This window comes from Lutjanus erythropterus, chromosome 18 (assembly GCF_056507025.1).
Source record: "Lutjanus erythropterus isolate fLutEry1 chromosome 18, fLutEry1.hap2, whole genome shotgun sequence".
Taxonomy (NCBI): domain Eukaryota; kingdom Metazoa; phylum Chordata; class Actinopteri; order Lutjaniformes; family Lutjanidae; genus Lutjanus; species Lutjanus erythropterus.
In genome coordinates, this window is record NC_139334.1 from 16,256,295 (window position 1) to 16,544,652 (window position 288,358).

The 288,358-nt window shown below is 39.7% G+C and overlaps 4 protein-coding genes and 1 long non-coding RNA gene across 5 annotated transcripts; 3 read left to right on the top strand and 2 right to left on the bottom strand.

Annotated features, from left to right (window-relative positions):
• Positions 1-37,920: 37,920 nt before the first annotated feature.
• On the top strand, positions 37,921-110,349 carry LOC146310850 (uncharacterized). Its single transcript, XR_014772317.1, has 3 exons — positions 37,921-38,142; positions 102,622-102,737; positions 109,431-110,349. It is a non-coding gene; the product is annotated as an uncharacterized LOC146310850 (long non-coding RNA).
• A 16,159-nt stretch (positions 110,350-126,508) lies between these two features.
• Positions 126,509-130,915, bottom strand: ctsl.1 (cathepsin L.1). The gene is made up of 9 exons (XM_084741960.1): positions 130,785-130,915; positions 130,375-130,479; positions 129,912-130,054; positions 128,994-129,191; positions 128,705-128,896; positions 127,544-127,709; positions 127,326-127,431; positions 126,884-126,987; positions 126,509-126,756 (listed from the first exon to the last, which is right to left on the bottom strand). The coding sequence occupies exons 2-8, from the start codon at positions 130,472-130,474 to the stop codon at positions 126,888-126,890; spliced, it is 1,005 nt and encodes a 334-aa protein (XP_084598086.1). The 5' UTR covers positions 130,475-130,479; positions 130,785-130,915; the 3' UTR covers positions 126,509-126,756; positions 126,884-126,887.
• An 8,027-nt stretch (positions 130,916-138,942) lies between these two features.
• vgll2b (vestigial-like family member 2b) lies at positions 138,943-147,365 on the bottom strand. The gene is made up of 4 exons (XM_084742918.1): positions 147,044-147,365; positions 145,956-146,304; positions 142,431-142,877; positions 138,943-140,197 (listed from the first exon to the last, which is right to left on the bottom strand). The coding sequence occupies exons 1-4, from the start codon at positions 147,128-147,130 to the stop codon at positions 140,154-140,156; spliced, it is 927 nt and encodes a 308-aa protein (XP_084599044.1). The 5' UTR covers positions 147,131-147,365; the 3' UTR covers positions 138,943-140,153.
• Positions 147,366-159,587: 12,222 nt separating this feature from the next.
• Positions 159,588-171,940, top strand: ythdf2 (YTH N6-methyladenosine RNA binding protein F2). The gene is made up of 6 exons (XM_084742020.1): positions 159,588-159,789; positions 160,015-160,039; positions 162,623-162,702; positions 165,336-167,030; positions 168,720-168,785; positions 170,880-171,940. Exons 1-6 carry the CDS (start codon positions 159,763-159,765, stop codon positions 170,901-170,903), a joined length of 1,917 nt encoding a protein of 638 aa, XP_084598146.1. The 5' UTR covers positions 159,588-159,762; the 3' UTR covers positions 170,904-171,940.
• A 29,937-nt stretch (positions 171,941-201,877) lies between these two features.
• On the top strand, positions 201,878-259,861 carry msrab (methionine sulfoxide reductase Ab). Its single transcript, XM_084743080.1, has 6 exons — positions 201,878-202,099; positions 212,025-212,093; positions 213,580-213,699; positions 222,545-222,649; positions 243,913-244,019; positions 258,415-259,861. Exons 1-6 carry the CDS (start codon positions 201,907-201,909, stop codon positions 258,586-258,588), a joined length of 768 nt encoding a protein of 255 aa, XP_084599206.1. The 5' UTR covers positions 201,878-201,906; the 3' UTR covers positions 258,589-259,861.
• Positions 259,862-288,358: the final 28,497 nt, after the last annotated feature.

Sequence of the window (288,358 nt, forward strand, 5' to 3'; positions counted from 1 at the left end):
AAGAGGCAGCCATCACCACCGTGACTGAATGCTGAGAGATGCACTTCCTAAATTTTCCTGGTGCATCCGAGAAAATTTCCATCTGAATTAAAGGTTGCAAACTTCTTAATTTTGTATTGAAGCAGGAGTTTTGCCTCTCACTGCACTTTGCAACAATTAGGAGTAACACAAAATACGTTTTTCTGAGTCAGTAAATTACATGCAGTCCTTCTTTTTATACTATCGGTTGATCGCAGACAAAGCTGTTTATTGAAACCAGTTATTTGCCATTTTTTCAGAGAATATTAAGTGATGATGCCCTGAAGGCCAGAGAAAATGAAATGAAAAGTCTTTTATGTTATCTTGTACAAAACGCTCTGAATAATTATGCTCACTGCCCCATAATCAAATTCAGAAATTAATTGTCGGCAGTGGTAGAAGAAATATTCAGATTCTTTAATTTAGTAGAAGTACGAATTTTGCATTGTGATAATACTCCTCTACAAGTAAACATCCTGCATTCAAAACCTTTACTTAGGTAAAAATATTTAAGTATTACCAGCAAAATAGGTGTATCAAAAGTGTGAAAAAAGGAGTAGTCATCATGCAGTAAAATGGTCCTATTTTACTATTATGATGATGCTTTGGATTAATACTGCTGCATTAATATGTATGTTGAACTCTACTCCTGTAAGTGTTTAAGGCTGAGCTGATTTTAACTACTTAATACTGTCAGGTAGTTTAATCTACAGCAGTGAATCATATTCTATAAGATCAGCATATGTTTTAGTGTCACTGTCCTCTTAGAACTTTTCATGAGCTCAGAAAAACAGCCATGGTTCAGCTTTGTGACATTTTCCAGCTAATCCAAAATTAAATATTTTATTTAGAAGTAGGAGAATTGTCTCAGACCTGTAAAAGAACCCTTCATCCTTCAGTTTATCAGAAAAAAATCCACATTCAAAATCATTAGATTTGAAGTTAAAATTTTTCACTGGACAGGAAGAGTGAAAATTTGTAATATGAAAAGCCTTTCTTCCCCCTCCTTTAAAAAAAAAAAAAAAATACTCATTAGTTTCACCTGTCCTTGTTTGGCCTCACCTGTGTCTTGTTATCCTCACCTTCACTTGGGTATTTCTGTCCCAGTTCATGGTTGTCCTTCGTGTTGAGCATCTCACTCTTTCCTGTGTTTAAGGACTTTAACCTTGTTTTCTTTGGACTTTGTCATTTGGATTTTTTATTTTGCCTGCTCCCTTTGATTTTCTTTTTTTACCTGTGTTTGGACTGCTTTTCTGGGACTGACACTGTCTTCCTCTTCATTCCTGTAAGCCCAGCTGCATTTTCACATTGGTCAATAAATACTTTGAACAGCTTCGGCTCTGCGTTCTCTACATTTTTGGGTCTGTATTTTTGTATCGATACTATTTCACTTTTAGCTTCACCCAGCCTTCAGACAGTGTTCTGACACACTTCCTTTGGGTTTCTGCTCATGTAGGTGTGGAGGGAAATAAACAGGTGGATATTCTGACCAAACAAACACTCAGAATTAAGAATAAAGCAAAGCTGAAGCAAAGACACAGGATTAGGAATTGTCCAGTCAGTATGGAAGGAGTACTGGGATGATAATTAAAGTTGAAGGCATCTATATAATCTACAAAGACATGTTAGTGCAGGAAGGAAGGTGGGCTGGAAACGAATGGAAGAAAATGTCATTACTCGGCTGAGAACAGGTCATACAGGTCTCAACTATATTTTATATAAAATAGGCAAGCACCCAACTGGAAAATGCACACACTGTAACCAGCCAGAAACAGTCGAACGTGTCGTATTTCAGTGTAGGAAAAACAATACCAAGACGAATCATCTTATGTAGTCACTAAGGAAGGTTAAACACAAAAAACCTTTTCATTGTGGAGAAACAGCAGGCAAAACATAATGTGACAATAAACTGTTAAAAGAAACTGGTTTTGTTAAAAGAATCTAGTCTTTGTTTTCCCCCTGCACAATCTCACATTTTCACAGTCAGTGGTGGTAATGCGTCTCTAAGCTGGTTTGCCAACCACAATAAACACTAAAGAAGAAGAGGCTAGGATTCGTAGCAGCCATTAGCAGTGTGTATGTAGACGGTACTCCCTGCTCCCTGCTCAGGGAAGATCAGTTCAGGTAACTTGCCGTGACAAAGTTCCTCTATTCTGAACACCCATCATTCCTTTAGTTGTTAGCCTGTTAACCTAAAACACCTGGATGCTCTTTGCTGCAACTATAGAAACTTTACATGACTAATATAAAATATTGAATGAAACAAATCAAACAAAACCAGCTGAAACATTATAAAATGTAACCTTTCAGAACATAAATGATGTAAATTGTAAATAAATGTTATCTGATTAATTTACAAGACATGTGGTGCATTCCAAAAAAAGATTAATATTCACATTATTTAGAGATTATTATGTCATGTTGATTATATACAGACTACCATTATGTTACAGTTATATTATGTCATCCTTGATAATTATGACTGGTAACATTAGTTACAACGACAATAGTTACAGACAGGTAACTTATATAAATATATAAAATCTAAATATTAAAATATTACATACATTTTTAATTAAAGAAACATTATTATAATTATATATTATTGAATCAAATTTTAATTGGTTAACTTAATATTTTGAAATTAACAATAAATATAAAATATGAAAGTATTTGTGGGATATAAAACTCCTCTGCTCCATTGTTTGATTTTGGTGCAGTGACTTGTGGGTAATCTTGCTCGCCAGCTTGCAAAGTGAAAACCTCTTGTTCGCTTCTTCCCTACACACCTCTTCACACGTTCCTTTTGAACTGTTTGTAATTTTATTTAACGTGTCTTTTATTTAATTCTGTACAGCTCATTTCACAGGGAATTCTAGGTGTTCAGAAGGCACTGACAGCTATCACAGCAGAAAAAGGACAAGTGTTGCTGATAACACTAATGAACCCTCTCAATACTTGGACCCTGAAACTGGAACACCTGACCTGAATGCACCGTAATGACATTAATCAGCTTCACCTGTGATTTTCTAAAAAACAAGTCAAGCCTGCTGGGAAGAAGGCCTATATGGTCCGTATGTGTTTGTCATAACTTTAAACAAGCATGGTGTCAAGTAATAGCCTCAAACTTTAATTTACAGTCATGTTTTTATGAAGTTTAAGCCATTTTACAACATTATTTTGCTGGAAGCTTAAGAAGGTGACACCGTCTTTCAACACAGACAGTCTAAAGGCATTTTAACTCAGGTAAGCTAAACTTTAAGCCAATACAAAACCCAGACTTCATTACACACTGATGCATCAAATACCACATAACAAAAATGACATGTAGTGTTGTGTTTGGTACAGTTTGATTTTTGGCATGTGATAGAATCTTAAATTAGGCTTTTCAAATGTGTGGTTATATAACCTGTTTCTTTTAGTCTATGATTGCAATACCACAGTCTGGTGCTGGTGTTGTGTATATTAGCAGCAGTGTATCATCTGTTTGTGTGCTGTCAGTCATTTCCTGTGCTAACCCTCAAATTTACTCATTTATTTACTTACCTGTTGACAATACTGCATTTATTTATCTATACCTTACATTTCAATCAATCTATACTTTTATTTATAATTTTCTTGCATAATAACAATCTCATTTATACTCATCTTTCTCTTTAATTTCTTATTTTACCATTTTTTCCATACTGTATATTGTAGTATAAGGCACATATTTTTACATACTTTACATTCTTGAATGGCAACAGCTGTAACATGACCCAGTTTCTCCGCAGGGATCAGTAAAGTATTTCTGATTCTTATTCTGATATTAAAAATCTCCTACAAAACATTTTGTGGTGCAAAATCAAACTCCAGGCTAATGTAGCACTGAGTGCTACGAGCAGGAAACGAAGCAGACAGGTTGGAGTCCTGCCTGTCTAGCAGCATTAAAGCTAGCTGTGCACGACTTTTCATCTCCTTCAATGTATTTTTCAGTGTCTCCTGTGCCTTTTGTTAAACTTCACTGTACTGTGTGTTCTTGCTGCTTTCTGCTATTGTTGTTGTAGCTGTAACAGAACGGCTTTCATGTTGTCAAAACAGACTTCAGTGAAGTGTCGGTGAACATCAGGAAAGGTGGTCACCCCAAAGCCAGACACACTCAAGCACACAAAGTTCAAACTTTCTTTTTACAGAAGCGCAGGGTTCTTTGAAGAGAGTTGGCCTTCCGCGACCCGACTCCCCTGTGGTTTGAACCCTGGACACGGCAGCAGGATAAACATTATTTCCACACACTCATACATAAACACAACCACAAAGTCACAACAGGAGCCATAAAAAACAACTTCCCTCAATTTTCTTGTGTCTGACTCAGGCTGAGAATCTCCTAATCCTGCTTATCTGAGCAGTGTTAATGTGTGCGTGCATGTGCACATGGGCTAATGTATGAGTGTGTGTGTATTCTTATGCATAGTGTCTGCAGGTGTGTTTGTATCAGGGCTCACTTTGAAATAGCACAATTCTGTTAGTGTGTCTCTGTGCGTGTGTGTGTGTTCACCCTGGGAAATGAAAACGCTGACCCAATTTAATACACCTGTGTCTCGCTGCACTCTGGCCCAGCACTCAATCACACACACACACACACACACACACACACACACACACACACACACACACACACACACACACACACACACACACACACACACACACACACACACACACACACACACGTCTCAACCTGACTCCAGTGGAGTACAGCTCTCCAACACCACATAATCCTAGAGCAGTACCTCTGCTATACAGATAAGTTCAGCCAATTCAAATATAGGAGGTGTTTTTTCCCCACTTTTTAAATTTTTTTTTTCACTTCAAAGTCAGAAAATAATAAAGCACCAACTTGGAAGATGGAGTTATAACTTCTCAGTAGATTTTTATTAGTTTCACTTTTTTTTTTCCATGTGCATGATTAAAGGGACAGGTCAGATTATTTAATGTTCGATTGTCATTATATTACCTACAGTATATGACAGTTGGCATGCCCCAAGGTCAGCAGCAAAACATATTTTAGCCACTTAAAAAAGGCCCATCAAAAAAAAAAATCAATATCAGTTTAAGAGTGTACAATATTTACAACATTTTCACCACTTTATCTTGCCATCAGACAGCCTATTCTTACAGGAAATCTGCATTATGCAAGTACAATATCACACTCTCCAAAGCAACCAAGCTCCACGGGTGAAATCAGTGATTTTTACCCTGCAGAACACTACTGGTCTACTGCTGCCTTGATATTTTAGTTTGTTTGTGTTATTGTGTGACTTCAATGTATTTGTACTACACTTTTAAAAGTACACAAGTCACACAATAACATACAAACAGATTAAGGCAGTGGTAGACCAGCAACTTCCATGTTCTAAGAGGTCAAATCACTGATTTCAACCATGCAGTTTGATTTGGAGAGTGATATTTGGCTTAAAACCCTACAAACACAGTATGTCACAGTGTTGCAGTTGTTACGTATCATTTGTGCCCTTGTAATGATGTTAGGTAACGTTATAGTTACAGTGTTACCATTGGTTATGTTGCTGCTGTGTTGCTGAAACAATGGCTGCATGATATGGTAAAAAAACAAAGTCACATGGCAACAGTTTTGACAGAAAATCTGATTGCGATTCGTGATACGATTAGTGGGAATGACCATTTTTGCATTACAATTCCCATTTTATTGAAAATAAAAATTCAAATCACGATCTGTACCAAATAAATATGTTTTCTTTCAGCTGGAGAAAGAGAATTTTTGGCCTGGGCATCTATGCAGCACTACAGTATGTCATTATAATGCTGTTTTCTCACACATTTTTCCTCTTTAAAAGTTGTTTTTGGTTCAGTTTGACCTTATAATGTACAGCCCTAGTTGAAACTTTACAATGCATCAGGTATTCTATGGTATTTTTGCATCATCTGTTCAAGGTCTGTTTCCATTACTTTGTGTAACAACAGCATCATGTTGCAAAATGTTGTAGCTACATTCCTGCAACAAATGCTTCTCTGATGGCAAAGTAAAGCAATGAAAATATTCAAAATGTAGTGCATACCTTTTTTGAAGTGCCCAAAATTTGTTTTGTTGCTTAGCCTGTCTACAGCAGTTCATTGTTTAGCTTCTGTGCTTGTAGGCGTCTCTGCTTCTCCTAACTAAAGATGAGTTGACCACTTCTACTGTAGCTAATATCCTGACTATCGATAAGAACCTCGTATTGCTCCACCTTAAATAATCCAGACTATCCCTTTAAGACAGTGTGCAGATGCTCGCATTAAACATAATGTTTCAGAAGTAGATTTACAGTTTTAATAATTATAAAACAAAGCTGTTTGAATTTAATCATTTCAAGTCATTTAAACAAAACTATCCTTCTGTATATGTACCTGGGCACAGCAGAGATATTTAATAATACAGCGAGTATTAATAATGCATACAAATATACAGTGGAAAACAGCAGGTGTAAGTTATTCTGGGATTATTTGTTTTCAGATGCTTTATGCTTTCATGTTTGTGTTATATGTCTGCTGTTAAGGATGTGCCTCCAGACTGGGTGTGTTTCCCCTCAGGCGGAGCTCCCAGCATGCTGTTCAGGTCCCAGCGAGCTGCTCTGTGCCGGGTGGCCTCACACTGAGCGGTGAGGCGGTAATGAACTTCCTGCCATACAACTTCCACACATACACGCACACAGACATAATCTCATCCACATCCCCGAGGCACGGAGAGATGTCACATTAGCATGGTGCTATCTTTTCTTGAGTGTGTGTGTGTACGTGTCAGTGTGTGTGTGTGTGTGTGTGTATGTGTGTGTTCAGGGAGACAAATGACTACACTGTCCCTGGATGTGTATTTCCTGTGTGTGTCTGTAATTAATCTGGGCACACGGCGGGTGTAAACATTAGAAAGGACAGATTTTTTTTGTTCTCTTCTGTTTTTTTCCTCAGATTAATCTGTCTTGTCAGATCTGAACTAAATCTCAACACACTGGCCTGGCAGGGGACTCAGTACCATCCACACACACACACACACACACACACACACACACACACACACACACACACACACACACACACACACACACACACACACACACACACACACACTTGCGATAAAACAGAGATTTACTGTGTTGCTCTGCACATTTTTGTACATGGATTTGTCACATTCTGTGTCAAGTTGTCAGTGGTCATGATTCTGTTAAATGCTTCAAATTCTAAATGGATTTCTGACATTTGGACAAAAGAGGATGTGACAAGATTACAGAATTAATTAAGTACCAGTAGCTCTGATACACTGCAGCATTTCTAACTTAAGATGGCTTTTGTGTTTTTCTAATGATCCATATGTACTGCTGTGAAGCCTATTATTAGTCACTATGGTGATAGAGCTTTCAGGAAGCTTTTCTGTCGGAGTGGAGGCATTTAACATTGAGTGGCAGGTTGACATGAGTGTTGTTTACAGTAAAAGAAGTTGAGAAAAGGTTTCTTTGAAAAAATCATTTTCCATCATCTTCTCTTTTGATAAATGCCAACTTTTTCACCTCAGCCAAGCTTAAGCTGAAGAAAACAACCTAATGTCAAAGTCCATTTAGTTGGTTTTCTGAAGCCTTTTTAATAATATCCAACCTCTTCAGTCTGTGCACACGTAACGCTGCTTAAGATGCTCAAAGTGCATGCAGGGGTAATAGCAATCCTTCCCACTGACTTCAATGTAGAGCAAATCCATAGTCAGGAGACCATCTTCCTTATCCATGGGCAGGTGAGCTTCGTCCTCATGGTAACAGAAATAAACACGGTTAAAACTGTGAAATGTTTGCAGTTTGGTTAGGGTTACAAAGCAAAGCTACTTAGTTAGGTTTCCAAAAAGATCATTATTTGGTTAATATAAAATGTTACGTTTAGACACAGTAAGAAAACATCAGACAGCAGGTAAATTGAGCACAATTTATTAATTGATAGTGTTAAACCTTGTCTAGATGCCCCTGAAATTTGTGCCAGTTTGCGCCGTGCATTATGAACATCGCACCTTATCCTTTAAAACATGACAACAACTCACTAACTGCTTCAACTTTTTAGACCGGACAGGATCAGAGTCTGCAGGTGAATGACATTGTTTATCTGGAGCTTACATCAGCTTCCAGCCTGCCACACAGTGTGGCTAATGTTAGCGGTGCTAGCAGCAGCAGCCTGCTGTAGCTGCAGGTTAGAGTCGGTGGCTTTGCTGAACTGGGTTACCCATTGCTCCAGTTAAGTGTTGATATGTCAGTTTGCTCTGACACAGTCTACATTCAACCTTGTTTTCATTTTCCACATCAAAATACTGACTAACCGCACTGTTTACAAGCTGTCATCTGTTCCACTTTGCTGATAACATGTGGGCCATCGGGGCATTCGCTCTGTGAGAGAGGTGCTGCTGTCTGCTGGAGCTGCAGCCCCTGCTAGCGGCGGGAGGCTCCATAACAGGAGCATTTCAGCAGCAGAGCATTTTGCCTGCCTGATTATGTTTATTTATTCAGATTTTGCTGATTTCATCCTCTTTCCGTGCTCTTCTTGCTTATACCATGGATAACTACACTGTGTAGTTAAATAGTCTCTTTGCTGTCTGTCTTTATGATTGCGAACACAAGTTCTTTTATTTTGAAACTGACCGGATTCTCTCTACTTTTTCTTTGTCGGACTTCCTGTCCACTCGAGCTACTGTGTGCTCACTGATGCCAGATGGTTTGATACACAGAACCATCTGGAAAACTCTCCATAGAAACTGAAAGCGCGTCACATTTAGCATAGGCTAACTTCAACCAATCAGATAAACTCACTGAACTGAAGCCAAGGCCGGAAGGAGAACAAAAACATCTTTTTCGTCATTAAAGGCCTTCAGTGCCGTTCTTTGCCCTTCTTTCAATGAAGCGATACTCTCCAGTTCCAATATAACTGATGCTCTCACATTATCTACACTAACCTCAGGACATATTTTGTTTGAGACGAGTGCTTTCCATGGACACTTCTCACTCTCAGCACACTTAAAACCACATACCTGCCAGTAGTCCGTCTGAGGACACTGATTGACTCACACCACCTGTGGTGCAGACACAAACAGATAGCTTGGAGCCTGGCAAGATGGATGTCGTGCAAAATTTCATACTTAAAGGGAGTTTGGTGTAATATTTTTCCTGGTGAGTGCAGGGATCTTTGGTTTAATTCAAACTGCATTTTGTCACCACTACAGAAACATTAAATAACTGCTAAAAGTATGATAACATTGTCTGCTGACTGTCACTAGTAATTGGTTTTTAATAATGGTTTAATTGATAACTGATGGTGACTGACTAGGCTAATTTTACTCTGTTTCTAACAGCAGTATGCAATAAAAGTTTGTCCTTTGTGTAATTGTATCTGTCACTCACTGTTCAAAGTACAGGACAAAATTTTTTAAAAAAAAGTTTTTTTCTAGATAAAAGTGCAATATAAACTGAACTTTATAGTGAAAGAGCAGCTATATATACATATATATATATATATATATATATATATATATATATATATATATATATATATATATATATATATATATATATATATATATATATATATATATACATATATATATATATAATATGAAACATGAAAAGTTTCTCATCACACACTACTGTTTTTGCCATAACTAGGTGCCTATGGTTACAATGCTCACTGTGTAAAAGGTGTTTCAATCATTCCCTTCCACTCTAAGACATAAGATAAAGCAGGCAAATGGGGAGAATATTATTTTAATAATGAATCATTTTAATCCAATCAAAGAGGACAGTGTCACACCAATCAATTGTATACACCCCCTGACTTTGGAAATGAATCTAGTTCCCTTGCTCCAAGGTCAAGAATGAAATTTGAACCTCAACCCCCCCACCCCCCCGCCCAACTCCCAAAATCTGTCCACTTACTATGTGCAAAGCATGTGGGTGGTCTCTTTCAAAAGATGCAGAAGAGGCTGAAATATTTGGAAGGTTTTAGTTTTGGCTTTTCATGCATCAGAGGAGATGAATGCACATCAACATCCTTTATCTAATGTCTGTGACAGATCTTCCTAAACAGGTTGCATCCATGTGCACCGCTGTAGTTTCAACCCTTGCTCTCATCATTAGCCTCAATTTAGCTGTTTTTTAAAATCTGGAGCGAAGCACGTCTCCCTAAACGTTTATCCTCAGTTTTTCTTCTGACCTCCTCACACCAGCTCTCACCCTTCGGCCTTTCCTCCCCTGTCAGCTGCTACCCCTCAGCTGGGGTCACTGCAGGTCCTCCTTATGACCCCTATACTTCCCATTTCCCCTTCTCAGGGCCAGTCCCCCTCCTCTGATTCAAGACATTACATCTCTAATTGAAAGTGACAGCCACATCAATTTCACAGCCTGGCATGACGTTGAACCAGACAGTCACGGTTACACACCGCTCTTCACAGGTGAAACCACAACTTCACGAGCACATGGAACGCTATAATATTACCTCTTAATTATTAGAATGGCACATCTGGAGTCTTCATCAATACTGTTTTAATTGGCACAGGAGGGATAAATAATTGTGCGGTAATTAGTGAAATGAGGGAATTTGGAGCTTCGTACCTCTCACTGTTTCAGTATTAGAAGGTACTGCGTGATTTTGTTGTGATGTTTTGGTAACTGATGATGCTTCCACGTGAGGAACTTCATCACATGTGCGTGACATGTGGGTGAGACTGTCAGTCGAAAGGGATAAAGGCATGTTTAGAAAACCTGTTGATGAACGTGGAAGCAGAATATGTGGGAGATGATGCAGGCACACAGAGTTGAAGGATGTGCACCGATGAAGGCAAGACAGCAACAAAGGCAGTGTCTGGAATCATTCACTGGTCCCTATATAAAAAAATACTCAATAGTTGACTCTATAGCAAGCAGTAAATTGAGATTTTGAACACTTGTGAATCATCTTCGTTATGTGTCATCACAGGAGTGCTGACCTACTTTTGCATCAAGCGAATGTGTTGCTCTGTGGGATTGTTGGCTAAAAGTGTCGCTCATGCCACGGCGTTTCTGACAAACAAACTCAATGCAGTGGCTCTGACCTGCTCCAGAGCAGGTTCGAGATAAGAGATCAACACCTATAAAAGTACTTCTGATCTCTCAGAGGTTGGTGCATGGATCAAGCAGGAGGCCAAGACTGTTCAGAGACTTGCAAAAGCCATTTCATTGTGCTTTTTTGTATACCAGTATCATCCCACAACCTACTGAAGGACTAACAAGCAGTACTTCCCCTGTATGTGAATGCGCTCATAGATAATGAAAAGATGGAAGTTAAACTTGTTTCAGTGTGCAGGCTTCAGTAGTCTACCACTGTTGTTGTTCTTTTGGATGCATGCTCAGTACAAAAAGCAAAAAAAGGCATGTGGAAATTGAAGTGATGATGACATTGTTTCCCAAATGTCCCATTTTACATGGACACACAGATGCACAGAAACTGGGGTTTTAAAAAGTCTGCACCTTCAGAAGGTGTTTTCAAAAATCTGTTTTAGTTACCTAAAACTTGTGTGGATGAGAGGTCAAAACATAGAAATATACATTTTCAAAAATGTCCATATATGCGTAGAAAAGATATTCATGCCAAAATGCCTCAGCAGATTTATCCCTCCCTTATATGCAAATAAGAACAACAAGAATGAAAATAAAAATCACGGCTCAATAGGAGCAGGAGGCTGCAATATGTAAATGAGGACGCCACACCAAAAAGGTAACAGTTAACCCCCAAGCTTTATTATATAAGCCCAAAGTAAAACAAAAACATAAACTACAGGGAAACAAAAGGGGGCTGGAGATCTTGGCCAAAAAGAACAAAAGGAGGGAAGACAGTGGGCCGACCAGTGAGCCGTCGCTCCCAGCATCTCCCCCTAAACTACCTAAAGCAAAAACTAAAGTAAAGAAAAGAGGCGAATAACTAAACTACCAGCAATGTCCAGCCCAAACTAACACAACAAACTAAAACAACCAAATCCCATCCCCTAAATGTGCGCGGAGGTAAAAACATACTTAAAAAAAAAGGAGGAAGAAAAAGTCTCCTCACCACCTGTGCTGCTGTCCACGTGTGCTGATTGCACTCAGGTACACAGCGGGCAGAGGGAGGAGAGAGACAAGGCTGACAGAGAGAGAGAGAGAGGGAGAGAGAGGGAGAGAGACCAGGCTGCTGCACATAATAATGATCAGTATATAATTTGAGGGGAAATGATGGGGGATGCCATCCACCTTGTTAGCAAAATGACCAAAGAGAGAGAGATGCAGTGTCAGAGGGGTTGTTTAGATGAATATGTTAACATATGAATATTATATCTATATCTATTCAGCCCGACTCATTGAGGTTTGTGTAAGTTAGAATCCATGGCTCTGACCATGCCTCTGAAATATCAGCAGTCTAGCCGTGCTGTACAGTGATGAATCCAGGGAGCTGTCCGTGGTTCTGAAGTGACAGAGTGGCTTCTGTCAGTTTCCTCTATAATATTCTTTAAACTATATGGCTGATATAGCAGGTTGCTTAAAAGAACCAGTTTTTTTTACATTCACTTTTTCTTTACAGCTGAAATGTTGCCTTTTTTAGCGTAATATGTTTGGAGCAAACGCACACATAGGTGCTCTTTTTTAAAGGCATCCGATTGATATCCAGTACAGCAGACTGACACACCTGTTTCCTCTTCCAGTGTCATGATTGTTGGAGGTCTGTCTGTGTTATGTGCATGTGGGAGACTGAGGCCACAGAGGACCTTGTACATGTCTGATCTTATCACAGTCTGCATCTCCCTCTCTCTCTCTGTCTGTATCACATTCTGCCAATATCTGCCCATCTAGCTCTTTTTATATCAGCCTGTACAGCAGCTCTGTCTCCTGTTTCTTTCACATTCTCCTCCTCTTCACTTTGTCTAATGGAAAGAAGAAAAAAAAAAAGGACAGACACGAGAACCCCTTGTAAAGGTGTTGTTGCTGTCTGTGGCTACTCATTCTAATGCCAAGGCTGAGATATTTCTGCTTTGATTAATTGGCTCTGCTCTGCTTAAAAGAGTGGCAATGAGTGCATGTTCATATAAACTGGTCTTTAGAGACCAAGGTTGGCTGATTTTACATTATGAAGATGAGGGCGAGCTTGAGGATTTGAAAGGATGAGTCAATCTTGTTCATATGTTTCTTTATAATCCATAACAGCAGTACACCTGTTCTTGATGCAGTTGACCTTCTGCTAATATAACAAGTTTTCTATATTGTTCACAGTCCCCTTGGTTTAACCAAAAATACATATGAGGGGAGCAGGACAAAGGTTTTATTTTGTTGTTCTGCATGATATTAGCCATTCCATTCTATATTTGTAAGAGTAAATTAGCTGAAACCTGCAGGGATTCCCTCTGTAGCTTCATCTGACATTGCAATAAGGCTGCATTTTAATATTAAAAACCTGCCGATGTGGCGACTTTTAGAAGTGGAGAAAGGGTTATTGCACCAACAATATCACATATTACAAATACATTTCATCCTCATCGTATCCTATCAGAGGTGCACATAGACGCCATCACGTGTATCTGTTCAACCAACAAAATGATCTGTATCTGTGTTTTGATAGAAGTGGGCGTGATTTATATTATGTCACATTAAATCAGTCAAATGTTCTATTTTCTAACTTAAGTTTTTTGGCAATATAGTTGACCCTATTAATTGGAAAATATATTTCCACATCATCCTACTGTACTTTTCATCTCTCTCTTTTGATTATTAAGTAGACTAAGTTTTATGAGCTGAACCCCACCACAACCACCACTTTAATTTTAGAGCAATAAGAAACTGAAAAGTTTTATAAATAGAAAGATTCTTTTTTGCATTTAAAATAAGAAATGCTAACAGTAAAGGTATATCTAAAATATACATAAATTGAAGATAATAACCTGAAATTGCAAGGGTGCTGTGTTCATGAATGAATTATATTTACAATAAAATTCAAATATCACTCTAGGAGACGTCCTACAATGCAAACACAGCCTCATAAACACAAAAACAGCCACTGTATATTTGATCCAGTTCATAGACCAATAATCTATAGTCCATATTAAAATAAGTTAAATTCTAAGGAATTCATCTATCATATGTTCAATATGTAATTGCGCACACACTGATCTCTGACTTTTGGGCAAATTATACTTTTACTATTTTTCACATTTGTGATCTTTTTCAAATAAACATTTAAGATCCCAGTTTAGGCTTTTGTCAGATTTCCTCTGTCAGTTATTTTTGCATGTAACCCAGACTAACTCCTCCAACTCTGTCTTTGCTTTTTGGAAATAATTTTCTTCCAGTCAACACTTTTCTAATACTGTATATTTGTGATGCTCATTCACCCCCAACAGACAGATCCCAATGAAATATTTCACTGCAAACCGAATCTTCATGTGTCAATCTATTGCAGCTCAAAATACTAGAATACGATACATAGGGGTGTAAAAAAATATCCATACACTTGAATATTGTGATATTATATTTTTTGATACTGTATGGATTCTTAAAAACTGTAAAAACTGTTTTTTTTTCCTGAATAATAGCGGGCAACTTTAGGTGGAGAAAAATGTATTTCAATCTCATTATTTGCACTTTCTTGAATAATGTATTCGGCGTTGGGTGTATCCTACCCTATATGATTAAATGTTGCAAATAAACTCAACAATAAGCATTTTGGAAAGAAAAGCTTGAGAAATATTTGCATCTACTGAGCCGAACAAGATCAAAAGTGTTTCCAAGGTCATTAGAAACATTATGAGATGCAGCCCTGCCAGTGCAGATAAACCAGCAAACATTAAAGACTTTAATTAAATGTGTGATGCTATACCACTGCTTTAAGTGTCTTTGAACAAACTGGAAGAGAAAATGTAAATTAAAGATTGAATATATAAATAGATAAGCAGACTTTAACAGCAGTCTGTGTTCGACAGTTTTACGCAGAGCAGTCCAGCACAAAGTAATCATGAATAAATGCTAAAAATAAACCACAACATATGGACATGACTGCCTAGTATGACAAAAAAAATTAACAAAAAAAAAAAACAACAGAAGACAATAACATCCGCTCTCACAATAGCTGGGCGTTTTCAGTGAGCTATGTTAAGCACAGCTTATCACCAAATCTGCTTTCTCTCTGTCTCTCCTGACACACACACACACACACACACACACACACACACACACACACACACACACACACACACACACACACACACACACACGCACACACTTCCCCACCCAATCATGTAGGCCTGGGGCAACTTTTCATTAGCGTTGTGGTATTACTTCAAACCCATTAAAATAGGCCCCTCCTAATCTAAATCCAATAATTTGTGCACTTCTCCCTCCCTCCACTGGCATCATGCTTTCCTCTATCTAACCCAATACTAAAAGAGAAGATTCATTATCTCTTGTTTGGACAGGGATTATGCTGATCGGGGCAGCTTAAGGCAGAAGATATAAAGACTCTTAATAAAATTCTTCAGCCGTTGCAGCAATGTACCATCTAATTTAAAAGCAGTCAGACCCCTTAACACTCTTGCACACACACACACACACACACACACACACACACACACGCACACGCACATCCCTTCCATCACCTTCCCCTTCTTACCTAAATCTCAACATGCCTTCTTTTCATCTCCATTTCCATCCCTTTCAGATCATCCCCATTTCCTGGTCTTTTGTTACTAAAACCTACATTGAAATGTTAGTCGGGATCAGATTTATTGTCATACTGCAACACGTTCTCGCTTGCAACTCGTCAATATGGCAATACGGTTCAAACTATGACTGTAGGCGGCTCCCAGGAGCACATGTGTCAAACCCAAGGCCCGCAGACCAAATCCGGCTCAGCACCTTTTTATGGGTCCCTTGAGAGATTATAGAAGAAATTTGCAAAATACAATTCTGTGCTGCATTACGGAGGTACAGGAAGTTGTCCCGGTTCTGTAGTGGCTCCGTAGCTATGTGGTTGTAGCTACCAAAATGCTGTCATTTCATTTTTAAAGATAGTACAAGTTTTTAACTAGTTATGAAACACAGGACATGAACACCAGTATCCTGGGGTTAAAGTCCTGTGTTTGCAAATCAGAGCATATCAATAGAGAGCTACCTTCAAAAATAACACTACAAGGGCAGCCCTGTCCATAGTGGAATAATGTTAATAATGTGATTTAGAAATTAGTCCCTCATGTCTGTTTTCATGTGACATATTCACACAGGATAAGTCTGCATGAGTCCGTATTTTACTCTCATTTACTGACATTGTACCTGATATGTCAAACCTTTGTGTTATAGCTCAGTTGTGCCCCATTTTCTGCACAAAAATAGATAACGTCCCTTTCAAATAATGTAACCATCACTGCCCACATACTTTCCTACGTCCTTTACACTGGCACAGATAAGTTAAGCAATACAACCACTAGAGGGCACCACTCAGAATCAACAATCACTGCAAAGAAGAAGAAGAGTCACAAGTTTCTGACAACGGGGTGACGCTGGAGAAAGTTGTGTACCCGTTGTACCTCTTAAGAAAGATGCAAAAGCAGAGGCAGCAATGTAGACAATTAAATACGTACACTTTGACAAACTGACAATGAACGTCTTTTCCAATACTTTATGACACTTCACTGTGTCCTGTGATCGTGCCATACTTTAGCTATTGGCAACACTGCAACCCTGCCCCCAAGACTTCTGGTGGTGCTGCTCCATTTGTCCACAAAGCTTTCAGAAAACATGCAGACATACGGACAAAATGAATGCAGACTATGGACAGAAGGCTTTGTCCGTATGTCTATCTAACGTGAAGCGTAAATGAGTCTTGACATCAGTGTTTCAGAAGTGGAGTGTCTGTTCTTCAGCAGCCTCGTTAATAGTATAGTTTACAGTTGTTTTCCCCACTATCTGCATGCATTCAAGGTATAAAAACACATTTCCAACCAACCCTCTCTGCCATCATCACTGATTTTAAACGTCAATATAGCCGATCTCACAGCACAGCTGTTGACTGCTGCTCAGCATATTATGAGCCACTATCAAATTTCATAGTTGTTCAGTTGTCTGACAACAGAAAACAGATGTTTAAAAAAATTATGGCCTAAAATCTCAGAGATGGCATATTGACTTTCTACATGAGAGCACCTTCTCTCATATAACCGTGCTTCTCTTATTATATCCACTAAAACCAATGCAATATCTAACATGAATGTATATTTCATGTTTGCATCGTACATCTTTGGAGGTTAACAACAACAACAACAAAACATGGTAAATTCTGTTTCAATATATGATACACAGTTGATGTTAGCGGTAAAAACAAAAGAAGTATTTTTTTTGTTTGTTTCTTGTATCATTACTGTAGTTCAGGAGCAGCTGGAGTGCCTTTTTATTGGTTTCTCTTCACCGAGGCACCAGAGTGGAAGTGTGTAGAATTCAAATGAAGAGTTCATTTCCAAAAGGAATCATATCCTTCAGCACCTGAACTTCATCATTCAACTCTCAAGTATTCAACACTTGAAAATGTAGAGCAATCCGTTTTATGAACACGTTCTCCACTTTGTCAGCGGGGGACACAAGCTTAAAAAGTGCCATAATTGTATTTCGTGCAATCAGTCAGTTTTTAAGGTTAGCTGTCAGTATTTTTCATATGCAGGTGTGGAACAAAACAGTTTTTATTATTTTGAACTTGTCTGAAGCAGAGCCCCGGAGGATAACTGTGTTGCATTTAGATGTAGCAGATTAAGTCATGAGGGTCACGGATTCATCTATAGATTTGCCACAAAACTGGCAAATCTTTTCATGGTCATTTAACGTACATGAAGAAATAAGTCTGCAGAGATGGAAAAGTAATGAAGTACAAAAACTTTGTTAGTGTGCGTGCGTAGAGTTTCATTTTTTGGACAACTTTTACTCCCTACATTTTAACACACACATATATATATATATATATATACTTTGTACTCCTTATATTTTAAAAACAAGCTTGTTACTTTAGTTTTAATCCATTTCAGAGAATTATTGATTATTTTTATTTTGTATCATCGCCTACCGCCTTCCCAAAATCAAGATTTCAACATAAGACGAAAATGACATAAAAGACATAGCAAGACATAAAAAAAGGGTCATATATATATAATGATGAAAATGACATAGATAAAAATGTAAAAAATGTAAAAAGATATAAGACAAAAAAGATGTAACAAGACATGACAAAATTATATAAAAGACAAAACCAGTTGAAAATGACATAGACAGACATAATGAGACTATAATGACATAAAAGATCTAACAAGACGAAAATGATAAATCAAGATAAAAGCAAAATAACAAGTAAAAGATGTCAAAGACGTAACAAGACGAAAGACAACATGAAAGATTAAACAAGCAAAGCAGCAGAGCAAGACATAATGAGATGAAAAGATATAAAAATACATAATAAGATAATACAATAAGATGATACGGCATAAAAGACAAAACAAGTGAAAAACAACTTGAAAGACATAACAAAAGAAAAATGTCAAGACGTAATGAGATGAAAACTATGTAAAGACGTAAAAAGACACAATGAGACGAAAATGATGTTAAGATGTAACAAGATGAAAACAATGTGGAACAGATATGAGTGGGAGACTTTACGGTGTAAATAAGTTGAATCAAGTACTTCCACTTTGACCAGCCTTTTTCTTAACGCTGTATGTGTGGTTCTACTTGAGTGCAGATTGTGTCCACTTTTGCCGCCACTGTGAGTCTGAGGAAATGCAAAATACTCGCATGATGCATGTGGATGGGGAGGCATAGAAACAGTACATCCGTCCATTCATCCCCTTCCCCTTTCTCCTCCTCCTCCTCAGTGGGTTAATGATCGTAGACCTCATCACATCGCAGTCCTTTGCAATTCAAACTCCAGTTCATTTCCTGCTGCTGTTTATGTGCCACTGAAGGCAGTCTTTATGAAGGTATCTGTCTTCTTGATGTCAGCACCATTTGACAATTCATTGTCAGCTGAATTGGCTGGAAGAGGGACTGTTAGCCACGACGCTTTACAGGAATAATATCAGGGGCTATTTTTTCTGGCTCACGCTCCCCTTGCCTTTGTTTATTTGTTATTTACTTGTATGCCATTAGGGTAAATAATCGGCTTCATAGTATCTGAGTGCAATTGAGTTGATGCATCTATTTGGATTGCCTGTGTATTTGAATTTTAAGCACGGGAGGAAAATCTAGATGTGAGTAAACAAAAGTTATTATGTGCAGAGACAGATGAGTGTAGAATGGCTGGTGCAAAAGGACATAATGTTGGCACACACTATAGGGTCAAATGGAAACATGGGAAACACCACCCTCTCATTTGCAGGCAGCAGTCTACACACACACACACACACACACAGACCGATCCAATTAAGATTCATTAAGTGACCAGGTTTCTGAGGTGACCAGGCAGCGGGTGTACGTCTGCTTCAGTCATCATTAACGTTAATTTACAGGCAAAACTCCTCTCTCCCCAACCTGAGGAGCACTGGAGCACAATATCAAAATCTTTAAAACAAATACATAAAATATGACCTGTTCCGAAAGAGAATCAATATTGCATGTTTGTCTGGAGGAAAGCTGCTGATGCATTTGCTGTGCTGACTTTTCCAATTTCTACATCTGAGATTACCATCGCTTTCGAGTATGCTGCTCATTTTGAAAAACAGAATTTCATTCAGTCGCTGCTCGAGCTGTATGCCCCGAGGCTCTGTGAGAGAGGGAAAGTGTATTAATGAAATGAGAGACAGACAGTGTTATTTAAATCACCTCAACAGCATAACCCGAGGCCTAACACGGGCTCTCTGCTGCTTTCCAGACCTGTTTTCATACCTCAGCCAACCAAACCAAACTTAATCATATCCACATAAAGTCAGCCGAAGACAACCAAACTGACACACAATCTTAACCACACTGAATCAAATCAGAGTATTGAGTCTTCAAGTCAAATTAAATCAAAATGATTCAAATTAAACCAAATAAACCCATACTGTGCTGACAGACCGTACACCAAACCCAATAAAACCAAATGCAAATTACCTATCAAAAAGCAAATTAGCAGAAAAATTTAATGACACAATTTCTTAGGCATATACATCAAAGGAATAATTTAATATTTTGGGGGAAAAAGCACTTGTTCAACTTCTTGTATAGTGTTAGATAGGTTTGACATGACCCTCATGTCTGTATACTAATTTTGTTACCTTAGCACAGCACAAACACTTGCAACAGGGGGAAACGGCGAGTGCAGGGAATTGTATTTTTTTCTTTCTTTCTTTTATTTAGAAACAAATAAATGTTTTTGAGCAAAACTAAGCAAGTAAAGGGGCGGCTTTCAAAACCTTTGTCTGAGGGGAGGCCCACAGTCTCAGACTTCGAAAACCCCTAACTCTGTCCAAAATGTCAGCACCTAAAGTTAATCAATTAACACATTACATCTTGTTTGTTTCATATAATGTGTAAAAAGCGCAAGTGCAAAAAAAACAAGACTTTGTAGTTTTACTGGGAGTTTTGTGCCAGACTCTTTCTTGGCACTTCCTGGAGAAGCATCATGGTCTGTGTTAAAATAAGGACCTAGTTAAGATTATGGAAACTTTGTGGTTAAAATTACTACTTTGTTGATGTTAGGGGAGCTTTGTCACCATAGGAACAATAATAAATATTTAGTTAAAGTTATATGGAACAACTGTGGCCATGTTTTAATTAAACCAACATTGTAGGAGGTGGGAGATGGACTGCAGTTTTGTTGCTCTACACGGAGTCACCTGACTTCCTCCTTCTCTCCGTAATAATTACTTCAGCTGCTACAGAGCTTTTTCACTTCAACATAGACAGATTTGCTTTGGGTCACTTGGGAGGACGTTGCCAAATTATAAAGATTTATGGGGATCTATTGGAAGAATATGGTAGAAATGTTATGTATCTTAAAACTTTTAATATTGTTTTGGTTTCACACAGGACAAGAACCCCGGTCTCCTGGGTGAAAGTCCTGCACTTGAATTACCAGTTATATCTTGTTTTTATTTATTTATTTATTTTATTGTACAAAAACCAATAGTGTAAAAATCAGACTTAGTGGTTTGGTTTTGTGCCAGTCTATTTCTTGGCAGATGCAGTAACTTCCTGGAGAGACATCATGGTTTGGGGTAAAATAAGCCCCTAGTTAAGATTATGGAAACATCGTGGTTAACATTATTACTTTGTTAAGGTTAAGGGAGCTTTGTTGCCATAATGACAACAATAAATATGTGGTTAAAGTTATGGAACAGTTGTGGTCATTAATTAAACCAACATCGTTCTTTTTTCCCTACTCTCTCCTAATGGGAAATAAACAGCAGTCTCACTTTGTTGCTCTTTCTTCTTTTCTCCGTCATAATTACCACAGCCACTACAGAGTTTTCTAATTTGAACATAAACAGATATCACTTTGGGTCATTTGGGAGGTCAAAAATCCCACAATGTCAAACTATTCCTTTTAATCCTGTAGTTAAATAAACCAAAACATACTCACCATGCTTTTATAATCTTTTTAATTCTCACTTTTGCAAAAGCTTTAATAGTTTTCTTGGTCATAATCATAAAATTTCTACTATGTTATTATTTCAAATTATGTAAACTAAACTTAATTTAAAATGAGCATGTGATAACTCACTACATGCATGACTTGTGCCTCAGTGTTTATTACACAGGGGGGTTATAATAAGTATTAAGTTAAAATATCGCCACGTTATTTTGAACCCTGTTAGCTTGTTCTACAGCTGAATGAACATATACTTAGTAAACACTTTCCACAATGACTCAACTGTGGGCTGAGAATCCTATTTGTGCGTTCAACGGGAAATCTCAAAGAACTCATTTGGTAAAAGCACACAATGTGTGTATATGAATGTGTGTGTGTGTGTGTGCCTGTAGTGCTTTCTGCATGCCAAGGCTTCAGACGCTACCTGTTCTCCCAGAACAATTAAGCCAAGCCTCTTTACAGTATCTCCGCTCCAATTAATTTTAATATTTAAACAGCCATGCAGAGACTTCTGAACCCACTAACGCAAGATTAGAGTAAACTCAATTAAATATTGATGGCCATAAATAAACATTCTAATTTGGAGAGCCGCCATGGTGCGCAGTAAATCAAGAGAAAAAATGGTTTCAGCTGAAATGCTATGCTTATTAGCTGAGCAAATGTTGAACTGGGGGGTCAGGAGAGGAGGTGAGAGGAAGGACAGAGGATTAATGTGGAAGGACGTCGCAGGGGGCAAGTGAGAGGAAAAACAAGAGGACATACCGCAGGTGTTTCTGTCCTCACTGAAGCATCATATCAGCTGTATTATACTGCCTTTTCGACAAAATACCAATCAGGATCGTTTTTAACAAAGCTGATGGAGATTGTGTCTGTGATGTTTCGCCTCGTTCCTTGTTAGCATGCAGTGAAAATGTCACACAACAGGACGGCTGGTGATGTGTATGTGATCTACTGTAATTCTCAAGTCAAATGGCGTAGGTGCAAAAGCCTTTCGATGTTTGTAAAGTAGGAAAAGAAACGAGAACAATTTTTAGTGTTTCACTGCACTACAAGTAGATGGAGTAAAAACGTCTCAACTTTTCGATTTCAGCCATCAAGGACATTTTCATTTTCGGGATCTTTCAACACTCTACTGCTGATTGCACTATAACCATGCATGTCATGACAGCTTATTCCATTTTGTATCTTGTCCAAGGTCTTTTTTGTTAAATAGATGTATGGGGAGAGATGTACCATACTTCAGTGGGAGCAGCAGCAGCATTTTGTTTAGATTATATTTAAAAAACAAAAAAAAAAAAAAAAAAAACTAGGTTACTTAACAGCCACCAAGGTTAAGACAAAGAAACATACAAAGTGACACCTACATTAGCAAAGATGTTGCTAAAATAAGATTGCAGCTGCAGTTTTTTCTTTTTCGCAATCAGTTTATGGCTCTTTTTTGCCAAGCAAACTTAAAGCTATAAAATGTGACATTGCAGCATTAAAATGTTGACAGGTGCTCAACATATGTTAAATATTTTGTTGAGTTGTGCGTATTTACATTAACCTTAATGTTCCCAGCAATGTTCAAATGCAGAGAAATTAATAATTTATTCAAGATAACAGTGTGTTTCCTCCTAGCTGTCACTAAGTAATTGCAATAATTTTGGGGGAAACATGGGATATGTCGGAGAGAGTGACGGAGGAAGTTGACAAATGTGACTAAACATTACCCTGTCTATGAACATGTCTTGAGTCACGTCAGATAGATTTCCATCAGCAATGGTAGTCGTTTAAAAGTGACAACAACTCCCATGATCCCACACCACTTCACAACATCATCAAACGACATTTGATGTTGTTTTAATGTAGTGGCAGAGCTTACATAATGTGCATTTTAAATAAGTGTTTGGAAGAGGCGATGGTAGAGGCGGCTGAAGCCAGGGAAAAGTGTATTATTCATTGGACTAAATAGTGGGTTGACAAACAAAGCCAAACATGGAGCTGGGAGTTTTTGGTTCCTCACAACTATTACACTGTTCACAGAGCTAATGCGAAGTTCACCAGAGACTTGGGATCATATGCACCCCAAATAAAAATAATCCTACATAACTAGCAGGAAAATTGCTTCTAGAGCTTGCTTCAAGTGAGATCGTGTCCCCCCTAAACTGTTATGAGATCTAAACCCTTGCTTAAGATCAAAATTGAATGTAGATTTGTGTCTTCAAAAACAGAAAATCTGACCTGTACTTTTAGAGGAGTTAACAGCGGATCTCTGTCTCATATTCAAGCTTCGCTGACCTTCAGAGCACCACTGTGGTGAAGGGTTATAACATAAAAGCCTTCTGTGACATTAAACCATCCCTTCCTCATTCTACGAAGCCCCCAGAATAATTTTGTTTTATCTAAAAAGGCTGGAAGATGTTACAGAACTTCTCGATAGAAAACAAGTCCTTGAGAGGCTGTCCACGTGCCGCGGCTCTGACTGACAGTGAATCATTCATTGGGCGCAGGAAACATGATGAGAGCTTGATTAAGGACAGGGAGAGATGGGCTCCAATGTTAAATCAGTCCAGACTGAAGGCTGATTAGACGAGAACTTTTACATAAAAAACTGAAGCTGCCGAAAAATCTTCTATCAGACAGACAGGTCAGTGAATCTCCACAAAACCCACAAGTTTCTAAATGGTGAAGGTCATAACATGTGCATATTTATACACCAGTGCCCTGAACATAATTTAACTCAATATTATACAAACTTGTAAAGATAATTTCTCATCATTGCCCATATTAATTTTTTGCAGCGTTATACTTATGCAGCATGTCATCACAGCTGTGCCACCTACATGCAAATGTAGAATCAAAGGCAAACATATGTACACAGACAGAGACACACACACACATTTACAGAGATTTTTCATCTTCAAGCTCATGAATTCATAAGACAGTGTGTATGCCGAGCAGAGCAGACTAACATGACAGCCTCCTGACAGCTCGCGTACACAGGCAGCCCGCTCTGTGTTTTAGATATACAGTATATTTTGAAAGTTATTCAAGAGCGAGGGGGTGGGGGAGCAGAAACACCACATGAATAAATAGAAATCAAACATTCAGCGGCGGTGGTTTTGGCACTTTGAGCGGAGATATGGGGGAAGGTGTCAAGGGGTATGGCAACAGGGTTTGACAAGAGGGCCACGACGGGCAGCAGCCGCTGTCAGAGCGCCAGGTGGTGATGCGTGAATTGGGGGAAAGGAGACGTGACGCGGTGGATTCCTCTGCCGGTCGCTGGAGAGGACCAGAGGCTGTGGGAGGGGTCCCTGAACACACCGTCCACCTGTCAGAGCTCTGGCCAGCTTCACACACACTCACACGCATGATAGCAGACATGCAGGTACCCCTTCATGTGGATGCCAAAAGACACAAAGTCATTTGACAGGCTTTGGTTAGAAAGCAGAGAGGGAAGCATGACCAGTGAGTGAATCTTAAGAGGAGTAAGACCTTATAAAAGGATGCAGCAATTAAAAGTCAAAGTCAACTTTATTGTCAATTCTGCCACATATACAGGACATATGTCAGAATTGAAATGCCTAATGTTGGTAAACATACAAGTACTCAAACAACAATAACTTGCATTAAAAATACTAAAAATAACTAACAAAATACCAACAAAGTAATCGGAATTTGAATATTTGTAAGTTAAGCAAGGGGATCAGGGGGACAATAACAAGGCACAAGTAAAAAACCTAAAAACATAACAAGGCACAGATAAAAACAAATGTAATGATAATGTGAACAGCAATGATTGACTATAATGCAAATAGAATAAATACAGATACACAGACGTGTAAGTTATATTTCATCCAGGATGAGTAATTTGCAGCAGTTTTAGTGTCTAAAGGGCAAACATTTAGTGATGTTTATCTGCCAGTCAGTCCTGGACAACAGAAAGGGCTGTGGTATGCTTGAAATGAGCTATTTTGTAATAAAAAGTGTAAATCTGGCCTGTGTGATTGGCTATATTAATGTTTAAAGATAGATAATCACAAAGAAGTTTAGAGGGGACAGAGAGTTACTGTCTCTGACTGTGACAGGGCAGGCTTACGTCACTGTTTGGCAAGAGCACAGTTTTTCCCCTGGCATTTAAAGATTTATCCACTCAAGAATCTGTTTTGGAAAAGTGGTGTGTTTGAGCAAGAAAAAATGCTGCAATAGTAAGAACAGAGGGCTGAAATGGAGAGTAAAAGATGTGTTTTTATGTGGCTATACTCAGAGAGATAAGTTCAAACCTTGCTTACTTTCACACATCTTCACACCTGGCCAATGACTGCAGAATTTATGGAAAGTTACAGAGTTATATTGTTTCCCTCTAAAGATTGCCATCCTGACAGAAAAGTATAAAGCATTCTGTGCTTCATCATACACTGTTGATGGTTATAGAAGCACCTCTTTTGAAGCGTACTGATGCCTACAGCCCGACTGATTCTGTTCTTTGATTCACACCAAAGTTCCTGTCACACATGCACTGCAACATTAAACTTATCTAGACATCACCTGGAGGAGCTGTATGTCAGAACACAAATGTCTGAATAAGTTGGATTTGGGGCTGCATGATATGGTTCAAAAAGTCATATTGCAATTATTTCGACTGACATTCCAATTGCAAATTTGCAATACGATTATTGAGAATTATCATTTTGCATTAAATTTTCATCTTGCTTAAAAAAAACAAGAACTTTCATTATAATGTTTTAATCTCACACATTATTCCTTTTTTCTTTTTTTCTTTGCAATTTGGTTCTGGTTCTGCGATTTGGATATTGCACTTGGCCATACTGTGATTTTGATAATATTGCGGTTAATTGTGCAGCCCTAGTTGGACTGGACATTACCCTGTGTCCTGCCAGCTTCCTTGTACAGGGTCTGTGTAATGTCTGATTTAGCCAGTGTGTGAATAGAGCAGGACACTGTCCATCCACCCATGAGAACACAACCATAAAAATTCACAAAAAGATAGATTTCATTCATCTTTTTCATCTAACATGTATGCTAGATGAAAGCATACATGTTGTTGTATTTGTCCTATCTTTCTCGATATCAATGTGTTCTGGTTCTTGATACTCTGTTAATGTTTCTCAGCATTGTAGTTTTAATTAGAGATGTTTACTACTGTGTTTACTGCTTATTATTTTTTTTGAAAGTTACTAATCTCCAAGTGATCTGAAGCTAATTACTTTCCGCCAATCTTGACCTAGTGATAATTACTCTTGAGTTTCCGTTTACAAAATATATAAAAGATTTACTGCATGTCCAGATTACAAATCCACTTGCTTTTTTAAAAATTTTATTGTAAGTCAATAATTATGTAACAAATCATAATGACCCTCACATTCTGAATATAAGCTTTTTATTTGATGTTGCTCCAAGCTCTCTGTCTCTGTCTTTCTGTCTCTCTCCATCTGTCTCTTTGCATTTCCTGGGGGAAAAACCGGACAGTGGGCAGAGTGTTTTTTGGAGCCGACATGGGAAGCAAAGGCAAAAGGCAGAGAGAGGGGGGGAAAGCTTCCATTCACAGCCCCATAATACTCTATTCATGAAGCCCCATGTGCTTTTATTATTTAAAGCATTCTCCCAGCACAGAGAGCTCCATCCTGTCTCATTGTGAACCCATCATCTGAGGAGCTATTTCCACAGAAGCAAAAAATAGTCCTATTTGTGAAATACTGATTATCTAAAATGGGACCGCAGGGCCTCGATGGAAGGGAATACCGGATTCCACAGGCGTCCGCGTCCCACTGGTGGATTATGTTTTTTTTTCTTCCTCCTTTCCCCTCATCTTAACTCGCATGATATCATTACACAAGCCTTGGATACCAACTGTCAGAAAATGCAGACTGGAATGCATCACTTGTCACCGTGAAAATATATAATTATGCTCATCTAACAAGTTTTCAAGGCCAAATGGAGGTAATATCTCTTGTGTGAAACAATAATCTCGCAATGCATCAGTGTAATTGAAAAAAAAATCGCTACATTTGCTTATTTGTCACCTTGCAGGAAATGTGCTGTGTTGACAGCTGAAGAAGAAAAAACTCGCTGAAAAGATGCCAGTAATTAGCTTCGTGTGGGTGGACTAGTGTAGATGATGCACATGGGTGTGCGTGGTTTATTTGTCCCTCTCGTTTGTATTACAGCTTATTGTCTTACCTGCCTGTATTGTTTGTTTGCTGAATGGTGTCATCATCGCATGTACCTTGACACCCAGGCCTATTGTTGCCACCCTCAAATCACATGAAAGCTAGACTAATTGAACATGTGTTGATGGAAATGCGGTGCTTTGGCTCTCCCCTTTGGCAACCTGGAGCTGACGGCTTCATTGTCACAAGTGGAGGTTGCTGCAGATGCTTTTAACACACAGTGAGCACTGGCGGACTCAGGGGAGGTGAGGGGAGGGGGATTGCGCCCCCTTGGTTCCCCCATGCTTGAGAAAATGCAGAAAAACGGTTTCTATGGTAGATAAAACAAGAAAAATGCCCTTTAGAGTGGCCTAATGTCCAAGGTAATGAGGTAAAATGCCCCCTAGAGTGCCCTTCCATCGGATCAAACTTGATAAAGTGACCTCTAGAGTACAATTCAAGTGGATAAAATGTGCTAAAAGTGCCTCCTAGGGTGCCCTCCTGGTGGGTAAAATGTGATAAAGTGCCCTCTAGAGTGACTTTACAGTGGACAAAATGTGAAACTGTCCTTTCAAGTACCCTTTCAGTAGATAATATGTGATAAAGTGCCCTCTACATTGCAATTCCAGTGGATAAAACATGAAAAGTGCCCTCTAGAGTACCCTTCCAGTAGCTAAAATGTGATAAAGTGCTTTCTTGATTGAGTTTCCCATAGATAAATCATAATAAAGTGCATCACGACTTTTGAAGTCCGCCACTGACATTGAGAGAGATATCTAGAGACATGGACGGACAGGGACCTCTCCAGAATGAGACATTAGAGCTCAGACAGACAGACATATACTGTAAGAGAAAGAACTGAAAGGATTACAGCTACCTGTCACATGTACTGTATGTGTGCAATCAGGACGATGGTGCTAAATACTGGCAATCAGGGCAAATTCATCAGAGCCTTCTTTTCCTGCCAAGGAAGGCAGCATACTGTAATTATGTAGGCATCAGCCTCTGCGACAGCCACCCGCGCTAGCTGTAATTTCGCCCAATTTACGTTCGAAGGCTTCAAAGGGCCTATAATTTGAATCCCTTCAGCTTTATGGTAATGTGTTAGCATTGACTGTTGCACCTTTTGTACTTGCCATAAAATGAGCACATGTGTTGAAAGATTTGCTGGAGGGATTTTTTTGTGAGGAGGAGACAGCCATGTTGACTTAAGGGAAGTGGCTGCAGTGATAGAGAGGTAAAAGGCTCTTTCACACCTGTTGTTCTGTTCAATCTGGTCCTGACTAAAAAGAGAAAAAAGATGCACTGCTGCCTTTTAGTTCTGGTCAGGTCCATGTTCACATTGGCTTTTTAAACGAATCAGGAGCTGTAAACAGACAGAAATTGGACAAAAAAGGGCTATTTTCTTTTATACAGTATTCTAGGAGAATAGTCATACTGAGTGGTTGCTATAATCATTTAAATTTCCCTCTTTTATTGAGGAACAGCTAAAATACACACATTAGGGTACAAGCTCAACACACCTCATGTTCACCTTGTTGTTACCTCAGAAATGAAAAAAAAAACAAAACACAAAAGTATTGGAAATGACATTCGTCGTCAGTTAGTTACTCAAGATAATTCTCTGTCCACATGTTGCAGTGAATTTAACGGCTGCACAGACCACTGCCACCCACAACACTTTAAACGCTTTCCCCAAGAGGAACATTATTACAACCTCCGCCAGCGTCGCCACGTTTGTTGTTGTCAGAAACTTTTGACTCTGAGAGGTGCCCTCTTGTGGATGTAGAGGACACATGGAAGTATGTGGGCAGCCGCGGTCACATAAAGGACATAAAGGGGGCATAAATGAGCCTTATCACCATGCAGACAGAAGCACGCTTCTACTCATGGACAAGAGGCCTGTGCTTGTGACAGCGTGGGACATAAACATTAATGGTGTCCCGCTCAGCTGAGCTGTAACCTCTCATCCATGAGTAGCACTGTGATATGATTAGTTAGTGTAGTTCAGTAGAAAGAAAAAAAGTACCTTCATTAAATTCCTCACAACAAGGTCTTTGAATTATTTGGTTGATGGATAAAAATATGTATTTTTGATTTGGGAGTAAACAGGCCCTTCAAGGCTGTATTCAGACACAATCAGGCACCATGGTGATTAGCCATTGTGTGGTGATCTGGGGAGGAGGCAGAGATGTTAATCTGCACTTATAGCCTAGCCATAACAGTGAAACAATCATGAAAATATTATAATAATATTATTTCTCTGATTCACTGCCGTCTCTTCCTTGCATGACCACAGAGGTGTCCTTTCTCTCTCTCTCTGTCTCAAACAAATGGACACAAACCAAAGGAAGGTTCTCTGTGTTTTGCAACACAAGCCAGACCCAGACACTGAAGCTGGGCACACAAAATAAACCAAGCAAGGACACAACTTTGAGATTACCACTGTTTGATCTGTGAACTCCGCCTGAATAGTGCCAGGTTTCAGAGATATTTCAGGCCGACAGTGGAGAAGCCTGATCGATGGTTTGCGTGATAGGCCACTGCAGCGTGACATCCTGTTGCATTTCTCCAGTAACTGACTCTGTTTCAACTTTTCCTCCTATCCAACCCTCATTCAAAATGAATTAGATGACTGGTGTTTTTTGTCTGAATGTGGCCTTACAGTTGATGAACAGCAGATATCACAAACTAGAAGTTTAGCTTTTGAATGTAAGTTAAAGTCACATGTGGTCTCACACAGTCCCCTAGTTGGGTCTGTTTGGAAGTAGACAATCCTTGTCAGGCGGTCTTGGTCTGGATATTGAGTCTGCATGTTTCCAAATGGAAGTTCATTTCGCCCTAACCAAAAAGGTTATGTGTGACAGCAGAGACAGGTGCAGGCAGGTTGTGGACACACATAAATACATGAATGATGACATGAGTCCTATGTAACCTCTGCCCTGTGCGCTCAATTTTCTGACCATATGGTCAATTACAGCATGTTAAAAGCAATGGCAGTACCAGAAAACTATTGGTTGAGGTCTTGAAAGGTCGCAGGTCAATCGAGACCAGTTAGTGTCTCTAAAAGCTCTTTGAATTCCACACGGTGTGTTGTGGGAGAAAAAAACAAGCTGCCAGGGTCAAAGTTTGCTGCGCTGTCTGGCCAGGATTAATAACAAGGCTGCTATGCCTTCTCTCATACTCTCTGCTCTTTCTCTCGTCCTTCGTCTCGCCCCCCCCTCCTGCTCTGTCTCTTCCCCGTCTCTGAGGGCTTCTTAATGACTAACCTGTCAGGATTAGCATCTCTCCCTATTTCACACTGTGGTATCCAGCTTCCTCCTCATCCTCTAATGAACGGCGCTGGCTCCAAGGACAGAGCAGACGGGGTGAAGACAGATGAAAAACTCAAAAGCGCACATCACCGCCCGAGCTTCACATTTCAGGAGTCCACACCACCCGCGTCGAGCCAAGCCGGCTCTTTTCCTCTCTTCTCGCCACCTTTTAACGTCCTCTGTCGTTCCCGGCTTCCGATGGTTAGGACAACTTAATTAATCACAGTACAGCTCTAATGAATTGACCAGCCGGGGTGTATTGATCCCTGGGGTATCAACGGCTCGCCTTTGTGAAGTCTAATACCCTCTTCTGAGCTCAGAGATCAAACATCTTGTGAAAAAAGTGGGAAGGAATATCACGCTGAAGTCTTTTTTTTTTTTTTTTTTGAAGAGCGGGAGGAGGTCAGCTCAAAAGACATTGGCTGAAGCCACTTCAGCAAATATGTGCATTAGACAGAAAGAAAATCCTCATCTTCATCCCCCCGCGCACTCCCCTTCTCTCCTGCTCTTGCCTCAGCTTGTGTTACATGTGTCACATTTATAGAAATAACACTCCTTTCATCAAGGGAATTAGTGTTATATTTCAGGTTGTCTTAAATCAGAAGAGGAGCTTACAGCTTATTAAAGTGTCGTCACGGCACCACCACTGAGGATGCTGGGGGATTTGGCAGCCTTCTTCGAGACTGGATCGCTCAGATCTTTTTCTGGGCCGAGGTTAGATTAGGCATTGATCTGAAAGGCTAATTTGATGCCACATTACAGCTGTGAAATTACAGCACTGTATGCCTCCCATTTAGGAATATGAGCCGGACAACTCCCTCTCCACTTCTCAGAAATCAGTTATGTAAATTCAGTGCTGAGTAGCAGCGAAAGCTTGGCCATCTACAATTATAGCCCCAAAATGGAGGAGCGGGCAAAGAATTCAATTATTAGTTGTCAAATTTTAATATAAAACATGTTCCACACCTTAATCCATACTGTATATCATGCTATTTTTACTCTATTGGGTCACATTAAAAGTCTTGCAGGTAATAGCTTCCAATGTATAACACTCCAAACACAAACAATGTGTTAATCAGTGCAGTCAGTAGGTTTGGTCAGGCTATAATTACCTGCTGCTACAGTAACAGTCAGGTGTTGCCCCCTTCACCTGTTGATTAATGTTCCTTTACCGAGTCCCTGCTCACTGGGAAATTTAAGCCAAATAACACAACCTACAAACTTTTCACTTTGCTGATGAGGAATTCATTGAGCTGATTGGCCGTCCACATTCTCCACAAACAAACATGAATGACTGAGTGTTGAATTAGAGGTAAGCAGTGTACGATATGGTCTGTAATTATCATCAAGCAAGCAAACGGACAAAGGAGCAGAAATCCAGTATGAAACGCTCCCTTTTGCTTCAAATGCCTCAAATTAAGCCCTTTTGTCAGTGGACAAAAACCCACTGACACCCACTAACATCTGTCATTCATTCCTGGGTCAAATGACTCTGCAGTAGCCACAGGTGTCTATCAGTAATGATAGACACATGACATCTGGGTGGACAAGGTATTTCCACTCCTTTTCGGCAGAGGCAATGAAGGCTTGTTGCCTCTTTTGGTAACTTTTGTGACTCTCTGCTCCTTTTCCATCCATACTCATGAACTGCTTGACATGGCCGATGTGTCAGCCCAGCACGGCAGCGTTTATACTGGTCTGAAGGTGTGTATTTAACTGATGATTTGTTCATCTTTGGTCGAGCATCTAAAAGGTGGAAAAACATTTTATTTCCTATTGGGTTTTCATTAGCAGTAATTTAACACAACTCTATCTATCTAGCAGAAAGTCAACATGAAACAGTAAAATAAAGCAGGAGGCAAATTAAACTACAGTGATTCAGTTAGAAGCTACAAAAGTGATGAGGGCTGAACACACACTATTAGTTTGATTCAGTTATACCATTTTACTTGAAAAGGTGAAGTCTGTCCCACATATGAAAAGGAGGGTAGATAAATTTTGGTGTCTTAACCCACCAAAATAGAATTTTTCAACTTCAAAAAGTTCTTTATCTTCAAGGTGCAGATATACAATACAGATGAGAAGCAAAGAAAGAACAGCATTGTTGAGTGTGTGGCTTTAATACTTTGTTTTTCTACATGGGCACGCTTCTTTAACCTCACTCCTTCCAGCTGGTGTACCCACAGATAGTTTTTCATTGCGATGTCAATCAGCTTGTTTGTAATGACTTAATATCGTTGTTTTCCGTTTCTGTTTTAATCAGCGCTTTTTAAAAATACCAATGTATTGAGGTCCTGGGGGACACCAGTCAAAAGCAGCCTGTTCCGCCTATGCAGTTAGAGTAGATGAAACTATTTATTGAGTTCATGTTTTACATGGGTCCTAATTTAAAATATCACACACTATTAGAGGGGAAGGGGCATTAATTTTTCATTCATTTTGAAGGAGACAGACTGAGATGCAGCAAACAGATTTCTTCATGTGCTTTGTCTATTTTCATTTTACACAGTATGCAAATTAAAATGAAACTGAAACAATCATCTTTTTTTCAGATGACACTGATTACAGAACTAATAACCTTTTGAGAGCATTTTACTGTAATGGCTGTTGTATGTAGTTTATTCTTGGGGTCCTCGGGGACCCCAGTTGGGTAGTCCTTGCATTTAAAATATGTCAGTAAGGGGGTTAATGCTAATTATTTTGGTCTTTGGTCTCTGTGCAGTAGTTTCTGTGGAGCTCTTTCATCTTTTTCTTAATGATTATTGTCAACCAGCAAAGTTTTTTATGTCCATGTGTGCCTTTTGATGATTGCATTCGTTCTTCGTCACCATTTTCCAATATGGTGCACATTATAAAGGGCAATTAAATAGAAACTAATGTCTTCATTACCTAATAGATGAACCATTAAGCTAGTAGTAAGCATTAGAGGCTGCCCACCCAAGAAAAGCCACATCATCACCATGCATTGTGACTCATTCCAAGAATTTAATTTGTGAAAGGTAAGGTAACAGAAAGTCTAGCAGACAAACAGTTTGTAAAAAAAAGGGTGGGAAGCTCACCTGCACCTGCAAAGACGCAATGTTTAAAAGCATGATTTTAAGGGTGAAATCGTAAAACCGTGAAATATTAATTTTTTGGCATCATCATAGTATTAAGTATTTGTTGCATTTTGATAAATAATTGTCAAAAATATGTCAGTTGCCACATTCCTCATGTTTGGTGAGGAACTAAAACTTGTACTTGATGTAGATGTGATTTAAAATAGTTTTTAGTCCATTTAATGCAATATTAACATGGTTATTATAGATTCCAGTTGACTGCATGTCTCCACCACGGGGATAGGAATGTGTTCCAGTCTAGCAAGGTATATGACTGTATTTATTTTTATATTGCATGTATTTTGTAAAAAGTTTTCTGTGGTATGTTAATGTGCTTCTGTTTCTTTTAGTCTTTAAGCAAAGACACTATTAGAGGAGCCAACCGCTGTTTTTCTTAGACTTTTTAAATTTAGTGTGCCTTTAACTAACACACGGAAAGAGCCATTTTCTGTTTTATTTTTCTTGTGGGGATTTCTGCTGTGTTAAAGGGGGGGCTTCTTGTCCTTCTTCTTGTTAAAATGTAAATCTGTTAGTGTTTACTGTAATAAATCATAAAATGACCATAATATGTCATTAGGTCATAGTCAATTAAGGAAACATGCTAAGTTGAAATACTCCGAAAACAACAAAGGCAACTTTGAGCAATATGTTAACTGAGTCTGACAAGTAGTAAGATGGGAAATCCCTTAACTCAAACTCCAGAATGTATTTGTATTTGGTGTGTGATTGTTACATATTGCTCCTTTAATTAGACGTTGTTCTAACTATACAGTTTGCCCCTTCCCTCCTTTACTATGACCTTCATTCAGGCCTCCTATTGCTGCTATCATTTATTTCATGCATTGCAAATAAAATCTATATATTTTGCAGTACAGCAGCCCAGTTCATTCTGGGTCTTGTGCATTGAGTATAACCACTGAAAACCACAAATAGAACAGTTTTGTATTATAGGTGTGTAAGTGTACATGTTGCCCTCTGTCTGTTCCCTGTATTTTGTGTCTTTGTCTGGACGCGAGGCTTCTGAGGCATTATTTCACTGCACGGCCGTGTTCAGTGTGACTGAGTGAGTGAGTGCCTGGCTGGAGATGCCAGCAGATTTAAGCGGAGAGGACACTCTGCGTCTCTGATCCACACACCACAGAGCACCCGCACAATGGAGTTAGTCAGTGAAGTCTATCTGCCATAAACTAAATCCCTCTCACTCCCTGCAACTCCCTCCATCCCCTCTCAACTGCCCTGTCCCCCTTCTTTCACACACACACACTCTCTGTCACACACACACACGAGAGATCTGCACACACGCACACAATGAAATGCTCTTTAACTTTGCTGAATGCCCAAGCGTAACAACCACCCCCTCCCTGTTCCCCCTCTTCCCCTCTTCCTATCCCTCTCTCATGCTCTCATGCTGATGCATTGGGTAGGATTATGCGCCAAGGCTGTGCGCCGTGCAGTCCCCCTGCCGCGCCGGGCCGTGCGCCGCCGGGCCGTGCCTGCATGGCTGACTGTATTAAACATAAGCAGCTTTACTTGATAGGGCTCTATCCAGCTTTAATTACCACAAACTCACAAAGTCTGTGGACAGCACTCCTCGCTCCCGCCACTCTGCAGAACAAACATGGCAAAAGTCACTCATCTGTAATTCTGCAAACAGAGGAAGAAGAGGAGAGGGAGACATGATGGTGATGTGACAATAACAGAACATATGCAATTCACATTTACCATTACTGCAATCATTAACTGTAATACTATGATGATGATGATGATGATGACACAATTCATTATCACAGTCATTTGAACAGTGGTGCTGCCTGAAGGTAACGCTGGCCTCGATTTGTTCATTTGTGCATCTGCAATGTAAATACTGGATCTCATAATGTGTGCACAGCATGTTAGATTAGCAGCACACTCTGTAATATACAGCAGAACTGAGTAACTCTTTGCAGCCAAATTGAATTTGTTTCAGTGGACTGAAAGTTGGAATTTTGACGACATAGGACAAAAAAAAGAGTGTAAGGATAATTTGACAACATTTCACGGTGAGTTTTCTACAACTGAGTGACAGCCAAGTCTGGATCTACCAACAGGGCGTCCCGAGTGCTGAGCAGGAACGACACATTTCCGTTTGTGCATGTGGAAATAGTAATGCAGCATTACAGAACAGAGGCCCTGCACACTCACGCAAGTGTTTTTAATTATTCTGCTTGATTAGGCCTTTGCTCAGGTTGCAGTGGCCCCTTTGTTAAACCCCGCCCCCTAAAATCAAACTTTATAATCTGGCACTGCACATAAATTTTGCACTTCTCATGTGGATGTCCAGTCAGTGTTGGTTAATAAATTCCTCAGTGTGTGCTATATAGACCTTATTCACAGCAGCCATTTTGACATGAAAAAGTAAACACAGGTGTTACTAATGATATTTATCTATTGATATTTATTTTTGATTTTTGTGGACTGAAACACTTAACTCAACCTTCAATCAGCATGAGGGTGAGTAGTTAATGAATTGATGATGAATTTTCATTTTTTTGGTGAACTATCCCTTTAAGCTTCCATTCCATTCAGGTCAAACAGTCAGGGTGATGCTATTGTGCATATTGGTTCACTGGAAGGCACTGCTGCACTAAATTTGACAGGACCTCAATTAGTGTCATTTATTTATCATATTATTTTATATCAGTATGGCTGCTTTGAAGAAGATCTTTTGACTGCGGAAACTCTAATGCTGAAAAATCTGATGTTCTTCCTGTGATGTCACAGTGATGTCATTGGCGTTCAGGAAGAACTACAGGTTACTTTAGCTTGGATTTCTAGTATCTAGTATCTAGTCAGCAACCTTTACTATCAAAAGAGACATTTTGGGCAAAATAATCTGACTGGTGCCACAACTATTACATTTTTATTTCCTTATTTGGTATCATGACTAACTGAGGGAGACTCAAAAAGTGGTGCCTTGCTGTAAACTATGGGTGGTGATACATGGCAACATTGGCGTGGGTGTCAGAAGCTCAAACGCAACATGTAGGCACTGCCTGCAGGGCTCCATGAGCAGGTGAATTCAGGGGCACATTCAATCTGGAAACAGTTTCTGGGTCGAGCTTGTTTCCTCAAAATAGTGTGCAAAGGTATTCGACAGGCTTTGACATTTTCTGGTTTGGTTTTGTTACCCAATCAGAAGTGACACATATACACATACATAAATAAATACTGCCATATTTTACGCTTACATAAAAAATACATATATGTTTAAATAAACATTTTGTAACATTTTGTTAGGGCCGAATATAGCAGCAGTGAGGAATTTATTGCTTCATTTGACTACATTTACCATCAACACTAACTAACATGAAAAGTGCTGAATGTTGGAATTTTTAGTCCTTGATTTCAGACAAAAGTAAGTGAACAGAAATATGAGATTATTTTAAAAAAAATTACACAAAATGGTCCTTTATTGTTTGTATTTTTAAACAATATGTTTCACTTGTTCATGAAATAAGACTTTGTAGAGAGAGTGTAGTCTGTACCCGCCCACATGGTCCTGAAAGGAGCTCTAATCAGGCAAAGTGAACGCACCTGTGTGTTTGTGCCATGTGTCTGAAGGGCCTTTAAGAAAAGCAAACCGTTGTGATTGGCCTGTTGAATGTTATGGGCTGGGCTACCAAGAGTCTGAGGTGTGGAAATTTGTGGAACAATGAATTGTGGAACATGTCCACTGAGCAGAGCTGGCAAAAGAAAACATAAAAAAAATCTAATGATACAAGAGGAGTTGCATTGCTGCACCAGTGAACTAAAAGCTTAAGTTAAAAAGGAAGAGGAGTTATGATGCTGCCCACAGTAAATGTGAACTAAATTACCTGCAGTAAAGTCAACCAGAAAACTCAAAGTAGCAGCAGTAAAGCTGACCAGGAAGCTGGATTTGAGGACATGAGAAGCCAGAAGCTGCTTAAGGTAAGGATCAACTGTCTGTTTACTGTGTGTTTGTGGGTCTGTGTCAATAATTTATGGTTAAGATTAAATGTTTCATATATATCAGCTGAGATGCATGGATGTGCTTTTGTTTGCACTGGCATGTTTGTCTCAGTTTCTGTCCTTTATGGGTCATTTTAACAGTGAAGTCTACAGTAGCTTCACATGATATTAACTTTGAAGTGAAATTATGTGTTTGTTGTGTGACGTTGAAGTGTCAGCAGATGTGTTTTGACGTGGTGGGCGGACCTTTGACCTTAAACAGTCAGGGGCCCCATGGAGGTCTTAATCCAGTCATGCTGACAGCCTGTCTGGCCTTATCTGAATGTCCCTGTAAACCCACTTTTCACAAAGAATTAAGGGCATTTAAGTTTCGCTTCTGACAAGAAGACCAAGTTGACCACACACTGTAATTGCTCAAAGAGGACTTTAGGATGTCACAGTGCTGTGCCATAAATTAATTATACTAAAGCGCTTAGTGAAAGTCATTATAATGGCTTACACTGAAGGAGAGAGGGTGAATGGAGGTGAGTGTGCAGCTGTGAGTACGAGGGGAAAAACTTGAGTGACCGTAAATTCATACAGTAGTTATGAGTCTCATCAAGGCAGCGTGACTGAGTTATGGCCTTCTCTGAAAATAGTGTTTGTGTCCTGGCAGTGGCCTGCGTTATCTCCCTGAATGCCTTAAGAAAGAGGACAGAGAACCAGAGACTTATTGTCTCATTTTATTGAGAAAGAATTACCCCCATTCCAAGGCAGTGGGTAGAAAGAAAACAAAAAGGGGAAGGGTTTGAAGTCTGGTGGCACGTAGCTTGTGTGTGTTTGTGTGTGTGAAGTTGTAGCCCTGCAGCCCCCTGGGAATGACCTGGCTGCCTGCTGTCAATGGAAATCATCCATCTTTCCTGTCTGCCTCTCTTTTATTCATTCTTTGGTCTCTCTTTACCTTTTTTCTTCCCCCTTTCCCCACATAATACATCTCTTCTGAATAAATACATTATTAGATTGATCGTTTTAGCCTACTTACAAGACATTCGCTAACAAAATAATTCATATAAACATGACCTATATGGCCAGTGTAGTACTCGAAATCTTTTACTACAAAGCCACGTTGTTTTAACACGAGCAGAATGTGTGTTGGCATTATCTTGCTGTGATAAACAGAGATGTTCTTGGCAAAAGAAAAAAAATCATCTGGATGGCAGCATATGTTGCTCCAAAACCTGTACGTGCCTCTCAGTGTCAACGGTACCTCCACAGATGTGACAGTTACACATGACATAGGCACTAACACACCCCCATACCATCACAGATGTTTGCTATTGCTGCTACCAATCTGGAACGTCATTTTCCCCCTTTGGCCTGCCCATGATTTCCAAACACAATTTGAAACTAGGACTCGACAGACCACAGCACACTTTTCCACTTTTGTCGGTCCATCTCAGATGAGCTTTTGCCCAGGAAAGTCGGTGGTATTTGTGGATGTTGTTGATATATGGCTTTAGCATTACATGGTAGATGCAGCAACAAACTGTATTCACTGACAAGGGTTTTCAGAAGTGTTCCAGAGCTTGTGTAATTATCGTTATGAAATCATGTTGGGTTTCGATGCAGTTTTTAATTCAGCGCCACTTGAGGAGTCAAAGGTCACAGGCTTTCAATGCTGTTTTTCAGCCTTGCCCCTTATATGCATAGATTTCTCTAGATTCTCTGGATCTTTTAATGATATTATGGATTGTAGATGGTGAAATCCCTATATTCTTTGAATTTGTTTGCTGAGAAACACTGTTAAGCAGTTGAAATATTCGCCCACACAGTTTGTAGGTTTGTATCTTGTCTTCATACTGTATTCAATTGAATATAGGTTGATTTGAAGGATTTGCAAATCGTTATTTGTGTTTTACAGGGTCCTACCTTTTTTGATAACTGATTACTGGTCCTGAAGCTCAGCAAGAGAAACTTAACGCAACTGTTTTACTGTTTTTATTGTGTGAAGCACTTTGTGTTGCATTCTGTTTGTATGAAAAGTGCTATATAACTAAAGTCTGATTGATTGATTGATTTTGGAATTGGGGTTATATTTTAAAGGCAGCTATGCCAATCCTAAAGGTGATAATACTGAATGGCACAGCAAATACCACAGCAATCAGACACATAATCCACAAGTTGCTTATCAAAGATCCATACACACAAATGGAGGAGACTGACCAGAGACAGCCTGTATAAAAGAGTCACTATGAAAATGGCTGCAATCAAAGTCCTCATCCCTTTAAGAGCCAGTGTGTCCAAGATGTAACTCCAAAACGCTTCACTTTTGAGTAACAATAAGTTAATATCACCTTCACGGCTGGGATGTTTGACCTGCTCAAGTACTTGAGAGAAGAAATCTTGTGTGCAGCTTGTGTAAAATGCACTGCCAGAGAGTTTCTGGTGTCATGTTTTGACTACTATGTTCAGAAATGCTTGTTATAAGTGGTGTGGTAGTTTTTCTGATAAAGGCCAGGCCACATGGGCATTAGAGCAAACAGATGACATTATTGGTGATAGAGGGTGTGACACCCATGATGTCGAAAGATTTTCCTATTCGTGGGTGATTAAAAGTTGTAGTTGGTGTGTATTGTGGACTGTTAAACCTGACATTCAGATTAAAAACTGAGTTTTGTGCTTAGTATTTTGCACAAAAACACTCGAGGTTGTACTTGCAGAGATCAAACCATTAACTTGTCGGTCATACGACACTCGCTGTGATTACTTGACCGCACTCTTAAGTTGTTGAATTGTTGGTGTCTTCTTCTCGTGCGCTGCTCTTAAGATGTTTTTGCTTTTCAAGGCTGTTGCCTTAATTTGGCTTCATGCAGAGGACTGCGGGGGCCACGAGAGCGTTTGTGCTGTTTGATGTAACAAGCTGACCTAATTACCCACTAACAAGTTACATCGAGGCACAGCTGAGTACAAACATCCACTCCAACATTATTGGTCCTGCTCGCTCGACTCCAGAGTCTGCTCTGTGATAGGCTGTTGCTAGGTTACCTTTAATTGCAATTAAATTCTTTTCGGTTCAGTTCAGAATTGTATTGCCTAATTAGGGGAAATGGTTTGCAAATCAAACTCGCAGTTAAAGCTTTTTCAAATAGAAAAGTAAGCAATGACCACAACAAACACCAAATATTTAATGTAATTTGTCAGTTTATTTAATGTTGTTCTAATGTGTTGTTTGCATAAGCAGAACAAAAACTATGATATAACATAGTTGCATATTTTTTACGTGTAAGGCAAGTTATATTTAGTAATAAGTTAAATTGGAGGACTTGACTTGGTTGTTCGTTTGTGGTTTCACTTGTGATGTTTTTGGACATCTCCCCAACCATGGTTTAATATTTAAATATCGATGATGCTATTTTAATTGCTTGTAAGTCAATATTTTCAAAGTTCTCTTTTATATTGCACTATGGGTAAAACATGGTTTCAATATCAGTTCAAGTGTACACTATGTTTAGATTATTTTCACCACTTTTTCTTGCTGTTGGACATCCTTTGGTGTCATTTTACCGATTTAGGCAGTAGTAGATCAGCAACTCACTCAATATTTGGCTTGTATAATAGCCATTTCTTGTCAGAAACTGCTGTCTGAAGGCAAGGTAAAGTAATTAATATATTCTAAATATAGCATACACAACTAATACTAATTTTAGGTTGGACTTTATACACGTGGGTAAAATACATTTTGCTGCTGATTGTATCCACAGCAGTACATCAAGAATTTCCTTTACAATTAAAAAAGTAAATTACCTGTAGGTAATATACTGACTCTGGATAAGTACCTCATACAACCCTATTTCAGAAATTCCAAACTGTCCCTTTAAAGTCATGGTTCAATAGTGAGGTTATAAACTAAACATTTGTCCAGTTGTTTTCACACAACTAAAAAATGCATTAAAACCATCCCATAGATTTTCTGACGAAAAACCAGAGCCTTCTGCAGGTTTGATAACTTATTTAAAAGAATAATTATCCTATTAAATTCAGTTTTCCCTGCTTCGACAACATAGTGTAAAATGGAGCCATCTTTCTGTGCTACTGTACCTCCATCCCAATGTTTTAAACACGGCCATCAATAATGAGACATGTGACTAAGGGGAGTTTCACCGGCAGAGATCCCAGGTTATAAATTACGTGTGCATGAGGAATAAATCCTCGTGACAAGTGTCAAGTATGCTGGAGTTCCTGGGTTGACCACATGTGAAGCTTTTGCCAAAAAAAACTTGTAAGAACAGGGGGAGAGGAAAAGATTTCCCATCACGTCTAAGTTATTGATGAGCCTTAGAGTGAAGCATGCCAGCTCATGCGGAGGATTCAGATGCTTTCTCTCTTTACTTCCCCCCCCATTCATTCTCAATTTTGTTCCCATCCTTCCCCCTCTATGTCATTTGCTGGTGACAGTTTTATCTTTATGGTGTCTATCAGCGTACTCTCCCAGGTCTTATACACTCCTCATTTTTACAAGAGGGTGCGATGTCTTCTGTGCCGCAATCGAACAGATGTGTTCATTTATTTCACCTCGTCATCAGGAAACTTGAAGATTAAAGAACAAACTTCCTTAAAGAAACATAATGTAGATTTGTTTGTTTGTTTTTTTGCAAATTGTTTCTTTGTGCAATCTACATATACATTGTCATAAATAGCTGTATACATTCATTTCTCACTATTACTTTACTTACAATCAAAAACGAGCAAATTGAGAACTTTGCTAACACAGTCAAAGATCTAGCAAATGCTATAACACAAGGTGTAGCAAACCAGCAAATATTACTTCCTAGTCCAACAGCCAGAAGACCAGGTCGGCATCTGTCTTGCAGCCCTTTGTTTTGCTATGCTCTAGCCAATAACTGCAAGCCAGCCCAAGATTTACTCTTGTCTCTTATCTCTTGCTCAGTCAGTCATTGTTTCTCTTTTTGGCAGTCTTTGTTCTCTTCACCTCTGCCATGATGTCTGTAGAGGCTGTTGAGCCCTGTTCCAAGTCTGTCGCCTGCTCTCCTGGCTCCAGAGCACATTCTGGTGCCGTTTCCCACCTGCATTCCATGTTGTGTCACCACCACCCTAGGAAGTCTCCTCCTCCCAGTGGTCCAAAGCTCACGTGCTACCAGTGTAAACACCAGCACTTTCCTGGTGCTCCAAGTCTGATCTGGGCAGAGTCAGCTAGCTGCACAGCTAACTCAGCTTACTGAGCTAACTGGCAGTTAGCAGCAGTGAGTGAAGCTCTGTGAAGACTGGAGGACATCAGAGGGAAAACATTTTCTCCATAAAACATGGAATAGGAACTGCAGTTAATGGCACATCTACAATTGTATTAATTCTTAGCCCCCAAGGTTGCCACTGGCTTATTACTAGTCAGTGAACCATTGAACTGAATTTGAAGCTGATATTTTAAAGTGAAATAGTCACATAATGTTGCTTTAACAGATGCAGTTTGTATGAGTCAAATACTTTTAAACAAACAAACAAACAAAAAAAACTTAAAATGTGAGAATGAGCAGATCCACTCAGCAGGAAGAGGATACATACAGACACACACATGGGGCAGGTCTCAGGGGTATGGAGCCCAGTGCAGTGGAGCTCATCCCACTTTTCTCTCTCACTCTCATCGCTCGTCTCCCTTGAGATTTCCTGACCCGTCATTCCTTCAACTCCTCTCTCCACTTCCCAGTCAGGATGCACCTTTTCTCTATTTTCCGCCTTCGTCTTTCGGAATCAATACCAAGAAATGCTTCTCTCCCATTCCACACTGTTTAAGTCTTTCTCCTTCTTTCTCTGACAGAGCCCACTGCCACCTCTACTTCCCCCCGTGGGGATTTTGTACTTGATGAACTGCCGCCTCACAACTGTTTGCATCCTGCCCTCAGACGCCTCATCCTCATCACCTTCAGAGAATAGCGAAATTCAATATGAATTGCTGTCATTATTGCAAGGACAGGCTGAGAGTGAGGGAAAGAGAGAGACGAAGAGAGATAAATAGACCAGAAAGCAAAAAAAAAAAAGGAGGTGGGAGGTGGAAATGGATAAAATCTATATTCACTCCCTCTAACGTGCCAGCGATAACCACAGAGGCCAAGCTCCTCTTTACAAAGCCGTCTAAACGAGGGCGCGACTAAAAGCCCTCAGAGCCTTTCAGCCAGGCCTCACCACAGCTTGCCTGTCAATACAATATGGCCACAGGCTCAGAAAGAATAAAAAAAAATACAACAATAAAAAGAAAGAAAAAAAAACATGCACCCTGAGGCCAAGTGAGTCTGACATACAGTTTCTGTATTCTCTTGTCTAACAGCATGCGAGGATCCAGTCTGCATCAGTCATTGATTACTCAATTACTTGAGTTTGAAACAGAAGAAATACAGGAGCGTTTAGAGGGCAGTTTATTCCTGAAATTACACGCAGACAGAAGGGAAACTGGTTGAGTGAGACAATGAAATGATGGAGGGACAGGCAATATAAAGGGTCATGCATGAATTAGTGCAGACTGTGAGAAAACGTGTAGTGTAAAGTAAAACCATGCATGGAAAATAGTGCTTCATCGCCTCGTCATCAAAGAGATGATGTCCTGAATGTTCCTCATAAATGAAGATATTTCTTGGACAAGCTGTTTGTAAGACAGGGAATGGAAAAAAAAATCCTGTCTCTGTGTAGCTTTTCAGTATTAAAATAACTGCTAGCAGAGCTTAAGTTTGACATGTTATAAAAATGCCTCTACAGCAGATATTATGCATTATGCTTCAGTATTGTATTTCTTTTTATTTTAAGTCATTAATAATGTATCAGGGGAAAGGCTTTCCAACACTGTCCAGCTACTATATGTACTTGAAAAATGTTAGTGGGAGAATTATGACTTTATGAAAAATGTCTTTTCTTTGCACTTTATTTGTTTGGAGGTGAATCAGCTCTCAGAACAGCTTGACAATGAGACAAGAGTGCTTCAGGGGCCTGTGATCTCAATAAAAACAGACTAAGTATGCCAATGACAAGTGCTATGAGCTATGATCACAAACTGGCACCAGTATTGTAATAAGCATATTACATCATGCATAGTAAAACTGTCATGTAGCGTCAGCCACCTTTTAAATAAAATACTCAAAATCATTTAGTCAATATTTTATCAAGATATCACTATTTACAGCACTTCCCTGCTGTGCAGAAGAACCATCATTACACCAATTTTGTTTTTTCATACTGAACCAAACAACGTCAGCATAACAGCATAACGCTGTTTGATAGCATACTGATGTTCTGGAAGCAAAAGAGGTATCTTACCTGACTCCCTTACATAAACAGCAGAAAAGGGGGTATAAAATAAATTGGCTTCCCACCCCTGCAGCTACCAGGACTGCTCTTTTTTTTTTTTTTTTGGAAGGTATTTACATTTTGAAAAAGGCAACAAGTTAATCACAACATCAGCTTTCACGCGGCAGCACAGCAGTCTGGGTGGGAGTCGGGAAACAGGTGCCATTTTAAAGTAGGTGGCCTCAGCATCAGAGCCAATCATCAGCCGACACCCATGCTGGAGAAAAAACATAAGTGAGAATACAGCCCCATCCTCCAGCAAGGTAAAGAGGTAAACCAAGAACTAACATACTGCCATAGAATACAACTAATCATGACCCGGGTCATAACACAAGCACAATGGCCTTTACTGTCCCTGCTATACTGCGGTGATCTTGTCCTCTGTTTGGAGGGTAAGGAGCTCCCAGACCATGTTGTCTCCCCAACTTACAGGCAATTTTCTTTCCTTTTTTTCTTCTTTGAGTCAGCACCTACCTGCTCCTAGCTACTTTTTAAAGTCCCATTGTGGCTGATTGCAAACATTACACGTCATCAAAAGTCACACCCCTGTCCCGTCCTGCTGGCAGATGAAGGGTAAAGCATGGTCGGACCCGACTGGCCTCGGCAGGTTGAGTAGATTAGGGCTGAGTCAGACTAGGGCTCATTTAACTTCTCTCACACAATTGTGGTTATGTGCAAAGCCCACTGTATGAAATACTGTCCTATTGATTACTATTGACGATATTATAAATATCATGCACACACAATTTATTCAAGTGCATTACACGTGACAGTAACTGACCATGCAGAGCATCAGGAAGGGAGAAGTTGGCAAACTTCTTAAGTCTGTAATGTCTCAGGAAAATCTAGATTTTGGAAGAGGTTTCATTTGATTACCATTACAAACAATGAGGATCATGTACAGTGCAGAGAAAGGAAGATGTAAATCTTTGTTTTAGGCTATTTGCTGCTGGATCACGTAGCTTGGCCATATTCTCTATTGAATGCTTATGCTATTATTGACCGTCTGTATTAATATTTGTGAGCATGGTTGTCTGTGACATTTGTAGTTAAATTTGCCTTGTAGTAGCGTGTCAGAGAGAGTTTTAAGTGATATTGCTGTCGGTCTTTGTCAGGCTGGTGCTGGGGTAGCGCTGGAATTTTTGGCCTGTGCAGGGTTCTACAGACAGACATCAATTTCGGCTCTGTTACAACCTCTGGTGCCTTCTTGCCTTGAACAAGCTGTGTAAAAGAGGCTAAAGACACTGTAAAGTTGCACGATGATGATGATGATGTGTGGGATGTGTTTTTGTGTCAGGATAGCACAGCCTCCGCTGCAGAGATTTGGATAAATCTGTCTCTTGCACATCCCTCAAATTTATAGATATGAAATACTAAATGACTGCAGTGCCCCTTTAAGCTGACCTGACCTTTTGCATCTCGTCACTGTGAGACGTCTACAGCTAAATGGCAGATATATTGTGGAAAGTGTGTTGAAGACGACTACATTGCACATCAACTTTTAAAAAATCCAGGCAATGAAACATTTAACTAAGTGTCACACAATGGTTGATTTTGATTTATAGAAACACAAAGAAATAGTGTTCTAACTCTGTGTTGAACAGAGTTTACTCACATCTTACACTTCGACATTCTTTGCTTTATTTTGACAAGCATTTCCAACCATAGTAAATAAGCCAGTTCAGCTGTTCTTCAATATTACACAACACAGATACATATGCATTTATTATTAATTCAAATCCATTATAGTTACCAGAATTTCATGAATATTTATCAAAAAAAAAGACCACCAACATACCAGTGCAGCCCCCCAAAATGAAGCACATAATGTAAAAAGACGACAGGTTGCAGGTGCCTTGAGTTATGGCTCTCTCGCAAAAAGCTCTGATTAAATTGTCAGACCAGGAGCATTTTCTTGTTCCCTTGTTTACTTAATAATCCAACAAAACAAATTCATGTTTTTTTTTTGCAGCAGCACTTGAGATGCACATGGACATTAATTTATTCAGTGTTTTGATGACCTGCATTTTGAAATATGTAAATGTGTGGAGTTGTTAATATTATTAATGATCATATCGACTGAGTGAAATGCAATCATAGATGCTTGAAGGCTCATACGTCCCACACACATATAAAAATGAGCCAAGTGTGATCAACAGGGAGCCGAGCTGATCAATAACAAGTAAATGATGAACTCCAGACCTGCCTTAGCTGCAGGATTACTGTATATTTACTATTGCCATTACACTGTGAGTATCTTGTTCAAGCCCCACTGGCGATATGGTGCAGATGGCTGCTGTGGTATACCTTTAAAAACAATATTGTGACAGGGCAGCTGCAGTATGGGTCAGTGGTTCTGTGAGGCTGTTTCGATCTACAACAGATGGGCCCTGCAGCAGCGCTGGAAATCCCCTGGTATCCCCACAAAAAACAACGCTGAACTATCTGCCTCCATTTTACATCCAGGAACTGTGTTTATTTGAATAACTCCTCCAAACCCATTATCTAATGACATGACTCAATGAGTCACTATCCCCCAGATACTGCTGAGGGAGAAACATTGGGTTTTTGGCAGAGAGCGACTCAGATGCAGTGGAAAAGGGAGAGTTTCAAATGAATTTCAGAGGAACAGAATATTGGAATGATTACAGCACATCGAATCTGCATATCTACAGGGAATATATGTGACTCTAAGAGAATTACCTTGACACACTTAGTAACTGCCAAGGCTTTTCTCAGCAGTACTTACTTCTCTGCAGGAGTATTCTCAGATTTTCACCACAAACTTTTGCTGATCTACCGCTTATAAACACAAACGCTTCACGCTCGACAGACCCTGACCACATCCGGTTGGAATTTACCTTGAACGCACCAGAGAAAGGGAAACTGTGTACAACATGAGCCTCTGGGGACCCATGAACAAGCAGATGTGTCTGAGTGAAGGCCTAATGAGAAAACAAGATTTAAACAGTGGACAAACTATGACTAAGATTTGTTTTCTGCACTGTTAGAAATAAGGGTTCCTCCTGAAGGGCTGTGGATCCTTTTTTGAAAAAGGATTCATCAAGTTTTTTTTTAAAGTTTTTTTTATTTTGTGAGATTACGGTTTCCATCAAGATTTTCTTTCCCTCCAAGGATTGTTGAAAATCTTGAAAAATCCAGGGTTCTCTATAGCATAATATAAAATGTTTCTCTCACTGGGTGTGTTCTAGATAAACACTTGGAATATTAAAGGGCTCTTGGTCAAACCTTCTGGGTGGGTTCTAGATGAAACCCACATAATATAAAAGGGTTCTTGGTAAAAAAAAAAATTAAAAAAATAAAATAAAAACCCTCTGGTAGGCTTTTTCTACAGACAAGGAACCGGTTCCAGTTTGCGCACCTAAAGAGCACCAAAAATAAATTGGTTTGTTCCCAGCTGGAACCAAAATATGGCAGGTTTTCCCTTGGGAACCAAAGTGGGTGTGCTATATTTTTCGGGCTATTGTGTACTGTAGGCTGGTTGGCAAGATGGCACCAAGGTCCCAAGAATTTTGAACAGAACCAGTTCAAGAATCAGATGAAAGGGTTCTAGATGAAACCCTTAGGAATATTATAAAAGGGCTCTTAGTGACCTTGGAAGGTGGAAATGTTGTGGATAGAATCCCTGAGAGGGTTCTTGGTGGAACAATTACACCATAGAAGGGTTCTCTGTAGAACCTCTCATAGGGTTGTACCTATAATCACAGATGATTATAGGTACAACCCTTCATGCTGGGTTCTAGGTAGAATATTTATAAAAGGTTCTATAAGACCCCTTTCAGAGAGATCTACCTATAACCCAATATAAAAAGTTCTACCAAGAACCAAAAAGAGTTCTCCTATGGCATAGAAGTAGAAGAACCCTTCATGGTTGTAGTTAACAGCTTTATTACTGTTTGTGTTTGCGGGAGAGAAATTGCATTTTAATGGACAAAAGATAAGTGTTCCTGTCTTATGTTTAGGAGAATAAAACTACTTGGTGAAGATGCTGGTAAGATCGGCGTCATGGTTAAGGTCAAGGAAAGATTGTCTTCATGACTACAATAAATGAACGTTTGCGTTTCGTAGGAGAGAAGACACAAAAACACAATCTGTAGTGCTGAAATCATCACCCACTCTGACCTCTCTCTACGTCTTTGCAGCTGTAAAATGTCACACCATTTCTTACCAAGTGTTTTTCTGGAGAGGACAATAATTACATGATGCATGATGGATTATTTAGAGCTGAACAAACAGTCAATGCTGTTGTTTGTCTGGTGAGAATTGTCTCGTCATCAGCGAGGAACAGCAGTCACAAGCTGAAACACTGACAAATGTTTAACAGAATATTCATGTCAAATGACCAAAGAAATCAATGAATCAGAAACACGTTTATTTGAAATATATCAGAAAAACTGCATGTTGTGAGCTGTATAATAGGGACAAATGGCGGCAGGGGTAGTGTTGCTTTCTTGGGCTATTAGGGCAAATAATAGCTTTGGAGGTAGCCTCTGAAAATTGGGACAACTTTTTGTACTATTTGGGCGATTTACCTGGATTAACATTGATGGATTACCTTCCATTGAATTGGCTCTTCCTTTGTCTCCAGTAACTGACACACACAGTAATTGATACAGATTGACAGGAATGTAACTGCACCCCGAAGCAGTTTTCAGTTTCAGTGCCTTGCTCAAGTGAACTTAGGCCAAGATGGTGGACACTGTAGATGTAATACAAGCCACCGTTCAGCACCCAGCTAACAGTTGGAATACCCCCTCCTGTCGATGCCAGGGATCAAATCCTTTTGGTTACGGGCTAATCCAGCTAAATTCAGGTCAGCAATAAAAGCTTTAAAAAAGTTTTATATCTGTTCTCGTAAAGAGAACAATAAGATTGTGTTACCCAAGATACGTGGTGAGGCTTTTGGGTTTTCCTTAACTTACAGCTTACAAATGAAACAGAAGACTGAAACTACATTTACTGAATGTTTTTTTCTTGGACTTATAATCCCGTTTCCCACACGCCCTTAAACTCTGCAATTATCTAGAACCTACCTGGAGGAGCTGTATGTATGAACACAAATGTCTGCGTTCTTTGGCACAGACTTTGCCCTGCCAATTCCCAAGTCCTAAATCTGGTTGAGCTGCATGTGTGAGTACAGGTTAGTGACCAAAGTAAGGGGGTGGGAGTGTTATAGACAGAAAAGCAGCACACCGCGAAGTGTCTTGCCTGCCAGGCAGTGATTTTTTTTTTTTTTTCCCTGGATGGCGAAGGCATGGCAGGACATGCTTAAAAGGTTGGTTTATTATTAAGTTGTGACTTACTCAGTCTATCAGACATCCCCCACACTGACCCTAGCCAATGTAGCTGATGTCGACAGATGAGTTGTAAAATATTGAACAACAGAATACTCACTTTTCTGCCCACATCCCATGACTGTTTGGTGATGTTGGGGCTGAGGCCTCTCCACCGTATTTCAGTCTGTACAACCATACCCAGTTGTCATGCAACCTCATCTCAGGCTGGGGTTATTCCCTTTTCCTTTTTTTTAAAAGGACTCCTGCTACTCCAGGCTCCAACCCTGCTACTGCTGCACAGAGCAGACACTTTCAATCTACAATCTTAGAGTCCATCTGACTAAGTTTTGATAACATGCTTATACCATGCAGGCAGTGGACAAGTAATATAACCGTTAACTATACCTCAACATTGTGTAACACCTAAAACCACAACAAGCTTAATGTATACACATACAGTACTAAGAATTTTGGTCGACTGAGTCTCCTTTGTACCACACTGGAATGAGTTGATGTTTGTAGGGAGCCAGTCGATGCTTTGGCCCACAATGTCTTTTGCCATCTGCTATACATGGAGGATCTGAATGGGCGCCGCCTGCTGTGTTCTTGCAGCTATTAGGCCCATTGATTGCTCTGCAGGGTCACATAACGACAATATGAGGCCATTTTATGGGACCAGATGCACCCTATGGTGCCAAAACTGTTCCTCCATGATGTTCTCCATATTCAGAGATGATAATGACTCTATATACACTGCTCAACAAGGGTGATTTTTATGAAAAAAAGGATTATATCAAACACCTCACATGACCCCAAAATCACTGTATAAATCCATTAGTGACACTGTTTGTCTGTGCAGTGAAAAAAGTAGATGTCACTCTCTTAAACCTTCCAAGAAATGAAGGTTTTCTTTCTTTAGTGATGATCCTGTGCTTCATTCAGGGGCTTTCATAAAACACACTTAAGGTCAGGAGAGTGTTTAAGGTGAGCTTTAATATTTATGAAATGTTATGTATTTGAACAGAGAAAGAGACAGACTCGGCTGATGGCCTCGTTGATTTTCGTAATGTGTGACATTTAAAACTACTTGATGATGCATAAAAACTGTCCCTATTTGCTTTTCTGTCACATCTTGTTGGTCATTTTGTGAAAAGAACAGCAAACGGGTGATATTTGAGGAAATCCCCCCTTTTTTTCAGTTCTGTCAGGGGCAAGATTGAAAAATCCATGTTGGGATAAAACACAAATCATCTCAAGTTCAACATGTTGTGTGAACATGGCACCTTGACCTCCAGTGAACAAAACTGATACCACAAGTCTTGAGATTAGTCATTTTCAGCAGATGAGGGGGGCAGGATATGTTTCAATCAATGAAAATCCATAGAAAAGTTTTGTTTTATCTTAAACTAGAGCATCTGCAGGTTGATTCCCAACCTGAAGTTAGCCACATTATGAAATCAATAAATTCCCCATTTGTCAGCTTCACTGCCAACTCATCTGTAACTCACTTAATTCTGATATCATTTTCATGAACTTTAGCCATTTTGTGAAAAGAAAAGCAAGTCCTCCCAAGAACAAAACTGCTACAACTCCTGACATTAGTCATTTTCAGTAGGAGTGAGGGGGAAGTAATCCGTGAAAATCCAGTAGTTTTGCTTTGAGAATTCAAGATCTGCCAGTAAACAAATGAGACATGCAGACTTTACTACAAAGTCAAACTTTCTTAATTCTAAACTTTGACAATGCATAAAAACAGCCCCTTTTTGCTTTTCAGTCACATATTGCTGGCAATTTTGTGCAAACAGATGATATCCAAGGATTTCCCCTCCCTTCTTTTCAGTTCAGTTGGGGGCAAGATTGAAAAATCCATGTCTGGATAAAACGGAGAATTCATCTCGTGTCCAACATGTTGTGTGGACATGGCACCTTGACCTCCCAAGAACAAAACTGCTACCACAAGTCCTGAGATTAGTCATTTTCAGTGGGAAAGGGGGGCAGTACATGTTTCAATCGATGAAAATGTCATCAGGGACAAACCTATTTTCCTCAGCTCTGTTGTAGATAAATATTGTCCAATCCTGCACTGTCAATCCCCCTCTGCTATCAAACAGAGACCCCACCATCCCTCCCCCGTCTCTGTGCTCCACACATGGATACACTCGCACACGCACACACACACATATCACATCAAAGATTTCATCAGGAGTGAAACACAAAAATCCTAGGAAGGGGTAGCTGTTGGTTATGGTGTTTGTGTCAGATATGGATTTGTCAAGTGCTGATGAATTACATGTTTTGAAACGATAACCCCTATCAATCTTTTCAGTCCTGCGCTTTTGGCTAACGCGACAGACCCGACGCATGCTGAAATACACAAAATCGATAACACAAAACTCACATATTCACACACGTCAGAAAGAGGGTGACAGGAATGGATACAAAGAGTGAACACGATATGGTTTATAATTCCTGCCTAACCCCATGCAGCAACCTATCTTATAATAACTGTGATCAGTGATGGTGTTTTTCGCGCTCCAAAAGAGCAGGTGGGGAGGGGGGGTTGTATTAGTGGATGATTTCAGGGCTCTGAAACATACAAACAACTTGACATTTTGCACCGAATGGAAATTGAGACTCACATACATAGCACTGCAGCTACTCAGTGAAGTAATGCATGATTAGTGCTCACCAGTGAATAGAAAGAAAGTGCTGCAGGTAATGAGGGCTACAAAATGGAGGCCCTTCTCCCATAATTCTCTGGTTTGTCTGACTTCCGAGCCATATTTATGAATCTTTGGTCTTTGCATGGGCTGATTGCAAGAATCTTCTCATCAAAGATGGCTGCTGCATCAGATTAAAAATGAAGACGCTCCTTCAAGCGTTGCTGAGGAAACAGATAAAAGCTTTCAATCAAACGAGTTTCAATCAAGTGAGTTTTTCATAGTTTCCCCAGTCAGATTTATTGGAAATGAAATAAGTTGGTGTGTGTCTGTGTGGGCTCTCCCTGCACATCTGCCCCTCTAGCACTACACAATGATATAAACTCAGGGCCTCAGCTGCAGCTCCACAATGATACCATGTATAACTCAGACTGGTGTCATGAACCAGGGCCTTGTGTGTTATTTTTGATCAATACGGCCTTGTTTGTCTGATCTGAGTTTTGGGAGTTTTCACTGGAAACCCAGATCCAACTTGGTGGCCAGCTGGTTACAATCTTTTCTCATATTACACTTAACAGTACACTTAATCAGGGGTTCTCAATATTTTGCCACTTTGCTTCTGATGTTAAAAATAGTTTAGAGGACCACCTTCCAAAAACCAATCCTTTGTTTCACTGCATCCGAGGTAACATTAGCTAGCTTCAGTCTGTACCTCATTATGGCCTTGATTGGCAGGATAATAATAAAACCTAACAGGTCAGTGAAATTTTGCAAGTTTTTTTTTTTAAATTTATGTGATTATTATTATTATTATTGTTCTTCCTTCAGTTACGAAATACTCTTCAGCTCTGATATAATTGATGTTATCACAGTATCTACACTAACCTCTTCAGAAGCCACCACTGTTTGTTTAAGACGAGTGGCTTCCATGGATGCTGCTCGCTGTCATCACGCCTAAAACCATGCCTGTAGCTGCCAGTGGTCCCTCCTAGGATGCTTGTTGGCCAATTTTTGGTGCAGACACAAACGGATAACTTGAAGCCTGGCAAGGTGGATTCTCAGGTGATCTGTTGATCTCTCGAGTCCAGCTGCCTTGCAAAGTAACTTTTGCACTACCTAATTTGCAAGGAATGATTGCAACAGCCCATCTTCACCAGACAAATGTGCATGTTCGTCGAATGTGCAAGCAGTTTATTACAACCGATATGTCCATTTATTGTTAGGTTGTGCCCCCTAGTGAATGTTGTAAGTATAATAGGAGAAGTATAAGGAGCAAGAAAGTTCACATATGGAGGAGATGGGATGGATGTATGACTCAGAAAACCACAGGACTTTCATCCAGGTAGACCAGAGTACAAGTCCTGTGTGAGACAAAGAGTAAACATTGAGTCATATTAAATTTTGAGTATCTTAAAATTCTGTTATGGACATGACTTCTGTCAACATAGTTATTTTAATCCAAACCACATTTTTTTCCTAAACCTAACCAAATACTTTTTACCGCATAAACCTAACCAGGCTGCAACTGTTTTACAATCTAAAATTTGTGTAATGTCACATAAGTTATGTCTCATGACTTGCATAATGCAGTTAAGATCCAGTTAGCCTCAAGCTGCTGGTACTCTGTGCCAGTAATATATATATATTTTTGGAGTAATTGGCAATTGACCTGTTCTGTTGTGTACGAATGAGGATGTGTTGCAAGAATCTTCTCATCAAAGATGACTGTTGCATGAGATTAAAAATGGGGATGCTCCTTCAAGCGTTGCTGAGGAAACAGATACAGTTGAGGCTTTCAATCAAATGAGTTTCAATCAAGTGAGTTTCCAAAGCCAGATTTATTGGAAATGAAATAAGTTGGCATGGGTCTGTGTGGGCTTTTAAATATGTGTGTGTGATTAAGTTATCTTGATTTAGACTGCTGGTGCACATCTGCCCCCCTAGAACCACACAATGACATAAACACAGGGCCTCAGCTGTAGCTCTGCAATGATCCCATGTATCACTCACAATGGTGTCATGGACCACGGCCCTGTGTGTGTGTGTGTGTGTGTGTGTGCGTGTGTGTGTGTGTGTGAGGGCAAAAAAGGGACATCAATTGAGAAAGTGAAAACGAGTTAGGCATGGATATGTGTGTGCGCTTGAGTCTCTATGCATTCATGTTTGTGTGTGTGTGTGTGTAAATTGGGCAGGTGGCCATCACTGGCAGAGCCTCTCTCCGAGGATGTGTCTGAATACAGAGGGCTGTTGTTAATGGAGGGTCTGTCTCTCTGTTTTCCACATCTGAGGGTCCATACAGACCTCCACAGGCACCCGCTTCACAGTGTGTGTTGGCAAGACATTCAGTCCCATCACACTGGGACTCTCTTCCTGTCGAACACCAGGGTGTCGGGGCTTTTCACACCACAGATCAGAGTCCAAGCCAAGAGGAAGAATAGGAGAAGGTTAGAGGGGTGTGTAGACGGAGGAAATGGTATCAGGATAATGGATGCATGGCTGAACAAAACATCAGGGTTTGCAGGCAGGAATATAATAGCAGGGGAAGGAGCAAATTGGCCAATCTAACACTGACTGTCCATTGTTTAACAATTACATTGTCTCTTTTGACTGTGGATAGAGACCCCACATTTACATATACAGTAATTTTATGCATTGTTAATTATTGATGCATCAAATCACCATGAATTATAAACCAAGATAATAACTTTTGCTATTGCTTCTACAGAAACAGAAGCAAAATACTGCAATATGTTAAAATGGAAATAAATAGTTTGAAGACTTGACATGCATTATATATGAGCATTTGGCATATATTTGTATATCAAAAGGTTTTGATATGTTGGGTTTTCAGATATGTTTTATAACATGTGCCTTGCAGTGGACATTGGTTGGTCGGTGCTGATATTCATCCCAGATTATCTGGTAATGTGAGGGGTTGCAGATCAACTTGTAAATCTTGCAAACTGCCTCTGGACTCATCAGGGCAGCCCTGACAATATTCAAACATGTCTGAGATTTACAACTTCAAATATGGATGTTTACATCAATATTTAATGAGTAGTATCTCAATATTCAATGAAAGAGATGTATAGAAGTATAGAGGTTTACAAAGATGACGCGCAATCATGTTCCCCATGAGATCATTTGAGATCATCCTCCATCTGGCATGAAAACCTTAATAATATCCTGTAGTGTGCGATGCTCCATTGTTTTTAAATCTTATAGTATGTGTGAGATTAGCGAGAAAATAATCTGTGAAGTTGTGTTGCGTGATGCAACCAGATTTCAAAATTGTTTAGGATTTTAAAACTCCTGTAGTTTGAGCTCAGGATATCAAGGCATCAATTTTGTAATTTGGCATTTTTTATTTAATTCTTTCTCATTTGATGAATATTAGAAACAAATGCCATCATTTGTCATTTTAACAATCACTTTTTTAACAGTTAAGTAATGCCTTAAATCATTGAGTCTTCCCTGAACCTGAAAGAATTTTCTCCTTCCACCATTTTTGGTAAATAAAGTGCACGTCACCTTTTCACCTCCTTGTTAGGCTTCACAGACCTCCTATTCTTTTTGGGAATGTATTCTTCATTCCCACAAGTGCTTATTTCATCCTCGCTAGACCCCTCTTCAAGTTGATGATACACCAGACTGTGGCTGGGACAACATTTCTTCTGCCTGTCAGAGTTTGAAATGAGAATACTGCAACTTCTACTTTGCAAGTCTCCCAGAGGCCTGGTGGTCTGACCAAAGAAATGCAGGATGGTGCACCTCTTTGTGTGGCTTGACGTTAGACTAAAAATGATCATGAGGTCACATGGATCAAAATCAAAATGAAGTATGGAGAGTATCTGAGGCCATTTTGAAAATACAGTAGATGTGCTCTGTTGGCCACACCCACATGTATGTTACATCCCTGGAAATCCCAGGATGTGAGGACATGAGGAATGAAAATAGACTACATACATGGTGTTTGAAATGAAGGCCTCAGTGTCATGTCCCCCACGGAGGACAAATAATTAGTGGGTCTTTAAATGACAGTGTGCAGATATAAATATAGTCTAGGAGTAGATTTTTCCACATAATTTGTACACTAACAATGTACACACACTGTACCTGCCAGTCACTCAGCATAAGTTTATATTTTTTCTCTCTTTTCTTAGGCCTCTTATGAATGCAAAGTGGGTATTTTTTGCCATCTCATTTAAAATATTTTCCTTTTGTTCCATGTGATTTGGCCCTGCAGTTCTTTAATGTCTTGGATGACAGTAATAATGACTGTCACGTATATATTTTTCCTTTCAGACTTCAACAGAAAACTATTGAAATTAAACTTGAATACAATAAAAATCTTTTCCTATGAGATGCACAAACTCACCCATTCCCCTTAAGCACATAAAAGACATTAAAATAAGATGAAAAAGAATAGAAAAACTTGGAAATATTGTTCAAACTGGGAGGTGAGCTGTGGTGAATCAGCACTGATTATCCCTTACAGCTTGTTACCCCCTGCTGCTACAGAATGAGTCGCAGGCCGACTCAATTGGAGGAATGGACGTTTTCTGAGTCACAGAGTTTTATTGGAAAGTAAGCAATAGGTCCACAGCACATCAAAACCTACAATGCATGTTTTCAATTATTCTGTGAGTCAGTTCAAATAACCTCCAGAAAGGGTGAGACCACAGAAAGTCAGTCATTCTTAGTTGTCCCCACGTGTCTGTACACTCATTTCTTCCACTTCAGAGGCGCCATTCGATCCAGCGTGTCAGTGTGGAGCTACTGTTCCCATCACATCTGGTTGGTCTTTAGGTGTGAAAAACATGTTGTTTTTTTTTACAAGTCAGCAGGATACCAGTTTTGATTAATTCTATCTGAAAATTCATAACTTTATACTGTTCTTAAACTGGTATCCTGAAATGAAGTGGCTTTGTGAGTAAAATTATTTAAATATTCAAAGCAACACAGGAGTGCACTGTGGATAGTCTGGCCAGGGAGGGTATACAGAAAAGTATTTGAATATTAACAATGGCAGCCACCTGGTACCTTAATTTGTAAGCTTGTAAGCAAGTTAGCTTCCCAGACCACGTAGGGAAAAAAATGCTCTCTCAGGCCAGATTTTTAATTAAGAAGCTAGCCAGAGGGGTTATTGTTTTCACTGTGAGGCTGAAAACAGGTTGAAACTTTTCCACGTTCCCTTCATTATGCCAGCCTTCTGAACCTGTTTGTAAATTGCTCTGAAACACTTTTTTGCAGTAATTTGGAGCATCAGATTGAATTAACCAATACGCCCGTAAGATTTGGCGCAGAGAGTTTTAGTTCCTCAGCGGCATGATGAAAGAGCGGTGTGATCCAGGAAGTTGACGTGGTCTCTGAACACAGGCTGTTATTCATAAAGACTGGCATTTCTGAAAGTGTTTATGATTTACACCAAGATTAAGACATAAAGAAGTTAAATCTAAACAGATTCTGTTATGGTACAAGTATATTGTAGGCTTACAAATTGCGTTGACATTTTATTGTTGAAATGAACTTGAGGTTGTTGGCCATTTCTTAGTCACATCTGTGATTTAGGCACCTCTATCATACCGAGAGCTGAGGCTATGGGACTACTCGTCTCTGAGATTTGACAGTCTGGTCATTTGCCATCACCACATCTGGATGAAATTCCATGAAAGTGACAGCTAATGCTAGCTACACCCCTTCCTCTTTATGATGCAAGATGACAGCAACGCTGAGCAGTAGCAGACCCAGAGTGTCTGAGGGGCAGGGGTGAAAAAATAACAAGGGCACCAGGTGCATTTGCAGAAAGACGTCATCCATTCCAGGTTAAACGGTTCAAAACTCTTAATTGTTTTATTATGTGATTATGACATTTAAATTGCTACACTTTTGTAATAAAAGCAGACAGGAAACTATTAACTATTTAACCATTTAGAGGTGGAGAGACCCCATCTAATTTTCTATCAGGTAGGGTGGCAATACAGCACTGCATCACATTTTTTCCAATGGGAAAGGCATACTAGAAGGTACAAATGACATTTTCTTAATTTTAAGGGCATCCACAAGTGCACTGCTTCACATTTTTGTCACTGGAAGATCACCCTTGTGAGCACTTTTATCGTCTCTCATGGGGGCATCCAAGAGAGAGCACTTTTGTTGCTGTGTTTGTTTGTTTTTTTTTTCAAACATGGGGGCATTGGGGAGGCTCCACCAGTGACACTGATGGGGCTTTTCCATTGGCTCTTTTAGCCGTGCCAGGTCAAACAATGTCAAGTTATGCCTGAGATGGATCTTCTCCAGAGAGGAGAGAACCAAAGCTCACCAGACCCGCCTCAGAGCAGGTTGCAGTGATGTCTTGCTGACTCCAGCCAACCCATGACAACCCCTCTTCTCCCTCTTAAACAAACATATGATGCAAGACTCAACTCATGTCTGTACAGGAGAGGAGAGAGAAAGACATTTTTAGGTGTTGGTGTGTTCAGCTTTCAGCACGTTTTCTATGGTTTGAAGTTTATTGTCTCTCCAGCACTGATTTTTGCACGTTAAGGTGTCTGCTTTAGTATTTCATGTTTGTTTTCTGATAGGAGTCATATTAACTTACTACTGATGAAAACCCAGCATTTCCTGATTTTGCTCTTTCATAGTAAAGCCTTTAAGTAACAAAATGGCAAACTTTTGCTAAGCTTGTTTTTAGTTAAAAGATGCACCTTCAAGTGGGTAAAACTGTTGTTATTGAGATGCAAATCCCTGCCGTGCTTGGTTGATATGATATGATACGAATCTAACCGAGTCAAGCCAGCACATGTGTATGGAAAATGGGACTGAGAGTGCTGGAGCCACTGATGGGTCAGCAGGTGTTGATATAATTAAAAAGAACTGTCTAGTTGGAATCAGTGCTAACTGGCTTCTACTTTGACTGGAAACTAGTTAACCTAACTTGTTTCTGCTTTCCAAGTGAAATACAAACTTAACAGTCTGATAGATCCTCCAAAGCCACATTTTCAGTGCATGGTACAGCTTGACTCAACCTTTTTTTTTCCCTCGTTTTTTGGTTTGCAGATAGTGTCTGGAATCCAGCGGTTGTGTGTGTGTGCTCCTCCTGTGATGAGTCCTATCTGCAGTGGAAAAAAAACAAAGTAGAAGTACCAAAAGCGAGTGAAGTCAAGCCGCAGTGGAAATGCAGCTCAAGATGTCAGATACTGAAAAGTGACAGACACCTTAAATTGCTAATGATACTTAAGCAATGCTGGGTATGGAAAACGGGTAAAAACATGTTGTATCATAGGCTATAGAGTGATGTGACATACTCAGTGCACCACAGATGTTGACAGCGTGTCTTCGAACAACACAGTCTCTCAGATGTCAGTCAACCACTGCCATCGGAGACATCCACCCAGACGCCACGATCTTAGAAGCCGTTTCCACAAATATATTCTTTTGAAAAATGGAAACATTTGCTCAATGTAATATACTTTTCACAAAAAGGGAGGAGACTTGACTCTAAAACACATAGTTTGACCTTGGTCTAACCTTTCTAAAATGTTTGTTCTTCTCGATAGCTGTAGAAGTAAATTTCCCTTTTGTGCAGAACCGGGAAATACTGTTTGTTATACTTTATTATAACTTATGCTTCATGCATGAAGGAACCTTTAGGCTAAATATATTTTTTTAATCCTTTCACTTTTTTCTGTTGATGCATTTCTGGCTTGGTGTATGTAATTTCATGCACCCCCTGCCTCTCACCTCACTTCCAGCTTCCTTTGACCATTTCTTCTCATTAAGTGTTCCTCCCATTTCACTGACAGTTTGTTGTGCACTTGTCTGACTAATCAGAATCTCCTGCTGTTTGAACGAGGTTTAACACTGTTATGCAACATTGTTTCATAACACTAATCATTAAGTTCAATTGATTGGCACATTAATCAGAGGAGTTAATTGGACAAGCACATGAATGCTAATAAGTGTCTGATTTGACAGAAGCAGAAATCTGTTATTAGATCGTACATCATCATTACCCACAAACTACTGTACCCTGTGCAAAAGTGTGAATACATAATTTCATGTGCATGTCTTAGATAGATGAAGTTCCTTATAATTAAGCTTTAATTGGATGTGTATCACTGAGAATTAGGGGTGGGAGTAAGTGGGGCAAAGTTAATCTCAGAGTATATGAAATTGGATTGAGCTGAAGAGTAGAAGAAGGTGTGAGGTTTTGTTGTTTTTTTTTTCTTTTGGTCTGTGTCAGCACTTTCTCCAGCCAGCTTTATTCAGGCAGTTAGCGACATCATTAGCGAGACTCTTGGACAGTGTCTGACCTTCTCACCTCTCAGCAATCACACCCTGCATCATTTCCTGCAGACTACCAAGTTTGGTCAAGTCCCTGTGGTATTCTATAAGTTCATTAGCAGAGTGATGTGACAGTGCAGCAAATGACTTTTTCCAAGATGGCAAAAAAAAAAACCTCCCACAGAATACAATAGGAAATAGCTCTCTGCGTTTGCTGATAAGTTTTACAAATTATCACCCAGGACATTCTCTGAACAGTCACTGTGATGAACTCTGCCTGCATTGTAAGTGACTTATATCCTGAATTCAATGTTTTATTGGTAATTTTAGCCATGCCAATGACAGGGTCCTAGATATAGTAAGGTAAGGTTGTTTGGTCAGTCCAACAGTTTGGTCCAGACTCTCATATCTCAGCTATTTGATGAATTTCCATACAGTTTGGTACAGACATTCATGCCCCCTTCATGATGAATTGTAATAACTTTGGTGATCTCTTTAAGGTCCAGTGTGTAAGATTTACCAGGATTTATCAGCAGAATATGTTATAAATAAAATATACTTTTCATAAGTATCTTTTCATTAGTGTGTAATATCACCTGAAAATAAGAATTGTCCACCTGATCCCAAAGTGTCACGTTCTGACTATTTGTCACAGCCCTTCGGCGTCTTTCACTCAAGGTACCCTTTTGCAGCTCAAAGAGATGCTGCCAGAAAACCATTTCAACACATGGTTAATGTTTTAAAATGGTTGGAGTTTGGGTAGGTTTAGGCAACAAAAGTACTGGGGTAGGTAGAGGATAAGACCATGTTTGGAGTTACAAAAAGTACAAACACTACAAACATCATGTGATGTCATTGAAGTGACCCGCAAGAAGAGACTGCGGTCGCAGTCCTGTGTTGGTTTGTGCCATCCATCCACCCCACTTTCTCCACTTCTCCCTCTTTATACTATATAGAAGGCCCAGTGTGTCTCGTACAGTTGCAAATGGGTTTAGATTTAAGTCACCTGAAAGTCTGGTGTGTCTGTTTCAGCCGCTAACTGGCAACATGCACATCTGTATGAATCACAACGGTGTGGTGACAAAACATCTGTGTCTGATGAGCTGGGAATGAGAATGGGCTGGAATTGTTACCTTAGAATGAGCTATTTACATCTACCGATGATGCAGGTCCTCTTCAGTGAAGTCTGCCATGTTTTTCCAGTAGCTCAGAATGGACAAACCAAACTCTGACTCTAGATATGGCCTTTCCTGTTTCACAGCCACCGTAGGTTCTCCTGCATTTGCAATCTGCAAGCTCACTGCTAGATGCCACTAAACCCAACCCACTAGTCCTTTAACTTTCTCTAGCTCTATCATCTAAGCTGTAGTTTGTGTTTAATGCTAGTTAGCAGATGTTTGTGTGCTAATACTCTAAAGTCAGAAGGTGGTAAATATTAAACCTGCTGTGCATCATGTTGGCAATGTCATTGTATGCATGTTAGCATTCTGACATTAGCATGTAGCTCCATATATTACAACTCAAGGTGTCATATTACAGCACATTTAAACATTTAATCAGCTTTCTGCAACATTCAGTATAGTCTATGCATATGTCCCATTGCTTTGTATGCTTGTCATACAAAGCGACAGTCTTGTGGTCTCATGTTTGGACTGATCATATCTCCTCTCTAGAGGGCTGGCGCTCTGCCCAGTTGCAAACTCCATGCCCTGCAGAAATAGCTGGATCAATTGATAGATTGTCAGCATATGCAGCTGCAGGGATTTAAAGCGCGTTAGGCACAATTCAAACACGTGACACCCTCCGGAATAAGTTTAATTGATCCAATGGTCTGTGGCTACTTCTGTTACTGTGCTAATAGGCCATGTGTACAAACAAATAAACTGTAACCAGAGCCCATACTGTGGATGTACAGTTGATTAATTCATAAACTGGAAACTTAATATTATTAGATACAAATGGAACATTATCAAAGGCACAGATTAAAAGAAACATTTAAAATAGAAAATGCAGGCTTCAGAGCATCATATCTAATGACAAGCTTGCCACCTACATGTTTGGCACTCATACATCTGCAGGTGCAATCACTGACAAAATGTAGCAAATATGTGCACATTTAAATTTAGTTCCACTGTAGGTATGTGAATAAAGAAAAAAACCCAGAGAGAAAACGGCTAAATTTGGGAATATCAGTACAGTGATGCTCTAACCACTGAGCAATACACAGGATTTATTGATCATAATAGACAACCTGGAGAAGTGAAGATAAATACATGATGAGCAAGAGAAGTATCTTTAGCCCTGCACATCCGTCACGTTTTGTCTGAGACTAAAACTGATTTTGCAGCCAGGTTGTGTGAGTGTGTATGCGTGTGTTTGAAAAAATGTTATCAACATGTCACACTTCCTTACAGTCTGTGCACAAAGATCTCGAGAATGTAAGTCTGTGTTTGTCAGTTTCATTTGGCTTTTCTATCGTCACGTTCCCCTGGCAATGCATTCGTTTCTGTGTGTGAGTATCAGTGTCATCTGGTTGATTCTCGGTGCCGTGTGGCCGACATGACCAGGTTTATTTGTGGCAAAAATACATTGACTGATTGTTTAAACCAGCTGCTGTCTAGAAGCTGGGTTTCTAGAAGCACACACAACTCCAATTCCAAAAAAGTTGGGATGTTATGTAAAACGCAAATAAAAACAAAATTCAATGATTTGCAAAAACATTTGAACCTGTATTCAATCAAATGCAGTACAAAGAGAAGATATCTAATGGTCAGACTGATTGAATCTATTGTTTTTTTTGCAAATATACTCTTTCTGAATTTCATGCCTGCAGCATGTTCCAAAGAAGTTGGGACAGGTGTATGTTTACCACTGTGTTATTTCCAGTGGTGGAAATGGCCAGGTTTTCCCTCTGCTGAGTTCTGCTTTGAAACTGCACTGCTGTCCGCTGAGTGCATGTGTGTGTGTGTGTGTTTGTGTGTGGAGGAGTAGCGACACAGACAGGGAGGGAGAGAGAGCAGAGGCCAGGAGACTGCAGACTGACAGTCTTTGCAGTGTGAGAGGCTGTTAGATCTATTCCATATTGAGTGAAAATCGCCACAATCCTGTATTGAGATTGTTTTATTGCCCAGCGCTCAGCCACTCGCCAGCATACTACTGACGCTGAAACGCTGCTTTTACTTTAGGCCTGGGTCCCTGGAGTATGCGGCTTCCCATTGGCTAGCTGGTTTGTGGTGCATTCAGTTGCAGTCAGTTTTATGATTACACTTTAGAAAGAATATAAAACAGTTATAAGTGATTTCCCCTGATAAAACACACATTCCCTTTTAACAAAAGGTAAGTGTTTGGAAACTGAGGACTCTAATTGTTGAGGTTTTGAATGTGAAATTTTTTAACTTCAGGTGCTCAACAGTCTGCGGTCTCTTTCTCTGTCCGGACTTCAGGCAGGCCAGTTTGTACCCGCATTCTTTTACTATGAAGGTCACACCATCCATGATTTGGGAAAACATCTGATATGTAGACTCATCAGACCACAGCACACAGTTCTTCCCAGAAAAGTCTGCAGCATTTCTAGATGTTCTGGACGTTTATATATATTGCTTTTGCATTGCATAGTACAGTCTTAACTTGCATTTGTAGATCCAGCAATGGACTCTTCTGACTGCCAACAGTTTTCCCATGTAGTATATCCTTAATACAATCATATGTTTTTAATGCAGTAGCAAAGGAGCCATAGGCATTTATTATTGTTTTTTGGCCTTTCCTTTTATGGATAAACGCTGTTCTTAAACAGCTGGACTATTTGCCCAGACAGTTTTTCACAAAGTAGTGAATCTTGCCTTATCCTTGCTTGTGAATGCGTGAGCCCATTTAATACCAAATCATGATGCTGTCACCTGTTACCAATTAACCTGTTCACCTGTGGAATGTTTCAAACAGGTTTTGTAAGCATTACACAGCTTTGTCAGTCTTTTGTTGCCCCTGGCCCAACACTTTTGAAATGTGTTGCAGTCATAAAATTCAGTGTATATTTATAAAAAATAATAAATTTTATCAGTTTATACATTACATATCTTGTCTTTGTACTGTATTCAACTGAATATGAGTCAAAAAGAATTTACAAACCATTACATTTTGTTTTTAATTTCCTTTTTACAGAATGTCCCAACATTTTTGGAATTGGGGTTGTCAATATAAAGTACAACGTACACCGAGACGTAACTGCAGGTGCTTTAATTAGGAACTAAATAATGAAATAGAATGGACGAGTGAGCCTAAAGCTGGAAAATAGGACTGGTGGCCAGACTGAGGGGGGAAGAAATGTTTCTTAATCATAGCTTTGTGCCTTGGAGCATGGTAAGTTTTAATGAATGATTGAAAACCAATCATAAATGGTGGTACATTAATACTGCAGGAGGCCAGATGACCTTTTCCTTTGAACTGAGTGAAAAATGACATTCCAGCTGAAAATTTTGATGGCTTTTTTTTTCTCTCTTTTACCTATTACGTGTGTTCTCCCCCCTCCTCCTACATAGCCACCCAATCCCTTAAGAGATTTCAATTAAATTGTCCCACTGAGTTCTTCACTTACTTTCCTTAATCTCTCTCTTGGCTTGTGGCAAAGTGTGATTTTGTTTTTTCCCTCGATGTCATTTCCAATTTAATAGAAGTGCATTTTTGTTCGCCTGTGTTATGAATTAAAATGGAGTTCTTTATGGGCGGAGGTGCATGCTGCCATGGTTGAGCACCCCTTCATTCAAACGCTCTGTACCTTGAAGGTGAATAGTGCAGTGCCTATGTGAACTCCATAAATTGAGCTGTAAGAGTTCTCCTTCTGGTGCTGTTGAAGGTAAGGCTCGAGACTTGCCCTTGAGAAGGTGTTTGCTCCTGGTGAATTATAGATGCAGCCAGTCTGGAGAAGTCAGTTCACTCAGAGGGTCATATTTTTCTCAGGAGACATTAGACTCTCTGTGATGAGTATTATCTCCATTAAGAGAGACAATGTCATTGCCGTTTATATGATTCATTATACAAAAATCCAAATTAAAACCCGGCCGGTTGATGCAACTGCTCTGGTAATGCTGTAAACAAAATAACACAATCATCCCTCATATATTTCATGACTCAAGTATGACTCATGGCAGCTGACAGATCAGAAATCTTTACTTTTTTTTTTTTTTGCTCAGTGAGGCCTTGTGGTTCTGGGCTTCAGATTCGGAGGCATTAGAGGCTCTAATGAGGACAGCCCAGAGATCTGTGGACCGTGCAACTCATCCTCTCATTCCTCCAAAACATGAAAAGACAAGCAGAGAACCGCCTACAACCCATCCCCGAATAAACGATGAAGCTTTTTGTGTCTGTAACACTTTTTTGGAACGGCCCAGCATTCCCTGGGAGACAAGGCAATCTTTCACATCAAAACTAAAAGACGTTTTGTTCACGCTGCCCCTAAAATTATTCCCAGCTGACACATAGCTTGTTAGTCCCCCACAGAAGCCGTCTCTGGGACATTTGGCATGATGAGGGACACAGACAGTTACGTAAAAGCTAATGAGAGCCTGGCATTGGACTGACAGAGCCCCTGGGTGTTCTCAGCTGACTGTCTTTGTATGTGTGGATGTGTAGACGTGCATGTGCATCATTGATGTCCTGAATTAGAACATGCATCTGTCAGTCTTCAGGCCTGTGTTGATGGCTTGTCATTCATGGTTGGTTAAACAAGGCTGGTTAGTCAGTTTGTGCCTTCTAGTTGCATTCAACCTTGCTTTCAGTCACATCAGCCTTTAGCTAACAAGTTGCCACCCACTGCTGTTTGCAGCCAATTTTGTCATATCAGAGGTTTGCTGACATGTCAAATGATCCTTGGCTAAGCCCTACCCACCTCAACTGGTGTTGCAAAACCTGTCAATCTTTCCAATCACACACTGCTTATGCATTTTACACTAATAATGGTGCCAAATTTACCACTCAAAATTCCAGCTGTACATGCCATTTTTTCCCCGCTGCCTCTCTGATGTCTGACCTCCCCACCACATCTTAAGTGGTGAATTAAGGATTTATTTCAACCAAGCAACCAGAATTGGTCATTGCTAGAACAGTGAAAAGATGAACCACAATGTGTTTTGGTGAGTTTTATGTTGTTTCTGTCAAGTTTGAATGAATTGTGTTTTATGATGATAAAATTACTGTTTCTGTAAATGGAGTTTGGTGGTTTTGGCAAGCAATAAAACAGCTGTTTCTTGTTAAGCAAAAATGATCTTACTTCTTGAGAAAAAGGTCTGTCTCTGTGGGAATCCTTCATATAATGTTGTCAGACACTTAGGATAACAATCTGAGCCTGTCAGTGACAAAAACAAGCACTTTTAGTGGACATACATACATTTCAATTGCCAGTTCAATAAACCGCGTTAAAAATCCTGTCATTTGTATTGCTGTTTCAAATTTGAATTATCTTTAAATTTTGTTTGATTGCAGCACTTTGAAATTCTCTTGGTAAATACTTTCCAGCAAGTTGGCAACAATCTCCCAGATGCAGGCAGAAAAATGTGAGTTTGATTTGCGTCAATGTAAACACTGACATCACAAAGGACACGATGCTACTTCAAATCATTCGGGGATTATCGAAATAAAACTTGGTGAAATGATTTCAGCGTGTGTATCAGTACCTCTTGAACTTTTTCCGCACAGTCAAACGATACGGTGATAATCACACTGACCATGATCATTTCGGTCACTTTAGTCATGATATTAAAGATTTATACTGTTACATCTTTATTGCTTGAGTGATAGGATTACAATGCAGCCTGTTTGGAAGCTGACAGCTACCGTGGTCTTGTTCAATATTGGACCAGTTTCAAAAACTCTTCTCCCAATTAGTCACTTAGAGACACACAAAAACTCCTTGAGATAGTTGAAAACTCTAGTCTCCAGCAGATTTCTTACTGTCTCCAGCTGAGTCGTATGGAATGAGAAGCCAGCAAAAGGGGCTTAAAAATGCATTTGATGTCTATATATATGTGATATCATGCTAATTTAGCCCCATAATTATGCATAAAGACTGAGGCTAAAGCTACATGTCCCTGGCGTGAAGTCAGCAGTTGATAAAACATGTATCAGACGTGGAAAGAGAGGAGCAGCATGTTCTTGCGTTGCAGGGTAGAATGATTAGTCCTGCCTGATATAATAGTACAGCTCAAAGGATGAGGACAAAGCGATGAGTTTAGCAAAGAATCCCACCCCCCAAATACAAGTCCTTGCCCGTATGTGCATTTTTGTTTAAAAAAAAAATGGTTTGAAGCCTAAATAAACTATTCAGGTCACATTTACACCTGTGAGACACAGCTGAGATGCAAGATGCATGCGGCTTGTGCAACAGCTACATGGATTAAAATGAGATTGTGTTGCGTAAGATGTGCAGATGAAGAACACATCTGACTTGCGTGAGGTTGAGACAGAGGTTTAGGTAGTAGCATCCAGGTCCAGTCCATCAGCCTCCATGCTACGCATGTGGAGGCCTTGACCTGGGCTTGTGAGCTTTTTAAAAATGTACGGTGACATACAGTAATAATGTGGTAAGTGAATGACATGCTAACCCTTGGTTATAATGCAAGGTTACTACTGCAGGTAACTAGTCATACTCAAGTTAGCTAAGCAGACAAATACACAGTTTTATGCATTCCTTACAATTTTGTTCAATGGCCACTTTAGCCAGAGAAGAAAGCCAAGACTTGACAGACCTGCCATGCCTGGTTACAGTTGCTAAGCTACGATTGGACAATCACTGTTAATGACTTAATAGGCCATTAAGTCAATCAAATACTTTATAATAAGCAACAGAGTCTGGCAGAAATGGTGAAGTTTCTGTAAAACTGTGTCAGTTGCTTTAAGAGAGAAGGACAGAATTACTTTGTGATTCACCAGCAATAATCAGCAAGGGTATTTGAAATGGAAAAACAGATTGAAGTAATAATTCTCCCTCATCCTGCTGTATAATTGCAGTGGAGCATTTTGAAGGAAAAGAGAAGCATCTAAATTTTACTTTGAAGCAGGGATGTTGCTTTCAGTGACTTGTATCTTTGGGAAGTGTTTTTTTTTTTTTTTTGCTGGTGTCATCATCTTTGATGGCCAGACAGTTTTAGAGCCCCCATGTATCTGCCACAAAAATGTGATTTTGTTTTTGTGGCTGCATTTGTTTTGCAAGCATTTCACATCTTTTTCTGGCACGCTTCTGCTAAGTTGCATCGATTTGTCACGAGAGATATTAGCCTGTCATGACGCAGGTATATATTTTGTGGAAAGATTAAGATTCCCCCCTAAGCTCAGAGAGCAGCTGCCATTTTCAGAAGTGCTTTATATTTTCTTCCATTGCTTCAGACTCAAGAGCCAAAAGTATTAAGCAGAATATTTCTGCCAATCTATAGATCATGTGTTGACCCTTTGCAGCATTCCTCTGATTCATTTCTCTTTCTTCTTACTCTATATGTTTTTTCTTGTCCTCTACTTCAACTATCTCGATCCCTAGATCATGGAAGAAATTGAAATTTGAACCTGTGGTTTCAGTGTAAAGAGAAAACCAGTGCTGATATTGCACAGCCATAAAACAAGACAGACTAGATTTACAACCTTATTAGCAAAAAGCATGTCCAACTTGGCTGGAGAGTTGTGTTCTGACAAGCATATATCACAGATGGCAAACTCTGTTGGGTGATTTTAAGAGGAACGAATGGGGGAGTGAAATAAAGCAAATTTGTTAGGTGCTGAGACACAAGAATAACAGAGGCAGAGGAAAAAAGAAAGAAGTGATGCATGAAGAAATGAGCAGGAAGGAGGACGTGGAGCAAAGGTGGGGCGCGAAGGATCAAGATGTTGCATTGAAACTGCGGGAGCTTAGTGTCGACACAGCAGGCGGCCAGTGGAGGGAAAATCATGTCAGGGAATATCATGCTGTCACAAATCACATCGCCAACTCCCAGCTGAGATTGATCCGCCAACCTTCTGCTACCCAGCCTTTGCACGCCCTTAGTTTTTCACTTCTTTGCGATGCAGCTAAGACATTTCTCTGCAAGGAACTGCTGTGTTGTCATGAGCAGGTGACTGTGGTACCAGTGTGGGATCACGAGGTCAGAGCTGTGACTGGAAGTGGCAGAAGAGGATTAGTGGCCCAGTGGAGGGAGAGAGTGGCCTCCCTGCAGTGGAGAACCAGCTGGTCAGCAGGCCGGCCAGCACAGCTCCATCTGTCAGTCACCTGCTCCACCCACTGGGAGATCTGGTAAATCTCTCCGCCTCCCGTAGCTCCCAGATATTATGTCATTCAATTTGGTCCTAACATGATTTATTGATGATGGAAGTTTCAACTTTGACCTTCTTTGACCTTTTATGTGAAACCAGCGAGATGATTTGAAAGAGTTATCACAAAGGACTCGGGGCTAATTTTCTGTGTGACAGTTCCCAGAAGTGTACAAGACCAATTTAAAATGATACAGCAGTCTTAGCAGGATGATTTACACGCACAACTCGACATATTCTCAGATTGATGAACACCCTGCACCATTCAGTTCCAATGCAGGGTGAATAGCTAGGTTTCTAAATGAATTAATGCTCATTTCTATCCACTACCATTATGCGACTAGTAATTGTTGGTTCATCAAGATAAGCAATAGATGGTGCCAGGTCTCTAGTCAGCTATGACTATGTCAGTGCAAAGGAAGAGGACGCAACAAGATGACATAATTAAATGAGCACCAGTCAAACCTCAAATGATGAAAAACTGAGGAAAAAAATGAAATGGAAATTTCAGTCTCATGCTTTAATTTGATCAGTGTCACAGTTTTCTTATCACTCCACACAGGTCTGATGTTTTAGTCTGCTGCTAATTTTTATCCATTCATTGGAGCAGAGACCTTAATGGATGTTTAAGTCACATGCCTCATGTACATCATGACTTATTTCAAGCATCTTTCCATTACAAACTTTGTCGCATTTTGCTTTTACTGATAGACCAACTCTTCCAATTCAGGCAAGTGGAAAAAAACTGCAATATTTCCAGATTTTTTTGTCTTGAATTTCTGGCATTTCCACTTGGTTTTGCAAATCGAAAATGGACATAAAAAAAACGGGTGGATAGAAAGTCACCTCATGATGAACAGTAACTCTTGTGGCTGTGGATCTGCTGGGCAGAAACCTGATGCTCAGAATAACTGGAAGTAGGAAGCAGATAATGGGAGCCCAGTTTTCATCAGCCAGAATGTGTCAACAAAATTTTCTACCACAGCAAAATGTCAGCAGTCACATGCGGTTAACAGATTTGTGGATAGGCTGATAATAAACAGTGGAGGTTTTCCTGCTAACATTGGTGACATTAACATACACTACACGACCAAAACAGCCTCTGAGACCAGTTTGACAACAGGGAACAGGCTATAGTGGTTTTCTTGCTAGGTGTGGCTTCCAGTAACGCGGGGCTCAGTCATGACTTACCTAGCAAACACCAGTTATGATAAAAACACTTAAACTTCTATTTTGACTTCAGAGGAAATCGGAACTCTTGAAAATTATGTGATGACATCAAAAGCTTCAGGGAAGCTTCTGAGTAGAATTTGTGGTGAGGTTGTTTTCTGATGACTGGAAATACATGACATCACCATTTTCAAGAAGAATCTGTAGACAACCGTGATAATGTGCGATCCTATGGCTTACAGAGGTTAATTAAGAACACAGGTTTGCAGGGCCTTGAGGTTCAAGTGGAGTGCCCCGCATGATGAGAGTGCTGTGTGACGTACAATGAGCTGATGCTTCACAATAAACATTTTCAAATCAAAAGACTAAACCACAGTTAGTGTTGTAAATTTACATTAAAAAAGACAGGCTTTGTTGAAGTCCTTTCTGTGCTGTATTTAATGTTCAATTCAACCCAGTTGTTTCTGGAATCTTTGAAGACTTCCCAGGAAATGTTATTTTCCCAAACCTTCAATCACCCCAGTTCTGTCACAGCTTCTGTTCTGTATCTCATCCATACCCAAGTCAGGTACCAAAAACAAAAGATGTTTTTTTTTCTCCCTCCCCATTCGAAACGATGCTGCATTTTGTTTTTACTGCTGAATCCCTCTGACAGCTGTTGTGGGTTCCTGTCAAAAAGTGTTGTTTCTTTTTTTTTTTCATTTCTCAGTCTCAGTCACACTAACAAGGAGTGAATAAACAGAAGGTAGAGTAGAAAAAGCAATAGCTGTGGAAATGCCTCTGCCCAAGAGAGTCAGCAGAATTTGGGAGCTGGGAGAGGTTAAACTTTATGACATGATCTTGTGAACTGTTTTCTCCTTCATCTGATATACATGCAGAAGTGTTGAGGAAAAATTTATACAGCAGGCGGAGAGCTGGAGTAGCAGTTTTCGATAATGGCTCGGTTTCGCTCGTGTTACCGCCTTTGTGCTCAACACTGAAAGCTGCTGTCTCTCCCCAACAATAACAGATGTCAAAATCATGTTCTCCTAAAAGTTTATAACTGCTGTGTGCTTATTGCAGCCATCTTAGTAGAAAGCCAATTGTCTTTGATTGACTGTGACTGTGATTGGCAGAAACTTGGCTCTATTGTTTGGCCACTCATGTTATCACATTTGAGAAGCCCGGCTAGCCTGCAGCAGTAAAAGCAAGAGGGGGATATTGGCTCCTGAGTAGCTGGCATCGAGCCTCTTGCAGACAGGCAATTCCAGGGGAGCAATTGTCTGGTTTAATTGCTCCAAAAAAGAAAGACAGAGAGGCGGTGAAACTAACAAGCTGTCTACAGAATCAGTAATTTACAGACTCTGTGATAAAAACAGATTTCTATTTTTCTATTTTTTCTTCCCCCTCTCTCTGTGCGCTCTCTCTCTCTCTTGCTGTTCCAGTTATTGTAAAATATTCACAGGGTGGGTTATTGGGCTGTGGTATAATTTTCAGTTGTGATTTGCACAGCGGGACAGACACATACTGATTTCACCGACTCTCAGACTGATTTGAGAGGACAGAGCTGTCTACTACCTCGTCACCTGGGCCGTTTCTAAACTAGAAAGCATTCTGCACAGTCTTCTGAATTTATTATTCTAAGAAATGTTTTAATATACATCTGGATCTGCATCAAACAGACTCACAAGTGCCAGATTTTTTCCTCATTAATTTAGTTTAGTATTTTGGGAAGAAATAGCAAAGATATTCATCTTGTGATGTAAAGAACTCCTTTAAAATATTTTTGGATCTAATTCAACTACATTCTTCCTTGGCCCGTTGCTCATTTACTTGTCCGTTGCATTTCAGTGAAATCAGCAACTAGTTCTTGAGGTATTCATAAATAACACATAAACTGAGCCAAAAAACAGACCCCTCAGAATGATTTGGCAACACCTGTTATTACTGGTGGTAACAGCAAATGTGGTTTAACACTCCAGGTCACAGAAATCTGGGGGCAGTAAAAACAGGTATTGTTGGAAGCTGGGATATAATTGCTCTCTTTTCCAAGCTTCTGTGACCGCTGTGATTGGATTTTATGTTGCAAAAATCATGACTCGGTGAAAAACTAAAGCGAAAGGAGTTAGTTACCTCGCTGAGATGTTGAAGGAGTACAGCCTTTCACCTGCAGCTCACTGTGGCTGCTCCTTCTTGTTCCATCACCCTCTGCTATATTCCAAACTGATCTGTCGTCTTGTTTTTTAGTTGCAGTATGATGAACAATAGCGGTTGGTGCCAAGTTCACTTACAAACACGTTATATTTCTTGTGACTACTCTGTAATAGAAGTCAAGTTGTATTTTGCCAGTTAAATGCTTTTAATGTGAAGCTGCAGCAGTAGGAAATGTTCAGTTTGCATTAGCAGCAATCTCAGAGCCTATTGGGATTTAGCATTCTTTATTCATATGCAGACACAGTTACTTTTAGAACAAATTCCACACTCGATTACTGAATAAATGTCCTGAAATTACTTTTAAAATACTTTGTCTGGGTCACTCTAAATGTAGTTATTAAGACTTGCTTTTTCGGAATGAACCCAATGGAGAAATCTATAATGACTATAAGACTATAATGTGAATCGTGTTGAGTAAATGTATCACATTTGTGGCTAATTAGCGACACATATCAGCAGTTCGGCTGAGCTAATTAGCCAGGTAGTTGGCCAAACTAAATTTTACTCCCTTTTAGAAACACTTTTCCTCAGAGGCCTTTACAGTCTGTGCAGTGTATGACACCATTATGTCCTTAACATTAAACTCTCATTAGCACGACAAAGTACACTAGCTTGACAAAAAAGAACTTGGAATGTGCCATAATGCAGCAACTTTTTTGACCATATGTGTAGGTAAAATGTTGACAAATCCTTTAATGTTTTTTTTCTGTACATGCACACCTAGAGCAAATAAACAAAAAACTAGTAAACCCTTCAAGTAATCGAGTTTTAAAGACAGTGACTGCATTCAATACCACCCATTTAAATTGTAATGGTTACTTATATTTTGTATTTTAAATACTGTATTCTGTTAGTTGTATCACATTTCTCTCCAACCCTGTGCAGATGCCTATTTATAGAGATTACATAAGTAGTCATTTAATACAGCATTTTTTCCAGGAATGTTGCCACAGACACCTGGTTCACAGTACTGCAAATATATAAATATTACAATGCTTTAATCAGACTCAATCACTATTGTGTCACCTCCTTCAGGGATAGATGAGTTAATAGACATTTAAGTGAAAATCTTGAGATTGTCACATTAAAGATGAGAAATGTGCTCACTGTTTTGCTCAAGAATTTAGTTGTACCCAATCTGCATTTAAAAAGAAGTCTAGTAAAAGACAACTGAGTCCCATATTTTACTGCTGTAGTCAAAAAGGCAGCTACTGCACACTGTGACAGTCTGACATCTCAGGGTAATTTCCTAGTAAGAGTTACCTGGATTTGAACAGTATATAACCTACATTATGGAGGCAGACAAACAACAGGCACCAGAGCGTCTGCCAAATGAAACACGAGCCTTTGATCCTACCACAGATATACCCTTCCCATCCATTGTTGTCACAAAATAGCTTCACTTTTTACACAAAATTATTGATTGTTTTTCACAGAATTAATGACCTATGAAATCTGATTTAGAATCTCAGTGGTGAACACAAAGAGAATACTAAAATAGGTTAGAAAACAGGTTAAGAGCAAAATGTGAGAATACTACATGTAAATCGATGTTCCACAGACACAAATGCATCCAAAATATTGAATAGACATGAGGTCAAATTCATGCACACATGTGAAGCTGAGCAGAGGGAAATGGACATTAAGAGGCAGAGGCACATTCACAAAAACAAAGTGCAGTGTGTGTGTGCGTGTTTGTGTGTGTGTGTGAGGTTGTGGACCATGGCCTATTCCTCTCCCCACTGCAGCAGCCTCCATCCATATTCATAACCTCCCACAGCGATAGCAGAGGCAAGGAGGGAGGGGAAGAAAGGAGTAGGAGGAATGAGAATTTCTGTGTGTACGAGTTAAAAGGGAAGGTATAAGCAACATAGCATAGTGTGTGTTTGTGTGTGTGTAGGTTTCCTATGATCCTGGGCAGTCTAGGTTTGCAAACATGAATCGAAGTGTACAGTGGAAGCCATAAACAAGACAACTAACGATTGCTATTGTTATCAATCTTTGGAACACACCATTTGCAGTGTGCGTGACTTCCACTTTGTGGACTCGGCAACAATATGCAGGGTGATTTAACAGGGATAAGGGAACATTTTCCGGTTCATAACCATTAGCACCACAATTAAATTCAAATGGATGTAGGAGCTCATACAAATATGCATGGAATGCATGACGGCAAGGTCCAATTAATCATTGGTGGAAGAGCCTCAGATTCTCTGTCTCTGAAATAGACTTTCACATTTTATCTCTTACAGAAATCACTGATCAATACAATATGAATTCATTTTGTTTTTTTAGGAGTAAGACTGTCATCATAAGAAGAATGAAAGAATCTGACCATGCACAAAGAAGTAAATAAGTATTACTTTTAGTTGCAGTAAATTGTATGAATACTTTCTCTGTGAGGACTGAGTTGAGTTTTAGACAGTGAGAGTGAGAATGAGGACTGTCTTCACTTCTTCAGTGGGCTGTTTAAGGGTTAAGACCTGGTTTTAGGGTCAAGTAAGCATTCAAATGGAAAACAGCCCTGCTTTTAAAAAATGCAAAGGCTGCATTGATTAGGGCGTGTTGTTTCAAGGACTGGGAAGATGATGAAATACAAGCCAGGAAGTCCAGTTTGAGTAATACGCTATATCCACGATTTTGAAGGTTTATTATATCCCATAACACTGCACAGCAGTTTATAATATTGCAAGGAGGAATTTTACCACTGGAAAGTTATCATGGCAGCAATAATTTTATCATTTGTCGCAATGATTGCAAGGTAAACAGCGGACATACTGAGCTAGATTCAACATTTCTGCTGGACAATCCTTCATTTTTAATCGCAGCCCTCTGTGTTGGACCCCCTGCTGCATATAGACACAGTTGTCCCGCTCAAACAAACAGTGCTGTTGTCTGCTGAACTAGGATGACTAGATGAGCATGGGTAAAATTTAGGATAGGTAGTTGGGAGTGGGCGTGTCAAGTCGGACAGAATAAAATAGAATAATTTAGTTACTAATAGTATGAAGATGGATTACAGATTGTGAGAATGATATAAAGCACAGCAGTGTCCTGGCACAGGTGACCGGTGTGTTACAGTCAACATCTTTTCAGCAGCTAAGCTTGTCATTGAACTGTAGGAGCTTGCAAACACGTTTTTTAAAGATATTTTTATCACAAATTCCTGCTGCATTGACAGCTACACTTGCCATAATCTGGTTTAAAATAGGTTGAATGACATCAACAGTCAGTTATTATCATAACACGTGAAAACATAAATAATACTCTTACACATTTTACAAAAATGCACAGAGCATTTTTGAACAACCAAAAGCAGGAATTATAGCCTACATAACTGATTTGATCAGAATATTTTCACAAGATCATGTCATTCATTTTAACCACTACCTTTACTCGGGACTGTCCTAAATTTTTCAGGACTCACTCACAGCTGCTATTTGCAGCAGTTAGCTGTTACTGTTCAGCAACAAGTAAAGCTATCTGTCCATCAGAGTTGAGACAGAGCAACTGGGATAGAGAGGACATCGGAGGGAACCCAGAAAACATTTTCTCCTTAAAATATGATCCAATAGTATCAAAGTTGGCACGCAGGTTGTGGCATAGTGCCGTAAAGCGTTACTTTATGATCATAGCTTAAGTTATGTAGTGTGAGAACAGACATTTGGGACGGACAGAGGAACCATTATCATGATTACAAGTCAGCATAGCATCAAAATGATTTTCAAGCTGTTATTATAAGGTAAAATACTTACATAACGTTGCTTTATGGAGACTGTACCATTCCGATGGTGGAACTGTGAGGACTGTCTCTTGACAATTTTCCTAATTTTGTGTGCGTGTGTGTGTGTGTGTGAGTGACATGTGAAACTGTGAAATGAAAAAATCGCTCACCTGCTTGCCCACCTGCTTCTCAATTCAGATGCTTTTCACACATATCTGTCACACATCCGTCAGTGTGTCTAAAGCTTTCTGTTCCATCATTTCCATCTCCTTCTGATCGAATCCCTTGTCTCTCTTTACCCGTTTAACAGTTTCTTCAAAACCTTAAAGCACTGTAAAAGGAAGTTTGTCATTAGGCTGTCTCTGTTTGATCTCTTGGAATCCCGGCTTTTTAGTTGAAACCATGAGACGTCAGGCTTGATGTTAGTTTGGCATTGATTGGTCTCATAGTATCACATGTGCTAATGGTCTTTGTCATTCTACACCGACTTTAATGATTCTTTCATGTTTGATTTCAACAGTTATTGAAATTATATGATTCATAGCTGCATAGCAAGCAATTAGCACACAGACACGCATACACACACAGAAAGTCCACACGGTCCCAGTGGACCACTTGATAGGGTGTATAATGTGTTTTCATGTTCAAAGCATTTTACAGTAGACTTTCTTATGGTTTTTAAAGCCCACCAGACTGTTTGATCATCCACTTGACACTCTGTGGAGCTTTACTGAGCTCGAGGAGCCCACACAGCCTCTATCCAGCCCTGGACAGCAAAACACCCAGACTCATGCTGTGAAGGGACAGAGGTTAGTGCACACATTTCTGGAAAAATAATGTCTTCCCTTGCCGAGAAATCAGAGGTCTAGGAGGTGGTTTGGAAACACTTTAGGCTGTATTTATACTGACTCTGGATGGCAGCTGTGATGATCACTTAATGCCTGTTCTAGGGTTCTACTAATAACTACTTTCAAAAAGGGGTACATGACTCAGTCCTTATTGGAACTACTGCTTTTAGCATAAATATCCAATTACCGAAAAGGTTTATAAGATAAGCACATATAATGGCATTTTAAAGGAGCTATATGTAAGAGTTGGCCGTTTGTCTAATTCATACAGCAAACAAATTCACGTCAACATATCAACAGAAAGTTGGGCTGTCCACCCCTATCCTTAACAAGGAAATGTCACAGTCCCTGCCACAGCACAATAAATGGCTAAGTTAGCAAACATATTAACACTGCCAGTAACATTATACTATTAGCTTCCTCCATAAGCTGTCTCTGTCTCTAAACAGTCAGTTTGCATCAACTTACCAGTCTAGAAGAAACCTTGCGAGTTCAGCATCAAACTCCCTTTACTCACCAAGAACAGTCTTCAGCACTGGAAAGCAACGCCATGTTAATTCTGGTTTTGCTTCCATCTCTATCGTTGTTTTCCTTGCCACTGTATGTAGTGTTTTGCCCTTGGGTAATTGATCATTTTAGTTTTACTTTTACTTTTGGTGGAATATTTGCATGTGGAGTGGTGACCACTGGCATTAAAATGGCAAAATCTCTGCAAAAGAAAAGGTAACCAGCAGCAGCTAGCTTGTCTACATTCATACTGTGAGGAACAGGTTAGCGTTTGGCATCATCATCATCATCGACTTGGGGCAGTGGCCAATGTTTTGGGGCTTTTAGTTTAGCTAAAGGATATCTGGATCAAGAATTGTTTTTCGCTGTACAGTCCCATTTAGCAACTTGAGACTGAAGAATGGATGTCGAGGCTAATCTTTGTAATTTCTTTTAAAATGAGATTGCAGTTCCACTAATAAGTTACACCTTCATTCGTCAGACTCTACCTGCACTCAACCAACATCCCTTAAAACATGATTACACTACAAAGCCACAAATGTGATTATCCAGAACACTTCCGATACCAAAATCTTGTCCTTTACCCACAGGTTCTGCATATTCATGTGCAGATATCTTTTTATAGAGGTTAGGGTTATGGTAACTTGCCATTTTCAGTGTGTAGGTTGTCAGCTCTGAGGTTGTTGTTGTTGTTGTTTCCCATAGCAACAGGGATTTTAAAAACGGTAACACGCAGATAGCAGAAGGGAAGGAGGATGCCACCTGAGGGGCGGCCAATGGCAGGCTTATACCCACAGTCTGCATCCGATGAGTCAGACTAAATCATGTAATGACATGCCTCAAGGTATTTTAAACAAATTTATGAATAGTTTTAAACACATCTGTGAATGATTTGAGCCTACTTGTGTTTATGCTAAAATTATGATAAGCCCATATACTGTACAATCCAATTAATCCCCTCCACTTACCCCTGTTTTCAAGGTACAGGGTTAATTTGCTTATCTAAAACACAGGGACAATGAAATACAAGTTGTAGCTCCTTTACTCACTAGATATGATAGATAGAGAGAGATAGAGAAAGAGAAAGAGAGAATATACAGTAAGTACAAGCATTTCAAGGGGTGTCCTGGTAGCCTTATGGTTAGGACACAATTATAAACTGTGATCCAGTGTCTTAGGTTGAATTCTGTCTGTCTGTCTCTCCCCTTGTCCCTTGTCATTGAATAAATGCAAAAGAAATGCCCCACAAATGCTTTGAAAAAGTTGTTTTTATATGTTTATGGTTAATCATACACTACATCCTGAGACATTAGGAAGGGAAAAGAACAAACTGCAGAAACTAACTGCAGATTAAAATGGATAAAAAGTATGACTCATGAGTTATTTTAAAAAAAAGTGGACTATGAGATCCTAAGTCATCTGCCTACTGACCATGACTTAATAAATCATTGTTGTGTTATTGTCAGGTTCCAAATCATGCAAAACCAGCCATTCCCTCGAAGGCTGAAACAATTAATTAATTGGTCAATCAATTTTAAAATGAATCAACAGCAATAATGATTGTTTAAAAACAGTAAACATTTAGTTAAAGCCTCTAAAATGTGATTTGCAGCTTCTATTCTTATTATACCAATGTAAATTGCATACCTTTGGAAAGTTGTTTGGAAAACACCTGCAATTTGAACACGTCACTTTCAGTTTAGGGAAACTCATTTTGTAGATTTAAACAGTAAACTGATTAATTTGAAAAAAACACCTGACAGATTAAAAAGAGAATAAGTTAGCTGAAACTCTAATTGCACTCTTATTATGTGCATATTAGCTACTATTTTTGTGTTTCCTGTACAGCTGTGCTTCATACTGGCTGACCAGGAAAGCATCATTTATATTTTACTGTCTAACCAACGTGAGGGAGAAAGTAAAGCTCACACCGCCACTATCTAATTAGTGTATTTATGTAGCTGACACTTCGAGTCGAATGTCTTCAATCACTTTCAGATGGAGAATCCAATTCATGTACAGTATGTTCTCTGCCCACACCAGCTATTAGCTACCTCCGCTTGCCTAATTACTGTCATTCATCCTTTATCAATGAGAAGTGGTGGGAAGCAGCTGCTACCGGGTGGCTGTGCTCTCATATGCATGCAAATATACATGCATACACACACACACACACACACACACTGATAAACTTACACTGCAGAGAAAATGTCACTCAGTTAGGAAAAACACGATGGAGAAAAGGGGAAAGTTTTTGCATATTTTACCTTTTCTAAGTGATCTTCTGCCAATAGCACATGTCTGTATTTGGTATTCCCACGCTTTCTCCTAGATCACATAGTGTAGCGCTCTACAACTGTGTGTGTGGGGGGGATGTGATATGCGGGAATCTATTTAAGGCTGTCTCTCTGACACGGAGGTGATGGCATATTTTATTAGCTTGTGCTCAGGGACCAGTCAGAATCTCACCTGAGAACTCAACTGTGACATTGTGGATCCTGAACCTCTTTTGTTCCTTCTCATCTGTCTTCTGATCCCGTTTCAGCTCCTTCAGAATCCTCCTACCCAGAGTTGGCAAATGTACTCACATTCTTTACTCAAGTAGAAGTACATTTACGTATTTTAAAAAAGACTCTGGTGAAAGTAGAAGTACTGATTCAACTTCTTTACTCAAGTTAGAGTGATAATAAAAATACAGGCTCTGAAATGTACTCAAAGTATAAAAGTAAAAAGTAACCTCACATTTTCTCCATGACTGAGTGTCCCTCTCTGTCTGTTTCAACTTATTTCATTTCTGCCTTGCTATGTATTTTATGAGGTTTTTATCTTGTCACATCTTTTTTTGTCTTATTACATCTTTGTATGTTTTCTTTTTGTCTTTTTACACCTTTTGCATTGTTTTCATCTTTCACGTCATCTGGTTCCATCTTTTATGTCATTTTCATCATGTTATGTCTTTTACATAACTTTCGCCTTGTTACGCCTGTTTTATTTTTTAAATCTTTTATGCATTTTTCGTCTTGTAATGTCTTTTTCATCTTGTTATGGCTTTTTTGTCTTGATGTGTCTTTTTCACCTATTTTCACCTATTTTCACCTGTCATTTGGTTTTGTTATATAATAGTTGTAGTGAATAGTTTTCATCTTATTACACCTTTTATGTCTTGTTATGTCTTGTCTGTCGTGCGTGAAATGCACTGTTGGATAAACTAAGGAACCATCTATGGTTCTTCTTTCTATGTGTTAATCTCCTATCCATTTAGGTTGAAATCAGTCTCGATGCTGGGAAGGCAGTGTGCATCGATGCAAAATAAAAATTAATTATTCCTCTCAAATGCATTAAAACGAAAGTAATAAGCCTGTTTTGAAAAAGTAAGAAAGTAGTTGTCAGAAAAATAAATACTCAAATAAAGTAGAAATTGAAAAATCTACTGAAGTACAGTAACAGTATTTGTACTTAGTTACTTCTCACCTCTGATCCGGCCTCCATCTCTGTCCCCCCACACTTTAATTCCTCTGTCATTCTTACTTCACTCCTCTCCTGTCTCAATCCTGCAACCCCTCACTCTGTTCGGGGCTTCTCATTGCATCTCCAACAACAGGTGTCCGTTATCGCTAAAATGATCCCGCTACACCGTGCCTCCTCCCACAAACCAGCCTCCTGTCATGACAACTGGCTAATTAGGTGTCACCACGGGAAATGGAAGGTAAACGGACAGTAGATACAGAAACCATAAAGCTGTCAACTCTTTCACTTTTGGAAAAAGTAGAGGAGGATTGGAAGAGATGAGGTAGATTAGGTATCGGGGTCAGTAAAAGAGTGAAGAGCGTTGGAAGGACGATGAACGGATGAAGGGATTCGGAGGAATTAGGAGGTAGGGGGATGGAAAGCTAGATAAATGCGGGCAAAAACGGGAGGATGAGAGAAGAATAGATATGTGCTGAGAGACGTGGGAGGAGAGAAGGTGAGAAAGTGATGTGAGAGGCAAAGGCCACTGCTGCCGTTCCCTGTGGCCACTAATAAAATTCTCCAGTCAGACCTCTTGTATGTCCACGCATGCATGAGAATCACACACACACACACACACACACACACAAAAGGGCAGGTAGACTTCCTGATCGATTGAGCCATGCCCTGCTCTGACGTCTCAGCAGGCCTCAAGATGAATGAGTTGACCTACGAAGGAAAAGAGAAGGAAGAGAAAAGAGGAAAAAAACAAACCTTTGGCTTTTAAATCTCAGAGGTTTATGTCATGTTAGTCACTGCAGTGTGCTTATCAACACTTGTGGCTGCTTTTCTTTTTATTCTTGTGTGTGTGTGTGTGTGTGTGTGTGTGTGTGTGTGTGTGTGTGTGTGTGTGTGTGTGTGTGTGTGTGTGTGTGTGTGTACGTGTATGTGTGTGTGTAACCTTGTCTCTTAAAAATTATGTTCATATACAGCTCAAGAGCATTAGAAAATACTGTGTGTTATATAGGAATCATGTTATACTGATTTAATCTTTTTTTTTTTTTTTTTTTTTACCATAAATCATGAATCATTGACATGGCAAAATGTTTATACTGCATTATCTGAAAAATATTTACTGTAAATGCATTATTTGTCCTACAATATCCACTCCTGCGACAAAACTAAAGATATGATGAACGATGAGTGATATGCTAAACAAAATTTTTATTTTGATTATTTTATATCATTATATCATTATATGATATATCATATCATTTTCACAGAAAATATTTTTTTTTAATTATGTTGCTAGAGTTATGCTGATCCAAACAAATCATCCATGTTCCCTCATATCTGGAGAGAATGATTTGTGAGCTCAGGCGTCTCTGTAGCGCCACAGTGCTTCATTTGTAATGGTATGTTGTGACAGATTTTACCTTTATGAAAAAATTGAAGCCCCTGCTAGTTGAATTCTGACAATGTTGCAGTTTTGATTAATTGTTTATCCCTAAAAATGTTTTGGAAAGTCAAAGAAATTCTGATCTTGAACAAGTAGCTTGTCAGTGTTGCATGATGGTTATAAAAATAACTCATTTGAAAAGTGTTTTTAAATCTGACAAGGCTGAGCTTTGGTTTGTAATTAGAAAACGTCACTGTTATAGTTAAAGAAAAGAAAATAGCATTGACGTGTTGGTATGATGTCAAATTGACACACTTTAATGACAATCTTTCCAAACCAACACCATCTCTAAGGTGTTTTGCAATTGTCTAACAGCGCCACCGTACTTCTGCCTCATTTGCTGCACAGAGAGGACAGTAATTACTCTCATAACTGCAAGGGGTTGCTGGCATGAAAGTGTAAACTAGTCATTTAAAGTGTTTGAACAAGAAATCAATGCTGTCATTTTTCTGGTGAGTTCATTCTCGTAAGAAAAATGCTGAGGTCCAGAAATATGTGGAAGAGACTCTTCAGATGGAAAAGAATGAGATTATTTCCTGTGCAAAAGCTAACAGGCAGTGAAAAAATCTGGCAGAAGTGAGCTTTTTTCAGGAATGGAAATGGCTTTCTTGCACTCTAATTAAAATGCAAGTTCTCTGCATTTTAAGCGAATTAGTCCATCAAACTGATCTGCAAGTTTCTTTATGTAGCTGGCGAGTTCAAACTATCATCAAAAATCTGATGAGTTTTGCTAGTCTGGCATAACCTGTTCCAGGGGCTTCTCCGTCACTTGTTTTGTTGATAAACCTCTTTGGTGTCATGTCGTCTGTCGCCACAGACCGAATGGACCTCACCTCTGACACTTTTCTTGGTTTCTTTTGTACTCCCTTGCTGTTTTGATCTTCTGTAGATTGTAGATTTATGATAATATAATATAAGATAATACTTAAATACACTGGTTACTCTGTGCACATGTAGCCTATTTAAATATTTTGGTGTAAATCCAGCCATTGACTGAACTTGCCCCAACATCACTGGCATGTTTAACCTTTAACCTCCATTTCGAAGTATTTCATACAGTTTCTCAGATTAAAAATTAAGTTAATGACCTTGTTTTGTCGCTTACGCTGTCTTAAATTTACATGTAATAATGTCCAAAACTTAGATACAACTCTAATTTGCTTACCATTCTCTCTTTTGAGTTCAAGATGGCTCAATGGCCCTAAAGCTTGTCAACAGCTTATCTCCAGTACTACTGGACCAATCAGGCTAATATTTTTTGTACACATTCATGACAATATGCTGAGTCACTATTTTTTGGGGGGGAAAAAAACTTAAAAAAATCTTATGCCTCCACACTGACAAAAGCCAATATCTCAAGAACAAATTGAAGGAATTTCTTCAAACTTGATGAACTGATCAGTAAACCTTACAGTTACTTACCAAAAATATGGAACTGACTTACAGTAACTAATCAAAATGGCGACATCCAAATATTCTTGCCTGGTGGAGATCTAGTTCACTTAATAAAGCGAAATATACATCCATAATTTGTGGTAACATTACTTTTGTTTACAGTGTGGTTTGTTTTACCCACTGGCTTGACTTACCCCGTTCTCCCCTATATATGATACAAATTTTCTATTATAAGTAACATGTTTTGTAGGAGATAAGATTGTTGTGTGAGCTGAAGATTTGCTAATCTGCATGTGATTTGCTTTGTATGTGTTCATATATATATTACGTTGTGTGAGTCTTTGTGTTGTCGACTGTGAAAATCTCTGTGTCTTAAATGGAGCCATAGCCAGAGACAGATTTGCGCCGCTCCTGTTCCACGCGGCCCTTGAGAACCATCCATCACCTCTCAGCCGATGGTCCACCGCTGGCCGGGCTGTCACGGCCGCTCAGACAAGGCAACACTCACACAGCAGCCGGGAGAATGACTGTTGTGCACTGAAAAGGGCACATCGACTAATAATTGGAACTGTGCCCATTCTGAGCTTGAGGCTAATTAGCTTTTTACCACCAAAAGTGTGACCTCCATACTAATAGAGAAAATTTTGTGAGCAGCTTCTCAGTCTACCTCAGGTAGCTGACATCAGACTCACCTACTATTCATATTTGGTACAAGCGTTAACACAATATAATCACTCTCACAAATATTCAGTGATGATATTAATTCTTCATTAAGCCAATTACGAACAAGAGCATCCAATCAATCAATCTCATTAGCTTCTTTGTCAAGTAGTCTGTCTCCTTTCCCTGCATGGCATAGAGCATTTATTGCTGTGATGCTCATTTAGTGTCAGTGCTTATTTAAGTCACTGCATGGCTGTGAAAATGCCCGCTCACAGATGGCTTCCTATTACGTTCCATATAACATATAAATGAGAATATTAGTCAGCAAGATGATGACTACACTGTTTCATGATATGAAAGGCTGTAATTTTCTATGCACAGTAATAATGACAGAGAGTGAAATACCTTGTTTAAGGGAACAGCAGGTACAGTGGCTGTGTGCTGTAACTATGTCTATCTATCAATCTCATACACACACAAACATGCACACAAAGCAGCTGTCTGCTGAACGTACAGTCCTTGCCACACAAGCCCTGAAACCATTTCTGAAGCAGGTCTGGGTCAAGAAAATCACTGAGGCTGCTTCTGAAAATTGAAGGGTGCAGAGCAGTACAAATAAAGACTGCATGGGCAGGGAAAGAAATGGAAAAATGCAACACAGCAGTTTGTGAAATAGTTTAGAAATTTAATCCATTAGATTTGTGTACATGGACATGAATTTTCCTCTTTATATTTTTTCTTAACGCTCAGCATCAGTTTCCAACAAATGCATTATCCACTGTCACTCTCATTTCACGGTCAAGTTAGCTATAATCAGTTGAGGACAAAGTACTCAACCCCAGTACTTGAGTCAAAGTACAGATACTCCTGGTCAAATATTACTCAACTACAAGTGAAAGTTGCTCAGTCAAAATTTTACTTGAGTTAAAGTACTAGAGTACTTACTTAAGTATTCAAAAGTACATGTTTTTAAAAATACTTAATTAAGTTAAGTAAAGTAACTGAGATTTCTTTCTGGCTTCAGAGGCAGTATATACATGAATTATGCTGTATTTTTCACCCCAATAAAAACAATCCAACTTTAAAATCTACATGAAATAATTAATAATTATAATAACATCTTGAGATTTAATTTTGTCTTTCTCCTGCCGTCACCATTACCGCTTTTTGTTTGAATGAAAGAGGGAGCGCTTGCTTGTGCTTGTTACAGAGAGCGCCTGGATGACATATTTCTGCTTTTGCATCAGTCCCATTTGAGAGGAGCTACTGTGATTGGTTTCCTTCTGTGAGGAACACAGCATGTGACCAACTGCATTTTAGAAAAGAAAAAACAGCAACAGCTGACTTCAAAGCTGTGCTTAGTTGAAAAGTAACAACAACCTTCCTAGAAATGTAGTGGAGTCAAAAGTACAATATTTATATTTGAAATGTAGTGGAGTGAAAGTCAGAATTTTCCAAAAAAAACAAAAAACAAATACTCAAGTAAAGTCCAGATACTCAAAAAATGTACTTAAGTACAGTACCTAAGTAAATGTACTTTGTTACTGTCCACCACTGGCTATAATAAAAAAGCAATGTCTGGTTACGCTTTCAAAATAAAACTTACTAAGAAAGATTTCAGGCATCAGTTACACTTTGGTTAGATTTAGGCACCAAAACTAATTGGCTAGGTTTAAGAAAAAAATCGTGGTTTGGTTAAAAATAACTTTATATATATATATATATATATATATATATATATATATATATATATATATATATAACAATTGATGATCTCTAATGGTAACCAAACCCAGTGTTGCCAGATGGAAAATACAGCAATACTGTATTTATTCAACCGGGGAAGGTACCAGGATAATATATTGAATAGCAAAATATCACTTCACAGAGTCAGTGCCAGCCCATTACACAATTACACCTTCCATTTTTACCCCTCAAAACAAAAGCCCCAGATCTAAACTGTCGTGTTAATTGGAGAAGTTTGGCGACCACACAGTGCATCCATGGTGTCTGCAGCTGTCTGTATGTGCGTCTGATGGGGAGTAATCCAGCTTTAACACTGGTTAAACAGTGGACATGTCGGGTCTGTCACCAGACTGTCTCTGGAAGGCCAGAAAACTGACAGTGGTGAGTACCTGCAGATGAGGTGCGTCTCTGATCTAAATTGAAGCCCCAGAATGGCACAGAGGTTTGGAAGAATCTGTCTTTGTGACCTAATCATTTTTAAGTGTAAACATTTAAAATTATGAAATTAATAAATAACATTTTTCTAATATGTTCTTCATCTTTTGCGTGTTTTGGCTGGTCTGGGTCACTGGTACACATACTGATGAATGCTACAAAAGTTCTTAAATTGCTCACACACACAATTTAACATCAAATCTATAGAATAGATATATGACTACGATATACACATCTGTAGATTAAATTTCATCACTATGTCACAGACTGTTGTGATACTCGGCTCATACAGCTAATACAAGCTATGTACTAAATTTATTGATGACTTTATCATTTAATGATAGACAGGCAGTTACAGTGATGTGATTACCATTTTCAGTAACAAGGGACCAAGGGAAGGACAAAGAGCATGTTTGTATGGGACATGTTATCAGTGCTGAGAGGTAGTCAAAACTTTTGATGTTAAAAAATAAACATTTCTGTTCTTCCCCATAGCTTATAACATCTCAGTGCTTTTCCCTCAGCTTGATTCAGTAACACACAATAGACAACAGATGAGTAGTTTCCTTATCTGTGTTTTAGATGCATTTCGTTTTCTTTGTGGTAGCTTTCATTATATTCCATCTAAATATACATCGCTTCTGACTTTGTTGTGACATGCAATTTTCCCTGTTGGGTGCAGCGCAGCTAAGACAGATAAACCTGCACTTTACCCACATGTGCGCAGTTTGATTGACAACTAAACACAGCCACACAGCCTTCCTTTCTTTCCCCTCATCCATTGGATAAAAGGCAGATTTTAGAAAAGTGTTCCGGTTAAAGACACCTGGTCACCCTCAACTGCTACGTGTAAACACCATGACTACCGTTCAGCAAGCTGTTGATGGTCAGGAAATACCCCCACAACCCTCCTAAACATGTTCATATGTACAATGGAAATAAGTTTTCTACTAATATAATAAGAAAATGTTTTATAAATATTTTACTAAAGTGATGATCCATTTAAAGTCACATTATTTCCTAACCTTAACCAAAGTGCTTCTGTTGCAGTATTCTGGGTGATAAGTCCTGCACTTTATTTGCCCACCATCCCAGCACATTATATAAATGAATTATTTCACACTAATATTGTCGGTGTACGTAAACCTGGCAGGAATCACACTGTGACCACAATTTAACCATTAAAGCTATTTAGTAATAGACGAACTTAATTTCTAGAGAGACTGGTTTGACCTCAAATATGTAGGCTGACTGCTTGTTAAAACATAATTCATTGTATGTCTACAAAATACATGAAAAAATTAAATGCAGTAAAATATGTGATTAATAGTGATGCAATTACTTTTTCAGTGATTAATATGTGAAGAGTAATTCATTACATTTTTTATCTTACACAACACTGGTTATGGCACAGTTTAAATCACAAGAATAAAATAGGCAAAGGATCAAGAATTAAAGATAGTGTGCGCCATTTTAAACCTTAATATCTCCTCAATGGAACAGTTATCATGAAAATAGCCACCATGGCACACATTAGATGAACAAAGTGTAATTTAAATTGCCAAATTTATGGCAAGCATGACAAAATGCTTGGATCCTACTCTCTCTTTGTGACCCCAGAGCTACTAAAGGACCATTTTCCACCACTACCACTAAATAAGCAGCCCGAATTGTCAAAGCCCTTTTCAGACATGAAAAGTGATGGCATTTTCATTATTCACATATAGATGACTTTTACATTAATGTTTCCCACAGCTTCATTCACATTTGACAACACATTTATGGAAAGAGCAGAGTAAGAGAGAGAACAGTGGGGAGTGTCTCCTCTTCTCTCACAGGCTCATTTTCATCCTTTAATGTTAAATAATAGCTGCCTGTTTTAAAATATCCGACAGTGCACAAACATCGAATGACAGGATGTTAAGTTGGGACTCTTGTTTCGTTATTGCTTGCTGTCAGGGTGTATGTAAAGCATTTTGCTGGATATTCATTCATCCATTCACTCAGTTTGCACGAATGCACATTGGAAATAAATGGAGAGATTGTTGGTCAGGTCAGTATTACAAGAGGGTTTTTTTTTTGTTTTATTTCTTTTCCTAAGATGATATAAGAGGATCTAAAATCTATCAATTTTCACAGTATTTCCACATTTATTAAAGTGATTTTGTGCACAAGAGACAATGGGCCTTTTGCAAGAATTTTCATCTTTTTCTTAACTTTCTGTCCTTTTTTGTACAAAGGGCTTGTCTGAACGTACAATGTCAGACTCAGCAAACACTCGTAACTTCAAATAACTATGTAAATGAGCTGCCTGGGCATATTTGAGTGCATGATATTTGTGAATTAACATTATTAACACCTCTATAATACCATATAAGGCTACACTTCCTGCTTCATATGTCAGGAAGTGTTCATTCATGAAAATGGCACCAAAGAATGAAAAGAACTCTCACTCACTCGTCAGAAGTGGAATTAAGGGCTCTGCAGCAGCCAAGAAACAGGAAAAACGCTGTTAATGCTGCGCACCTGAGGGTCGGACTGTCACTGAAATAAAGAAGAAATGTCTTGATATGAAAATGACTTCAAAGGCAAAAATACACTTTGCCACAGCAAGGGGCGATCACTGACTGCAAACTTAAAATGTCTTAAAACTAATGAAATATACAGTTATTAGTGGAAAAACTTCAGTTTGAATAACATAACTCGTACAAAAGGTCTGGACCACTTGTAAATTGTACTTATATCTGAACTCGAAGTACTCATGATTCTTGCATGAAGACCACTGATTGATATAAATCATATTATAGTGATCTTAGAAGATGGTACAAGACATGCATCTCTCTCTGTTTGTGCTGTTTTAGCTTGTGCTGCGGCTGCCTTTACCATAATTCTATGGCATTGAACTCAGTAACATTTCTGTATTATTTAACATAACTAGTCTAAGGCCGACCCAGTAAGATTGCTGTCATGACTTTTACGCATAGACTGTACAAATAATGGACAAAGGTTCAGTGTCTGAACAGTGGAGCCAGTGTGGGAGTGCCTTAAAACCTCAACCCCAGTGGCTGTAAAGAGAAGTCGCTTGCTTTATTACCTCAGTAAACATCCTCATGAGTTTATGGGTTTAATTGTTTCACATCTTCTTTTATACAGCAAAATGTTAATTTTGTTGAATGGTAGTCCACAAACCACATGGGTGATGTTACGATGGGTTTACACTTGCTTTGACATAAACATGACCAAAGTTCAGACATGTGAGCAACAAGTTAAACTGAGATCAGTTAGTTGGTTGGTGCATGAACATCTATTATCAGGCCTCTTGACATGAAAAAGTTTGGGCAAACTTTCAGACGGTTGCTCTACTTCACCGCCTAAATTTCCAACATTATAGAATAAACGGAGACGTCTGTCAGCCACATTGTTCAGCTTTTGGAGCCATTTCCCACAGCCCATGACTCACTTTCTAACTAGATGCTTAAGTCTTATATTCATTCTGGACAAGCACAAGCACACGCACGCAAAGGTGGCATTGTCAAAATGTGCTGCTAACTGTCAGTTTGATGAGGTGTAATGCAAGTAGCACTGTGTTCCAGCTAGCAGAGATGTGGTGAAAAGTTTTCCTACAAAGTCATCCGAGGGAGCCTCTGTATGAGTCTGAGGGTGCTTAGCATCCTCAAGCACCCCTGTAGAACTGGGCCTGCTTTGAAGCTACCATTTCCAGACATGCAAGGCTGGCACAAAAGACAAAAAGCACCTGCTCGCAATTGCATGCACTCACACATTTTGCGAACTCCCCACACACACTCCCATGTACAGTAACCTCGGGGGAACATCACTCAAACCACTGAAGAGCAACAGGGGGTGATTACTGTGATCTAGCCATACTCTCCTTGTACTCCAGTAATGGAGCCGGCCACAGTGATGCCTGTTGAGTTGATGTTTTAAGAGCTTTAATGGACTGGTGAGCCACAGATAAGTGGTTGTGCTACTCTATTTTGATGATGTGCTCCCACTGTATATATATATATATACACGTGTGTGTGTGTGTGTGTGTGTGTGTGTGTGTGTGTGTGTGTGTGTGTGTGTTTGTATAGACTTTGTGTTGTGAGCCAGTGACATAAATCTAAATCTTCCCAGGAGTCACGTTTAAACATGTTAGGTGTTCATTTTTAGGTATGCAAATGAGGGTGCAGATTCCTCATGGATGACGGTCGGTTCAAAGCACTTTGGTCACGGCGGTCCCCAGAGGCTGACAATGCTTACAGGCTACTCTTAAGTGTTGATTACTGCTGGAGTTGCACACAAACATTGCGTTCAGGGTGTTTTAAAGGCACCATTATTATGTTGTCTGAAGGCTACAATCACATTATTGCTGGAGTTGGAGACAGTTTAAGTGTGCTTTTACAAGCAATGTTCTAAAAGAGCCATGGCTGGTGATTTAGTCTATCTTTAGTCTATCTCTATTATAGATAAAGCTGTGTAGCTCTCCCAAGGGCTGCATTAGTGTCTCAGATTCCTTTGTATCACCTTTAACTTCACAATTCACCTCCTCAATGCGTTTGGCTTCTCAAAGTGTAGTCCCCTCCACCCCCCATGTGTCTTGCTCCCCTCCTACTTCCCCATTCCCCTCTGTGCCCCAGCCTTGTGTCGTGTAGTGTAGCAGATTCAATATTGATGGGGGGGAATCGATCAGAAGAGCACCAGCCTCCATTTTCTGTTACATCAGGTCTTGAATAATCTATTTCTCATCCAATATTCTGATACAAGCAATAACTGGCTGAGGTTAAAGATTCCTTCCACTTTTAGATCATAATCCCCTGAGCAAAGAATTCTGATGGTCAAGACTTTATTTATTTAGTGTTTGAACTACTATTGCATCCTGGGACGTGCAGTTGTTGCCAGATAATATTCCCATATTATAAAGGACCAGTGTGAAGGATTTAGTGGCAACTGGGAGTGTGCTGGCAATCTGCAAACACTATTTCTTTCCAACCATGTAGAGAGAAGAACCAAACTTGCCCATCTAGAGCCAGCATTTGGTTTGTCTATAATGGGCAACTGTAGAAACATGGTGGCCACCATGGAAGTTTCTACTTGCACAATTTAACCTGACACATACACATTTTACAAACTGCATATCTGTTTTACTGTCAACGCTATAGCTGCCTTCAAGTTAGTTATTCCATTGTCACCATTAGCTTGGTACATACGTATTAACCGTTTGTTTTGCATGTAGTGTTTGTGTGTATTGTGATAATCTGTGTTTTAGATAACTGTTAGGAACGTCAGTTAGCTAATTATCATCATCTTCTGTATTCAAACTCGACACAAATGAGACAAAATTCATCAAAACCATCTTGGCTCGTCTTTCCACTATTCCAGTCATCAGAAGCTGATCACTGATGTATATGTGAAAATATTCTGGTTCTACACAGTTTCTCCCCACTGCTTCTCTGAGGTCAAACCTCCCTCTCACCCTCCATCTGAGTGATATATTTTTATATATAACGGGGTAAATTAAAGGTTTAAAATGTTCAGATTATAGTTGGTGATTGTTGGAGCAGACGTTTTTGGTGAGTTTTATTTTGTTTGTCAAGTTTGAATGAGGATGAGGGTGCTTGCTAGCTAGCTAACAATTCTAACAGTTATTTAAGATGCTGAGGTGATCGTCAAAGTGCTTGAAAACACTACAGACAAAACAAATGGTGACTTCAATTAACAGTATGTACCAGGCTAAGTATGAAAAATAAAATCACTAACTCAGGAATAAAAAATCACTAAGTCCTGAACCCTTTGTAGATATAAGGAGCTCATTCTAAGGTGACAAAAACACAAAAGTTCTTATTTTCAGGTGATAATACACTAAAACATCCTTATGAATGAGTAATATATTCAGTTTCTGTCATATTCGGCTAATAAATTGTTGTAAATCTTCCCCACTGTCCTTTTAAAGATGAGACACAGCAAAGACTGAGTCATAGAGACTGAGTTTGACCAGTGAAGATGTTACTGATGTGCTGAGTGTATGTCCATACATACATACATATATACAGTTCATATGTATCTAGACATTTGTGTACAATATTTAAATGTACACATAATTAAAAGGGAAGAAAGGATGAGAAAAAAGTTTTTAAAAAGGAACAAAGAAAAGTTAGGCTATTTGTTTCATTATCGAAATAGGGCTACTATAGTTTTCTATTGCAATTTCAATAAAAACATCTTCTCACAACATATTCTAATATTTCATTCGTGTAACATGTCATTCAATTCACTTAATTTAATTTAAGGAAAGCCCATTTTTTTCCAACAATTTTGTGTTAATATTGATTTTGTAGGACACCTTTTCCATTCTATTTTTTTAGACACATTTGTGCACACAGGCAATTCCTTTTTTAAGCCAGTTAGTAGCATGATCCTGCAGAGATTCCTGAGATTAAACAGGCAGTAATGAGTAAAGTTTGAAAAAGTTTGCACCTTTAACTTACAGATCTGACCTTTAATTTATAGCACCCTTAATTCAGACACCGACAGTGGTAATGACAATGCAATAACGAACAAATTTATTACATATGTCAGTTGGGTTTTTTCTCATTATAATGTCAAAGGTGTTAAAAAAAAAAAAGAAGGTGTAGGGAGAATCATGGCAACCTTTTCCCATGTTTTGACTCCTCTGACACTGTGGCATGTTCCTTTATAGCTCGTGTCCACTGGCATCATTTTGTGTGAAGCCTCCGCTGTTGTGCCTCGGGGGTTTAATCTCAACTTGTGGCCTCTAGAGACTTCGCCACAGAAGTGATCCTTGACTGCAGCTCCTCGAGTAATCATAAGGGATTATGTGACCGTTGGTCTAATACGGAGCAATATCAATATCATAGTTTGCACTGCATCTGCCTTGCCTGGAATTTAACTAGATACAAGATACTCAGATGATTGCCTTTTCCCTCAGAGACTCTAAACTGAGTTACATTTTAATCTTCCGTCGAATCTAAGCACTGTGATTTACAGTATCTAAATTAAATGAAGTGGTCTGCTCCTGCAAAACTGACACAGTGAAACAGATCAGGCGGAGGAGTAATTGTGGGAAATTAAAGTTGTGCTCTGTGTTACTGTGTTGTTCACTGTGTATGAAAGAAATGTAATTACTCAGACAGTGTAGCATGCTCTACAGTGACATCCGGCTGGCTGTGGCCTGTAGGGCAGCAACAGTCAAGGCACATGGAAAAAATTGGGCCTAATAACTTTATGCTAGAAAGCCCTTTCTGTCAGAAAGCTCTGGTAACACCTCAGAATAGCCATCATTAATAAGTCGTAAATTGATAATTCAGCTTCAGTAACTTTAAGAAATCATTACATAGAGAGATTGAACAGATATTTGTTAATAGCTAATAATTTGTAAACCATAAACATTATTTGGATGGCAATTATAAAGTTGCAACTAATGATTGCATTATATACCATAACTAACTTTTATAAATAACATACTTACCAAAAGCCTGATCTTTTCTTAAAACAACCAAAATAGTTTTTGAGTCTTTGTTTTGAAGGTCTACTCAGACATTGCATATTTATTTGTTGAAGCATATAGAGCCCCTGACAAGCAGCTGTGGTTATTCTAGAGCTGCAACTGATGTAAATAAATGTTTAAAAAAAAACACACAACACAACAAAAATAGTCTTTATTTATTCTTTTAGTACTATCTTTGTTGTCATGCATCAGCATACTACAGCAAATGTGAAAACTTACTTGGCAATAAAACTTAAGATTTAGATTTTTAGCATTACAGTTATTATAAAGTGTTGCCACAGCTTTCTGTCAGAAAGCCTGGAAAGCTGTCCACCAGAAAGGGTTTCTTTGTATTTTGAGTCTTTCCTTTTTGTTTTCTGTCACAATTTGGTTGGATTAAGGCAACAAAATACTTGGTTGGGTTTATGAAAATCAAATCATCAAATCAAATAAAGATTCTAAATTATTTTTGTAAAATCAACAACAAACAACAAAAACCGTGTCCACCATCATGCACAGCTTTGCCTACAAATCAACTTTGTACAAGTTGATACATGCGCGAGTAGCTGCTGATCTGTGACCTCAGCCAGCATCGTGGGAGTTTAGCAGTGTAGTAAACAATGCAATGCCTGCAGCTAATACTGGAATACTTTAGAGACTAAATGGCCTCTTGTTTGAAAATGAACTTAGCGAGACCTTGGAGTTTAATGAAATAAGTGAATCATTTAAGGCCGAGTCATGCTGTCTTGTCCTTTAAGCTGTCAACTTGTACAGTAGGCTTTGTCCCAGTAAACTTTCTCCTTTTGAGGAATGCTGTGTAGATTATAGTATTGCCTGGTTGTTTTTGTTCTACTGTTGGTTCATTTTGTTTTATTTGAACAGCCCATGTTAAGAATGATGACACTGTGATGTTTAAAACAATCAAAGAATGGACTGCACAATGATTAAAGCACTTTTTATACTTTGCCATGGCTATGTTGTAGGCAAGCCAAGCATAAGAGTAATGTATGGTTATGTTTTTGTGGAGGTGCACATCTGTCTAACCTACTCTGTGTTGTAGAGAAAATTAGATATGGCACACAAAATTTTTCTGATGCAGTCTTTTTTTCTGGCTACACAAACGCTATTAACCAGATGTTAAAAAGCCTATTCTGGCAGAAAGATTTGAAGGCTAACTTCTCCAATGTGCACATTCAAACCATGGTTGACAATTATCCACAATTCCACGATAGCTGCTCCTGAGGGATTTTGACTGAACTCAGCCACAGCAGCTTTTCATCACACATGATATCACAGGCAATTATTAAATTGAATATAATGCCATAATGGCAGGCTGGTTGTTTGCTCATACTTGCTAATCTGGCCACTAACGATTTGTTTGTGTTCTCTTAATCCTCTGACAACAAGCCGGTGATGATGGTAATCAGCCTTAATTGTGAATTTGATGTGATTTTGAAATTAAGGCCGAGAGTAAGCACAACAGAGCTCACAGCTCAGGCCATATCCGAAGAAGTCTGATTGTTATTGATTGGCGTGAAGCATTGTGTGATTGTGTTGTGAGATATTTCTGTAACACTGTGACACCAAAGACAATGTTGTCAGATGAAATGTTAATTATTCCCCTTTCCCACAAGGACTTGGGAAGTAAAGGGGGCTTATATAAATGTTCTCATACACTCCCATACTTGTTAGCACTTGTAAATAAGACAACAAGGAAATAAGCTCAAATAAATGCATGCTCTTGGTCCTCTTTTTGTCTTCACATAACTGTAGCCAGTCACGGAAAACTTGCAGGGAGCAGAGGCAGAAAAAGCCCACATTTTCCTTGCCAAATGCACACACAAACACACGCTCGCTTCAACACACACACACACTTGCACTTTTACCGCAGCCTGGGTAGAGGTCTCAGAGACAGGAGTGTGTGTGATGATGGATGTGTTGTATCTACTTCCTCCAGACAGCCGGTCTGCAGAGTGGACAGAGGGACAGGGAAGGCCATCGGTCAACACACACTTTAGCCCCTATTTTAACTTGTGTGTGTGTGTGCGTATATGTGTGTCAGTGCACATCCTGGCTGCTGTCCTGTCTCTGTGTCTGACCATGCTTCCTCCGGTGGAGGACTCCGGGCCACATTCTCCCTTCCCATCTGCCCCAGCTCTGCCTTCCCGTCCCTCGGCTTGCCGTACTGACAGGCGGAGTTGCCTCGGTGATGGATGACTGTGCGCTTAGTTTCAGTGTCAGAGTCTTGCACCTCTGCTACCTGCTGTGTGGGTCCCTGTCAAAGACTTCCTGTCGGGTCAGCTATACTCTTCGCTCTCCTCTCCCCTCCTCCTCTTTTTATCCAGCTCTTCATCTTCATCTCGCAGCTCTCTCATCTCTACTTTATTTAGCTCACTAGTGGGACCTGCTTCAAAAGCTGCTGGAGCAGAGTGCAAAATTTCCCAGAAATAGGTTGTCAACCGGATAACTTTTGAAGAACTGCCAAACAAAGACACTGATTATGCCGCATAAATACTCTCACATCACTCTGAGCAACATTTTCATTCAAAGCAATTCTCTTTCAGTCAGTTAGATTGGTAGAGTCTATGAAGAGTTTAGCTACAAAGGATGTTAATGAAGGCATTTTTCTTAATGAGCTGCATGGTGTGGAGTCACTGCTCCCTTTTTTGCTGATAAATTAGCATGCGAACATGTGTGAATGTGTGTGATGGCATGACAGCACCTGCATTCGTCAGTGTGTGGTCGTGTGTTCATTATACAGCGAGCTTCCTTAAGAGTGACCCCAGTTTTACGCCCCGCATTTTAAATTGTGGCCCTTTTGAAATGAGGTCCATAAGCAAAGTACTCATGAGCATTGTCTGTGAATGTAATTAGCCAATTAGTCTGTTCTTTATTAGAGACCAGCAGCAGCCATGCGTCTCTGCTACCAGGGACTAGTTAGTGTGTTCTAATGAGCCTTTAGCTTCCAACCAGAAGCCCTGTCAAGCATTATTAATAAAGAGGCTATTTGTGCAGGCCTTCCAGTTTAAACACTGTTAATACCAGAGAGCAATGCTTATTAAGATTTATCTGCAAGCTCCGTGACCATGGTTGCACTGTAAAATCACAGTAAAAGAAGGTGATACAAAAAAACAGAGACATTCACCCCGAATTATGTACTCAAGAAAAATATAAATGCAACACTTTTGTTTTTGCTCCTATTTTTCATGAACTGAAGTGAAACATTTAATACATCTTCTATGCACGCAAAAGGTTTATTTATCTGAAGTTTAGATCAGGCCACTATAAGATTAACACATTTTACAGTGGCCTGATCTAAACTTCAGATAAATAAACCTATACCAGAATACAATACATATATATTAATATGACAATATCACATTTATAACATAACAGGGCATAACATGCAAGAGTTTTCTCAAAAAAAAAAAAAAGAAAAGAAAAAGAAGTATAGACTCAAAATGAACTCTTTCAATCCACACTGATGACCAAGAAGTGTATGGTAGTGGCTGTATCCACAGAGACCCTGCCCTGCCTGAATTTTCTTACTTTGTCATTACTGCGTTGTGCTCGGGACATTTTATCAACCCAAATGTTGGTATTTGACATCCTATATATATAGATGTATATATGTATATCTATCTATATATAAAAATGTGTGTGTGTGTGTGTGTGTGTGTGTGTGTGTGTGTGTGTGTGTGTGTGTGTGTGTATACGTATATGTTTTAAACAAATTCTTGAACAAAATTTGAGAGAAATAAACATTTTGTGTGCAGAAAATATCTTTTTTTTGTGTGTGAAAAATGGGAGCAAAAACGAAAAAAAACAAAACAGATTTAGTTTTGTTGAGTGTTGTTTTTATTATTCAGAATTCAACATGTTTTTATATTTGTTTTTGTATTTCTGACTGCGATTTCAACTATCTTCACAATATCACAAGCAGAGATCTACTATAAATGTCTTCAGGCTGTTTTACAATTATTTTCATCTTATAGTCACATTTTCCCAAACCACTGTATTACACTATTAAACTGTCAGTGAGAACAACGAGGAGCAAATGCATGTGGAATTATTTATTCTTTATGTGGCAATGAGGAGAATATATTTAGGATTCAATTCTCCGTGCTGTAGTATTGCTCTGTAATCATAACAGACTCGATATGCTAATGACAAAGGCAATTTGTGACAGGTTAGTTTTAGAGTAATTGGTGTAGGATTTCTCTGAGCTTTGAATTGATCAAAGAGACAGTGTATGAATAAAGACAGAAAGTGCCGTCACCACGTTTGAAGGTTGAGCTTTGAAAATGATTTAAAACACAAATACCAAGCAGTAGCATTACCACCGCTACCACAAACTGCAAATTGCACAGGATTTGATGATTACATGTGTCTGTAAGCCAACTAATATGAGCATATCTCCAAATATCATATTCACATAGTCATGAGCTCGTCATCCAAGTGATTACAAACAGGATAAACAGCAGTTTAACACACCAATCTGGGGAGAGAATGAGAATCCCTAATGAAATGACAGTAATAATGTTTCTCAATATAATGTATCTTAATTAATCAGGGGATTTTATGTCTTAAGAATAATGTGGGTCCTCAAGTGAAAGATTTCACAGTACATGGAATTGCTTATTTAAAGTGTTTCAAACAAAATTATGATGCCGACAGAGATTTTTCTGCCAGCTGAAAACAATTTACACTTTAAAAAACTGACAAATTAACAGCTGAGTTCAAGGAGTTTTTATCCATATTGCCACAGGATTATTGGACTTTGCAGTGCAGCTTCTTACCACCAAGGGCAGTACTAGGTGCAATAGGAAGAAAGCAGCTCCTGTTGAAGGAAGACATTATATTTTACCAAGCAGAAAACTCCAGGGTTAAAAAATGAAGCCAAGGCCAAAGTGCCTTGAATGGCCACTTGAGGACCCCCAACTTTACAGAAACACTCTAAACATATTCATGTATGCAAATCCAGCTTTGGTCTCTATTGTCGATTTCTCCATTCATGACGTATATGGAGGGTGGATTTTTACATACCTCACCTCTTTAAATTATATCAAGGCTTAAAGATATGCAAAATTAAAGGTGCGCCTGTTTTGAGTGACAGGTGGGTCACAGGTGGCTAACTGCTAGGTGGCCACTTCATTCTGCCGCCTCAGCTCCACCCAACACTGTAGGCCGGGGTGGTGGGCGCTTTGCCAGCAGCAGCAGCAGCAGCGGTGCGTGTGGCAGCCGCAGGAATCAGTGAGGAGGGAGTGATATTTAAATGGACAGCCTCGTTGAGAGAATGATCTGTGATCGGTGTGTGACTGATTAGAAAATGATGACTCAGTCAGCTGGGTGTCAGTTTATAACAGCTGGGGCATGTGACTTCTGTGTCCTGCATTAAGAAACGCAGTGCTTCATTCAGTAAAGCCAGCAATAGCGACCCAAAGTTAAGAGACCAAACTGGAAATGGAACAAACAAAACAATTGCAGGTACATCAATTATAGCTTGAATTAATTCACTTGCACACCTTTGAAGTGTTGCATGTTTTTGTTACATTACACATGCCTTGAGATAACTTATGATTTGGTCTTATATAAATAAAACTGACTTGACTTGGCTGCACTGTTTTTCACCAATTAGAGAAGTTACCACCAATAAATAACTTTATCACCACTTAATGTTTGAAATTTGTGCTTCAATAGGACACCCATCCAAGATCATGATTCACACTGCAACAGCCAACTGTTAACTAATTGTTAAAAAAAAAAAGAAAAAAGAAAAAAAAAAAAAAGTTCCTTTGGTTGGTTTCCCTTGCTTTTTTTTTTTTTTTGATACAGTCTGAAATTTTTCTAAAATCTACCCAGGGTTTTACAATATGTCATGGGATGATAGCTAGATCAGATAATTTGTTATACTATTTATATTGTGGTTGCTACTGTATCCCTTTAATATCTCTGGTTGTATGAGGCTCTTGTGAGCATTGTTGCAAATCAGTGAACAGGGCTGCTTCATGGCAATACTGGATTTTATTTTTGAAAAAAAAAAAGTGATAGCCCTGATTTCTAAGGTATTTAGTTTGCCAGATTAGCCAAAACCAGATATTCTTGTCTGGTTATATGTCCATAAACAGTTTCTCAATTGATTTTCCAGAAAATTCACTATCATGACATATCATGTGTCTACTGGTATTGCAATATAAAATAGCAGTTATACTTTTGAAAATCATTTTTCTGTGCTTTATTGTTCAGTTTTGAATACCCGAGTAGAGTAATTGTTGTCAGAGTGACCTGGTTGGACGCAGAATAGGTGCCCCTTATACACTCTCCCTATTTGATGTGAAACCACTCGAGCCATGCCTGCATGACGGTATGAGTCTTCCAACTGTATGGAAATTCTGCATAACAGCAGTCAAGACCTCAGCTTATCTCAGACGCACAACTGTGTAAACCACCTGGGACTCTTTACAGTCTGAAATGTGACTGCTGCCTCTCATTTTCTCTCTCCCCCCACAGCCACTCTCCACAACACAGGGATGAGTGATGCTGTCTGTGCCTCGTCTTTGACTGGCAGAATAAACACTGTAACCACAACAGCAATGCTGGGAGACAAACTACAAGCAACAACAGAGGTAGACAGACACACCACAACTGTGACAGTATACGGCAGGAGAGATAAAGGTGTGACAGTGTTAGCAGAGATAGTTGTGTGAGCCCAGTGATGATAACACAGTTAGGAGGCAGATATACAAACATGATGGTATGAGAGAAGATTCACATTATATTATATGAGTGTGACAGTACAGGAGGAGGTCTGGTGGAAAAACTTTGAAAGATGATAGTTTGTAGAGGGAGCGACAGCCAGACTGAAGGGTTGTCTTGGAATATACCATGGTATTTACCCAAACCTAACTGTCCTTAAACCTACCAGATCTTAATTACAGCTTTATATTATAAGACATGATTAGTTTGTACAGCGTGCACAATGAAGAAACAACCACACAAAACTCAAAAGTTTCAGAAATCAAGGATTCTCTTTTAGACACGGCCCTTTCCCACCATACTACTGATGTGTGTCTATCTGAGGCTACATCCACTACTTTCTGTTATAAAATGCATACATTTCGCTATGTTTACACCCAGTGTCCACATTACCCCAGCCTTTACCTAAAACAGAGATGTTTGGGAAGGTTGCTGTTCTAGTTTCAGTTTTAAAACTGCAGGCTTGCACTTGAGTCCAGACGGACAGGGAATAAAGGACTGAGGTGGTTTTCTTTGTGGGTTTGATTCCCAGCGCCCTGGGGCTGAGTCAGCTAACTCTGTGAGCTAAAACAACTTGGCACTGTATTCTGTCATCAAACTGGCCACAGCATTGTCACATTATAGAACATAATTAGTTTGTGCCGAATGAGGAAACCACGCATATGAATCTTGCAACAGCGTTGCAGATCAAGGGTTTCCTTCTAGACACTGTGGCCGAACTGGAGATCCTAATAGAACCAGGACCCAACACAGACTTTGAGACTACTTAGGCGGTTCCAAGAATAACCGAGCTAACTAGCTAATACCAGCTGCTAATAACAGCAGACAGTGGATAGCTTACTTCAGCATCAAGTAAACCAGCTAACTGCAGTCCTTACGTCAGCTAACTCTGTATGCTAAATCATTTGGCACTGTACTTTGTTGTCAAACTGGTCTTCTAACATTTAATGACATCTTTATGGCAAGTCTTAACGGTACAACTATAGTTGAGGTCAAGGAAAATATTCATAACACACTTGTAATGATCTCATAACTGTTAGTGTCAGAACCAACCACATATGAGAGTTTATGTTTCTTTGCTACTGTTATGCGCATATCATTAGTGGGGGAAGATGGTGAACGAGTGAATCTTTAGGGACATTCAAAGACAACATTCAAATGGTGTTTAGAGCAGAGACAGGTAGGTATTAGCACACAGAGCCACTCAGGAAAACAAATCTAGCATTAAAGAAACCTTTTAAGTCCCACCTTGCTCTTTGCTGCCTGTAATTAACACAAGAAAGTGAGATCGAGACAGAGAGGTAAAGGAGGAAATGGGTAAACTGAGGCTGGAAGGAGTGGGGGGTGGTGAGCAGGAGCGAAAAGCAAACAGGAGCGAAGAAAGATGGAGATGAAACACTGGAGGCAAAGCAAGGCGCGAGCAGAAGGAAATTTGCACAAGAACAGTAAAGCATGCCAGAAAACGCGGCAAGGATAGAAAGACTAAAAGAAACAAACAAAAACGTCAGTATCGAAAGGGAACGGTGAGAGGCAGCACAAACGGGGAGAGATAAAGCAAGATTGACAGGCCAAAAGGGAGACCACAGAAATGTACATACCGCCGGGCTGATATTGTCATTCTGTGCAGCAGCCCAGCTCCAATGTGCTGATTATGAGAGCATCATTTGAGACTGACAACCTTGTTCCTATACTACAGCATGCCAAACACATTCCCAGCCCCCATCTTTCTCTCTCTCTGCGTTCTCCCCCTGAGCTCACACAATAGCCGTCTGATGAAGACTGAATGATTGGAGGGGGAACGAAGTGAAACGTAAAAGAGTAACAGAAAAACACACACTTCGAGAGGCTGCTGAGGCGGAGAGTGCAAAATAAAAAAAGAAAAAGAAAAACCAGAGATAGATAAAGAGTGGAGAGGAGGTGTGGAGAACACGGGCTCAATGCAGCTGCAATTAAGGGAGCGATTTTGTGCCAGAGAATATGCTAATTCCTCCTTTGTGTGAGCAGTTGATTGGCCATTGCGCTGCACACCAGGCGGTGAGGGAAGGGGAAGCGGTGGGCTTGGACGCCTCTGTCTGGCACGGCGTCCATCACAGGCCTCATTTAGCTACACGGTCGCAGTTAGCGGCGTCGAAAGGAAAAAAAAAAAAAAGAAACACTTTTGTCAGCTGCCTCTCCGAGCGTCGGCACATACATCCAAGGGATGTAAGGAAAGAGGTGCTAGCTCAATTAGCAAGCTCTAGAGACAGAGACGGGAACAAAGATACTCATTAATAGTCACGTATGACCTTTATATATATGAGCCAAGCCTCAATTCACTGAAGACTGGTTGTAATTTTGGACCTGAGGGATTGTGGGAATATTGGAGGAGTTGAAGCTACATGAGAGGAAACTGAAGCTGCTGTATCATTTCCACTGCAGTTAGTTGTGTTGAGACGAAACCAAGAGATCATATATTTCATTTTACAGACACATTTACAATCAAAAAGCATATTTTAAGCTCCATATCAAGACCAAATTAAAGATCCAATGTGTAAGATTTATGAGGATCTATTGGCAGAATGTGGCAGAGATGGAATGTAATATTCATAAGTATGTTTTCATTTGTGTATTATCACCTGAAAAGAAGAATTATTGTTTTCATTGCGTTAGAATGAGCCATTTTTATCTACAGAGGTTGTGGGTCCTCTTCCATGAAGGTTGCCACGATACTCTGCCATGCTTCTACGGTAGCCCAGAACGGACAAACCAAACACTGATTTTAGAAAGGTTTACAAAGGTTCTCCTACACACAAGAGTGAGACGAGTTGTTTGCAGTCTGTAAGTTCACCACCAGATAGGGCTGTCACGGTGACAGACGGTTGGCTCAGCAGTGTGGTATGTGGTATTGCTTAATTTATGATACATTAAGTATTTTGGCACAGTAATGCTAATGGCCCTTTTCCACCAAATTAGCTCTGGTTCTTTAACTGGTTCCATTCACAGTTCTTGGGACCTTAATGCCATTTAGTGAATCAACCTATATTTCCACTAGTTTCAAGCAGAACCATTGTAATAAAGGATGTCATCAATAGAGAGTGCTGCACAGTGCTCAACAGCCTGTAGAGTATTTATCCACTTTGGTTCTCAAGGAACACCTGCTATTTTTTTGGTTCTAGCTGGGAACCAACTTTTTGGGTTCCAAACAGATTCCTTTTTGGTGGGAATGCTTAGAAAGGATCTAAATTAGGTGCTTGAACCAGAACAGTGCTGGTTCCATGTTGGTGGAAAAGGCTATCAGGTTATCAGCGATCTCGCCATACTCAACACTATGGTCTGAGCAAGCTAGCTGCTAGATTAATTCCTGCAAGTTTGTTTTTTTTATATGTGTAGCTATATCGTTACCTTCAGGTCATGTGTATCAAATAAATATACATACAGCAGGAACACAAACACACATACACACGCAAGCAAGAGACTCACAAAGCAGAAACGGCTTGTGCACAGTAACAAAGGTAACGCAGGTTGCACCACAAGCTTTCATGGAAAAGCAACATGAAAAAACGGTTACCAGTATCCGACTGTCCCTCAATATTCCAACATAAGTCCAACATCGCCCCAGTCTGTGGTAGTAACTACATTAGTCACTTAACCTGCTAAAGCAGAGTTCAACAGGTTAATATCTAAAATAAACAGTAAGTTGAAGTTGGGTCTCATTGAAAAATCCTTGAGCTTGAGCTGATACCCTGATGTGCTGGTCTTTTATGCACTGATTCATTAATTTAACACCCTAATGTGCAAGTGTAAAACAAGAGGAAAAAAGAAAACCTTGAACACAGAGACTGTTGCAGTTGCTTGTCATCTCCTGTGGTTGGCTTGTCAACAGCACGGTATTTCAAAATTACAATTATTGCAACAGCCCTACCACTAGGTGCCACTCAATCCTATACACTAGTCCTGTAAACAAATGGAGGGATGACAGGACATGGCTGTTGCCAATAAACCAGTCATTTCTATAAATAATTACTGCTTCCTTTACTCCTACAGTGAAGCAGCTGATTGCTTTATTCCATTTTACGAATGAATCACATGTATCACATCATCATAGAGTCAGATCTAAAATAAGCACTGCAAGACTTACATAGTCTCTGATTCATGGTCCATACTGTTGCTGAGACGTGTTGTCATTCAGCATATTGCCTCCACAGCATCGCACGCAATTAGACACTCTATTGAGCAAGGTGTAGGCAAAGCATCAGAAGGCAGCGTCAGCTTCTGATCTGAGGGAGCGTAGCTGGTGATTAGCTCCCCTTGTGCAATTTGCACACCTGTCCCTATCATATTGCACAGCATGAACTTGAACAGTGACATGATGGGAAAAGTGTGTTGCTATTTAATGCTAATGCTGATTAAGCAGTCCTGTCTGATACAGGTTTTTTTAGCATTTGCTGTGGCCGTGAATCTACTTAAAATGTTTTCCTCGTCTCTCCAGTGTTAGACATAATAGCTTTTTTTTCTTTTATGTTGAAATTTTCATGGAATTATAACAGCTATAATTGCATTTAGAATAAAGGAACTCTTTGTTCTAATCTATAATTAATCACTAACAGAGAAAACAAGAAAAATGCAATATAAAGTTGTAATCCCTTATTTAAGATAATTGGCTAAAGCCTGACCCTGCTGCAATATGAGATGAATCATGACTGGCAGAATTATCAGATATGCTCTCCTTAAATGAAAACATACATTCACGTACTTTTCACCTCATTTTTACACTGCATAATGATTCTCTTGCATTGTTGCTTTGTCTATAACAATGGTTAAAAGAGTTTTAATTCCCTTTTTTGGATTTATATCCATAAGAGTAGTTGTAGTAGATAAAAAACACCTCTTACTTTAACTCAATACAATTCAACAGCACCACAAACAACCCAAAAAATGTCTGTAAAATTGCCACCTCTTGGCTGTATGCCTTCACCAACTGATCAGGTTGCTGTACTTCTTGGTGTAATTGAAGTATCTATTGACAGATATGATTCATGTGAATAATTTCCAGTGACTGACATGCAGTCCTCACTTAGAGACTATTTTTTACAGAGGAGCACAGAGGCCTGATAGAGAGCTTCAAGTGTTGCAGAACATTATGATGTCACAGTGAAGTGGTTTTATCCTATTAAACATGTGTGTGAAAGTTTGTCAAAATAAGCATCCGAGTTCTTGAGTTCTGGCTGAAAACGTGTTTCGTGAGGTCACAGTGACCTTTGACCTTTAACCACCAAAATCTTATCAGGTCATCCTTGAGTCTAATTGGACGTCTGTGCCAGATTTGAAGAAATTTCCTCCAGGTGTTACAGATATGTTGCGTTCACAAGAACGGGATAGACATGAGGTCACAGTGACAGTGACATTTTTGCCAAGTTTGAAGAAGGTCTTGAGATATGGGGTTCATAAGAATGGGATGGAAAACCAGAAAATTTAATGGCTTTGGCCACAGCTGAAGAAAGAGGCATAAAAACAATCCAACCATCATGAGGGTTGGATTTATTGCAGGGCTGTTACGTTACACCGGGTTAGTTTTATCAAGTGAGTAGAACTGAGTATATAATAATACATACAGTACAAGTACAAGTAAATGATGCACTGTCACTGTAAGTTTTGATTGTGGTCTAATGAACTGAGCAGGTTCATGCTCAAGGTTGGGAATGCATGATATTGGATCTTGGCAGATATGCCAATATTTTCCAGCAAATGCTGGTAGACTGCGGATATTTGTACATATTTTTTTTTCCACTTAAATGCAGAGAACCTCAAGTCTCTCCTGTAATGGAAGTAACACATTATTATGGCTACTCTTATTGTGATGGTCCACTGACAGATGCAGACATAAATTACAACGCTTTTGAAAATCTTGACATTCGTTCGGCAAAATAACAAAACTACTGCTGACAGGTTCTTTTCACTGGTGCCTGTGTTGTTCACAAATTTGTCATGATGGTCAGGATGAATGATCTTAAATGCACAGTATGCTATATCTGTCACTAGGGTTCTTTCTCAAAGTAGCGTGGGATCATGGTCATGATCACGATCTTAATTCTTAAACAGACTCCATGGCTGATTAAAATCTTTCTGACTCAGACAGAAATCATGTTCATGGATGAGGTGATGTAATTAAGTTTTATTCAGTTACATTTAGTCACGTTCGCCAGCTTCCTTCCCCACTCATACATATCCCATGTTTTTCTAGAAACAAATTTTTCTGGGTTTTAACATTGTTAAACAGTCCACAATTCAACAAAATAGGTAATATATGATTAACACTGTTAACATTTTAATGCAGAAATGTTTCTTACTATAGCTTTAAGATAGCCATTTATATTTGTAGAGTTGAGAGAGGCAGATATTTGTCATTTTAAAGCAGCCGATAACAATGACGTGTCAATATTATCTTGCATCCTTACCCACGGAGGGAAATGTACCTTGAAGAAAGTGCCAGTTGGTTACAGATTCATTTAAAACATTTTATAAAATCACTGAAAGTAGCTTATCATGAACCCTTTCTCTCCTCTGTCTCTCCTTTTGTCTTTGAGTGATAATGTCAGAAACAGTCGGGCGGAGCAACCGGCTCCATCACCATCTGGTCCTCAGGAGAAGGAGACACAGCAGTGCTCTCACGATGCACACCCACTCAGTCGCCCACCACACACACACACACACACACACACACACACACACACACACACACGCATAACTCTAAGGCAAAAGCCAGGATCCTGCAGTAGCACCTACATGAACACACACACGCCAACACACATGCCGACACCAATAGGAAAATTCACAGCACACGTAAGGGCCAGGCAGACTTTACCACCCACTCTTTCTGCACCGTGCAGTCCATCTGCTCACTGTACCACTCTCTCCATGGATCTAGATGGCACAGTCCAATATGTGACTTACCAGCTTGCTGCACCTTACAGTCCCAATATGCACAGGTGTCTAAGGGACACATACAAACCACCAGAGCCTAACCAAGACATTGGCAAGGCCAGAAATATTGGCTGATTTCAGATTATCTCACTTTAGCTGCATTTCCATTGGCAGAACGGGGTCTAAATTAAGTTTCGGGGGCATTCGTTTTCCCCAAAAAAAATCTCTGTTTGGGGGTAGTACTTTCTGGAATGACATGGACTTCAGGGGAGGAGCTTACAGCACTGAACATTTCTGGTTGAGTAATTGCATCATTTTATTTCAGCAACCATTTTTAAAAATCTGCAGCCATTATTGTTTTTTTTCATTGTGCTTCAACACATCAACATGGATCATACTGGATTGTTTTTAAGATAATTATGATTTTTTATTTTCTAGCTAAAAGGCAAAAAAATAATTGGTTTCAGATTCTCACTTGTGAGTATTTGCTGCTTTTTTTTTTTTTTTTTTTATCTTATGTGTGATATTAAGTGAATATCTTTGGATTTTGGACTGTTAGTTGGAATAAAAACAAGAAATTTAGGGTTTCGTTACAGACATTTTCCATTATTTTCTAAAATTTGTTAACCAAATAATCATAATATAATAATCACATTCTTCAAATTGATCCTCAATTGAAATAATGAAAAAGGGGGTTATTTATTTTTCTCCTAAAATCTTTCATCTTTTTAATGCAATTCTTTAATGAAAAAATGTAAATAAACTTACACTCTGGAAAAGTCAAATACAGATATTAACCAGAAACAGACAGGCACTGCTTAAGGTCATGAAAATGCCTCAAGGCATGTGAGAGAACATACAAAGATCATGAATAAAATATAGTACTCCACTCAGAACAGGACCTGAGGCTCCAACAGTAACATCTACACTCGTGTAAACACTACTGTGAAATGATATACCAATAAAGAGATGCTGAATGAAGGCTTGTCACATGCACTAACATGCAGACGGCACACATGCGTAAAATAAATTCCCAGAGCAATTTAATGTAACACTCAAACCAAAGTGAAGCTGAATGCCAATTGAGAGCAGACTACGGAGAAGATCAGCCTACGGTACAGAGCTCTGAGCACTCAGGTTGCTTGCTGCGGCTTAAAACATCACTGATGGCTGTTTCACCCTCTGACTCACTAAATTAACTCCAAATCCATTTACCAGCGTTGCAGCTTAAGCCCTCCAGTTTGGTCTTGGTCTTCAGCGGTTTCTTCTAATTGAGTTTCTAGTAATTACCACAAGGCTAATGCATTGTAAGTGCCTTCTAAATCAGGGGTAAAGATTTTGTTTCAGACTACAAGTGCACATACTGATTGTATGCAACGGGATGTGAGAGACGCGTTGGGATGTATGTTGAAAAAACAACACAGATCCATTGCAGACCTCTGTGACTCACATCCCACGCTTGGAGAAATAAGGGTTCCAAAATGGTTCTTCCTGAAGAACGCCTCTGAAGAACCTTTTGTTGAAGAAAGGGTTTATCCAGGGTTCTTTGTAAGACTAAGGGTTCCGGTGAGAAGCCTTTTTTTTCAAAGAATATATAAAAAAAGCATTGTTTGAAATCCTTAAAGAAATCATTAGGGTTCTTTGTACCATAAAATAAAAGGGTTCTCTATATAGTGGGTTCAACATAAAAACCCTTGAAATATAAAAATGATCTTGGTAGAACCCCCTTGGAGGGTTCTAAATAAAACCATTGGAATACAAAAAGGTTTTAGTAGAGCCCTTGTCTCCTAGATGAAAACCCTGGTATATGAAAAGGTTCTTGGTAGAACCCTTGTGGTTGGTCGCTGAGAAATCCCTCAGAATATAAAAAGGTTTTCAGTAGAACCCCTGAGAGTGTTCTAAATAAAACCCCTGGAATACAAAAAGGTTCTCAGCAGAACTCCCTGAGTGTGTTTTAGGTAAAACCCTTGGACTAAAAAAAAGGTTCCCAGTAGAACCCCTTGGTTGGCTCAAGATAAAACCCTTGGGGGAAAAAAGTTTTTGGTAGAGCCCCCCTTAGTGAGCTCTAAATAAAACTGTTGGAATATGTAAAGGTTCTCAGTAGAGCCCTTGAGTGTGTTCTAGATAAGAATATAAAAAAGAATATTTGAAAAACCCTCTTGGATAGGTTCTTGTTAGGAGCCATAGAAGGTAGAGAGGCTCTTGATAGAACCCTCAGAGAGGGTTCTGGGTTTAACCATTGCACCATAGACAGATTCCTGTAGAAACCTTTCACAAATGGTTCTAGGTATACCCGTTTACGTTGCAACTCTCTGAAAGGATTCCCACCCTCACAAAATATTCTACCAGGAACCAAATATAGTTCTTCTATGGGGACAAGCCGAAGAATCCTTTATGGTTCTTGGTAGCACCTTTATATCTAAGAGTGCAAAGAGAGGATGATCATGTGTCACATGGCCTCGAACCCCCTCCCCCACTTCTTCCTTAATCCGTGACTTTGATTCAGAGTGCCAAGCAGAGGTAACCTGGCTGACACGCTGCACAGGGCCCTTTGATCTGCGCTGGCAAATTTGACAACAATGAGTGGGCTGACGCCGGTTGGATAAATGCACTCGAAGCTGAACAAATTAGCTAGTTACCTCATGTTACCCATTCCTTGATACCACTAAAAAAAATACAGAAATAAATGAGAGGACTTTGTGAAATCGTGATGGATTGTGTGTGTACGGTTCCTCGGGCCTTTCATTATCTCAGTCAAACTTTGTTGTGTTGGTCAGGAGAGAGTGAGGCAGAGCTCGCCAGAGACATGAGTAAACAGAGCGCTCCCTTACCCTCATGAAGTTGCCTGAGACCTTCCCTCTCTCTGAAGACTCCTTTAATTAGGCCTTAATTGCCTTATTAGCTCTGGCTATCGATGGAGGAGGAAAGGCAGAGGGAGAAAAAGGTCAGGCAAGAAAGAGAGCTGGAGAAGAGGGAAGATAACAGGGCAAATAAACAAGGGTGGGCAAAAGGGGCAAGCAGGACAAAGAGGAGCATCCACCCACACATGCATGCACAAACCTCACACACATATGAGCTTCAGGTGAAAGTGAGGCTGTCTCCTGTGGGAAAGAGTTGTCAGGCGATATAAAACAAAAAGATAAGACAGAGCGCGGTTACATGACTACTCCTTCAAGAACAGGCTCTGCGGTGCGCCCAGGCAATTGACCCCTCACCCTGACCTCAGTACGACGGGGGAGATGGACGAGGTGTGGGAGAGAGCAGAGAGGAAAAGGAGGGGGCAACGAGAAATGATGAATGAGAGGGATGTAGAAGTGGAGGAGGTGAGCAGGTGGAGGGGGGGAGCTGCAAAAGCAGGACAAAGAAGAAGAAGAAGAAGAAGAGGGTATAGAAGGAGAAGGCTGCAGGAAATATTCTCCAGATGACTCTCAGCACATACGGAGTCTCTTAAAGGGTAACTTCGGTATATTTAAACCTGGACTTTTGTTTTTGTGTTTATTAATGGGGACAACAATTTTTGACATTGGTCCAGTACTTCAGGAGAGCGCTGCTGTTGGTAAAAACGAAAACAAGCAACAACATAATAATTCCAGGCAACTGTACACAACAAAGTCCACCAAAAGTGCTTGTTTTCACCACTGACTGCCATAGATTGTTATTGTAAATGTCTGACAACATTATGGAAAAGATTGCTACAGAAAAATACTTTTTTTTTTTTTTTTTTTTTTACCAGAACCAGAAATAGCTGTTTTATCACTCTTGCGAGTCCACAATATGTTTTTAATGAGTTTTATTTTGTTTCTGTTGAATGAAGATGTTTTATTTTGAAGATGATGATGTTACAATTTTGGTTTTGTAAAGGGTGTCAGGTTAGTTTGACAAGAGCAAAAAAAAAAAAAAAAAATAGTATTCCTGGTTGGACAAAATGCAACTTGCTGTTGAAAAACTGGTCTATAGCTATTATTTTTAATGTTGTCAGACTAATATAATCTATCACTGGCAAAATCAAGCAGTTTTAGCAGACTTAATTTGATAGTGCTTTTACACCAAAATTTGTGCGTATATGCAAGTTTTATTTTTTTAGATGTTTCTGAACCTGCAGAAATAGGTAATTGACCCTTTTCCCCATTGCAAGAAGACATTTTTTTTCTGATCTGTATTGAAGACTCAACTCATTTAATCACAGGAGAGAAGAAGTTTCTCTCTTGCGTCGCTGTATGTGCTTTCAGGTATCTGCTTTATTTTACCGTTTCGCCTTCACTTTCAGATGGGTAGGAGGCATGTTAATACCACTCATGAAAACCTATCTTTTCCTGATTTTGCTGCTTCATAATAAAAGCTGTCAGATAATGAAATAAAGGGGGACTTTTATTGTGAAGAGTTTATAAATGTTTATCCACCGTTCAGATGCTTGAGCAAAGATAAGCATGTCATCAGTAAAAACTCTGTCAAACGTATGCAAACTCCGCTGTGTTGGGGTTATACATCGAGTCAAGCCAAGCAGCACGTGTGTGAAAAAGTGAGCAAACCAGTCACAGAGGTTACTGACAGAGGTGACAAGCCTTGATTGCCTCAGCTGAAAAGGGGTGAAAATGAGCAAATTGGAGCAAATTTGACCAAGGGGTGAACGCGGATTGTTCCCCGTCCCACTGGGTTTTTTTGTCTGGTGTAAAAGGGGCATTAGTTTTACTTCAACTGTGTGCAGCGCTCTTCCACAATACTGGACCAATTTCAAAAATTGTTGTCCCCATTAATCAATTAGACACAAAAACGTGAAAATACATGTGAAAATAGCAAAGTCACCCTTTAAGTAGCCCTTAATGCTGGGTCTGGAGTCACTGAGATGAAAACTATGGAAATCAGCTCATAATATACATGATTAACGAGCTAAAGCTAAATGCCTGGCTTGTTTACCAATGATTCATCATGTTCATGTGTAAAAACTGTATTTTGCACATTTAGACTTTGCAATTTATCTCTGACTTTCCTGCCGTGCTTGTGCACTCGGCTCTCCAATGCATCCTACATACATGCAGCTCATATCTGCCTTTTAAAATTCATAGACTGGACCTGGGTTGCTAGCTAATTTCATTTCCAATTTGTATTTTGTTGACAGCGATCGCGCGAACATCATAGCTGGCATTTGTTATTCTCATTAGCCTGTGGCTAGTAATATCCGTTTCAACTTTCATTCCTCTGAACGGAGAACAACAACAACAAAAAAACTTCAAAGATGTGAAACTTGCAGTGATGTCGAAGTCCAGCGCACAACAGCACAGAAATAAAACTAACATCTGTTATACAGGCCCAACAAGAATAACGGCTGACATTTTTTTATCACTGCTGTAGGCTTTACCAATCCATCTGTTGCTATATCCAACTCTACCTAGTGAAGTGATACTATAAAAGGATGCCAGTGGGAGTGAAGCTTTCACATAGGAGCATCTGCAGAGGCAATACTGCAAGTTACCTTTCCACTATCTCCTCTTCATCTGCCACCCACTGCACACACTCACAGGCGCGCACACAGCACCAACTTTATAACTGCAACCTGAGACAGAGAGCTGCTGTTTGTGTTGGTGTTGATTTGTGCATGTCTCCACTGTAAGTCTGCTCCAATCTGCATGCTAAAGTGATTGCACACCTTTGCACTGTAACTGTGCGCTATGTATTTGTCTATGTGAGTGCACGGATGAATCAATCCATCAGGGAAACAGGGGGAGTGTTTCTTCCTTTCCTGCACGTCGTTCCCCAGCCTCATTAGAACCCATTCAGTCAATCAAGCATGAATCCCTAACACAATAACATGCAAAGTGCTTTGTCTGGGTGTAATTGGCCTTGCCAGAACTGTTTTTCTCAAACGGTTAGCTTCTCTCGCCTCGCTCAGACCGCAGCCAGGAGCCCTGTCCAAGAAGCGCAGCTGGCTAGATGAGGAGGAGGAGGATGGAGAGATGAAAACAAGGAAAAGAAAAGGGGATAAAGATAGGGATGCAAAGATTAAAAGAAGCAAGACAGAGGGGCGAGTATGGATTATTGGCCTCCTCTCTGGATCAATTTCAGAAATATAAAGCATTTATAAAGTAATTTAAGCCATTTTTCATACAGTTCTGTTCTTGTTCAGTCTCAATGCCAGGGGTGGAAAAAGTGAACACATTTTTTTATCCAAGTAGAAGTACAGTTACTTGTGTTAACAACACACAAAAACATAATATTGCTGTCCTGATTAACATTTACATACATGATTCTTCAATTGTTTTTCACATTATGAAAATTTTACTTTAATGTGACCATATTATGCTTTTGGGGAGGTTCCCTTCCCTTTAACATGTTATATAGCTTTTGTGCATGTACCAGGACGGCAAAGTCACAAAGACCAAAGTCTATACCAAAAGGAGATACTCACTGCCTGAAATGCCTCACTTTTAATCCAGTTTTTGTTCTGTTACTTGATGACATCACTCTCTTTGCAGAAGTGGTAAAAGTACACACATTCTTTACTTAATTAGAAGCTTTGGTAAAAGTAGAAGTACTGATTCAACATATTTACTCGAGTAAAAGTAAAAAGTACAGGATCTAAAATATATTTGAAGTAAAAATGTAAAAAGTAGCCCTCTGAAGGGCTCTCTCTGTGCAAAACCAACTGAACCTCACCTTGTCACCACAGTAGAGTCTTCCTCTCTTGTTTGTTTTGTCTTGTTATGTCTGTTGAGCCTCATATGCACTGATGGATGTACTAAGCAGTTGTCTTTTTGGTGTTATTGTCCCATCCATTTAGCTTGAAACTGGCCTTGATGTTGGGAAAGCACTGTACAATAATGCAGAGTAACAATAAGCATTGATTCTCCTCAAATGCAATAAAGAAGAAATTTATAATATATTTACAGTAATAAATCACAAAATTACCACGATATGTCATCAGAGATTAAGAAAACAAACTAAATTGAAATATTGGCTTCTACAACAATGCTATGGTGTCCTCCTTTCTATTTCGGCCTGTAACTTGTGTTATCGTTTACTTGTTTCACGTTGATAAGAATTCAAATTAATGCTGAATGTTCACCGATTGTTAATGGAGTCTGGCAGAAGGCAGGCAGTCACTGAACTCCAGCTCCAAAGTGTCTGTTTTTGGAGTGGGCTTTTGTTTTCATGCTAACAGGCTTAATTTCATATTGACATACAGCCGGCATTTAGAGACAGCTGATCAGTTTACATCGTGGGACTCACCATTGCTTGTTATCGACAATTTACAATGTTGCACTGGCCTTGCACTCCTGCAGCCTTCTTGCTGCCTGCCTGAGGTTCTGCAAGTCTGGGGAGGACAGGGCAGGGGAAAGAACTTGCTCCAACCAGATTGTATATTGCACAGGATTTCAACCTATTTAATTTACCATCTATGGCTCCAACTCACTTTTTGGACTGCTGTAGTTATTTTTGGATGCGCATTTGTTGCATGTTGGTCCTTTAAAACTAAAGTAAGAAGTCTTTTTTGAAAATGTAAGGAGTAGAAAGTACAGATAATTGTCCTAATATGAAGGGAAGAGAAGTAAAAGCTGTCGGACAATTAATCAAGTTAAGTACAAATACTTGAAAACTCAACTTAAGTACAGTAATGTAGTATTTGTACTTAGTTACCTCCCACCCATGCTTGATGCTTTCTGTGCACATTGTCCCAGTGTGTGTGTGTGCGTGTGTGTGTGTGTGTGTGTGCATGCATGTGCGTCCATACTGTGAGCGGTCATCCAGAACTCCTGTCTGTCGCAATCGCACATGTTCCCCATTACCATGATAAACCAGTTGACATCCCATTTCCCCACACGCCAAACCACACACAAGGAGCTACACACATCCGCACACACGAAAAAAAGGCGTGATGGGATATGGATAACGCATGAGCGCAGAAATGTGCCCCCCCCCCCCCAATATTCCCACAGGAGAGACTGTTTGTTCGCAATGATGGGTGACACAGCTGACTGACACTTTCCTCCAAACCAACCCAACAGCCAATCTGCTGAAATTGTGCGGTGACATTGTTGATTAAGCAGACGTTCAGTGTGCGGTGTGTGCGTTTCAGGCTCACTGGTGCAGGGAAATGCAGACTCAGTGTATATGTGTGCATATATGGATGCCTGTATGCGCTGTACATGTGATATTCCGAGGACATGTGACTGTAATAATCAAACGAACATGTCTGACTTTGAACCAGCCAGGCCACAGCAGCACCCTAAACATGCTGAGATAATCATCAGCAGTCGAGTACTGCCATCTAGTGACCTTGAAAAACAGCTTCTTCCTCTGACACAAAAACAGCCAAATGTGATCAACTGCTTTACTTTTTTTTAAATTGCTTCAGACAATTCTGAAGCTACTTTTTCAAAGCTCTTCATCCAGTCTGGGTAAGCTTCAATCTCACCTCCAAAACTCGCTCAAACCACCAAAATATTTGAGTCCCATGTCTCAAAATAAGCTCACTGGACCATAACACTGGCAACAATCCTCACTCAGAAAGCAAACATTGTCACTCATAACAGACTGACATAAAAAAAAAAACTACCAATAAGGAGCAATACATAAATGATAAACTTTCATCAAGGTTGAATGATTTTTCATACAGTTTTTTTTTGTAACTGACAAGTGTTTATTTATACTTAAAATACTTAACTCTTAACACAGCAACACACCTTATGGCACAATTAGCCAAAAGTTTTTCGGAGGGGGTTTGCACAAAACCACATTTTGTTTGTTAAATATCACCTCCACGTTTCAGAATACAAACCCAGTGTGAAATCATTGTTCTTTCAGAACACAAGCACATATTTTCTATCCAAGAGGAACATATTCAATCATACTACGACTTTCAAAATACATAAATAGGCATTACAAAAACTGCATTTCTTTTCTTGTTTCAGTTCCAGTTTAGTGAATGAGTATGAATGAATGAGTCATCTTTACTCTATAGTAAAAAAAAAAAAAAGTGACAAGATTGCTGCAGTAAAAGCTTCACTGTATCAGCAACACGAAAGTGCTGCCAGTGGTTCCTAATGTGTAAAACTACTGTAAAATAAAATAAATAAATATAAAAATAAAAAGGGACAGGCAGGGAAAAAGACAGAAATGCACAATCCTGTTCTAGTCCATACATCATTCTGTATCCACACTGAAAAAAAAATGTGTGTCCTTGTAATTGCAAGAATTTAAACACGTATCTGTGTCTCTGATTGAGATTGGAATCAGCTGTATTTGGTCTGTTTTTATAAAGTCCTGTTAATCAGCTACTTCTATTTCTCAATGTTTCTATGATCCGTTCTTTCAAAAATGCTCGTTAGCTGTTTCAGTGTATGTTTTGAGCTGCTGTTGTTGCACAAGCAGAGGCTTTGTGATCTATTTGAGGTTTGGAAAATAAGGTTTTATTTCTGGCTGCGAAATGATTAACTTTCATTTTTGAAGTTTGAATGATTTTTCACGTAAATCAGTATTTCATTATAGAGTAACAATAACACCTGCATTTCATTTCATTGACCGAAAAAAGTTATGTGAAATGCAGCAGTTTGCCTTGATATCCTTTATTATTTCTTTTCTTATTTCTATCTTTTTATTTGGTATTTTACTTGTGAAACATAAAAAATTGAAACAAAAAAACATACTGTTGAAATTCCAGGGCTGCTATAATGTAGTAATAATAATACTGTAAATGTGATCATTCTTGGTACTCCCCTTTGTCCTCCACATATTCTCTCTCTCTGCCACTCTTCTTTACCCACCAACTTGCCTTCCTTGATCCATGTTTCAAAACAAAATCATTCCAAAGCTGTCCCCTTTTTGTAATAATTATTATAAGATTTATCTATATTTCAGCATGGTTACTGCAGAAATGCCTGAAATCCGCCTTCATTCTGTTTTGAACGGTTTTGAAAACAGTGTGTTAGCATTTCAAAAATGTGCTGCAAACCTGTAGTGTTTTGCAGGTGGTGGAGTCTGAATGAGAAAAGACTTCATTGCTTTTGGAAAATGTGGTCATTGAATGCATTTTGTGTGACAGCTGTGAAAAATGATTCACAGTTTGGTCCACATAGACTTGGGCTTCGCTGACTAAAGGAGCAATATGTAACAACTGCGCGTCCAAAAATGAGCACTGCAGTGCAAAATATGAGTTACAGTTACAGATGGTATCTTGGGGGTTAGGGTTAATCGATAAGAGCCTCACTTTAAATAATCCAATCTATCCCTTTAATGCACTTCTCCTGTGACAAAACATATTTTGATCCAGCACATGAACATATTATTCATAACATTTAAACAAGCAACAATGACTTAAGGAAGCTCAGACAGGCTGCAAGAACGCTGCAGGGGTGGAAGACAAGCGCAACATTTTAATTTGACAATAACAAGCAACAATGAGCCCAACACTGATCAGCTGTTTATAACTGTCAACTGATTGACAATGTCTTATGATTCATAAACAGAAACTTACTCATTCTGCAAACATTCTGCAACTTAAAACAGGTATTAAAAAAACAAACAAACAGCTAACTCTGGTCCAGAATGGAAATTTTAAAGGAGGACGCTGCAGCTGTAGATTTATCGTCAGAGTAGCAGGTATTTCAACTTAAGGCGTCTCCTTTATTTCTGATGACATATTATGGTCATTTTACTGGAAAACTGAACTTAAATGTGTGGAGTCGGCTAAAAGCTTAAACTTTAATCATTGAGGCAGTATTAAATGGACACAGCAGGATCACTTAATAAAATCCAAAGTCATGAATTTATCATCCTCTCTTCTTCCTCACTCTTCCCGGGATTTCTCAGCCTCTCTCAGATCAATAGCTTTGTTTGTTCCAGCAGCACCTCCCAGTGTTTTCACTTGTCCCTCTCTGCATGACGCGAATTGGATGTCCTGTCCTGTGCTGTGGTTATGCTGTGAATCAAAAAAGCCAAATTAAATTGCCTAATTGGTTTCCTTGGGAAGGGTAAAACAGATTTAAATTGATTACCGGTAATGGCCTTTTGTGGAACCACATTGGCTTCTGCTGTTTGAGGAGGATTTAGCAAAACCAATTAATTTGCCTCACCTCTTCTGCGCCCTCCTTCTGTTTCCCTTTGTCTCTGTCTGGAAGCTTTTTCATCTTTGCTTTTTCCAGTTTTTAATACCCTCCTTCATACTCGCCCAAAATAAAAGGGATGATGATGATAACGTCACCGGATAACAATCACTCAGGCCTAATTGGCTGAATGCTGTCATACTGCGGTGCTGATAAAATGCAAGAGATGTTTTTTTGTCTCCAGGTCTTCTGTTACGAGACTCGTCTGACAAAAGATAATATAAATCTCTCTTTCAATTATGCTGGCTGTGCCTGTTTGCTTCGACTCTCGCTGCTGCTGCTGCTGCTGCTTCAGCCGAGGGAGGAAAAAGTAAGATGTCAAGGTCACATTTTGTCACACGAGCTGATTAAATCCCTAATATGCTCTCCCCTCTCCCTGTATCCCTGCCTCGGTGTTTCTCCACCTCCCGTCAAATATTATCACAACCAGACCTAATGTGACATTTAGAATGGGGAAAATTACAAGCACTTAATGTGATTTCATTAATTAAATTTGGGGGTAACTATTGTGTTTGATTAAAACAGATGTCATCTCCCTCAGGAGGAAGAGAAGAATGATTTTCTCACTGACGACTTTTGCAAGCAAAGTCAAAGTTTTTCATTCTTCCTCAGCAAATAATAAAATATCTAAAGTCAGATCAGGAATGCAGCATCATCTGTTACCATGTTTTGCGACTAAGAGAAGTCAGACTGGTGTGCTGAACTTTCTTCAGCTTCATTGCGTGCTGTAAAATTAAATGCAGTTAGGCTGCATAGCCCATGACAAATTAACAAAATAAATTCAAGCATTGTAAATTTATTTATAGCCGACTTCATGGATTACAGATGAGTGAAGCAACCTTCCACCGCCTGAGGTTCAACAGAGATGTAAGAATAAAGACTTAAGTACTGCTGTTTAGTTGGATTACACGCAAAACCCTGAAGCATCACAAATTACTGTTGAAAGAAGACCGACTTCCATTATGGTTTTACTTACATCTGTGTGTATTACTTCACGCACACACGATGGGCACATAACCAGAGTTGGTTCATGTTACCCTGGAAACAAAATTAGTGCACCAACTTGACAGGTAAAGTTAATTGGTATCATGAAAAGGTCACAAAGGTGATGGTATACATCTGAGCAATGGTGGTGCATGACGGAAAAATAAAGCAAGTATCTGCAAAACAGAGTTATGTCGGTTTGTCATATCCCAGTTAAGCAATATAAAAATAGGGAGGCAAGATTAGTGGAATCATCCTCTTTAAGAAAAACCTTTAATTAAATACACATTAGGGACCAAGCAGGGAGGCGAGGATACAGGTTTTAGATTGAAAAAATATGTACAGAAAAGACTTCTTTGTGCAACTTCAAATGTTGAAAGAAACTTGAGGTTGTTGCATCTCTGTGTATATGTATTCTTTTACCTTTTGCATACTGCAATTCAATTTTTGTTGACCACTGCATAGTTTTTGTATATAGTAACGTGAGGTTAGTTCCACATGGTTCTCTTGATTGGAAGCTGTGGATCTGGGGAATAATGAGACGGAATAAGTAATATCAGTTGATTCAGGAAATTAAAGAAAATTAATTGATTTGTGGCACATATGACATACTTTAATCTTTGGGCCTGGGGGAAGATGTCAAGTCAAATGACTCAAGTCCAAGTGAAGAAACGAGTCGCTGGTATTAAAGTGGAAGTGGAGTTTAAAGCCTTGTTTGATTTTGTAAATTTGTGACTCCAGTTCAATGTTATGACTCAAGTCCAATGTTACTGGTGTTATTAGTCCACTGGTGTGGTTGTGGCTGTCATCACAACACAGCACAGACCAAGTAAATGTGTTTGTATTCAATTAAGTGACTCATTTTTATGAGCATTTAGTGCTCTGCTCATATCTTATTCCCACACTCCAGCATCTAGTGGTAAATGATACAATATTTTAGTATTCCATGAGCATAAAAAATACATTTCTTTCATTTCTCCCTTCCTGCAGTGTCATAATCGCAGTTTATATGGAAACCCATTATCAAGGCTTGGGCAGATCAAGTGTCACGATGGGAGGATGTGACAAGAGGAGAGGAAGATCTTGAAAGCAAAAGACAGTCAGTAAAATATATTGACGGTAATAGAGGTCAAAATACATACCGCTGAGATATTTCTCTAAAATCCATAATGACTTTTTTTTTTTTACCACATCAGACAAGAGATTCGACCGCAGAAGTGTGTAATTTCACTCATTCTTCAACTCTGTCATTGTGTCCCAGTGCCTGTTCACATTTGCCTCCCAGATCTGCTTTCACTTATACCTCTTTCTTTTCTGTGGCAGCATCCCTACCTGCATATGAAGAGTGAATCTGAGATAACCTTTAACAAACCACAGAATGCTAAAGAAAGTACAACAGTGTCTGGGAACAAAAAGCAAGGAAATGCTATCCAAGCAAAACAAAAAGTACAAAGACAGCAGAAAAGACTAAAGAGGAGATATTTCTTTACCAAAATGAATTTACCACTTTTGAAACTCCCGTCCCACAGCTTTTATCTTTGGCCTGAGGTTTTGCAAGCCAAAGGCCACGGCAACAGTCGGTATCACAGGCAGCATCTGAGTTGAAACTTCAGACTTTTTGAACAACAAATACAGTTGTTTTTAGTGAATAATTTATGTCACTCAAAACTGGTGTAAGCAGTGAATTCAGATGTGACATAAAGCCCCAAGATATGAGGATAAAATCTGCTTTCAGAAATATGTTATGTCTAAATATCCAACTTGTCTTCAAACAAAGTTCTCAGCCAACTTGTGTGAAGAAAGTGTATGTTGAAAGCCTCTTTTCATGTATTTTGCAAAGAGCACAATGTATTGTTAAACATATAAGCACTGACTGAGGACGCTCTGTTAAACTGGAGCTACTTCGTGTGCACTATGAATCTTGAGACAGTTTTAATTCATACATTTACGGTTACATCTGAGTACATATTTATCATGCATTTTTAGAAATCATGCAAATGCACTATTTGGAAAGTGACGGTTAACTTCCCGTCACAGTTTATGTTGTTCTTTGATTATGTCTAACTTTTCTGTCAGAAGCTATTAATTCTCAGCGTCAGGTGCAACTAAGAAACATCCTGTATATTTGCATGCAACTACAACAAGCCGCAGCCACTTACTGTGCATCAGGACCCTTTGCAGGTTGCGTCGTATGCACATGGAGTTGCAGGAGCTTTTTAACAGGTATACTGCTGGCTCAATATATTCTTAGTAAAACTGTACACATAAATACAATTCCTTTTAAACACATAGAGAATGTATATTGGCCTAAAGCAACAAAGATAAATATATCTACATATTAGGAGGGCATTCAGAAAGTACATACCTCTGCCAAAGCCAATAGTCCAATAGTGGTTTCATGCTTAAAGTTTGAAACTATTATTTACCGTCTCTGGTGGGTTCTGTATTGCAGACAATTAAAGGTCCGGCACAAGGATTTATGGCCAGAAGATGGCAGAAATGTAATAGAATATGCATAAGTATGTTTTTATTATTGTATCATCACCCAAAAAATAAGAATCTTATAAGAACAAGAAGAGGATGCCATATTGCACTGCCATGTTTCTACAGTAGCAGGGACAAACCAAACACTGACAGTCTGGCAATCTGCAAACTCACTGCTAGATGCCACAAAATCCGACACATTGTTTCCGTTACGATCCTTGTGAAAACCTTCATAATCACTTAAAATCTAGCACCATTATCAAATGAAACTTTTAAATTTGTCTAATACTTAAGTTTATGACCAAATACCTCTAAAATGAACGACATCCTCACCAGCCCAAGCTGTCTAGTGGTATTTACAAAAAAAACACACTAACACACTAAACGTTAGAAGTTAAGTGACTGTGACATGAAGTCATCATGTTGCTACAACTAGCTGTTTGTATGACAGTTATTCCACAAAGAGCAAATGCCCCATATTGCGATATTAACGAAGGCGCACAGCAATTATAAATTCTGTATCTGCCCCGTGATTTGGTTCCGCTCCAAAATTTAATGGGTTATTCCTTGGCCCTTCAAACAAATTTCACTAAAAGTTTTTTCTGTAATTCTACTGCAAGCAGACAAACAGACAGCACCAAAAACATAACACAATAATTCATCTGTAGATCCATGCATGCCCTTAAAAATAGGATAAAATCTAATTTATTCACGTGAACTGTTAAAATCTAATCTGTGGTTGAACAAATCTGATCTAATAGAATAAAAAGCAGATACAGCTGGCCATGACAAGTAGGCATAACAGCTTTAATATCTGAAATCTAATATTATAACACTCAGTGAACACCTTGTCAACCTTTGATTGCTCCATGGATCAGTTCTGACACTCCTGTGCCCGTTTTAGCAGCATTAACTTTTTCAATGATTTGTGCTACAGTATGGACTCAGACCAGACAGGCTGGCCTTAACTCCACACAAGCTTCAATGAGCCTTGGCACCCATAACCCTGTCATTAGTTCATGTGCCATAAGACCTGATCAAGTCTTCGAGCCATCACAAACTGATTCTTGACAAAGTCTCTCAGATCCTCACATTTGCCCATTTTTCTCACCACGAACATATCAACTTCAGGACCTGACTTGCTGCCTAATACACTGGAGCCCTTGACATGGGTCACTGTAAGGAAATAATCAGTGTTATTCACTTTACCTGTCAGTGGTTTCAATGTTATGTGTGATCATGATTGAATTGATTGATTTTAAGATCATTTTACTGGTTTATAAAGCTTTTAATGGTCTTAGTCCTATTTATTTATCAGAATTGCTTTTACCATATGAAGTGTGTGTGTGTGTTTTATTGTTTTTGTTGTGTGAAGCACTTTGTGTTGCAGTCTGTTTGTATGAAAAGTGCTATATAAATAAAGTCTGATTGATTGATTGATTGATTGATTGATTGATTGATTGATTGATTGATTGATTGATTGATTAATTGATTAATTGATTGATCAGTCAAAGTATACATCCACACTTGCAGCTCCTTAAGGCTTTAGTTAGGTATAGCTGTGAGCTATAAGCTAATTCAGCATGCTAACATGTTAGCACACCGATGTTTAGCTGTTAATGATTAACATAGTTTAGTATGTGAACAGGCTTTAGAAGGCATTAAAAGTTTGACCTGATGATATCACTAGATTTAAGGTGATTATCAAAGTATTTACAAGGATCTTAATGGGGCAATCAATTACTGATGAGACAATTCACTTCCCAACCGTGTCCCAGTTTAAGCTGACATTTGACTTTGATTAACTTTTGTTGTGAAAATCATTTCTAAGCATCAGGTGCTCATCCTGTACATCAATGTGCTACTGGACCGTTTCACGGCAAATCAGTGTCTCCGACAAATCGATGTTTAGACATTTCACTAAAAAACAAAAGTGTCAACAATGGATGTCGGCACTACAGGAAAGGTAAAAGTATCTCTGAAATCATCTGGAGACCCTAAACGTCTATACAAGATTTCACAGCAATCTCTTCAATAGTTGCTGAGATATTTCAGTCTGGACAACAGATGGACATTGACATCTTTAGAGCCAAAAAACACTGCAGTGTTCATAGGCCACAGAACATCAGCAGAGTCTCTTTTGATGGTAGTGGAAAATAAAAAGCAACAAAAACACATTAAAGGTTTTTTATTATTATTATATTTCTCAGCATTAAACATTTTATTTCTTTACATTTATTTACAATCTTCCTAAAAAGTAATTCTGTTACAAGTGTGCAGGGGCACAGATGGACTCTGTACCTTATTAATGTCAAAGGAATAACAAAAGGACATTTTGTTTTATACAGTAACACAGCTTCTGGAAATCTGTGAAATTATAGTAAATTATGTGTCACTGTTCTCCTCACTGAGGAAAGTCCTGCACCTGAAAATAAACGAGAATAATAACCAGTTAATGGACAATAAACTACAGAGTGCAAACACATAGAAGTTTAACTTATTTAAATAGAGTTTGGTGCTAAAAGAAGTTAGGATGTTGAGTGTGTCCTCACCTGCTCAGACCAGGGGGTAGCTGGCCGCAGTAGCGATGCCGCACTGGTTGTGTTTGTTCCTGCTCATCATGATGTATCCCTTGTCTCCCCATTCAAGACCCCAGCTACAGAAACACACAAACACAAATTACCAACAATATTTAGCTGCTCTATCAGAATCAGAATCACCATATTACAACAGCATGCAGAGACATAATGATCTGTATTCTGATAGAAGAGAAATAATTGTAGCAGTTCACAGTAATGGGTAGTTTAAGAAGTCAGCATCATCCTGAGTGAGATTCACTTCATTTTCATAGCTATGAATAAGACACCTCACTGCTGCTGTCTGTGAAAACAGCAACTTAGCTCTCTGTCTCCACTGTTACACTGCTGACTGACTGAGTGTTGGCAGGAGAGCAGCTCAAAATTTTAAATATGAGGGACATATCTGAGTGTTTACCTGTTCTTGACCAGCCAGTAGTCTTTTCCACCATCAGTGCCGTAGCCCACAGCCAGCACACCATGGTCCAAGTCGCTGCTGCTGCAGTCTGGCTCATCATACACTCCTAAAAAACACAGTAAGCACAGGTTAGACAGACATATGGATAAAAGAGAAGAGTATCTCCCATTTCTTCTTGCATTTTCAGAAGTACCAACACAGTGTTTGAAACTGCTCACCTGAGTGATAGAGCTGGAAAGACATCTGAGAAGCATCAATGCCCACAGACACAGGGCCGATGGTGGCCACGGCCTCCTTCAGGGCATCTTCATCACCTTCTTTCAGATCGGTGTAGCCTGAGCATGTGGCACCAATAGAGTCTGGCTTGAAACGGCAGGGACCATCCTAATTGAGAGAAGAGATTTCACAGTTTACCATTATTTATTACCATATTGATCCATTATGAAAGTGGTGATTAAGTGTTTTCTTTCTTTTCTTTTCATGCTACTTTCTACTTCTATTCCACTACATTTCAAAGGGAAATATTACACTTTTTACTTCACTAACTTATAAATTAAACTACCCAACACTGCATACAATTAGTCAGCTGATGGGAAATTAATTGGCAACTACTGTATTTCGATCATTTCAGTCTTCTAATGGAGAAAATAATCAGCTCATTAATAAAATAATCATTAGTTGCAATCCTATACAAAATGAGCTCCACCTCAATGAACTACAACAGAAAAATCCAGTTTTTACATTAATGCACGAGTAATAATAATGTAATGAAACAATATATATTGTACAATGGTCACATGAGGCATTTTTCTTCATTGAGTAGTATCACTTTACTATTACTTTATATTTGTATGCTTTTAAGGGATAGTTCACCCAAAAACAAAGATTTCAATTGTTTGGGAAATACTGAAACACTGTTTTCCTGTGAAACTCCAGCATTGTTTGTGGACTAAAAAAACTAAACCCACCCTTCAATTGGCACGAGGATGAGTAGATAATGACTGAATTTTCATTTTGGGGTGAACTATCCCTTTAAGCAACATTTTCAGTGCAAGGCTTTGACTCTTAACTGTTTTTTGTTTTTTTTCTTTTACAGTGTGGGGTTATTACTTTTATTTAAGTAAATACTCGACCACTGGAAAATAGAAGTCCATGAAATGAATTGTCACTGAAAGTGTGTTTCAATGTTTGGGGGCCACTATACATTTTGTCCACAAGATGGCAGTATTGTACATCTCTTACATGGAGAGCCATGATCCTTAACACTGTCTGAATGAGTTAATTTGCATCTCCAACTCTGCCTTTAAGCATCATTATGACAAATGCTGTCTTACACTGGATTCTTTACATTTAAAGATCATGACTTGCTGTCTGTTTACCTCAGCCTCGTAGGGGTAGGACTCCTCTGTGTCGATCCCTCCGTTGGCTTGGACGTACTTGAAGGCATAGTCCATCAGGCCTCCGCCACAACCCATATTGCCATAGTCACCGGAGCAGTCAACCAGCTGCTGCTCGCTCAGAGACACCAACTTTCCAGTCTTCCTGAAGTTCTGACCCTCCAGTGAGCCAGTCTGGAGAGGAGATATAGAGTAATTAGAAACCAGATAACATTTGTTAAAAGTTTCCTGCAAAAAACAAACAAAAAAATAAAGTTATTGTTGTACATACTGCACTGAAGGCCCAGCAGGAGCCACACTGCTTCTGGTCCTTGACATCAGTGACGTAGCCCTTGTCCCTCCAGTCAACAGTGTTGGGCAGTTCGGTGCCTTCAGGCAGGCGGAAGAAAGTAGAGCCTCTGCGAGGCATAGAGATGTTGAAGGAGCCCAGGCAGCCCTGGGAAATCAGGCGCTTGTACTCTTCATTTTCCTGGAGAAAAGGGACAAATTCAGCATTTCACTTAAATGTTCAGACCTAGAGAAATACATAACAGTGTGTTTCTTGCTTGTGGCTAATTGCTTTAACTTCTGGGTAAATACAGGATACGTCAGATACATCAGAGCCTAAATGTAATGTGACTTTCATACGTCTGTGAACATCATCTCTGCTTGAGTCATGTCAGATAGATTTTCATCAGAAGTGGTGGTTGTTTCCAATGAAAACAGCAACTACCATAATCACATGCTTCACAACTTCAAACTAAGGCTACAATGAATATTTTTTATTTTTTAATCAATTAGTTGTTTGGACTTTAAAATGTCAGAAACTGATAAAAAAAAAAAAAAAAAAAGTCAATTACTACTACTCCCAAAGCTCAAAATTATGTCCTCATATATCTTGTTTTTTCCACAACCCAGTAGATAGTTATTTTAATGACATAGATGAGTCAAGTCATTTAAAAAATATTTGAAATTATGCAAACTGATTAAGTAATGTCAATTAATTCAATAGTTTACAACGAATCAATTAATCATTGCAGCTCTACATCAAATTACATATTTTGCTGCTATTTTAATGTGAGAGGGACCCCTGGCAACAGAAATGACATGTTGTGCATTTAACCAAATGTCACTGAAAACATCAGTTAAAAACCCAAATGACAACACAAACAGAATTTAGGCCACAAAACATGTGTTTTCCTGTGCATACCATGTCAGCAAAGTAGGTCATGCCAAGGCGGTAAGACTTGATGCCCTCATCAGCCATGATGTTGTGCACCAGCACCAGTTTGCGGTTGTTGATCCAGATTTGCTTGCGTTGAGCCTCCTCTAATGGAGAGTTGTAGGACCTCGCTGTCAAATGCAGAAGGAAAGAATCAGAAAGGGAAGAGAGGAAAACGATCAATGGTAAATTATGAATCAATTGAATCCCTTTCCAGTTATGAGAAATGTCCCTTTATTGCCAAGCAAAGAGTGTAAACTGTAAACTTCTAAACACTTAGGCAGATGACAAATCCCTTTACTTTTACCTTTAGGTGTGTGCTGTGTGTGAATGAGCGCACACTGACTTCATATTTAGGCTTCACTGACAGTATCTTCACAGGAAACTGAACGAGATCTACTGTATCTGACAACAGACCACAAAAGAAACCACTCTGATAAAAGTGTCTCACCAAACTTGAGTTTCCAGGCGTGGAACTCCAGGTCTTCCAGAGAGACACTGGCACAGCTGGCCACGGCCAGAAGAGCGGCAGCAACCAGTAGCAGCTTCATCCTGACTGACAGCACCAACAGAGAAAGCAGAGAGATCCCTTGTGACTTGCAGGAAACCACACAGGTTGAGAATGAACCTTTTCACTTCAGTTTCCCCTCTCAAGTGTTTTCTGTCGTGACGTTGGACGTCACATGATTACAACCACTGCATCAGCTCTATTTCCCTGCTTCTTTGAATACCTCTTCCTTCTCACACTAAAACTCTTTCTCATCATAATGAGTCTGTTTCTTCTTTGAGTCAGTGCATCTGCACAACAGGAAGGGTGTACGCTTGTCTGTGTGTGTTTGTGCCTGTGTTGTAGCTGCCTACCTGCTTCTGTGTCAGTAGATGCGCGGTGGAGCTTGAGGTATGACGACCTGAAAGTGATGCAGGGCTGTGACAGAGAGGCGTTCTTATATAGCTGATAGAGTTATGACTTAAGTGTGTCCAGTCAGGTGGCTGTCAGCAGCTCATAAAGTGAGAGGGGACAGAGTCAATCATTGAAATAGGGAATGAGGGAGTTATTCATCATGAGAAGTTCGTATGATGCTATGATTGTTTTGGGAAAAATATTTGTCAACCTCAGCCAAGCAAGTAATATAATCTGCCGAAATTTCCATGAGAACATGATCAGTTTCTCAGCAGTTTGGTGTTTAGGGAACTATACAGAAGAAACTCAGTCTGTGTGCGTTAACTGTGTGCTTTCTCTGATTACAGTCACATATTAATGGGAATTTCTTGAGTTAAGAAAAAAAAAAAGCAAAACTGACAAACAGATAAAATAACATTTCCAGGTGCCAACGTGAGGCGTCGCCCACGCTGGAAAATGTGTGAGTATCAAATGGAGGTGCTTCTTGAATGTGTATGTGTCATTTGACCCACTGAAAGTTTGTTTGATTTACATGAATGATCAGGTTTTATTTGAAGCTGTGTTACCTCATCTTTCCCTCTTTTAAAAACTCCTCCACACTGGACCGTTTTCTCCGGTATTATTTAAATTAGAGAGACAAACAAACCACCAAGTTTGAATTTTTTTTTCTAAAAATAATCTTAGAATATTATCATGCAATGATAATGTCATGATAATGTTATCAGTGGGTAGTTAAGGGAGTAAGGGATAATGTGCAGTGATTCAAGACCCTTTTGCTTCGTGTAAAGATTCTGCATCACACTGTAGGGGTTCATTTCGCAATTATGACCCCTTCACCTTATATTTTCATGCTTATTACACATCTATTGACTGAAAAAAACAATAATTTGAAGCAAAATATTAATTTAAGAATGATTTTATTTATTTATATGATTTTATTAGTTCTCCAGAGTCTATGTTGAGAATTGTGGCCATAATAACAGTCTGTTCTGTTCTGTTATAAATAGCACTGGTCTATTCAGAACACACAAATGTACTTAAGTATTTGTCTCAAAATGGAAGGTTTTCTGAGATTTTTAAATATAGTACTAGCCTACATTAGTATTGCAGTTATTATAATTGAAGTGAATATACACACGCACGCACTCTGATCAATATAACTCTCCTCTACCTTTGGTATTTATGATTCATGAGTGTTTCCATTGACTGCTGTTCAAGACTTTCTTTCTGTTTCCAAACACACATCCTGTTTTCAGCTTGACTGTAAGGTTCGATTTGTTCTGCAAATTTTACCGCCATCCGTCATTGTCAGGAACATGAGTAGAAATATTATTTAGCAGTCAAACCAGACTGAATAAGTGATACGTAAAAAGCAGAAGCCAATGCTTGGAACTGACTTTTTATTTGTTTCAGTCTGTGTGAATTCTTGGTCTTAAACACTCTATTGCATATTGTATAAAAAATCATGCTCATGCTCATTTTTCCATGGTAATTCACTGTGGTTATTGATGTTGTAACTGTTGTATGACTGTCTTTGTGCTCCGCCCTCCTGCTCAACCGTTGTCTCTCTGTTTGTCTGTCCGTCTGTCACAAGGCTTTCGTGTCATGACAGTCATGACAATCAAAATCATAAAGACGCTGTCAAGCGAAGAAAAACTGAAAGCTAAGCTAAAACTTTACGGAAGTCATTGAACTCCAACAGCTTGTCTCGTGTTTCTGCTTGTTTGTGCAAAGTCAGGGAGTCAGTAGTGTCTGTACACATGGGATGCTTCCTATAAAAGCAGTGCAAAGAGTTTGTAAGCTAATAACACCAGAACTTTAACAGAAACAGAACTGTTGTTTTTATACCAGTTTGGTATTATTTTTAATGCTTTATAGTTTTGCTCAAAACAGTAAAAACACATGCAAGACTTGAACAGTTGATCAGTGGTTATAGAAGTTCTCAGATCCTTTAAGAGTACAGTAAAAACACTTAGCACTGTCGCCTCAAAGCAAGAAGGTTCTGGGTTAAATTCCAGGCCTTTCTCTCTGGAGTTTCCATGTTCTCCCCATGCTTGCATTGGTTTCCTTTGTGTGCTCTGTTTTCTCCACTATCAGACACGTGCATGCTAGGTCAATTCTCCAGTCAGCGCCTCTGACCAAGGCACTGGCTTAGAACTGGAGTTGGACCATGGCGCTGCACGGCTGTCTTTGGGATCAGTTAAAAGCAGAGAGTGAATCTCACTCTACAGTGTGCTCTGTATAAATGTATATGTGACAATAAAGTTGACATTTACCATTTACCTTTATTACCTTTACCTTAAAGGACCAGTGTGTAGGCTTTAGTGGCATGTAGCAGTGCAGTTGTAGATTGCAACCACCTGAATACCACTCTAATGTTTGGTTTGTCCCTTCTAGGCCACGGTAGAAACATGCCGGTTCAACACAGTGGCCTCCATGAAAGAGGACCAACACCCTCTGTAGATATAAAGGGCTCATTCTAAGGTAATGAAAATACAATGACTCTTTTTCAGGTGATTATACACTAATGAAAACATATTTATGACTATTATATTCCATTTCTGTCATGTACTATTTTTATACTGCACTTAAAGTGTATGTGTTGGTAAACACTAAAAATAGCCAATTGATTCCCTCCCCATTGTCAGCGGATGAGTTTGCCTTTCTTTTTTCTTTTTCTTTTTTTTTTTTGCTGATGTGTCCTGATGTGAAAGCCCAGACTTAACTCATGTCTGTTCAAGAGCGCAGAGAGAAAGAGGCATTTAAAATTCTTAAAAGTTTTGCTTCTATACCCGTTTGTACTTTCCAGTATTGCTTTAATTTACTGTTTCATGTTCACTGAAACTGAGCTGGACAGGAGTTGATAAGTTACTGATGATACCAAACATGTCCTGACTTTGCTGCGTCATAATGAAAGCTTTTAGGTAGCAAAAAAAAAAGGAATTTTATTCAAAATAATTTATAGGAAATGAAATACACCGCTGTTTTACTGCTACTCAACTCAAGACCCAGGTGTCATGTTTCATCACTGCCAATCAGAGCTTGTTGACAAAAGCCAGATGTTAGTGGGTGTTAGTGGGGTTTGTTGTCCAGTGTAAAAAAAACTCTATTCTTGATCTCCCTAAATTTTGCACACTGGACCTTTATAAGTCCAATTTAATTAAAAGTGCAGAATTCTCAGCGGCAGATCATACTTGTTGTGTATAGCATTTGACTTCTGTGGCTGCATTATATACTGTTAGGTTGTTTAGTCTAGTGGTTCCAAACCCAGCCCCACCAAAGTGTCACAAGATAAATCTGAGTGGTCCTGCAATGATTAAGTTAATATAGTAGGAAAAGAAAAACAAAACAAAACAAAGATCAGCTAAACAAATTTGCATTCATTTTTTTTGTAATCTTTTCTTATCTTTGCTCTTTGTTCTAAATTATTGCACTCTTTTGCCTCTTTGCTCTTCAAACGGTTATTTAAATGAAATAATCTGATAAGTTTAGAGGGTAAATCACTGTTTGGGGGAACTATTAAGAACATCTGAAATGTGAGGTGGGGTCCCAAAAAGACAGCTTTGTTATGGAGTTGCATCAAAAGTTTACCATATGTTTTTTTGCTTGTTTGTTTTATGCAAAATCTTAATCTGGATCACAACCAGTAATTACAGATGTCTGATAACTGTAGTGGATTAAAAAGGAAAAATTTCCCTCTAAAATGTATTATGTAGCTTAAAATAGATTTATTCAAGACATTTAAACATATAGGCATAATCTACAAAAAATGTACAGTATAGTACTTAAGTAAATGTACTTGGTTACTTTCCATCACTGTGGTTGACCAGCAAACTGTATTCTTACATCATACAAACAGCTAAATATGTGTACGACCCTCATAATGTTTTTTTCTTTATGTACAGTAAATGTGTGCTGTAACTGGAAACTTTGACCACAGATGGGCAGGAAAAAAGTTGGGAAATTCTTCTGGCCCGTAGTACGAAAAGAGCTAAAAGTGGATTTTATTATGAAACTACGAAGTCAAGTGCAACTTTACCCAGGCATTAAGTTTGTTGTGTACCTCACATATTGTGAACCGTTTACAACAACAGTCAGGTGACAGGGTCAGGTCATGAGTCAGCACAATACGAATGCACAAGGAAATCATTTTCACACCCACAAGGCTTGTGTGTGTTTGTGCTCATGACCTTGAGAAAGAGCCTGAAGTGTTCTAAAGTATGGTTTTATATGGTGCAAGTTTACGAGTGCTTCTGCATTTGTGTGTGTCGGCTGAAAGTTGTTTGCTTTTGCAAAACAGAAACCAACTCACTGCCCAGAATACAAGTTTTTTGTGATTTCCACCACCACTTCCACATTGTGGACCACATGTTTTGGTTGCATGTCATTGTTATTTATTTGTTTCCTTCAGTTTGCACATGACAGTTTGACAGGTTATAGCTTCAAGAATGACACATCAAAAATCTGAAATGCAGGTCAGAGGTTATATGTGTCTGAAATTTAAAGCAAGCAAGTAAATACAGTCAGTAAAACATTTTGAGTGCCAGGTTGGAAAAAGAGTGCATTTCACAGCTGTATAGGGGAGATGGAATAACAATAAAGCGTTTATGATTTTAACATGATTAAATAGTATGATCAATAAACGCAAATATGAAATTCGGATCACTTTTATTTCAGATGTAGCAACTACAAGAATTTTATATTTTAAAAACTGCTTTGTTTTTCGTTTTGCATCCCTGTTTTGATCAGACAAATAGTTCTGAGTGTGAATCTGCATCTAGTATCATGTGACTTTTACCAATGACGGGTCATGGGGTTTGTTGGTTTGTCTTACTGTAAAATATGACTTAATGCATGGTGTCCATGCATTGAGTCATCTTTTACTGAAGTGAGTGAGAGAATCAACTGTACTCAGGAAATGATGTCAGAGACCACTAACACTCACTTCTCTATTCACACGTACTGTCCACTGGTATATCACTGAGGGTTTTCCAGAACTACTCAAAAATCAAAAAATACAGTCATGATTAAAAATGTTACGCATAAATATTTAAATTTTTTGCTCCTTTGACTCCAACTTCCAGGCAGTCACACACACAGTTTGTCTTATAACTAATTCAGGCAGTCATGATGGATAAACTAGCTAAAGTACTGCTAAAGTTTAAGTAGTCTAAGTGTCATCTCATCTTAACTCCTGTGATTTGGTGGTTAGATTACCTTTAAATCACATATTTAAATCTATGTTGCCGCTAATTGTGAATATTATTATCTCACTGACAGACACATTGATATTGATTAATCTGCAGATGATTTTCTTAATTAAATGTTAGGTTGTTTTCTTTACAAATTGTCAAAGGTATTTTGTGTGCAGTCATATAGGACAGCATTAAATCTGCATATCTGAGAAGTTGGAACCAGCAAATGTCTGGCATGTTCACTACTGAAAAACTACTGAAAACATATTTTATGATCATAATAGGTCATAATTTAATCAAATTAAAGTTTATTTTCTCAACCAAACAAGTTAAAATGCAGAAGCAAGTACAAGTTATTATGTGTCTTCTATGGACATTTTTGTAAGGTAAAATAATAAACTTAAAAAGGCATTAACTAAAAGAATTGCAACCTTCCCATCTGTTACACAATAGTCAGAGAAAAACTCTGCTTTTGCAGTGTTACAAACATACCAGGAGAGGGCAGCATTTCTCTATGCTTTGCATGTATATTATATCTGTTCATAAGTTCACACAGCTCCCACATATTCAACTGTATGAAAAACAAACAAAAAACAAACAAACAATAATCTACAGTATTTTTATGCCACTTCTGAAAATTTAACAAGCTGAATCAATCAGTTCACGTCACTGTAATGGTCAACATTCATAATGACTAAATATGTGAGTTTCCTCCACATAAACTGTTACAGTATGATAGTTAGATGTGGTTATTATTGATGCTATGTAGAGTTTATTGACATATAAGTGACATAATGTGACAATATCTGTGGGTGCATACTGACTGTAGAGTAGATCCTGGAGGAGCCGGTGTGAAGAGGAAACCCTGCGGCCCAGTGACAATACCAGTGTGAAAAGGCAGTAAGATGCTTGGCATGGGGAAACTGAGAGGGACGCTACCCCCGGTAAACTCTTCTAATTTCATTACTCTACATGTTTCCTCAGCTTAGAGCCAATCACATAGTTGGCTGCTCTCTAGCGGGGGTCACACATAACAGCCGTTAAATTGTGACAGTGGCCCAGACTGGCATACCTCTGCACATAATCTGATTATCGGATCAATAACACAGCAACATTTGGTGCATAGCTGGGATGGCTGGCTTCTTCTCTGGTTACACATTGCTGGCATTCACCACTCGTTCCCACTTTATAGGTGACAAAGTGTGAATGCGAGCAGGAATTCAAATGGAAGGCTTTTTAAATAAGACGAGCTGCACAGCGTAACCTTGATCACATCTGGCCGGGCTACTGTCTCTGGATTCACACAGCTACTAAAATATACACACACTGATACAGAGTGTGTCACTGAGTAAAGTGTGTTCTCCAAATATTGAGACACTTTTCTTCAGGCAAATATCAGTATTCAGCTTCAAGAAGTATTTATTTTTCTCTGTCCAGCTAATCTGTTTTAAAGGTGCAGCGGGTGATTCTGCACTCTGAAATTTGATAAGTTCATATTACTTTAAAAAAATCTAGAAAACCGTTTGCCTTGAATAACGCTGAGTAAAGTTAATTATTAGTCTTAAGTTATGCTTACTATCTACTCGTTCAGTTTACTTACGATTACTGTACTTACTTAATTGTGAAGTTGTCCCAACTTAAAAATGACAAACTTGCTCTTTGTTAATGTGGAGAAAGATTTACCACATTGTCAAATATTTGTTTGGGATGTTTTGGGAATAAGACTCAGCAATCAACTATCTTTGCAACCTGTGATTGGCTAGAGTCTCCTGTAAAAGGCTAGATTTTCTAAAGCCTGAATAGGAGCCAATAAGAGGAGGAGCGGGACCCTCAGTACTGGGGCAGGGTATCATTTAAAAAATATGATAGCAGTACCAATACTAGTACCCTTAAAGTGGTATCAGTACCAGTAGATTACTTGATTCAAAACCTTTTTTCGGAGGATCTTCGTTATGAAGAATGTTTGCAGTGATTGGTTGCAAGCAAAACCATATAAGTTGTTGTTTTTTTTCTAGATCTGGGTACCAAAAGGGTTGAATGCAGGTGTCGTTAGACAGGAGAAGTTTCAATACTACTTGGTACTGTTTTTTTTCAATTAGTACCTTAAAGGTAATGAGTTCTGATAACTAACCCTGCTCATTACAGATATTTCCTAGTCTGAAATCCTATCTTACCTCAGTTTAGCATCACATTTAGGATTTTTGGTATCACAGAAACACATTTCCTAACTGTATTAATTTAACTACTACATTGCCACTGTTTTAGGTCCGTATGGCAATGACTGTGAACGTTACTCAAACTACTGACAGTTGCTATTTTGACTGACAGGACGATTAACTTTGAATTTGATCGATATGCTTATCATTTTATTTTTAACCTAGAAGATGATAATTGGAAAGACAGCTTCACAGAAAGGTGTGTTTCCTCTCCTCTGATTGATGTTTCAGACTCATCGAAGATAAAAATTGAATGCCCGTCTTTTCTGTCCATTACAGCAAGCTAGCTAGCGAGTGACAAGTGCAGTTTGACAGCCGTTGTCAAGGATACAGGCAGTCCAATGTGCATTCTGAGCACAGATACAGTCATGACAGGAGCCAAATGAAGTTAGGCTTTCTTAAGTTCAGATAAGAAGTGAGTCTGTCTGAGATAGGATAGGACACAGCCATGAGTTTGGGATTTTTTTCTGTGAAAGGAAGATAGGATTTTTCCTATCTTTGAAACTTACATTAAGACAGGACAAGCAGTTAGGAACTTTTTTCTGTAATGAGGCCCCAGAAGTCCAATTTTCTCTCAGACTATTTGCATTACATTTTGCATAAAGGTCGTTACATATCTTTTGCCCTACCCTTGGTTTAAATCAGTAGTAGCTCAGACATTGCTATTTATAATGTCATGCATGTTAAACATTCAGGAGATGGGACAATTTACCATAAAAATATTTATTGACATCGCAATCTTCTTGGACACAAAAATGAGAAATGACACACAAGAAAAATTCCAAAAATACTTAGAAAGTCCAAATTCAAAACATCCAAGAACGACACAGAGAACTAAAATGGAACATCATCATCATCATCACCATCATCATCAAACTGAAAGAACACAATCTTTGAGTCTGTTCAGAGCAAACACTTGTCGATCCGAACACATTTTTGATATGTTTTTGATAAATGAACTTTAGGCCGGTGATATACTTGTTTAACCATGCGTTCGCACACGTGTAGCATCCATTTCTGAGGATGCGCACGACATCGCTCCTAACAGATGCAGGTTGCATGAGGCAGTCATGATGTGTGTGGATGCAAATGCATGCACCTACTTAAAAGCAAGTATATCTCTGGCCTTATTCTCCACAAAAGACTCCTTTCATCATTCAATCACCTCACTCTTTAGAAAACACAATAAACTGAATCACAATAATTTCAGAACACTGGCCTAACCAAACATTTTAGAAATGCACATAAACACCAATAAATAGAAACACTTTATTTCAGAGAAACAAAATGATATAATAACAACAAAAAAAGGCATCATGATGAGAGTCACAAAGCATAAACCGCCATGAATGCTGCTCCTGTTTATCGCTGCATGTTGCATTTGTGCACCGCAGATAAGTGGATGATGATGACCACTGTACCAACAAAGAACATGAGACAGAGATAACCAGGGACGTTGGAGGGAATCCCTGCTCGCCGCTATTCATCCCTCTGTCCCTTCCATTCATCCCTCTATCTCTCTGTCCTCTGCAAAAGTCTGTTGTGATCCCGTCTTTCCCAGTCCAAACAGGTCACTGTGGCTCGCACCTCGCCAAGGTCTGTGCTGCACCGGCAGCGGCAGGAGAGACACAGGGAGATGCGAAAGAGAGAGCAACAGCAACCCAGATTATAGACAGTGACGCTCTCTCCCTCTTCCTCTCTGTCCCTCGCTCTGCTTTATCTCCATGGTGCACACACGTCGACCTGGAGCAAGGCTGTATACTGGCAGGGGAGGCCAGGAGCAGAGAGAGAAGGGGGTGGATAGATGGGGATGGAGTGTGTGTGTGGGGGGATAAAGGGACACGCTGCTTCAATAGCGGAGCAGGTCCAGGGACTAATTGGATCTGGTAATGGCTGGTCAATGTGACTGAAGGGCTCGTTAGAACCAGTACAGCTCCTTGCCTTTCTTGTGCTGCTGGAGGCCTGAGAAAAAAGGACACGGAAACAATGAGGAGGAACAACGGCGAACAACAGAACACAGGTTGTCATGGAACCTACTTTTGCCAAACATCCTGTTTTAGAGGAGGGAAAAGAGAGCTTCTGTGATGATTATGATGTATCGCGTGTGTGTATGTGTGTGTTGTGAGTGCGTAGGAGTTTCAATGGCAGACTATTCAACATTAGAATAAGAAAATAAGTGTATGCATCTGTGCATGTGCTTCCTACAGAGGTTACTGGGGTGAAAGTTGATACATGTATGTGTGTGTATGAAAAAAAGCAAAATTGGTACACTGAAGAACTGACCCCTCCAGCCCCTTTTTACTCCATCTTCCAATAACGATGGAGCAAGCTTGGACCCTAGGTCAACTTTCTGCTTTCCTGCTAACTAAAGATTGATGTAGATTAGCTGGATAGTTACCTAGGATTTGGTAACATCCACTATCAGATGTCACTAAAGTTGGGTACTATTCACATTTGAACTGATATGTTACTGGTAGCTGAAATTCGTAGTAGTACCTTTTGTTCAATACTACACTCTCTCTGTAAAAACAAAAATGTAATTGCAGTTCTAAAAAGTCCAAACTTCTAAATTTCAACATTGTTATTTATTCAGAACATTTTTGTTATTTACTGAAAAAACACACCACACAGTGTATGACACCCACAGGTTAAATTTGCCAGTAGAGAAGACTAAGTTGTTGTACAATTCATTTTCAAAGGCCAGGTAGGATGTTTGGGAGGATTTTGGTGCACTGCTTGTAAAAAGTTTCAAAAAGTACTGTCACTATGGAAACACAACCATACCTGCAGGAGCACAGGCGCTGTGCAAATTGAGAACACAAGTGAGTGACTATATGAGTGGCTGTGACTGTACCGGTCGGGTCGACTTATAGATAGCTGTGGGTAACAAGTTGGTTCTGGATCTGAGTTTTGCTGGTTCAGGCAGGGGCTGGTTTGCAAAACTGGACCCATACAGGACTCCAGTCCCTCAGTCTGTCATGTAACGTTGTTGTTTGTGGTTTGGAAGAAGCACATGTGATATTTCTCCTGTTGAGTTGTTATCATTACCACAGCTATGCTTGCACATTGTAATATTTCACAGTTAATAGTCTGCAATTCATGAATATTGGCTTCATACTAAGGTACAGACATACTAATAGATGTCACATACTGTTGTTAAATAGCAGGTTGGTAAGGTGTTTCAGACACAGCTGGCAGCTGAGTGTTGCTAACGTTGGTAAAAATGCTAAACCAGCATCAACCAAGGGAGCAAAAGAAGACCATTTTTTTCCACCAACTTGTCCAACAAGCTAATTAATTCCCTAAAGATGACAATGAAGTTGTTGATGCCTCACTCAAAGTTTTGTTGTCCACGAAGGGTTAAGTTAAAATTTGCACTTGCTGCAGACATGCTAATTTTGAAGCTAAAGTTAACCGTACAAGCTTCAGCTTTTGGATGCATTTTGTGTTTGGTTAGACGTGGTGTCTTAGTCACCTTTGTGTCTGGTATTACAAGTATTGCAGAGTGTTGACTGTGTTGCATTTCAATAAGTTTAACCACAGCTGCGATAACTATCAGCTAGCCATTATCCAGAATCTCTGCAATGTTAACATCACTCTATCTCTCTCTCTATACTCTACAGTATAGAGACAGAGAGACTCTACACATTTCAGCTGGATTGCCTCTTGAAGTTGGATTTCTGACTCAGAAAAGTGTAGCAACCTCACCAACCCCAACCTAAAAATTCAAGATGGCTGCTCTGCATATCAACGGTTGTGAAAGCTGTTTATTAGCACGTCTGCATTTTGTGTCCCATTAAATCAGTCATACACACAGTAATGTCCAACTTCTGTCTGTGGACATGTTGCTGTGGTGTTTAAATGCACTTAATACCAGATACACTGTTGTTATCAAGCACAAAACGTTTTTCTTACAGCTTCTTGTGCTGGAATGTGATTAACTCAGGTGTGACATCATTTTCAGCTCTGACTTTGAACCTCCAAGGTAAGTGTAATGCACCATTAGGAAGAATCAGTTTCAAGCGTGCTCTCATTATGTTCTATTCTTGATACGTAAATGTACAAAATACAAAAAACATCTGGCCATAAATAATCTGAACTTTTCATTTGTATTTGTTTAACCTGAGACACTAAACTGTAACACTTGTATTGTCCACCTAGTATTTCCAAAACCCTGATCCAGTTGAGTAGTTACCTGCGTCCATGTTGAGTGCCAGCGTCTGGCTGACGTCTCCTGGGGGCAGCAGGCTGGGCCAGGAGGCAGGGGGCTCCAGCTTGCTCACTTCATAGTGGCTTGGCAAGGTAGGGAGGTGAGGTGGCCTCACTGTGGGCATGAGCAGGGGCCCGTAGTGGGGCTCCAAAGCCGACGGTGAGTACAGTTCGTGGAGAGGCCGCGGGGGCCCGTAGGCTTGGGCCTGGGGATATGCCCAGCTCTCTGGTGGGTGAGGGTGGGAGTGAGGGTGAGCGTGTGGGTGAGGATGAGCGTGTGGGTGCGGCAGGCCCGGGTGCAGCCCTGATGCGTATGGGTCCATGGAATAGGAAGGAGCACCCGTCTCACAGTGGGAGCGGCTCTGAGGCGAGGAGTAGTTACTGTCCCAGAAGGAAGGAGGGAAGCTCCGTCGACTGTTTGGTGAAGGGGTATCTGGAGAAGATAAACAACGATCAAATTTAGGCCAAGTCACGAACAGTTGCACAACTGTAGTGCATCACTTGATTTATTGAGACAAATGGAAAGGCTGGAGCAACCCGCGCTAAAACGTAGATGTCACTCACATGACTGCTACACCCTCTGGCCCAGATATCTTCCCTATTGGATCATCCTGTCACACAGCCCTAGCCCCAACAAGACACAGAAATAAACACAACCACGTTCTAGCAGACAGAGAGTGACGGAGAGAGAAAGGTAGAAAGAGCGACGTCCCTATATCCTCGAGTTCTATATAAGGCAGATGCTCTGACCTGGAGGGAGCCCAAGTTTTAAATCATCGCTGTGGTGACATCTCTCACTCTCATGTCAGCCCAGTCCTTCTGAAAGTCTCACAACACGCTCATGCACACACATACACACTGAGACACGCAACCCTGTGGTAGCACCCGCTGCCCCTCTCCTCTGTCTCCTGCACCCCCACCTGTTGTTTTCTCTGCTCCCCCCTCTCCTCGCCCTTGACAGAATGTCAGCAAGCCATTATATGTTTTAAGCAGTATACTTTTATATTTAGATATTCCTCTGAAAACAGACACCGTGCAGCAGCCTGAGAGCTAGTGTTTCCCTCTGCCCCTATCACACAGACCACAGCGTATATAAATCTGACCTGCAGGCAGGCAGGCAACTGACTGAGCGACCATTGTGGGGTAGGAGCTGGAGCGGGAGTCAGAATGGCAGCCGCAGAGACGTTTGAAGGGGATACGCCGGCGAGGCTGTGCGCTTACGGCCATGTATAAACATAGCATCTGTTGTGAGGCAGGAAGCGTGTGTTAGGGCCGAAATGAAGACGTCCGACTGAACTAGGAAACAGACTAACAGCGACAGCAGAGAGAGGGACAGAGTGGAAGATATAGGCCCTACATGGAGATCCAAGAGACGTCTGCAGGCTGCTGTTAGAGAGGGACTTTGGTGTCTCTAGAAAATTCAAAAATCACTTAATTTTTACTTTGCATACAAAACAAATAAAAATATGAACATCTGATAATGTTACTGATGTTAAATTTTATTTAATGCTTTTCAGTTAGAATCTTCTGTTTGTACAAAACTTCAAACATCACTCACAATAGCTTATGAATCCCAGCAGTGTTTGCACTGCCAAGTTTGCCAAAGTATATCAACCTAGAACTGCAATGATTAGTTGATTAAAGCATTTCTTGAGAAAAAAAATGACAAAATTATCTGTTTAGTGAATATTTCCTGCTTTCTCTACCCATCTTTGAGAATAAACGGAGTAGTTTTGAGTTGTGGACCAACTGAGGCATTTTTGGACGCCACTTTGGGATTTGCGACACAGCAAAACCAACAAACCAAACAACAAACTGATTCACTGGGAAAATGATCGACAGATTAATCTATAATTAAAATAGATCTAGGTGCCGAGCTGATATTTTTATGGCACTGGCTGATTTGCTTCAATACTTTCAAGCATCCAAAAAAGACTTGTAATTCAGTAACAAATGTTGATACCTTTGTAGTAAATCTATGTTGTTTATGTTGCAAAACTTATTTGAGTGGAAAAAGTGCTGTAATATTAAACTAAAAAGATGAAATTCAATTAAAAAATGTGGTAAATGTGTTCATGTTAATGTTATGAAACTGCTTTGAGTGTATAAAAGTTATAAAATTTGTATCATAAAAGTACCAGAATCTAAAATTTTTGAACAATACCAAGTCCTAAATAAAAACAATCATTAGTTGCAGCCCTATACCAAACAAGCCTAAATGAAGCCTGGTATTCCTAAAAAATAAATAAATAATAAATGGCACAAAATAATTTTTGGACAGCTGGTTTTTCACCCCAAACCCTAAAAAAATCTAAAAAAGTGTTTACGCTTTCTCTTCCTTTTCTTTTAATCGTTACTCCAACCAGAGTCAAAGAAGCCCTTTTTGACTGCCAGCAGCTCTCGACCTCCATGACCTCTGAACCCTGCTCCCTGACCTCTCCAGGGACAACAGTCCCAACAAGCAGCTCTTTAAGTCCCGTCACCTGATCACATCACCTGTCTGATGCTCTGCTGTGCTCTGCAGAACTGTCAGCTCACCCTGTGTGGCCCCAAAAGCAAGACGCCACACTGACAACTGTAGCACCTGTGCTCACGTAAATAAATGGACATTGTGAAACCCACTACAGTGATGCAGCGCAGCACAAAACCAAGCTAAACTCAGTTCATGCAACTTTTTTCTCCAATATCTTTATGAAATAATTTTTTTGTAAAGATCATATGAAGTCACCTTATCTGGTGCAATAATATCCTTTAGAGATTAAACAAGATTTGTGGTAAAAAGATAGGCACTATTAGCTGTAGATTCAGCCTGCATCTTAAAGACTATTAATGTTGTTTATTGAGAATAAACAGTGTACTGATAATTTTATTGGTTATTTTTATTTTGTCTTGTTTTTCCCACTTACTCAGGACACCATCCAACTGCCCCATGTCCTTTTGTAATGTTTTATTGCACCAAACGTCCTATTTCTTCTTGTACTGTTATGCTACATCAATTTAAAGAAAACAATAATAAAAACAATAATATGAATAATAGTGATATCACAAATAGAAGTCTCAATACCGTACCGGACTGTATATCTATAGAGATATTGAATGATTAATAATTTTATTTTGTTATTATTATTTTATTTTATAAAATGACTGTTGCATTGTTTTTGTTTGTGGCTGTTCATATGTAATTCAAGCATTAATTCCAAATTCATGCCAATTTTTTGCACATGCTTAAGTCAAGGCTGGCTACTTTTATTTTATTTTATTAATGAAGGGACACAGAAGCACTTAAAGTGAAGTGTGTTTTCATTAGTGTATAATCACCTAAAAATAAGACAATACTGAATGTGTGAGTGTAGCCAACTCAAATTTGTTGTTTTGTAAAATCATTCTATTACAAAGAATGGACACCATATTTATAACAACTTATGCACAGTTTGTTTGCATTAGTCACACAAGGACAGGTGTGTACTTTTGTTTGTGCAAAAAGTCTTTGTGTATAGACAATGTGGTATACCTGTGCCCTGGTGGTCTGATGCCCGCCGTTTGCCCTCTCCATCCATATAGGTGCTGAGAGCCCTGGAGAAGTGCTCGTCCACCACGCTGCTAATGTCTCCCTGGTAGTAGGTGAAGAGGACGCAACGAGAATTCAGGTACTCTGCCTCAGGGGCCTCCTGCTTCTCCTTGGGACCCTCCTCTGGCCTCAGAGCCGCGGGCGTGTAGGAGGACGAGGAAGAGCTGGATGAAGATGAGGAGGAGGAAGCTGATCCTCCAGTGCCTGGGCCCCCAGACATCCCCTCGGGACCCCTGGGAGTGTCCATAAAATCCCGGCAGTGAGAAGAACTTCTGCTCAGACCTGTGGGAGCCTGAGAGGGGGGGTTCAGAGGAGAGGTGGGGGGAGGAGGGGAGGAGGGAGAGGGTTAAGACAGGTGTTGCAGAGGACAGTTCTGGAGCTGTCTATGAGACATTTTGACATAATGTTTTTCTTTGTGTGTGGCAGCACTGGCATGTGGGTGACTGCATGAGCATGTCAGGTATGAGTTTTGAGGGTGCAGAACGACTTCTGTGCTTGTAAAAGGTAGAATCAGTAGGATTTGTCTGAGTTGTTCATAAAAGCACCAGAAAGACACTTCAGTCTCATTCCCAGAAAGTCAAATATTAACGTTTTTCGTTTATAAAGCATCCCAAGCACACCAAAATAGTGAAAAAATAACGAGGGAAGGGTCTCTGCAGATGCAGAAACCACCCACACTTCTATTGGCTCATAAGTTATGATTTAGAAGGAATATTTTTATTTATCTTGTACATTTTTTAAGGAAAATGCTGCGTGTTGTGCCTTTAATATACAAACGGGACTGTCAGTATGATAATATTATAATAATTATAATAAAAATATTTTTTCATTAAATGAAACGAATACCGACATACCGACGTCTAATGACACTTAATCATTTTTCAATCAGGTTACTTGCTTTTACGCACAAGCTGCATAAACTAGCCTAATAGTTGTTCCTCACTTCAATGGCCCGCATCTCCCCGCTAACATCTGAAGTAAAAATAAATATCACGAGAACACAGACATTTAGATAGTTGCTCTTTTCCTACCTGTAGGCTGTTGATGAAAGCTGGAGCAGTCGGTGCGTACGGTGCGTAATGTCCATAGGCTGGGTACATAACATCCAAACAGCTCATGGTAAATGAGCGGTGTCTTCACTCTTCCCTTGAAACCGACCTTCCTGACAGAGACAGTAACAGCATTTCGGTTTTTTTTCTGCTGATGAGAAACGGGGTCGATGATCAGTGTGGAAAAGCTCTCGCCAGGCTTGACATAGTCTCCCCCAAAAGGAGCGCACACCTCTCCGCTCCCTGTGTGCGCCACGACAGCTGCGACAGCAAAATGTGGTGAGGTTTATGGAGCAAAGCATGAGGGTGTCCTGTCCTGTACATCTCTGTGTCAACCCCTCCCACCATCACCAGGCAGGCAGGCAGGCAGCCCTCCATCCCCCCACATCCAACAGTCCCACTATCAGACAACATCTAGAACAGATTAGTGATTGCACACAAGCAGACAGATTGTTTCCATTGATGTTAATAAACGAACCTGCTAATAAACGTCGTAGGGGAGACTGGGGCAGCTTGTCACACTTTTTGCTTACTTTAATTTCTCAGTCTTGGTGCATCACAGTCAGTCATATTCCATGTTACATTAAGTAATACATTTTTGAGCACAAATGTGCAATATTTAGATTTTTATTTCTGACTTTAATATAGATTTATACATGGTTAAGTACAGAATGTGCGTTTGTGACAAGTTGCCCCCACACCAGGTATGTTGTCATGCTATGCAGGGTAGATTATCACATATTTTTCCAAAAAAAAAAAACAACAACTAACAAACGCAAAAGAACATGTATAAAAATTGCTCCATCCATACATGCGCTTTTGCTCAGCAGTGTTATTCTGTGAGGCCCAGCCCATCGTATGCTCTATGTAGCTAATGTTAGCTAGCCGCAGAAGCAGTCCGCTGTAAGACACCTCTAGTATTATCTGCTGTTACAGACACCACCCTCCCTGAAGTGAATAAATTCTAGCCAGCGGGTCAGTCACAATGGAATTTTAGGTAACAAGTTTTAAGGTGGCAGACATTTTGGATGACAAACCATTCTGTTGCTATCTAGCTTCCTAATGAATCTTATATCTGATGTCATGATATGATTGGCTGAAATTAGTTGGTTCTAGCTTAAGTAAACACCTGGAATAATTTTTTTACAGAGAGAAAAATAAAATGTGTGTTATTGCTGGCTATTTGATTTAGGTATCAAAATACACATTTTCTCTCCTCTGTTATGCGCAAAAATAATGTAAATGAACAGACTTACTTATCTAAGTTTTATTGCACAAATAGTGCAGTTTAGTTTTTTACTTTAACGGTTGAAAACTACAAAAAATGTTCTCACTTCTCTTTTGTTCACAGCGACATATACTGTGTATCAAGAGCAAAATAACTTTAGAACAGTGTTGGATATATAACCTGTCTGACAACTTACCCATGTGACCAGATGTCCCACTCTCCTATGATTGTTGAAAGCTTATGATAGTTGTCAAAAGGACAGATGTAAATCATGTCAGAGTCTGGAATTGTAAAATTTCTGTTCAAATATAAAACACAAGCTAAAGTGTTTGCTAAAAAAGTGACTAATCACAGCCCCACTCGTTCTAAATCCTATAAAGGTTAAATCGAAGGTCACCCAGTGACACAAATAGATTCAGATGAAGTCATTGAACTTTATAACCAGCCACACGACAATGAGCACATGATACATGCGATTCAGTATCTTTTTTATTTCTTTCCATGTAGTCGACTGCAAGTGTGGATCCTTGAAAACTTTGTGCTCAGTCCAAGCATGAAAGTGTATCCATGGTCTTAAAACAGCCATCGGTTGCCAAGTAAACCCTCAAGTCATCTGAAGTATTTAGTGTGTTCCCAGAATGACACATAGGTGTCAACTATAGGTTGCATACACTGGTCATACCAACATGGAGGAGAAAGGGACTCTGCACAAATCTATGACAAATTATCACCTATCAGCAGTGCAAACAAAAAGATATTTTCACACACACACACAAACATACCCGATGACAATCACAAAGATGGCAGGACCACAGAAATATTCATGAATACATGTACAAAATGGAAATAAAATACATAAAACTTGATAGAAAACAAATTAGAAACATTCTCCGGATAGTGCAGTTTATGTCTCTTGTTTTAAGGGTTTACAGGTGCCTGATGTTTGGGCATGCCAGTCTTTTTGACAGGCACTTGCCTGTGTGCCTGGGAGAATAGTGTGGAAAATTTGCAGAATTCCATGGACGAGTGTCAGATGAGGTGGAATGTCTCTGATGTATGTGAGTGGACGAGCTCCTCGGGAAGTTACATCGTCCCTCCGCTGCGTTCTCTAGATGGAGAACATGGCCAACATCTCGCTATGCATACATCACACATAGTATGAATAACTAGTGGCAGGTTAATGGCATGCTAATGAATCAAACATGCTCTTAAATAGCAGTGGATAAAGCTGACATGCAACACTGAAGTTCTCACTTTGACCTTGTCTTGCATCAGTCTTGGTAAACTGATTTTACTGCAGAGCACTGCAATATAATACGATAATTTACAGATTATACTTTCAGATAGAGCCTCAGAAGGGCTTCAACAGAGAGTGGCTGAAACAAGTCATGAATAGTTTCAAAAGTGTAAATCCACTGATTGTGGCGCTCTATTCCTACTTCAGGCCATTACCTCTGCAGCATGATGTGTAATGGGCTACTAGTTCCATATACAGTACATGCAGGGTAATGCAGGACAGAATTGGAGTCATGGGGAAAGAGAGTGATGCAATGCTAGAAAGCTCACTGTTACACCAGCGTGATCAACAGCTGCAGCTGACAGAAGCGGAGGGAGGCCACTATTAGTATTAATGGCCATGACTAAATTTCTCTCTGTGTCTCTGTCTCTCTTTCTGTCTCTGCTCCTCCCTCCCACTTGTCTTCCCTAGTGATACGCACACACCTTTTCTCTATTTAATCACCCTGTGTTCCCCAGAACAGCCAACCCCTACTGTCAATTGTGTGTTTGCGCATGCACATAAACGCTGCAGCACTTGTAATTGACTGACCAAACTAGTAAGAGAGGCAAACAGTGTGCAGAAACATGGCAAAGAGCCCAGAGTTCAAAATGAAGTCAGTCGGCACATTGTGTTTGTCAGTGATACTGAACTGTGCATGCTAAAATCTTTGCATGTATAGAACAGTATGTGCAAGAGTCTGCAGTCGCTCTTGAGAGTGTGTCTGTGTCTGTGTGTGTGCTTGTGTGTGGAGGTGTCCCTGTGTCTACATTTACGTGTATATGCTGAAAATAAACACAGGTTACATCACTCCTTGTGACCCTGCAGCACATCGAGGCCCCGCCTCAGTTAAAAGAGGTCTGACCAGGCAAAGTCTCTCATTGGCTGGGATGTTGCAGGGCCAGTTGAGGTAGTAATGGCAACCTGGTTTTATTTAGACCACTATTCACATTGCAACACCACCATTAATAGTTTATACTCTATCCTACAAATACCTGAGAACACTCTTTACATGACTATTAAAGTGGTCATATAACGATCATTTTCAAACTCATGAAGGGTACTACTAGAATAGGTTTATGTACTTTCATGTTATTTTTCTCATACGGGCCATAGCTGCAGTACCTCTGGATACTGTCTGAAACATTCTTTTAGCTCCTGTTTCTTTAAAGGCACCTATAGATTGTGATATTTCAGCAATTTTATATGTTTATTGCAGGCCAAACTGTGAGACATAGATCTAATGAACTTGGGTACAACATCAAGCTACCCGCTTGAAGGTGTGTCTTTTAACTTAGGACAAGCTTAGCTCAAGTCAAGCAGCTATAAAACTTACACATTTCGTCTAAATTCTTCACAGTAAATGTCTCCCCTTAGTTTGTTATTTAAAAGTTAAAAAAAAAACTATTTTCTGCTGCTCAGTCTAAAAAATAACCCCATGACCCCAAACTAGTTACACATTATGCAAATGCATTACATAGTAATGTCACCAAGTAACAGAACAAATGCTGTAATAAAAACAAGACATTTCAGGCAAGAAAGAGTGAGTAACTCCTTTTGGAATGGTTTTTGATCTGTGTGACTTTGCAGACCTGTTACATGCACAAAAAGCTGTATAACACATTAAAGGAAAGGAAACCCCAAAAGTAATATGGACAATTTAAAGTAAAACTGCCATAATGCAAAAAAAAAAAAAAAAAAAACACTTGAAGAATGATTTATGTTAATGTTAATCAGGACAGTGCGATCAGGGAGCTTATGGTGGTTGTCTGTAAAATGGGGTTTGTTGAGGTATGAACCTGAAACCATATAAGCTACCTCCTGAAACAACAAGGCCTTTATTAAGGACTCAGTCTGGCTTGGTCCCAAGGGGGTCGGACCTCAGATTCCACTGTTGTTTATATGCCTCAACGTGTATGTGTGTGTGTGTGTGTGTGTGTGTGTGTGTGTGTGTGTGTGTGTGTGTGTGTGTGTGTGTGTGTATGTGTGTATATATGTCCAAGACAGAGATGTACAGCTGCCCCGTTGTCCAGTTGCACACAAACTCATCTCAGCTGTTCAAAATCATCACTAAGTGTCATCGGAAACACAGACACCCTGGGACACACACTCTCTCACACACACACACACAAAGGGCCACATATGGACAGGTTTGGCTCATTCATCCTTCTACACAAATGTTGGTGATAAATCTACTGTGATAGAATGTGCAAGTGTGCAGCTATTTTCTCCCTAAAACAACTCCTTCATTGTCCACACAGACCACCAGGGCCCAGAATACCAGAGCCTCCAGTCTACAAGTCAGTCAAAAATATATAAAGGATTTTAAAAAAGGATTATATTTGTTTTAGAAATGTACACTGTATATTACTGCCAACCATTTCCACAGCAGACCTAAGCCTTAGTTTTTACATTGATTAATGCATTTTTAATACCTGGCAGTCATCAATTTCATCAGTCAACTTGCAGGGACATGAAACCCGATTAAAAAAACATCTTGTTTCTTTAATAGTCACAATGTATCCAGAGATTCAGGGTACTAAAAACATTTTGATTGTATTAACCAGTCTTAAATGTTACATTAGAGTTCAGCTAATGCAGAATTTTTTCTCAAATGTTTCTCAAAATATATTCAGAAAGCACCTGAATTCACCTCCAAAATATTGTATCAATATTCCTGGCATCATTTTGTCACTGAACAAAGAGAATTGTTGGACCAACTTAAAAAAAATACTTGAATTGGTAACACATTTTTTTCAAATCAGGTTCACAAGTTAGATTGACACAGTTGCTTTATGTCAGATATATTATCTGCGTGATTTCAAATCAACAGTTTGCATTAATGCAATCTAAATTTAAGGCAAACTGACTAAGAATTTTCCAGTTTTCTAACTCAGATATTTACATTAACCAAAATGAAAATACTGCTCCTTAGCAACCCAATAGTATGGTTTCAGGAAAAGTAATTTTTTATAGTAACCTTAGTGTGTCCTTTCACAGTCACAACATGGCTTGTGGACCAACACATATGCATAATGTGCCTAAAAACTGGTCTCATTTATGTCATTTTCTCTCAAACTCGACTCTATTCTCAAACTATAGATTAAACAAATTGTCAACAAAGTCCAGTAGTGCAGTGAAGTATTGAGCAAATATGCTTAATATGCAGTCTCAGCACATACAGTGTTATTTACACCAGTATGGACAAAGTGCATAACACAGTTGGGCGATGAGGCAAAATCTTTACAATACAGAAACCCCTTTAACCAGCTACTGCCAGTGAGTATTATGCAACTGAACACTGTAACTGAACATTACACCTCACTCCCCTCACACACACACGCAAAGAATAAGTGATTCTTGTCAAAGCTTTCTTGTCAAAAATAATCACCTATTGTAGTTGTTCCCATTCTTTGAACGCTCACCTTTTTTCTACTGTAAGTGAAGTGTAATTTTTTTTTCTAGGCTTATTCCTTACCAAGAGAAGAATAATGATTTATTATCACAGAGCTTGAGAGATCACAGAGGTGTGGTCAATAATAGTCTAGTAGTAATGAGAGAAAAAAATGTATCTTTTGAAATAATTTTGTATGCAGAATTTTGTATGAATTGTGATTTAATTACCATGTTCAAATATAATTTAAGCAACCTCAGAGCAGATGCTGCTTTGGTCCTACTGAGTTCTGGCTTTAGGGGATGTACAGTTTGGATGTTTGGAAAAAAAATGTGTAATAAATAGCTGTGGCACATCAACATAACTTCAAAAGTCATTAATGTAAGGAAGTAATTTGCACTTCAATTCACACACAAACACAGCAGAGGACTTCTGCACAGGTAAATGTTCACTGTTTATTAAGTCTAACCCTCTGAAATGGACAGAATGCGAATTAACAGCATCCTCGGAGACGCTGACAAGTGCTACATTCCTAACATCCTATTACTGAGGGTACCCTGCTGCCATGTTGCCACTGGGTCACTAGAGTTATGCACACACAATCACAAATTCACACACTTGATACACACACACACATACATATATAAAACGTATAAAGAAGGATGCACACAGAAATATTAATATGGACATGTGGGATTGTCACCTTCCTGCCTGACATTCCTGCTCCAGTGTGCCAGAGGGGGCTGCAGCAGCTAGAAGGGCACTATGGGCAGCAGCGGGTGGAGGGAACGAGATATGGAGGGGCAGAATCACAAATGCGGCATGTCACATGGTCAAACACAGAAGATTTACGACTGATCAGGTTCCACATCGGCAGCATGGTGTTGTGGCTTCAGAATGCCAGGTATGGGAGTGAGATCAGACTCCGGCTTTAGTTTGTACACCCTTTCTGGCAACTGCAGCCCAGAGTGACTGGCTGAAGAAGGCAATTTGGCGTGAGGTACGTGGTCTCTGGTTGTCTGGTCGTTTAAAATCTTCCTGGTTGTATAGATTTACATACCTCTGAACATGCAGACTGAATAAAAAAGGTGGGGAGGTAACCAAGTACAAATACTTTGTTACTCTACTGAAGTAGAGTTTTCAGGTATCTGTGCTTTATTCCAACTTTCACTTTTACATTTTACATTTATTTTTTACATTATTTTTATTTAGCATTATTGTGCACTGCCTTCCCAACATCAAGACTGATTTTAACCTAAAAGGATAGGACAATAACATAAGGAAAAGATGATTCCTTGGTGTTTCCATCAGTACATATCACGCACAACAGACATAACAAGAAAAAAACGATGTAACAAGACAAAATAACTGATGCAAAAGACATAACAAGACAAAAAACTATGTAAAAGAAGTAACAGGTCAAAAAAGATAAAACAACACTAAAAACAAGGTAACAAGACAGAAAAGACATAACAAGGCAAAAAATAATGTAATAGATAGAACAAGACAAAAACAATGTAAAAGAAATAACAAGATGAAATTACTTAACAAGCGGGAAAATGACATAAACGATGCAACAAGACATAACAAAATGAAAAACTAATGAGGTGACAAAGATGCAACATCACCAAAAACTACACAGAAGATGAAACGAAACAAAAAACACGTAAAAAGAAGTAAAACATCAAAAGACACAGGAAGACAAAAACAATATAGCAAGATGAAAAGTTAAGGTCATAACGATACAACATCACCAAAAATGACGTAAAAGATGTAACAAGACAAAACAGACAATAGAGGGAAACTTGATTGGAGGAAAATTGAGGTTCAGTTAGGTTTGCACATAAGCAGGAAGTACAAATGTCCTTCAGAGGATATGTTTTATTATTTTCATACTTTCCATACATTTCAGAGCCTTTTTCACTTTTACTTCAGTAAATAAGTTGAATGTGTACATTGTGCAGAAAACTGATACATGTTGTGAGTGAAAGCAAGAAGACAAAAAGGAGTGATGTGGGAAATTAGTTCCACAAATAATCAGAGACATGCAGACAGGTGAGGAGAACCACAAAACTTAAAAAAAAAAACTCCTTTCCTTTCTTTCATTTTATTTCACCCTCTCCAGTCAGGAGCTATGATTTACTCACCGGTGACATCATGGAGACCACAGCTATTTTTATTGGCTGGTAAACGGCCAGCTCTTCTCTATGCTATGCCACCTGTCCAATCCGCACCAGTCAACAAGCCCCCGGGAGGGAAGAAAAAAAAAGCCAACCACCCAAAAATGATTGAGAGTTGAAAGGCGGAATATGATACACGCATGCCATGCTACTGTCCTAGGCATGTTTCACAAGTCAAGTATCTTGTCACTGCTACTGGTTTGCTATCCTTATTTGCCTATGTTATTCATACACTGTGTACAGTGTACAGGGTGTCCTCATTAAAACACACAGTAAAATTAAATACTCCACTCTAAAGGAAGCCTTGTGATCTGCACCATGTTCTGCTTCCTTTTTCTCCCCTGCAGGGTTCAGGCATGTGTGAGTGTGTGTCCGTGTGTGTTTGTGTGACTCCAAGGGTGGGGTTATTCCTGGTCCTGTGTTGTGTGTTCTTAGGTGCCATTTAGTCACATGCCAACAGACCAACCCTTGGCCCTGAAAAATGATAAGTACTGTAACGGGAGGGAGGGGCTGCGTGATGTCAACTTTTACCTATAAATTGGTGCTAAATGTAAAGAATAGCTGTAGGTAATAACACATGTGAGAGATGATGATGACGATGATGATGATGATGGGCGAGCATGAGTTTCCAAACTTTTTCATGTCAAGGATCCCTACAATAGATGTACATTAGACCAGAGACCCTTATTTGAGGTGATTTTGTCTCAAGGAAACCCCTATTTTTTTTTTTTTTTAGGTTTGAAAATAAAAACATCTTCAGGGTCAATCAATGATAAAGCTCCAATTACTATAAATTATAATAAATCAAAATGGCCAATTCTATTTCTTCTCTTGTTCTTCCAACTCCCAAAGAATGGGACAAAAGTTAAAATTTTCTTTTTCTCCTCTTGCTGGATTCATTGTTGTGGTGTAAGGTAGTTATGATGAGCCCTATGCATACTAGTTAGTAGTTAGAAAGCACACACACACACTTTGCTATGCTAACATTACCAACTGCATGCTTGTTGACATACCACTGATGGCAGCGTCCATGCTGATGCCAACAAAACTACTGCATTGCTGCAGGAGGGGGGCTCAGCCTGTCAGTCTTGACAGATTTTGTGCCTAAATTAGCCACTGTTTATGTATCGTTTTGTCAAATGTTCAAATGTGGACTTGATATTGGACATCATCAAAATACATATTACCCAGCAATCATCATTGCATAGCTGTATATGACAAAAATACCAAAGAAATTTGACAAGCACTGGGCAAATTGACCCCCCCTTTGGCCATTCTAGGGTCTACAAGTGAAACTGCTCTGAACTCTGGTGGTGACCAGTGGCCTGTGTATCCAGGTACTGTATTGGCTAAAAAACTTATTTTGAGAGATTGCAGTATAGAGAAGAGGGTTTGATAAGCAGTGGGGACTGGTGTTAAGACATTTAAGGGGTCTGAGAGAGGGCCAAGATGTGGAACGAATGATTGATATTATTAATCCTGTAACAATGGTAACTGTAAGTATTTACACATTTGTTGTTTTTTTTTCCCTTTCTTTTCTGTCCTTGTTTTCTCTCTTGGTTTGTCCTCTTGATTTTTAACATGAACACAAACTGTGGGACAGGCCCCTCTAGGGGTGCATAGAGCCATTACTGTGGGGGGGGGGGACTGGATGACAGGAATTGCCAAGGAAAACATTTTGAGATCATGGCAACGAAAGAGGAGATTAACACCAGCAAACATGCATTATTCAGTGGACTAAAAAGTGAGTTGACAAATAACACCAAACAAACATGTAGCAAGCTAGGCAAGCAAGCTAAGTGCTCTGCAATTAATTCCTCACACCTTTAATGGATAAATCATATCACACTGCTCATTAAGCTAAGCCCCACAGGCTTGGGCACATATATACGCCTAAATAACCAGCAGGAAAATGTCTTACGTCAAGTCTAGACTTTGCTTAGAGATAAGATCGTTTCCACATCAAAGTAAGGATTTATAGATAACTACTTATACATGGTTTCCTGTGTTATACAGAAACCATTCTTAAGATCAAAATGAGGCTTGTGCCTGGACTCCAGTTTGTTAATCACTGAACTAAAGAATACACTGCAATATATGGAAAAACTCAAGTGTTATTAGATAGTAAAATCCTCAGATTAAAAAAAGAAAAAAAAAAGCTACTGAGAGACTATTAAAGAAAACATCAGCATTATTAGAGAACCACGCAAAGGTCTTGAGTTTAAAAATGAATGAGGGTCTAATGTATTCTATTTTGATGCAAGTAAGGGTTTTTGAATGAGCAGGTATAGGCTCTGTGCCTTTGTAAAGGATGAGACAATATGGAGACATATGTATTACTAATTAGTGTCAGAATCATCTGAGCATGAATGGGAACCAACAACAGCATTTAACAAATGAAGAGCCAGTAAACCAAAGCTTAAAACCTGTGACAGGATCTGCTGATGAAATATTTTTTACACGTATGTGAGAGAATTATTTTTAGTGTGAGTCTCAGGAAAGAAATAAAGGCTTATTCCTAATAATCATTTGTCTTAATCGCGCAGAAGACAGGAAGAATTCTTGATCTTACTGCCTTACTTGCATCACAAATCCATGAATGCGACTAGGACTCCACCTTGTGGCAGGGACATGAAATGACATTCAGGACACTCAGTTCCTGATACGAGATCTTTGCTCTGATGAACAACTCCAGTGGGTGATAAAGGTTTAAAAAGGGAGACAAATGTTAACAATGTCAAAATTCTGTCTAAAGCAACTGCTCTTTGTCCAAAAATGCTGTTATGTGATCAAAATGGTTTTATTTCTCAGTGAACTATAGTGAACTCACCATCAAATTACTTTTTCTTAGCAGAAACTGTTAATATTATTAAAGACAAAGTCAATCACAAACACTGACTTGTTTGTTTAGTGAATAACATTTCTGAATTTCTTAGAATTAAATTCTCTTTTCATGAAAAATATTTATTTTAAAGGACCAGATGTGTAGGATTTATTAGCTTTTCTACTGGCCACTTTAATAAGTTATACATTTTATATCAAAATTTATAGGCTAGAGTAACTCTTTTTTAGCTTTTTGTTGTTGTTGTGGTTGTGGTTGTTGTTTTCTAATATAGGAGGTAACTGTCAGGGTCAAGATTTAAGAATTTTAGAATTACAGTCATATGCACCAATGTCTATGTATGTCTACTCTATTTTTTATATATATATTAGTTTATTATATTATTGTTTCAGTTAGTTTTGTTTTGTTTTTTTTCCCCCAAACTCTAAGTTTTATTTCAGTTAGCTATTTTTTCACACTTAGTTTTAGTTTTCTACACGTTTTTTAAAAAATGTATTTTATTATTTATATGCAGGGGTGGAAGTAATTAATTACAAATACTCAAATTACTGTAATCATTTTTTGGGGGGTACTTGTACTTTTATGAGTAGATTTTCAAGTCTGTACTTTTACTTGTACTTAAGTATTCATTATGCCATGTAATCTACTTAGTTACTTTTAAAATCATAGTTGAGTACTGAGTACAATTTGAATTAATATCCAGACCTTTTATCTGCATTTTTGTAGCCAATAAAGTGATTTGATAGCAAAAAAGCCAATGAAAACCAGGATATATGGCCAAAAAACAAAACAAAAGAAAAAAGTATATTTAATGACTGATCTTTCATTTACTTTTCATTAAGAATTTAACCAGTTAAAAATGTATTCATGGATATTTAATCAATCGTTGTGGCAGTAACTGCACCTCATCTAGCTTTGTTTTGTTTGCTGGAGACATTTGCCGAATAAGGAAATAAAAACTTGAAATGAGAGGAAAAAAAAGACAAAAAAACAGCCAATCAAAATGAGGGGAGAAAAACGCTTGTTTTGTATCAAATCAATTACTAATGATTAATTGATTGTTGGTGTTTTAACTATTGGTAAAGCAAAATACAGAAAATTTAGAGCCCTAGTCTGGAGAGGTGATGGTGACATCATCAGTTAAAAGTAACTAATACTCTGAGTAGTTTTTTTTGACAAATACTTTGTACTTTTACTTAAGTATTTTTCTAACACTAGTACTTTTACTTGTAATTGAGTAATATTTTAGCAATGTAATAGTACTTGTACTTGAGTATAGATTTTCAGTACTCTTTCCACCACTGTTTATGTTATTTATTTTATTTTATATTTTATATTCTAGTCTAGACTGTTTTAATTTCAGTCAACTAACATGTTTTAGCTTTTGTTTAGTTTCTAATTATTTATTTTTTATTTTGCATGTATTTAATTATCTATAAATTATTCATTCTAATTTTTTTTCTTTTCTTTTTTTTTTTTATTTAGAGGTTCCATATAGTAGATATTACTGTGACAGGTAGCTCTAGTGTTAAACGTGGCTCCTCCGCGCCATTGGGGGGCGTGTGTCCGCTGTAATAAAATGCCATCGTGGGTCGACGAGGGCCGCCCAGCCATGTTGAGGAGTCTGTCAAGCAAACTGCAGCCCGCCATTGTGTAGAAACCAGGCTCTGTAGAGAGATAGGGGTGCTTGGCTGAAACTCTTCAATAGCTAGACCAATTCTACACCCTGCCGCTTTTATTTAGGAGTAAATACAGTTACACAGGCTCCGGGGGGGAAAGACATGTCAGCCAGCAGCCTTCTTGAACAGGTAAAGAGAGGTATTTTCTGAACATTTACGAGGGCCAAATTTCCCAGCATCGCGACGGCTAGCGAGGATAGCTTAGCTCAGAGGCAGCGGCTGTGGCTCAGTAGTGCAGTAGGCCTGACCACCTGCTAAAGGAACTGACTGCTGAAAATATATCTCTTCATCTATTTTTCCCCTTCCTCTCTTCTCATAAATCAAACCTTCATGAATCACCTGGACCCAATCCAGAGACCGAAAGGCCAAGCTAATAAAGGTAAGCAGAAATATTGTCTAACATTGACGACTTGGGTTGAGTGAATGCGGATCTTTTTACGTGCGGTGCGCTTTGAAAATCTTGCGTGCGCGTATGCGATAGCTTGTCTCCGGGGCCTGTCTGAAAGTTGCGAATATTTTTGCATTTAATTTGCCACTTTAATGAAACACAAAACTACACTGTGTTTCATAGGACTGCTGTCGGCCCTTTAGTCACCATTCCCGAGTTCCCTTTACATCTTTGAAATGGCACTTGTAAGGTTCCCACAGTTAGCATTAGCTACCGCTTGACAAGCTAACATTAAATGGCAACATGATACACATCAGCATCCTTTTCCTGGTTGTACTTTAAGTGCTTTTTATTGCACTGACAAGTGTGAGAACACACAGTAACGACTCAGTTTGTCTCGATGTCGGTCACTGTGAAACATTTTTGCAGAGTTAAACTACAGGTGCCATCCTATCACGCTGGCTAATGTTAGCCAAGTCCGTCATGTTGAAAGGACTCTTGGCGCTCGTTAACATGGAGACGCTGCGCACTGCATGCATGCTAACCATACAGCTAGCGTGCTAACGTTAGCTTATTGCTAAGTTAACCCAAAATGACACGTCTTCCGACATGCTTTTCCTGTGTCCAAATGGGCCTCGCTTTTTCCCGTCATCACGCTGTTCAGGCTGTAATGTTAGATAACATCTATTTGCCAACCCTTGTGTGTTTTTAATTTAGCTTTTCCGTGTCCTGAAACGCTCTCTGCATGTCATCTAACACAACACTGTCAGCTATGGCAGAGAGCGCTCAGAAACTTATGAAAACAAACCACCGACCACTCGTCCACCTGCATTAAAAAATACATTAACAGCTCTGGAAATTTCAATAATGAATTAACCTAGCCTTTATTTTAATTAGCATGGTTTGATGAGAGAATCCTAATGTGTTGTAATTTTGCAACAATATGTATCCAGTGTAATGTAGGGCTGCAAAATTAAGATTATAGAAATCACTATATGGCCAAGCAGAATATCCAGAGGCTGCAATTAAATAGAGATAGGATGATAAAAGTAGTAAAACAACATTATAATAAAGTACTGTAGTGCTGCAATGATGTGCTGACCTACAGATCTTGTTCTCCAGATGTAGGAAAGCATGTTTATTTTGTATAGATAACAACAAATGTCACTTCATTATAATTTTAATAGTTTTGTGCAGGAGGTGATGCGATCATATGATTGTCATGCCCCGAAGAACATGTCAAAACAGTGATAATATAAAGAATTGCTGTTTTTGCATATTGGCTAGAAATGTGCAACTATTTTCTCCCACAACCTGTGCTTTTTCATGGTCTGCACCTTTTCGATATTTGTCTTTGTTTCTCCCTACCAACTAAAAATTATCATTCCCACTAATTGTGAATTATATTGTAGAGTTATTTTATATATGTTTTTTTTTACAACCATATTGTCAGCGCTCAAGATTAAGGATGTCTCTGGGACAATAAAAATAGCACCTGGAACGCAAAGATATGGTGCCTGGGACAATTATGGGGCAGTAGAGAAACTTATTACAAATGAAATTATTGTGTTTGTGCGTCATGGAATATATATAATTTTAATTGTCTGTCTATTTAAGACTGAGCAATGAAATGGACTGTAATTTTGTAATGAAAGGGAAATGTTTGTGCACTGCAACTGTATTTTGGTGTCTTATAAACCCATGAGGGTTGGGCACTTTATGTGCATGACATGAAAATGTAAAGAATCATCATCATGTTTAAATTTGCGAAATGTGAGGAGGGACAGTCACAAATTCTACACTACATCACACTAATGGTGTTTTAGATAAATCAATAAAATGAAATAATCGAAGTGTTAGGGTAAGTGTATTATGAGGTATGTTCAAAATGTGTGTAAATTTCCATCACTGCATACCAAGCAGAAATTAGTTTGCATTGGCACTGCTATTTACAGGGATGCACAGAGACAGATTAACAAGAAGGAAACAGTAATTAACCAATCACTAAATCAATAATGTAAACCTATATTGGTCAAACACTTGAGGTGATTTTATTTTTTTCATTTTTTAATTCAGATACAAACGCAGGGAACAACTAACGGAACCTCCATGGCAGAACAGAGTAGATCAGTGAAGTGATACAAGTTACTGGAAAAAAGTTAGTATGGGGGGGGGGGGACTTTTGCAACAGTTAGAGGACACGCAGGAATAAAGTTCATTTTGAGCCCTGTATATTGTCGAGGGATTCTAATATCTTAGATGGTGTTTTTTGCAAATATTTAACCAGTGCATGGTTCATTCACCTAATCACTCAGGCTGATTCATCACATTAATCAAGCTTATGCTGTGGCCTATAATCTGAAGCATATTGAGCAGTTATAGTATGTGAAGTTTTATCATGCTCAGCTTCATGGCTTTTCCTGTGATTGAATAATTGCAGGAAGTGCATGTTATGTAATAAGTAATGATGATGCTGATGTGAAATGACCAGATAATGTAATGTATCCCACCACTCTACATCTCTGTAGTCACACAAATGTGTATGCTCTGTTTACATCAGTGTTTTCTTTTCAGTGCAAAACGGAGCTGTGACCCAAAAGGATACTTTGAATGACGATGAGTTTGAGCCTTACCTGAATACTCAGGCCAGACAGGTAAGCTTTTATTGACTGTTGTTTGCCAACAGGTACTGCTTTTCAGTTGAATTTCTTTTATTATCAGAAGACTAAAGTGCCTTCAAATTATTTTTTGTTCTTAGTTAATTATATGTCTTTTATGTCTGTCTAATGTTGGAAGTGGATTTCATAGATACAGTCAACAGGTTGTAACTTCAACCTGGACTTAGATGTAGTTGTTGTTGTTTTTTTTTTATCTTTGTATAGTCATCTTAAGCACATCTAACAAAAAAGGTAGCTTAATTCTTACAGCAAGTAAGTCAGCAGTGATATTATTGATGCTACCTTCTTTCCCGCTCTGAATTAGGGCTAGATGTTATGATTAAATATATTTAAATACTGTAAGCAATAGAAGTACATTTAGTTGGATTGCTCTAGACCCTTATATGATATATTCAACGTTCACCGATCCAGCATTATTGATGCAAAGTGAAAATATGGATCTGCATCACAATTGTTAAGATATGCTTTAATTTTGAAATTCATATGCCATGTCTGTGTCATTGTCTGACAGACTTGAGTCATAAAATTGTCTAATTATAATTAAATTGGTTTTTCTGAGTTAATTGTGTTAAATGAGCATGTCTCGTCTGTCGATTGCAGACCCCTGAATTAAATTGAATTGAAATTGTATCATGACAGCCTTTGTGATGTTGGCAAATATCACATTGTCCAAAAAAATGGTTATACTTTCATATTGTGATGAAACTTGTGATTTACACCCCTTGTAAGCAAGGTGATGTATTGTAACTGTCAAAGTATGAAGGAGACACCATCACTTGTATTTATCACCATCTGTATAACATCCAACATCACAGAACCACGGCTGGAGATGGTTTATAAGATTCCATGAATCTTTACATGCAAACTATTTATTTAAAAACTACTGTTTTTGAGAACAAATGCAGTGTCAGAAAGCATAATATTGCAATACTTGAGTATATAAATATTTTTGTAGAACCCTATACTGAATTAGGGGTGCAACAGATCACCATACTCTCAAGTTACACTCGCCCACGGTGTATCTATATAAAGATCTGTAAACGATATATATTAATTTAAAAAAAAACGAATAGTCTTCATACCTAGTCTATTGTTGTTACCACTCTGTAGTCTGTCTCAATGTCCAGCTCACAGCAATATTTGATTGGTTACATGTCACAAGTAATTGGCTATCAACACTGAAGGCTGTGTCAGACAGGAGCTGCTCTGGTGCGCAAGCTGAGCTGTGTTTTGGAGGAAGGCAGCAGATATTGCCGAAGATGTAATGAACATCCATTTATTATTCTTTGTTTCTATGATAAGCATGCCCAGTTTCCCAGTGCACCACTGAAAATTACTTAAGTCATGGCGATGAGATTTCACTCAATAGAGGAAAACTGCTGCTTTTAAATTACTCACTCTTAACCTAATGATTGCACTTGAGAGGTAAAACACAGCACATATCTGTCTTTTCTCTGCATTGATTCAAGTTTTAGGGAAATATTACTTTACAAAATTTAAAAGTGGCATTAGAACTGTATTTGACAGTGTAATGGTTAAATTTTGCAACTACTCTGAGTTACAAATAGATTTTTTTTCATGGTGGCTCCCAAGACATTTCTGCACCAGAAGATTAATATACAGACTTGCAGACTTATTGCTTTATTTTTTGTGTGTTTCTGTTTTTTAAGCACTTACCCTTGCTTTTTGCATTTCTGAGAAAATGCAGGAAGACCTTAAGGATGCACTGCTGGAATGAGTGTGTTTGCTGATTGTCTAGTTTTGAGTGGCCTTGGATTTTATTTCTCTTTACTGTGTGGTAGATGGAGTTCCCCTTGTATAGTAACAGACAACACAGCCTGTGAAGTGGGTTGAAGAGGAAAAGAATGGAGTCTGTATTTTCCTCCACTGAGAAGAATCCTTTTGTTAAAGAGGCGGTTGATTTTTTTTTGTTGTATAATTCAATCAGTGCATTTACAGATCAAGGAGCGTGAGAGGGATTTAAAGAAAGCTTCAGTATTGTGTAGCTTGGTGGATGATGATAACAATGATGTTAATAACAATAACAGCAAATAATCTTGTTCTTACTTTGGATCAAGAACAAGGTATGCATTTGTCACAGTACTGTTAATTTTTTTTATGTTAATAATTAAATAATATTAGTTGATAAATATTGGCTGTAATAATCTGATTTGACAGAATATGTCAGTGTTTTATTTAAATTCTTAGACAAAGTGTTCTATAAAAGTGTACTTGATGTCTTTTTATGTACTTAACTAGAAAATGTAAATGAACATTTGAAGAGTTAGAAGTGTTTTTTCTTGTTTTAGTGGTTATAGTTCAGACAGAGCTATGGAATATTAAGTCATCCATCTTTGCTCACTACATCTTAGCCTTTCTTACCCTCAGGTGTCCATAAACTGGGCTACAGATTATATAAATTTCTTTTAAATACAAAAACATGACACTTTTGGCTATCTTAACGGTTATGAGCAGAAGGTAATTGTTATTGGCTAAAGAAAATGCATATAGTGCGCCCCTATTGTTGTATTATCAATTAAAATTTGAGTAGTTGAAAAGAACTGTTCTTTTTTTTCCTTGTCACTAAAACAAATTCTTTTTCTATTTAGAGCAATGCCTATACGGCCATGTCGGACTCGTACATGCCCAGCTACTACAGCCCCTCCATAGGATTTTCCTACTCCCTAAACGAGGCAGCATGGTCCACAGGTGGGGACCCTCCTATGCCTTACCTGGCCTCCTATGGACAGCTGAGCAATGGGGAGCCCCACTACCTCCCAGACGCTATGTTTGGCCAGCCAGGCCCCCTGGGGAGCAACCCTTTCCTGGGCCAGCACGGTTTCAACTTCTTCCCCAGTGGCATCGACTTCTCCGCATGGGGCAATAGCAGCTCTCAGGGACAGTCGGGGACACCGCAGAGCTCTGGCTACAGCAGCAGCTATGCCTATGCTCCCAGCTCGCTTGGGGGTGCCATGATCGATGGACAGTCCCCGTTTGCACCTGCTGCCAACGAGCCCCTTAACAAGGCACCTGGTATGAACAGCCTCGACCAGGGCATGGCAGGGCTTAAGATCGGCGGTGCTGCTCCTGGTGGGAATGGGGACATGGCTCCTAAGGTGGTTGGCTCTGGCTTACCTGGTGGGGGTCCCCTTGGCCCGGTGTCATCTGTAGGACCTCCCAGCATGCCTCCTGTCTCAATGGCCCCTGCCAAGCCCGCCTCCTGGGCTGATATTGCCAGCAAGCCAGCCAAGCCTCAACCCAAGCTGAAAACCAAGGGTGGCATGGCTGGTGCCAATTTGCCTCCTCCGCCCATTAAACACAACATGGACATCGGCACTTGGGACAACAAGGGCACCATGCCTAAAGCTGCCACCCCTCAGCAGGTGCCCCCTATTCCCAGTAATGGGCAGCCGCCCAATCAGGCTTCCCCACAGCCCGGAGCTACTGCTGCAGGGAACCCACAAATGCCCCTCAGCAATGGACAGCTGGTACCGCCTGTTTCCCAGATGGGGCAGCATCAGCTTCCACCTGGGCAACCAGGTATGGCTCAGATGCCCCAGCCTCCTCTCTCCCAGGGTCCTCCTCCTCCCCCAAGCCAACAACAGCAACCTTCTCAACCTACTCGTTGGGTCCCTCCACGGAACCGGGCCAATGGATTTGGGGATGGCAGTGGGAGTGGAACTGGCCAGTCACCCCCCACCTCTTCTGGTGTGGGTGTGGTTCCTGGGGTCCCCTCTGAGCCTCACCCAGTCTTGGAGAAGTTGCGCATGGTCAACAATTATAACCCCAAGGACTTTGACTGGAATCCCAAGCAGGGCAGGGTGTTTATCATCAAGAGCTACTCTGAGGACGACATCCACCGCTCCATCAAGTACAACATCTGGTGCAGCACGGAGCATGGCAACAAGAGGCTTGACGCAGCGTACCGTTCGTTGGGTGGCAAAGGGCCACTTTATCTTCTGTTCAGTGTCAATGGGAGTGGGCACTTCTGTGGCGTAGCAGAGATGCGCTCACCCGTGGACTACAACACGTCTGCTGGCGTGTGGTCACAGGACAAGTGGAAGGGTCGTTTCGATGTGCGCTGGATCTTTGTTAAGGACGTTCCCAACAGTCAGCTAAGGCACATTCGACTGGAGAACAACGAAAACAAGCCAGTGACCAACTCTCGGGACACACAGGAGGTACCACTGGACAAGGCCAGGCAGGTGTTAAAGATCATCGCTGGATATAAACACACCACTTCCATCTTCGATGACTTTTCTCACTACGAGAAGCGTCAGGAGGAGGAAGAGTGTGTGAAAAAGGTAACAAAAGTTACTGTTGAATAACATGAATGATGAAATGGTTGAATGAAAAAAGGGTGCTCTGCTTCTGTTGAAAAAGTTGCAGTATATGAAGTTGGTTTGGGTTTGTGTGTGCATGTACAGCCTTTCTTTTTGCATAACAAAGGAATACAGGAACATCTCGAGGATGTACAGCTGGATTGAGATCTTTGCCGGTGCTCAGCATGATTGTGTACAGGAGCTTATTTTGTGGTTTTTCTCTCTTCAGTTTTTCACTGTGGTTTCATGTGTTACACTTGTATGTATTGCTCCGCTTTGAAATACAATTGCACTGAAGAATGAACGCCAAAAATCATTTTACTTGGTGATATTCACTCAAAGCTAATATTATGAAATGGAAATACTTGGTGGATTACATGAGAAAAAATCTGAACATTGAATTGATAAGTTTGTATTGTGGCCTTACCAGGAGTTTCTGTTCCTGTCTCCAAACAACCTCAGTGGTGCAGCCTCCTGAAGATATGTGAAATGTTTTTTTGTTCTGTTTTTTAATGCTTTATGTCTGAACACAACATTTTGGTATAGAATGAAATCTAGTTAGCATATTGTCTTTGAACTGTCGGCATTAACATAAGGAACAAAAATAGAAGCGCAAATGTGTATTGCACTTATCATAGTGTAGGGATGCTTATTTGCATTTCTTATTTTTAAAAAGGTACTATTAAATACAGTTTTTTTGATGTTATGCAAAGCTGTATTACAAATTCAACAGAGGGACAAATTTATGTTCCATGACATAGAAGGTATTAACCTTTTGTAAACTGCCATTATTTGCCTTCTTGTCAGTGGATGTAGAAAAACTTGTTTTATTCTGTAGAGAAACATTTATCTTCCAGTGTGCTGTGATTTTAGTTGGTTTATGCCAAGAACTGTTTTCAGATGGAGTTCTATATTTACTTTGTATCTACACTGTATCTTTGTATATTTGAGATGTGCTCTTGAAGCATAGTGTATAGCTTGTTAAAGCTGCAGTAATGTGCTGCCTAAAGGTTGATATTGAGTGTTTAAGAACCAGGGTACATGAGCTCTAGAACAAGTGAATGTTCAGTATCCCCATTTTAAAATATTTATCTTATATTACAGATTTTGTCAGGATGTCTGGCTCTATCTGCTGTTTGCTTTCTAGCACTTAACAGCAAGCAAGGCATTGATGCAAAAATAAATGGAGCAGCTATACCTGTACAGTCATTTACGCTTGTAATATTTTGCAGTTGTATAAGATGATGCTCTTTATTATCTTTATAGTATTGATTTACAAAATGTGGAATGCTGTGCTTTTCATCATATTGTTGTTAATTGTTAATTCAAGTATTACTTGGCAGTAGTTGTTGATTAATGATTGGTTAATGTATTTTGTAGATGTAGAAGTTAGAAGGTTATAGATTTCACATACAAGACATTTATACCTTATCTAATACCTGTGTGATATTAGGCAAATTTGTAATCCACATTTTAGCTTTTGGTCATTAACTGGTGTTTTTCATGAAAAGTTAACAGATTTTTATCAAAATGCTCTGCTGTTTGAAAAGCTCAACTTGTTTCTAAGTAATCTTCTTGGTAAAGTTTGTGACAAAGATATGATGAAGTATAGGGACATGTCTGTTTGAATCTGTTCCCGTTCCGCTCAGTTTTCACTCCTCTGTGTGACAGGTGGAGGTCCAAGGCAGTGAGCCATATCCCAGCAACCCAAGCAACAGGAGTCATTACAGGCTTCAGGTAACTGGCTTCATCTGTCACCTTTATGAAGAAGCAATTACATGTTATTTCGATGCTTGATGGATACTGCTTGAACAGATTCATGTAATTTCTGATCAAGCATGTAAAAACATCTGATCCTTAACTATCCTTTATTGTTGAGCAAGAGTTTCCCTGTTCACTAAAGCCTTATTGCCACCCAAAATACCCAGAACTCTAGTTGTAGGAGCTATATTTCAAGGGACTAAAAGATTGTCTCATCGGGTCATTGTCTGCATTTCCACCATGGTCTAGAGACCTTTGAAAATTAGGGAAACTGGTCCACTGACATATGGGAAGATGATGATGATGATGCCACATGGACGGGCATCATTATTTGTGCAACAGGACAAGTGCCATTGTATTTCATCCACAGCACAACTCCTCAGTAAGGCCAGGACTTTCTCTTTGGTCCATCTGCAGTATGCTTAACCCCATGTTGACATGTTGAAGCACAATGAGCCAAAAACAAATTGGTTTGACACTGCAGATTTTTTAAAATGATGTCTGAAATACAATGCTGCAAGCACCACCCACAAAGTTCTTGTACTTCTGGAAAATACTAAAACCTGAGTAGGGGCTTTTGGGGGGGGGTAAAATAATGTCCCAGGAAATTATTTAAACATTGGTCCCTGCATTGGAAACAAAGTTTCATAGTCCCTGGGTAAAGTTCCTGCAGTGGTGTTGAATACAGTACAAAGACAAGATATTTAATGTTCAAGCTCATTAACTTTTGTTTTTTGTAAATGCACACAAAGTCTAAATTTGATGCCTGCTATACATTCCAAAAAAGTTGGGACAGGGTCATGGTTTACCACTGTTATATCACCTTTTATTTCAACAACAATCGATAAGCGTTCTGACACTGAGGACACTAATTGAAGTTTTGAAGGTGAAATTCTTTCCCATTCTTGCTTGATTCGACTTCAAGTGTTCCATTCAGGGCCTCTGACTATTCTGTACTTCATAAGGCATCACACATTTTGAATGGGAGACAGGTCTCGACTTCAAGCAGACTAATCTAGTACCTGAATTCTTTTACTACATAGACACACTATTGTAACACATGCAGAATGTGTCTTGCTGAAATAAGCAGGGACGTCCCTGAAAAACACACTGTCCAGATGGCAGCATATGTTGTTCCAAAACCTGTGTGTACCTTTCAGTATTAATGGGGCCTTCACGGATGTGATGGTTGTTGATCATCACCGATCCTGTCTTTTGAAGTTAGCGTTGGTAAGAATCTGGATTGTGCTTTTCTTCTTTGACCCAAAAGACACAACATCCATGATTTCCAAAAACAATCTAAAATGTGAGCTTTTCAGACCACAGCATACTTTAACACTTGTAACCAGTCCATTTCAGATGAGCTCGGGTCCCAGAGTCCGCAGCATTTGTGGATGTCATTGATGGGTTGAGTTTCAACTTGCATTTGTAGATGCAGTGACAAACTGTGTTTACTGACAACGGTTTTCAAAAGTTTTGCCAAGGCCATGTAGTATTATTTATGCAATTATGTGGGTTTAGGTATGTGTTGGTTTTCGTCCTTGTCCCTTACGTGCAGAGATTTCTCTGAATTCCCTGAATCTTTGAACAGTATTATGGACTGTAGTTGGTGAAGTCTCTAAATTCCAGCAGTCTTGTTTTGAGAAACATTCTTAAGTTGTTTGACAATTTGCCAATGCAATTTTTCACAAAGTGGTGAACCTCAGCCCATCCTTGCCTGTGAACGACTGAGCCTTTCGAGGATGGCTTTTTCGTATTCAATCATGATGCTATCACCTGTTACCAATTAAGCTGATTATCTGTGGGATGTTCCAAACAGGTGTTCTTTCCCAGTCTTTTGTTTCCCCATCACAACTTTTTTTGGAAATATGTTGCCAGCATCAATTTCAGAATGAGTGTATATTTACAGAAAAAGTTTATCAGTTTGAATATTAACTTTTTTTTTTGTTTGTTTGTTTGTTTTTTTGTTTCAAGCACCCCAACTTTTTGGGGATTGTGGTTGAAGTTTTAAAATGCAAATATTTTGTCTGTCATCGTGTGTAACATGCTGTCCTTTTGATTGTGTTCCAGGAGCGCCAAGGACGAGTCAAGTAACAGCTGGTGCTTTGGTCTAAAGACTGCAATGGCCACCCCTAAAGCCCTCTCCACCCCATTACATCATTACATCCAGATCTCTAAGAAATTTTAATAGGGGTGAAGAATTAACTAAGGACAAAAAAACTAAATGAAGACTTTCTTGATTTCTTTTGACTTTAAAGACTTACTTCGAACTTGTAGTAAAAAGAAAAGGAAACGATTATTCATAGGACTACAACTAAATGCATAGCATCCTTAGGTGAAATCTTTTTTTGCCCCACCCCATTCCACTACATATGCTTTCCCCCCTTGTATGCTGCTTTTTCCTTTTTTTAAATGAAAGGATCATCCTCTGTTTTTATGGTCCAAGAGCAAGTCTGTAATTCTCACACAAACACACAAATCCAATAGAAATTTGTAGTGTTTGCTTATAATAGTGTCCCAAAGTCAAGAATGGGCAGTTTGTCTCATTTTCTTTGTAAACCCCCCCACCCCTTCCTTCCCTCATCCCCTTCTGTCTCCTGAGGATGCGCACATCTTCAACCAGGACCCAGTGGAGTTTCCTCCTCCTCAGTGGATTTTCATCGTAGGCAGTTGTCAACAACGCTCACTCCAGAATCTGTTTCGTACATGCTTGCCATGTTTTTGTTTGAGAGGACTGCAGATGTTCACAATGGCCCTCTTACTTTGTTTTCGCATGTGATTTGGACGAAGTGTGTGGGGAAGGTAGGCTCTGGAGGCTCTGGAGAGGAATAGTAGGGAAAGGGGGGTCAAGAGTTTGAAAGCAGAAGGAATGTTAAGTTGATGAGACTTGCTTAGTGTATAATTTTATGGTCTGAAAAAATTGGGGCCCTCTGTTAACAGTCTTCATTGGACTTTATTTACCCTCTTTCTTTCTCTTGGACAAGTTAATTCATCGTTGCTTTGGGCTGTTTTCTTGTTTTTTTTGTTTTTTCTCCTTCCTCAGTTTTCTAAAGACAGTGATGCGAGTGGCCTTGCCCCCACTCTTTCTATTAATCAGTTCAAAAGTAATAAATGTGGTATATTCAGCAGAACTGGTGTGCATTCCCCTTGTTTGACTGTGTAAAGCAATTTTGTCATGCAGCGTGTCTGTGCATTCTTTTCATCTGTTTTTCTTTTCCCACATGGGTATATGAACGAATGTTTTTCTGCTAACCTTCATACTCAACCCGTCCACTCTCTATCCTGACTTCGATTTTCACACCACTGTACCCTGCATTTCTTAACCTCTCTACTTTCCAAACCTGCCTCGTCCTCCACACTCCCATTTCTGTCTGCTCAGCCAACTATACATACTATAATATCACAATCAGCTTCCACCATTTTCAGAATGTCATTGTTGGTGAGTAAAAAAACAAAAACAAACAAAAAAAAAAACGCAAGGTCCTCTTTCAGAACTACTGGCTTTTATTTGTGGCATAATAAAGATGCTCCACAAAGTGGTGTGTGCCTGGGTTACTATCCTTATTGGCCTTTATTTTATTTCCTTTAAGTCACGAGGATGTCCTGTTGTACTTTTGTTTAATCCCTGTCCTTAGAGCAGGTTGAACATAATACCTGTTTGGCTGTCCTCAATGAGTAAAATCTGGTTTCACCATGCTATACTTTTTTGTGGCCATACTTGCTGTAATGTAGTAGGGGTGTAACATTGTTCTGGATTGATCTTTTACTTCAGTTTACAACAATTCAGTTAATCGATTCAAAGTAATCTTTTGCCATAAATGATCACCTGAAAATAAGAACTGTTTTTGTTACCATAGAGTGAGGAGTTTTTATTCTACAGTAGCCCAGAACAGACAACGGACAACCTCCAGATAATGGCCTTTTGCATTTTGTGCGAGTTTTGCAGCCACCGTAGATTCCCCTACATGTTTGAAAGGTGAATTAGTTGACAGTTTCTGTGCCATTGCTGGACACCTCCTTAGGCCTGCCCCTTTTGGTACCTCAGTCAACTTTCCTCTTTCTTTGTTCCCAGTGATTGCATATGCCAGTGTTTCCCAACCCTGGTCCTCAAGTACCCCTGCCCCGCATGTTTTAGATGTTTCCCTGCTCCAGCACACCTGATCCAGATGATCAGGTTGTTGTCAGGCTTCTGCAGAGGCTTGATGACGAGCTGATCATTTGAATCAGGTGTGTTGGAGCAGGGAAACATCTAAAACATGCGGGGCAGTGTGCCTCGAGGACCAGGGTTGGGAAACACTGATCTATCGACAGACCCCTGAATTGAACCTAATCAAAATCGTTTTGAGGCTCACTGTGTGGCATCAGCAACTGATATCGTTGTCCTAAGAATCAATTTTATATTGTACCCTGATGAAATCTGTGATTTACACCCCTGTAATGCAGCCCTTTAAAATGTATCACTGCACAGCGCAGCCACATGTGTTTTATGGTAATATATAGAGCTTTTCCACAGCAGCCATTCTGACATAAAACAGTAGGGTAAATACAGGTGTTACCAATGATACCAGGTTAATTAAAGCTCCACTACATTCAGGTCTCTCTGGCTCATTGGAAATCCTCCACTACACTAAATGGAACAGGGCGTTAATTAGTAACATTGGTTACACCTGTGTTGTGCCTACTGTTTCATATCAGTATGAAATATGCATGTGGCTTACCTTTAAATTTATGAAAATATGTCTGTCTCGCATACCTGCGTGTGTGCACATGACTGTTCGGGAAATTATCTGCAATCCGCCATTTTCTCTCCTCCTCAGCGCGGTTGTACTTCACGCAGCGGCCACAAGAGGGAGACACAGCATCACTTACTGCTGCTCAGTTTGTCTCCTGACCAGAGGACAGGCTCTTCAGACGGGTTTCCAAAACGGGTCCCAGCATCAAGGCCTTCTAGAGGTACACAAGACTTTTTAATCTGTTTTATTGTCCGTTTTGTTTTGGTTTTACTAACTAAGTCGATGCTTATTATTACCGACAGTACAACTAGTCAAAAATATATTTTGGTTCTATTTTGGTAATTAATCAGTGCTATGTGGGCCTGTATTCTTGTGATTTGTTGGGTTTATGAGGCCTTTAAGCGCAGAAAACATTAAATACCTACATAAGTAAGACATAGATGAAATGTAATAAATTTCAGATTTATCTGCGCCCATGAAACCAGATCCCACAAATAAACTGGCAGGCCTGCTTCCAAAATTGATTACCTTCCCACACATAGTAGGCTAAGTAACATTTATTATTATTACTATTATTATTATTATTATTATTATTATTATTATTATTGAAATTAGTAAAACCTGTGTTTACTATTTCATGTCAAAATGGCTGCTGTGAAAAAGGTCTATACATAGTCTAAGGCTTTGTTATGTTAGATTTGCTTAGACTAGTGTGTTTGCAAACATTAAAAATTGAAAGATATAGGCTTGGCCTATAAATTATAAAATTCAGAAAGATCTACACAAACTCCCTGCTTTTAGTCTAGGCTGCACTGATTAAAGATTGATTATATGTCCTTTGTGAATGTATGAGCTTAAAGTCATGTATCCTTGACATGAAATGTTGCGTATGCTATACAGAGGTAGTGGTAGGTGGTTTCATAAGTTCATAATTTAGGGTTCCATTTAGTGTAGCAGAGCCTTTTCAGTGAGCCAGCATGCACAATAGCAGCACCCTGACTCTGTTTGACCTGAATGGAACAGAACCGTAATTAGTATCATTGGTAATGACTGTGCTAACTCTACTATTTCATGTCAAATTTGCCGCTGTGAAAAAGGTCTATACGCAGCCCAAATCTTTGTCATATTATGTGTGTTTAGACCAGTGGTTTTCAACCTGGGGGCCGGGAACGTCGGGGGGCGGTTGCCAGATGGTTGTGGAGAATAGAATAAAATATTGTGTCAAGCAGCACTAACAAAAAATAACATTTGCATTTTGTAATGCAAAATAGCAAAATTAAACTACTCAGTCCAGCAAGCATTATGGGAAATGAGGGCCATATTTTAAACAGGGGAATGATTTTTTACATTAATTCGCCTGTACCAGTGATATAATATGCGTTAGAATTGATTTTATTTTGTAGGTTACAGGTTAGGTTATGTTTTTGTGGGGTCATAAACACCAACCTGATTATTCTGAGAGCCACTGGTTTAGACTAGTATTTTGCAAACATTAAAAATCACCCAGGGTAGGTCTATATAAATCATATTAAAAATCATGAGGTTCTCCACCAAAATGTATGCTTTTAATTTAGGCTATTTGTCAAAGATATGATTATATCCTCTATGAATTTAGCTTTGATTGATAGCTTAAAATAATGTACGATGATGGCTTAATTCACACAAAATTTTGCATAGATTATACAGATGAAAATGGTGGTTTCATTAGTTCACATTATTGGAAAAGTCCAAATTATGACTGCCCTCCAGCTCTGCATACTGGGATACCTGCTGTAGACTATAATATAAAACTGATGGATATAGGCTAACCACAGCCTATACAACAATGACCTTTATATAATAATAATTATAATTTCCTGACAATGTAGGTTACAAAAAGGCCTCTTTTAAAAGTCTATGGCTGCAAAAAGTTAGGTGCATGGTGATTTACTGGTGTTCAAACTGGGAGAGGAAAATCTGAGGCCATCACTCAGCTTTTTTGGGACTTAAGAGTCTTGGTAAGAGAAGGACTGTGTGTATTGTGCGGGTGTCTGGGGGGTGGGGGGGGGTCGACGGCACGTGTCGTGTCTGCGTTGAGGGTGCGTGGCAAACACGCTGCCTCGAGGGGATCTCCTGTGACCCTTATCTGCGCCTCTCTGGGGACGCCTGTTAGCCCCTCCTGGGATGCAAATGAACGGCCATAAAAGAGGCAGATAGAGGCACCGAGACGATGGAGGAGAAGAAAGGGAAATGGGACCACGGGGAGAAAGTGGTGGTGGAGGAGGGGGTTGAAGGCGAAGAAGAGGAGGGGAGGAGGTCAGCAGCACTCGCATCTCAGAGCACACGTCAAGCTAAATGCATGGTAGAGATGGAGAAAGACTAAGTTGCCCTGCAGTGGTGAAAAGACAAATTCCTTACTGTTTTGTGTGCATGCATGCGTGTGTGTGTGTGTAAGGCTTATTGCTTTTTTTCACGTGCAGAATCTTGACTAAATAGGCTACATAACAGGTACTCTAATCACACAATTAAAAAGAATATATTCATAAAAAACAAAAAAAACAATCAGCAACAATTCACTTCATTTCCCCTTTTTTGCACTGACTCATTGACACAATTATATAGTACTTGTTTAACATTTCAAATATCAGACTGCAACCCTGCATTTTTGTAAAAATCAAAATGTATAAATATTTAAAACATTTGTTTATTGTATCTTGTCCTACAAAAAGTACTGTTCAGTCTAAGTGCTAGGCCACACATTAGGTGTGTTGTGTCTGTGGCTTCATATTGCTCTGCAAGGTCATGGTTCTGCTTTATTTTCCCCTCATTATCATAAGGCATCCATCTCTTTCTTCCATTAGTGACGCTTCACCATGTCGCCAACCCGACCTCTATTTACATGACTAAATTAGATTTCTTCTCTCTTTGCGTGCATTTTGTTTCAGAGAGCCTGCCTCTAATAATCAAAGGAGAAACAAAGCTGAAAAATGCAGCAATATGGGACAATAGCTGATAGCTGATTTATTTTAATAGGAAAAAAATCATACGTGTTCAGTCACTTTAACATGATTTTATTTGTATTTTTCAAATTAAGGCTGTTACAAGTTCCATAAATGTCACCATGATTTTTCTTCAATATTAGAATCAAATTTAAAGTGATATAAATGTATTTTATTTTGTTTACTTTTTAAATATGAACAGAAATGCCCTGTGTATATTATGTTTTCACACCTGTCATCAATTTATCAGTATTATTTTGCATCATAACTAAACGCACTGGGAGCTATAAGAAAAAAAAGAATGCAGGCTATTTAGGAATACGAATATATCATGATGATGAATGTTTTGTAGCATGTGAGGGGGGTCTGTGCGCGGTCACCTGCTCTCCATCGCCAGGGGTCCTGCACTGTTGACATATTGAGTGTTACCCCCTCATTTCTCCCCGTGTCCCAATTCTATTGAGAGTTTTTGAAAATGCATAATGTGTAGACGGGGCGAAGAAAACAGTTGATGACCTCTGTCTCAACATATGTGGCACACTTGCCCTCTGCACGCTCTAATTGTGTGGAGGTGACAGGCAATAATGAAATGTCATCCAACATAAAAAAGCATATAGGAATAATTGAGATGCAGGATGTATTCAAGGGGGGACAACTGATCTTTCTAGCCAAGATCTTGTGCTTGCTCTAATGAAAATATTGTTTTTGTGATGATTTTATCTATGCTACAAAAAAACACATTTAATGATATTTTGAATAGACTAGTCATTTAAAAAAAACTAGAATTAAAGCTGAAGTAAAACATATCGAAAAAAAAATCTATGCAAAGATCCACAATGTCTTTTTTCTTTTCTTTTTTTTTTTTTTTTTTTTTTTTTTTGCTTATTCTGCCTCCATCATCCAAGATGTAGGTCAACTCACATCTCCATCGCCTACAGCGCTTTACAGCTCGAATCATTTGATGCAGCTCTGTGATTATAGGAGTTGAAATGAAGCTCATTATTTAAATTACTTGATGATGTGCTTTAGGCCCTTTTTTTTATTTTACTTTGAAAAGAAATACTAGATCGTACAAATAGAAATGTTGTCCATGAAATGACTTCTTTATTGAGACTTTTTTGCAGCAACAAAAACACAAACAAAAGCGTGAATTTCACAAACAAAAATTTCAAAATTATGCTTTGCTTTAACTTCAAAATAAAGTGCAGAAGCCGTATTGGATGGTTGTGGAGATATGCTCAGTTGGAATAAAATAAATCAGCATGCATGAGGATGATTCAGGAGGTTGTTCCCTTTTTATGAGGCCAAACAGTAATTCTTCTACAACATAATGCGCGTATAGGACTCTCACCCTGTTTTTCCATGTTCCTCTCAGACAGGGCAAGTGCACGCTCATGCGTAAACACACAGACCTTTGAAGTGGCCCTCCGTCACCACATGGCAAATCCCCCTGGTGTGATCCCTCTGTCCATTTGGCCACAGGACCGACACTGGTAGGCTGCCTACGGCTCTGTCTGTTCTGTCATTATGGAAACCAGTATATTTCTTAGACTGGTGCCCACTGATAATGGCGTATGTTTCCTTTATGTCTCTCCTACATTTGTGCACCTGTCTTAGGTCACTGCTCTGTCACCTCGTCGCCTAATTCTTCTTCTTCTCTGCAACTACAAATGTCATTGCTTGTTAATCTCATAGGATTGTAGTGAACATCCATCTGTGCCGTTACCAGTATCCTCTCAGGTGAGCGACAGAAGACTGTGGCTTCTCTCTTGGCATTCACCGCGTGCCTTAATTGTATTGAAATTAAATCAAGGTCCACTGTGAACACAAAGAGCTCAAACCCAAACTTGCAACATGTTCATATCCTGTTCTCTTCTGGTCACTTACCCTGCTTTTAGCAACACTTTGCCCTCTTTTGCATTCACGCTGTGCAGCGATTTTTCAACACGAACACTATCCCTAAAAGTGCATCCTATTGTTGCATTTTCTCAGTCCATCAGTGTTTTACTTTCTCCTTCCTTCTCTCCTCCTCACCTGTGATCTCTCCTCGGCTATGCGGTCCTTCCGCACGTCAAAGTACATTGCATGCTAATCCCACACCAACATGCATTCTCCCTTTGCAATGAAATATACAGACAATACAGGGAAAAAAAAACATATATGATACAAGCCAATGACATTGACTGAACAACCCAGAGTGTGTAAATGCATGCATGTGCAAGAAAAGGGTTTCCAGCAACAAAATGTGAACAAAAAGAAATACATCTAGTGATCATCAAAGCAGCAGTTGCAGCATTAAGGCGTTCTCTGTATATACACATACTAGAGCACATCATTAAAAAGCACCACAGAGAGAGGAGAGCACAGAGATAGACAGAGCGAAGCTACCTTTGTTGCACCATAAAGAGAGCAGCAGCAGCAGCAGCCCGGCTACCTGATTGCTACCATTCCTGCAGACCATCTTCCCCCTCAGAGCAAAACAAAGGATGACGACTAGATATTTATGAGTACACACTGCGATGCGCCGCTATGCCTTATCCTCGCCATAGCACTGCCTCCACTGCTCCTGGTTAAGAGCTTGGTACGGTTTAATCAGGACCAAGCAGTTCTTCATTACAGTTGGTAAAGCTGTGTCGTTATCTCCCCCCTTTACCCTCCCTCCTTCTCTCCCTCCCTCCCTCCTACTCTCCATCTCTTCTCTACTGTTCTCTCTCCTCTCTGTGTGCACTCTGCGCATGTAACTATAGCCATGTACAGACTGGAAAACAGGATCTAAATAACTCCATCCTCTAATTAACAGACACAAATGAATAATTTAGCAAAGAGTAAATAAAAAAAAGCACAAAATTTAGCTTCTTGACTCTGACATCCAGAAAAGCTGCAACTCTTACATTAATAATCACCCTTTTTTTAAACTCTTGACCACTGCGCTCAATTCCTTTTCTATATTTGCCTATAGCGCGAGTAGAATAGGGTTTGCTCAGATCAAATATATCCTTCCTCTCTAAAGACGAGGCGAAAAATAAGCAAGAGGAGCTGCAGCAGAGTATTTCCTCCTTCAGGTCCTCCTTTGGTCCTGGTTTTGTTATTGTTGTTGCTGTAGTTGTAGCTTGTGACTGCGCAGCTCCATCCTGTGAAGGTCCTTGTGGGTTGGGAAGAGGAGCAAGGGGAGCAGGCACAACACGGGGGGTGGTGGTGGTGTTGGTGGTGGGATGGCGGACAAGGGGGGCTGAAGGGACGGGAAGGCAGGCAGGCAGGTGTCACGCATGCAGTCAGGGGGGAAAAAAACTAAATTCTAACCCAGGCACCACCATCAGAAAAATCCATTTGCTCAAGACAAAACCAAAAAGGAAGACAAAAAAGCCCAAAGATGTTTAAAATATACATATATACGCCAGGTAAGGTATATATGTATGAGGATCCAAGGGAGAAGGAGGAGAAGGACAGAGATAAGGGATGGACGGACGAGGAGGAACAGGCAACTGGCTCACACACAGACACACTGCGCTGAGGCAAAGGCACGGGCTTCAATTTATGCTTTCTGGTCGACACCACCCCCCACCTCACGCGCACGCACACACACATGCAAAGATACACACAGACACACACACACCAACAGAGCGTCCCGCCCCTATCTGCCCCTGTCCCTGTCCTGTCCCGTACTGGATGCGTGGCCCAGCTGATCAGTGCAGAGGGATTAGCCAACGGGGCCAGCTGGCAGGGATTACACAGGCAAAGTGGGGGAGGTGTGTGTGTTGGGGGGGTGGTGGTGGTGGTGGGAATGGGAGGGGGGACGAGGGGTGAGGAGGGGAGTCCTAATGCTGTGGTGGTGGTGGGGGGGATGGGAGGCCCTGTCCTGCACACACACACAGATGTGCATGTAGACACTTACATATACACACATTCATGTTTCATATGTATCATGCACCAGCGCCTGAACACAATATTAAATGCTTACAAATACACACAAGCTGCAGCGGCGGGCGGCGTAGACTGCAGGGGTAGCCAGCCAGTAATGCATGTGGTGCATCCTCGCCACGGCGACGCGCAGTGTTGATAAATGTATGTAAATGTGCAGGAGGCAGCAGCGGGGGGATGGATGGATGGATGGATGGATGGATGGGTGGAGGAGGGGGAGCAGAGGAGGGAGCCCCCACAGGAGAGCGGGGCTAGGCTGACAATGCAAGGCTTTGACCCTTGACCCCTCTCCGCTCCATCATCCGTGGCCATCAGCTGATCCCGGGAAATGGACAGCCGCAGTAACACCCCCCCCTCCTCCCCTTCTCTTTTTGCCTCAAACACACACACTCGTCCACTAAACAGAATCTACCAGGGCCTCACCACCTCACCTCTTTTTTTTTTTTTTTTTTCACCAATCCTCTTCCATCTCCCTCCAGTCCTCTTCCCCGTCTCATGCCTCACTTCACCACTTAGCTCATCCCGATACCCCCGCTCCTAACCTTTCTCATTATTTTGAAATGTGTCGACATCTACTGCTGTCATATCCATGCAGGAAGAGATCCATTCTGTATGAGTATATTTTTTTACGACTTCATGTTTTGACTGATCCCATTGTATTCAAGATTTTTTGCTTATATTGGCTGTCAGTCTTAGTTTTAGCATTTTTCTACAGCTGTTTAGACCTATGCCACAGTGCTGCCATATTACATCTGCAGCCCTGCATGTAGGAGTTGAGGCAAAGAGCATTTAAAAATGAAATCACATGAGCACTAGCAATACTAAATTAATCACAAATTATTTTGATAATAGACTATTCGGTTAGTGTAATAAAACAAAAGTTAAAATTCTCTGTCTCCAGCATTTTCTAGTTCCTTTACTCCTCTCTAAAAGTAACTGAATATCTTTGGGTTGTGGACAAAACAAGACATTGAAGGACTTCATCATGTGCTTTGGGAAACACTGATAAACATTTTTTACCATCTTCTGTTATTTATGGACCAAACAACTCCAGCTTCTAAAATGTGAATATTTTCTGTTTTCTTTTCTCGTCTATGACAGTGCACTAAATATAAATATATAATAAATAAACACTGTAGCATTTTTCATCGTTTTCTGACATTTTATGGACTAGAAAAATAATCAACAGATTAACTGACAATGAAAATAGTTAGTTGTAGCTCTACACTGTTCATCAGTTTTTTTTTCTTGAAGTGTTGTTGAACCTGTTTACCCCTTTTTTTTTTTTTTTTACCAATGTCAAATAGGCATCTCTCTTTTTTTTGGTTCTCTACAGACTTATTGTGATAATTTTCTTATGTTATCTCCAATACTGCAGCTACAAGCAATGTTACCAGTTGGAATCATCTGGTTTCGTCCCTGCTGCTAGTGTGATATTTGTCAGACATTACCAAAACCATGCACGCTTAACAGCTGCATGTCTTTCCAGTAGCGATTTGACACACATTTACTTCACACCCTTTGATCTCCATTTTAGCAAAAGCGTTAAAAATATCTATTTCAATATCGTGCAGAATTACACACCTGGACAGGATAAAATATCCCAGAATTTGTTATATTATTTTTCATGGAAAATACGATCTGTCTCCCGTCTGTCACAAAATCTGCAGGTATAGAAGGATAATTCGGAGACATGTTCAGTTAGAATTAGTTGCGTCAAGTGCTATTTTGTGAAAAGCTAAATGTCAAAAGTTTTTGCAGACTGTCAACAGCAGTTTGAGCTACAGTACATAAGACAGAGATGAGGCTCAGTCCAAACACATGCAAGCAGACACGCGCACACACACACACACACACACACACACACACACACACACACACACACACACACACACACACACACACACACACAGGCAGAAGAGTGATTTCTGTAAAATCAAAGAGACATTTTGCAGGGCCTCGCAGGCAGAGAACAGTGGCAGTGTTTTATAGTAAATATATAGAATCAGACATGGTTGATGTGTGACAAATAGGACATTAGTTTAGATCTGTTTACATGAAATGCACAATAACGTTGCAGCAGAGCTTTGGGGTGGAACGATAGAGACAGCCTGGCCTTCCATTTTTGAGGGACAGAGTTTGATGAATCCCCTTTTCTTGTATTTGTTTTGGTGAAAAACACTCGTCCACTCTTCCCAATTTGTCATTTTTTTGTCTGTTTCTTCGAGAAAGCTCAGACCTTATTATTTATGGGCATAAATTACATGCCATAAATTTCACGCGTTCTCTACTGTATATGTTTCTATGTTTAGGTTTAGGCATGTTTACCCTTGTGCACGTTTGCATGAAGAGAAGACGAGAGATTTGTGACTGCATTTTGATGTCCTGCTACGCTACCCCGTTCTCCATTTTAAAAGCTGGTACATGTGAGGATGAGGATGAGAGCGGGGCGAAAACAGGCATGCAACCCTACTTGCAGACAGCAAGGGAGGATCACAGGGAGGCGAGCGAAGAATTTTTTATCATACAGAGAAAGAAATACAAGGGGGAAAATACAGTTATACAAAGAGACAAGCCGCGAGAGACAGACAGGCAGGAAGACAGAGAGAGACAGGCCGAGACAAATAGACAGTGCTCGTCCCTAGTTTGGTAATCCGATGGAGAGATTAGCAAGCAGGCAGCATTTGGGTCGGATTATCGAGTCATTAGAAAAGACTGGTGCTCCAGAGCCTCTCTCATGTGTTAATGTGGCTTTACAGATCCTCAGTGCAGTCTGTGCAGATTGTCTAGATTGTGTTGAGAATATATACAGTTGATAGTCTTTCAAAATGTAAATAGGGCCACATAAACCCGATGCCCCCACGGATTGATTTGTTTGTATATGTGTTTTATTTAGGTGAAATACACGAGTCTCAGTGAGGATTTTCTGTGTTTTTATTCTTTTAATTATTTCCAGAATCCCCATTTTAATAACAAAAAGGACAGTGATTGCAGAATTTCTACATTTTTTGGTGGTGAGGAAGTTCCACATCGCAATGCTGCAGAAGTGTGTCACTCAGAAATGTTGGTACCACCGTATAATATGACTACGCTTATAAAGCAGTTTATAGTTAGGTTATTAAATAGATTGTAAACACTTTATACATCATGAATAACCTGTTACAATACATTAGATTAAAAAAGGCAACTATGAGCTGTTGCTTGCCAAATAATGAGCCCACATTTATCTGTACTGTTAAGCCTCACATCTTATTGCGTAGCTTACTTTGTCTTCTCCATCAGCAGAATTTACACCTGTCAGCTTCTTCACATATTAGTCGATAAGTTACAAGCATTTAATCACCATCAGCATATCTTAGTCTTAGTCTTATCTTAATCCTAAATGTTAGTAATAAGTAAGTGCAAATACTTGCTCATCAAATGCATTTCAATAAAATACAAAATACAGGTACGAGAAATTGTATTTAATTAAAATACAAGTAATTTGAAAACACAAAATACTTTCTAGAAAATATTCTCATATTTTAGGCATTCAGTAGCCTCAGTATGGGTCTTACCTTAAAGGTACTATGTGAAGCAGTTTACTTGTATCAGTCACTTTGTATTGCCAAAATGTGAGCAGATTGTAACATAACTTAAAAAATTAGACCTTCCTGACTTTCTCTGTTGTCGAGGAAAATCCAAAAGATGTGACGTTAAAGTGTGCTTCTGAGTGCCTTACCTCTCTTCAGCTTCCCCACAGCACCAACAGTTAGCAACGCTAGCGAACATTAGCTTAGAAACAGAGTCTGCTAACATCAACAAACAACCGGCAGCCCGGCACTCACCACAACACAAACTGGACCTATGAGTTTTTTACAACATTTTGAACATCCAGTGGAGTTATGAGCTCTTTTTAAAGCTACAACAAGAACTTTCATATTTTGTTGATTTTGGAGCCCCTGTGGACAAAAGTTGTTGTGTTTCCACTGCCATAATCACAAAACATAAGGTCAAAAATAAAAGTATGTAAATAAAGATTTCCTCCTGCTAACATGGCTAACATGCTATTCACTGTTTGTCTAGAAAATGTAAACACAGACTTGTTTCATCTGTTTTCAAGAAGAATCCGACCCAGTGGCAGGCATGATGAATAACTACGTAGAAATATCGATTCTTCTTGCAGATGGTCTCATTAGCTTACCTCATAAGAGGTATCAGTATTAAATTTAGACTGTTTTATAACCAGTTATAAATTCTGTGTTGTAGCTTTTTTTTTTACTAGTTCAATTTCTGTAAAAACCCACCAACAGACATAGAGGATGACCAATAGCATTATGAAAAAAGGAAAAATTATGTAGTGTGGAGATGAGGTTTTCTGCCTGACATCACCAAAATACTAGTAACTCATTAGTAAGATTAATTAGTTGTAAGGAGTAACTGGATCTCGCCAAATAGTGAGTTCTCATCAGTGTATGAAAACTGTTATAACTTGTTTATAATTCAGACTCTCCAGGATTTTGTAGGATTTTATAATATATGATTTTATGATATATAATTCATTAAAATTCAAAGGTAACTTGTTCCAGAGAGAATGAAACCACACTCGATTCAGAGTGTTCTAAGTAACCTTACCAACATGTCTGAGGACTACAAAGTTTTTATGAAGTTTATTTGTGAAGAAGTAAATGAAGAAGACAGGGAGTGGACAAAATGGCTCTGCAAAATTCCAGGGGACTGGTTGTATTTGTGTATTTGTTGCAATCACACCATAGCAACTTCCTGGAGGGCCAGATAATTGATTAATTATGATTTATAAAGTGGTCACAACCTAATTAATACAATTTATAAATAATTTATAAGGTTAGTCTTATTGTAAAGTGGTAGTAAAATGACTTTGTGAGGGAGATTAATCAATATAAATCTATTTTTTATTTTCACAATTAGCTGAATCCCCACTTTGTGTTTATTCCAGGAGAAATGCTAAATTTATTTTTTTTTAAATTATTTTTAACCTCAAAATCTGCAGTTCACCACCTATCATCAGATTTTATTTTTTTTTTTATGTAAAGCACTGCCTCGCATTTTTATTGAAATCTTTTTTCCCTCGCCCCAGTTTTCAGTAGTGACACACAAATTCTGGCCTGGAGGCAGGTGAACCTGAAGACAAATGGAGGAGTCTCTGAGCCAACGCATCAGCACTACGTCTCACTGTGTAGCTCAATCCAGGCTGTAGCATTCAGCGCTGTAGGTCAGTGGAGAATACCGAGGTATGTGGCCCTTCGTGCACTTTGCAAATCATGCAGCTGTGATGTTCAGTGATGACGGGATTTAAACGGGATCAGGAGGCAGCCAGAGAGCTTACGAGTGTGTGTGGGTGTCTGTGCAGGGGAATACATGTATTTACAGTACGTTGTGTGGATTTTGGGTATTTACTCTGTAAATATCAGTGGCGATACACACCCAGCTCAGTGTGTGTGTGTGTGTGTGTGTGTTTAGTTGTGTCAGGGTTTGAGGGTAGCTGGGCAGTTCATTGACAGCTGATCAATGCTGCTGACACACTCTGTGTCAGATGTGCTGATATGGTCCAGTGACCGCAATATCAGTTTCAATTTCTCCAGTGGGCAATGGAGCCTCTCATGAGTGTGTGTGAGTGTGTTTATGTGTGTGTGTGTGTGTGGTTTGTAATATTTACTAAATACCAAAAACCTAAAGTGTACATGATCATGTGTCAGCAAGAAGACTTTTTTTTTTTTTTTTCAATTCCATACTGACCAAGCAGTTCCTGAATGAGCCGTAACAGCCTGTAACTTCACTTCCAGGTCACACACGTACAATCATTCCCCCCTCCACACACGCATGCAAACACACACTATCTGATTCCCAAAAACCTTCCCTTTTGCTGCTGCCTCTGCATACACCATGCCCCAGTTCCCCACCCCCATCCCTTTTTGTCAAATAAATTGCTATGTGACCTACTTCCCATTTTGCACCATTTCTGTCATGTTCAGATATTACTGTTTGAACATGAGTGATTTGCTTTGGGGCATACAGTATCAAAGAAAACACGGTGTATATAATATGGGGCATACTGTACTGTAAAATGTAATGAATGAAATGTGTTTTTTAAAATTATGGAGACATTAACATCAGCTTTTTTTTTTCCTCGAAATATGATTTGGTGTTGTTGCAGCATGGCAGCTTCTTTTAATGTGTGGGCAACGCGACGTTTTTTTAAAAAAGGCTTTTGTTTTTAAAATTGCCCTTGTATGATTTGTAATTAAAATACATGGTTCACGTATTTTCTGATTAACACATACAATAATACTCATAGCCCCTCATAATAACAGGATGTCTTTGTGATGGTCATAGACTGGGGAAATAAGGTAAATCAATTTTGCAGCCTAGTTAAGCAGAAAGCACAGTGGTAATTTTCAATAATAAGCATGGCTAATTCATTGGACCACATTGCATTTATAACCCAGTTAGGTCTGCACTAGTTGGCATCCAGCATTCGGTTTGGACTTTTCAAAAAAGCTCCTCATGATTAAGGGGGGATCGTATGTGACATGGGCACGGCACACTGGATCCCAAATATCACATGGAGGCAGATTATGCAGCAGCAAGTGTTCGAGGAGTGCTGCAGTGACTTATATTTTGTATTTCTGTTAATTTATTTACAATTATTTCATGTATTAAGATTTAAATTCAACTTTAGTCTAATTGGCTTATATGTCTCAGTCTCATACAACATATGACAAAATATGCAACATACATAACAAAGACTACGTACATATATACAAATATATGCAATAGTGCAAAGGACAACAGAGTGCAGCACAGAACAACACTGCAAGACAGTAAATATTAAACAATTATAAAATAGTATTGTCTATTGAGGTAGTATGGTAGTTGTGTGAGGTAGCTTAAGTCTGTCAGATCAGATACAGTAAGGTGCAGTAACCCCAAAGTGAGTTCAGTGCAGGAGTAGCATGAAATAAAGTAACAGTGGACTTGCAATGGATAACACAATAATTTAGTGTAATATGGCACATAACATAATACAGAAAATGTATTATGGTATAGCATAATATAATCATGTATTATAGATCTATGTATCTATAATACAATGTGTAATACAACAATAGATAATATAAAAATAATAGTGATTATGCTAACATAATATGATAATGCAACACAGCAATGCAGTGCAATAGTGGTGTTATCAGTAACAATGTGCAGTTGCAATTAGTAGTGGATATGTAGTACAGCAATGTAGTATAATAATATATTACCAAACTTCTTCCGACTCCACAGATTTTCTTTGTGCAGATTTATTTATTTGTATATATTCATGCACAAAGTTCCATCTGAGCTCTTTCACAAATTCCACAAGGATCAGAACATTTCTCAATGCTGCTCATGTTTCTTGTTCAGCATCATGAGATTCATGCTTTATTACACTTGAAGAGCAATAGGTGTGTGGTTTTTTGCATTTATTAACATACACATAGAGCTGCAACCATTATTCCAGTCATTTTCAACCACTGGTTCGCGGCCCACTGGTGGGCCATGGAGGCAGTGGTTCTGCCAAATGTTGAGAGAAAGTTTTTTGGCAACTTACAATGCTGGTTACTTTTATATTTAAACTTGCTCAATAATTCGCATAAATAAAAACATCAAATTAAAATGCATAATTTCAATGAAAAAGTATGGTTTAATATCACCACGCCAATCACGACACATCATCAGGTAGAGACAGACATGTTTCGTCCAGCTAACGGTCCCTCTGATGCAATAACACAAAATGGATTTGTTTATATTTAATCTTTTATTTGGGAAGAACTCTGAGTTTTTCTTTCATAATCAGAAGGGAGCCTTAAGTTACCGCAGGTTCTAAACCTCTGGACTAGTCGATTAAACAATGAGTTCTCAACTATTAGCCTAAAAAAATGACCAAACATTTTCAAAATCAATCTTTTAAGTCATTTTTTGAGAAAAAAAAATCAAATTTCTTTGATTTCAAACTCAGTGTGAATATTTTCAGGTTTCTTTACTAATTCATGAACTGACTGCTGTTGATCTTGGACTTTGGGAAACACTAACTTTTTCACTATTTTCTGACATTTCTGACAATAACTAATCGAGAGAATAACTGACAGATTAATCGGTGATAACTGTTAGTTGCAGCCCTATGTACACATGCCGTATATGTTTGTATGTCCCTCCTGCCTCTTCGCAGCCATGCAGAGATGGCACCGGAGACCACACTGACCCTGATTTATTGGGATCAGAATCCACATGACAGCAATTAATTTACATCCATTAACTACACCGCTCGCGCTCTCTCCTTCGTGCTCTCTGTGGACATTTTGCACTCTTGCACAATCACTTTGAACATTCTTCGGTTTCGCCCCTCACTCTCCCACTTTTTCCTTTCTCAGCATGTTCTGTCGCTCTCGCCCCTTTAATCAGTCACTCCCGCATCTCACTGCTCTTTTTTTTTTTTTTTTTTTCGCTCAAGGTACCGGGATTCCATACTCCTAATCCATTTAGAGGACCTTTAGCATCCCGTCCTACCTCTGTGCATTAAGCTCTGCCACATAAGCGGTAATGTCATCAGGTTTGTGTTACATGTGTGTGTGCATGAGGAACCTCTGGCTGGCTGGGAATCATGTGAATGAACCCTATAAATAATCATTATGTTACATGTACTCAGTTTTTAATAAGTGAACAGTCTATCTGTGTAATCGGGAGCAAATTAAACAGTGCTCAACAAACCAGCTGATTATGATTACACAAGGAATTTGACATTACCATTATAAGCTCAGCATCTTGTGATCATTTCGACGGATCCTCCATGCCGTTTTCTCATTAAAGCGTCCAACTCATGCAGGTTCTCATGCTCAAGGGTCTTTTCTCTCTGCCCCCTTACGATAAGACACTTTATTGCTGGCCTACATCTCTACCTCCTCACTTTCCATTCTTACCAGTTTTCTGTCTGCCAAGTGCTTTCTGCTGGCTTTTCAACTCAAGAAAGGAGACTTTGCTGGAGGGAGAATTTGCCATTTATTTCCGGAGACAAAAAAATGAAAAGGGGCTTTAGTACTTTGTATCTTTCCCCCTTTTTTTTTGTCTTCATTCTCTACGCATCTTTTTTGCTCTCTGCACCATTGTGGAGCCTCTTCACCCAAGTCGGGCCTCCGTGCCTTCAGTGTGTCCTCGGGGTGAGAGGACCAGGAGAGCTCGGCTGGTTTAATGCACTGGGGGGTTGGGTGATTGAGACAGCAGAGTGGAGGATGAATCCGCTAGACTCTCATCTAAATCCCTTGTTCATATGAATTGAGCAAGCACTTTGGAATAATCATGGACAAAAGATGCATACATACGCCATGACACCATTGCAAGTCCTCATACTGTATATAGAGCTGCAACAATTATAATCGATAATCGATAATTTGTAAAATATTAAATTGCTGTTTTACTGTTTTGGTAATCATTAATCATTTTGAGTCATTTTTTCAGAAAAAATATCTGAATTCTCTGACTTCAGCTTCTCAAATGTGAGAAGGTTTCTTTAGTCCTCTATGAAGAGGTGGTAAAAAATTAAGTACAAGTATTTATTTTTCCGACTTATGACCTGAATTATTGGTTATTTTTATTTTATATCATTGCGCGTCATTTTCCCATCATCAAGGTCGATTGCAACCTAAATGAATGGGATAATAACACAAAGACAATTCCTTCATGTATCCGTCAGTGCATATCACACACAACATATATAACAAGACAAAAATGACGAAACAAGATGAAAAACAACTTAAAAGACATAAAAGATGAAAGACAAAAACAATGTAGTAGACATAACAAGACGCAACAGATAGAAAAATGTAGGAAGACCAAAATGACATAAAAGACCTAACAAGATGAAAAAACACAAACAGACGAAAACAACATGAAAGACTTAGTAAGACAAAAACAATGTAAAAGGTCTCACAAGACAAAAACAACATAAATGATGTAACAAGACAACTTCATGAGAGGAAACAGACAAGAGGGAGACTAAACCGCAGAGAAGAGGTGAGGTTCAGTTAGCTTTGCACAGAAACAGCCAGTTTATTTTACATCGTTACGTGCCGCCTTCCCAACATCACATTTCAACCTAAATGGATGGACACACAGAGAAAGACCAGTCCCTGAACTGAACAAAACAAATGTAAAAGATGTAACTAGACGAAAATGATGTAACAAGGAAAAAGTTTACATGAAAGCCAAAACAAGACTGGAATGATGTAAAAGACATAACAAAAGATGGATACAACATAAAAGATGTAACAAGCAAAAAGATGTAACAGTTGAGACTTAACTGTGGAGAAATGGTGAGGTTCTGTTGCTTTGCAAGAAAATAGCTGGTAGACGTCCTTCAGAGGGAGACTTTTTAGTTTTATACATTTCAGAACCTGTACATTTATACTTTTACCAGACTAGTTGAGTCTGTACTTCTACTTTTATGACAGTCTTTTTTTTTTTCTTGAGTGCAGAATGTGTGTACTTTTGGCACCTCTGCCTCAATGACAGTAAACTGAATATCTTTTGGTTGTGGACAAAACAAGACATTTGAGAGCATCACCCTGGGTATTGGGAAACAATTATCCAACGTTCTTCATCATTATCTGACATTTTATGGTTCAAACAATCAATCGATTAATGGAGAAAATGATGATGAGCAATAAGTGTATGCACACTTGCTATGTAATGGCATGTACCACATGCTCATGTGCACACATATCAAAGCAATGATTTCATTTTGTTTCATAGTGCATGTGCTTGCTTAATTCAAAATTTATTCCAGAGAGAAAGACGATGCAAAAAAATCCTCTGCTCACATCTCTTAACAAACATCGCTTGGGGACAGGTTCCACCAGTATCTCTTCAAGGATTGGCTGAGGATGTGGTGGTGCGGGAGGAAAAGTTGCAGTTGGCAGCAGGCAGAAAGACACTGCAAGGGGAGCGGGGGTTCACAATAAAGGATTTTAAACCAAAGCCTCTTTGGTAAAGAGGAGGAGGGAGGGAGGAAAGAATGGGGCTGTGGGGGTGGTGGATAGATACAGGATGACACAAGGTCCAGATTAACCCTAATCTCAGGCCTGGTGGTTTAGGTGAGGCTGAGGGACCGGAGGAAGCTATCCCATGCCAGGTGGTCAGGAGGAGGTTAAAACTGGGAGAGGGTGGGGGGGGGGGGCACTGTGAGGATGAGGATGGGACCGGGTGTTGCTAGGGAAGACAGAGCTTCAGGATTCCAGCAGGGCAAAGTATCTCAGTATTTCAGCTTCCTCCCAGCGTGCTTTATACAGACAGAAACAAAACTGAAAATGACTGACCAAAAGCAGAAACAGAGAAGATGTTAGAGGATTCGGGGTGGTGTTGCACAGCTAGCAGAACAGCAGGCATGGTGACGGTGGCTGCAGGGTGATTGGGTGGTTGGTGCATGGTGACAGTGGCACATGCCCTGGTGCATGGGATTAGAGGGACAGTCAGTAATCTGCTGTTTAGGCTGTATGTAGGGCAAGAGTGGCTTAGCCCAGCCACTCTTAGCACGGGTGGAGCGCCAGAGCGAGAGCGAGAGGAAGTGGACTGGCGTTATATAGCTGCACTCAGCTCACTCCAATCGCCTCTTGTTCCGAATCCATCCCTCTCACTCTACTTGTATCTGCATATAACATCCTACGATAGCATATTTTATAGGCTGTAGTGTGCCATTCTGAAATGTATAAAAATGCAAAAACTAATGTGCAAGGAAAAAAATATTTGGATGGACAAGGATGGAAAACTCAGAGACAGAGGAAATACGTTTGCAGTACATATTTGCAAAACTCAAACAGTACTGTGTGAAAAATGAACATATTTCTGTCAGAGGCAGTGATGGAATGTAATTAAGTGCATATACTCCAGAATAAACTTGATGTAATTATACTTGAGTATTTCCATTTTATGTATCTTTATATTTATACTCCTTCACTTCACAGGCAAATACTGTACTTTTTACTCAACTACATTTACCTGTCAGCCTAAGTTACTTTTCAGATTACAGATTTTCATGCCCTTTCTGTCCAGTAAAAACCATGTAAATTTAGTAATTTTGAATTAGATTTTTTCTAAAATGAAGGATTGAGTGTCACTTTATGAGAACAATCACCTACTTCTTAAACTAAATAAACTAAAAATCCTCTTTGATGCTTTAAACAAGGCTGTTTTTTGTTGTTTTTCTTTTATTTAAAAGATGACTTTTTAGAAATACTTGGTTCTCGCAGAACACTGAAACTTATGATGGTTCTAAAGAATATGAATATTGCTGTAGATTAAACTAGTGGTTCTCAGCCTGCGGTTTGAGACTCCCAAGGGGGTCATGGGATAACTTCAAGGGGTCGACTTGGGCCAGCAGGAGACTGGACAGGAAATCCCTTTATTGGTGGATTACCTGAAAGTCCAACAGTAGCGCCATCAACTAAGAAACACAAGGCGTCTACATTTCAAACAAAGCCTAAAGCTCCAGTCAAGCTTAGGAAGCAGATTTTTTGTTGGGCTTGCGAACACGAACCTGATTATTCTGCAGGGTTGCAACTCAAAAAGAGTTGAGAACCACTATATTAAACTACCCAACTATATATAAAGTAGTTAAAATTACCTCTACCTTTATTAACATCTACAGCAGGAAAATGCTACATACACATTAGTGCAGCAGTAAAACATCATATATAATAGTAAAACACTGGCACAGACCATTTTACCTACATTTATGTGACCTTCACATGGATTCAGGCAGACAAAAGACACCTGCTGGATGGAACAGGAAAAACAAGCAAGCAGTCTGACAGAAGGGCAGGATGGCAAAACTAAACACAACGCTATGTTGCTATAGTGACATTGTATTCTTTACAACAAATATAATTTTCACAGTGTGGTATTAGTAAGTTTACTCAAGTAAAAGATCTGAATACTTCTTGAAGAGATTGTTATGTAATTTGTCTTCAACAAAACATTGTACTTAAATACAATTCTAAGGTACTTACTTGAGAATTTTCATCTTATATAACTTTGTACACTTTGTACACTACTCCACTAAATTTCAGAGGTAAATATTTTACTTTACTCCACTGCAGTTATTCAACACCTCTATAGTTCTCTATATACCTCTATATAGCAAAACCATTCACCAGTTTGTAAAATGCTATAGGTTAAACTACCCAACAACTTAATGTTAGCTCCATGTTGATAGAATTACCTCTATATTAATGTGTCTATAATAATAATGATCAAGTAATAAAATACTATAACAGAGATGGGGGAAATTCTGCATTAAGAGCACTTTTACTTGACTTAAAGGTCCAGTGTGTAAGATTTATGGCAGAAAATGGCAGAGATTGAATAAAATATTCATAAGTATGTTGTAAGTAGTGTATAATCTTATAGAAATAAGAATTATTGTGATTTTACCTTAGAACGAGCCGTTCATATCTACAGAGGCCACGCGTCCTCTTCCATGGAGTCCACTATGCTACTACAGTAGCCCAGAGGGGACAAACCCTACACTGGCTCATGATAGGCATTTTCGTGTTATTCCTGTGTTTCGCAGCCACCATTGCTTCTCCTTCATGCTTGCAAGGGGAGGGTCAGGCAATGTGGTTGCAGTCTGTAAGCTCACCAGTAAATGCCACTAAATAGTATGCAATGTTCCTTTAAACTTTAAATTATTACTTACATGTTAATGCATCAGTAATAATGTGTCAGTAATATAAAACTATGACTGATTAAGAAAATTCTGCATACTTTTACTTATTTTTGAATGCAGAGCTTTTACTTGTAGTAGAGTATTTTCACAGAGTGGTACTGTTGCTTTTACTGAAGTAAATGATCTAAATACTTTCTCCACCTCTGCATGCTGTTATCATCACAGCTCCTGTAGGAAAATTTGCTCTGAAAGTGAATGCTCCCAAAGAAAATGTATGTATGCCTGCAGACATTTGACTAAATTAGAGAAAATTGGGTTTTACCATATAATTTTCCCAACAATGTGACCGTACTGTATATGCATCTGAGGTGTAGTCTCAACCATCTCATTACATTTCATTAAAGGCACAAATATCCAAAAAAGATCTAACACAATAAACGCTGAAGGTTCATGAGAAAGAGTCCCAAACAATTCATGTAGAGCAGAGCCTCTCTTCCCACTCATGATCAATATCGAAAAAGAGCTATTAAACTTAAAATCTAGTCCCTAACAATCCCTGCAGTACTGTACTGTATAAAGCCCTTCAGATGCAGGAGTTCCCCAGATTTACAACATAAGCACCGCTTACACCACAAACGTTTCACAATGAACCGAAATCACTCAACAAATTAATTCTAATTATTTGAACCACTGAAATAACAAATCCAAAACTCACAATAAAACGGCATGCTACACGGCTCTAAAGAGAGACGACAAATTGTCAGCCTATCTGTTCAGAAGCAGAGGCTCATCCCGACCGAGTATAGACTCAGTGACCATCAAATGAGAAGAATACACAAGGAGACATGGCTGCCTGAACATAGTGCATACAGTTTGCAATCGCTGTTGAACAGGAAAGGTTGAGACAGAGGTTCACTTCCTCCTTTACCGTGGAAAGGTCTCACAGTTGAAAAAACACAGAAATTCACATCCATGCGTCCTAACTGAGAATATTTATGAACAAGGGGGCAGTTGTACATACATTATATATCAGGATTCTCTTCTACAATATTTCAGCTGTCCTCTACCGTGATTGTGCTGTAAGATTAGACAGATATTGACGTATAAAGCTTGAGGAAGGAGTAAGTGATCCTGGAGAAAGATAATTGATTGTTGATTGATTGTTGTTTCTTTTCCAAGTTGGCCCGAGCCACCAACCCAAAGCATCGGAATTTGAGAAATTTAATTTAACACCATTTATCAAAATTAATCTGGAACTATTTTGATAATGGCTTGATCTACAAGTTCATCAGGTCCAGCCTCTCAAATGTGAATACTTGTTAATTCTTTAGTCTTCTAGAATAATAAACTGAATATCTTTGGATTTTGAACAGCTGGTCATACAAAGCAAGACATTTGAAGATGTCACCCTGGGCTTTGTCAGTATTTCCTGACATTTTATTCACAAAATTCACAGCTTAATCTAGAAAATTATATGCAGGTTAAAGGTCCAAAGTGTAAGATTTATAGGGATTTATTGGCCAAATATGTCAGAAGTGGAATATAATATTCATAGGTATGTTTTCATTAGTGTAAAATCACCTGAAAATAAGAATTGTTGTGTTTTTGTTATCTTAGAATGAGCCATTTATATCCACAGAGGTTGCAGGTCCTCTTCCACAGTCAGTCATTCTGCATCACCATGTTTCTATAATTCCCCAGAACAGACACAACAGTGACTCTATATACAGTCTTTCATGTTTAGCACATGACCACTGTAGTTGCTTTTACACGCTTGAAAATTTTGAGTTAGACCACAATCTGCAAGCTCACTGCTAGATGCCATTAAGTCCTACATACTGGTCCTCTAAGCAAAAGGCAAAATATATCAGTTCCAGATTCTCAGATGTGAATATCTGTTGATTCTTTAGTCCTCTGGGGTAGTAAACTCAGTATCTTTGGATTTTGTACATGTGAAAATGTCACTTTGGCCTTTTTCACCACTTTCCGACAAAATTCACTGATTAATCTAGAAAATAACCTGCAGATTAACAGATAATATGAAAATAACTGTGAGTTGAAGGTCTAGTTGTTACTACTGATTAGGGATGTCAATATTTAACTGTCAATTTGAGGTAAAAAATGAAGCTTGGTGTGGCAACATGTCCTCCAGAAAGTGTACTACTCTTCAGTTTAGGAGTTTGTGGTAGCTTGTAGTTTACTAGCACTATGCCGTACCACATTATGGTACGGAGGTGCTTCCTCCGCTATAACCACAAAATATGACAAACAGCTGATCCTCTTGCCGATGGTCTTGTTTGCTTATGTTGGTCGTAAAGGGGTATCAGTATTGAACTGAGACAGTGTTAAAACCAATTGAAAACTCCTTGTAGTAGCTTTAACAAGCAAACAAAAGCAGTCATTCCAGCCCAGAATGAAAATTTCAGAAGAGGACACCATGGCTATAGCACTGTCAGAGTATAGTATTTCAACTTAGCATGTTTCTGTTGACATTTCATGGTTATTTTGTGATTTTTTTTTTTCAGAAAAAATATTACAGATTTCTCCTTTAATGGATGTCAGGCTATCAAAAGCAAAATGAACCAAAAATGACATCCCTGTACTGTTATTATTATGTAATGTCGGTCATTATTGTATACGCGCTAAGTGATTTTCTCCATCATTACAATTAAGTATATTGCTATTGATTTGTAGTTCTTGTCAGTAAGATGCAGAGTGAGACAGGGAGAGGATGTTACATTGCAAGGTCACCTGCTCTCATGGCCTCAGCAGAATGTGTATTTACCTCCCTGGAGGAAGCAACTGAGAGACACAACAAACGTCTTGGAAAGGCACCACCATGCAGTTTCCCCTCAGCCTTTCATGTCATTCAAACAAACCCCCCATCTCCTCTCTCCATTTTCCAATGAGCCAAGTGATTTATGTCAAGTGAAGTCAAGCATGGGCCAGCGTATGAATCAAAATTTGTCAAGTTGGCTTTTCCCACTCAGGTCTATGAATTGATACGGCTTAGTTTTGAATATGAATCCCTAGAGAGAGCGCCACGTTGCTTTTAACTGACTGTAGCTTCAGCAGGGCAATCAAAGCCTTTGTTTTTTTCACACCATCCCACAATCCCACCTGCTTCGGCGAGACGATGGAGGGCCCTTTGAAAACAACGAGGCGGCATGATTTATTATTCTAATTAGGCGAAGTGAGACTTTAGCAAATCCACAATTACACTAAATCGCCAAAACAGTTTTCTGGTTGGCTGGCTCCTGTTCTGTTCAGATGTTAATCAGAGGTAGCTATTGAGTCAAGGTGCAAACTGCTTGTGAGTCACACTATTGCTTGGTAATATCTTCCACAAACAATCAAACAAACAAATGCTGGAGTCCTGTATTGAATTACAAATAAGCATTTTGGCTTATTAAATAAAATTGCATTTAACTGTCTACACCAGGTAAACACAAACACGCAGCTTTCCAACCACCTCGCAATCAAACGGTGGAGCTTAACATGCCGCGATACCCGGTTAAAAATCTACTGCGGTGTTTAATTCCAGGTCATTTCATAATCTCTTTGATACGCACTCACATCTGCACATCTCTTCGCTCTCACTCACTGACAATCAAACAGCTGCAAGCTGGCACACTCACTAAATCCTCCGGTACAGCACACAAACCACACACACACACACACACACACACACACACACACACACACACACACACACACACAGGAACAATCACCCACCACATGCACACACACACATACACTACAAGTGCCCATTAGAGAGCACGCACACAATGGTGCACCCAGGCGCAAACACTTATGCATGCAAGCGTACACACACATTTCTACTCAAACTGCTATCGCACTCATGCAAAAAACTGGTTTTATTCACCACAGATATTCCTCTGAATTAAAAGTAGATCCTTCCTCCATCACAGCACACAGCACTCTGAGACTCTGGAAAATTTATTGATCATTTGTTAGAGGGATGCACACATGCAGACACACACAGTAAGGGAATTAACACACACCGTGGTATGTATCTATGTGGTTCCCATCCATCCCTGTGCTTCTCATCACCTTTTTGTCCCCTCCTCCCCTTTCCACCTTTCTTCCTCCTACATCCCCACACACACCCCCAAAACACCCCAATCATCCTGCATCAACAGGCATGTGAACCCGGTGTTCGGTTCATCTCTCTGTCTCTCTCTGCCTGCTCTATTTTCATCCTGTGTGCTTCCACTCTCCTAGCTTTCGGGTAATTACCTGGCATTTGCATTGCAAAGTCCCCTGTGCCGCCCTCAGCTCCTCCGCAGGTGATTGAGCTTCATTTCCCCGGCAGATAAGAGAGAGAGAAAGGGGAAGAGAGGGAGAGAGGAAAGGGGGATTGCAGCAGGGTGTGATGTTATTCTGGCTCGCAGGATACAGGAACAATGGCCTGGATTCTTTGTTACTGGTAAATTGGCTGGTTCAGAGTGTGCACGAGGATGCTTTAAGTTCTCACACGTAAATAATCATCCTCATTACTATCACACTGCTGGTCCAGCTGTAGTGGAGATAAAATCACTTCTCAGCGTGAGGTGACCAGTGCAGGCCTGTGACTCTTTGAGACTTAATTTAGATTATTATTTTGGGGGGCATTTTGCCTTTATTTGACAGGTTTCAGTAGGGAATGCAAACATGTAACAAAGCTGCATTGAAATTATGTTATATGCATCCTCAACCACCATGGGCCACCATGATTCCAGACTCATCACTCTTGCCTAGTGCTGCAGCTAATTATTTTTTTCAATATTGATTCATCTAGGTAATTAATTATCATTGCAGAACACTGGGTTGCACAATGAAATAAGAGTTGTAGTTCATTCATGCTACTCACATATATAATATATATACAAATAATTAATTAAATTCACAGAACAATAGGATAAAGTACAAAATAATATATTTATACTATATATATACATATATATGTATGATGAGGATAAAATGGTTGACATCTGGTTGGTTGACAAAAGTTCCACAACTGGCAAATATTGTCCATCAACTTTGACTGAGTTTGTGTATGAAGCATCATCAGTGTAGAAGAGTCCTCCTCCCTTTATCTTGCTGCAATCTTGTGTGTTGCATCTTGTCAGCTCAGAAATCATCTGCCTGCCGAACGCAACACCTTGATCCAAGATGTTGTGGAGGAGCAGGTCTCTGTAACACCATTTTCACACCAAAATTGGCAGACATATACATACATATATATATATATATATATATATATATATATATATATATATATACATATATATATATATACATTAAAAAAAACGTGGCTAAACCTGCTTAAAATAGGGGAACAACCCTTTTCCCTTTGTCAGTAGACTCACATGCCTTTCTGTTTTGTTTAGTTTTTTTCTGATACACACTGGAAAGCCTGATGTCTGTTCAGGAGGTTCAGCTCTCAGTTCTTTTGCGGCTTTTCAGCTTTAAGTTTCTGTTCTGTTTCGCTGTTTGCACTTTCAGATATCTGCTGTATTTTACTGTTTCGTGGACACTTTCAGCTGAATAGGCATCGTATTAAGTTTTCACTGATGCTGTTGGTTCATAGTGTGTGTGTGGGGGGGGTTATTGTGAAGAATTTATAGAAAATAAGGTATTTAGCCACTGTTCAGCCATTTGACTATACATGACGGTTCATCAATAAATACACGCCTTCTAGCAAGATAAATACCTGTGACTGCTGCAGAGTCATTTGACCTGGGAATGAATGCTGTTTGATGTTAGCAGGTGTTAGTGGATATTTTGTCTAGTGTAAAGGAAGCTTAAAATGTGAGCACAACAGTCTCTGATTTCCTGTTGCTTGTCCCATTCCATTTCATTTTCCTGACTGGACATCAGCCAGAAGCAGCCATAAGTCCCAGCTGTAGCATGGCTCTTATCTTCGCTCGCCTCCTCTCCTCCTGAGGTGGTCCACAGCCATGTGTCCAGCTGTTCTGACTACATGGTTGAAAGATGCCAAGTGTATTGTTGATGGTCTCAAGGATGGGGGCTCTTTAATCCTAATCCCACACCTCTTTTTCCAGTGCTTAGGGGTGTATTTATGCCATATGTGATACATGTTTTAGCAATAAAGACAGAAAAATAACAAATTAATAGTGAAAAGTAACATAATTTGAAGGAGCATCTACAGTACATTGCCATTTATCATATTTTATTTAGAATATCTGAAAATATTGAGAAATATCTCAGAGTTTCCCAGAGTCCATAGTGATGTTGGCCTTGTTTCATCCAACCCTCAGCCCTGAACCAAAAAACATATGCAGTGAACAATGATGTAAAGCAGGCAAAAGCAGCAAATCCCCACACTGGAGAAGGTGGAACTGGAGTTTTTGCTTTAAAAACACTGTTGTTAGTCAGAGACACACTTATTAATTTAAAAAGTTTTAACTAGCAGAGGGAATTTAAGAGAGTCAAACTGAAAAAAAACATATATTACATGCAATTTGTGCTGTACACTGTTTGTCCCACACTTTTGTTCATAATGTTTCTTTTCCAATTTTGAAAACTACAACAGTAGAAAAAAATAAAAAGGTGTATTGTCAGATATTGGAAATGTACAACTTAAATTTTCGTCCGCTTGACACTTTACCTTTTTCAAAGTAATTGAGCTGGCTTGTTCAAAAGAAACAAAAACATAATGAGTCTTATTTTCAGCTGATTTTACATGAACAAAACAGACTTATGAATATGGTGACCAGATGAGAATGGATGAAATTTGGAAAAGAAAAGCTGGGGGTGAGCGTGTCACGTTAGAAGGATTGAAATGAGTAATGTTTTTGTGATGAAAATTTGCGTATTAAAGGCACTCTTCAGATTATCGCCTCCATAGACGCTTTTTTTTTGCTGACGTCACACCTGTAACGGCACCCATAGCAGCCAGTAATCCCTCCTATAAGATGCTGATTGGCTGCACCACTTTTGGTGCAGACACAAACAGTTAACTTGCAACCTGGCAAGAGGGATTCTTGAGTGATCTTACAAATCCAGTTGCCTCACAAGGTAATCAGGACAGCTGATTAGAATTTGGGACTGTTCTGAATTGTTCAGAACATCTGGTCACCCTATTTATGAATATTATAAATTCTGCTGTATTCTGCTAGAAAAATCCCCATAAATCTTACACACTGGACCTTTAAATCGCTTATTGTATAGTTAGTTTTAAATTGACATCTTTCTCTCTATAGGAATTACGGTGATGCCCTTGAAGGAACACTAGGGTTAGTCTTGACTGGCAGCTAATACACAAACACAAATGACTGCTGTTTTCTTTACAGATGTGTTTTAACATCTGTCACAACACATGCAGGGATTCAGCCAAAGCTTTTAACCAGCTGAAGTTGGGATGAACCCAGGACATGCATGTAAACTGAACCACAAAGAGAAAGCTACACATCCATCCAGCCAGCCATACATCCATCCTCCATCCTGATGCGACCACAGGCACCTCCCACAGAATGAGAGCTGATAATTGGCGGGAGCTCATTTGCATGCAGAACAGCGCGGATATTTATTTAAATTTAATTTCGTTCCCGCACACGGTGCACTGTAGGCTTTTGTGCCAAAGTCATATTAACCCCTTGATTAGTTAATATGCAGTGCACGACGTTGCCCACGCACGATGAATATTCATATAGATGGCGTTTTTCGCTGCCGCCGTCTCTCCGCCTCCACCCCTGCTCCCCTCCTCCTCTGCGCGCCGTCAAGTACGTGGCGCTATGGAGGCATCCCGGAAGCCCGCGCTGCCATTTCCACCACAGTGTCCCTCCCAAACTCAAACACACTTCACCGTGTGGCTCCTTCTGCTCTCTGTGTCGCTCGCTGCCGCCGACTCAATGGCAAACAATAAGACTGAGCTGCCGAGCAGAGACCGCGCTCTGAAAGGAAGAGACGAGAAAATGGTCGTGGCAGGTAAATAACACGCTGTGACAAGTCGTATCCACACAGTGATGACAGAGGAGAGGAGGCATCCACGGGCGCACAGCTGCCAGCGTGCTCCAGTTACGTGCCATTAACGCACGACAGTGACCTCACAAAAGTTCATGTACAAAATAAGGTCAGGAACTTGCCTCATGCAGTGCACGAATATAACGGGTTTAGTAGATGACGGGCTTCAGTGTTTAAGTGCTGTTGTTCAGTTTTTCACAGAGTTAAGACAGAGATATTTGAGCGAAGTTGAACAGATATCCAATTTGATTGACAGGACAGTTGCAGCTAATGTAGATGACGTATTTTGTCAAACATTTGCTGTCTTTTAGGCCTGCTGCGTCAGACTCTGTGGTGTCATGGGTTAAATGCATTCCGCAACAAAAAAGTGTGTTAGAATTTGAGTTTGGGCAGGGTATGATTCATTTTACTGCAGGGTTTCAGTTACCATTCTGCAGAAAAGACAGACAACGAACTTGATTTTAAAGGGAGAATGCAGCATTTTTTTTGTTTGTTTGTTTGTCCTATATTGAAAGAGAAAGCAGAGTTCTCCTGCTGCAAAATCTGTTGCTCTTTCTCCTTATTGTCCCTGTTCTTCTGTCCAGTGTTGTCATACTGATGTAGTCAGAGTTAAAGAAAAACTACAGACTATTTCTGCATAGTTATCTCATCTCCGCCTCTGGGTAGCCAGGAGGTGTGTTAGATTAGTATTTTTGTAACCAACAATAGGGATGTAATGGATCACAAAACTCACGGTTTGGATTGTATCATAGTTTTGGATCGCAGATCGGATTTTTAAGTTCAGCAAAAAAAACAACAACCCCTGTCTCTGTATGTAGTCACCACCATCATAATAGCAAATATAATAATAATAATAATAATAATACTCTATATTAAATTATAATTTATGTTATAATTATAAATATTCTTATATGATATTACATAACTTTATTATAGTATACCGTAATACATCTAATAGATAATTACATACTGCAGAGGCTGCAGGCTGCCTCGGTGAGTGAGGGGAGACCAAGAGCAGCAGACATTGCTGAAGTTATTCATTTTTAAGGCTCTTAAAAGAATGATGTCACAGTGTTGTGGTTCAGAGGAAAACACAGCGTGCATCTGTCTCGTTTTTTCTCTGCAACTCAGTATGGAGGTTTAGGAAATTACTACTTTAAAATGTAAAAGTGGTGGTAAAACTGTATTACACACTATGTTGGTAACATTTAGACCGCAGATCACATGCGTGCCAAACCACGGGGGGTCCTACCTAATTACCTAACACTAGCTGACAGTATGTTTTTGCCAGAAGTAATAGCTGTTGGCTACTGTGGTGATATACAGCAACATGGGCGTGGGCATCAGAAGCTTGAACAAAATGCATCATGGTATATCCATGCACTGCTGCATGGCTCTGCTAGAAGGATAGCTTAGCCTTCTTGGTCAATGTAGCACAAACCGAGGAATTTATTGCTTCCATTGACTACATTTACCATCAGCACTGACGTCCACATGAAAAGTGCAGAATTTTCCCTTTAAGAAATTACATGCTTCAGGGTCAAAACCTTTTTTCAAGTGTGTGTCCGTGGTGTAAAGTGTCTGTACTGGGGAGTCCTTGACATGAGGAAATTGAGAATCTTTTGCCAACAGTCATCTTGACACAACTCTCTGTCAGATGAGGGTTAGCCCAGAGATCAATCCAGACCTGTCTACTGGAAATGTCAAGGGCTGAGAGATAAAACAGCAGAGACATGATTTGATATTGAAATGAAAAGCTGCATGTGTTGAGCTTATATAATACCCTACATTAAGAAAAAAGTTGAAGAAGGCAAATAAAAGGTATTCCCTTTTTAAATATTAACCAACATATCTTAGGTTGAGAGTGCCATATGTTTTAGCATTTGTTTATATAGAAAAGGCCACTTAATCTGCAAATAGTGGTGCATCTGCAGGGACTAATTTGGGTTTGCAATTAATATTTTCATTCTTTTACTATCTTAAAGTCTGAAAAAGTTGATATTATACTGCTAGGCTTTGGATGAAGTATCGCATACTCTTTTGTGATTCTCTACAGTTTGTTTTCACACTTTTATCACCTTTATCAGCGATTTTAACCTTTGAGCATGGCCATGGGAACCATATCTAGCATACTTAACCTTTTTAAAATCAAGTGTGCCCAAGATACATTTGCTTTAGTACTTTCTAGCCTGTTTGCTGTTTTGTGATTTAGTTTTTTGGCCTGTAATGAAACCTTTGAGTCAACCACAAAATCTGAAGTGGTAGCAAAAGCCTGTTGGGATGTATGGTGGGATTGTGTGTTACAAATAGTTGAAAAACAAATCTGTTTGGATCAAGTTCTCAGCATTCTCATAGACATACTGGCGCGCTCAGAGAATATGATGTTTCAGTTAATTTACTGTTTTTAAAATGTTTCAGCTGCAGATTTTAAACAATTTTCTTGGTTTAAGAGCATGTGCGCGCCTTTTTTTGCTTATAATTCGGTCCTTTCTTACTGTGTAGTAGTAGAGTAAAATCTCTCCATCTCATCTCAGCCCGTTTTATCCTTTCATTCAGCTTTTCATCATACTATTTTGGGACAGGAGGGCTCGTAGGAGTATGCGACAGAGGTGAGACATGGTGCGATTTGAACCTGGTCCCTGTCTTCTTCACCTACTCAGACTGAGGCATCCACAGAGTGCATTGTGGGAGCTGGGTGTGATGAGTGCATAGGAAGAAGCGCTGCCGCAGCGTCCAGGGGCCCATCTGGGCATTATGCGCATGAAGGCTCCGCCCCGTCGTAAGTTCCTGCTCCGTCTGTCGAAGCAGCTCGGAGACACCGCATGGCAGAAATCTGTTCCTCCCCTTTCACCGTGGGGGGCAGCTTAGGTGGGGACGGGGTTGTTCTAGTGTGTGTATGTGTGTGTTGCAATAGCATGCTTCTGTGTTTTTGTCAGAGTGGGCCAGTAAGCATGAGTGATTTAGGGGTTGCAAGGACTGTTTCCACATATGCCCTGTGCAGTCCCAGCCTTGTGTGTGTGAGAGCGCACACATTTGTCCCCTCTCTGTAATGAAGATCACTAATTTTTAAAGTTCCTTCCATCCCTCCGGCCTCTTTAAAGAAGCTCCGTGTTCCTCGAAGAGACATCCCGCGTTTCCTCCATCGCTCCAGTCTGTATAATGTACTCTGTGACCTTGGCGAGAATGATCCAGTGGCAGATTGCTACATGGTAGGGGCACAGTAGCTATTATTTTGAGTCAGTGCAGGATAGACTGCCAATATTTCTTCCAAACAGGATGGGGGAGGTCAGCTGACCAAAATCAATCTCTGTTACATGCTTCGCTATAACTCTTTAAAGCAGGTTCATGGCGAAGATATATTTCTGGCATTATTTTTCTCTTGTTTTCCCTTCCCTGCTGTCTTCTGATGCCCTTGCCTTTTTTGGCTTTTGCAATGAGCTCACAAGGGAAGAGAAAATATCTAAGTAAACGGGAAAGCTTACAAATGAAGTATACAAGCAGTAGATAAATAAATTAGAGAGAATTTGCTCATGGGCAGTGCTGTGGTTCACTGATTAGGACTGTTGCCTCAGTGCAAGAACGTCCTGTGTTCTGACCCCAGTGTGATATGTGGTGTTTGTATGTTCTCCCCTTGCTTTGCATGGGGTTCCTTCAGGTGGTCCTGTTTCCATCCTTCAGTCAGTTAGGTGACTCTGAATAGTGTAGACTACCATGCCTCTTGCCAAGTGAATACTAGGATTGACTGTAACCCACTGTGACACTGAAGAGTATAATCAATACAGACGGTTTCTCTGGAGAATCTGGAGTGTAAAGGTAAATTTTACTGTAGAGTTAAAGGCAGACTAAGCAGGATCCTCTCCCCAACCAAAACAATACATAGATTCGCACAAAATGAATTCCACTCAGTCATCACCCTCAACCCACCAGAAGTGTGTGGTCGCTTCTGCATCCACAGAGACCCTGCCCTCCACCTATACCCTCTCATACCATTTTTACACTGAAATCAGCACGTATATGCAGTTTTTTTAAACGCAGCTAAACCTTCTAAAAATAGGCGCCTGACCCCTTTTCCCATTTCTAATACACAAGTTTGCCTGTTTGGTTCTCACCACTTTTGTAGCTCCTAAACAAATCTCTGTGGTTTGAAGTTTAGTTTCTCTTCTGCGTCGCTGTCTGCTTTCAGCTGTATAGGAGTGGTGTTAAGCTACTGTTGATGAAAACTCAGTATTTCCTGGTTTTGCTGCGTCATGATAAAAGATTTAGATAACAAATTAATGGGGAACTTTTATTGCGAAGAATTCAGACGCTCAACGAAAGACGAGCGGTCATTAGTTCAGTACACCTTCAAGCTGGTGCAAACTCTGCTTGGGTTAACTGACAAGACGAGTCAAACCAAGTAAAACCAAGCAGCACATATGTGTGAAAAAGGAGTAAATGAATCAACAAGCCCTCATCACTCTGCTGAAAAGGGGCAAATATAGTGCATCCACCTAGGTGTGATGTTTCCATCACAGCCGGTCGGACCTGGAGCCGATAAATACCTGTGACTACTGCAGAGTATGTGTGAGGGAAAAACTTGAATCTCTTAAAGATTCCGATTCTGTTTTGTGATTCCTGAATCAGTTTTGGATAGATAGATAGATAGATAGATAGATAGATAGATAGATAGATAGATAGATAGATAGCTGATAGATAGATTAGCATCACAATTGTGATAAATTATCTGAAATGGATCCACTTTACATGCTTCACATAAAACGACATGTGTGCCCACACTAAAAGGCATAAGTTGCATCTCCTGTGTTGAAACAAACTAATAGCTGCTGATTTCACATTGCTAACTCAAGGGTCAAAATTCAAAGTCATAATTCACAGTTTAAGAGTTTAAGAGTTAGTTTCATATCTGAAGAATGTTAACTTAAAAGCTCCCAGTGCTGTGTGCATCTTTCATGGGCTGTGTTCACTTTGACTTTAACATTTTTTTTATTTATTACTTTCTCATGGCTCTTACTTAAAAATAACTGCTTAAAAAATATTTTATTTACTGCTTTTGTAAGCAGTATTGCAATGATGCTTCTGAAATAAAACTTAGAGAGACTGATTGATGTAGCCTGCATTTTGGAGATATAACTCATGATATACAGTCTCTAGAAGTGTGTGATTAATTTGTCATGGTCTAGTGTTAAAAAAGCTAATAAAAATCACAATTAATCATGTCAAATCACAGTACTTGTCGAATCCCAATACATATTGTATTGGAAAACCAAGAATCGTGATAGTACTGAATTGAGAGATAAGTGTATTGTTTTAGCCACATTACAGTCACTTTACCTGGGGATAATGCAGATTTCCCATTGAAGACGGAAGCCGGATGTTAGTGGGGTTTTTTGTTCAGTGTAAAAGGGGTTTTAATTTCTCACTATTTTGCTGTGCTTAGGATGCTAAGACAAAATGCTGATTTTTAACATCCTCGAAATGAAACTTAACAATCTGCTGTCTCTTAGGTGTGTTTACAAACAGAAAATGACAAATCCTATGTATTGTAACTTTAAAAACAGAATGCATTTGTTAATTTGTGCCAACCAGGTGGATGCCATCGGCTTCTTTCCTTGTCAGACTGGTATTTGAGTAAACATATTCGAGCGGGCCCCAACAGGATGTGCCTCCATCTTGCTGGAAGCAGATTATGGAGCCAGTGCTATAGGAGATAGTCTTCTCCATAGCAACTGTTTCCGTTGCTAGGATACAGTATGTATGGAATGCATGGATGGCTTCAAAGTTGTGCACTCCTCAGAGTCTAGACGGTTTTCCCACCCTGAGCAGAGTCAGCTTTAAATGCATGTCACAAGTTGGGTTTTTAGTTTTGAGGCCACAGCAGCTTCGTGTCTTTTACTTACCTCTCGCTGTTTCTAAAAATCAACCACCTCCCACCAGTCTTGCCTCTCCCCTCCCCTCCTTTGCCCCACTCTTTCTCGCCCCTACCCATCCTCCCATACAGCAGAGGGTAGTTGGCACCAGTATAAAGCATCACCCTCCTCCGACGACTCGTGCCTGACTCCCTGCCAACCTGTGTGAAGCTAGAAAGAGGAATAGCGAGAGGGAGGGAAGAGGGAGAGAGGGAAAGAGAGAGAATGGATTTTTTGGAAGGAAATAAACAGAGCAGCCTGGAAATCGACCTTTCCGTTACCAGTCTTGGCATCCAGGGATAGTACCTCTCCCGTCTCTCTGCATGAGGGGGCAGCAGCGCTTGGACTTCAGTTTAACGGGTGAGAAACACGGGACCATGGGTAGAATCGAAGGGTAACAAAGACTGAATACCCGCCGAAACAAGTCAAACTTATTATCCGCTAAGCAACAGATAGATTGTTGTGCCCTTGACTGATAGTAACCAAGCAAAGTGGCGGGGTGCCGGGTCCGATGTTTTGGTTCTGGTCCAGCCGCCTACAACCAACAAGCTAAAAGCAACAAAAGGTGACCAAAGTATTCCGCTTCAGTCCCGCTGTACTGTATAGCCTGCACTGCGCTTTTCAGATATCCTCGAAAACAAAGGCGCACAAAAGAAATTACGCCCATATCTCATCCAAGTTGGGAAAAAAAATCCTTTTCATGAATCCTTCCCCCATATTCAGCCTGTTTTTCTTCTTTTGTAAGCTCAGTCAGTCACCCTCCCTGCTTGTTTTTTTGTCGTCCTCTGTTCTTTCTTTTGCTGGCGTAGTGAGGCAGCGTAGTGAGGGTATTCAGCCAGTTCTTTCTCTGTGCCTGTGTGTGTTAGGTGGGGTAATTCTGGCAGAATGGGGTGTGGGCGCTGGGCTGGCAGGGGGGAATGCTGGGCTAGGCACAGTGAAAGGAGCCAGCCTGGCACCACCTGGACCTCTGCCAGCTGCTCCATGGGAGAAATACCCACAGCAGAGGTTGGTGCGCGAGTGATTGTGCGGCTGATTGCGTGCATGCAGGCGCGTGTGCACGTGTTTGTAAGAGAGGAGAGTGAGGGATGATGGGAAGGTGGTGTGAGGAAAAAGAGTGTGAAGTGAAGATGGAGAGCAGCTGAGAGAGACGAGAGGGCGGGGAGGTTTTGGCTCGGAGTTGGCTTCTCTGGACAGTGCTGTGTCGGCGTGTTCTTGGCTGTCTTCATTTTCTACCTTTTTTTTGTTTGTTTATTTGTTTGCTTGTTTGTTTTCCCTGTGTTCTCTCTTGGATGAAGTGCTTGGTCTTTTTATATAGCGCCCGAAGGCATGGTGGTCTGAAAGCCAAAAGAATCCTTCACTGCCTTTCTGCTACCCTCATCTGTTGCTTCTCACTGGCTATTTACTCCTTTTATTGTTTTGGCAGGCTGAACTCTCCTCCTCCCACTCCTCCTCCTCTATCGCACACTTGTCTCTCTCTCACTCCCTCATTTTCTCTCTCCGTCATTTGGCAACTTCAGTACTTTTTATCTCTGCGGCCAGAAAAGCAGGACGATGGGGTGAGAGTGAGCGGAGGATAGAGACGAAACAAATCCACACAAGAAGGATGGAGATTTTTCCTGTCCTCCCACCACCTTAAGTCACCCCCGTGGTCTGAGAATATTCAGCCCATACAGTCACTGACACAGATACACTTTGATTGCAGCTGACTGTGCCCGTGAACATGACCTGGCAGTGCCAAACAACCTGCTGCTAAAAGACAGAACTGTCACACAACGGGAGGGCAGGAAGGGACTGCCTGAGGGCAGCCAGGCCTCTGTGACATTTTAGGAGTCCTTCATGCTTCTGCAATCTGTTACTGCACAGAAAAACCAAACAAGTTTAGTCTAATATCAGAAAATGCCCTTAAGGTGGCACACCAAGACAGGTGGTATCAGCTCCAGTGCAGTGGAGGTTCTTTTGTTACCTGTGGGCGCTTTCTGGGTGGTGTAAATCAGAAGTTTCATCACGGTACAATGTGATGTCGATTCTTTGGACAACAGCGCAGTATTTGCTGATATCAAAAAGCCAGCCACAATACGATTTGGATTCGATTTCTTTCAGACATGAGAAAATTACATGTAAATTTAACACATTGTAACATTTATGTCAATGAGCTAAAAGTAATTAAATTATGATCTGACAATTTTATGACTGAACTCCTCCAGACATTTGTGAATTTCATGCCATGGGAATTTCAAAATAAAAGCAGATCTTGATGACGATATAGGTGTCAGTCATTTGGATTGTTGACCATTGAATCGATATATCAATCCAGATCAATGTATCGTTACACCCCTAGCTGGTTCAAACCTAAAGGTTATGGTTCCTGAATTGAACCAGTCCGAGGATGATATGTTGTTTAAATTTTCCAGCTAGTCTGGCTTGCATCGACAAAGGCAAAACTTTACCGGCAGGTTCTGTTTTGGTTTTGATCTGGATTAGGGTTGGCAGAGAGAAATTGACAGAGAAAATACAAAGAAGCTGCTGAAGCAGCACCTTCACTGTGGACATCGTCATTCAGGGGACCTCGCCCAACCCTAAGATGGAGCACCTATCAGCAGACTTTAGAGGACCACACATATGAAGGTCTTGTAAGATGGAGGGTATTAAATAATTTAACAATGCAGGCATTTCTCACTTAGTTGTGAGTCCAGGTTTTTCCCCCGCCAGTCCACATTTTGATAGCAAACAGTCACCTAAACAAGAAGACGAAAGATTTTTAATCAATGAAACGATGCATACAATGGTACACTTCTGTGATTGGTTTGAATGGTGTTCTAAATGCTGCAGAGTTCACGTGACAGCGGTCCAAGACCGAGGCTGTTTGATCCAGACCAGTGTTCGAGTTCAGCGTTCACACCAACCCAAACAAACTACACCAAGGTGGTAAACGGTCCAGGATGCGGTTCAAAAACTTGTTGTCTAAACAAGGAACCCGCCCTAAATTCTTCAAAACACTTCAGTCTTTATGGACCAAGCATGGCATCATTGCTTTTATAGTAATCACTCAGTGTAAAATATATAACAGCTAAACTGGTCTTAGACATCATCCCGGGCCTATCTAGGAAATGAACTATTATGTCTCTATCAGATTAGAGATTCTTTGTATTGAGGTCAGTGTCACACATCACATCCCTGATCACCCAGAGAGCAATCGCATATTGAACTTAGAGCAAGCACCCATTATTGGTGTGTGCCTAAGCGCTTAGTGTACCCTGTGGCCTGTTTATCTGTAGACTAATATTAGTGGTTGCAGTACAAACCAGCCTTGCTTAGTGGAGATTTGCACGCTAAGTCACCTCAGTCTTCTTAAACCCTAATCCTCCTCACACATCTGTGGGCTACACGCACACACACACACACACACACACACACACACACACGCACACACACACACACTTCCTTTTTAGCGCTCTAATTCCACGCAGCACAGTTGGCAGTAGAGTGCCACCCCCTGCCACCTCTCAGCACTCCGGTTTGTTTTACTTATGAGGTATTTTTAACATGGCAAAGATTAGGGCAGTGTCGGGTCTACTTGCTAGGCCCTTCCCTGCTCGTGAGCTTATACGAGCGCTGTCATTGGTTCGCTTCGTGGACGGCCAATAGTGTCAAGCCTTGCACTTAATACACTCCAATTTGAATACATACAGTAGAGTGAGAGAGAGATCAGGAAATAACTACGTGATTGTGTTTAATTGTGGGTATTGAGGAGAGGACAGCGGGGATAGAATGGCGGTCAAAGCCGTGTAATCTCTTAAATGTCTTCCAGCACAGAAGCCTCTGCCTCTGATCCACTGGCCCGGGTCAGCCTGTAACGAAGTGCAGACCTATGAGGCCTAGTTGAGTTCACTAATGGGCCTCTTTCCTCTCATACTGTAATTTGTACCATCGAAACACAGTGTTATGGTCTGATTTCTCATTTTGCACACTGTTTCCTTTCGCAGACAAGCATGCAGTTAATGGGAATCCCACTGTGGAGCCTTTTCCAGAAGGCATGGAGACCATCATGTTTGGTGAGACTGCACAATCACACATTTCTGTAATCAGAATCAACCCAATATGGAATCTTCTGTTACCAGTCTGTGGTTATTGACACATTCTGGGAAAAAGTTGGCCTCTCTGTGGATGATATGGTAGCACAGAAGCACTAATACTAGTGGTGGTCTGTCTGCACCTCACAATTTGATTCAGTTCTGATTTAGAGGGCTGTGATGCGATTATAAAACCATTATGGATTGCATCTTGATCATTTTTTTTTTATTTCTATACATTATTTATTTAGGTTCCCTATGCAAGTATTAAAAAGTATGGAATTTGATTTCAGTAATTAAGGAGTTGCCAACTGTTTTATTAGGTCATGTTGTCAAAGTAACAGGCCTGTGTCATGTGGCTAAAATGCAGGCTCCTCCTCAGCCTCACACTGTTATTTTGCAGTTTAAAATGTCCAAAAACACTTTTGTATTTTTTGCCCGGGACCAGTCATGCAAACTAATGTCCGATGCCCCAAATCATGGTTTCATGATTCTTAATAACAAAATTCTGATCAGTCAAGAATAGTCATGGTTTTTAATATTTATACCGGTTTACAGACTGTCAGTTCAAGTAATGAAATAGATTTTTTTTTTCCCAGACCACCCCCCCAGCTGCCTACTTTTCCCCACTGGTTGGCTACTCCATATCCCCGTGGAAAGGCCTGTTCATGAGTTATACAGTGATATAGTTATCAGAAAATAAATGGACTGTCTTTTCTGCGCAAGGAAACCATATCTTTGTTGCTGCATTCATCACTGTTTCCTTGGATGCAGCAAATAAAGAAAGGTTGCACAGATGCCATGGAAATTAAATTATTTAATCTTTTTCAACTCACTTTTGGTTCTTATAAAACAGACTAAGAATGTGGGGGAACAATAACATAATGTTATTTATCCAATAAGTTAGAGAAGATAATACAAGTATGGGTAGCACTGGTTAGTTTACTTCCTCTTTAGGTAGAGAAGTTTATAAAATGTCATCCAACGTCATTCATAGGACACGATGGCCGCAATGTGTAGATGTAGGTTTTTCAAGGGCTGGCTTGCCAATCCCAAATATAAAGCCTGGCTGGCACAGGATTTGAAATTGCAAAAGAAAGCTAGATGTCAAATATGGTCTGAAAAATCTACAGAGAAATCAGGAAAAGTATGGAATTTTAAAATGGAAAATGTGGAGGAACCCTGTTTATTTTTTCTCACTGTGTGACTACTTGCTATTTTTAACAGAACTTATTTGTAATGATCCATCATTAGTTTAGTTAAACACAGTGCACATGTTTACATGCATTACGTTTCACCATCCAGTTGGTTCAGCCATGAGGAACGTGCAGCCTGGTCCCAGCAAAATTCAGGCAATCATAATGTTGAGAAATGGGTTTTAAATTTAAATGAAAGAATCAGATTTTTCCCCCAACCTCCAGCTAATGCTGTTCGTTCACGTGTGTTTGTATATTGTCTTTATGTTCAGGTATGGGCTGTTTCTGGGGAGCGGAGAAACTTTTCTGGCGTCTTTCAGGGGTCTTCTCCACACAGGTGGGCTACGCCAGCGGCTTCACACCAAACCCCACTTACCACGAGGTCTGCACAGGTAATACACTCTGTGCCTCATGTGCGTATTTGCACATTTTTACATATGCATACCGTCTACCCTTTGATAAATGTTACCTGATTGCGCTGCCTCCCTGTGAGGAGGGGAAGCAGGTTGGCAGGACATTTCTCCATGAGATCAGTCAGGGTTCAAGAGACCAAAAAAATGCAAAGGGAAAAGAGAAAGATATGGAGTCGGAAAGGGTGTTTTAAGTACAGCGCTCTCATCCTCTCGCCGCCTTCCCTTCATCTGCAGTCAACTACTCAGAATGCACTGCTCCAGATGGGCTGTACCCCCCGTCCCCACCCCCCCATGACCTACTTGTAAGGATTGGGCTCTGTACTGTGCTGTACTGCGGCGTTTTTTGCCAACAGAGGTTACTGTGTATGAAGCGCCATTTCCCTGAGACTATGATTTGGCGAACATGATGTTGAAGATACAAGCTTCAATTCTGTGTATTTGCTATCAAAGCCTTTGAAAGTGTTGGGCTACCGTCAGTGTCAGTATTTGTTACGTTCCTTTCGTTTTCCTCATCATGACAATCAAATAGATGCATGTAGGGCGTTGATATATAATTAAAATGAAGATGTCTTGCTCTGTCTTATTCTGTGTGCCGCTCTTGTGTTTTAGGAGTAGGGAGCTGTTAGTTCTCTGTTTATGAGGGCACATCATTGCAGGCGGGCATGGAGTCTAGGTGCAGGCGCAGCATGGGGGACATGAAGAGGAGGGGAAAGATGCTTTGGGCTTGGCTGGCAGGCTTTCTGAGCAGAGCCCTTCAAGGGATTGTATGTTTCATATCGGTCTGCTTCTCCCGGTCTCTCTTTCTGTCAGCTTCCCAGCAACAAGATGGTCAGCTATGAAGCAGGATGGAGATGGAGACAGATGACAGAAAAGGAGAGATTGAGAGCTGCAGCAAGTGAGGGAACGGGTAAAATAAACTTTTGAGAGGGAAAGAAAATTTGTGAAAAAAATGTGTGAGAAAGAATGGTTGCCTGTCCATCGGCTGAGAGAGTGCAGGCGTCGCTCCAGTGGCCATGACGGAGCAGAACACTGCGACGGCATGAGACCGAGGAGCTGTCAACACAGCCAGGGCAGGACAGACAGCTGGACAGACAGACAGACGGACAGAAAGAAGGGGCTGATGGAACTGTCAGCAGAGCCAGGGAAGGATGGAAGGACAGGCAGATAGGTGGATGGTCTGACAGACAGAAAGAGGAGGATGAGGTGCAGTCATATTCGTCTTGGGAGGACAGACAGCTGAGAGATGGATGGACGGGGATGTTATTACCAATCAGCATATTTTAGCTCAACTAATTCACAGTTTAGTCCATGTTGCAGCATGTTTGCTGCACAGAATCAAGAGATGATGCTGTAACTTTTGTGCCTGTAGAGCGTTGCATGAGGTTGAATGAAACATACCTATAGGTTGCTGAGGTTGTCACTGTCTTCCCAGACAACCTAGCAGAAATGATTTGTGTAAATGTTTTCTGCTCTGCCAAAGTTTGGACAACTAAAACTACTGGTTAAGGTGAGGGAATGTTTGCTGTCATGATGAGAAGAAACCAGTGTTGACTGCTCATACTGGGCGTGAACTACAATCTCCTTTGTCAAAGCCTGTTGACACAACCATCCACTGTGACCGCCTCCCTGACATATTTTAAAGGGACAGTTCAACCCAAGATCAAAAATACATATTTTTCCACGTACCTTTAGTGCTATTTATCCATCTAGATTGTTTTTGTGTGAGTTGCCTGGTTTTGGAGATACCAGCCATAGACATGTTTACCTTCTCTAAAATATCATTTGATTATATGTAGGGCTGGGTATCTCTACACAGTACCTTTTTAAGGCAGTGGTTTTCATTTTTTTTTCTGCCCAAGGCACACTAAAGGGTCCACCTGGACTTGCCCCACAGCACGCCAGTATGCCTTGGCACACCACTCATATGATGGGTACTGAATAAGATACTCTATTAGTATCTGTATCACTTTAAGGCTACTGATGTTGTAATTTTTAAACAATACTCGGCCCTAACTAGATGGCATTCAGCTTGTGGTGCTCAACGCACCAAAAATTACATTTGAAAACCGCAACAGCGATGTATGTTTCCAGAACTTATGACCTAATTTCTCAAGATAATCCACAGACCTTATTGTGAGCAGTTTCATGTAGGAACTACTTTGTTTCAACCGAACTACACCTGCCAGCTGTATCGCTGCATAGAAGGAAGCGTGTACTCATGGATGAGAGGTTACAGCTCAGCCCAAAGAAGACAAAGTGGTTTTGAGCCTGCTTTTGAAGAATGGTGGGGCAGATTGAACATGTAGGGGGAGGCAGTTCCACAATTTGGGCCCTGCTACAGTAAAAGCATGGTCACCTTTACACCTCAAACAGCTCTCAGTGATGGAAAGCAGCGTTCTTATCTGATGATCGCCGTGTTCTAGGTGGACAGTAGGGCTCTAACAGGTCACTCAGATAAGCTGGGGCTTGCCCATTCAAAGCTTTAAAAATAGAAATGGTTCAGAACAAGGTCTGTGGCTTATCTTAAGTAATCAGGTCATTATTTCTGGAAAGAGACATTGCTGTTTAGTTTCATATTTATTTTTTGGTGCTTTGAGCAAGCTGAGTGCCATCCAGTTCCATCATGTTTAAGAGAAGGCAGACATCTCTACAGCTGACATTTCCAAAACTCAGCAAGTCGCACCAAAACAATCTAAATGGATAAATAGCTCTACAGTTGAGAGGGAAAATGAGTTTTTTTTTTGTTTTGTTTTGTTTTGGGCTGAACTGTGCCTTTAAGAAGACATCATGCTACTTTGGTCTTTCCTGTTTAAGAGAGGACTAATTATTCTCAAAACCTCAAGAGGAGGCTTATAAGGAAAACATAAACATAGTTAATTTTAAATATTTGAACAATATTTCAAGTGCTGTTGTTTTTCTGGTAAGGACATTCGTGAAGTCAAGTTTTACTGCGTCCAACAGCACAGAACAATTAAACACAAAAAGGGCAGCAGGATGGCATTTGGGAGGTGATTTTATTCACCCTGCTGAAGAGTCCTTCAGCAAAACATTGAATCTGTAGCGGCTCTAGTGGTGCTGGTCCGCATCACTTCTCAGCCTTTCACCCCCTTCAGATGAGATAAACGAGGAAAAATCATGGTGAATATTCACTTTATTTTCAACAGGTCTTGACAGCTAGTTTTGCTGCATTTTGTCTTTGTTATGCTTTCTACCATTCTTGTTAACTTTTCCTGCACCGTGACGGCGAACGTACAACCCAACACACAGCTGGCTGTGACTGCAGCAAAATGTATGCATATGGTGAGTGTTTGTGTTTCCGTCTCAGAGGCTGACAGTGGAGGGATATCAGTTTATTAACCTAACCTGGGCCTTTCCCTATTTAAAGGGATAGTTTGAATAATTGGCTGAGGGGTTGTATGAGGTACTTATGGAGAGTCAGTGTATTATCAATAAAATTCATAATTTCCAATAGTCCTAAACAAAAGATTGCAGTGTTTATACAGTTCTCTGTGTAGCCTTAAGAAAACCCCTTATTAGTGAGGCTAAGCAGAAACAAGGCTTCAATTTGTCAGGGAGTGTAAAGGTTGGACTTTGGAGTAATGGGAAAAGGTCATGTGGTCTGATGAGTCCAGATTTACCCTGTTCCAGAGTGATGGGCGCCTCAGGGTAAGAAGGGAAGCGGGTGAAGTGATGTACCCATCATGCCTAGTGCCTACAGTACAAGCCTGTGTGAGCAGTGTTACGATCTGGGGTTGCTTCAGTTGGTCAGGTCGAGGTTCAGCAACGTTATGTTCCCCAAAAAATGACGTCAGTTCACTACCTGAATATCCTGAATAAGCAGGTTTTCCATCAATGGATTTTTTCTTCCTTGATGGCACGGTCATATTCAAAGATGACAATGCCAGGATTCATAGGCCTCACGTTGTGAAAGAGTGGTTCAGTGAGCATGAGACATCATTTACACACATGGATTGGCCACCAGAGAGTCCAGACCCTAACCCCACTGAGAATCTTTGAGATGTGTTGGAGAAGACTTTACGTAGCGGTCCAACTCTCCCATTATCAATAAAAGAACTTAGCAAAGAATTAATCTAACTCTCGACAGATATAAATGTTGTGACATTGCATAATGTTATTGAAACAATGCCAGGGCAAATGTGTGCCGCAATCAAAGCTAAAGGCGGTCCAACAAAATATTAGTGTGACTTTTTTCTTTTTTTTGGCCAGGCAGTGTATATTAACAACAAAACCACATTTTTTTCTGTTTATGTGCATTTTTGTGGCTTTTATTTCACACTTACTTGGCAGTATACTTGTTTTTTGGTTGTTTTTTTCACACTTGTTTTGACAATGCAAGAATCTGTTTCCCATGCCAATAAAGCTCTTTTGAATTGGATTGTTTTACCTACAGTAGATGCCCGTTGACACGCCCCCAATTTGGAGAAGTAGAGAGCGGCACCGGCACAGAAGCTAAGCAATGAACTGCTGGGGACAGGGTCAGCAACAAAATGTGTTTTACATGTGTATATTTTGGGCTTTTTTGGCCAAAAATAGACAGGAAAGTGGATAGGGAGAGAGGGGATAACACGCAGTGAAAGGCTGCAGGCTGGAATCAAACCAGGCGTACTGCAGAGGACTGATGGCCTCAGTTTACACACTCTACTAAATGAGCTACTGGGACACCCTAAAAAACAGCATCTTCTATAGGTAATACACTGACTATTGATGAATACTTCATACAAGGCCACATCAAATATTCCAAACTATCCCTTTAAACTAGCCCATGTACTTCCTCTGGCATCTTCATTCCTGCAGCTGATGTCCAGCCTGCAGCCTCCTCTTTTGCTTTTTCTGTGAGTTCAACACCTCCACAGCTCACAGGTCACACATCCGCACATCGCTTTCATGGTTGACATCACTGACATTCCACACCCTGTTGTTCATTTGTGTTAACCTTAGTTTTAAATAAAATCCAGTTGTTTTAAATATAACTCTTGCATTGGCTCCCTTCTTGTCATATTTTTGAGCCTGTTTGTAGGAGAACATATATAGACATACACTGATAAAGTATAAAATGACCTTATTACGTGTTGGCATTTTATTCTAAAGAAAATGGTGTATTTGTTGTCAGCTAGTCGTGACAGGCTGCTGGTATTCATGAAAAAGTGTGCCCATTGTCGATTTAGGTAACAACTGTTTAAACAGGTGAAGTCTTCATTTGGCATGAGATGATCCTTTGGGCGTGCCAAGTGCCTTTTAGGGACAGGAAGTGGGTCTCAGGCCAGATGCATGAATTTGGCAGCCGTTCTCCTATTGTCTGCAAAGCACTTGATGCATCTCAGTGTGCCGGCATGTCTGCATGTGTGCAGACTAGGGCTGGGTTTCGCTTAAAAATGACAATACCAGTACCCCTAAAGTGATACAGATACCAATGGAGTTTCTCATTTGATACCTTTTTTCTATTTAATTGGATACCTGTCATGTGAATGGAAGCATTTCTGAAATAACAATTCATCAGTTATTTTTTCATGCAGGCGTGTAGCACAGCCGTACTTTCAGACATGTTAGTGACATCTCTGCACGCTAAACTACCAACTCCGTCAAAAAAATCAACGCTCAAATTCACCACACTACAGACTGTGTGGGTTGTAGCTGCTGCAGCAGTATGACATGGAATTAAACCAAAACGTGCTTGCAGTGATTGGCTGCAAACAAAACCATACAGTCTTTTTTTTTTTTTTTTTTGGATCTGGGTCCAAAAAGGACTGAATGCAGGTATCATTTGACTGTAGAAGTTTCAAGACTGCTTGGTACTGGGTTATGTCAGTTGATACCTTAAAGTGCTGAATACAGCCTAAGGGCTGACAAGGATGAGCGACAGCTTTAATAAATGAGCTGTGAAACATAAAACATGTAGTTATTAATGATGATAATGCAATAAATATTATATTTTTTTATATTTATTTTACCTTTATTTAATCAGCAAAGCTCATTAAAGTAATACAACTTAATAATAATAATAATAATAATAAATATAATATGATAATAATATCAATAATAATACACTTTTTTAGTCAGCTTATAACACCTTTCAAAACAGAATTGTGACGTGCTTTACATGTGAAGAGCAAAGTTAAAACAATTCAGAACTACAGTTAATTAAAATCAAGTACATAAAAGTTGAGAATAAAATAAACACAAAAAAGAACGACATTGAGAGAATTTTCTTTATTTAGTCTTTACTTAATCAGGTGGTCTCATTGAGATTCTGATCTCTTTTCCAAGAGAGAGCTGAGAATGAGAAACATACACAAGAAAAAAAATCAGTGACACAGGCTGTCATTACCAAGGACCAGTAAATCTGTTGTGGTGGCTCATGATGTAGAAACACTTCACGAAGACACTTTTGTTTGTTTTTTTCTTTAATTTGTTGCCATCTTTATGTATAGCATATGCATGTACACCTGTACATGTTCAAGGTTATCTTTATTGTCCCCTAGGGGAAATTTGTTGTGCAGCAAGGGTTCATATAACAACAACAAACAGTACAAAAGGAGAACATCAACAATAACAATAAATAACATCACATAACTAGTGCAACGCAATGGAAAATTCATACCAAGGACAAAAATGAAGAAACGCTTAAGCACAAGCATGTAAATGTGCAAAGTAATTCAGCATAAGTGCTAATTGCTGTATCAATAGCACTTGAAATAAAAGAGGCCTGGAGTTTTTTAGTCCAAGTCTGTTCTTACTGGACAGTTTCCAAACAGGGCTGAACACTTAATCAAAATATAATCAAAATTGTGATATGGACAGCTGCAAAATCCAACCTTCAAAAAAGTGTCACAACACACCATTATAGATAAATGGCTGTGGTGCTACATAGATGCGCTGGCCTACAAATCATGTTCTCCAGACGCAGGGGAACATTCCCATTCAGCATGGACCCCAGAAAAACATGATCTGTTTTTTTTTAGTGATAATGAAACTCAAAAGTTCCCACCAAAATCGTGACTTACGTCGCAATTCCAGTATCTGTAAAAATAGTTGCAATATGATTTTTTTTTTTTGCATATCACTCTACCTTATTCCCTATACTCTATTAAAAAACAGAGGGTTGAAATGAATTTGATGAAACTTCTGTGATCATCTCAGTAGAAACATTAAAAGAGTTAATTTTTCTCAGGACGAAAGTGTATTGTGTGAACATGAGAAGGGAATAGCTACTGTTAATATAATCTTAAGTTAACACCTCTGCAGTAAAACTATCTTTTTATAATTGCATCATTGTCCTCTGAATCAGAATCAAATCGTGAGGTGCCAAGAGATTACTACCCCCACTGTGAGTGTATCTTTTCTGCTGTGAAAGTGTGTGTCTGCGTCTGTGCACCTGCATGTTCGACCTAAAGTATCCCCCGGTTTGAGAATGCCTGCAGGCGGCTTGTTGAAGCTTTGGGGTCCTGGCAGCTGCAGACAGGAGAGAGTGTCCGTGCGCTTTTGGCAACTTTCTCCAAAATCTCCAACCTTTACTGTGCCTTCTCTCTCTCTCTCTCTCGCATTATCTGCACCCCTCTCTGCCACTCTCTCTTTCTCTCCCATTGTGCCATCAGCAATAACAAATCTCTGTGTGGATTCAACCTGAGTGTCTTCTACCCGTGGCACATGAACTCAATGACTCCGAACACACAAGGATGCTATTCATAATCTCTCTTTTGCTATTTTCAACAGGAGTATTTTTTTTTTAAGTTTGACAAGGCATGTAGACATCATGGTTTTGGTTTTAGTTGAATACTGTGTCAAAAATTTTCTAAAGGGATCTAAAGGGATAGTTTGGATTATTCGAAGTTGGGTTGTATGAAGTACTTATTGATAGTCGGTTATTAGCTACAGTAGATGGTGGTCAGCACACCTCCAGTTAGGAGAAGCCAAGAGCGGCACTGGCACAGAAGCTAAGAACTGAACTTTTGTGGACAGATCAGCAAAAATAGGAATTTAAATTAAAGAAGGTCCACATTAAAACAATCAATAACAGTTTAAATATAAACTAAGTTTAGAATATTTTCAGTGCTTTACCTTGCCAATAGCCTTTTTTGATAGGAAATTGCCATTATATGAGCCACATATCACTCCAAAGCAACCAAGCACCATAGGGAAAGGGAAATCAGTAAATGTAGCTCAGAGAACACAAGAGTTGTTGGGCTACCACTGCTTAGATCTGTTAGTTTGAGTTATGTTGTGACTTTGATGTTTTAAAAGTATAGTTCAAATACACCAAAGTCGCGCAATAACACAAACTAAGTAACAGATAGAGCCAGCAGAAGACCAGCAACTCCTGTTTTCCACAAGGTAAAATCACTCAGTTTGCCTGTGGAGTTTGGTTGCTTTGGAAAGAGCAATATTTGGCTCATATAACAGTGGTTTCCCATCAGAGAAGACTGTCTGACCGCAAGGGAAAGCAATGAAAACATTTTACGAATAGCATACACTCAAACTGATATTGATTTTATTTGTTCATTTATTTATTTATTTATTTATTAGATGGAGCTTTTTTTAAGTGGCTAAAATACCTTTTGTGGCTGATGCCATCCACAGCAGTTCATTGCTTAGCGTCCGTGCTGGTGGTCCTCTCGGCTTTTCTAAACTGCTGACCACCATCTAATGTAGCCCATACACTGACTATCAGTAAGTTCCTCGTATAACCCCTCTACTATCTCATGAAGGGAAAAGAGCATAATGAAGAGTAGGATTCAAGCAGACATCATTATCAAAAACATCATAAAACTTGATTTGGACTAATGCAACTTTGTGATTCCACTTGTAGGTCTGACGGGTCACACCGAGGTGGTGAGGGTGGTCTTCTCCCCTAAAGACATCAGCCTTGAGGAGCTGCTCAAACGCTTCTGGGAGAATCACGATCCTACACAAGGTAGCAACATGCATGCACACACACACACACACAAAACCCAAAAGTCGCCCTCAAATAAGACCCGTCCCGAGGGGCACAGGGTGTATTAGAGCAGAAGGATGATGCCCAGACGTGTGCCTGCGTGTGCGTTGTGGTGGGGGGGAGGTCTCGTGGGTGTAAGTCAACGCCAGACAGTGTTAATGTGTCTGAGATCCAGCCATCCATGGAGAGACACACCAGACTGGTGCATGTTCAAGCCCTAACTGCAAAAAAACCCTCTCTGTGTGTTAGAGTATGAGCATGGCATGTTCTTTATCCAACATAAACCAACCACTTGTCATTCACTTCACATATGAGCTTCTGACTGATGCAATGATGGTATTAAATTCAGTGTCTTCTAGGTTAAATAATGTTGAATAATGTGTGTTTTTTGTTGTATCGTGCATGAAAGTAGTGATACACTGATAGTTTTTCGATACCATGTGTTTAAAATGATGCAGTCTATTAATTATAGTATCAAAAGTACCAAAACTATAAAAATGACCTAAGTTCCTCAGTTCTGTTCAGTCTTTATTGTCCTGCCTGAAATTTGGCTTGCAGCAAAACCAGACAGTTTTGAGAGACTTTGTCAGTACCAGCACTGCGTGCAGGCTCCTACTTTAACAGCAAAAGAAAAAAATACTCTGTTTTGTGTGCCCTGGGCTTGTCTTTTTGCCGTGGTACTGAAAGAGGTATCAAGTATTGTTTTTTATACTAGTATTGTATAGAAGTTTATAGTGTTTTCTGTGATCAGTAATATTTGTCATACAACAAACACAATACTATGAACATACAAATATTAACAATGCGACACACACAGCCTTTAAACAGGAATAGAAAAGAGGAAAAGATTAATAACTGGTGTAAATGAAAGCAAGTGCAGATATAAGCAAAATACAAATGAACTGATGAGGAAAGAGGAAAACACGAAAAGAATCTGTAAGAAACCATATACTGTAGTACAACCACCCATTTCCACTAGCTTACACTGCACAAAAGTCCACTAACACTCAGTAACATCTGGCTTTTGTCTTTAGTGGGAAAGGCTACAATGGCTTTCAGTCCAGGGTCAAATGACTCGTCACCTGTATTTATCAGATCCAGCTCTGATTGGGAGTGATGGAAACATGACGCCCAGGTGGACACGCAAATTTTCGCCCCCTTTTCAGTGGAGACGACGGAGGCTTTTCTCCTCCGTTGGTAACTTCTGCATCACTTGAAAAAGGGACAGCTTTTCCATACACATCTGCTGCTTGCCATGACTCAGGGCGACTGCCCAGGACAGTGGAGCTTGCACCTACTTGAAGGCTGAAGAGGTCCTCGACTTTAGTTGAGCATCTGAATGGTGTACAAACATTGTATTTTATATAATTCTTAACAAAAAAAAACCCCTGATATTTTCTTATTTAAATGCTTTTACTATAGAGCATATTACTATTCACACAACTTCTGTACGGCTGAAAGAAAGACCAAACTTCAAACTGCAGAGATTCACTCAGAAGCTACAAAGGCACTGATAGCTGAACAAACAGAGACTTATAAAAACAGCTCTCTCTCTACTTTCCTTGCAACACATGGTTTTTTTGAGGGGGAGAAGGGGGGTTTTCTCAGGTTGGCTGCACTTGGCGAAGTGTCACCACAGCCCATTTGGAGGCAGGTCGGGCGCACTTTGGCCCCCCTCCATAGATGGTTCGTCTTGGGTGCGATTCAGCAGAACGCGGCACCTTAAAAGTGGCAATGAAAATGGAAATCTGCACCGCATGGTTTGACTCTGTGCAGCCTAAAGTGCCAATGGAAAAGCCCTATATGCTGATTTAAGGTGAGACATGAAGGCGAGTCGTCAGATAAAGGCAGGGGATGGGTATTATTGAGCATCCTTGCAGCTCTGATCAGCAAACATTCCCAAACACATACATTGCTGGTTAAAGTTAAAAATTCTGGTATCGTGACAACTCTATTATGCACAGTGTGTTTCATGGGTGGGTGTAATCCCTCAACGGCAATTCTGAAGTTGTTAGTCGTGGGAAACTGATGAAACTTCTCCCCCCAAATAACTCAGGTTGGATTCTAATCCATATTCCTATGCTTAATACTTTATACAGCGTGCCGCATATGTTTAACTTCATTTGAATCCCGTCTCCTCCCCACTCCTCTTTAATGACACGTCTCTTCTTCCCCACCCACCTCTCAACCCCCTCCTCCACCCTCGGCGATGACAAGAACAACCCCCACCCCACCCCACCCCAAAAAAAACCCCATCTCTCCATCTCTTCGAGTCTCTTCTTGCTCTCTTGTTTTCTGTGCTCACTGGAGGAGGTGATGTAAGAACATTAATGCACTGGGAGTGTGTGTGCATGTATGTGTGAGAGCGAAAGGACAGGCAAAGAGGTACTCTGCTCACTCATATTGAATGTAGGGAGGGGCATGACAAGTTGGGAAGAGATGGATCAAAGATTCATAGGGCCGACCTTCAGCCTTAAAACACACACACACACACACACGACACACACTCTCGATGACATTGCCCACGTCAGTACTGTCGTCTCTTTTGCATCCGTCATGCTTGTTCTCTCATACACTGTCTGTGTGACCTAAATGCACTAAAATGTCAGCCATGTTTGTCCAGCTAAGTGCATACATGAGCTGACACATCAGCTGTGTGCTTGATTCAACTGGAGGTGGGTTGAAGAAACAGTTTGCGACTACATCATTCCAATCAGATGAGATTCTTCTCCTGTTCACCGTAGCCAATGGCGGAGACACGTCTTACTACGGGCAAAGGCACGAGGAGAGTCGAGCCGACACGCCACGGGGCAAAGGCAGTGAGGCCAAAAGAGTAGTCATGCATTTCCCCTGACTCACTGCCTTGTCTCATCTCATGTTTTATTAATAGCATGCAGCTTATTGACTATGCGCTCCGCTAGTTTTTTTTTTTTTTTTTTTTTTTTTGGTCACAGTTAAGACCAGGCGACATGTTCTGAAATAACCACAAACTCAAATATACATTTTTCTTTGCCTAGGAGTGTTGCTCGCCGCGCGTGACTTAAATGTGAATCCCTGCTGTTTTCTCTCTCTTCTTCTTCTTCTTCTTCTTCTTCTTCTTCCTCTTCTTCTTCTTCTCTCGATTCTGGGTTCACGTGTAGAAGAAATTCCTCTGATTTGACAAATGTGGCGTGGAGCGGTGGAAAGGGGCCCGCTGGCTGTGCCTTCACGCATGCTTAAGCTCCAATTTATTCTGTCCACCTTAGAGCTGGGCTTAAAAGAGAATGGAGAAATTAAGGAAGTTCGCTCTTTTCCCTTTCAACTGCGCAGATTCACCAGAGATCATCATATATGGAGACGAGCCCAGGAACATTATGAATTCCGTTTTCTCCTGACACGATCAACACAGAGCCCATCCCGGCTTATATACACACACTATGTTGGAGTGCATGTGGAACTATCATGTACAGATGCATATTCAGCTGCATGCAATACTTCCTTTTAATGCGTGTATGTGGGTGTGTGTATCTGCGAGTGTGTATGCACATATGTGTGTGTGTTTTGAGATCTGTGCCTCTCTGCTTTGCCTCAGTTCAAAAGGGTTTAGTCCCGACAACGTGATGTCGGGCTGCGTCAGCTCCACCAATCCCAGCCTGGATAGCAACATTAGCAGCCAATCAGAAACTCCCAGCAGCCTTTGCTGTGTGCCCTCTTTCCATATTCAGCAACACTAGTCTCAATCTGCTGGCTTCCCTGGGATGTTGCATAAAGACCCCCCATTCAACACGCTCCCAAATTATAAGTTTCTTATGTCTGCAACTCTTCAGTTAACATACCTTCATTCGCGTGCGTGTGTGTGTGTGTGTGTGTGTGTGCATGTGTATGTGCCTGTGGAAGACACTCGAGCACACATGAACTCTGAGCAGTCAAAGCGACATCTGCGTGTCAGAGGGCAGCAGCAGCGTTTCTGCTTCATCATCGGGGTTGTAAATAGGATTTGATATGTTTGGAGTGATCACACACATCTTGCTGCTCTTTCACACACAGCAGATCAATTGCGCACACATTTCCATACACAAGCATACTGTTCACTTCACATTATGCACAAGTGCTCATTATGCCTACTCATAGTCAGCTTTACTCCATTTGTGCGTACATGCGAATAGGCATACCGTGCATGCAGAGGGTGCACACAGCTGCACCAATGGCATGTCAGTTGGGTTACAGGCTGCTTCCTTGTTACAGAATGAAGGCCCAGCTTTGCTCCCAGTATCCCCTGTTCACTTAACTCTGGAAGCGGGTAGTAACAAGTTACATTTCCTCTATCACATGTAATCAAGTAACTTTTTTTAGGCTTCTAATTAGCCTAGATAATGCACATAGTTTACTGTGATTTATTTATGATTTATTTACCAAATCACAATCTAAAATGGGAGACAAAAAGAATGCACTCAGCTTATTTGTACATATTTGTGTCCTATAATATTAATGTCATATTTTGTGATCACAGAAGACAGATACAGATTGGGAATGTTGTATATGTGGCAGGTTATCTGTCATTTCATCACAAATGAATACAGGTGTATGTTTACTTCTTTATGTGAGGAAAACCATCTGTGGTTGCATTGATTCCAGTCACATCCAAGTCATATAAAAGACTTTGGGATAAAGACTGTTATAGCTGCAACAATTAATCAATTTTCAATAGATCATGAAATTAATCATTAACTATTTTTTAAAATTAAGTAATTGTTTGAGTCTTTTTTTTTTTTAAGAAACAAAGTCAAAATTATCTGATTTCAGCTTCTTTGCTCCTTTATGACAGTAGCTGAATGTCTTCTGGTTGTGAGCAAAGCAAGACATTTGAGGATGTCGTCTTGTCTTTGGGAAACACTGATCAGCATTTTTGATCATCAACATTTTATAGACCAAACAACTGATGGATTAGTTGAGAAAATAATCAACAGATCGACAATGAAAAGAAGACTGTGGTGTGTTGTTGTTTTTTCTTTTTTTTAAGTAGTAAACATTTTTTTCAGTAAATACTTTTCTATTTTTATTCAGTTAGTTATTTTTATGAATATTTTTCTCTTACATGAGTACTTGATTTTTCAGCAGTAGCAGTCCTTACTTGAGCAGAGTTTTTGTACTCAGGTACTTCAGTTTTTTTACACTCACCTCTGCTTCACTCCCAGTGGAGGATAGAAGCAACTTATCTGACCACCTCTTTACCCTGTCAGCCTGTCAACTCATCCCTCTATTTTACCCTACACTGTTAGAAATAAAAGTCCCCCACTCCCTTGGGTGGATCTAAAAATACTTTTATATGGGTTTCATCTTTATAAACCTCTAGTCTCCTGAGGGTTCTATGAAGAGCCATATTGTATTTTACACATGAGGCAAAGAATCATCCCTCATTATATTAACAGTCTATGTTACAATTATCATTATTTAAATTAAGAAAAACATCATTTAACACTGTAGCCTTTGTAAGATTAGGGGTTAATGGAATCCTTAGTCTTGCAAAGAACCCTTGATGAACTATTACTTCAAAAAAGGGTTCTTCAGAAGCAAATGATTCTGCGTAGAACCTCAGTCCTTCAGGAAGAACCCTTATTTCTAAGAGTGTGCTGCTCTTCCTATAGTCGTCCAACTGCCCTTTTTTCCTCTTTAACCTGCGTCTGTTCCTCTTCTCCCTTAATTCTGTGATGTCTTAACGCCTCCTGTCTCTTCCACCCTTGAGTTCTTTTCCCTCATCCTTTTTTCCACATTCTTTCCCAGTTTCCCGCTCTCCTCCTGCCTGTCTCATCTCTTCCCCCTCCACCTCACCCGTCTCACCTGCACCCCCCCCCACCCCCCACCCCTGTCCTCTTTGCAGCGAGCGGAGCGGAGGGGAGTGAGTGAGCAAACGGCCTGGAGCCCGTCAGCACATCCGCAGAGCAGCGCAGTGAGTCGACCGCTCCCCGAGGCCATCCGCTCATCACACAAACACACTCGCATCCACTCACTCCACTTTTATCTCTTAGTCACTCTCTCCTCCCTGCTCCTCATCCTCCCTCCCTCCCCCCACCTTCCTCCTCGGTCTCCCATCTCTTCCTCCCTCCACCCCCCTCCGCCGCCCTTCATCTTAACAACCGAGGCTTTTCCCCTCCTCTTTGTTTCCTCCTTGTCTCTTTTCCTCTCCTTTCCTTCCTCTTCCCCTTGCTCCCTCCGTTCTCTCTATTTTTTGAGGCCATGCAGTATTTATGGTGTGGGCTGCTGATGCTGCGTCAGTGAACAGGCGTACGCCGATAGACACAAAAACACAAATGCACAGCTAAGATGGCCGAGGTGGCTGTCCTCATTTGATAACATCTGCACGTACATGCACGCTCACCCTAGACGTTGGTGGAGCCACATGGTAGAAAAGAGATGCATTACAGGTGTATTAAATAGGTAAATGCGATGCAAAAGTGGAGGCCATTTTTATTCATTCAAGCTTTTTCTTTTTTATTATTTCTGTAAGCTGCTGTTGTGTGGTCGCTGGAATCACATAGACTACGTCGCACCAACAAAAATTATTTTAATCCAAGAGTTGTTCTAATCAGAGTTTAGCAAAACTCGGTTTAATATGAGTAAATCCAGATTTAAAATTAAGCAGAGTTCTGTTGCACAATTAAAAAACTGTAAATTTAGTACATTTATGTTTATTGATGTAAACTGAAATTAAATAGTTCATTCAATATGGAGATGCTTGTTCCCCAAATTAACATAAATAATGAATAAATGATAAATTTGAGTGCTGACGGGATCTAACTACTAAGTAAGAGGGGGAAAAACATTAAGTTTTGGCTGTAAACTTTACATTATTTGCTAGCTTGCTCAAAAAAAGTTAACAAAATGTTAGGCAATATTGTTTGCTCGCTACAAAAAAGTAAGAAAAGAAAACCATATATTGTTTGCTACCTAAAAAGTAAATAAAATATTACACTGCTTGCTGGCTGGCTAAAATGTTAACTAATTCTTTTGTTGTTTGCTACCAGCTAAAAAGTTGGTCTACTAAGCTTGTGGGGAGAGAGTCTGATTTCTTCTCCTTTGAGCAAAAGGCTGAATTATCAACTGGGGTGAAAGAATGAAGAGATACATCAGAAAACTTCTTTGGATTGAGTCTGTCCCCTAATGTCCTTTGAAAAACCTTATTATTTTGCTCAGTCTGTCTCAAAAAAGTGACAATTTTAAAAGTTAAACCTCCTCAGGTGTAAGTTAATACTGAAGAATTAAATGTTTTGGTGCAACAGAATTTTTAATCTTTATTCATTTTAAGCTAGTTTCAAAGTTTGGTGCAACATATTTTAAATGAAACCGTGATTCAGCTGGGTTTAAAAATGAATCCTTGTTGGTGCAACCGAGCCATAGAGTAAAAAAAATGGCTTATCATACATCACACACGCATGGAGAGGGTCAGATCACAAAATAGATATAAATCAAGCTGTCTTCCATCTGCCGAGTCACGCTGGTGGCAGTTATGTGCTGACAATTAAGATGAGCATGAATATTCCTTTTATATAATAGCTTCACCCCAGCTGGCTGCGACACACGCCAATTCCCTGTTGGGGTACCCCCGGGTCCCCCCTGTGTCACCACATCCCTCAATTTAGGTATGCCCCCGCCATCTAAAGGCAAAGCCCCGCAGGAGGTGACCTTGACCCCTGACCTGTGACCTTTGCCACCCCCACACTTCTAACCCAACCCCGTCCCTCTCCGCTGGTTGGCTGAGAATGGCGTGCTCATTACCAGGTGTCAGTTATTACACCCTCACACACACTGACGGCCCTAATTTATGGAGATTGCGGCACGTGTGCACACTGTGGGGGTTGACTTATGTATGTCCATTTGATTATGTTGAAGTTATATATATTTAGAAGTCTGCCTGCTTTCATTTTCACAGTTCTCAGTAGTTTTTTTTTTTTTGTCACTTTTGTGTACGTGTTCACCTCGCATGGAAATAAAGATAAACATGATTGAAACAAAATGGGAAAAAGGTGGGAAGAAAAGGAAGAAAGAGCAAAATAACAAAAAAAAAAAGCATTATATTCCAACCTGAGCTTTGATTGTTGATTAGAGACAGAGACCTCAGCTTCAGTGTTTTGCATAATGATAGATAAAATGCCAAATAACACACACACACACACACAAACACAGATATTCATAAGGAGCCTAAATATTTGCAGCGTTAATTTCAGGCTGTCAAAACCGTCATTTGAGTGTTGGAAAATTGAGTTCACATCTCACAGAATCATATGAGCTGTATTAACAGATTTTTGCTCTCAAATGAGATGTGCAACATTTGCAAAAATCAATACTTTCTCACAAATACAGTTTATTGCCTACAGGGAAGTGACTCTGAACAGAAAATTGGAGAAGTTAAAGTTAATATTATTATTAAATTGTTATATGATATGCAAATTTGATAGAAATTGAACTCTCTGTTCCCAAAGCTGCGTATTAGTTGTGGGACTGATGCGAGGTTAAGATGGTGAGATGTTTGGAATACACTTGATCATAAATCCCACATTACATCCACTACCAGACAATGTTAAAATGTCAAAATGGCAGAAATCATGGTGCTGATTAGCTATTATAACGTGGTGAAGGATCCTCCACACCGCTGGAAATCTGCCACCTTATCCACTTTTAATGAATGGTTAGTGGTGTTAAGTGAAATGACAAGTTATTATGAGCAAGTTACTTAGGGCTGAGCAATATATCAATACTATATCATTCTATTTATTTGAGACCATAGAGATGTCGTCTTAGATTTTTCATATCATTATATTGTAATATGGCACACTGTAAGTGTTGTCTTTTCCTGTTTTTAAAGGCTACATTATAGTTAAGTGATGTTACTTTATGAGGTCTTTACACACTTAATCATTACACCCACATCACTGATCATTTTCTATCAAAAATCTCATTGGGTTCATATTCTGTGAAAGCACCAAGTTGTATTCATAGTTATATTGAGGTTAAAAATATTGTTGTATTTTATTTTGTCCATATCACCAGACCTTAATCCACTTTAAGTGAAAGTTTTACACTCAGAATCTTCATAAAAATAGGGATGTTTTATAGACAAATTCAATTAAAGTGGTCATTGGGAAGCCAAAATGGTCCAAGTCAGTGTTTTATTGTGATATATGATGTTTTTTGATAAATATTACTTCTGCATTAATGTGTATGTTGCTTTTTACTGCTGTAGATGTTTAAAGGTCAAACTCATTTTAACTATTTTATAAACGGCTGGATAGTTTAAATAACAGAAATTCATCGTAATGCATAAGATTATTGCATCTTTGCACTATATGAGGATTTACAGTATTTTGTAATTGATTCTTGATTCTACAAGTATTGAAATTTGATATCATGACTGAAGTTTACTTTTGTTTGCTTTTTTCAACACTACAGCAGGGCAAAAAGATGAATCATTCACTTCTAGAGACTATATGTTATGATTCATATTTCCAAAAGCTCTGCACATCACATGACAGTCAGTCTTTCTGAGTTTATTTCAGCAGCATTGTTGCTATACTGCATATAAAAGAAGTAAATAAAGTACTTTTTGAAGTAAACTTTAACCATTCCTGCCTATCGAGCTGGTGCCATACGAAAACAAGTGAACTAAAATGTTCGGCCAAAATGAATAGAGCCCCTGAAAACTGCACACAGCACAATGTGAGCATTTAAATTTACATTCTTCACATGAAATTGAACTTGTAAACTGTCCTCTCGAATCTCTGGACTTGATCACACATAAAAGTGGTAAATAAAATGTACAATAGAATGAATAAAAAGTATTTTTTGAAGCAAAGCGCTGCACCTAGTTGTTCTTGCCCATCAAGTAGAGAATAAAAAATCAAATCTAAATATGTAAATAATCTTCCAAGTAATAGCTGCATTTTGAGTTTGGGTTTTAACCGTTTGAGGTTGCTGTAGTTGGTTAGTGCTGAGTGTTAACGCCAGAGTAACAGGTTGAGTTAAAAATATGAAATCAGCAGCTATTAGTGTGTTTCAGCAGATCAGAAAATCAGCTCTTTGCTTAATCGCTCAATACTAAGGTTACCTACCTGAATATAATTTGTATTTAGGTTAGGTATGTGGTGTTTGTGTTATGTAGGCTTCCTAGGACGTTGTGTTTTTGTGTTTTGCGTTGACTTTGAGAATTGAATTCTGTGGCTGGTCTGTAGACTTTCTTTTTCTTTCAGAAAAAAATCCGACAGAAAGAAGACATATTTCATTCATGTAACTGTACTAACATCACTGTTATGTCAGTGTTGACGTCTGACCAAAAATATTCATTAAAAAAGAGGTTACGATAGAAATGTCCATATATTTGCATCATTTGTCGAAAGGCACGAGGCAGTGGCTCTTTTTCCATGACCAAACATTAATGTTTGATATCACAGCTTTAAATACCGAGGAATTTAACTTCTCATCCGGCCTGATTCGAGTACAACAGTAGAACAAGCTCTACTTGTTAGATTTAGATGCAGCTAAAAATAAACAGCACAAGGGCCAGAATCACAGTGCTCTGACAACATGCCCAGAACCATGAAGTGATCATGTTAGAGAGCACTGCTCCAGTAGAGGAGATAAAATAGAAGCTAAGGAGGGAGATAAAACAGATTTTTAAAAGAGATGATGATAGTTGCTGCAGTGATCTACATGATATGCCTGTATACCTTATATAGAGCCATATATATACAGTACTGTTGCTAAGGCACACACAGTTCACTGTTGGTTTAACGTTTGCCTCCATATGTGTAGTGTCACCATCTGACAGCCGGCCGAGCATCACTTTCTGTTTTGCTCTGTATGTTTGCATATGTCACATATTCACTCCCCTTAGTACATATATATATATGTTCTGTGTGTGTGTGTGTGTGTGTGTGTGTGTGTGTGTGTGTGTGTGTGTGTGTGTGTGTGTGTGTGTGTGTGTGTGAGTGATTGCACGTGCAGGCAAGTGTATGTGTGTGTGTGTCCGCTGGGGATGCTCTCACCATCCCAACTCCGTACTCTGCCTCTGTCTCCAGCGCGTCAGGAGCGGCTTACATAAGAACAGGGCAAAAATAGCAGCTGAGAGGGGAGAGGAGGAGAGGGCTCTGCTGGCACGCACACAGTCGTAACGGGACCGCGGGGCACGGCACAACCCTGAGTACTATCACGCACACACACACACACAGAGGGAAGACTGCAGTTATCCGGCATTATACTTCTTTTTTTTTTTCATTTGTGGTGTACTTTTTTGACAGGATAGTAGAAATAACGATAGCTGGTCAGACTCCATCAGCATGAAAAACACCAAATAATCTGCACTGATGTTTCAGCTCGGGAACAGGGTTAGGCTCGTCTCTCTGGAGCTGAAGTGGGTGAACAAGTATTACATCGTGTGACAGTGTTGGGGTGCAGGAATAAAGAGGTAAAAAGAGGAAGAAAAAAGAAGCTACATTAGATTGTTCATTAGTGCTCACTCTGCTGCAGTCTAATTGGTACGCACTGCCAAGTGCAATAATTCCGAATTCACTTCAAATGTTTTTTCCTCCACGCTCAGAAGGATGCAAAAAGTCACCAATTATGCAGAAACATTTCTTAATTGCGGACACTGACAATAGCTTGACTGCTGAAATGTTTATTCTTTTGTCTCTGTAATTAAATGGTTGGTGTTTTTCATCTCATTTGCAGTCTTTTCTTGTTTTACATCTTTTTGAGTGCTGAGTGCCCTCCTGAAATACAGAGGGAGTGAGGGAGCTGGAAGGAATGGAGGGACGGTATGTAAGGAGGTGGAGAGGTGAGGATAATCTCACCTTCTACAGTTGTTAACGGATGAAGGATTGTCATGTAAAAAGATGCCAGGGGAGAAACAGCTGGGTCAGGGCCCTGGTTCTGTTGAGGGGTGGAAGGAATGGCGCATGTTTAAAGCGGGACATGCATCAGTACAGTTCTCAATTTAATTCAATTCACTTCAAAGAGGCTTTACTTGCATGACCATAATTAAACATAGTATTGCCAAAGCACATTGTACAAGATGAAACATTACAAGAAATGAAACAGTTACAAAATCAACTAGCATGTCAACATTATTTTGTAATACAAAATTATTATAATTCTATTTACATATACACTGTAATTTTAATTCAACAAAACTTCTCTCACTCTTCGACGGCTTGAAATTTCTGCTTCTTTCTCGTCATTTTCCTCCTCACAGGGCTGATGTTTGATACATTTATCGCATCAACCGAAATGCTCAGATTCTATCGCGTATTGAAAAATGTCCTGTCATTTGGTACATGCAGGAGAATCACTGCGCTGCGTGGGGAAGTAAGGACATAATGATACACCTCAGTATCGTAACATTATGTTAAGTGATACTGTATTGATTCTTGACAATCTTACTTGCGGAGAAATCCGCCGCTGTTTCGAGTACCACAAACATTACCCACAAAGTAATCTCCTCTTTTCTCTTGCTCTTTGGATTTGGCAGACTACTGTTTGTTAGTAATGTTCCTTCTGATAGGTATTTATAGTTTGATATAGTCTGATATGGACACTTTCTTTATTGTAGTCCGATTATCCAGGTTGAGTAAAGTGTTCAGAGTAAAACAGTTTCTCCAGCTTGAATAGCTTCCTCCATAATGTGGATTTTTCTTTTTGTTAAAATTTTTTTTAATTTATCAAATTGGTGTCGAAAAAAGTATTGATCAGGAACTGCAACTTAGACCCCATTTACACCTGATGTTAAAATTGGATCTGTATCCGGATACATTGTCCAGATTGTTGCACAGATTGCATTTGCACCTACCTAAGATTCAAACACAATCCAGCTCAGACTACCTCGAGAAGTCGTCAGGCAGATTCACACCTTGCATACACGTATATTTTTCCTTATCTGGATAACGTATCTGGGCACAGATCCAACTGTAATACCAGATGTAAATGTTGTGTTAAAATCACAAGTCAGATCATGCTTTGGCATCCGTCTTTCACCTCTCCTCAACAGCACATATGCACATAAACATATATGCACATGAAATAAAGCAGGGTAAAAGGAAACCGCCAAAGACAAAAGGTGAATGAGCACAACCTGCAGAGGAAAGAAGCGAAGGTGAAGTTGGAGAAATAGCAGGCTTTTATCCCCAACAGCCAGCAGGGACAAGCTGAGTGATGTTTTTTTTTTTTTTTTTTGGCGTGTGAGGGTAAACGCTGGAAGAGATTTTACAGACTTGCAAGAAATCTCAGCGGCTTTTAAGCCCAAAAAGTGTATGCATGTACCTTTGTGTACGCAGGTTTGTGCATGAAAGTGTACTGGAGAGAACAACCACTCCCACTGAGACTTGACATACCCTCCCACCCTCGCACTTTGTCTGATTTGGTCTTCCATTTGTGTTGAAAGGGCTACTTTTAAATATACTGATATAGGGGGGGGAGCAATTAATTAATATTTTTGGCTTCGTGGGCGTAGGTCAGTGACCCTGAGAGGCAGCGTGTGTAAGTGTGTGTGCGCGTGTGTGACCCGTAGCCCCTCCCCTTCTGTCCACCCCCCATTACCCTCTGCTTTCAGAGGCAAGGCTCTCATGCATAATGCAGAGAGAACAGGGAGGCTCTCATTAATAATTACTGCCGCCTTTGATGGATGGAGAAAATAACGAAGGGGGCTGTTAAAAATGGAGAGAGCAAGAGAGAGACGGCGGAGGCGGGAGTGGGGAATCGAAGTTTTTTGGGTGGTATTTGTTGCCGTTGTAGTTCTTTGAGGATTGAATGCTTATGGGGATGGATTTGGACTTAGTATAGTTGAAGCCTCGGCTGATATTTTGGATGGTGTTAATATTTTGATTGGGGAGTAACTCCTCTTCAGATGGTGGAGGGATCTCTGAAGATGTGATGAATCTTAATTGTCTTTGTGTTGGAAGCTGCTTCTACCACTCAAGGGTGTTTTGTGTCTTGACTTCACTCTGATATTCCATATCATCAACCGCTTCTCTGTGATGAAGAGCCTCTGTTGTCTTCTCCTTTTGTGTTATGAGATATTAAACATCTAATTTTGTTGTAGGGTACATTCTCAGAAATGAAGGCCCTAACTAGAACCATAAGGGTTCTTAGGCTTGTACCCATAGGAGAACTCTTTTCTAAAGGTTTCACTTGAAACTTTCAGAGTGCTTTAGCTAGAACCAAACATAAAGGATTACACTGACAATCATCTGTTTTACACTAATCTGGTTCTGCATAGAACCGTTCTATGACATCTATCTCTATCTTTGATGGTTCTATTCAGAATTCTTCCACTTTTAAAGGGTTCTAACATGAACCTCCACCTAGGAGGATTTCTACCAAGAACCATTTTGTATTCTAAGGGTTTTTATCTAGAATCTACCCAGGGGGGTCCTAACAAGAACCCTTTGATATTCCAATTGTTTCATCTAGAACCCCTTCAACACCATTATATTCCAAGGTTTCCATCTAGAACTCACCCAGGATGTTAAGAACCCTTTTGTATTCCAAGGGTTTTATCTATAATCCACTCAGGGGATTCTACTGAGAACCCTGTCGTATTCAGAGAGTTTTATCTAGAACTTACCCATGTGGTTCTACTGAGAATCCTATTATATTCTAAAGGTTTTATCTAGAACCCATCCAGAACCCATCCATACCCAGAGGGTATGTTGTAAATAACACAAGAGTTTTACAGAGAAGTCTTTTATATTTCGGTACAATAAACCTATCACTAAAGAGTTCTTCAAGCATTTCAACAATTCTTGATGAATACTTTCTTCAAAAAAGGGCTCCTCATCAACCCTTCTGAAAGAACCCTTTTGGAACCCTTATTTCTAAGAGTGTATAAATAAATTCTTTGGTCTTTAATCAGATTACAGCAGTCAAACCAGCAGTTTCATGATATATGATCTTTATATCATAAATTTTGCTCTCATAATTAATGTGCATATTTTATCCATACATTATCTTGCACAAGTCTACGCTGTGTGTGTGTGTGTGTGTGTGTGTGTGTGTGTGTGTGTGTGTGTGTGTGTGTGTGTGTGTGTGTGTGTGTGTGTGGTTGAGCTGGTCAGAACGTCGGGGTCAGCAGGGAAGGTCAGAGGAAGCAGCAAAGCTACAAGACCCCTGCCAGACAGCCAATCAGAGTAAAGGCTCTGTTGGACAGCCAATGGCAGGGTGGCTTGGTGGCCTTTGATGGAGGGGCCACCATTAGCCCTCGTCACTGAACAACAGTGCTGGGGGCAAGATGGCCGACATCCAACACTGCAGAGATGGAGAGAAAGAGGGTGAGGGTAGACATGGATGCAGAGGCAGAGGGAGACAAATGAGAGAGTGAGTTGAATTGTGGTATTGTACAATAAAAATAAAAAACGATGTAAAGGGGTTGAATTAGAAAATATATGTTTATGAATAAGTAGATTTTAAATCATGGATGTTTTAGCCACAGTAGTGGCATGGCTTCAGGGATGGTGATGGTGGTCTGCATGTTGGTCCACACTTTGGTCCAGATTGAAATATCTCAACAACTATTAAATGGATTGCTTTGAAATTTGACACACGCATTCATGCCCCCCTCATAATGAATTGTAATCATTTTGGTGATCATGACTTTTCATCTAGGGGCATCACAAAGTTAAAATTGGTTAAATATGACCAAATACCTGCAAAAACTATGACTTTTACATCAGCCTCAACTGGGGCTGCATAATTAATTAATTAATTAATTAATTAATATTATCAAAATACATTATGGCCAAGTTCAATCTAAATTGCAGAAGCTGTGTTTTTTTGATAAAGAAAAAATTTGTAACAAAACAGCTTTATAATGAAGTATTGTAGTGCCGCAAAGAAGCTCCGTCCTACGAAATCCTGGTCTCCACATGTAAGAAAACATGTTTGCTTGTACAGACCACAACAGATGTCACATCATCATGATTTTAATAGTTTTTTTTCCAATGAAAATTAAAATTGTGATGTAAAAAGTATGAATCATTTTATCTGTCAAAATAATCAAAATAGAATGTTTTTAACCATATTGCGCAGCCCTAACCTCAACTAGCAAAGTTTATTTAGTGCTGCTTAGCTGATTATTAGCTTGCTAACATACTAAACTAAGATGGTGACCATGGTAAACATTATGCCTGCTAAACATCAGCATGTTAGTTGGTGAGTTAGTTGCTGTTGTTCCAGGGCACAGACAGAGATGATAAAATGATTTTGTGTTAACTCTAGTGGATTAAAACTAAGCTTTAAAGCTGTGCCACAATGTACACTGGATATCTGTTCGTCAGTGAGGAAGGGTGCAGGCCTTACATGAACCCTGGGAAGCTCAACTCACTTTCCACAGTTGCTTCACTCACCTCAGTGTGCGCGTGCCACATGGTTGGGCCACAAACTCTGCAGAAGCGCTTTCTCATGCCAGCCATGCACTGACCTTGGTTGTGGTTTCAGTTCAGTTATGTCAGTGTTTCCCAAACTTTTTACAGCCCCTTCAGCCATCCAGCGTCAAGCTACGCGCCCCCCACCCACACTTATGATTGTTTTCATTTGTAAACCCCCTCCACACACATATATATGCAGCCTGTGTACAAAGTCTGCTTGAAACTGTGAGATAATCAACACAGGTTATTGAAAGGAATGTGCTTGAGAGGACGAATGTAACTGCAACATGTGGCTGAATTTGAGAGTCTCAAATCATTTTCCATGCACAGTTTATCCTGTATTTTGCAGATATTTTTTTTTATGTATCTCTTCTCTCTTTATGTACCTCAGTTTGGAGTTTAAGTTGACAAATTGCAGACAGAAACTGGACCAAAATACTTCAGGAATGATGGTATCAATAGTGGTATATCAAGGTCTCAGAATGAGTTGTGGCTATCAGTAACATGCCACATTCTTCTCTCCTTCCTTTACTCTCACCTCTGACAGTCTTTTATTGGATAAGATCTGCCCTCCTGCAACCAATGAAAAATGACAAGTCACAACCTGTGATCATGACATTCATGAGCATGCTGCTGTTTAGTGCAAAGAAACACTGTGCATAGCATGGCTGTAGACTCTTAGGCTTGTATTCTAGTTGAGATCTGTTGAACAGAGCACCAATGGAGGTGGAAGAGTTGTGTGAGAGGTTAAGAATGGAGGGAAAGACAAAAGATGGGGATTGTGTTTAGATGAACATGGCCTTTTTGATTGCAAAGAGTAAAGAACACATTCTCTATGTTTTCTCTCTGTTACTGTTTTTACACCAAAATTGGTGCATATGCAGGTTTTTAAATGTGTTGACTTCTCTCCCATTTCCAATAGACTCCTTTGCCTGTCTGTGTTTTTTTTCTTATGCATGCCAGAAAGCCTCATGTCTGTGCAGGGGAGCAGAGAGAAAGACTTTTTTAAAAGTCTCTGTGTGTTCAGTTCTCAGTGCCTTTGTAACTGAATCAAACCAAGCAGCACATGTATATCTAAAAAGGTCAAAAATAGTCACAGAAGTTACAGATGAAGGCGATAAGCTTTTATTGCGTCAGCTGGAAAAGGGGGGATTGCTAGTGTGTCCACCCAGGTGTCAAGTCTCCATCACTGCAGATCAGAGCTGGTCCTGATAAATACGTGTGCCGATTGAACCTTTTCCCACTGAAGACAAAAGCCAGATAGGTTTTTTGGTCCACTGTGAAAGGGGCTTAAAGTTAACTGTATCTGTGACTTTAGGGTGATAGACATGTCTGTTAGTTTTACTCTAGGCTGATATAGAAGATTTTAAATGCAAAATGAATTTAGATAAAGATATTAAAGGGAATAATCTCTGTACTGAACAGAGACTGATGATATGCACACATTGTGTTGAACGGTGTAATCTCCACAACACACTTTTTTTAATCATATTTGAACAACTCAAGCATTTCATATTGTTGATGAAATTTTCAGTGAAGCAAATTCTCTGAGGCGTTCAGTGTGTGTCGGAGAGCAGGCGACGTCTGGTTGTCTCCTCTGATTTGAATGAAGACCAGATGAATACTTATAGCCATTATATCTGAACAGACTGTGTCGCGGATAGGTTGTGACATTCTATGATGTAAGGTAACATTTAATCTAAAGAGAACAAGATATGCAGATCACTATGTCAAGGAGATGTCAGCATCTTGTGGCTCCAGCTTGTCTGCACACTTATTGAAAATCTGTTTTCTCCCACAATATGAATAGAAAGCAGAGATGTTAACAGGTGCAATGTACAGTATGTTGTTTGACAAAATGTAAAATGTTGTTAAGCTTATATGGGCAACAGACCTGATCTCCTGAGGAAGTGCTGTGGGGAAGAGCACTACAAATTTGGCAAGGGAATACAGTGGCATGACATTGGCCTCATCTGATTGGTTAATGATGGGTTTTTTTTTCATCTGAGAATGTCATCTCAGATTCCTGCAGATAGACTTGACATACAGTATTTCCCTTTGCTGTTAGAGCACATTTCATCACACAAACTGACATTTTACCACACACTGCAATTTAGAGAGGCACTGTTCTAATGCACTGTACTAATTCAAAGCTGCACTAATAAACATTTCACGTTCACATTGGATGAGTTGACCATGTATAGTATGAGAGGGGGTTCTTTTGGTGACAGACTCATTGAGAATTATCAGTTGACTCTTCCCCTCAGCTTTATGGAAAATTTTAGCACCTTTCAGCCAGTGGTTTTGGATGTATGGCTTGCAACTCAAATGTTTTGGTTCTCTCTCGCCGCTCTCCTCAGCCAATTTCCACCTGCAACAGACAGCTGTTTTCAGCAGAAAAAATGATACCTACCAAACAGCAAACAGCACATAGACAGAGTTAACAACTAATGGGTGGATACAATGTATACAGTGTATACAGGGTATACAGTAGTATGGCAGTATTTGTGTTAAACAGCTTAATTGACTGTACTCCGCTGCACTGCAGAGCTGATCGTCATAGCGACACTATTCCCACAGCTGGGAAGCAACACGCTCAGGAGCTCTGCTTCAGTTTCAAGTAGCTGCGGCTTTCGTTCACTGACTAACTCAAACCCACACTGTGCATGTACAGTGCTGTCACTGCTCATTTTTACTGCAAGACCAACAACTTCACTGCTTACATTTTCCTTAGGATGAAACGCTCCTCCGACCAGTCAGTACTCTGCAGTGTTTGTTAGCTTTCCTTTATCATCGGGACTGAATCCAGAATAATCCCAAACAGAACTATTTTCCCACTTTTTTAGTAGTTATTCCTGCAACCTTATCCCCCAGATGCCATTTGTGTTTAATAGAAAGAGGAGCGTCTGGGTTTAAAACCATACTGTGGTACACTGTGATACATTTACATCGTTTAAGCCAAGTGGAGCAGTTTAGGTGTTAAAGAGCCAAATATTTCCTTCAGGAGTTGGTTGAGAGAAAACTGGAGCCAAAAGCTAAAAGGAGGATGAATGACTCAGATGTGTCAGACGTCTCCAAATGAATGCTACTGTTTCTCTGTATTAGGTTTGCAGCAGTAGTAGGTGTTATCAGTGTTCAGGAACACACAGTTACATTACTTGCCCAATGCCTTCACCGTCTTCATTACCATGAAGGTGTCAACTGGTACTAATTTGTCAAAACTAAGGCTAACCTGGCTAAACCAAGCTAACCTTGACAAGGAACTAACATTGCAACCGCTGTGTGCTTAAAATTCACGTTCCTTTACGACGCTTTATCTTTCATTAGATTAGAGACAAACTGTACAACTCTTCTGTGGACAAAGGCTACAGTTGTTGGGGTCGGTGTATGGGATGTTTGACACACCTGCAACATGCAGCTTCAATGAAACAATTTTCAAATTTTGTTCAAAATAAGGAGGAGACTAAAAGCTCTAATGTTGAAAGATAAAAGTAAGCACTCTAATGTTACAAATAGTAAGAGTGTCATCACTTGTATATTTTCTTGAAAAATGTCCTGTTTTTAATCAGTAACACCAGTGTGGTCATGAGGTTTTTAACCAGTGGGAAAAATTTTCTCACCATGGCATCCCTGCTCTGTGTCTGATGTGTAAATGGTAAATGGTTGGTTAACATGATCACACATCAGTTATCAAATTTGTGCTTACAGGTTGTTCAAGTAATAGCACTTTTAGAAAATTCACTGAAAAACAGGAGAAGACATGGACACAAGTTACAAATCAGGGCTGCACAATTTGCTAAAAAAAAAAAAAGTCACATTGCAATTATTTTGACTGAATGAAACAAAAACTACTAAAATGATGAGGATGTGATTTTTATTGAGGTCTGTATCAAACAAACATTTTTTCTTTCATCTGGAGAAAAAGATTTTTAGGCCTGGTCATCCATGCAGCAGCACAGTACCTTATTATAATGCTGTTTTCTCATACGTTTTTCCTTTTTTTTAAAAAAAAAATGTGTTTTGATTCTGGTTCTGCAATTTGGATATTGCACTTATATTGCGATTTATAGTGCCACCCTAGTACAAATACAGTAACACTGTGACATGACAAAGACACTACATAGTAGAGTTCTTCAACAAAAGCAGCCTTTGAAAAAAACACTTTGCGTCTTCACTGACCAGTAGTAGTCGGTAATAATCTGTTGTTCAAATGAACCAAGCATCACTGTCTGCAGGCTGAAAGGCAAAGCGGTGAAAGCCTGAAAGAAGAACACAGACAGGCCACTCGCCCCGGCCCAGAACAGAAGGCCAAAGATTAAGACAGACAAGGGTTTAGAGCGATAGATGAAGAGAAAAATGATGCTCTCCAGTAAGGAGCAGAAACAATAGCTGAGTGGGAGAGAGAGAGAGTGAGAGATAAAGACGAAGGGAAGCCTGCGATGGAAGTGGTCCATGGGTGCCAGAGCTGCTCAGGATTGCAGTCTGTGAAAAGCATGGAAGTGATGGCAGCTGTTTGGCCTCTTAATCAAGGTACACTGGGCCTGGGCATCCTCCAAACACCCTGATGTAAAGCTGATGAAAATTTCGACAGTGCCACATGGATGACAAAGAGGAACATGCACCCACCTACTGTACATGTGCCCATACACCTACACACCGCAGGCCTCCCTAATGAAAGCCCGAATCTGCTGTGATCTCTCAATTCATCTGGCTTCGTGGATTCAAGATGCAGGATGATGACATAATTGTGAAAACCGTTTACATGCAAATGACATCGTGTCTGTGGTGACTGGTACTTATGCGTGTTATGGGGTGTCTTTATTTTGCCTTTGTGTGTTTGTGTGTGTGTTTACGCAGGTATGAAGCAGCACAATGACCATGGTACCCAGTATCGTTCAGCCATTTACACATCCAACCCCACCCAACAGGAGCTGGCACTGAAGAGCAAAGTGGCCTTCCAGCAGGTATAGTACCTGTACACACACATCACGAGGTTTCATTTTAATAATAAACATGTGTGAAGTTAGGTAGGCACAGCTGAGCATCTCTTGAGGGAAAAAAGTGTTAAAATGCCTAAAAAAAAAAAAGAATAAATTAGTTCATTATATTTCACCACTACAGTGCTGGGAGATACAGCTTATAAAAAATATCTTGACTCATATTTTTTGTAAAATAACGTGCCATAAATTCCCAACTAGTGAAAATCTTATAGAATATGATGCATTGCTGTAGATTACTGTAAACTAGCTATCAGTGTAGGGCTGGGCGATATAGACAAAATCAAATATCACAATATTTTTGACCAGATAACTCAATTAATATTGTGTCAGTGTTGTAGGAATGACTATTGGTGCTGTCAAGTATTATTGAAGTATTACTTTCTATTACTTCACTGTCATTGCCAATACTACTTTCTATTTTAGTTTACTATAGTTTAGTTTTTTACTCAATTACTTTTATTATTATTATTTTTGATAAATAATCATCACTAATGTGGTTAAAATGATGATGTTTTCCTTTTTTCCATTTGTCATCCTGTAGAATTTTATTACAGATATTTTGGTTGTTGTCTATAGCACAATAACATTTTATTTAATGGGATGAAGAAATTAATTAATGATTTTGAGTACATATAAATACATTTACCACAGCTGTAAGATGCTGAAAAAGCTGAAAAATGTGCCTTGAAAATTCTTGAAAATCGCTTAAATTTGACGTAAGAAAAGGTGTAGGACCCTGAATTATATCATCATTTCATGTAAATGTTTGTCCGTTAACCAGCTATAGTTTAAAGTTGTCCCAGTTATTTGAATAACAATTAAAAGCTGGTCTCTGGAGTGGTGACCTCTCAGAGTTTGATGCTCTTTAGTAAAGCAAAGCCACCTCTGTTAAGTTGATCCTCATCTACATCCAATTGGTGACACCCTCTTTCTTAAACTGAAAGAGAGGAAGAGGGTCAATAGGTCATCAAAACTCATTTCTAAAGCTCGTCCTTTCAATGGGACACGCGTCGGCCTTTTGTTCTGTCATCCATCCATCTGTCCGTCCGTCCGTCCATTACTCTGTCCGTCCGTTGATCCCTGCATCAGTTTGGTTTGTTCTTGCTCTTCGCTCTCCAAATGGTATTCATGGACAAGCTGGCAGGGGGCAGAGGGGAGCAAATTATAATCGTCATGGTTACTTAGGGCTCCCGGGGTCAGCAGTCACGGGCCAGGGGGATGCCACGTTGCCACAGCAACAACCTCCCAACCTTGGCCTTGGGCTGGGGTCAGAGGTGAGACCGGAGTGGCAGCTGCGGCCGGGAAGGTGGTGAATGAGGGGGAAGGAAATGAAAAAGAGAGAGGCAATCAGATCAGAGAGCCATGACAGGCTATCAACTGACAGTGACCCCCCCAACACACGCACACACACACGCACACACACACACACGTACACACACCATCCAGGTTTATAAGCTGTGCACCATCTCAGTCTTTACAAACATAAAACCACAGCTAACATTGGACAGTGAGGCAAAGAGTTTAACATGCAGGTTGTGTGAGAAACTGGCAGAAGAACCGACAGACCTGCATCGTCCAAAAAAAATGTATTCATGCTCACATAGCCTGTATATTCAAATTGGTGTATATAAATGGAAACAAGAAAAATATAAAGCAGTCCAGACAGAGCCATTTTGTAGCTGTTCTGAAGCTTTCAGTCATAACACATGATCTTCAGCAGGAAGGCCTAGTTTCTTTCTGAGCATCATTAACTTCTCATCCGTGGTCTTGAAAATTGAGTTGTAAAGGTTGAAAGTTTTTCTTGACCTGAGAAACACAAGTTGATAAAATAATCTCACCTCTGATGATATAACGATGAGAAGGCTTCATGCCCCACCAGCAGGGCTTCAGAAGCGGAGCAGTTTAACTGTCTAATTATGTTGATTTGCTGAGTTTTTGTTGATTTGGTCATTTTCCCTTGATTTTCTGCGTGCTTGTATTGTGGGTAAACAGGCTGTGTAGTCAAATTGTTTCTGTTTCATCTGTTTTTATGATTGCAGGTCTGCACTGATTTTTTTTTATTTTGAAATCGAGATTCTCTTTGCTGTTTCTGTGACTGACTTCCTTCCTTCTCATTTCTGTGCTGCTTGATGCTACTGTTAACCAGCTGTCCTGACACATTAAAGAACAAAAAGCCCACCCAAAAAATGTAAATGAAAATAAAACCATCCTATAAATATGTGCACTGACACCCCATTAAATGGCATTCGTGTTTCTCTGAAAATAATATATGGCATCCCTAACTAACACATGCAACGATTACGCCATAAACATGCGAATAAACCAAGGGGAAACGAAGTGAAAACAGCCAAAGGTTCAGGGAGTTATTATTACAGCTCAGAAAAGGCTGTTATGCCAAGCATTATCTTCATGTCACCTCCATACCAGTGGAAGTCTGAAACCATCTTACAGCAGACACTCACCAAACACACCCATTTACTAACATTCGGAGGAGAAACAGCACTCAGACTCTTCCTCGTGCTCCCCTTCTCTCTCCCCACCAACACTGCTGACACCACCAATCTGTCAACCACTTCAGTGGCACCCCAGTTTCATCTGAGGGCCACTGGGACACATATCTTCTCAAAGCAGCTGACACGCTCTGAACCAAAATGGCAGCTTCCTGCCCCGAAATGGTTGCCTTGCCGCATTGATGCTGAGTCTCAAGAACGCCCGGCCTGAAAATGGCATCTCTACAGAGGAAGGGCTTGCTGTGTGTGTGTGTGTGTGTCCGTCTGTGTGTGCGAAAGGTTGTATGTGTGTGTGTGTGTGTGTGTGTGTGTGCGCGAGTGTGTTTTATCCTAAAAGGCCAACGACGTTCTCTATCAGGAGAAGTGGGTGCATGTTCGGTAGAGTGACAAGAGAAGAGTGGGTGGAGGCGATCTAAGACGATCAGAGATAAGACAGGCATCACAAAATCCAGATTCCACCCCACTGCCAGCCCATGACTCACACACACACACACACACACACTTTTGCATGTACGTACAGACACACACACACACACACACACACACACACACACAGACATACATTTGGCACATACACGCACAGCCCAATGAATAATTAACCCATACGAAGAGTCTCTTCTGCAGGGCTTTCAGTTTCTTAACTTCAGCATTGGGGGAGGTGGGGGGGGGGGGTGAGGAGGAGAGAGTGAGGCAGAAAAGCTTGTTTAAGCGCGAGAGCAGCGAGGGGGAGGAGAGGGAGGGGGGGAGAGGAGGGAGAGAAGGGGGAGAGGAGAAGGGGGTTCTCTATAATGAAATTTGAAATTTGCAGAACATCAAAGGCTTCTGTAGCCAAGCCGCTGTGGCAGCAGAGCAGAGAGAGGAGGAGTGCATCTCTTTCTCTCCCTCTGTCTCCCCCGTCTTTCCTCTCCTCTCTTTCTCTCTATCCCTCCCTCTCTGCTAAAATGTGTCTCCCCAGAGCTGGGTGAGGGTGGGGGAGAAGGGATGGGAAGAGTTGATTAGGAAGAGAGTGCGGAGTGGTGAATGGGGGTGGGTTAGCGATCGGTTAGGGTTTGGAGAGAAAAATGGAAAAAAAAACTGGGGGTTCTATATATATAAGTGTGTGTGTGCATGTATGAACAATAGGTTTTATCAAGCCAGCTCGAATATTGCATGTGTACGCGCATGTGCATGTGTGTAGGGCCTTGGAGGGGTGAGTGTGCCCTCTGATAAGGCATCCTAACTTAATGAGCTTGAAAGGGGGGAAGTGGGGAGGGGGTGCACAGGGGTTCAGATGATGGTTGGAAAAAAAAACGGGGGATCGTTTGGGGCTAGAAGTCTTGAGGAGAAGCTCGAGGGTTGTTAAAACGGGGCACGGCATGTCACACACACTCACATCTCTCATTTTGGAAAGTCTTCAAAAGTGAGATTTTACCCTTCAAACTATTCGCCGGCTCTCGCCTTTTTTAGGGCTGCGGCGAATGATTATTTTCATTTGATCACTTTCACAATTATTCAATTAGTTGTCCATAAAATGTCAAAAAATTATGAAAAATGGTGGATCACGGTTTCACAGAGCCCAAGGCAACGTCACAGAGGAGTAAAAAAAACAGAAAATATTCACATTCGAGAAGCTGCAATCAGAGAATTCTGACTTTTTTCTGTAGAAAGTGACTCAAAACGATGAAATTATCAAAATAGTTGCGACTCTAGTTACAAACAAGGCAGGTTATTTCAAGATTTATAAAAATGGATTGAAAAGGGATCAATTCAAAAAGACAGAAGCACATTTACAAATGCTGGCTGTCAAATGTATTTCATTAATTGAAAAGCAGTTTGAAAGATAATTTAATGCCCTGTTTTATATATGTGCTTTGTGCTGAAATGATCAATAGCAACAACACATCAGTATTGGCTAAGATATAACCATTAATAGAACATTTTTAGTGATATATTGTGCACAAACAACTTTTAATTGCCAGAAGGTGAATGCACATCCCTCCAGTGAGATATTGTCGAGTACAATTTCAGCTGAAATGTTAAAAAGGCGGTCGCTTTTCACAAGAATGCATGCAGGGATCATCTTCTGCGTTTTTCGGTCTTCAGATGTTGAGCTACTTGTTGTCTGCCCTGAAAAAAAAAAAAAAAGACAAAAAAGAAAAAACGTAGGAGCGTGCACCGCCTCGCTCCGAGACTGAAGTGTGTGCATCCTCTCCTCTCCTCTCTCAAAATGTAGGAGTGTTGGCTTCCTCGCTCACAAAATGTAGGAGAGCTCGCTGAAGATTAGAGCCCAGCTAAAATGGATGCCTGACCCGGCGCTGAGAAAGAGAAAGATGAACAGGGGCAGGGAAGGGCAGGGGAGAAAAAAAAAAAAATCATCCTCAGACGCACAGAGGGAATACACACATACAGACGCTGGATTGTACATGAATGTTTTACACGTATGGCATTTTACAGAACATCACAGGAACAAGCAGGATGTTCTCTTTCATTATCTTCTCTCTCTTTCACACTATTGTTTTTTTTTCCCAGTTAATCTCCCGTGTTCTTGTTCTTTACTTCTTGCATGTCTCTGCACCATCTCCCCGTCTGTCTGTCTCTCTCTTCCATCACTCTCGCTCTGTCTCTTCTCCCTGAGGTCATTGAGGGCAAGCGTGGTGCTGCGGACTAGTCAATAAGTATCATGTCAGGCTATTTCATGTGTTTTCAGGCAGAGTCGCAGTCTATCCGTTACCGGCGTTGCAGCGCAGAGCAGCTTCGCTTTCTGCAGTGCTCGAAGTGTATTTACATTTTTGAGATTTTGAAGGGCTTTTTGGTGCTCCAGCATTCAGGTGTGCACCTCCACTCAATGTTAGATTGAATTTAGATCTGAGCAAATGAGATCAAGAGTTTATAGTAATGTACAAACCATTGGTTGTCTTTTTGTCTTTAAATTCTGAATTACAGTAGTGGGAAATTACTAATTACATTCATAACTGCTTTTTAAGTACGACTTTGAGGGACTCCTTTACTTAATTATCTTTATTTTATTTCTACATTTCACAGGAAAATAAAAATACCAGTGAAGGTTTGTTGTTTTAGTGACCTGATGTGATGATTTGGGTGATAAAGTTTAAAGTTTTCATTACATATTTTTGTGTTTGATAAGCACATCTGAGAGATCATTGCTGTATTGTCCAATATATCTATATCAAAACTGTTTTTATGAGGATCAGTCCCAAAAATTCAATATCAGACAGGCCCTAATTTTATGGACCAAACAACTTATCAACAGATTAACTGCGAATGAAAAAATGTTAGTTGCAGCCTTACAGCAAAGCCAGGAAACATGGAAAATTTGGAAGTAGTAAGAGTTTTTTTTAAGTACAACTTTGAGGTGCGTGTTCTTTACTGAAGTATTTTAGTTTTATTTCTACTTTTGACAGGGATTCATTTAATTTCCTACATTTTTGGCAGCTGTAGTCACAAGTTAAACGTCAATATTTTACATAAAACATAGAGATAAAAATTCCAGCTTCTTAGAAGTGAATATTATCTGGTTCATTTACCCCTCCCTGACATTAAACTGAGTATCTTTGAGTTGTGGACAAAACAAGACGTTTTAAGATGCCTAGGGCTTTGGAAAACACTGATTAACACTTTTCAGCGTTTCCTGACAGATGAAACAACTAAATGATTATTCAAGAAAATAATCGACAGATTAATCAACAATGAAAATAATCTTTATGTAGTCCTAATAAAAATAATCTTTATTAATCATGTAACACCCTTACAATCCTCATTCAGTTGCCAGATAAGTAATTTTACTCTTGATAAAGAGTATTTTTGTATTTGCACACAAGTAAAATTATGAATGTAAGACTTGATACTTGTAATGTTGTGTTTTCACATTGAAGCATTACAGTTTTTCTTAAGTAAAAGAAAACTGAATCAATAATTCTTGCACCACTGCTAAATTATTATATTTACATTATAAAAATGTTTTAAAAGAATGCATTGGAACTATTGTGCTTAATTATGTTAATGTCAATAAAACCTATTTTAGATCAAGGCTAAAATGTGGACACCAAGAAAAATCAATAAAATACTGGAGGTGTGCAGTCAGAGAAATGCTAAATAGTGGTAACGACACACCAGTAACAGGAGTGGACTCAGGGATGATTACATAAATCACCGAATTGAGGTCATATCCCTCTTCAAATGTCTTCACCGTGAGTCATCGGGTGTCACAAACTCTATGTCAGTGCTCGTCTCTTCCCCACCACTCTGCAGCCGTAGGCCTTCCGAGGGAAAAAAAAAAAAGGAGGGAGACAAGACAGTGGGGTAGGAAGAGAGGAGCGAGTACATTTTCCTCCTCCCTCTTCTTCCTCCTCCACCTCCACCACCACCACCACCCTCTCTCGGGGTGTCACGTCCTATTTGTGTCCCGGGGCCGTCTCTCTGGCGATGGTGATGGCGAGAGGGGCTCTCTCGCTTGGCTGGAGAGCAGGGAGGACTTGGTAGCACGAAGCGGTGGTCTGTGCTCACATGGGAGAGAGACACAGGGAGAGGATGGAGGGAGATGGAGGAGAGAGAGATGCACCCGTTCAGCCATGTCTTTGACAGGGGAGTCTTTCCGACAGGCGTGAAGAAAGGAAGGGCTGACTGGGCTGAGTGAGCTCAGCCCCTGACACACACACAAACATGCTTTTGTCACTTACGAGGACTTAAATTCATTCCCCGGCGATTTAAGCTAACGTCAAGCATACGCAGTACATAGCTAACCCCGCAACCCCAACCAAAAAACAGGTCCTAACCCTAAAATTTAAAGCCCAACACCGAAACCCCAACCAAAAAACAGGTTCTAACCCTGATTTTTAAAGCCTAACCCCCCCGATCATAACCAAAACACAGGTCATAACTTTAAAATTTAAAGCTCAGCCCCCCAACCCTAACCTTAAAATAAAATTTAAAGCCCAACCTTACAGCTCTAACCTAAAAACAAGTCTTAACCCTAAAATGTAAAGCCCAATCCTCCAACCCTACCCAAAAAGCAGGTCTTAATCCTAAAATTTAAAGCCAAACCCCCCCCAACTCTAACCAGACAAGCAAATTTAAAGTCAACCCACAACCCTAACCACAGAGCAGGTCTTAACCCTAAAACTTAAAGCCTAACCCTGCCCGACCCGTACCAGAAATCAGGTATTAACACTACAATTTAAAGGTTCACTTTATGGGCTAGATGCAGATGGTTAGGGGTGCAACAAATAATTATTTTCATTGTTTATTAATCGGCTGATTATTTCCTTCTAGTTATTTTCATTCTTGATCAATCTGTTTATTATTATCATGATCTTTGGTCAAAACATGTGGATCAGTGTTTCCCAAAGCCAAGGGTGACGTCCTTAAAAGTCTTCTTTTGTCCAAAACCCAAAGAAATTCAGTTTACTGTTGTAGAGGACTAAAGAAAGCAGAAAATATTCACAGATACTGTGATACTGCAGGGAACTTTAATATCTTGGTGATTTTGGAGGCCCCTGTGGGGAAAAAAGTGGTAATGTTTCCACTTTAACAACCAGAAAGAAAAATATTTTCTTGCTTCGTTTTAACTCACTGGACTCGCTGTAACTTTGCCTGGGAAAATGTAAACGCAGGCTTGTTTCATCTGATATCATGGAGACTCCGACCTGATGGCACCCATTTCCACCGATCGTCTCACGGACGGTCTTGTTTGCTTATGTAGGTCACATAGAGGCATCAGTAATAAAATTAAGACTGTTTCATAACCTGATAAAAACTCCTTGTAATAGCTCTAAGGAGCAGGAATCAGAGACTTTTGACTTTTTTTCTTCAAAAAATTACTCAGACCGATTATCAAAATTGTTGCCGATTAGTTTTTAAGTTGACAGCTAATTGATGAATTGTTGCGTCTCTCGTGGGGACTCACTTTTCCCATCCAAAGGGAGGTGAGTCTAGATAGCATGGCTGTATGATGTGATTTTCATCCCCACGGTTATACAAAAAACCAACACACACTCACAAATTTGCATATACGAACGCATGTCTCTCCTTCTATGCAGCCATCATTTAAATGCATCATCACAGTATTATAAAGAAGTTAAAGTTAACTTCATCTAGACCAGAAACTACATTAAATGCTGCTGTAGACAGTTATGCACAATAATAATCAGGGCAGCAACTATTAATTAATTAGTTGTCAACTATTAAATTAATTTGCTAACTGTTCTGATAACCTGAGTAGTTTTTTTAAGGGGAAAAAAAACTCTGATTTCAGCTTTTTATATGTGAATACTTTCTGATTTCTTTGTTCCTCTGACAGTGAACTGAATATCTTTGACGTTTGCAGACGTCATCTTGGGCTTTGGGAAACACTGATCGACATCACCATTTCTGACCCAACAAATCGACACATTTATCAACAGTGAAAACAGGCTATAGTTGCAGCCCTAGTAATGATGATTCCTAATAATCCAGTAACATAATACCTTTACAGGCATCATTCAGTACTTTTATTCTTGATAAAGAGTGACTTTGTATTTCTACACACGTAAAACTATGAATCCAGGATAAGTTCCCATAGCGTCGCTGTGTGACATGATTTTTGTCCCTACAAAAAAAAAACACACACACGCTGAACTACACTTGACATGTCCTGTATTCATGAGCCTGTATTCATGAGCCACACGCTCACATGTATGTAAAATTTGCATACACACGCAGGCGAACACATTTCTCTCCTTCTGTGCAGCCATCATTTAAACGTCACCATCAACGGCATCAAAATGCTCAACTTGACGACAGCTAGTCTCGAATTTTCCCTCCTCCATCTTTTTTACCTTTCACCATCCTTCCCTCCATTCCTGTGCTGCTGCTGCTGCTGCTGCTGCAGTGAGAGAGAGAGCGAAGCCACATAAGGTTATACACAGTGGCGTGACGCCATGCATTCTGATTTATAGATCTAAAATGGCCGCCGTGTTGTGACTGCTGTAGAGGGCTGGATGGAGAGAGCGAGGGAGTCATGCGGGGATGTCAGGGCGGGGTAGTATGTGTTTGCCCAGAATAGCAGACCTTTTCTTGGACATTGTGTTCTCCTCACATGAAGCGTCCTCTGCCCCGGAGGGTTTGCTCCTACAGTGGTTCGCTGATGATGACTGATTAATTAGGCCATGATGTACAGAGCTCCTCGCTTGTGTCGGCTGGTTTACGATGCTGTTGGACAGGAAGAATGGGTTCTCCTGTGTCAGACTGCACACAGTGTGCATTAGAAAGGTAAATATGTCCTTGCTTGTGAGGCTGGTGCTGTGCGTTGCAAGCCTGTAGTTTGGTTTGTGGACGTTTGGGTCCTTCCTGCGGGGAGACTGGAGCCCTCACATTGTAGCGGCAGCCACTGAGGACTTGGAGGTCAGCTGCTGCCTCAGCCTCTCTGTGGGGCGCAGAGCTTTGATTTACTGACTCCACTGCATCACCTCCAGCACACATACACACACACAAAACACACACATGCACACACAGCTAGTACCACACTGCCTCCATGTGGACAACATTACACACTACCCCACTGCCCTTCACTGACATTATTCCCTCTTAGAAATGAGTGATGATACTTTTTTTATATGTGTATATAGTCTTCCTCACATGCACAATGGCAGATGGCCTGATAAAGACCTACTGGAACTTCTGTCCTGCCCCAAAATAATCATTTTGAGCTTTTATCAAGCTCACTGACAGCATCAGCAAAAGTTGTGTAACCAGACATGTGGACTGTATGTCCTTTCTAGCATGTAGCAGCTAATCTAGCAGACATAAGGGCTGTATCGAACATAATTTTTTTCTTGCATTTAAATCTTCTATTGAGGTTTTTCAAAAATCTGTTTTATGACATCATCGCCAAAAGAAAAATACTTGAATAAAATCCTCAATTTGAACAAAGTGATTCATCAGATTAAATGAATTAGTCTTTTTTTTTCTCCATTAAAGCAGTTTTCTTTAATTAATGTAACTCATCAATTTTGTCAAAATAAATTTGTTGTATGGTGCTGCTGTTAAAGTGTTTTTGAAAAACTAAACAGCAACAAATAAAGATAAATCATTTTGTGAATTCCTAGAGATGATTACATCTTTACAACACTCTTAAGTTAATTGGAAATGTTTTTTTAATCACAGGAGTCAGAAACAATTCAGAATCTAATTCTACAAATAGCGTAATATCAGTAATATTAGTGTAGCCTAATGTTTATCTGCAACTGTGTAGAAATACCAGATTTAGACAAAATAAATAGACATGCAAGGAAAAAAAATGTGCAGCAGTCAAATGTTGATTTAGAACTCGAATGTCAACACTATAAAAAAAGTTTTGAACTTTTTGATACAGGCTTGGCAGACATGGAACATTAATGGGATTAATTAGGAATCATGTCTCTGGCCATCTTAACAAAGACAGTGACATTACCGTCCAGAAAACCATAAAAATTAGCTAAAACCTGCACTAAAGGATTGAAAAGTTTGGTGAAAATTCTCTGTGGGCTCTCTATGAGCTGCAACTCTAACATTGCACATCATTTGAGCCATTGAATATATAAAAATACAGATTATTGCAGCTTTAAAGTGGTAAGGCAGTCCTGAAAGATGTGCCACCTCACAAGCTCTACTAGGCCTGGGCAATAAAACAATAATGATCATGATATCAGCAATAGACACTTCATCAATAACAAAATTGTTCAATATAATGTTCAGTAGTTTCAATTAAATGCATTAAATGTTGAGTGTGTGACTTTTTCGAGGATCTTTTATCAGAAATGAAATATAATAATCATATAAATGTTTTCATTCATGTATAATCACCTCAAAATAAGAACTGATGTGTTTTTGTTGCCTCAGAATGAGCTGTGTGTATCTACAGAGGGAGCGGGTCCTCTTCATCTGTGTGCACCATGTTTCACCGGCATATTTCTACAGTAGCCCAGAACAGACAAACCAAACACTTTCTGTAGATTGAGCCTTTCACGATTTGTCTCGCAGCCGCCATAGTTTCTCCTCTGCGCTTGACAAGTTATTTTACGCTAGATGCCACTAATTCTTACACACTGGTCCTTTAGATGTATACTGCCATGAAAGCACGTAATGAATAAACCCTGGCTCATAAATAGCCTATCAAATCCTACAAGTGACTCGCAAACTCGCATTTAACACGTGTGTGGTTCAGTTGCACCATCGGAAACAGTGTGGAGGGAGAAAATGAGTCAGACAATGAGGAAATTGCAGAAAAAGGATGGGTCAGCTCACTACTATGGTATTTCCTTTTGAAAGTGGTTCAATTCAAAAGTAAGTTGGTTAAATAAATAATAAAGTGGTTAAATCCAGCTTTTTTAGCCTATTCTTTATTAAAAATACCGACTGAAGGGAAGCATTTTATCACAATAAATTTTTCATCTGAGGATTAAACTGAAAGCAGTGGTGGGAAGACTTTAAGAAGAATGAAGTCCCTCCTTCCTTCTTTAAATTCTCCAGCAGTATCCATAACAGCATCATGTAGGGAGACAGGACGTATGCAGGAGCTGATAAGAACAGGTTGATCCGGGATTGAATACATTCAGCTTCTGTTTCGTGGCGCTTGCTGAACCCTGCCAATTGACGCCCCCGTGAAGCGAAGCCCCTCAGTGCTGCATGCTGTTCTGAGGTGTAGCGTGTTACATGCAACGCTACTTGTTGCCCACAGACAGTCCCAGTGCAGCTCGAACTTGTTGTTTGTCAGCTCTCAGGAGCACTGATCTAGAGGGGACTGAGTGCTTGTATTATTAGATAGAGAAAACCACTCAGCACAGCAGGTATTTCATATATCTGTCTGCGCTGTTTAGTGTGTGTGTGTGTGTGTATGTGTGTGCTTTCTTGATGTGTTTGAAGCTTTCTCTCGAGGTGTTTAGAAAAGTGTAAGTATGAAAGTGTCTTAAGGAGTTCTCAAAGAGAGCGGATACTCTTTGATGCTTTGTCCCACAGAGAGAGCCACAGAGGCAAGCTGCACTACAGAAAGAAAAAAGATGCTCCTTTCTTCTGTCACTCAATCAGCCGGCTTTTCTCATTGAGGAGCAGAAACTCTTTACTGTATTAGTGCGAGGTATTGAAAGTTCACCTCCAATACACTACAGAATAAAACAACCATTTAAGAGGTGTGTTCATTTTGAGGAAGTTGGAGAAAACGGAGAAAGTAGAGCTGAATGTGTGTCATGACTGTGGCGATGGAAACTGAATCTGAACACATGAATATGCTGCATAATAGGAATGATTTCCTCACGGGCGGGTCTGTTTTGACTGATTTTAACCTTTAAAAATTCTGCCGTTGATCAAGGACAACAGTAGTTATGCATCTCAAAATTTAACTTTACTGAATACTGCTTCAACTTTAAGGAAATGCCTTATAATCATCTTCATTTCACTGTCATATTGTTGGGATGGAAACTGAGAAGTGGAACCGTTGACAGCTGGTTCCAAATTGTCTGATCCATCGGAAATGTATACCTCGGAGCTTTTAAATTCCTCTTACCAATGCATGCATGTTTTTTTCTGACTGTGGTGCTTTGCAAAACAGTGACGTCAAACTTCTACGCTGCCGGAAGTTTGTAAAAGGGAGGCATGGCGGAGAGGAGGAAATGCTCCAAAGCTTGGTTTCTTTTTAATGTCTCTCCAACTCTTTTCCCACAAACAGAAAAGGGAGCACCGTATTTTACTTAAATACCAACATAAATACCTATACAAGTTGAAAAATAAAATAAGAAGACAATAAAAAATAAAATAAAAAAAATAGAGGGATTATGTGTTGCTAGGTGAGATGAGAGTCTAGAGGATAAATTGAAAAAAAAAGTGTAGTTCAAGCCATATAAAATTGAAGTAATAAATAAGAGAATCATGGACCGTTTCGTTGCTGTGGGAGAATGTCTCAAGACTGTGGGGAAGACAAAGTCCATTATAACTTTACGCAGTTGTTGTTCCTAATTTTAAAGTTCAGAAAGGCTGGATGTAGCTCCGTCTGTGGAAATCATCTCCAGAAATGTTTGAGTCCCTCTTTCAGCTGATCTGCATCCTTCAGATTTGTTGTATCAGTCTTTAAGCTCTTATGCATCCAGTTGTTAAAACATGTTTGTTGTGTTTGGACCAAGTTCCTTCAACGGTGAAATTCAAAAGACACACTGCTGGATCACAGTGAACAGTAGAACCAGTAATCCTACCCAGGACCAGGGACTTTTCGCAGAATGTTTTTACTTTAGTGCAAGCCCATACCATGTGGTAGAAAGTACCTTTATCTCTGTAAAATGATCATTCCAACAAAAGGTGGGGCTTAAATGGACTTAAATTCCAGTAATGACTCTACGCACGACTGCTTCCCAACCAAGAAGCACAACCATCACCAAGGCAAATATCCTGTGTTAATAACATTAGCGCCACACAAGCAGGTTTAGCAGATTTCTTTTTTTTTTTTTTTTAAAAACCCTAAATGAATACAAATGTTGTACAAATATTGGCTCATTCCATTCATTGTAGTTGATGAAACACAGACTGTTGCTGCAGCTAGCTCTCAGGCCAAGAATCATTAATGGACTCGTTAAAGAATCATCCAATGAACAGAATCAATAATGGCATCGATATCAATTAAATCCTATCAATTCCCTTTCCTAGTGATATGCATACAAATATAGTTTTAAAAGTGTTACGAAGGAACAGTGAAGGTTTTAGACATTTGTTCTTGCCTGCTGCATTATTGTATAAAGGAGTTTCAGCAGAACCACTTACAATTAATTATCTGACAAAACAGACTTTTTTTTTGTGCTGCTTGTCTTAAGTTTTTCAGTAACTAATGTGGGTCATGTTTGTGTTTTCTCTAGGAACTGGATAAAAAAGGCTACGGTACCATCACTACAGAGATTCTGGAGGGGCAGCAGTTTTACTACGCTGAGGATTATCACCAGCAGTATCTGCACAAGGTACCGAAAGGTTACTGTGGCCTGAAAGGCACCGGCATCTCTTGTCCCATTGGAGGCGGGAAGGACGAACTGTGAGGGACAGATGTGTGGTGAGAAAGAGAAGAATGAGGATGAGGATTGGAGAATGTCCTTATATCATCATTTTCCTTCTTTAATCTCTCCTTTTTAAAACTATTTGATACTTTTGCTAAGTATATGCATTTCGAGTTTATGTAGCCGTATATTTTTGAACATTATAACATATTACTCAGATTGAAAATTCACTAAGGGAATTTAGTGAATATTGTGTCTGTTACATAAGACATTTTACATAAATGCTTACAAAAAACATTTAAAAGACAATGAGAAGAAACAGGAAATAAGAAAAAGAAGAAAAATAGAATGAAACTTTTTAAGCTGCACAGGGTTTGTTTAGAGTCTTGAAAGTTTAGAAGCTGCTTAATTTTGTATTTTTAAGGTTTTTTTTATGCTTGGATTTGAAAGTACTCCTTGAAAATTGTTGATTGCCAACATAATACGGGGGTTTTGTCTACACAATCACTCATGTAAAGCAAAAATCTTTTAATATTTGAAATTAAATGACCCCGTCATTATGTTGGTCATTTGTAGATAGATTGGTCTTCTGTTGACTCTGGAAATTAGAAAGCATTAAGTAATCATGATCAAAACACACAAAGTTAATATGAACAGCTAATAAAATACAAAAAGTTTACATCGATTGCTGTGGGTATAAAGGCATTTACAGTTGCATTTACAGTAACAGTTTACATGTGATGATAAAGGCGTTGTAGATCTGGAAATTTTTGGTGTAGGTACATTGAAAGTGCTTGAAAAGTTCTCGAATTTTACTTTTCAAAAAGCTGTATGAACCCTGGTTGTAGTGCAGCTGCTGCAGTGTCTGTTGGGCTGCAGTGACAGAGGGCTTCCAGAAGGTGGCGAGATTCCTCAAAAAAAAAAAAAAAAACCACAGTAGAGCTTCAGCAGAGCGTTTTTATTGCATCCCCTTTAATGTAACATATTGTAGCTACTAAACCATGTGATGCTTTGTCTTCTGAAGTTGACTGACTGGAGTAAAATCAACTAGGATTAAAGGTTTTACAATCCAGAAACATTTTCACATCCATCTTAAAGCCAGAACACTAGAGTAACAGTTCCTCTAATTTCTTAAATGCAGAATATAATACTATAAGTAGCTTAGAAACACAGTTATACTGGCTTGAATTTAATGTAATCTTACTATTTTCACTTAGTGTCAATAAGTGATTTAAATGAAATGATTTAAATGAGCACTGCCTTTTATTTTCATTTTCTTTTCTCACTGTGGAAATAATAAAACATATCTCCTCCAGCCTTTCTGTTTATGTACCGTGGATGTGTTTGTGTACGTGTGTGTCAGTGTATTCATGCATGCAGCTCATGCAGCTATATATACTTTAAAGATAAGTCACTCTTTAGATTATTTGCCCCCTTTTCTGCCCCATTTGAGAAGGGACATACCACACCAAGGAGGGACCAGTGTGTATGACTCACAGATACACAGAGACCACTCATTTATTGCACAATGAGACACTTAAGGCACTCATGCATGCAATATGCTACACGCGTTGCTTAAACCCGTCACTCCTCTCCCCGCAAACCCATAATTATGTGTAAAAGTCCTATTATACATCACATAATCGCATTATCATCGTGAACTGAGCGATTACTGAATCAGCTTTGTATCTGCACTGCTTTTTTTTATTATCAAACACCTGAAAGTCTATTTAAAAATGAAAATCACACTCATCGTTGCACTCCAAAATACAAGAGATGATATCTAGAAAAAGGTTTCTGGTCGACCGCAGCAGTGTGATTCACCCCGCTCTCGTTTTTCCCCCTCCCTCCCTCCCTCTCTGCTATCTTTCTCTCTCTGTCTGTGTGTATGTGTCACATCCTGACACCTGTGTGTAGGTGTGGACCAGGGCACAGGTGCAGGTGCAACCTCTCAGGGCCTATTTTAGTATTGGGACAGATATTTTTTGCATGTGTCTGCATGCAGCAGCCGTGCGGCACTTGCGTGCGTGTGTGTGCTTGTGTGTGTGTCGGTGCATGTGAAGCTGTGGCTTGCTTGATCGAACCACGCTGAGTGGTATGTGGTTGGGCCAGCTAGCTGTTTTCCAGCGCCCGCCTATATTTTTTGCATGCTGTTGTGTTTTTGTAAAATGTGCGAGAGGAGATAACCTTTTAATAAAGTGATCTTCATTTCCTCGGTTTTGAAGGCTTTAATCGCACGGTGAAATCAGTTTTTCCACCATCTGCGATGATGTCTGACTCCTACAAGAGATGCCTCAGTGAACCACGGCATGATCCTGTTTATTTCTGCCACATTACAGAGAAGGAGATATCGAAAACTGAGGTTATGAGTCCATTATATGCAGGCAGAGATTCATATTTGCTGTGGAAAATCACCACATTTAATGCAGAGAGACTAAAATGAGTGACATTTAGAAGTAGCTGCGTGAGTAAGTGTACGTTTTCTGTGTGTTCCTTTGTAATAGATTAAAATGGGGCATGGAAATGCATGGTACTCTCATATACGCATCCATACACAAACACAGTGAGGCAGGGCAGGACAGGAACCAGGCTGTGTGTGCCCTTCAGACAGAGCCTATTGTCTGCAGATGGGCCTTTAATGGCCCCACAGCTGGCCACAAAGAGCATACCGCTCCAGCTCGCCGCTATGCCCCTCACTGGCCTATACTCAGTCACCCTGAAGAGAGGAGGCAGCTCACAGGCACGCCAACACCACTCTGCAAATACATTTAATATCTTACAGTATTATACACTCAACAAAATATAAATGCAACACTTCTGTTTTCCCTCCCATTAGTCACAAAACAAAAATCTTCTATATGTGCAAAATGTTTATCTCTCTCAAATTTTGTTCAGAAATTTGTTGAAATCTGTGTTGGTCATAATCCATCCACCTGACAGGTGTGACATATAGAGATGCTGATTAAACAGCATGATTATTACACAGGTCTGTCTTCAGACTGTTCACAATAAAAGCGCACTCTATAATGTGCAGTTTTATCTTTAAAAAAAAGACATTTATTAGGCACTGAACTATGGCTATTTCACAAAGAGCTACAGATACCTTTTTTCTCAGGAGGGCAAAGTAATGACATGCTTTACTTTACCTTTAATTGGCTTACCCTGGTATTCTTACCCTAAGCCTAACCAGTCACTTTTCATTTCTTCACCTAAACCTGGTAATATGCTTTCCACATCTCTGTTCTCCAGAAAATAATAGAAACAGAACTAACAGGCATCCATGGTGTCCACAGCTGTCCATGTACGTGTCCATTCGGGACTAGACTACAGCCTTTACCAACCCAACCAGCAAAGATAATGAGCTAATGGTCACACCTGTCAGGTGGATGGTTGGCAAAGGAGAAGTGCTCACTAACATAGGTTAAATAGGATAAATAGGATAAATTCTGTGAACAAAACTTTAGGGAAATAAAACTTTTGTTTGGGTAAACAGTCTTAGACCTTTTACTACAACTTGTTGAAAATGGGAGCAAAAGCACGTTTTGTGTTTATTTTCCCTTCCGTCTTGTCAAATTCTTTCAAAACTCAAAAAGAGAAATTCCCGCCTGATCATTTGAAGAAAAGAAAATGTTTGCGAAAACGCGTGGCACCGTGGAAGAGTGGGCTGAGACGAAGACGGAGAGAAGTGCTGGTTGTTTATCAGAAGTACTCTGCACTCTTACCCACACATGTACACACACATATAAACACACGTCCCAACCACTACCTCTAACTCCGTCCTGTACTGCCGCCTAATGCAAAAGGCAGCGCCCACGCAAAAGAAACAAACACACCAAAAAGACACCTTGCAGAGACGTGCACCCACGCAAATTTCTTGCACCCTGATTCGCTCTCTATTGTGTCCTCCTTTCACTGCTTTTCATTTATCTTCCCCTTGACAGCTTTAATAGATCTTACCACATGTATATACACCACGGTGTACGTATATATCATTGATAATTGCATTGTTTTATACCATTTCCTCTTTAGATCCTGTGCCGCTAAATAATTTGTTTCTTTTGACACTACCACGGCATTGTTTGGTGAGCTGTATATAAATAGAACAACAGCAGAGAGTATTGTGGTGGTGATGTCCCACCAGCTGGAGAATTGTTGTGCCTTCTTGTCCTGTTCCTCACATAATTACTTTTCTAGATTGTAGAGGTGGTAGGCACACAATTGGATATGTGTGTGGGTGTGTGCATCTTCCGCTGCATGTGTGATAGCAGAAGGGAAAACAAGAGCTCGGTTTGCTATGGGGCCTGTACATTTCTCTCATGATGTTATGAGAGGTTGTGTGCAGGATTTTTTGCAGATGCCAGATGTGTTTGCATCCCCTCCCTTGCTCTCCCTTCCCCTCCCTCTGGTTCCTGCATGGGCGCAGGGTCTCAATCAGAGCATCAGGGCTCCAGGAACCGGAGCACAGCAGCGTCTCTGTGCTGCCCAGAGAAGCGCAGCCTTGTCTGGGTCGGTGCATCTGCAGCCCGGGGGCGAGCCGGGGGAAGAGGGCGAGCCCCGGTGCCCCCTGCATGCCGGTTTCACTTGAGGTCTTCTCCGTCGGCGCTACCTGACCCCTGAACTCTGCGGGAGAAACACAAGCTTGTTCTAGATTAGGGCTGCAACTAAGAATTCATTTCATTACTGACTAATCTGAAGATTATTTTCATGATTACTCACAGAGGGGGTATCAATTTTTTCTCATCTAAGGACTCCTTACAAGACCGGGGTCATGTATGTCCCTTGGAATGATTTTACACTTCTACTTAGTTATGTGAAAGAATAACACAATAGATTTTATAGAGATTAGCACCAAGTTGACACAGAATACTCATAACATACATAAATGCACACATTATTCTTGGCACATAAATAAAATCAAAGGTGAATTCTGATTATTTTAGCTGATATACAATAAAAACAAAAATTATATTTAAAATGTGAATAAAAGAAAATATAATAGACTTAATTAAAAACATAACAAGAAGAAGAATGATAAACCTAGCCAGGGAATATGACAATCCTATAAAATTGATTGTGGACAGGTAATAGTTTGTGTAATTAAGTAATGATTGCTAAAAGTCATAAATAAATGCAGAATTTAATGAAAAAAATAATATACAATGCCAAAAAAATCTTGAAAGCCCAAAATAAAATCTTCAAATTGTTTCTTTTGTTCAGCAGTCAAAGAGTCTTCATTTACTGTCATAAATGACAAAGAAAAGCAGCATGTTTTTTGACATCTTCACTTTGAAAATGACTGAAATGATTATGATTAAAGCTTTATTCCTGACTCATAGTCATGCACAGGTTAATGGCACAACTTTTTCACAAACTGTATCCTCAAACAGGTTAGTTTGGTAAAGTAATACCCCCATTAAAAAGAAAAACAACGGCAAGCCTACACTCGCTCGCACATACACATGCGTGCATTCTTTCCCACAGAGAAAATATCACAACTCTGTTCCTCCTCTCCATTGGGAATAGCAATGGGTTAAGTTAAGGGTGGGGGTGCAGGGCCAACACGTGCTGCAGGGCCCAGTTGGCTTGCTAACTTGCCCACTGGCTTTCTGGCTGACGGCCCACACTGTGACACTCTGCACCTGGGAGCCTGTGTGTTGTCAGCCATGCTAGCTAGCTTGAGCTACCACCACATGACACACAGGAAACACAGAAATAACTGCTGAGTGTCTTCAGCAGTAACCACTGCTGCTGACAGAAAGAGGGTTGAGAGAAAGGGTTAAAGGGGTAGGTAAATGCATAAAAACATTAAAATATACTGTTAATTTAAAACTGAAAGAATCCAGATTTTCTGAAGTGGGGTTGCATGAGGTACTCCTCCATAGTCAGTGTATTACCTACAGTAGATGGTGATCAGCAAGCCCCCAGTTTTGACAAGCAGCAGTGGTATTGTTGTGTTGAGCTAAGCAATGTATTGCTGTGATCGGGAGCAAAAAATCTTTTAGCCATCTAAAAAAAAGCCCACCTAAAAGAAAGATTTAGAATATTTTCTCCATTTTACCTCGACGTCAGGCAGCCTTTTTCCAACGAGAAACTGCCCTTACATAAGCCACATATCGCTCTCTCCAAAGTCCATTGGCAAAGTCCGTAATTTTACTTCGAAGAACACAGGAGGTGCTGGTCTACCGCTGCCTTGATCAGTTAGTTTGTTTGTCTTAATTGGTGACATCAGTGCTTTAAAGGGATAGTTCTTCTAGGGATAGTACTAAAGGGACTTAAAGTCTATTTTTCAACAACTGAAAAGCGCATTTTATCCACATTTTGTAACCAAGACGGAGCAGAGTGTGCTCCTCAACCAGAAAGCAGCTCACTGTGCTCCAGTTTTTTAATCCCACAGAGTCTCCTTGATATTACCCAACCTCTGGGAAGCAAGACACGTGTACTTCTTGAACTTCTTCTGCAGTGTTTTCATGGGCAAACTGTACGTTTACTGCCAATTGACAACTTCAAAGCTCAGCTTTAATCCCTTTGCTCTGATCGCCAACATCTGTCTGCTCTGAGCACAGCTAGGAGCACTCTCTCTTTTTTTATCTTCCTCTCTTGTGCTATATGCACATCCACTGCACGCGCACACACACACTGCTGTGCTTATGCAGATGCACAATAATATGTATCATGTTGATGGAAAATACATCAGGAATATTCACACATATCAGAAGAAAACTGCAGACGATACAGAAAGTTTGGCTGCTCATTTGCTGCTGGACCCTTTGAAATGCACGAACAAGATGGATCCTATGTAGACAGACGCTTCGCGAGCATGATGCTGATGTGACATTTGCAATCTAGACAGGGGTTAGAGATTGAGGCAGCAGTAGACCAGCAACTCCCATGTTCTGCTCTGTACTGTTTTTTTGACGAAGTAGTCTGGTGGTTTGGAAATGACGAGTGGTTAAAATATTCCCCATAAAGCCTTTACTTAAAATTACATTACTTAGCTCCTTACACTGATACTCCTGCTGCTTCTCCAAACTTGGGGTGTGCCGACCAGCATCTACACAATAACACAGTGACTAAGGATAAACACCTCATACAACCCCACATTAAAAAATCTAACTATCCCTTTGAAGGAGAGTGGAAGATAGAGGAATACTGTTTGGAATGGGACTGGTGTTATAGCATTAAGTAAGAATAGAAAACTGGAAAGGAAAGTGAAACACAAAGATACTCTTGCACCTGTGCAGTGTTGTGTTGGAGGAAGATTCCATCGGCCTTGATTCAGACACTATGTTCAAAATACGTGTGCACTCATGACACATGCAGTGTATCCTGTTTATCATCTTGTTTTTATAATCAAGCCACTACAAAGATGATTGCATAACTATGAAAGATTGACATTTTACAGCTGAGGTGTAACAGTTAAATTTCCAAAACATGTCTTGTGTTCATTTTCTGGCTTTATCTGCTCCGTCCATCTGCGCCTTGAGTCATCTGAGCCTCACCTCGCACAGGTGTGAGAGAGAGAGGAGTCAGTTTTATCGCTGCCAACGAGCCCTCGATTAGAGCTCTGCACAGGAAAGTGTTGTGCAACATTTGGGCTTTCAGGTGGTGATGTGCTGATGTGTCACCATTCTGAGGAAAGAGGACAGAATCAGGACACACACGCACTGTTTGTATTGCAACATGCACACAACATGTTTCTGTACTCTGCCCACAGACAGCTAATTTCTGCCAACAGTGCAGATTGAATCTTGTTCAGATTTCGGGATAAGAGCCAACACGAGATGGGGACATGATGGTGGTGTCGTCTGTTTCTGAGTGCATGTTTCTGTCTGTGTTGAAGATCTGAAGGAAATGAGTAGATGGAGGCACAGAAAAAGAGAAGGGAGGAGAAGAGATGGTGCTGCTGGCTGCACCAGGAGGAAGCTGGGTCTGATGCTTCTCCATGCAGCTGCTCCCAAACACCCACACTCTTCCTGTTGGAGTGTGTGTGTGCATGTGTGTGTTTACTTTTTGTGTATAGATTTAGTGTCTTACTTCCACATAAGGAAAGAGGAACCTGTATTGTTACACCATTTAAAAAAAGATATTCCCCAGCCTTTTTACTGGCTTGGTGCTAACGTGCTAATTTTAATTAAAATATGTAACAATATTTGAACAAGCAATAATAATAATAATACAATTTTGCATCCAAAAATGAGTACAGCAGTCAAAATGGTGAGTTAGAGCCATAAACTGTATATTAAATGGGTTGAAATCTTATTTAACATGCAGTTTATGGTTGAAGCGAGTTGTTGCCCCCCTCACCCCCTCCTCACCAGGCTCGAGGAAGCTCAGGCAGGCTGCAGGAAAACTGCAGGAGCATAAGACGAGCTCAACATTATAAATTGACAATAACAAGTGATGTCAAGTCCTGCATGTAAAGCTAAACCATTATCCTGAAAACAAAAGCCCACTGCTCTGAAAATACACACTCTGGCAGGCAAAGGCAGGCAGACAGAGAACACAAAGTCAACACTCTGTTAACATATTGCTCAATTAATAACAATTAATGAATCATAAACATCCTCTCCTTTTACATGAAACAGGCAAATCATGGTCATTTTATGATCTATTACAGTAAATATATCACAGATTTCCACTAGATTATACCCTTGGTCTTTTAATAAAGATGCAAAATCAAAAATACATATTTTTCCACAGAGATGTCTGCCTTCTCTCGAATATAATGCCTCTTGGCTTGTTGTGCACAACAGCAATGTCTTTTTCTAGAAATCATGTCCCAGTTACTCAAGTTAATCCACAGACCTTGTCATGAGCAGTTTCATGGAGCAGCTATTTGCTTTCTAGTGTGTAAAAATCAGCCAGTATCCTCAGAACTCACACCAAAAAACCCTGATGGATAAACAGCACTATGATTTTGGGGTGCACTGTCTATTTAAGCGCACAAAGAGGTAAAATAGAAGGAAATTTTAAACGTGCGGTAAAGAAGAGATCAGTCATTTCTGATCAAACAGAAAACTGGCTCAGAACAAAGAGTTCAGTGGTGCACCTTCAAAACTCTTGAAAAGTGTAACTTTCAGAAATCCTCTAGAAGATGGCATCTAAAATAGCTGAAGTAGGTTTCTCCTGCCTGGCTGAGGCCCTCAGTGTCTTTTCAAAGAAACACTGGCCTCAAAAAACATCCGCTAGTGGAAACACTGGCCTGACAGTCAGTGAATGGAAAGGTTTGAGGTGAGAATGTGGCCACACTGAGGTGTCAGCAGTGTGTATGTGTGACTGTGTATCTGTGACTTCATACATACACTGTGTGTATGTGTGTTTGTGTGCGTGTGTGAGGCGGTCTATCTAAGTTTCCATCACAATGAAATGCAGCCACATTGCTGTTATAACTGACTGGCGGCATCCGACATGCTGGTCCTCTGCAGATAGCGTCATGAAATTTTTAGCCTAACTTCCCTTCAGCAAAGGTTAAACCAAGCTATTGTTTTGGAGGCCACAAGTAAGTTTCAAGTCTTTGCATTCAAGTGCCAAGTCAAGACTGACATGTCTCAAGTCAAGTCTCAAGCCCTGAACTTTGAGTTTCAAGTCTTAAACAAGTCATAATGTGCTCTTCACCAAATGTAGTGCGATTTTAACAAAAGAGACTCAACTTAAAGTTTCTAATGCAACTTCAAATTTAAAATAAATTTGGAAGTTTTTGTGCCTCCATCATAAGTTTTGATCCATGAGTTTTGCATTTTGTAATTCATTATATATAAGTTTTTTTTTTTTTATTGACAGCTACAGAGAAAAATCTTTGGTGTCATTTTTTCCAACTGGAGCTCAGCAGTGTAACATTAATTCTTCATGGTTCTCTCCTCCAAGTTGAGATGCTGTCGGATCCAAAGTGAATCTGGGGAATTAAATGTCATCTTGCTGGGAATGAATAGTGTTATTGTTAGTAGGTTCAGGAAATGAATTGATTTGTGGTGCACTGTTTAAATAACATGCTTTTTTTTTTTTATCTTCGGGCTTGGGGGAAGGTATCAAGTATTTTCAAATCAAAAGGCTCAAGTCCAAGTGAAGTTATGAGTCACTGGCGTCCAAGTCAGGTTGCAAGATTTTTTTTTGTCAGGTTGACTCATTTGTCATCAAATTTGTCACTCAAGTCTAACTCGAGTTCAAGTCATGTGACTCAAGTCCACACCTCTGCCGTTTAGTATCATTCACTGGGAAGAAATTTCATGAAGGCCAACAAATTCATCCATCTTTTACAACCCTACATTGCAAAAACTTTTCAATCTATATTCAGTTGAATACAGTACAAATACAAGATATTTCATGTTCAGACTTTATTGTTTTTTTGTAAATGTACACACAGAATGTGATGCCTGCAACACGTTCTACAGAAGTTGGGACAGGAGCATGTTTACCACGGTGATACATCACCTTTTCCTTTACACTCAGTAAGTGTTTGTGAACTGAGGACACTAATCGCTAAAGTTTGAAAATGATGTTCTTTCACATTCTTGCTTGATATATGACTTGAAGTGCTCATCAGTTTGACTGCAGGCAGGTCAGTCCAGCACCTCAACTCTTTTACTTCAAAGCCACACTGTTTTAACACTTGTAGAAAAGTTTGTGCTTTTAACAAGCTGGATCTTCCATCTTCAGCCAGCAGGACACTATGTCCATGATGATGTCCAAAAACAGTCTGGAATGTCCAGCACACTTTGTCACTTTGTGTCAGCCCATCTCAGACGAGCTCGGACTTTGTTGACGCTGTCCCAACTTTTTTGAAACACATTGCAGGCATCAAATTCAGAATAAGTGTATATTTACAAAAAAAAACAATGAAGTTTATCAGTCTGAACATTTAATATTTTGTCTTTTTACTGCATTAATTTGAATACAAATTAAAATGTATTTGCAAATCATTGCATTCTGTTTTTATTTATGTTCTACTTTTTTGGTATTGGGGTTGTAATGATGGCTTTGCTGCCTTCACATGTGGCCTTTGTGCCCTCAACAGAAGGACAACATCAATGGCCAAGTGGCCTCGCCCTTAAAATGATGAGATTTCAGGCCTGATCATGCACCATGTGCAAGCATTCAGCTTTATAACTTTTGCTTCTATTTCAAATGTGAGAAAGTCAATACTTTCCATAAAAAATCAAGCAGTTGCATAATGGAAATATATCAGCCTAATAAAATAAACTGTGTTGTTCATAACATTGCACTTCATCCATGAAATGTAATAATATCATCAACTAATAACAAACTAAAGCCAGTTCAAATTGGATTTGTTTGATCAGTGATGTAATGTCTTGGTGAACAGGCCAAAAACAAACTCATCACTGGCTGACAGAGGACAGTTTGCTTTACAGTCAAATCAGCAAAAAGTCAACAAATTAAACTGAACTAAGCTAAACACACATTTGTCATTAAGATAACATTGTAAGCTCAGCTGTTACTGTGTATCCAGATGTGTCCACCACAGCCAGAGTGTCAGCTGATCAAACGTTGCTCAACAACTGCGATACCAAATTGGACACTGTGATGACTGGAGGTTCCTCTTTTGCATTGTTCTTCATATGTGAGTGCTGCTGGTGCTGCGGCTGCTGGGAACTGTGGCAGGATACAGTACATCTGCTTCACGCTCCATAATGATGGGGGAACAGCACGTGTTCAGCACCAAAACTGTGTGATAGACTATTACATTACAGTGGTGCCAGTTCAAAGTCGATTGCTGTTATTGAACGAAATTAGAGTTTTTGGCAAATTACAGAACAGGATTTCCTCCAAAAAAAAATTGGGGTAATTTTTTTTTTTTTATTTAAGTCACACATTCTGTTGGTATTTCCTGAGGCTGAAAGTGACCCAGTTCCAAAAGAACCATAACGTTGGAAATAAATATAAAATGTGTTTCCACGCAAGTACATTTTACTTTTATTCTGAATCTTGCTAATCAGTTCATTGTTGTTAGGCCTGTAAACTTGTCAGCTGATAAACACAAAATAAATCATTTAACAAAGTATAGATAACCAAGTAAAGTGGAAATACACTAGACCAAAAAAACTATTTTGCTTTAACTTATCATTATGTAATAAATGCTATTTGCACAGTGTAATGGCTATAGAATAAAGACTATCTGCATTTAGACTGGTTCCCTATAAGCCTCGCTTTCAAGCTGAAAAATCTGTGCCACCAGGCGCAGTGTTTTTCTAGGAAAATGATGTCTCCATTTTAGAAATGGAAGGGACAAATTCACGCTTTTTCTCCACATGTTTTCTTCTTATGTTACTCCACCTGACACCAACCCCTGCTGTAGTTACTTGTAGTAGTTGTAGAAGCAATAGGCTAATGCTTCCCAAACTGTTACCATATAATGCACATTATTACAATAGCTTTCAATTTACTTAATCAGTGAACATGCTCTTATCTTCTTTCTTATTTCTATAAGTGGTGTTGATCATTTGTCCACGGAAGTAAACGGAAAGCAATACGGTGTTGGGTACAGGCCGTGTCTTTTGCGACAGCGGTGTCTTTGCAACGATAATACCATTTGGAAACATTATGGGGAGAGTTGAGAACTTGTCTGTTTCCACTTTGTCATTTTTCAAGAAACAGTGCTAAACATGAAATAGTTCCAGCCTCTACATTGTGAGTTTTTGCTGTTTTCTTTGTGTGCTGTGATCGTAAACTGAATATTTTTTGGTGTCTCTGACTGTTGGTCAGTAGGGTTGAGTGATTGGACGAATATTAACGTTGGGCTCAATCCATCACTGCAGAGTGACAGCCGCTGCTCCGTCACATTCTCTCATCCCGTAACACAGCACACCCAATCAGCCACAGCCGAGTGCACTGAGCTGGGTGAGGAATGAGAGGTAAACATCCTGCAGAGCCCAACTCTTTGCGCTCTTTTCATGCTGTGAATTTAGGCTTTAATTCCGCCAAACCCAAGTCTGTGATTGTTGGAAGAGCGGACAGACTAACAAAGACAGTTTTGGTGAGTTTTACGTGTTTTTCTGTCATGTTTGAAGTGTGTTTTACGAGGAGTTAACGAGCCAATTAAGCTCATCTTAGTTCAGTAAAACGAAGCAACTGGAATTCAGAAGGTGTATGTTTTTATTTCCCAGTTTAAAAAGGAAAATAGGTGTAAGAATGTTAAATATCTTGACACATGGTGAGTCTATTTTGTTTAATGGACGTACGCAGTGTGCATAACACAGTGAATTCGCCACTTGCACAGGTGGGGTGGGTGTTGGGCTGGTTGGAAATGAGCAGTCTGAAGAAATCAGCTATGGCTTTATGAAATTCTGGACTTTTTAGGACATTTTAGAATCAGTATCAGCTTTTATTATTCAAGTGTGCATATACAAGGACTTTGACTTTGGTTTTCTATTTCTCTCAATGTGCTTACAAATATGTAATAAAGTTAACAGCTAGAACGAGGACAACAAAGCTAAACAAAAACATCTCAGGTGTAGACAGGACTGTTATGAACACTAGAATATGAACAAATAGATGCATATATAAATGTAAATATAGACATAAGAGGCTAAATTAACAACCCACTTAACTACAACTCTATAAAGTCAAGTCTTCATAAGTTGTAAACATTACAAATAGTGCAAAAGAAGTAAATATTGAATTGATATACATGTAGTGTGTTATATACAGTGTGTATCTATACAAAACAATGAATCAATTTATCAAGAAAAGAACTGGCAGATTAATTAATTATTAAACTAATCATTAGTTGTAGCCGTAATTAAATAATATTTTTTTTGTTTGTTTTTTTACAGGGCAAATTACATTTAGTTTCACTGTATTCTTGCTGTTTGTTTTCTGCACTGGCCAACTTCCCCAAGATTCAGGTTTCAGAGGAGTGTTTCAATTCATGAAATGTTTACTTTGCTTATCTATGACTGAGATGAGACATGAACACCTGTGATGGCTACCAACGCATACTGATTCACAAAATATTCCCTGAAATCTAACATATTAGCATGACCTTTGATGACGATTATGTCTTCTTCTTCTCCTCCTCCTCTTCTGCTTTAACTTATGTGTCTTTGTCTTGCTCACTCGCTGCGTCTCCGTCTGTCACACTCCCCCCCCCCCCCAGTCTTCTCTTGGGGCCGTGTGAGATGAGTACAAGACAGGGGAGAGTGTGAGCTGTGGTGAGCCACAGACCAAAATAACTGGTACTTTTTTATAAGAACACATGTGCATCCACCCACACATAAAGTCACACATGCGTGCACTGTCACACACACACACACACTCACACACACAGACAGACAGAGGTCCCTTTTAGTAGAGGATCCCTGGAGAGAGGTGTAGTTGGATATATTTTGGCCGTGCCAGTGGAGATTGTGTGTTGATATCCAACGATGGAAATGGACCTCCACGGAGAAAGAAACAGGCCATTATGAGCTAAGAAATTCAAACTTTTGTGAACTGTCTGGACTTTAAAACTAGAACATAATGTTTAGAGATAAAGTAATGGTTTAATTCTTTCAGTTTCTACTTTTTTCTCAGATCAGCTGCGAGACGCTTTTCTCCGTCTCAGTCTCACTTTCTTTCTCTGTGACAGATCCTGCAGCCTCCCTGTCAAGCTGGCATAGTGGCATCATTCTAAAACTGGTATTAGGCATTTCCTGCTGCGTCCGTTGGCGGGTGTAAGGGTGTGTGTGTGTGTGTGTGTGTGTGTGTGTGTGTGTGTGTGTGTGTGTGTGTGTGTGTGTGTGTGTGTGTGTGTGTGTGTCGGGGCGGAACGCACCTGGTCCGCGCAGCTGTGGGGTTCCTAGCAGGGGGGAGAGAGAGAGAGAGAGAAAGAGAGAGATAGAGGAAGGAGAGAAAGAGAGAGGGATGGGAGGAGACGAAAAGGGGGCCCTGTGTGCGCTGCTGTACTGGTGTGGACCCGATGAGTTCAAATGGAAAGAAAGAAAGATGTGAGGAGAAATGGAGTGTTTCTAGGCACAGCGGTTTAGCGTGAGTGTACACTGTCGCCATAAGCTTCAAAGTTGCTGGAACTGCCCTTTAAAAGGGAGTTTATTCAGCTTATGAGAATCAGTTCAAAGGAAAGTTTAGATTATTTGAAGTGAGGTTCTATGAGGTGCTTGTCCATAGTCCACTGCTGTGGACGGGGTCGGCAGCAAAACATGTATTAGCCTACTAAAAGAAGGTCCAATGAGTAAAATCATTATCATTTCAAATGTAACCTATATTTAGAATATTTTAACCACTTTACATTGCAATCAGACAGCCTTTTCTGACAGGAAATCACTGTTATATAAGCCAAATATCGCTCTCTCTCAAACTGAACAGACTCTGTTAGTCATTTTACCTTGCAGACTATGGAAGTTGCTGGTCTTCCACTTGACCGCCATTGGACCTAACTTTGGAAAAAATATGAACTGTAGTCAATTGTGAGATAAGTGATTTTTTTCACTGACTAATTACCTCATACAACCCCATTTCAAACAATCTGTACTGTCCCTTTAAAGTCAAATTTAATGGGATAAGGTAAAGATTTCTCTGTGTCTTCTGTTTCTTTTTATCTGGAGAATGTTTGACAATAATCTTAAATGTTCCACTCAGTCTAATAAATCAACCCTGTGTACTGTACTAATAAGATATTGTCAAATGTTCATTTATATCTCACAAGAAAGGAAATTAAGTGCACGCTGAACCATAAGCTTCTCCTGCATAATTCTTCACCCAGTTGGTGATTGTTTCAAATTATTGTATGCAAAAATAATGCAGCTGATTTACATATTTCAGACAATTGTGGTTTGTGTAGTCTTCATCCAGAATACATAACTGTACATTGTGGCAGTCTGTGCTAGGTTGCAGTTCCTCTGCTTTTCTGCAGAGGGGGCAAGGAATCTGGGAACAAAAAGATGGAAGAGCAGTGATAGAGAGATTTCACACTGCAGATTTAAGTGTGAGCAAATAGGGCAACGATAAGAGGAAACCACGTAAGAACCCACACTCTGAGGAAACAAACAAATGTGTTGTTTATCAGGCTTTTTCACTCAGAGCTCCTCCAGGATGTAACAAGAGCACAGATGTGTTCACACACACGCACACACAGAGTCTATTTCACAGCTGGACGACCAAGGAGCAGTCAGCACTGGGAAGGTCAAATGACCAGGTCAAAGGTCGAGCCACAGAAAGCTGCAGTAGAGGGAAGAGGAGCACGAGGGCATCGAGCACACTGTGCACAAGCATACTTAACCTCACACACACACACACACACACGTGTAGTAAATTCATCATCCAATACTGTTGCAACTCTTCAGCCTTTGCTCCAGATGGGCAAAGGAGGCTGAGAATGTCCGTCTGTCTGTCCGCATGTAGAGGCAGTTTGATCTGAACACACAAACACACACACACACACACACACACACACACACACACACACAGAGTCAGAGTTGTGGTCAAGATCACATGGGTCAACATCACAGCAGCAACTAAGCAGATCAATTCCCAATATGTTCTCCTTCAGGTAAAAGATTTGAAACGTTTGCCTCGGAATTTTATATTTATATGACACCAAAAAATATGGTTATTGTCTTTTATAATGTTCTCTTATGTGTTTGTCCACTCATTAAAGGGATAGTTGTGATTATTTTAAAGTTGGGTAGTATGAGGTACAAACCTCAACTCCAAGAAAGTTGGGATGCTGTGTAAAACATAAATAAAAACATAATGTAATGATCTGCAAATTCTTTTTGGCCTAATGGCTGATAAACTGATAAACTTACACTCAGTTTGAATTTGATGCCTGCAATATGTGCCAAAAAGTCAGGACGGGCACGTATACCCTGTGATACATCTCCAACAGTCAGTAAGTGTTTGGAAACTGAGGACACTAACTGTTAAAGTTTTGAAAGTGAAATTCTTTCCCATTCTTGCTTGATGGACGACTTCAGGTGCTCAACACTCCAGGGTCTCCGTTGTCTCTGATGTGCCACACATTTTCAGTAGGAGACAGGTCTGAACTGCAGGCAGCCAGTCAAGTGTCCAAACACTCTGACTGTAGCAACACATGCAGAATGTGTCTTGGCATCGCCTTGCTGAAATAAGCATCCATTAAGCGTCTCTGAAAAAGACGCTGTCTGGATGGCAGCATATGTCGCTTCAAAACTTGTATGTACCGTTCAGCATTAATGGGACCTATGATGCTGTGGGCACCGGCACACCCCCATATCATCACAGATGTTTGCTTTTGAAGTTCACGCTGGTAAAAATCTGTATGGTCCTTTTCCTCTTTAGCCAGAGGAGACAATGTCCATAATTTCCCAAATCAGTCTGAAACGTGGACAGCAGACTTTTCTATTTTGCGTCAGTCCATCTCAGATGGGAGTCTAAACTTGCATTTGTAGATGCAACAACAAACTGTGCTTACTGACAGCAGTTTTCCTAAGTGTTCCTGAGGCCATGTAGTAATTTTCTTTATACGATCATGTGGAATTTTTATTTTTCCAAAGGTCACATGCATTCACTGTAGGTTTTTGGCCCCCTTACATACAGAGATTTCTCTGGATTCTCAGAATTTTTTAATGATATTATGATGTTATATAACAGCGGTTTCCTGTTGGAAAGGCTGTCTGACAGCGATGTAATGTGGTGAAAATATTAGCATGGACTTCAACTTATATTGATTGTTTTTTGTAAGTGGCTAAAATGCATTTTGCTAGTGACCCTGTCCACGGCACAAACTGCTGCTCCTTCTCTAAACTGAGAGCATGTTGATATCCATCTACTGTAGTTTTAAATCTACAGTAGGTTCTAATGTTTTTATGTGTGTTGAAGTGAGATCTAACTTTTGAAAGATGACATAGCACAGTCTTATTTTTACAAATTAAAAGTTTAATTCATAAGCAGTAATCACCACACTCCTGTAACTGGCATTCGCGGCCACGATGATTGCCGCTCTGCTGGTGTGTAAGTTCTTGATGAGAACTGTATGAACTACTATCTGTGACCTTATTCTGTTTTTTCTAAGTCTCACAGGAAATCCAGAATAGCTGCTTCTTAATAATATTCAGGAGATGTCGGGTCACAGCAGGTGAAATGAGACGAGTCTTAATTGCCTAGAAGTGACCGGACTAATGCATGACACATTGGTGCCGCTGGTAAGTGCTCTAATTACAGCAAAATGGATTTAGCAGCTATTTCAAAATGCCCAAGCAGTCGTTACCTAATGTGACCTTTGAACAGATGGATGCTTTGTGTGTGTGCGTGTGAGCACAAAGTGGACTTGGATTGGTTATTGGTGTTTCTTCATGTGGCTGTAGGATATTGTGAAGCGTCTATTTTGAGAGTGACAAGTATATGAAATTCAGTTACAGAGGATTTGTGGTTTCTTATATGAGGAAAACAGCCAAGACGCCAAGTGGGAGAAGTTGCATGAGATCTGTTTGAAATTTTTTTATTTGGGTTTTCTAGCGTCTTTGTTTATTCCTAAGACAAGGACTTGGCAGGTCCTTCGTACATGTTTGTGCACATAGTTTTTGTATATAAGCTATTATTTATTTAAAGGGATAGTTTGGATTATTTGAAGTGGGGTTGTAGGAGGTACTTATATCAATGGTCACTGTAGATGCCAGTTAATACACCCCCAGTTTGGAGAAGCATCAGCAGTACTAGCACAGAAGCTATGCGATGTACTGCTGTGGATCAGGTCAGCAGAAAGACATATTTAGCCGCTTAAAAAAATGCCCACCTAAGACTGGATCTGTCAGTTTAAGTTAAGCTTAAGTATATGCTATATTTAGAAGAATTTCACTTTTCTGAAGGGGAACCACCGTTAAATAAGTCAAGTATCACTCCCTCCAACACAACCAAACAGTCATTTTACCTCACAGAGTACAGGAGTTACTGGTCTCCCACTGCCTCAATGAATTAGTTTGTTTGTGCTATTGTAAAGCTTCAGTGACTACCCTTTTAAAATGATAAAATCACACAATAACCGAAACTGTTTGTAGACAAACAACTCCCTTTTTCTCAGTGGAGTTTGGTCGGTTGGAGAGCTATAATTGGCTTATATAGTGGCAGTTTTCCATTGGAAAACGTTGTTTGATGGCAACGTAAAGCAGTAAAAATATAGTGCTGCACTGGGTCAAAAAGTAGTGTTGGGGGATAGGGCCAAAAATGAGATGAAAATAATGTAGAAGTCCAGCTTGCAGAAAGTGAAAGTGCAAAAGAAAGGATGGCAGTCTATAAATATCCGAGGCAGTCTGGTGATAAATTTAAAAATCCTTTATTTATTCATGGATACACCAGTGTCTTTCAGCTTAACCGAGTCTTCATCGGGGCTTTGACTTGAGTTGAAGAGTATGTTGAGTTGAAACAGTTACTGTTTATTTTATTGTCATATTCTTCTCTTAATATACACTTAAACTGACAGATCCTTTTTTAGTCGGGCCTTTTTTTAAGTGGCTAAAATACTTTTTGCTGCTGACCCTCTCCACAGCAGTTCATTGCTTATCTTCCTACACCAATATTCCTGCTGCTTCTCCAACCTGGGGGCTTACTGACCACCGTCTGCTGTGGGTAATGCACTGACTATTGATAAATACCTCATACAACCCCATTTCACATAATCCAAACCATCCAATTGCAAACCTCCTGTACTATCACCAACAACAGCCAGGCAATCATGAGTTTGTCTAATTAAATAGATTTAACATGTTTCCCTGTTTTTACAAACTGAAAGCAGCACTCTTCCTGTAATGTAAAACAAAAACACTTGGAACCACTAAAAACTTATCTTTCCTCCACTTATCTAACAGCCACCTTGTTATTCAGTTTGTTATTTTTACTTCTAATTACCTGTAACACACACACAAACACACACACGATCTTATCAGTGGATTAAGATATGCTAAGTAACGTGCATGGTCAGCAGTGCATGTTAGTGACCCCTGAGTTCAATTAGCCCCGGCATGCAGCCTAATTTCACAGCGTGACCCCTGCTGCTGCACAGACACACTCACACAGAGAAACCAATGCAACTCCCTTGTCTATCTGTGTCCGCCGGTGATCAATGCGTCCTTTGAAGGAAGCACGGGTGAGGAGGGGGGCAATGGAGGGGACTGGGTGAGTGAGCGCAGGACCCCGAGAGGATGACAGAGAGAGCAGGGGTGAGGAGGAGAGATGCAGTATGGGACGTGAGGTGAGGAAGGTGACATTGTATGCACAGTGATTGATGGACATTCACATACAGAGAGATAGTATCTTTAGAGACTGGATGACCCCTGACCCAACCCATAAGGCCTTATGTCAAGACAACAACTCCAACATTTGTTTTGAAGCTGAGAGAGAGAGGGGTCATGAGGCAGAGACGTGTTTGTGAAGGACAGGAGACGAGTCTCAACAATAACTCAAGACAGACACTGCCAGCAGACTGATCTTCCGGGACCCTTTATCTCTTTACCTACACCCCTGTAGAAACTCCTGTTGCTCTACATCACTATCCAGTTCAGGGCTTTATTTTAAGAGGAAACAAAAATCATACATCACAGACATGTTGAGGGCTGTGGCTCAGTGGATAGAGCAGGCTGTCCACTGGTGAATTTGTGTGAATGAGGAAGATTCTAAGGAGCAGAGGCAGCTTGCATGGCAGCGTCTGCCATTAGTTTATGTATGTGTGAATCTATGAATGTGACATGTAGGGTAAAAGCACTCAGAGTACTTGGAAGACCAGTAAGGTGCAATACAAATGCAAGTGAGTACTGAAAACACAACTAGAAGACTGCAGATCTCTGCCAGACGACAGACAGTGAAGCACCTACTGCAATGACACCACAACTAGATGCAAACAGCCCCACAGGTCACCAGGTTTTCACCTGGTGGAGACAACTGAAGACTTTAAAGGGTTTGATCTTGTGCTCACAATACCAAATGCCCCAAAAGGTTGTATACTAATAGTGATCTAACAGTTTAAAACCTAATGATTCATAAAAAGATTGAAGGCTATTCTGACTGATACAAGTGTTAGGTAGTTTTTGACAAGCATAGTGTTAAAGTGTTTTGTTCCATGCTGTGTTTGTAGTTTTATTCACATTATCACATGATATTTTTGTAGCAATATTTGTTTCCTATGAACCCCAGTAAGAGTAGGTCTAGCTGTTGCACTCATAAGAGCTGATTGGGATCCAAATGAATCAAGAAATACTACATGTAGCTCAAACTCTATTTACATAGAAAATTATGATTTTGATGTCAGATATCATTGGTATTCTGCTGTAAGGTTATAGTGCTATAATCATCGATTTTAGCTCATATGCAATTAATATGAATACAAATAAAGGTATAGCTTCTCTAATTAAACAAGTGGTCTTAAAATTAGCCACAGAAGCCAAAGGAATCCAATAAGGCACAAAAATATCATATCAGGTAATTTTAGCTTGAGGGGAGGAGAGGAGACGGAGGTATGGGGAAGCCCTCTGCCCTCTCTGTCTCCAGCCAGTCTACACCAACATCTGGAGCTCACATCAGCTCACCTCCTCTGAGACTGGCACTGCTGGAGAGAGGGATGATAGGAGGGACAGAGAAAAAGAAAAAAGTTGAGAAGATATAGAAAGGAGGGTAGAGAAAGTTCATAAATACAATCAGAGAAAGAAAAAAGGAAGATTAAAACAATAGGTGAAAATAAGTTGGATAAAAATAATTCCATTTTAAACATATATATGGGTGCTCTCCTATGGTTTAGATGTAAGATAGAGCTGAACAGTCTTTGTGTTCATGCATCTGTGTTTGTGGTAGGGTGTGTGTGTGTGTGTGTGTGTGTGTTGTGCTGATGATTTTCCAGTTGATCATCTTCAGTGCACAGCACAGAGAGCAAGAACACTGGTTAGCTTCTGTGGCGAAACACTGTGTGTGGCAGGAAACAGAACAGTCTGTGATCTCTGCAAAAACACTAATGGAAAACCTCACTCAGATAGAAGACGTGGGTGTGTATGCATAAAAGTGCAAGTGTGCGTGTTTACGTGCGTGCATTCGAATACCTGCATGTGAGCTGCAAGCTGTCAAAATTATAATTATTCCAAAGACTGTGCAAACCAATGTATGTGTGTTCTTAGAGACGCAACATACGTCTGCTTTTGCAGCAATTAACTTGAGAACCACAGACTTTCCTTTACAGATAACAAGTGAGACTTCCCTTAGATGTGCAAACAAAAACAGACATGACAAACCCTAACCTTTTCACAACTTGTTCTAACAGTTTGTTTTCAAAAGTTGAGCTATATTTGGTCTAACTGCTGATCTTCTGTAAGATTAAAAGACACCATCACTGCTGCTGGAGCCTGGCTCTTTTAATTTGCCGCTCACTTGTTCACAGTTTTGTTGTAGCAATAATTAATTCAAACCTCAGTTATGTTGTGTTCACAGCTTAGTTTTTTGTAGATTATTTTGGTGGCAAAGTGGCGACAAATTAGCTAATGTGACGTGTTTGGCTGTTCAGACAATCACAGGAAACACTCAACAGTTTGAAAAATGCTCTGAATGCTGCTGTTGAAATAAACTCCATCTGCTCTTCCTAGCGGGTTAAACTTTCATTCTCAGAAACATTCTCAGAATTACTTGGAAATTCAGATTGACCATTGTTTCTTGTAATTTGCTGAAGTAGGTATTATCCCCCTGTTCACCACACTAATCTAGATATTCTCGTTGGCAGGACTCTAGACCAGAGATGACAGGCATCAGTGACTGAAAGTGTGTTTGAGATGCCATGATGGCATGAATGCTGATCTCTGAGCAACATTTATCTTGGTGCTTCAGAGTTTAACGGTCATGTCCTGACTTTGTGAGAACGGTGTCTTAACTGGCTGAACTCATACTGGTAGTTAAGATGAGATTTAAGTGGCTCAACGGTTGGAAAATCGGGCTGAAACCAAACTTAGTCATACCAATGTGAAAGAGTTGATTAGGGCTGCAACTGATGATTATTTCCATTACTGATTAATCTGGCAATCATTTTCTCGATCAATAGATCAGTCAGAAAATGGTGAAAAGTCTTGATCACTGTTTAGTTTTGTCCACAGCTCAAAGATAATTAGTTTACTGTCAGAGTAAAGAAACCAGAAAATGGTCCTATTTGAGAGACTGAAATTAGAGAATTTTGACATTTTTTCTTTTTAAAAAAAATACTTAAAATGATTAATCAATTGTCAAAATAGTTGCCAGTGAATTTAAAGAACTACACCCCAGGTCTGAGCCTAACTCCACCCACTGTATTATTTTGAAAACTTATAAAAAGTGGTATGAGACTGGGGAGGGAGCGAGGCTGGGGTGCACAAGGTCACCACTTTTGGGGGCATGGCTACAACAGCGTCCAGAGAGATAGACAGAGGCAGAGGGCTGTAAAGCTAACCAGCTATGGGCAGCAGCTGTCAGACTCTCCATGTCCGCAGAGATACACTTGAAACACAGAATCACTAGAGACAGAGAGCCTGCTGGAGCTTTGACAGTCACTAGAAGCACATTTGTTGAAAAAGTTTCAGTGTTGTAACAGTGTTGTAGCTAGCCGAGCTAACGCTAGCTGCTCAGAGAGGCTGAGAGGCTCTCTGATGTGTGTGTGTATTTGCAGGGGAGCGTCTGTATGTAGCTCTGCTGTTTATCATGAGATCATCATCAAGGGAAAGAATGAGTTCATTGGTGCTTAACAAAAAAAATAGTGTATACTCCTGTGAATGATGAGTCTCAGTCAGCATGTATTTGAAAATTAGGAATGTTCCAGAGACTCCTACTGAGGGGCTGGAGGAGTCAGTCCACCCAACTCTGATTAGAGGGCGTTAACCTTCTTTTTAAATCCAAATCTGTTAACATAGAGCTGTCCCAGCTCTGTCAGCATTAGCCTTGCAAGGCTCAGGATGGTTTAAAACAGTAGGTGACGTTTTGAGTCATTTTCAACTTATGAAAGGCCAAATTATATAAATTATTAAGAAATGTCAATATTAAGACGAGCATTGATGTGTTTCATCGGACATTATATCATATAATTAAGTTTACACCTCAAAACATGTTAAACTGTGTATTACCTTTAATACCTGACAACTAATCGACTAATCGTTGCAGAGGTGGTAGTGACTATATGTGTGTGTTCATGAGTATGTGTGTGTGTGTGTGCAGGGGTGGGGGGTCACAGGGATGTTCTTGACTGTGTCATCTCCAGCAGCTGTTTCCCTCAAACCCTGCCTCGCCCCCTCCTCGCCCTCCCACCCCATCGCCTCACAATGAAACCAATACAAAGGAACAGGAAGTGCCTCCCGTTAACTGGGGCCCAATCAAAGCCATCATTATTCCCGTGTCAGAATTTTTACAGGAAATAGCTTCTCAGAAAATATGCCAGCTGTGCAGGGAGTGTGGTATTATTGTCTCATAGGTCTCGTCTGTTTTTTTTTTCACTTATCGGTCGCTGCGAACAAAAGGACACATAGACCCGTCTCGACCACGTGCGCGGCACACTGTCACTGCTGTGCGTTCACAAGGCAAGCCAGGCACTGTGTTCTCTGGGGCTGGGTGGTTATTGTGCGCGCTGTGAAAGGAGCTCCCCTGCTGTGCCTGCACCGGCTTCTTTGGTTCCCATCCTGAACCGAGCAATTGTCTTTTTAAACCCTGTGCACAGAGAGCACACAGATGCATGAGTACATACATGATCGCACACACACTCACACACACAGCTTTGCCTACTGAAGCCACATCTGTAAGAACACTGCTCAGATTACAGCATAAACGGTGGGTTCAGGTGAAGCCTAACGTTTGCCAGATGCTGCGGTAAAGTCACCAGGAGGTTAGCCTAACATTGGAGTGTTGTTGTTGGTCGGAGAGGGTGGAATCATCTGCCTCCCCAACAAGGAGGGGAGGAGGGGGCACACATCTGGCGTTAACAGAAAACTCATTTATGAGCATTATCTTAAACGAGCGTGAATAACAGCACCGATGGATCTGATTATCTGGGATATTTAAAGTAATATGTAAAAATTCTACATCCAAAAACGAGCACTGCAGTCTAAATAGTGAGTTGGAGCCATAGATCATATGATCATATTGAAATCCTATTTAATATATGATCTAGGGTTGAATCAACTCCTCCTCCCCAGACCTGAGGAAGCTCAGGCAGGCTGCAGGGACACTGCAGGAGCACAAGGTGAGTGCAACATTGTAATTTGACAATCGAGGATGAGTCCTGCTCTGTAAGTTGATCAGCTGTTTATAACTGTCTGCCAGATCAGCCATCAATGTAACATTAATCCTCTAAGGTGTGGTGTTGCCTTTAGGTAACACACCCATTTTTGGGCCTTTACACTCACACAATATTTCCCAAGTTATGGTGCAATACTATAAAAAAGAAGCAGGGCCCTGAGGAAAATAATAGCAGTGTTGTAATTTGTCGGATGACTCTCTGGAGGCCATGTTGAATCCCATTTTTGCAGCCTTCCTCACATATTCAGCTCTATCATCTCTCTCCACAAAAATATCATTTTATAATCTGGAAAAAACTGCACTCACATTAATAGATAAAGTTTTTTTTTTATTATTGTTTAATCAATTTTATTTGATAATTAAGTCATTGAGAACTGTTAAAATGTAAATGTTCCCTAGAAGCAACCAGAAATACCATTATGGAATCCTTGTATTGTGTATTTAGGTTTATATACTGTTTGACCAATATAAGATAGGGTGTAAAATGTATTGAGAACTAAGCAGGGAGCCAAGAAACAGTAAATATGTTACAGTTTTCTCCTTTAAACAGTAGAATGTAACTTAAATCTTGAGATCAGTACATCCTGCAGCTATAAAGAAAAAGTGGCTACTCGGGTTGATTTTAATCTCCAGTTTGTCGTCTGTAATCTCTCTCTGTCTCTGTGAGGCCTCGCAGACGTCTGGAGGACAATAATTAACTCAGTCATTCGCGCGTTGACACAGGTGAGCACCACTCAGGTTGTTAAACAGTCATTATAGGGCTGCTGTGATGTGAATGAACACACACACACACACACACATTTGATTGACGACTAACATTGTCATAGCTTGTCTGTCACATCAGGCTGAGGCTTATTCAGTTACTAAATGCCACTGTTGACTGTTTTAACACTGATTGGATAAAGATAATGTCCCATCTGACTAAATCCTCTGCTGCCACTCAATTAAAAAAAAAACTAACTTTACACTTGAAGCCTTTAGTGAATACAGACGTGGTGATTTCTATCTGTTCAACACTAATTCTCACTTCTCACAAACTGGGTTTTGTCAATGCCTATCTCTTGTTTTGGCCAAAAGGAGCTGCTCTGCGTCCTTCACTGTGAAGCTTATCAGTGGTGTTTGAAGTGCTCGTCTTTATCTCTGCTCACTGTGTGGAGGTCATCAGCCTGACCCACTGCTTTCTGTCTCTACCTTCACTATTTCTCTGGTATTCTGCCAGGCACATAATCATTATTTGTGCTGTTTATGCTGCCTCTAATCTGACAGTATGACTGTATGTGCACAGAGGGAGCAAACAAACTGACAGAGGGTGGTGACATATGACAAAGTTTCCTGTCTTGAACTGAGCTGTTAACATTGTAGGTGTCTAAGCGGGCGCTCATACCAAAAATAGTTCTATGGTTAAAAGCGCAAAAGCAAGCAGCTGTGTTAATGTGTGTGTGCTGCTACATGGACAAGAGATAAAGTAAAATATTATCCAGGAGTAAATACAATATGAACAAAGTTACCACAGCAGATATCATTTTATCCTTTGCCAAAGTAATTGCAAGGAAAACAAGAAGTTACACTGTTCAAATTAATTCAGTTCAGTTTTATTTGTGTAGCGACAAATCATATCAAAGTTATCTAAGGACCCTTATCAAATACAGCAGGTCTCGACCATACTCTTAATGAAACCCAATTGTTTCCACCAAGAGCAAGCACTGAGGCAACTTTAGTGAGGAAAAACTTCCTTTTAACAGGCAGACAGCTCTTCATTAAGGGTAGGTGGCCAAATTAAACAAGCAGAAATGTGCACTTGTAGGTCTTTTACTGACTAAAACTGCTTTTCTGAATAATGTTGCAACGTATTGCAAGAAATGTTGAACCAAGTTGAACCATTTCATTTATTGGTTTATTTAAAACATAGCAAAGCCATAGCCATATGTTCAAGTTTTTTGTTTTTTTTACCTAAATCCTGTGTCACGGTCCTGAAATTACTTGAAGCCCATATTGAATAAATAAGTTTTCAACTGCTGCATCTCTCAAGAAACGGCAACAGAGGATCGAAGATGCTGTGAAACAAAGGACTGGTAATGTAGGCTGGTCCCAAAACATTAAGAGCCTTGTAGACAGGTAACAAAATCAATCAGTCATGAAACCACTCCTAAAAAAATATCAGGAGCCAGGGCCTGGTTAGTGTGTCTTACCGAAAACAATGTGGATAAACCACAAACCTGACTGTCTCCATCAACTACTCAAATAATCAGTTCAGTTCAGACCTTTATTGTCAGCAAAAAGACAAATGCAGAACATGAAACAAACACAATAAAAGCACTCTAAGACTACGGAAGACATTAAAAGTGCTCTACTATCTGTGTACACAATTCAAAATGAAACAAAGGGTGTATAAAAGCAACAAAAGCTGAAACACAAAGAACAAAGATAAGAAAATGCCAAGCTGTACAGGGGACCAAGAGTCAGTTTACAATTTATCAGAATTAAGGAGGTGGCAAAAGTACTGATTATTTACTCAAGTACAAGTACAGATACTGTACTCAAAGTATAAAAGTAAAAAGCAGCACCCTGAAGGACATTTCTACCAGCTGTTTCTGTGCAAAACTAACTTGACCTCACTTTTTCTCTGCAGTTGAATCTCCTGTCTGTTTCATCTTATGTTTTTTACATTGTTTTTGTTTTGATATGATCGTCGTGCCTGATATGCACTGATGGACACACCAAAGAATCACCCTTTCTACGTGTTATTGTCCTGTTCAATTAGATTGAAATCAGGTTTGATGTTGACAAGGTGGTGCACAATGATGCAAAATAAAAGTAATCAGTAATTCCCCTCAAATGCATCAGAACCAAAACAACTCGCCTGAAAATGTAAGACGTAGAGAGAACAGATGTTAAAAATGTAGAGAGTGAAAGTAAAAAGTTGACAGAACAATAAGTTCTCAAGTACAGATTCCTTAAAACTCTACTTAAGTACACTGAGGAGGTATTTGTACTCTGTTACTTCCCAGCTCTAAACTTTCTGAACTAGGGAAACTTATTGAACATGAGATAAATGAAAACTTCATGTTTTTTTTTTTTTTTTTTTTGAAAAGCTGTATCCCTGACCTGAAGGGAGGATATCAAATTCCTTAAGGAAAACATGGCTGGGATTTGTTATGATAGATTTTTACTGTAATTCGTCTGCTATAAATGTCAGATAGAGAAGACAGCTGCTCACCAATGATTTCACTCACTGCTTTGACAGTGTTTCCCAGTTAATTCCTGTTTCCATACCAACAAATGAGAAAGGACTGATCCTATGATAGATCTGTATAACAGCATAATCTGTCAACATTAAAAACATTTAACTCCCACAGAAAATGCAGCTTTTGTTGTCCCTTCTTGTATTTTGGCTCTGTTCAAATCAAGGCTATTATCGATTTAAATGCGAAGTAGCTCGCCACCATTTCTATATCTTGTCCTCTGACAACAGTTTGGCGAATCTGATGTCTGTCAAAACTCAGTAATCATATCTTTTGTTTTGGAAACGCTGAGTCTCAGAAAGTGATCATGACTCATTTTCAAGAAACAGACTGGCAGCAACTGTAACATCTGCACATTTATACTGACTTCCGCAGTCGTCGGACACTGTGAGAATTCAAGTGAGGACTGGGGATTATTTAGAGTAAAGAGAGCGCTGTTTCTACAAAGATAGATTTTTTTTATATATATATAATTTTTCAATGAGTGAACCAATCCTTTCATGTATATTTTCATATACATATCAGGTTTCTTTGATCATTTTTGGATCTTTAGTCTTTTTTCTGTGCTGCCATATAAATATAATTTTTCTTTTTTAGGCCTCACTGCTTCCAGTTGGTGAGAACCAGCCTCTGCAGACCATATTCCTCGTTTGGTCATTCCGGGGACTTAGAGGAAGCAACATTTTTAGAAATCTTGAGTGGCTTTGACCCTCCAGTTTGGCCCGATTCTTAACTTAGTGGTGTGAGGATATTTTCAGTAAATTACAGAGTAGCCAGAGAATGTTAGGAGGAAGTGTCCATAAAACAATACACACACAGACCAGACATGGCTACACAGATATAGGCATTTCCTGGTAGTGGAGTGACTCATGATTGTGTTACTTCAGCTTTTATTCTCAGAAACAATACGCAGATTTTAAAGCATTTTAGCAGCAGTAGTGATTGAGGTGCAGAGCGTCACAGAGGAAGGTCTTTTCTACTCTGGATCATGGCTTATTAACATAGTTCACAGCTGAAACAAGCATAGCAATACGTTTAAAAAAAAAACCCACAGCGAAAGGTAAACACACTGGACCATTACAGTTTTAATGACATGATGTGTTTTTAATGGTTTCACACACAAACCCCAATTAAGACTCGCTTCATAATGCACAGCTGAACATGGCAATGCATAGCTGACCAGCTGGCAGAGTGTCCATTTTCCCTGAGTCCTTATGTCCATCCCATGATGCCGTGCATGTCACATCACCAAGATTAAAGCCACTATTGGGGAAGGGAGTATGTGAGTGCTATGGAGGGGATTCGTGGGGGGTTTGTGAGTGAACAGAAAACTCAGTCACTTATAAAAGAATAGAAAGAAAGTT

Excerpts from the sequence above, each read along its gene's own strand:
- ctsl.1 (XM_084741960.1), bottom strand. The coding sequence starts at position 130,474 with ATGAAGCTGCTACTGGTTGCTGCCGCTCTTCTGGCCGTGGCCAGCTGT. Across the intron at positions 128,897-128,993 it reads CCTGCTGGGCCTTCAGTGCA|ACTGGCTCACTGGAGGGTCA; the intron begins GTATGTACAACA and ends TCTCCTCTCCAG. Across the intron at positions 127,710-128,704 it reads CCTACCCCTACGAGGCTGAG|GATGGTCCCTGCCGTTTCAA; the intron begins GTAAACAGACAG and ends TCTCTCAATTAG.
- vgll2b (XM_084742918.1), bottom strand. The coding sequence starts at position 147,130 with ATGAGCTGTTTGGATGTTATGTACCCAGCCTATGGACATTACGCACCG. Across the intron at positions 146,305-147,043 it reads CTTTCATCAACAGCCTACAG|GCTCCCACAGGTCTGAGCAG; the intron begins GTAGGAAAAGAG and ends CCCCCCTCTCAG. Across the intron at positions 140,198-142,430 it reads GGCACTCAACATGGACGCAG|GCCTCCAGCAGCACAAGAAA; the intron begins GTAACTACTCAA and ends CTTTTTTCTCAG.
- ythdf2 (XM_084742020.1), top strand. The coding sequence starts at position 159,763 with ATGTCAGCCAGCAGCCTTCTTGAACAG. Across the intron at positions 162,703-165,335 it reads TGAATACTCAGGCCAGACAG|AGCAATGCCTATACGGCCAT; the intron begins GTAAGCTTTTAT and ends TTTTCTATTTAG. Across the intron at positions 168,786-170,879 it reads GGAGTCATTACAGGCTTCAG|GAGCGCCAAGGACGAGTCAA; the intron begins GTAACTGGCTTC and ends ATTGTGTTCCAG.
- msrab (XM_084743080.1), top strand. The coding sequence starts at position 201,907 with ATGGAGGCATCCCGGAAGCCCGCGCTGCCATTTCCACCACAGTGTCCC. Across the intron at positions 202,100-212,024 it reads CGAGAAAATGGTCGTGGCAG|ACAAGCATGCAGTTAATGGG; the intron begins GTAAATAACACG and ends TTCCTTTCGCAG. Across the intron at positions 222,650-243,912 it reads GAATCACGATCCTACACAAG|GTATGAAGCAGCACAATGAC; the intron begins GTAGCAACATGC and ends GTGTTTACGCAG.